The 288,358-nt window shown below is 40.4% G+C and overlaps 1 pseudogene; it reads left to right on the plus strand.

Moving 5' to 3' along the window:
• The first annotated feature begins 130,753 nt into the window (after positions 1-130,753).
• LOC128055731 (40S ribosomal protein S2-like) lies at positions 130,754-131,771 on the plus strand (annotated as a pseudogene).
• Positions 131,772-288,358: the final 156,587 nt, after the last annotated feature.

Consider the following 288,358-nt stretch of genomic DNA (forward strand, 5'->3'; position numbering starts at 1 on the left):
AAACTAACTCAGTTTGAAAAACGCTTACTATGCTTTAGCCAGCAGCGTTCAGGTCTCCCTGGGGATGTAGGCTGAGGATGGGAGCAATGCTGAGGTGCTAAACTATCTGTCTTCTATCCCAGCTACTCTCAACCATGGATATCCAGCTTCCCTAGACTCTCTACTTTTCTTGAACTTACCCAGATCATTCCATTTTTTAATTAACAGTCCCTCTGGCTACAGAACTTGACGTGTGCATCTTGCTCTTTTAATTCAAGTGCCAGTGAGATGCCCCACCTAATCACAATCAATTAGCCTTCCATCACCATTTTATTGTTTTTTTAATATTTATTTTCTTTATTCATTTGGCTCTGCTCAGACTTAGTTTCAGCATGCAGCATCTTTAGTTGCAGCATGCAAACTCTTAAGTTGTCACATATAGGATCTAGATCCCCAACCAGGGATTGAACCCAGGTCCTCTGCATTGGGAATGTGGTGTCTTAGCTATTGGATCACCAAAGAAGTCCCTTCCATCACCATTTTATATTTGTTTTCCTTCATAGCACTTTTCATTTTCCCATGTAATTGATGCATTCATTTTCTTAACTGGCTCCTCTAAGCAGTTTCACAAGAGCGGTGCCAGGTTCATAAACAGAAGCTCATTAAATCTTTTTTGAATGAATGAATCAATTTTTTAATTAGACTTAAAGTTTTTCAAAGGCTTAGTTACAACTTATTTATCTGTACTCCCATTTTACCATATAAAGTCTGTCACAGATTCTCAATAATAGCCATATAAATTAAACAAAATCACATACACACACACACACACACACACACACACACACACACACACAAAACATGATGTGAATGCTGAATGAATGAATACATATAGCATATTTAAAGTCTTTTCCTTCATGGCTTTGAAGTTAGGAAGAAATACGTAGAGAAAGGAAAAAAATCTGTTCTTAATAAACCAGAATATTGAATTTTCACCCAGGGTGTCAGTAGATATGTGAGAAAGTGATCTGGAAGGTCGTGGAGCCCCACTGAGGTCCTATCTCAGCCCTGTCCCAGTCACCAACATCATCCCAGAACATTCCTAGAACAGTTTGCTGATCATTCTTTAAAATTTGAGATTTATTAATTCCTTATTTCTAGTTAAAAAAAAAAAAAAAAAAAAGGAATCTGAACTCTGGAGAAGGCCACTGATATGCTTGCGATTCTTATAACCCTAGATTCAAGTTAAGAACCTGTGCTGACTCTTTGGCTATACCTATATGCCCAGGCCACTTAACTTCCATAGAACCCTTTCTTTGCTACTAACTTCAATCCTTTATTTCAGTTCTCCATTATATTTAAACATAAATTTAACACACTCAGGTTTGTGGAATGATAAATTGGGTTTCAGTTCAGTTCAGTCGCTCAGTCATGTCCGACTCTTTGCAACTCCATGAATCACAGCACACCAGGCCTCCCTGTCCATCATCAACTCTCAGAGTTCACTCAGACTCACATCCACCGAGTCGGTGATGCCATCCAACCATCTCATCCTCTGTCGTCCTCTTCTCCTTCTGCCCCCAATCCCTCCCAGCATCAGAGTCTTTTCCAATGAGTCAACTCTTCGCATCAGGTGGCCAAAGTATTGTAGTTTCAGCATCATTCCTTCCAAAGAACACCCAGGACTGATCTCCTTTAGGATGGACTGGTTGGATCTCCTTGCAGTCCAAGGGACTTTCAAGAGTCTTCTCCAACACCACAGTTCAAAAGCATCAATTCTTCAGTTCTCAGCTTTCTTCACAGTCCAACTCTCACCTCCATACATGACCACTGGAAATACCATAGCCTTGACTAGATGGACCTTTGTTGGCAAAGTAACTGCTCTACTTTTTAATATGCTATCTAGGCTGGTCATAACTTTCCTTCCAAGGAGTAAGCGTCTTTCAATTCCATGGCTGCAATTACCATCTGCAGTGATTTTGGAGCCCAAAAGAATAAAGTCTGACACTGTTTTCACTGTTTCCCCATCTATTTCCCATGAAGTGATGGGACCAGATGCCATGATCTTCGTTTTCTGAATGTTGAGCTTTAAGCCAACTTTTTCACTCTCCTCTTTCACTTTCATCAAGAGGCTCTTTAGTTCCTCTTCACTTTCTGCCATAAGGGTGGTGTCATCTGCATATCTGAGGTGATTGATACTTCTCCCGGCAATCTTGATTCCAGCTTGGGCTTCTTCCAGCCCAGCATTTCTCATGATGTACTCTGCATAAAAGTTAAATAAGCAGGGTGACAATATATAGCCCTGACGTACTCCTTTTCCTATTTAGAACCAGTCTGTTGTTCCATGTCCAGTTCTAACTATTGCTTCCTTACCAGCATATAGGTTTCTCAAGAGGCAGGTCAGGTGGTCTGGTATTCCCATCTCTTTCAGAATTTTCCACAGTTTACTGTGATCCACACAGTCAAAGGCTCTGGCATAGTCAATAAAGCAGAAATAGATGTTTTTCTGGAACTCTCTTGCTTTTTCGATGATCCAGTGGATGTTGGCAATTTGCTCTCTGGTTCCTCTGCCTTTTCTAAAACCAGCTTGAACATCTGGAAGTTGACGGTTCACTTATTGCTGAAGCCTGGCTTGGAGCATTTTGAGCATTACTTTACTAGCGTGTGAGATGAGTGCAATTGTGGGTTTAATGACTGGCAAAGACTGGATATATGGTCACTGATTTTGTTCCTCTTCCTAGCCACACACCTAAATCATATTTCTTAGTTCAAATAGAGAAAATAAGAAGCCACATCACTAGATTTTTTATCATGAATGTGAGTAAAAGTGGCATGTGTCAATTCTAGACTAAGAAAGAGAGATCTTCAATATTCTTTCTTTCATTTGTTTTCTCCCTGGGAATCTTAGAAGCCAAGTATGGAAGATAGTTGCATAAGATGAAAGATACATGGATCCCAAAATGACTTAATGGAACAGAAACCATGGTAAACAAGCTGTTCATCAAAAAAGAAAACATGTCTACTATTTTAAGTCACTGAAACTTGGGGTATTGTCTGTTATAGGACCTCTGTGATGCTTGTTCTCATTAATAAAGTTACTTGAACAGCATTTCTTGGGTTAACTCTATTCATTGTTTAAGATTATGATTGTTTTTAATTTCAGTATATATTAAGAAGCAATGGCAAGATTGAATGAAACTATCTTCCTATCATGAATGATAGCAACATAAGGAACCATAGTGATAAATGTTTTAGATTCCAAATATGTATCTCTCAAAATTTTAATATTTTAAACATATGTACATTTATAAATGCATATGCAGTTTCACAGAAGGGCTTCCTAGGTGGCACAGTGATAAAGAATCAGCCTGCCAATGCAAGAGATATAATGAGATGAGGGTTCAGTCCCTAGGTAGGGAAGATCCCATGGAGGAGGGCCTGGCAATACACTTCAGCATTCTTGCCTGGAGAATCCCATGAACAGAGGAGCCTGGCGGGCTACAGTCCATAATATCACAGAGAGTTGGATACAACTGAAGCGACTTAACACCATACATGCCAAGGCAGCTGATGCAGAAGACGTGGGTTCGATCCCTGGGTTAGGAAGATCCCCTAGAGTAAGACATGGCAACACACTCCAGTATTCTTGCCTGGAAAATTCCATGGACAGAGGAGCCTGGCAGGCTACAGCCCATAGTGTTGCAGAGAGTCAGACATAACTGAGCATAACATTACAACAACAATACATTTCACACAAATTATGAAGGAATCCTGATCATCTTAAAGCCATTAAGAAAACATTTCCTGGCTGAAGCAGGAAAGACAATGATGTTAAGATTTTTAAAGTTAATGGTACAGTGAACACAGACATGAAATGTTGTCCCAGCTTAATAGACTTTCTGCAGTGTTGTTAGAACAGAGGATAAGTTCACATCCTTAATGCCAGCAGCATGATGAATGGGCATGGCTGTAGGTCACCCTGTAGTTTTACCCATACACTTCTCTTCTACCTTGAGTTCATTCTACGGTTACCAGCAATCAGTTGTTTTTCTTCTCAAACCCACTTATAGTAGTTTCACTTGCTATTATACTTATAAAAGTTTTACAGCAGTTTAAATTTTATATAAAATGATATAATTAGAATGAGAAAAGAAAGTTATTGTGCTTATAAAAACTGGATAAAGGAGAGCTACTAAAAAAATGTTGCATTGGGTAGAGTCAAAGTAAATATAAAAGATTGTGTGTGGGTATAAATGTTGGGTATATGCATCCTATGCAATAAAACAACAGTTTTTATGCCTTAAAACAACAACTATTTATCTAGCTAATTATTCTGCAAGTGGATAATTTGGGTTTGGACTAAGTAGAAATTCCCCTGACGAGGTCAGGTCTAGTTGATCTTGGGTGGGCTTGTTTCTGTGTCCACACTCAGCTGGTAGGTTGCCTCTGGACAATTTAGATGACTGGGGCTTCTCTCCACATGGTCTCTTACCCATCACAGGCCAGCCGGCCCAAGCTTTTCCTTGATGTTGCAAGTTTACAAAAGTAGCAAGAAAATAAACCCTAATGTACAAGTGCCTTTCACGACTGTTTGCAACCTTGCTACTTATTGTACCCTTGGCCAAGCAGATCATATGGCCTAGGCCTGTTGTCAGTATGACAACACTACCCAAAGGCAAAAATACTGAAAAAATGACAATAAACTTGGGTTATAACTGCAATCAGCTGAACCTAAAAGGGATAATTATAGGATTTCTTCACTTTAGTCACTGCATATGTGTCTTTAATTATTACATTTTCAAGAAACAAGGTATTACACATAATATGGGACTAGTTTATGCAAAAAAATATGTGTGATCTCTCCCTAAAATATACATTTTTCTGACAAAAAACAGCTACTGATCTTTATCTTGTAGAGTTTGTCATCCATATTTGTAATCTGCTTCTACTATAGCAAGATTTCTATAAGCAGGAATAAATTCATATTTGACAGAGAATATCAAGGAGACATATATATTTTAAATATTTTAAAACTATGTATGCATATATACATTAAAATAATATATACCATAAGTATATACAATGTAAGTAGTATATAAATAATTTAAGATTGTGATAATATCAATGTAATAATACATAATAGTGATAATACAGTAACTTGTAATATATTGTTATCTTAAATTACTTCTGTACTATCACACAATGAAAATGCATGACTCAAACTAAGAAAACACATTCACCAAATGGGAAAGAGAGTTGTTTCCAACCCTTATTATATTATGTGACTTTACTAAAATTGTATTTTTTACATTTTCTATATTTAGTTTTTCAAATTATAAGACTAATATGTCATGGTTGAAAAGAGTGATACTATATGTATACAAATGTAAAATAAATTATCTCTCTACCATGCTCATATTTATAGACATATTAAATTGTTCCTGGTTGCTTTTTTGTTGAAATATAATCATACTATATGTATTAGTCAGCAAATTATATTTTGTGCTTGTCAGTAAATGATAAATATCCCTGCAAGTCACTTCTACAGGTAATATGGAACTGCTATTGCTTTCTAAAGTGTCGTACATGCGCATGTCATTTTATATAAACAGTAGCAAATTCACGCTGCTTTTTTATTCATTTCATTCTATTTATTGTGATAAAATATATAGAACATAAAAATTACTGTCACTATTTTTAAGTGTACAGCTTAGTGGCATTAAGTGTATGGCTACATAGTTGTGTAACCATAGCAATCATCCATCTGCAAACTATTTTCATCTTGTAAATTTCTTCTTCAAATTTTCATCAAGAAGCCTACACCCATCAAACAATAATTCCCATTTTTTCCATCCTGCCATAACCCAGAAATTACTTTCCTTCTTGTTTCTGTGATTTTGATTACTCTAAATACCTCATATTTGTTGCTGTTGTTCAGTCACTCAGTCGTGTACGACTCTTTGAGACCCCAGGCAATGGCACCCCACTCCAGTACTCTTGCCTGGAAAATCCCACGGATGGAGGAGCCTGGTAGGCTGCAGTCCACGGGGTCGCTAAGAGTCGGATGTGACTGAGTGACTTCACTTTCACTTTTCACTCACTTTCATGCATTGGAGAAGGAAATGACAATCCACTCCAGTGTTCTTGCCTGGAGAATCCCAGGGACGGCGGAGCTTGGTGGGCTGCCGTCTATGGAGTCGCACAGAGTCGGACACGACTGAAGTGACTTAGCAGCAGCAGCAGGCTGCAGCACTCTAGGCTTCCCTGTCTATCACCAACTCCCAGAGCTGGCTCAAACTCATGTCCAGTGAGTCAGTGATGGCATCCAACCATCTCATCTTTTGTTGTCAGCTTCGGGATCAATCCTTCCAATGAATATTTCTTCTAGGATTGACTGGTTTGATCTCCTTGCAGTACAAGGGACTCTCAAGAGTCTTCTCCAACGCTACAGTTCAAAAGTATCAATTCTTTGGTGCTCAGCCTTCTTTATGGTCCAACTCTCACATCAACACATGACAATTGAAAAAACCATCAGTTCAGTTCAGTCACTCAGTTGTGTCCAACTCTGTGACCAGGCTTCCCTGTCCATCACTAAATCCTGGAGCTTGCTCAAACTCATGCCCATCGAGTCAGTGATGCCATCCAACCATCTTATCTCTGTCATCCCCTTCTCCTCCTGCCTTCAATCCTTTCTGACATCAGGAACTTTTCCAATAGGTCAGTTCTTCACATCAGGTGGCCAAAATATTGACTTCCTACTTTTGCATATGGAAAAACCATAGCTTTGACTATACAGACCTTTGTTGGCAAGGTAAAGTCTCTACTTTTTAATATGCTGTCTAGGTCTACTTTTTAATATGCTGTCCGACAAAATGTGGTCCACTGGAGATGGGAATGGCAAACCACTTCAGCATTCTTGCCTTGAGAACCGCATGTGCAGTATGAAAAGTCAAAAAGATATGATGAACTGAAAGATGAACTCCCCAGGTCAGTAGGTGCCTAATATGGTTATGGAGAAGAGCAAAGAAATAGCTCCAAAAGGAATGAAGAGGCTGAGCCAAAGTGGAAACAATGCCCAGCTGTGGATATGCCTGGTGGTGAAAGTCAAGTCCAATGCTGTAAAGGGCAATAATGCATAGGAACCTGGAATGTTAGGTCCATGAATCAAGGTAAACTGGAAGTGGTCAAACAAGAGATGGCAAGAGCGAACATCGACATTTTAGGAATCAGTGAACTAAAATGGACCAGAATGGGTGAATTTAATTCAGATGACCATTATATCTACTACTGTGGGCAAGAATCCCTTAGAAGAAATTGAGTAGCTCTCACAGTCAACAAAAGAGTCTGAAATGCAGTACTTGGGTGCAATCTCAAAAACCACAGAATGCACTCTGTTCATTTCCAAGGCAAACCATTCAATATCACAGTAATCCTAGTCTATGCCCCAACTGCTAATGTAAAAGAAACTGAAGCTGAATGGTTCTATGGAGACCTACAAGACCTTCTAGAACAAACACCAAAAAAATATGTCCTTTTCATCGTAGGGGATGATGCAAAAGTAGAAAATCACGATATATCTGGAGTAACAGGCAAGTTTGGTCCTGGAGTACAAAATACCTCCTATAATAAGCATCTATCTTTTGAGGACTGGCTATTTCATTTAGCATATTTCCAAGATTCATTCATGCTGAAGCATGTGTCAGACTCTCTGTTCTTTTTGAGTATGAATAATATTCCACTGTATGTATATACCATGTCTTGCTTTTCTATTCATCCATAGGTGGAAACTTGGGTTGCTTTCACATTTTAGTGATTACAAATAATGCTGCTATGAACTGCTAAGAAGATGGATGTACAAATATCTTTTCGAGATGCTGCTTTCAATTCTTTGAGTATGTACCTGAAAGTGGAACTGTTGGATCATATAATAATGCTATTTTTATTTTTTAAGGAACTGTCATATTATTTTGAAATTCAGCAGTTTTTCTAAAATAAATCTGGTTATTTGGGTGGGTGTATGTTTTCCTCTCCAACTTCCTAGGCTGTAGCTTACATGGTTGTTTTTTCTTTTTATTTACTTTAAAATTTTTTCCTGTTTTTTTTTTTGTTTGTTTGTTTAACTATTATATTTTTCTATCCACCTTTTATTACCTTCTGGGATTTCTAATACTCACATATTAGTTCTCTTGACTCTAGTTTTCAAGCTTTATATCTGTTTCTTCATACTTTCATTCTCTTGGTATTGTTGCTTTGTATTTGAGATATTTCTCCACTTGATAAAATCAAGCTTCAACAATCATTGTTTATGCTTTCAAGATATTCCTTAACATTAAAAAAAATTTAAGCAACTTAAGTTCATTAACATTTTTCAAATTATTATTTATTTTACCCAACAGCTTTATCTTTATGAACTATCATTACTCTTTTTTGATTGTTAAGCCTCCTTTTGGCTTCTAACTAGAGTATTCTATTAATCAGTACACACTAAGTTATGCTACAGTAAAATGTCAGTATATTTTTCTTTGATATCATATGTCTAATATGATTTACTGAATGGCTCTGATTCTCACATTGGTTCAGAAACAAGTATAACAGAGGTGAAACATAAGTGAAAAGAGAACCAACAGAATAAGAAAAATATGTGCAATCTGATTAAAGGTTAGTAGTAAAAATATATTAAAAATTTATACAAATCAAAAGCAAAAGAACCAAATAACCCAATTAAAAATGGGCAAAGGACCTGAATCTACCTTCAAATGAAAATATACAAAATGCCAACACATACATGAAAAGATATTCAACCTCAGTAGTCATTAGGGAAAAACAAATTAAAACTATTTCATACCTGTTAGAATGATCACCATCCAGAAAAGAAAAAGAAATAACAAACACAAGTGTGGATGTGGAGAAAAGAGAACACTGCGCACTATTGATGGGATTACAAATTGGCACAGCCACTGTGGAAATCAGCGTGGAGAATCCTGAAAAATAAAAACAGAACTACCAGGTGACATAGCATTCTCACTTCCGGGAATGAATACAATCAAAGGAAACAAAGCATTACCTCAAAAAGATACGTGCACCCTTCTGTTCATAGCAGCGCTGCTTACAGAAACCTAGATGGAAACAACCAAAGTGTCATTAAGAAAAGCTGTGTTGTGTGTACACACACACATATATATAACTATGTATATTCCATATATATGTACACAATGGAATATTATTCAGCCATCAGAAAAACAAAGAAATCCTATCATTTGCAACATGGATAGCCCATGAAGGCATTATGCTAAGTGAAATAAATCAAACAGGGAAAAACAAATACTAGATGACCTCACATAAATATGAAATCTAAGAAAACCAGAAAATGAAAAGCCAAATCCATGAAAACAAAAATGTCAGACTTGTGGTTACCAAGGGCAAAAGAGAGGGCAGAGGGAGAACTGGAGGGACATGGCCAAAGCACAAACTTCCAGTCATAGGATAAATCACTTCTGCTGCTGCTGCTGCTAAGTCGCTTCAGTCGTGTCCGACTCTGTGCAACCCCATAGACGGCAGCCCACCAGGCTCCCCCGTCCCTGGGATTCTCCAGGCAAGAATACTGGAGTGGGTTGCCATTTCCTTCTCCAATGCAGGAAAGTGAAAAATGAAAGTGAAGTCGTTCAGTCGGGTCCGACTCTTCGCAACCCCATGGACTGCAGCCTACAAGGTTCCTCCGTCCATGGGATTTTCCAGGCAAGAAAATTTTCCAGGCATCCCACTGGTGTGGGGTGCCATTGTCTTCTCCGGAATAAGTTCTAGGACTGTAAAATACAACACGGTGGCTGTAGCTAACCATACTGTACAATATGTAGGAAAAATTAATAGAAAATACTGAGTTCTCATCAAAAGAATTTTTTTCATTTTATCTTTTCTTTTTTTTAACTGCACCTGTATGAGAAGATAGATGTTAGCTGAACCTACTGTGGTAATCATTTCACAATATATATAAATCAAACCATCATGCTATAAGCCTTAACTTCACACAGTGATGTACGTCAACAATTTCTCAACAAAACAGGAAAAAAATAAAGTTGAGATATGCTAGAAAGAAGAAAAAGAATAACAGAGGCTCTATCTTCTTTAAGTGTCCCTCCTTTAAGATAAGGTTTCAAGATTTGCCCCAGCAGAGTGAAAGAGAAATAGAGAACTATGCAAAGGTAATTCAAATATTAAACACACATTTAATTGGCTAGAATGGTCACATGACCCATCCCACTTCAGTTCAGTCCAGTTCAGTCACTCAGTCCTATCCAACTCTTCGCAACCTGTTGGACCACAGCATGCCAGGCCTCCCTATCCATCACCAACTCCCGGAATTTACTCAAACTCATCTCCATTGAGTTGGTGATGCTTTCTAACCATCTCATCCTCTATTGTCCCCTTCTCCTCCTGCTTTCAATCTTTCCCAGCATCAGGGTCTTTTCAAATGAGTCAGCTCTTCACATTAGGTGGCCAAAGTATTGGAGTTTCAGCTTCAGCATCAGTCCTTACAATGAACACGCAGAACTGATTCCTTTAGGATGGACTGGTTGGATCTCCTTGCAGTCCAAGGGACTCTCAACTCCAACACCACAGTTCAAAAGCATCAGTTCTTCAGCACTCAGCTTTCTTTATAGTCCATCTGTCAAATCCATACATGACTACTGGAAAAACCATAGCCTTGATGAGACGGATTTTGTTGGCAAAGTAATGTCTCTGCTTTTTAATATGCTGTCTAGGTTGGTCTTAACTTTCCTTCCAAGGAGTAAGCATCTTTTCGTTTCATGGCTACGGTCAACATCAGCAGTGATTTTGGAGCCCTAAAGAATAAAGTCAGCCACTGTTCCCACTGTTTCCCCATCTATTTGCCATGAAGTGATGGGACCAGATGCCATGATCTTAGTTTTCTGATTGTTGAGTTTTAAGCCAACTATTTCACTCTCCTCTTTTACTTTCATCAAGAGGCTCTTTAGTTCTTCTTCACTTTCTGCCATAAGGGTGGTGTCATCTGCCCCACTTCAAGCAGGTGACAAAACCCAGATATCCATGTGCCCAGATAGAGAAGAGAATCTGGTATAAAAAACTAATAACATGTGTATCTGATACTTTGAGCTAATTGTTGAGCATCACATAGAGTGCCGGTTCCTTATGGAAATATGCAGGGGAGGCTGTTTTGTCCCTTGGTGTTTTTAAGTTCTTCTTGTCTTAGAAGGAGAGAGGATCTTGTACAACTGTTTAGAATTCCCTTAGCATTCTGGAGATCATAGAGAGATTGGGGTTATAGAACTCCAAAGGTAACACTGTCTTCAAGAGCTACCTCTCTCAGGCACCATGGCTGAGAATTTCCATTCAAGTTCCCAGATTCAGAGGGAAAAGAGAACCACCACAGCCCTCTGGCTCACAGCTTCCAGGGGCTGCCTGGCTGCCCCTCCAAGAGATGTTCAGGATAGTAGAAGAAATCAGGCTGGAGTTGGAATTAGCAGAGAAGCAAGGTATCCTCCCAGAATCTCTGTGACACAATTTGTCCAGAATGGCTTTTAAAGTCACTTACAGGGCTTCCCTGGTGGTCCAGCGGTTAATACGTTGTCTACCAATGCAGGGGGTGTGAGTTCAATCCCTGGTCAGGGAGCTCAGACCCCACGTGTCTCCTGGCCAAGAAACTAAAACATAAAAGCAAAGTATATAGTAACAAATTTAATAAAGACTTTTAAAATGGTCCCCCCCCCCCCCACACACACACACAAAACCATAAAATAAAATAAAGTCACTTGTACCAGAATGGATAAAGGTCATAAAACAATGAAATACAAATGATGGACTGTAAGTATCAGAAAACTAATGCTGCTGCTGCTGCTTATCACTTCAGTTGTGTCTGACTCTGTGCGACCCCATAGATGGCAGCCCACCAGGCTCCCCCATCACTGCGATTCGGCAGGCAAGAACACTGGAGTGGGTTGCCATTTCCTTCTCCAATGCATGAAACTGAAAAGTGAAAGTGAAAGTGCTCAATCGTGTCCTACTCTTAGTGACCCCATGGACTGTAGCCTTCCAGACTCCTCTGTCCATGGGATTTTCCAGGCAAGAGTACTGGAGTGGGATGCCATTGCCTTCTCTGAGAAACATAATACTTAATCACAAAGTAATATAAATTTTAAAATTGTAAGATACCACTGTTTCCATTAAGTTAATGCATTTCTTAAATGTATAATATTTCTCATTGTTATTAAAAATGATAGGGCATATATATGTATGTGTTGACATGAGAAGATGTCCACGATATTATGTGAATCAAGCAAAATGCAGGACAGTTTGTATCATAAGGCATATTAATGCACTTTTTAAAAAGAGATAGCCATATAAATACAGGTCTATATATTTTTCTTTTTCTTGAGAGATATCTGAGAAATGGTATTACCTTTGGGAAGAGGAAATAGTGGTAATTGAATAAAAAGATAGATGCTTTCTCTTTTTTATGTATGCATTTTCTAGTGTGCATAAATGTTTTTATGTTACCATGTTATGCATTTTTTTTAGTAAACTAATTTTTAGGGAAAAAATGGAAAAGATATAAATAAACGATTCTGGGAACCGAGAGTCTATTTCTAACCATAGCTATGAAAAATTGTTTACAAGAAAATACTATGTGTTTTTTTATACCTATAAACTTGAGAAATCTTAAAAAAAAACAAAACCCTAGATATCATAATATTTAACACTGGTAAAGGGACAAGAAAATGAAATACTCTCACTTCAGGTGGGACTGCAGGTCTTTTTCCATTGTCTTAAAATTCAATTTAGTGATGGGTAGCAAGAACATCGGAGAAGGCAATGGCAACCCACTCCAGTATTCTTGCCTGGAGGGTCCCATGGACGGAGGAGCATGGTGGGCTGCAGTCCATGGGGTCGCTGGGAATCGGACACTACTGAGCGACTTCACTTTCACTTTTCACTTTCATCCATTGGAGAAGGAAATAGCAACCCACTCCAGTGTTTTTGCCTGGAGAATCCCAGTGATGGCAGAGCCTGGTGGGCTGCCGTCTATGGGGTCGCATAGAGTCGGACACGACTGAATCGACTTAGCAGTACTTAGCAGTAGCAGCAAGAACATTGAAAGTTTTCTCAAGTTTCCAATTAGTGGAAATAATCACAATTCCATTCTAAGATTCATATAGAATAATACCTGTATTGCAAAACTAATTATAAACAATGAAAAATCAGACCTACCAAAAAGTTTAACCTAAGAAGGTGGTTACATTACCAACAATATCTTTAAATAAATGAACAGTATGCAACTATAGTTTTTCATAAGATTCTTCAATTGTATAATTAAAAACTTCACTATTTAATGCTAATTGACAAAAAAAATTTGTTTTCTAGACAATATAATTTTTATTTAAAATACATAATACATGGAAGAAAATATATTTAATATTAATAGCAATCGTCTCTGTGTTTACCTGCTTATTCAAGTCTATATGTGTTTTTTGCTTCTCTTATACTAATTTTTCACATTTTTCAATGATGAATTTCTTTTATAATAAGAAAAAGACAATATTTTTTAAAAAAACTATGACGTACCTAATAATGTACGTCAAGTACACACATCAATTAAGGTCAACATTTAACTGTTATTTTCCGTATGTTAAAGGGCATTTTTGGCAAGGTAATCGATTACTGCTCAGCATTTTCCTCATCATTAGTTCAATCATGTTTATATTTGTTTGCAGTAATTTAATAGAAGTAATCATAGGGCACAATGCGGAGATGTATTCCACAAGGATATTGGCAGAAATGCTGTTAAGATGTTGAGTTACACAATTTTTTTCTCTATTTTAAAAATCTTATTACATGTTGCCAGAATATTTATAATGAGTCAAATTTTATTAGAGTAGAAAAATGATAATATTTTAAAAGTTAATTACATTTAGCCTAAAGATAATCTTTATTAAAAACATGCTACACCCCGAAAAATCCAGAATTCTCAACTGGAAGTCTAGAATCATCAAACTAGCATTATAAATTATGCTACTTTTATTGATAAGTGCCGAATTAATTACATAATTCAAGTTTTCCATATTCTACCGATATCCATTAAAAACCATCTCTGTGGCTGTCCCAGTATTTGGGACTGGATGTATAAAAATGCCTTAAGACAAAGTCTGTGGCTTTGGAGGTCTAAGTCCAGTAAAAGAGGAGAGCAGACAAACTGACATATAATTACAAACTACTTTGATTAAATACAAATACATCTTAGAGAGACAACAAAGAAGGTTAACTGGGTGGTGGTATAGCCGCTAAGTCATGTCCAACTCTTTGTGACCCCATGGACTATAGCCTGCCAGGCTCCTCTGTCCACCAGCTTTTCCAGACAAAAATATCAGAGTGGGTTCCATTTCCTTCTCCAAATTAAGGGGATGGGGGGCAGAGTTTAGGGTGGGGCTGGCAGCATGCTTTTGGTTAAAGCTGCAACCGGGGTGGTATTGGTTGGACGTCTTTAGTCTTATAATGGACTATGTAATAAGTATTTTGAAAAACAGTAAGAGTTCTCTCATCTTTCTTAATTTTACAAACACAGCTAATCACTTGTTTTGAAAGAGACAGAAACATGAGTCACCTGGAATAATATCCACTGAGTGGACATTCCCAAAACACCAGCCACTTTGCATCTAATTATTGAAAAAAAAAAATTAGCTTCCAAATTCTAAAATAAAAGACGTTTAAACAGAGCCAACTTCAGAAGACATAAGGAGGAAGCAGTGCCCAGTACCTCTCTCTTCCTGAACAGGAGGCAGCTCTCTAGACCCATGACTCACTTCAAGGGTGAGAGCTTTCTGGCCAAGGTGCTCGCATGAGGACATGGGAATGAAAGATGTTGGGAACCCTTGGCTTCCCTCCCTGCTGTGACAAGTTATCCTCTTGAACTTACTGCATTTAAAGATGTTCTTTCTTATCTTCTGTAGAACATTTTACAACAGCCAAAGAGAAAATGTCTTCGACTCCACATTCATCAGTAGCTTGCTTATGTGGAAAATTGTGTTTTATGAAAGGTGACTCATGTGTTTATGTAAGGATATCTAAGTTTTCATTCTGTGCAATGTGGCAGCGAATGATAAATCCGTTGAACAAATGTGTTTTTGCATTTCTACACATGTAACACATAGAGTTGCGACTGAGCTAGTAATTTACATGTTCAGATGTTTCATCTTTCCAAGGAATTGACTTCCTGAGCTGGGACTCTGCTGAAATCTGCTGAGCCAAATTCTCCCAGTGCCAAAGTTACTCCCTCATAGGGTGAGACCCATTTGGAAGTTGCATTAACATTGCTTCAGGCTTCCAGGCAGTGACTATTTCAAGAAGGGCTCAAAGCTACATTAGAAAAGTTAATACATCTTGAAATAGGGATATTTTTTGACTTGAAAAGAAAACATATATTAAGTTTTTTAAATGATGAACTGGAAATTCTCCTTTAAAAAAAAAAAAAGAGAGAGAGAGAGATTTGCTAAATTTTCCTAGTATGGATAAGATATTTGTGTGATTACCGAACTGGGCAAGCTAACTGAAGAAGTGAGAAGAGAGGGGATGGGAGAGTAATTAAAACTCTTTATATTCTAATTTAATTGCTTTCAAACTTAAATACCACTTTTAAAAACAAGCAAATCCCCCCATATTTTTAAGTCACTCACCATGTTCCTAAAGGACTTAGCCTTGACATCTATGAGAAGTAATATGAAATAATGCAAATATGTGTAATAGTTTTTCAGGAATTTCTAGGTCAAATTCCATTTTTACCACTTACCAACTATATGCTTTCAGGGAAATTTCTTAACCTGTCTGGGATTTTAGCTTCTAGGCTAGTAAAATAGAAGTTGCCTTTAGTAAAATAATAGGTGTAAAAATTAGCATTATTAACAAATATTCAAATAAACAGAAGTTATTTTGGCATATTGACCCTGAGAAATGGAGTACAATGGCATATTTTAAACTAATTATAAAAATCTCAGGCATCTGAAACCCACCAGGGAATGAGTTGTATCAAACAGCTTTGGGTTTATCCTTAAGCATTCAAAATTTAAAAATTTATTATTTTAAATCTAAATCTTTCTAAAAATATTTTGTACACTTTGGTTTTTCATAAGCAGAAGATATTCAATATAATCTAACATTTTCTTGGTAGTTTAGGATTATTAGTCTGTCACTTTGTAAGCCTTTGAGGTTTGTAAAGCCACATTCTTGTACTAATAATACACTGACATTTAGGCTGTGTTTGCTTTATATTGTTTAAAAATGTTTTTAGTGACAATGTGGCCTGAAAGAGTCCTTTTCTATTTCCCAAGCAGAAAATCTTCATTGAAAACCTTAAGTAGACACAGGAAAAATCCTGGATATTATAAGATCAATTTTGGCATCTTTCTAAATAAAAATATTTCGGAGGGAAACAAATCATGTAATGACAGATGAGCTGGAATTTCAACTTCCTAAAGTTTAAATCCTATTCCAGTCTTTCAGTTTAAAAAGATCACCATCAAATGGTAATCGCCTAATTGATTTACCATAATACTCCTCCAAAAGTGACTCGATACAGTACGTTACATTGATATGCATATTCAGAAATAATAAACTAAGTCCTTTTCCCATTAGCCCTATGAAGTTTTCATCTGAAAAAATTTTTTATGTATTTTCTTTGCAATCATTCCCTGAGATTACATAGGATATACTTACATGTTAAAGAGTGAATAAAATAATTTTTCAATTTTTGTTTTGTTCTTCTAAATATAAAATCCCTATAGCTTTCTTATGATGAGAATCTGACCCAATAAAATTGTTTCCAGAAAGAGGAATTTTCCTTACATTTTCCAATGATTTAATCAGAGCACATTGGTATATTTACTTCTCCGGGAGCCAGGAAAACCTGTATGGATTATTTCAGTGACATAGAAATGAAAACTAGGAGTTTTCATCTAGAAATGAAAACTTAGAATATTTTACAATGATTTACTTACTCTGTACGATAAAATTTTCCAACTTCAAGCTTAGCTAAAAGTAATTTAATTTCAACATTTTACTGAAATGCAAAGCCAGGTTTTTTCCAATGGCCAAAAGACACAGCCAGCTGGAATTATAGAACCCATAGAGGACACCCTAATACCCTTAGGCCATTGAGTTTTTGGTTTAGAAAGTTTTCTCGTCTGTAAAACTAACTTTCTCCCTTCAAACAAGGAAGATCAAGCTAACTCAGCGTTGAAACATAAATTGTGTGAAGAATAGTCTAATTAACCAGAGGAGACAAAACTCAATTCCCTCTTTCTCCTCAAGAACATGGAAGATCAGTGGACCTAAGAAGTTAAAGAAATTTTTAGTAATGTCTTGAATTAACTTGCTTCATGGCTTTGCTTGGGATTCCTTGATGACTCAGCAGATGAAAAAAAAAACAAAACAAAACCCACCTGCAGTGCAGGAAACACAGGTTCCATCCCTGAGTTGGGAAGATCCTTCCAGAAGGAAACTGCAAACCCACTCCAATATTCTTGCCTGGAGAATCCCATGGACAGAGGACCCTTGCTGGCTCTGGCCCGTAGAGTCGCAAAGAGTAGAGCACGTGACACACACATGCCAGAAATGAGGGAAATGGCAGGGGGGCTTTGATTTGAGCTGAGTCTTTGCTCCAGGCATAGGATTTGGTTCCTAGCCCTCTTTAAGTATCACTCATGTAAGGGTGAAAATGAGAGCCCCTATCACTCAGGGTCCAAGCATGAGAGAGATGCCACACAATAATCTAAATAGGGAAATTTTTAATATAAGGATTAGTAGCTAAAATATGGGATTGAGGTAATGAAGAATTGGCTAACAGAAATAAAAAGAACGTTAAAGGATATAGGAATAGCAGATATAAGAAGCAACCTCTATCCTCAGGACTGAAATAGGGGGCCTGAGAAAAACTCCCACACACATCCCCAGGGCTGAGAGCCAGTCCTAATTGGAGAGCATGGTCACAGCTGTCGGGGTGGCAGAGAAGTTTCTGCGTGCATGCCAATCTGCTCTCTAGCATGCCAGGGAATGTGACTGCTGGAGGCTCTGGGCTACAAAAATCACTTGAACGGATTGCTTGGGAAAGCGACTGGCAGCTGAGTGCTGTTGGCTGCTAGTGCAGGAGTCAGATGCTGGGGAAGCTGTGAATGTACCAGGATCCTAGTACTGGAGAACTCAGCACTGTAAATGCCAGGCTCAGGGGAAATGTGTGGGCTGTAGGAGCTGGGCATGATACACGAGTGTGTAGGGAAAGCACATTAAAACCTGAAGGGGAAACTCCTTCATCCTACAATTGGACAAGGATAAACTTACTGATAGCTAGCAAGAGAAACTTTGCCCATATTTTTATAAGGGAGACAATGAAAGGTAAATTTGGAGCTGATGGGCAATCAATTGATAACTGGCAAAGAACTCAGGGACGAAGCACTTATGAGGCTGTGCTGAGAGCCAGGCTACCTTGGGTAGGGGGACCCTGGCTTGAGTGAGTGAGTGAGTGCTCAGTTTTGCCCAACTCTTTGCAACCCCATGGACTGTAGCCCTCCAGGCTCCTCTGTCCATGGGATTCTCCAGGCAAGAATACTGGAGTGGATTGCCATTCCCTTCTCTAGGGAATCTCCCCGAGCCACGGATCAAACTAGTGTCTCCTGTGTCTCCTGTCTTGGCAGGCGGGTTCTTTACCACTAGCTCCACCTGGAAAGCCCTGTTCAATGAGGACTACTGAAAAAAAAAAAAAATCTCATTCTGTTTGTGTTTATTCTGATGGAGAAAAAGACAATGTACATATGCTGGTGTTCAGTAGCTAAGTCATGTAGGACTCTTTGCTGCCCCTGGACTGCAGCTTGCCAGGTTTCCTTGTCCTTCAGTACTTCCTGGAGTTTGCTCAAATTCACATCTAATGAGTCGGTGATATTATCCAACCACCTCATCTTCTGCCACCCACTTTTCCTTTTGCCTTCTATCTGTCCCAGCATCAGGATCTTTCATCCAATTATCATTATGTGTCAGGCACTGTGGTAGGTATTTTTCATATCTCATTTTAACTTTAAAAAATATAAATATTTAATCCTGATTTTAATTAATATGCTCAAGGTTACTCAGCTATTGACCATATATTTCATATTGCATGTGAATTAATATTTCATTTATTAAGTTATGTAACTTTTTGAAAGTTACATAATCCTTGGATGCTTCAGTTGCCTCTTTAGTACAAAATCAACTTTATAAAATTGTGAGGATTAAATTAGATAATGCATAGTACAAAATCCTTAAAATCATCCTTGGCAATATTGTATGTACTCAATAAACCCAAGGAAAGTATTAGTGGTGGTGGAACAGAACAGAATAATAATACTCTGACCTGGATCTATAGCATTCTGAAGTGCATTTCTTATACATTGCTGCTAACAGTTTTCCAGTTTTCCAAGAATCAGTTTTCACAGTAACTCTTGTTATGGTTTGAGTTTTCAGTAACAGTAAATGTTTAACAACCAGCAATCTGAAAAGCAAGTCTTGATTTGCAGTGTTTGCCATGGTGTAAGTTCTTCCATCATGGTCAATTTCAAGTTATTAATACAAAAGTAACATTACCTGAGAAATCTGTATGCAGGTCAGGAAGCAACAGTTAGAACTGGACATGGAACAACAGACTGGTTCCAAATAGGAAAAGGAGTACATCAAGGCTGTATATAGTCACCCTGCTTATTTAACTTATATGCAGAGTACATCATGAGAAATTCTAGGCTGGAAGAAGCACAAGCTGGAATCAAGATTGGTGGGAGAAATATCCGTCATCTCATATATGCAGATGACACCACCCTTATGGCAGAAAGTGAAGAGGAACTAAGAAGCCTCTTGATGAAAGCAAAAGAGGAGAGTGAAAAAGCTGGCTTAAAGCTCAACATTCAGAAAACGAAGATCATGGCATCCGGTCCCATCACTTCATGGGAAATAGATGGGGAAACAGTGGAAACAGTGGCTGACTTTATTCTTTTGGGCTCCAAAATCACTGCAGATGGTGATTGCAGTCATGAAATTAAAAGACGCTTACTCCTTGGAAGAAAAGTTATGACCAACCTAGGCAGCATATGCAAAAGCAGAGACATTACTTTGCCGACTAAGTTCTGTCTAGTCAAGGCTATGGTTTTCCCAGTAATCATGTATGGATGTGAGAGTTGGACTGTGAAGAAGGCTGAGCACTGAAGAATTGATGATTTTGAACTGTGGTGTTGGAGAAGACTCTTGAGAGTCCCCTGGACTGCAAGGAGATCCAACCAGTCCATTCTGAAGGAGATCAGCCCTGGGATTTCTTTGGAAGGAATGATGCTAAAGCTGAAACTCCAGTACTTTGGCCACCTCATGTGAAGAGTTAACTCCTTGGAAAAGATTCTGATTCTGGGAGGGATTGGGGGTGGGAGGAAAAGGGGACGACCGAGAATGAGATGGTTGGATGGCATCGCTGACTCAATGGACACGAGTCTGAGTGAACTCCCGGAGTTGGTGATGGACAGGGCGGCCTGGCGTGCTGTGATTCATGGGGTCGCAAAGAGTCGAACACGACTGAATGACTGAACTGAACTAACTGACTGAACATTACTGAATGCCCGGTTGTGAAAATATCAACATATACACAATCTGTTCTCATGAGCTGGTGAGAATCAACCCCAGAACACCATGCGACAGTAATCATTCTTTGACAAATATAGTAGAGAATTAATATTAGTGATTATTGTTGTTATAGTCATTATATAGGCTAAATACTAAAATAAATGACATTGATGCAATGTAGATTTTTGTTTCTGCTAGAAAAGGGAAGACATTTTCTTATCATAAACCTGAATTCCTATTTTGATTTGTTGCTATTGTTTTATATTTATTTGCCTGTCTTTTTAGAAATAGTTTTACTCATTTATTAATTTATTTATTTTTGGCTGTGATGGGTCTTTTCGCTGCATGGACTTTTCTCCAGTTGTGGCCAGCAGCGGCTACTCTCTGGTTGTGGTTGTGGTGCATGGGCTATGCCATGGCTTCTCTTGTGGAACACTAGTTCTAGAGCACAAAGATTTTAGTAGTTGAGATTTCCAGGCTCTAGAGGGCAAGCTCAGTAGTTGTGGTGCACAGACTTAGTTGCTCTGTGGCACATGGGAGCTTCCTGGACCTGGGATCGAACTGGTGTCTCCTGCACTGGCAGGCAGATTCTTTACCACTGAGCCACCAGGGAAGCGCTCCGTTTTTTCACATAAGTATTAACATAATGAAAGAAGAGAATGAAAGAGAGAATTCAAGCTTTGTCTAATGCATTCTGACTCCTCAGAACCAACAGAATGTGGTTTTCTTATGTGTATTTTCCAAGTGCATTTCTCTTGGAAATATGCCAAGAATTGCCTTAAAAGACAAACACAAATAAATGAAAACTCTCAAGTCTGAAGATAGCAAGGAAACAACCTCTGCCGGCCTACACTTTACTGTTCTTCTGATTAACCTTTAAGATTTCTTCTTTTCTTTGTTCTTCCTTCTGGAATTAAAAATTTGCTGAACATGAACACACACATGCTTCATATGTGAGCCCATTACATCCTTTCTACTAGTACACAGGCCCTGTCAGACACCATAAGTCTTTCAAAATTTACCTTTCTGTGGATTTAACATAGAAAATTGTCTGTTGGAATCAATTATTATTTCCCTTATGAAATATGGATTTCATAATGTTCAAACGCTGGTATTGTTCAATTAGATAAAACACTGTCTTTTTTTCCCATTTTTATGTTGGAAAAGATCTGAACTGCTGGATTTTTAAATTTTTTGTCAGCCAAAGATAACTCTAAAGAGAAAGCTGTTTAACTTTGGTTTTACAACGGTTCAATAAAAGACACTTGCCATCTGCAGGTTTGTGATCAACCTTGTATTTAAGAAAAAAGGGGCTTTGCTGTGGTTCAGTGTTTAAGAATCCTCCTGCCAGTTCAGGGGACACAGGTTCCATCCCTAGTCCAGAAAGATCCCACATGCTGCAGAGCAACCTCTGTGTCTGTGGACCACAATTACTGAGCCTGCACTCTAGAACCTGTGAGCCTCAGTTACTGAAGCCCATGTGCCTAGGGCCACTGCTCTGCAACAACAGAAGCCACGACAATGAGAAGTGCTTGCGACACAACTAGAGAGTAGATACTGCTCACCACGACTAGAGAAAGCCCATGAGCAGCAACCTAGACTCAGTGCAGCAAACAATAAAAATAATAATCTTAAAAAAGAAAAAGAAGCAAACTTACAGTGGTACTATATTTCCGGGGTCCACTTTTTCCCATCAGCATCAGATCGTTTATACAGGCTATCAGTGAGTTCCCTGGGATGGCGGGGGTAGGGGTGGGGGTTTGTAATGGTAAATGAACACCTGGCCTGCTTTGAGTGAGCTAGACTGACAATATTCCAGGGGTCTGGGCTCGGGAAGGGCCCAATGTGGTCAGAGAGGAGGACAATGAGGCCTGCAGGAGGGCCTACTGAGGGTCAGCACAATGTGAAGCACTGTCCCCTGTGCTGCCTCATTTATCCCTCATGCTAATGGTGTGGCAATGACAATATGATTGCTATCTTATAAATAAAGAAGATGAAATGCAAAATAAAAAAATTCATCCAGGGTCGCAAAACTTGAAAGCACTGGATAGGGATTTCAGTGAAGTCATTTTAGGTCTATCTTCTCTGTACCATACTATTCTTCCTCTTAGTCTAAAGTCTCTTAATTTTGAGCAACATGGAAACATATACATTACCATATGCAAAATAGATAGCCAACGGGAATGTGCTGAATGGCTCTAGGAACTCAAACTAGGGCTCTGCAATGACCTAGAGGGGTGGGATGAGGAGGGAAGTGGGAGGGAGGTTTAAGAGGGAGAGGACATATGTATACTAATGGCTGATTCATGTTGATGTTTGGCAGAAACCAACACAATTCTGTAAAGCATTATCATTCAATTAAAAAAAATAATTTTTTAAATTGATTTTTTATTGAAATAATTGCTTTACAGAATTCTGCTGTTTTCTGTCAAACCTCAACATGAATCAGCCATAGGTATACATATGTCCCTTCCCTTTTAAATAAATTTAAAAAGACTAACATGAATTATTTTTAAAAATCAGAAGCATGTATATTTAATTCTTGCAATTAAAAAATGCTATATATCCTAACTCATTAGCTAAAAAAAATAAATAAAGACTTTCAATTTTTATTTTTATTTAATTCTGAAGACAGAGGTTGAAATGTTTCCTTTTGGCTCATTAATTACATTGTCAAGTAGATAGAAGTATACTCCAATATGCAAAGATTCTTTCCTAAAAGGTTCTTTAGAAAAAAAAATCTAATTTTCAAAAACAAGGAAGTCACAATTCTGATCAGTAAATTATTCAACTTAAAAAATAATTCTTTATTATATAGAATATTCACCATTGATTTTCTTTTTTTTAAAGTAATCAAATCTTATGGCACTTTAAAAAAAATTGCTGACACAACTTTGATTAGACTGGAGATTTTCATGAATAATTTTAACAGTTCAGATCACCTTTATATGTATGTACTCATGCACATGAAATCACTTTATTAATTTGAAGAGAACAGAATAATAAGTAATTTATAAATGGCATTTACAGTAAAGAGCAATAACAGAAAATTTGCCATGGATCTTGAGTTACTATTGATACAATGGTGGAGTTTGATCAGATCAGTGTTTTCCACGCTTGTGGGAGCTTCAGAACCCATTGTACAGTCAATATGTGGAGCAGTGGCTAAGAGGAGAAAAAGAGGACCCAGAGGCCTGTGCTTGGTGATCACTGATATTCTAGAATCCTGTGCTTTGAGAAAGATGAAGCTGGAGCATGCAATCTCTAATCAAAATCCATGAGAGCTGTCAGTATCCTATTGTCACAAGAACTGATCTTCAAAAATCATTTGCCTAAGGCCTGGTGGCCTTGAAGCATCCATGCCCAGGAGCTAGACTATTCCTACAGGGCCAGGCCTCTGATAGAACTCAGAGGCCTTGGCAGATAAAGTACCTATGACTCCTATAACCTCACATTTAATTCCCACGAAATACCATCAGTTCAGTTCAGTTCAGTCACTCAGTCACATTTAACTCTTTGTGACCCCATGGACTGCAGCACACCAGGCCTCCCTGTCCATCACCAACTCCAAGAGTTTACTCAAGCTCATGTCCATTGAGTCAGTGATGCCATCCAATCAGCTCATCCTCTGTCGTCCCCTACTCCTTTGACCTTCAATCTTTCCCAGAGTCAGGGTCTTTTCAAACGAGTCAATTCTTCATGTCAGGTGGCCAAAGTATTAGAGTTTCAGCTTCAACATCAGTCCCTCCAGTGAATATTCAGGACTGATTTCCTTTAGGATGGACTGGTTGAACCTCCTTGGAGTCCAAGGGACTCTGAACAGTCTTTTCCAACACCACAGCTCAAAAGCATCAATTCTTCGGTACTCAGCTTTGTTTATAGTCCAGCTCTCACATCCATACATGACTACTGGAAAAATCATAGCCTTGACTAGATGGACGTTTGTTGGCAAAGAAACGTCTCTGCTTTTTAATATGCTATCTAGGTTAGTCATAACTTTTCTTCCAAAGAGAAAGCATCTTTTAATTTCATGGCTGTAGTCACCATCTGCAGTGATTTTGGAGCCCAAAAAAATAGTCTTTCACTGTTTCCCCATCTATTTGCCATGAAGTGATGGGACCAGATGCCATGATCTTAGTTTGCTGAATGTTGACTTTTAAGCCAACTTTTTCGCTCTCCTCTTTCACTTTCATCAAGAGGCTCTTTAGTTCTTCTTCACTTTCTGCCATAGGGGTGGTATCATCTGCATATCTGAGGTTGCTGATATTTCTTCCAGCAAACTTGATTCCAGCTTGCGCTTCTTCCAGCCCAGCATTTCTCATGATGTACTCTGCATAGAAGTTAAATAAGCAGGGTGACAATATACAGCCCTGACATATTCCTTTCCCTATTTGGAACCAGTCTGTTGTTCCATTTCCAGTTCTAACTGTTGTTTCCTGACCAGCATACAGATTTCTCAAGAGTTAGGTTAGGTGGTCTGGTATTCCTGTCTCCAAGAATTTTCCACAGTTTGTGGTGATCCACACAGTCAAAGGCTTTGGCATAGTCAATAAAGCAGAAATAGATGTTTTTCTGGAACTCTCTTGCTTTTTCAGTGATCCAACGGATGTTGGCAATTTGATCTCTGGTTCCTCTGCCTTTTTTAAATCCAGAAAAAGATTTAGACATCTTGAATGTCTAGAAGTTCACAGTTCGCATACTATTAAAGCCTGGTTTGGAGAATTTTCAGCATTACTTTACTAGCGTGTAAGATGAGTGCACTTCTGTGGTAGTTTGAGTATTTGTTGGCATTGCCTTTCTTTGGGATTTGAATGAAAACTGTCCTTTTCCAGTCCTGTTGCCACTGCTGAGCTTTCCAGATTTGCTGTCATACTAAGTGGAGCACTTTCACAGCATCATCTTTTAGGATTTGAAAGAGCTCAACTGGAATTCCATCACCTTCACTAGCTTTGTTCACAGTGGTTCTTCGTAAGGTCCACTTGACTTCGCATTCCAGTATGTCTGGCTCTAGGTGAGTGATCACACCATAGTGATTATCTTGATCATGAAGATCTTTTTTGTACAGTTCTTCTGTGTATTCTTGCCACCTCTTCTTAATATCTTCTACTTCTGTTAGGACCATACCACTTTTGACCTTTACTGTGCCCATCTTTGCATGAAATGTTCCCTTGGTATCTCTAATTTTCTTGAAGATATCTCTAGTTTTTCCCATTCTATGATTTTCCTCTAATTCTTTGCACAGATCACTGAGGAAGGCTTTCTTATCTCTCCTTGCTATTCTTTGGAACTCTGCATTCAAATGGGTATATCTTTCTTTTCCTCCTTTGCTTTTCACTTCTCTTCTTTTTACAGTTATCTGTAAGGCCTACTCAGACAGCCATTTTGTTTTTTTGCATTACTTTATCTTGAGGATGGTCTTGATTCCTGTCTCCTGTACAATGTCATGAACTGCCATTCATGGTTCTTCAGCCACTCTGTCTATCAGATCTAATCCCTTGAATCTATTTGTCACTTTTACTGTATAATCATAAAGGATTTGATTTAGGTCATACCTGAATGGTCTAGTGGATTTCCCTACTTTCTTCAATTTAAGTCTGAATTTGGCAATAAGGAGTTCATGATCTGAGCCACAGTCAGCTCCTGGTCTTGTTTTTGCTGACTGTATAGAGCTTCTCCATCTTTGGCTTCAAAGAATATAATCAATCTGATTTTGGTATTGACCATCTGGTGATGTCCATGTGTAGAGTCTTCTCTTGTGTTATTGGAAGAGGGTGCTTGCTATGATGAGTGTGTTCCCTTGGCAAAACTTTGTTAGCCTTTGCCCTTCTTCATTCTGTACTCCAAGGCCAAATTTTCCTTACTCCAGGTGTTTCTTGACTTCCTACTTTTGCATTCCAGTCCCCTATAATGAAAAGGACATCTTTTGGAGGTTTTAGTTCTAGAAGGTCTTGTAGGTCTTCATAGAACTGTTCAACTTCAGCTTCTTCTGCTTTACTGGTGGGGCATAGACTTGGATTGCTTTGATACTGAATGGTTTGCTTTGGAAACAAACAGAGATCATTCTGTTGTTTTTGAGATTGCATTCAAGTACTGCATTTTGGACTCTTTTTGTTTACTGTGATGGCTACTCCATTTCCTTTAAGGGATTCTTGATTCGCTCAGTCGTGTCCAACTCTTTGTGGCCCCATAGACTGTAACCCACCAGGCTCCTCCATCCATGGGATTTTCCAGGCAAGAGGACTGGAGTGGGTTGCCATTGCCTTCTCCAGGGGCTCTTCCTGACCCAGGGATCGAACCTGGGTCTCCCGCATTGCAGGCGGACGCTTTACAGTCTGAGCCACCAGGTCGTTTTCAAGCACTGGGCTCGAATTTGAACCCAAACCTGTACAATACTAGTGCCCTTTGTACCACAGTGCCTCTCCCAAAACTATCACAAGCCATTGGTTTTATCATCTTACATACATATTTCCTCTGCCTAATTTCCCTTTGATGCCAGCAAGAAATCTTATTTATCTTCATGCTGCTCCTCAAGCTAACCTCTTGTGAAGCAGCCTCCTATTTCCACTACTGCTCTTCTAAAAAAAAAAAATATCCTTTCATTTCTTTAAATTCTATTTCCTCCGCAGAGTTTGCCTTTGGCAACTTTATACCTCAAGAGTCTCTTATCTCTGAATTGGCTTGGTCTTATTAGTTCCAACATTTTAGTTTTTTGATTAAATTATATTTATTAGTTATTATTACAATTTTTCATTTTATATTCTTCACATAAATTCTACATTTAACATGAGGTATATTTTTAATATATTTTGGCATCCTTTACATTGAGGAATATGATATGTAGAGGGCCAAGAAGGAGTATATTCACTTGGGTGCTCAATAAATAATTATTGAATGAATATTATCTAATTCTTGGTTGCTGTTATTCAGCAGCTAAGTCATGTCCGACTCCTTGCAACCCCATGGACTACAGCACGTGAGGCTTCTCTGTCCTTCACTAGTTCCCTGAGTTTGCTCAAACTCATGCCGATTGAGTCAATGATGCCATGCAACCAGCTCATCTTCTGTCACCCTGTTAAATATTCTCAAAACAACAAAGCACAGTGCTCAATACAGATATCATCAACTTAGTCATTGGTCCTAACAACCGTGATAGAATGCCCTAAGGTGCGAGCCTTTAAGCATAAGTGTTGCAATGTATAAATCATAAATAAACTGGAGACCTTCAGGCATTTAGACAGTGCAAGTCATAATGCAAACCTGAACTAAGGTAGCAGCCAAGGGTGTGGTGAAGAGGACCTGGGCATGAGGAATTTCCTAGACCTGATGAGCAGTCAGATATTCAGAACAGAGAGCAGGAAAACAGTTTAGGATGATCGCCAAGGTTTTCATCTGGAGCTCCAGACCACGCTCATCTAATGATGGAGCAATTTACTGGGAGGCGCAGTTGAAAGGTCAGAGCTGATGGATGGATTGACTGTTAGTTTCATTTCACTGAGGACAGGATCCAGGGAATATCCAGACAGAGCTCCATATCCAGGAGGCAGGTGGATATACAGAGCGGGAGCTCTTTGGAGAGGCAAGTCTGGAGATAAAGAGATGAAGCCATCATTATAAAGGTAATATTTAAAATGAGGTTTTGTAGAAAGGTTATGCCGAAAACCAGAAAAATGACTCTATTTAGGGATCCAAGAAAAGACCAATGCTTCAGTTCAGTTCAGTCACTCAGTTGTGTCCAACTCTTTGCGACCCCATGGATCACAGCATGCCAGGCCTCCCTGTCCATCACCAACTCCCGGAGTTCACTCAGACTCACGTCCATCGAGTCAGTGATGCCATCCAGCCATCTCATCCTCTGTCATCCCCTTCTCCTCCTGCCCCCAATCCCTCCCAGCATCAGAGTCTTTTCCAATGAATCAACTCTTCGCATGAGGTAGCCAAAGTACTGGAGTTTCAGCTTTAGCATCATTCCTTCCAAAGAAATCCCAGGGCTGATCTCCATCAGAATGGACTGGTTGGATCTCCTTGCAGTCCTAGGGACTCTTAAGACCAATACTTAGGGAACAGATACCAACTATATCTCAGTAAAACTGGAGGGAAAAGGGACAAGGGAAGAAAGAATTGTCAGAGAAAGAGACTAAGAAGGAATTTAAGGAAGACATAATTGCAGAGGCAAAAGAAAGAAGGAAGGTGGGATGGGGTGAGAGATGGGAGGGGGTTCAAGAGAGGGGGGACAAATGTATGTCTATGGTCGATTCATGTTGATGGATGGCAAAAACCATCAAAATATTGTAATTATCTTCTAATAGAGATAAGAAAAAAATAAATAAAAAGAAAGATTCCTAGGCACTTATCTTCCTTACTCCAAAAATACAGATTTTTTAAATTGTTGTCATTCTTCTCAACAGGGGCACTGCATTTGTACAACTCTGAAAGTGAAAAAAAAGTGAAAGTCACTCAATCGTGTCCGACTCTTTGTGACCCCGTGAATTATGCAGTCTATGGGATTCTCCAGGCCAGAATACTGGAGTGGATAGCCTTTCCCTTTTCCAAGGGATTTTCTCAATCCTGGGATTGAACCCAGGTCTCCTGCATTGCAGGCAGATTCTTTACCAGCTGAGCCACAAAGGAAGCCCTATGTTACATAAGCCCATTTATGTAACATACAACGTCGATGGACTCTTTAGGAGCTGTGCACCCCTGTAATGGTATGGCTCCCAAAGTCCATTTTCCAATCGACCTCAAGCTCAGCACACACAAAAAAGTTTTTTAATATATAGACTAAGTCCATCAGTCATGTCCGACTCTTTGCAACCCCATAGACTGTAGCCCGCCAGGCTCCTCTATCCATGGGATTCTCAAGGCAAGAATACTGGAGTGGGTTGCCATGTCCTTCTTCAGGGGATCTTTCCAACCCAGGAACTGAATCTGCGTTTGTTACGTTTCCTGCATTGGCAGGTGGGCTCTTTATTACTAGTGCCACCTGGAAAGCCCAATATACAGAAAATAATTTTAAGAATGAGTTCTTTGCTCCCACCTCCCTTTCACTGTCACTTCAAAATCTTCATCCACCTTGACTCTAGGATTCCCTTGGGTTATTTGCAGGTCATGCAAGCGATCTCCTCTGTTAATTCTCTCCCAATGATATAGTCTAGTCCCACACTCAGTCTGAACATAAATTTTATATTTATAGAAACAGATGAAAAAAAATGCAATGTCGGTATACCCCTAACAGTCATTTTTACAAAAGTGTCCTGTCAATTCATTTAGGATTTGCCATGACTAGGGGATAGTTCACCTACTGTAATAATAAAGTGTTCAAAAGTATCATCAAATAGAGAAGTCCTTATGAGCTCTCTCTATGAAAAGATGTTCCCTTAAAGATGCGGCTCTTAATGCACAGTGTAAAATGCTTGTAGCTTTTATTATGTCTTAGATGAAAAACATGTTTTACCACATACCAGAGTAGCAGACGTCAACTCACTTTTCAAATTGGGAACAGCTTTTCATTTTGTTCTATTCAACAATTTCTGGGTCCTAACTCAACCCTTCCCTCCTTCCATCCTACCCCCCACTAGTGCGCATATGTCTGTGCCCTAGCCAAGTCATGTCACAAGCCGCTTCTTCAGCGACGATGTGTGCAAGGCGACGGAGGAGGATTTCCAAGATCGGGATTCACTGTGCTCTCACTCCTTTTATTCAGTAAGAATAAAAGAGGGGAGCTGGATGGTGAAATATTTACTACCTCCACACTGCCGATTGAACGCAATCCACAGGAAACCCAGATGTCCAGAGTAGTAGATCAGAGAAGGGAAATCATGCAACTATAGAGCCAAATTTTGATTTCTAGCTGCCTGAGTAAGAAAAAAAAAGACCATCTGCTGTGCTATTAAAACCCCAAAAGGAAGCATCTATCACAATCTCCTTCTAAGTGCCACATCTTTATTTACTGATGATTAGTAAATCAAGTTCATACTTTATGATGTTTAACTATAATTGATAGTTTAAATATGATTTCAGATGATAAATTATGGATGGGAAAGAGGTTTTTTTTTTTTTTTTTTAGTCTAAATTAAATTGGTTAAGTCTTACTCTTTGGGGGAAGAAGAATGCTAGATCTCATTTCATTTTATAACTGGACACACACTTTGAACCAAATCCTACTCTTCTATGTTAGATACAAAGTTCAAAGAGCCTCAGCAGAGTACAGTACAAACATTCTTGTAATATATGTTCTTTGCTGGCAAAAGGGCTATTCTCAGTTTTGTTTTAATAGATAATTGAGCCCAAGGTCTTAACATAGTCCTCAAAAATCAAGAGATCTGGGTTCTAATTCCAATCCTCAATTTGGACAACTCTGTAAGCTTTCTGTATCACATTCGAAGTGGGGAAGATGTATAACTTGCCTCCTTTTGCTCCAAAAAGCTATTACAAGCAGAAGTGAGGTAATCACTGTGAACATGCATTAACCTCTTCAAAGAAAGAATGGTGAAGAAAAGCAAGACAATGACTTTTTTTTGAAACAATATACGATTTTTCTTCCCTTCAACGTTTTTCAGCTAGCCAAGTTTAAAGGCAGTGGTGCCCATTTAAAAAGCAAAATCACAGAAACATGCAGAAAAATTTGGAATCAATTTATTTAAAGACATGTTCTTTGCAGCTGTTGTTCATTAAGATACTTTTATTGACGTGTCCAGAAATCTTTCCTAGTAGTTTAGGCACGCGGGGGCTTTGAGCCCTATGAAGTATAGCAAATTGCAAATGAATTGGTCCAGAAGTGTAGGTTTTTTTTTTTTTTTAAACAAATGCTTTTTAAAATAGAATATTCTCAAGGGAGTGATTGGTGGGGGAAGGGAAGTATTGTACTGACACTTAAGAGATCCTTGACCTTCTGGAATGCACATCTAAACTTCTGCAACAGTAGCTCGAAAGGACTGAAACTCAGTTTTCAAAACCACTTTAATAAAGTCTACTTTCTCCAAGGATCCCAAACCAAAGGATCCAGGCATAATTAGTTTATAACAAAGTTATGCTTGCTTGAAGAAATCTGTTTTGCTAAGAAGTCTTTGTATTGGTGCATCACAAATTCTCTGGGTCTCAGGAAAAATAGGAGCTTGCCAAGTGAACTTGGCAGAAGATAGAGAAGGGAAAAGAGCAATAGGTGGAAGAGCATATTCAAAGATATGGAGCCTAAGAACACAAAGCTAACTGGAAGAGCTGTAAGCATTCATTCATATATTTATTTGATCACTTATTCATTTCTTTGTAAGTATACATGGAGCTCCTACTTTAGGCTGGGTACCATTATGGGTAGTTAATAACAAAATATATCTCTGGTATCAAACAATTGGCATTGCAGGCAGGGAGATGGGCACACAAATGATTGCACTCCAGTGTATTAAGGTTTAGGCAGAAGTAGCGATGAGTTCTGTAGACTCTACAGTCCAGAGGAGAAGAGACGGTGTGTGTTGTGGGGACGGGAGGATCATATCAGAAACTTCCAAGGAAATTATAACATTAAATGGAATCCTGAAGAACCAAAAGAAGACAGTAATATCTTCTTGTGAAAAAAGGGCCTTCCAGGTTGAAGAGCAATATGAGGAAATGTCTGAAAGCTAGAGAATATTTGGTGGGATGCAAAAATTACAAGAAGTTCTGATTTGGGTTAGGATTATGTAGAAGGGGGTAGAGGGTAGCAGTGGGCAGTAAAGGAGGCGTGGAGATGAAGGAAATTGAAAAGAGAGGTGAGAAGGGGTAAAAGCAAGGAGGACCTTGAATGTCACACTAAGTTAAAGAGATTTGAGTTCAGAGTTCCACTGGAGGATGCTGACAGGGTTAACTTTTCAGGGAGGTTAGTCTCTGAAGGGTTGGAAGTGATGCTGGTGGGGAAGACCAATGAAGGTTGATGTTTAGTCTCTGTATATGGGCTGCAGAGAAAAGGGGGATGTTAGTGAGGCAAAAGCATTGACAGAATTGAAAGCTTAGATGTCTCTCCTCTGGGAGCCCTCTCTGATCCCCACAAGTCTGCATTCACCAACCCCTGGGCTCACTACAACCAGAGCACATGCTTCTGCCTATGTTAGTTGCCCTCTCTGGAAAAAGGTACTGCACCACAGTGACTCCAGAGTCTTGATTCTTCAAGGAGAGTGATTAGAAACAGCTGGAGGGTTGGTATGGACGTACGTTATACTGTGGAAGTCAGAAATCTAACACGTAATAGGTGGTCAGAAATGTCTGCCAAAGTGAATTGATAGATGAATTGAAAGCCCTTACCTTGCCAGTTTCCCCATTTGGTACTGAGGCTCCAAAAAAAGCAAGGACTTTGAAAAGAGTTTCTCTTCAGAGATTTTGCTATTTAATCAGGCTGAGCCTGCAAAGTAGAAGCAACATCTGCCTTTTTAGATCATGGTTGGGAAAGCTACATATAATATTTGAAAATGACCTGGCAGGTTTGTAGAGCCAGGTTTCTAGATCCTAATTTATAAATAAAATATGAGAGGAGGTGATAATTCCTTTTTCAGTGTCTTTCAGATGGACTCTCCTCAACTCTATCTCTCATATCTCTGTTTCCCCTCCTCCTTCTCCTCCTTGATTCACTGAATCACACCATGGGGTTGATCATCTGCCCTGTGATTCACTTAAAAATGAAAGTTATCAGAGATGAACGCATTCATCTACCCACAACTTTCCATCCTCTTGTATCAGGGCCCATACTCTGTCTCCCTCCTCTCACCTTGGAAGAAATGTGCCTGATCTTGTCCAAGGGCAACACCCTGACTTGTGGACTGGATCTCATCTCCACTTGGCTAATTGAGATTCCTCTTCTGTAATCATTCTCCTTCTCCAGCACCATCCATTTCTCTTTCTCTACAGCATGATTTCCATCATGTTATAACCATGCTGAAATGTCTCCCATCTTCAAAAAATCCAAGCTGTCTTTCATCCCTCTAGAGTCATTATGTCTCTGCTCCTACTCACAAGAGTTTTGCAAAACTGCTTCCTCCACTTTCTCCCTCACCTCCTTTTCTATCCTTAATCTCTTCTGATTGGGATCCTGCCTCATCACACTGCTGAGGCTGATTTCGACAAAGTTTCCAATGACCTCCATGTTGTCAAATCCAATAGTTTCTTCCCAGTTTTTGCCTTAGTTAACTTCTCACAAGCATTCAGAACAAATGAACTCGGTTTTGAAACTCTCATCTCTCTTGCTTGGTGAAACCACTTTCTGAATTTTTCTCCTACCTCATCTTTGCTATTTGTCAGTGCCTTCGGTTGGATTACTCTTCTTCACTAGATCTTTAAATCAAGGAGTTCCCCAATGCTAAGGGACCTATTTTCTTCTCTGTTTAAACTCTCTCCCTAGATGGTCTTATCCAGTTTATCGCAAAACTACCCATTTGCTAATGGTTTCCAAGTTACATCTCCAGCAATGACCTTTCTCAATTGCCTACATGACATCTATACTTACAGGTATAATGGTTATCTCAAAGTTTACATGTTCCAAAAACTCTATTTCATTCTCTGAAACCCAGTCTCTACTCTTGCAGAAAATGACCCCACCATACCTAGTGGATAGCCTTGACCTTATTTGTTCACTTGTCTCCACCCACTACTACCATTCCAATCCACACCCCTGTCATTTGTCTCCTGGAACACCATCATAACCTCCTATGTAGCCTTATCTTCTTCTCCCAACCCCTCCATATAGTTTCAGGAGTGATATTTCAATACTTAAACAAAGATCTTTCTATCCCAAGCTTAAAGTTCTTCACGGACTTCTCAATAGCACTTAGGATAAATCTCTTACCCTTGTGTAAATATGCAGTTCATGGGGTCGCAAAAAGTCAGACATGACTGAGTGACTGGACTGAACTGAACTGGTGTAAATATGCTACGTAAGCTAGACCCAGACCAACTACTTTACCTGCTCCAGGACCACTTTCAATCTCTTTAATTTCATTAAACACATCAATCTCAGCAGTCTTGATGGTTTCTCTGCATGGAACATTTTCTGCCTGATCTCAGAGACAGACTTCCATGTTTATCACACCGTCCTCTAATCATTCTCTACATGCAGTCATCACTGTCTAATTCATTCTATATCATTTGTCTTTATGTATGTCTGTCTGACCACTAGACTCTAAATGAAGATGTAATCTTTATTAGAGAAGATTTACACTCTATCTTTTTTCAATACAATATCTTCATCACGTAGAATTTTTCAAAAAACAGAGTGGGGGGCTCACCAATAAGTAGTGAACAAGTGAATTAATCCCACCCGATTGCCAAAATGGGCCTTTGAGATTATCCTAATTAAACATCCTCTTTTTACAGATGGGAAATCTGAGGCCCAGAGAGGAATCATTATTTGCCTAGAATCATTTAAGCTAGCAGTAAGAAATTATCTTCAGCATTGGCCCAAAGAAACTCTTTTTGTTTGAAATAGTACCAGACACCTACAAGTGAAAAAATCAATATACATGAAACTCTACTTTCTATGAGAACACATCACAGGACAGGTCAGCTCAGCAGTCTGGTCTCAGGAGCAAACTCTGATGGGACGTATCCCCCAACAGATAATCTCTAAAATCCCAAGAAGTCCCGCAGAGTGAAGAACTGGGTTTCTGGAAGCCTGGGGAAACCATAGACCTCAAACAGGTAGTTTTCACATTTGTTTGAAGAGAGGAAAAATGCTGAACTTTACTAGAGTGATAGAAAACACATGTGTTTTCTCACTTCATATCCCAAAGAAGTTAGCTGTCAAAGGCCTGGTGTTTAGCTCCTTTTCTTCCATGCTTAAAAGACCAAATATGTGCCAACATGGCTGCACCCCAGACATTTGAGCATTACGAGGCTGGAGAGTTGGGTACGGCCAAAAAGAAAGGCCTTAGATGTCATTAGTAGGTGTTCGGGTTTTGAAATTTCTTTTCTCTGAAGTCAGTGTTTCACCATTTTAAATGTTAAGCAGAAACTGATGTGATTAGATCTGTATTTCTAAAGAATCATTCTGGCTACATATGCAGAAGATGGATCAGAAGAGGAAAAAATTGAGAATAGGAACTAATTAGAGGAATTAATGGAGAAGGCAATGGCAACCCACTCCGGTACTCTTGCCTGGAAAGTCTGATGAACGGAGGAGCCTGGTAGGCTGCAGTCCATGGGGTCGTGAAGAGCTGGACACAACTGAGCGACTTCACTTTCACTTTTATGCATTGGAGAAGGAAATGGCAACCCACTCCAGTGTTCTTGCCTGGAGAATCCCAGGGACGGGGAGCCTGATGGGCTGCTGTCTATGGGGTCGCGCAGAGTCGGACACGACTGAAGTGACTTAGCAGCAGTAGCAGTAGCAGAGGAAAGAAGTCAATGGCAGTAAAGATACAGGTAAGTGGACAGATCTGAGGTCCAACAAACAGGTATGATTATATTAAGCTCATATGATCCACAGCACTTGATAACTATCAATATTTTCACTATTGTCCATTGTGGTCACAGACTGATATCAGGTCAGCAAAAAGAAAGCAGAAGTGACAGGAACAACTTTCAGGTCATCTCCTGGGAATCTTTACTCTGGGTTTTCTCTCCCTTTCTGCTGTCTCTGATGTTGATAGCTGCCTGTGATTAGGGCAACCTTAGGAGTTACATTTATCCTGAAGGGACAGTAGTAACACAGTTTCCTGCAATAGCTTCCAAGGGCAAATGCCCATAGCAGGCATCAGTTAAGGATTCTCCATGACAAGCTCATTTGATAATTCGAACAAAGGAGATTATAGAGGACAGTATCACAACTATGTTTCTAAATTTTTGAAGACTTTGCTCCACTTGTATTATTTTAGCTGAAATAAATAAAGTTGTACACAAAGATCTATGTAAATGAGTACATATTACACTCTTATTTGTATTAGCAAAAACACTGAAAGCAACATATACATCTCACAGTATACAACTGAGTGACGAAATAAGTGATGGTACATTCTAGAATGCAATATTCATAATCATCATCCAGAAAAATATATAAGGCCATGGGAGACACCTCACAGTATAACACTGAACCATATAAAAATCCTTTTGATTTCTATCCATTGACTCTGGCAGAAGGAAAGGCATCAAGTATATATATTCTTAGAACTGGCAAAAGCAATTATTTTAAATAATCAACAATTTCCACATTTGACTCATTTTAAGTCTTTCACTCATATACTGCAAATTACTGAAATTTTTACCTTATAGATAATGGGCTTTTTCAACTGAATCAGTTGCCGTTATCTTTCAGTAAGTGCATTGAAAATCCAGAGCCTCTGTTCAATAGTAGCCTTTAGTCACCTCTGGCTGTTCACACTTGAAACTACTGAAAATTAAACAAAATAGAAAATTCAGCTCACAAGTTGCACTGGTCACACTTCAAGAGGTTATTAATCACAAGCGGCCAGTGGCTACCATTTCAGTCAGCACCTATATTGGCATTTCTATCACTGTAGAAATTCTACTGGCCCAGGCAGATGTGGAGTTTGCCAGGACCTGTACTGCATGCTAGGGATTTAGCAAGGAAAACAGCACAGTCCGCATGGGTCTCTCAGCTAAATAGGAGAGACGGACTTACAAACAGAATTAGTGTGCGGTGCCATTCTTGTTCTGCTCCATCGCAGACAGCCTGGTTGGACACAAGTCCTGTGCCACCCTGGGTACCAGCAGTTGGAGGACTCTTGGTCAGAACCTCCTGCCTCTCTAGGAATCACTGTCATGGTATAATCACTACATCATGTAGAGAAGCAAATCCTAATTGAGTAAGATTCTCAGGGTGTCGTTTGCATTCTAGAAAATTAATTAAATTTCTCCTTTCTTTCAGCAAATGTGTACTGAATGTCTCCTCTATACCAGGCATGTTATGTGTCATAGAAAAAAAATTGATTGAAATGGCCAAAGCTTCTACCCTCATGGAGATCCCATTTTTGGTGACTAGGGGAGACAAAAAGCATACAAACACATACAATGTCTGGACTAATAGATTGTAATAAGTGCTACAGAGAAAACATGGAGTGGAGCAGGTAAGGAGAGGAAGGAACTGTGAGGTGGAATTTGGGGACTGAGAGGGAGTGGAGGGAGGTGCGTATTATTTTAAATAGAATGATCTTGGAAGATCTACTTACTTGTGGCTTGAAAGAGTCAATTCTTATTGGATCTTCCATTTAAAAAATTTCTCCCAAAGTCCATGTGTTATAGGAGACAAGATAAAAGCCATGTAATACTAGTTTATAATCTCCACTAATTTTTTAAGAATTTATGCAGGCCACAATGCCTCTCTGGGCCCCAGTTTCCCCATATTCACATCAAGTGTTTGGACTGGATGGTATCTGAGGACACTTCTGGTTTTTAAAGTTCCTGATTTAAACATGGAGAGAAGGGGAAAAAAATTCTCTGTGCCAACACTTCTGAAAAGTTCCAAAAGTGTTAGTTATTCAGTCACGTCTGACTCTTTGCAAGCCCATGGGGTTCGCCAGCCTCCTCTGCCCATGGGATTCTCCAAGCAAGAATACTAGAGCGGGTTGCCAGTGCCAACTCATAGACTTACACATTTGTTCAATGAATATTAACTGAGCCCAACATACGATGAGCTTGGGATTGACCCTAAAGAAAACAAAATGAGGAATCTGATTCTACCTTCAAGGAGCTCATCGTGAAAGGAGGGAGGCCAGCAAGCGTTTCTATTGTGACCTGGAGTCTTCACGTGCACGTTGCTCCTGGCTGAGACCCAAGGGTTCCTGCCCTCCACATCTCCCAGCCACACTGCACAGTCATCCTGGAGAGGCACAGAGCCAGGGACCATTAGTCACGAGGCTGTTCAAAGGAGCCTGGGCACCACCACATCCCCGGGCCTAGCCTCTCCCTTGAGTAGAAGCATGTCCTGGATGGGGAGCCGTCGCTGTGGATAGCGATGCTGATGGACAGCCCACGGAAATCATTTTTCATCTCCAAGCAGTACACGTGTGCATTCTCGCTCTGGGGCCAGGTCCTGACTGGTGTGCCTGCTGTTCTCTGTTTGCTTAGCTGTTGTCACCTTTTCCCCTTTCCTGACAAATGAACCCATTTCACAGCCTGAGTGACTCATGACTGCTTTAGGAAGCCCAGATTAGCTTAATGTAGTAAAGGAGGAAAATAAAGACCATTATTCTTAACTTGACATCTTAAACTTCCATCTGCCTCTGAGCACGCCCCTGCTGAAAAATGGTTCTGTCTGATCCATGGGATATCATCCAAGGTCTACTTCCATCTGGCTCCAACAACAATCGCAACCTTCTTTTCCACTACTAAACGATGCAGGCAGAATGCTCACTCAAACATGCCATAGATTCTCCTATATCAACACAGTATTCACACAGTCTGTTCCTACCCATCCATTGCCCCAGCCGTGTAAGCTCTGCAAACCTGTTCCTGATGGCCCCAGACCGCTGCAATCTCCTGTCCTTTGAATGGGTTCAGCACCAGCTGCACAAAGCCTGTGATCATGGGTGCTTTTGATCACAAATGAAAGCCTGAAATTCCCTCTGACTTCTGGGTCAGAGGCAACTTGTCCTCCCTGCCCCCTCCCCTCTAACCACACCAGGCCGAGTGCCCAGGACATGGAAGTTGCTGTACAGAATCTAGTTAGCTGATTGATTCAGTGGTCCTCTCTGATGCACTCTGATTCCATCAGCAAGAGGGCAGGAGAGCAGGCATTTCATTGCTTGCACCTCAATCAGCTTCACTGACCCCAGAACAGACACAGGGACATTTGTGTCTGGATTCCTGAGCCAAGGTTAACCAGTGACTCCATGGATCAAGCATTTCTGAGTCAGAGAAAAAAAATTTCGGAACCAAAAATGTATTCAAATGGCCAGCTTAGTCACCAATTCAGGTTTCCTGTGTTGATCTACCCTAAATAACAGATGGGTCTCTCACATCTCTGGAACCCTGCAGGCACTGTAAAGTCATTGCACTAGAGCTATACTATAAGAGGTTTCCAAGTAAAAGAACCTTGAATGTCCCTCTACCCCAGCAGTTTTCAGCCTCTAGGATGAATCCCAATTACCTGGCAGGCTTGTTTAAGCCCAGAGGTTGGGCTTCACCCCCAGAGTTTCTAACTCAATAGTTCTGAGATGGGCCCTGAGAATTTGTATTTTTAATGAGCCTCCAGGTGATGCAGACGCTTCTTGCTCTACAAGACTTTTCTCTTTCTGCTTTTTCTTCCCAAGACTTTGTCTACTTACTTCATGCATGCTCAGCAGCTCAGTCATGTCCAACTTTTTGAGGCCCCATGGACTGTAGCCCACCAGGCTCCTTTGTCCATGGGATTCTCCGGGCAAGAATACTGGAGTGAGCAGCCATTTCCTCCTCCAGGGGATATTCCCAACCCAGGGGTCAAACCTCCATCTCCTGCACTGGCAGATGGATTCTTTATCACTAGGCCACCTGGGACTCCCTTGTCTAATTAACACTATCTTTATTTATAGCTATTATCATAGTGTATATGAAATTTGTCCATTTAAATTCTTTTTTTCTTCTAAATTATTGAGTGTCTATCCCAAGCCCATGATATGAAGTTACAGGTTAGTATAACTCCAAGACAAAACTTCACTAAACAAAATAACTTTGGATTTGGGGTTGAAAATTTACCCTAAGAACCATGGTAAGAATTATTTAACACTTGTAGAAGAACAGAGGGTTATTAATGAGACATTCAGTCCAAAGTGATTCAATGAGGAGATTAAGTTAATCTAGGGTTCAACTTTCTGTCTGTGTTATTCATTTCTGTATCTCTAGCTCTTGGTACATACTAGAAAGCATCCACTAAATATTTGTGGAATGAATGAATGAATTTAACAAATAAGCATTTCCTTGATATACTCTGGGTAGTCTCTGGAATGGGTCTAAACACAGGCATCTGGGGAAAGTCCCCACAGTACTTGAATATTTTGCCTCAAAGCAAGACACGTATCAAAGGAGAATCATTAACAAGTTGCAGTTGGTTTTCAGGCACTGCAAAGGATTCCTACATGTTATGTGCAAGGACCTATGCACACAAGAGGTGCACACACACACACTCAGTTTTCTCCTTTGGATAGTTGTGCAATGAACCCTGCATCCACTGGTATGTTCTGTGTGGAACAGGTCCTGCCAAATGCTGTTACACAAGGCTTTCTATTTTAAATTAGAGGCCTTTCTGTGCACAGATCAGTTTAGAATCAGAAAGTAAATGCAACCTGGAAAGCATTGGGAGGGACCCAGCTTCCTACTGTGCATTACATGAAAATGCCAAAGCCTTTTCTTGAATGCCATTCCAACTAAAGGAAATAAGCTAAGCTATATCGTTGGCTACACCAGTGCCATTTGACCAAAACAAAATAGAGTTCTCTGTGCAGTTGGTTTTTAACATTTAATCAATAAACCAGAATGATTTGAAGGTCTGGCTGTCTTAATAAGGTGATTATGTAAACACAGGGCAGTGAATTAAAGACATTTTCTTAAATGAGGGGGAAATATGTTATAAAGGTGACATTACTGTTCCAAAGGACAAAAACCTAGGGAGTCTAGAGTCCCCAAGCCACTTGGATCTAGGATCTAGGCAAAGCATGGCAAATACTCAGGTTCACTTTTGGGATGTGGAAGGCAAAATCTGTCAGGAATAGTGGCTTCATCTCAAAGGTGCAGAAGACTTTTATCGACCACTGGGCAGCTGCTTTGACTAACCCCTTTGACAGATTCTGAAAGCATTTCACCCGCTGCCATCCCTTGGCAAAGCACGGCTGAATGCTAAAGGGGTCTTTTCTCAGACATTCTTGCTAATGGCCCAACTGTGAAAGTGCTGGCTGAGTTGCTTCTCTGGCATGGCCATTATAATATTTCATTCTTCCTGCTTAATTTCAGGCCGTGCTTCCTCCATACATAAATATATCAAGCTACATAAAAACCAGAACTTTTATCTGCATAGAGGGGTTTAGAGAGTTCATTTCTCTTACTCTGTAGGACAAGAAAAATCATTGTTTCCCCCTTTGATTTCGAGATTTGATTTATGCAGGTTTACCTTGCAAGCTTCTGTTCCAGTGGTGCTAACTCTCAGGTTTGTGTGCATTTGCTTGGATTTACTGACCTGAGCTTAATTCTTGATTTATAATCTGTAGGCTTCAGACGAAGAATGAATTTTGATTTAGAGTAACACATTCTGTATGGCTTATATTTCCCATTCAGAGTCAACTATTAGTTGGTTTTAGCACAACTGAATTATGGGCTTTTCCTAGAAGGCCATTCTGTATGAAATTAAGATGGATTGAAAACCAAATATTTCCCATATACTACATGAAATAAAGTTTCCTTTCTACAAGTCTGACTGACATGAGCTGGATTCTCTAAAAAGGAGCACCCAGGATGCTCTTCAGTTCAGGTTATTAACAGTTGGGTATTGGAGTCCTCTGGTCCTCCCCTCATGATCATAGATTTGTTTTCTCATTCATTCATTTTAAAAAATAGTTCTAAAGATGTTTTACAATGTGTGATGTCACAAGATAAGCATACTCTTACCCTAAAGTTCTATTCCTTTCAATGCCTTGATGAACACCCAACGTTTCAAATCATTCATGACACCTTTTTAAAAAAAAGTTATCACATGTTAGTGTCAATGCATATATAATTTAGTATATTCTTCTATCTGGGTCTTCAGAATCTGCTTTCTAAAAGCAGGACAGCTCTCAATATCCAGTTAATGAAAGTGATCAATCTGTTCTTCGATTGCACTGGTGTAACAGACAATGGTTTTCAAAATGTTGAAACAAACACACCAGATGAGTGAAAGGCACAGTGGACCACTCTGTACTACTGTCTTGGAACTGCATGTGAACCGACAGTTTTTTCAAATAAAAATTTAAATTGAAAAAATGCACTTCTTGGGACTTCCCTGGCGATCCAGTTGTTAAGACTCTGTGCTCCCCATAAGGGGGCACGGGTTTGATCCCTAGTCAGGGAACTAAGATACCACATATGGCACAGTGCAACCAACGGAAAAAAAAAATGTACTTCTTTCAACTCAACTCTCCATTGGGTGAAAATGGACATAAAGCCAAACTAATGTCCTGATGGAAAGTGACTTACTAATTTTCCGTTATGGGATAAATCAGACTATTATGGACCTTCATCCCTTCACCTTTAAAAAATGCAGTAATCAAATATCAGAATAACATTACCCACTTTGAATATCCTACAGGTTGATTAGAAAATTTGTAGAAGTATGAGGTTTGGAAAAACATGGACAGCATTTTACAAATCCTGTCTCATCTGCATAAAACTTATGAAGCAGTAAAGATCTTAATAAACTAATAGTGGCATTAAGATTTGCTCAGGGCATATGCCGACCCTTCCACTGGGGAGCAGGGTGAGGGTGGGCAAGGTGTGGCTTTCCAGTCATGGTACCTAAAGGTCCGAGGAAGGTGACAGTTGGGAAGATAAGAGGTTGAGGGAAGAAAGATCGATAAAAAAAAAAAAAAAGATTTGCCAAGATTCATCCAGTGTTCCAATCTCTTAGGAATTATGATAAACAAATAAATAAAAGGGAGTGCTATTTCTAACCAAGTTTCCTTGTCTCCTCACTTCTCACTACCATTCTCACCCTTGACCCTGCCTGGTCTTCTCCAGACTCCTCCCCTTGCCTACAGTTATCAGGAAAGAACTCCCTTCCTTAAAAAGGAATATTTATTTATTAGGATACCCACGGGCTTCCCATGTGGCACCAGTGGGAAAGAATCTGCCTGCAATGCAGGAAGCACAAGAGATTTGGGTTCAGTCCCTGAGTCAGGAAGATCCCCTGGAGTAGGAAGTGGCAACCCACTCCAGCATGCTTGCCTGGAGAATCCATGGACAGAGGAGCCTGGAAGGCTACAGCTCATGGAGTCTCAGAAGAGTTGGACACGACTGAGTGACTGAGCACAGCACTACTCATTCCCTGGCACTCTCTCACTCCACAGATTGGAGACAAAGTCTTCCCTTAGGAAGCCCCAAAGCCACTGTGGATGAATGGAAATCAAACACTGAGCGTGATGAGTGCTGTCACGTTTTAATGGCTTGAAAGTTTCCTCGCTACAATTCCTTCTGTATTCTGGTAGAGCAGACTTGAGTTTCCCAACCTTGGCAATACCAGCACGTTATCTTTATTTTGGGCATCCTATGTGCTATAGGATGTTTATTAGCATCCCTGTGTCTCTACCCCTTAAATGAATAACAACTTTCCAGTCATGACAGTTGATATGTCTATCGACATTCTCAATGTCTTTTGGGAGAAGCAAAGGCAACCCCAGCTGAGAACCTCTATGGTTGAAGACACCCTGCAGACCCAAGTGTATTATGCAGTGTGGGCTCCCTGGAATCGTGAGTCCTGACACGATTATTTAGAGCATTGCTGATCAGGAGGGAGACTTTCCTTCTGGCAAAACTGAGAGATTGGTGTAGGCTGAGGGCTGGCTCACTGAAGAGGAGTGGAGAGCAAGGATATCAAATCATTCATCAGCATGGAGACTCCTGCTGCCTGGATCCCTTGATATATACATACTCTTAAAATACGGTGGAATATTATATTCACAAAAGCCTCTAGTCTTGAAATATCATCTTTGCTACAGCTAAATGCTTTTTGGAGAAACATATTTCTCACTGGCTACATGCAATAAGCACAATTTGTGTGTTATATATGTTCGTTAATATTATTATCATGGTTATCCTCATTTTTAATTTTTCTTTAAAAAAGCAACTATCTTCAGTTGTTCTTAAAATAAATATTAGACATCATACATACGTGATCCAGTTAAGTTACTAAAAGACAAAAATTGGGTAGTAAGTGTTTTTATTTAAGTATATTAGTATGCTTTTCTTTTTTTTATTTTCTTGATTTACTCTGCCATGGGTATCAGATTAACTTTAATTTATCAAGATGTAAGGCTGGAAGATGTGAATATGGAGTTAAGGAAGATAAGGAAGCCTGGGGCTAGCCTCAAAGGAGAAGTGAGAACATGCCCTCTGTAGCCTACGGTTAATGGGCAAAAAAGAGAGAGAGAAGAGAAGCAACATGGTCAAGCATTGGCTGTCCTGGAGTTAGAATGAAGATATTTGGAGAGTGTCAGGGCACTTCAAGGGCCAGGAGTCAGAGCTTAGGCCATAGGATCAGACCAGTAAGACTTGAGATGGACAGTCTGGACCCCTGACTCCAGCACCTCATGGATGTATGCCTTATATACACCCATGTGCATGCTAAGTCACTTCAGTCATGTCTGAAGCCCCATGGACTGTAGCCCACCAGGCTCCTATGTTCATGGGACTCTCCAGGCAAGAATACTGGAGTGGGTTGCCTGGCCCTCCTAGGGATCCTTCCCACCCATGGATTGAACTCGTGTCTCTTAGGTCTCCTGCATTGGCAAGTGAGTTCTTTACCACTAGTGCTACCCGCGAAGGCCACATACATTCACACAAGATCACAAGAGCACAGCCCGCTACCACAGCCTGCTACCACAGCCCAGTTGCCAGCTTGGAAAGAAACAGAGGAAGAGAAGGGACTTCTGAGAGCTGAAATTTTATCTGTTTCATTTAGCAGAAACAGAGCTATCCAAAGAGACAGTTTAAATTATGGACATGGACTGAATAACCAGACAAGAGAGGGTAAAAGAAGTCAAGTTAGTTATCGAGGAATAATGAAATAATAAGGACATAATTTCTTTGCATATTCAATTACAACATAAGTATATTGTACTTGTTATGATTATTGAAGTCACTAATCTCCTTTTAAAATATGTATTAAAATGACTTACCAAAGTTACTTAGGTCTACTAAGGCTTAGCGCAGACCTTCAAGGAATACTTTGATATAGTAATGGCCTATACATTATTTGAGCTCTGGTTCCTCTGCCTTTTCTAAAACCAGCTTGAACATCTGGAAGTTCATGGTTCACGTATTGCTGAAGCCTGGCTTGGAGAATTTTAAGCATTACTTTACTAGCATGTGAGATGAGTGCAACTGTGCGGTAGTTTGAGCATTCTTTGGCATTGCCTTTCTTTGGGATTAGAATGAAGACTGACCTTTTCCAGTCCTGTGGCCACTGCTGAGTTTTCCATATTTGCTGGCATGTTGACTGCAGCACTTTCACAGCGTCATATTTCAGGATTTGAAATAGCTCCACTGGAATTCCATCACCTCCACTAGCTTTGTTCGTAGTGATGCTTTCTAAGGCCCACTTGACTTCACATTCCAGGATGTCTGGCTCTAAGTGAGTGATCACACCATTGTAATTATCTTGGTACATCCACTGGATCATGGAAAAAGGAAGAGAGTTTCAGAAAAAGATCTATTTCTGTTTTATTGACTATGCCAAAGCCTTTGACTGTGTGGATCACAATAAACTGTGGAAAATTCTGAAAGAGATGGGAACACCAGAGCACCTGACCTGCCTCTTGAGAAACCTGTATGCAGATCAGGAAACAACAGTTAGAACTGGACATGGAACAACAGACTGGTTCCAAATAGGAAAAGGAGTACCTCAAGGCTGTATATTGTCACCCTGCTTATTTTTATATGAAGAGTACATCATGAGAAACGCTGGGCTGGAAGAAGCACAAGCTGGAATCAAGATTGCTGGGAGAAATATCAATCACCTCAGATATGCAGATGACACCACCCTTACAGCAGAAAGTGAAGAGGAACTAAAGAGCCTCTTGAAGAAAGTGAAAGAGGAGAGTGAAAAAGTTGGCTTAAAGCTCAACATTCAGAAAACGAAGATCATGGCATCTGGTCCCATCACTTCATGGGAAATAGATGGGGAAACAGTGGAAACAATGTCAGACTTTATTTTTGTGGGCTCCAAAATCACTGCAGACGGTGATTGCAGCGATGAAATTAAAAGATGCTTGCTCCTTGGAAGGAAAGTTATGACCAACCTAGATAGCATATTGAAAAGTAGAGCAATTACTTTGCCAACAAAGGTCTGTCTATGCAAGGCTTTGGTTTTTCCAGTGGTCATGTATGGATGTCAGAGTTAGACTGTGAAGAAAGCTGAGCGACGAAGAATTGATGCTTTTGAACTGTGGTGTTGGAGAAGACTCTTGAGAATCCCTTGGACTGTAAGGAGATCCAACCAGTCCATTCTAAAGGAGATCAGTCCTTGGTGTTCTTTGAAAGGACTGATGCTAAAGCTGAAACTCCAATACTTCAGCCACCACATGAGAAGAGCTGACTCACTGGAAAAGACTCTGATGCTGGGCGGGATTGGGGGCAGGAGGAGAAGGGGACGACAGAGGATGAGATGGCTGGATGGCATCACCGACTCGATGGATGTGAGTTTGAGTGAGTGAACTCCAGGAGTTGGTGATGGACAGGGAGGCCTGGCGTGCTGCAGTTCATGGTGTCACAAAGAGTTGAACAGGACTGAGTGACTGAACTGAACTGAACCATACATTATTTATGTTACTGCAGTTTTACGGACTTGATTTCTTTTAATGCTTATTTCCACATCGACCTTATATTGCAAGTGATAGTAAATATTAGCTTTCCATTTTCAGAAGAGATGCAAATTTTCCTTTAAAATAAATTTGTGGGCTTTTTAAATAAGCTGATTCAAAATATATTAAACAAATAATGGTAGATAGCAAACATGGCAGAAATTATGAACTGGTATCGGAATGTCAGCAGTTTGAGAAACGAAGTTGAGAATGCAGTTGACAATGCAAATGACAGGGTCCTTCACCAGCTGGGTGGCTTGTGGAATGAATAGCTTATAAGCCTTTCTATCTGCAGGAGGATCAGCACTAGGCTGGCATGATAAAAGAAGGCTGGTTGATTAAGAAAATAGCTAAAAGGATGAAGGGAACTCACTTCTGGGACCCTTACTATGTGCCGGGGTGGTTTGTATATACATCTGATCCAATCTGCAGTTGCATGTTTTAAATGAGTAAACCAGACATCTGAGAGTTAAGACATTCATCCAAGTTCATGCAGCAAGTAAACAGAAGAGCTGAAACTTGAACTGCAGTTCTAAGTGCTGAGATAGGGCTAAATCCAGTGTCTGTAGTTTGTCATGAAGACTCCTTTTAAAACCATCCAAAAGGAAGTCGCCGGGCCCTATGTCTGTCTCCTGTGAGTTTTCTGGAACACCAGCTGGATGGTGTTGCCCACAAATGGGATGGAAGGAGGTTCAGGATGTTAATGAGGGAGATGACTTTAAGCCCATGCTAGAGATCCCAGAATAAACCTCCAGGAAATGTCACAGCTTTGGGCTAAACCACAGGGGAAGGTGGGGGGTTGTGGTCTTGTTATGGGTGAGCTGGAGCAGTGGCATGTAACGATTAAGCAACAGCATCTTTCCCTTTATACATCATTGGAATATTTCTATTCCCCTTCCTCTAGGTAATCCAGAAGAATATCTGGGATCCCACTTCTGTTACGGACAGTTGAGTTCATTGGTTTCATAAGCAAACACTTCCTCCTGGTGGCACTTGTGAGTCACTGCATGTATACCTCTCAGGACTAACCACTGGAAAACTCAGAGGCTACAGTTTGGGACACAATTTTCCCTGGCCCTCCCACCCCCGGTAAATGCCCACCCAGCCGTTGAAGGTGGAGAAATACTTCTTATGATTTTAACTTTTTAAAATGTATTAACTCTTGAATATAATTTCTCTTGGTTAATGTTTCATATGTGCTTAAAAAGAATGCATATTTCACTATTATGGATGTATTGTCCTATAAATGTCAATAAAAACAAGCTGTTTGATAGTGTTTTTCAGGTCTTCTAGAAGATAGATATTTTGATATCCTGTCTGTTTGTTCCACCAAGAGGTGGAACCTCAAACATCTCCCAGCCATGTTAGGTCATTTGTTCAGCTTACGGCAATGTGGTGTCCCTTCTTTGCCCAGCTTCATGGAATATGACCCTGTGTGTTCCTGGCTTGGTATTTAGCAAAAAAGTTAAGGGAAACCATATGCAGATTTCTGGATTTCTTTATCTGCTTCTTTACTTCTTGTGCTCTGCCTTGCACAATTCTGCCAGCTCAGCCTCCTGAACCCCAGAGATCTGTCTCTTCAACTCAGCGACACTCTGCGCCTTTCTTGGGCTCCTTGACTTTATGTGGTTGCCAGAAGGTGTCTGCACCCTGAAAGACAGCCTCCAGCAGCCTTACTTTACTTATTCCCCTTCTCTCAGTGGTCCCGGGCCTGTTCGGCCCATTGTCTAATGTGTGAAAATTGTTGTTTCATAGTTTGGTTCAGCTGTCTGATCCCAAGTCTGGAATCCATCACAACATGAAGGTTCAGAAATGAAGTCTGCAGTTGCCTGATATTAATACCACCATATTGGCTTTACTTAGGTTGTTAGGTATCTGGAATATCTTTCCTGATTTTTTCATTTAAATTTTACTCTGTCCTTACACTTTAGACTTTCTTTCTATTTAAACAGTACATAGTTGGAATTCTAAAAACATATGCTGAAAGTCATTTTTTTTTAATCTCAAGAAAGTAAGGTCCATTTATATTCATGGTAATTAATATTATAAAGAGATTTGTCTACCAGTTTGTTCTGGCCTATTTTAGTTACTTTCAGGAGAGACATCTATAAAGAAGTGAAGTAGGCAGAATTGGACAGAAAAAGAAGGCAAGAAATCATGCAGATTATGACAGTTGTGGATTTCAGTCACCAGGTCATGTCCAACTCTGTGACCGCATGGACTGCAGCATGCCAGGCTTCCCTGTCCTTCACTATTTCCCGGAGTTTGCCCAAGTTCATGTCCGTTGAATTGGGGATGCCATCCTCAGCTAATCCTATGGGGAGCTCTGCAGCTGAGATGGCCTTTTAAAAAGTTCCAAATGGAGACAAGAGGACTAGATCTTACGTCTTTGGATCAGCCAATCATTGACCACTGGCCACACCTTGTTAGGAGTTTGACTTTGGAAAAGGCAGTTCCCAAAGTCAAGGGCCAATCCCTGTGAGAGTCATAATTACAAATTCTCAGCAGCTGATAATTCATAATACTGAGACCAAGGTACTTGGGCTCTTAGGAGGGGCCCTGAGTAGCATCACACAGCATCTGCTTGCTGAGGATAGCCTGATGCAGGCCTTACAGAATCTTAAATTTATCTAACATCTAACTGGAGGATGCTTACCTTCCAAGGTGAGGTTTGAATATCTTCTGCATAGGCTTGGCATTGTCTGAACCTGGAGAAATGGAGGGCTTTGCACAAGGGGATTCTGGTGAGGAAGAGAAACAAGCAGAAGGGGTCATGACATGAGGGACAGAGGTGGAATGTGAAGAACAGTCCCTGCCAGAGGTGATTCTGGACTTGCAGACACCTACTGAAGGCACAATAAACTCTAAGGGTGTTAGGAGTAAGCCAGATCAAATAAACATAAAAGTAGTCTTGGAGATTGTTCATGTCCTGGTTCTACAGTTGAGCAGCTCTGTGGTTTTCGGTGGGTTACTTAATCTCCGAGAAGTTCATTTTACTTACCTATTCAAATGGGGAATAATAATAATAATGAGTAATTCTGGTTTTACTATAAGCTGTTAGGAAAATCATGAATAAACTTTTTGGCCAACCTACTATTGTTTTTCTCATATAGTTTCAATGAATATTCAATCAGACCCCACAGAAAGCTGGAATCCCAAAATGTGATAACCTCAGTGTTACAGATGAGCAATTAAAAACAACAACAACAAAAAAAACTACCTATGGCAGAAGGCAAAGAAGAACTAAAGACCCTCTTGATGAAAGTGAAAGAGAAGAGTGAAAAAGTTGGCTTAAAACTCAGCAATCAGAAAACGAAGATCATGGCATCTGGTCCTATCACTTCACGGCAAATAGATGGGGAAACAATGGAAACAGTGACAGACTTTATATTTTGGGGCTCCAAAATCACTGCAGATGGTGACTGCAGCATGAAATTAAAAGACACTTATTCCTTGAAAGGAAAGTTATGACCAACCTAGACAGCATATTAAAAAGCAGAGACATTACTTTGCCAACAAAGTAATGACTTGATGGACATGAGTTTGAGTAAGCTCAGGGAGTTAGTGATGGACAGGGAAGCCTGGCATGCTGCAGTCCATGGGGTCACAAAGAGTCGGACATGACTGAGGACTGAACTGAACTGAACTGAACAGGCTATCTCAGCTCCAGAGCTCCCCATAGGATTAGCGGAGGCCTCCACTGTAATAATCTGCCTTATTGTTCACCTTCTTTTTCAGCCCAGTTTCGCCCACTTCACTTCTTAATAGGCTTGTCTTCTGAAGGTAGCCATGAATAAAACTGCCTGCAATTTTTTGTCTCAGGGTGGTTTCTGGGTAATCATCAAGATAGCTGGTGTCAGAAGGGGATCTAAGAAGTAGTCTGAGGAGAAATTGGTGGTGCATTGATAGTTTTTGTTATTAGAAAGAAAAAAAAAAACTATTGTGGATCATATTGCTATAATGTTTTAAAAATCATGTGGTATTTTCTAACAGGGGATATACCTTTACATTTAGTAAAATGCCTTATCTAACATCCATGATGTCCTTGGAAGTTTTCCAGAATGCTTTCTCATGCCATAATGGGAATACACAAGGTTCTATCACTTACCCAATGTCCAGAACAAGAGCCATTCTCCTCCTCCAGCCTCTCCCATCCTGGCCCTAAGTGGGCCTGACTGCTCTTTGCCATGGTCTCAGGTGAAGCACTGCCCTTAGTCAACAGCAGAGGGCAGCAAAGCCCATAGTCTGACCCCAGCGATATTTCTAAGGGATAATCACAGTCTCAGGGCACTTAATTTCAGAGAACTTTGTTGCCGAAGACTAAAATCAATTAAACAATCAGTCAGGAGTGAAGGTTATAAAATACTAGCAAAAGCAATATTCACAGGTATTGAGAAAACTGACTTCTGGAATAAACCCAAAGCACAAGAAAGAGGTGGGGATTGAACCCAAGATGCATTTTAGCTGTCTCATCTCAGGGCCTCATTTTCTGAAATCTCTGAGTCAATGAGCTGAATGCTTGCTCTTAATGTGAAGCTGTAGCCTCCTTGAACTCCTCCAGTTCCCATCCCTTTCAGTTCAGCTTTGATCCTCTTCCACTTATTGGTCGCTTAGAAGCAGATAGGATCAATTAGTCATGACTCCAGATGGCCTCTGGAAAGGAAAGGATGATAGGTTTTCCCCTCCATCAGCTGTTGGTGTCCACAGTCTAAAGCTCATTAACTTAGGTATCACTGAATGTGTAATAATCTTAGAAGGGGAATTAAAAGCATATATCTTGCCTTATTGCTCACTGGTGATCAGGTAAGTCTACATCCATTTTGCAAGGAGCCTAGCAGACTGATCACATAAAACAAAAGTATGTTCTCAGAATATGAGCAAGAAGAGTGGGCACAATCTAAGAGAAATAGCATATGAAACTCTAATGTTCTAAGGAAAAAAAGCAAATAAAGAGAATCATGAACGCTAAAGTTAGAAGGCTCCTTAATATCATCTCATCCAAACTCTCTAATTTTGCAAATGAGGAAGCAAAGATTCAGAGAGGCAAAGGGTGAATCACTGACAAAGAGAACAAGAAACCAGCAGTTGCAGGATTTATTCTGATGCATGTAACATTAGTGAATTTATTTGCATTTCTAGAGTATATAGTGTATTCCCTTGTTCATATAGTTTATAATTTATCGACATACTGGGTTTGTTTTCAGTGTTTTACTATCGTAAGCAGTGTGCTCTGTGTGTCCTTATGCATATTTTCTCACATGGAAGACTTTCTCTAGGGTGATTATCTACAAGAGGATAACTGATTGCAGAGTACACAAATTTGCAAGCTTTCTAGATAATGCCATACTACTTTTCCAAAGTGGTGGACACAATTCACATTCTAACAAGCTGTGGGCTAATTATTCCCATTGTCAGACACCCCTACGAATTCTGTAATTTTTGGAACCGTATGCTTGGTCGCTCAGTCCAGCCCCATGGAATGTAGCCGGCCAGGCTCTTCTGTCCATGGGATTCCCAGCAAGAAGACTGGAGTGGGTTGCCATGCCCTCCTCCAGTGGTGCTTCCCAACCCAGAGATTGAACTCAAATCTCTTGCGTCTCCTTCATTGGCAGGGCAGATTCTTTACTACTAGCGCCACCTGGGAAGCCCCTTTGGAACTGCGTAGCTGCATAACGCTGTCAGTCTGGTTGGTGTTTCATATTGGTTTTAATTGGATTTCCCTGGTTATTAAAAAGACTGAGCATACAGCTTATGTAGTAAAAGTATTTCTTTCTCTGTGAACATCTAATGTCCTTTCCCCATAGTTCTATTTTTTAAAAATATCTTGTTTATGGCAAAAAGGTAAATCTGTTTCCAATGGTGGTATTATTGCAGGGCCTTGTGATCCCTTCCTATACATATATTTGTTTCAGAACTATGCATAGATCACAGGCTTAATTATCTCTGATGAGGTAATTTCATCTCAGCCTGCTATTTCCCCCAAATAGTACAGAATGAATATTCTTGACTCTCTTCATTATTCACTCAAAAAGAAGCTAGAAACTCTTCCTCTAGATACTGGGTGAAACGTTGATGGTAGGTGAAAAGTGTATCTGAGAGGAGATTACCAGTGCTTGGGGAGCAGCCAACCCTGGAAGTCTGTTTCTGAGGGTAAATGAAGGAATATCTTTACTGATTTTAGTATGTGCTTTAATCTTTTGGGGATGGCGAGCACCTAGTCCTTGGGTTTCATCACGTAGCCATGAGTCAGTTACACACTTTGGTGAGAGGCTGTGTAGCAATGAACCATCCCCTGCTACTGTTTGGTGGGTAGATGTATAACTTCTCTTGAATTATGACTGTGTCTGAAAAGTTGGCTCATATCCAAGGCATCTCTCCCGTTTGGAGTCTGAACCAAAGAACACAACGGTAAAGCATGGCCATGAAGCTTCTCTTCTTGCCCTATTACCTCTGTTAATCGATAGAACTGGCATCAACTAAAATTTTGTCTTTTCATGCGGCCTATTTTTGCTCAAGTCTTATTACCTCCAAGCACAGAGATACCAGTAGGGGCCTTGAGAAATTCTTATCCTATTTTCCACACTAATTTCAATGCTGATCTAAGAAGTGTTATTCATTGTCAACTTCGGATCCATCTAAATTTGATAAAAGTAAATTTGCATCAGACAGATATATTTCAGCGATTGTAGTTAAGAGGTTAGGGATGTTTCTTAGATGTGGCAGAGTTGAGACTTTTCTATATCATTTCAATGTGGCAGATGGCAGAGCTTTTGGTAAATCTACAGATGTGTTGTGCCTAGTTGCTCAGTCATGTCCAACTCTTTGTGACCCCATAGACTGTAGCCGGCCAGGCTCCTCTGTCCACGGGGATTCTCCAGGCAAGAATACTGGAGTGGGTTGCCATGCCCTCTTCCAGGGAATCATCCTAACCCAGGGATCGAACTCAGGTCTCCTGCATTGCAGGTTGATTCTTTACCTTCTGAGCTACAGGAAAGACCAAGAATATTGAAGTGGGCAGCCTATCCTTTCTCCAAGAGAACTTCCCAACCCAGGAATCAGACTGGAGTCTCCTGCATTGCAGGCGGATTCTTTACCAGCTGAGCTACCCGGGAAACCCAGATAAAAATCTACAGATACTTTACCACATTTGCTGGAAAAAAGAAAAGCTTTCCAAATTCTGAAAAAAAAAAAAAAAAAAAGAACGAATTTGTTGATTCCCTCTTCCATCACTACAGCAAGGTGGGACATAGGATGCTTCTTTTCCCTCCCAAGTCTTTGGTTCTGGTTCCGTTGTCTTTTTCTATAATTAAGTCCATATGGTTATTCACCAGCAGTCCTTTCAAGGTTACAATTGTTGTAACGCTGGTATTGCCAAAAAGACTGTAATGTGGGGGGAAAATGTCTTTTAAAAGACTGGAGACATTTAATTGAGATTCATTGTGCACATTAAGATGCAAATGTTTGTGATGCTCGTCGTAAGAGAGCATACCATCTCATGCAGTATTAAACAGGGCCCATGTCCTGGCTATTATAAACAGTGCTGCGATGAACATTGGGGTACATGTGTCTCTTTCAATTCTGGTTTCCTCAGTGTGTATGCCCAGCAGTGGGATTGCTGGGTCAAAGATGTCCATCAGCAGATGAATGGATAAGAAAGCTGTGGTACATATACACAATGGAGTATTACTCAGCCATTAAAAAGAATTCATTTGATTCAGTTCTGATGAGATGGATGAAACTGGAGCCGATTATACAGAGTGAAGTAAGCCAGAAAGAAAAACACCAATACAGTATACTAACACATATATGGAATTTAGAAAGATGGCAATGACGACCCTGTATGCAAGACAGGAAAAAAGACACAGCTGTGAATAACGGACTTTTGGACTCAGAGGGAGAGGGAGAGGGTGGGATGATTTGGGAGAATGGCATTCTATCATGTATACTATCATGTAAGAATTGAACCGCCAGTCTATGTCTGACGCAGGATACAGCATGCTTGGGGCTGGTGCATGGGGATGACCCACAGAGATGTTATGGGGAGGGTGGTGGGAGGGGGGTTCATGTTTGGGAACACATGTAAGAATTAAAGATTTTAAAATTAAAAATAAATAAATAAATAAAAAATAAACAGGGCCCACAGCTCAGTGCAATTAAGAGCACATTCCAGAGAAATGTGATTTTCACCAGGATAGAAAATATTCCTTATTATGTAGGGAGGGTAAAATGAAATCAGAGCAACCTGGTCTAGTGTGTTCAATTACAAATACAGTCTTACAATTGATTCATTATGGTAAATCAAAACAGTGAGAAATTTCTCCAAGAGATCTGAAAATTCACTCCCTTCCTATTAGACAGCATGAAAGTGTTAGTCACTTAGTCGTGTCCGGCTCTTTGCGATCCCATGGACTCTAGCCTGCTAGGCTTCAATGTCCACGGAATCCTCCAGGCAAGAATTCTGGAGTAGGTTGCCATTCCCTTCTCCAGGGGGACTTCCTAACTTAGGGATCGAACCCAGGCCTCCTGCACTGAAGGCAGATTCTTTACCATCTGAGCCACCAGGGAAACCAAGACAGCATGAATAGATGTTAAGGATTAACATCTAACATCCAGAATATGCTGTGGGTTCTTCCATCAGTAATTTGAATCTGCTCTTTATTGTTGTTGTACAGTTGCCCAGTAGTGTCCAACTCTTTGTGACCCGCATGGATTGCAGCACACCAAGCCTCCCTGTCCCTCACCATCTCCCAGAAATCTCCTTAAGAAAAGATAATTGAGAAAAAGATGTGCTTTACCTTAGCTCAAAGTTAAGCAGACACTGACCAAAGACAGGGGTGTCTGGTGTCATTGATCAACTACTCTGGAGCCTTTCAACTCGTTTGCTTCAGGGTCTTTCTCTCCAGACCAGGCTGGGAGACCGAAAGTACACTGTTGTAAAGTTTGCAACCCCATGGACTGCAGCCCGCCAGGCTCCTCTGCTCATGGGATTTTCCAGGCAAGAATACTGGAGTGGGTTGTGATTTCCTCCTCCAGGGGGTCTTCCTGACCCAGGGATTGAACCCACATCCCCTGCGTCTCCTGCATTGCAGGCAGATTCTTTAACACCTGGGAAGGCCTCTTATGCTGTAAGTGATATACTATCACTTGACTGAGATATTATACATTAAAGATGTATGTTCTACACTCTAAAATGTGATGTAATTCAGTTGTGTTCATCTCTTTGTGATCCCAAGGACTGTAGCCCACCAGGCTCCTCCGTCCATGGGATTTTCCAGGCAAGAATACTGAAGTGGGTTGCCATTTCCTTCTCCAGGATATCTTCATGACCCAGGGATTGAACCCAGGCCTCCCACATTGTAGGCAGACACTTTACTGTCTGAGCCACCAGGGACATCTCTATACTCTAAAACAGTCATTAAAATAACACAACAAAGAGTTATAGCTAATATCCAACAAAGAAAATAAAGCCATAAAATATATTCAATCTAAAAAAAGGCAGAAAAAGAGGGACAATGCAGTAAAGAACAGATGGGACAAACAGAAAATAAATCCCAATGACTCCATTCTCAAGGAAGGATGAAAATGACTGAGAGGTAGATGTTTATAAGTGGGGTAAGGTAGCTGGTGGGCAACAACCTCTAAAAACAAAGGGTTTAGCCAAAGTGGAGGAGTAAAGCTTGGAAGTAGTAATAAGGTTGTAAGAAAATGTCAGCCCTATTTCTGGGCCACTTGGGCCAAAATGTGATCTTGGTGTGGAGTTGGCAGAGATTAGGAGATTTCCTGTTATATCCTAGCTGGGATACAGGATTAGACCTATGTTCTGGGAATATGAAGTTCGTCATATCCCTAAGGAAAAGAAAGGGAGGAAGAAAGAAGTTTGATCATGTTTTTTTATGAAGTTCCAGGAAAAATTCTCCAACTGTGGGTCCATGAGGTTTTGAAAAGGGCCAAAATACTTTGGCCACCTGCTGCGAAGGGCTAACTCATCTGAAAAGATCCCGATGCTGGGAAAGATTGAAGGCAGGAGGAGAAGGGGACAACAGAGGATGAGATTGTTGGATGGCATCACTGACTCAAGGGACATGAGTTTGGGTAGACTCTGGGAGATGGTGATGAACAGGGAGGCCTGGCATGCTGCAGTCTGTGGGGTCACAAAGAGTAGGACATGACTGAGTGACTGAACTGAACTGAACTGACAGTGGTTGGAGCAGAGGGGCTAAGACCACCAGCAGGATGCTGTTGGAGCTGATTTGCTAAAGCCTGATATCTGCCCTCCCAACATGCACTGGAATCCCAGATGTCACAGCAGGGTTGGATTTCCATGTTCCAAGGATCTGCTCATGAACGCTTTACACGTCCTCCTCCTTCTTTGGCCTTTACTCTAGGAACAGGAGCTACTGACCGTCCCCAGAGCTGTGGACAGAAGAGCAGCAATCGATCAGTCTGTGCCGGCAGCTTGCTCCAAACACAATGACTGCCCGCTGCCCCCACTCCCAACCTTGGGAGACAGATGTCACACGTGGCTTTCATGTGATATTTTTGCTGCAGGACTTGGGCCCTGGGTAAATGATCTCCCATCCCAAAATTCTAGTGCATAAACTCTCTGTGGGATAGACTCTCAGAATTGGGAGCTAAATCCAGCCCCTGATCTCAGCCAAAACCTGTCTTCCCAGTCTCCACATTCACCACTATTGGAGTCTACTGCTCCATGGGAGGGGTTGCTGCTTTCCTTTTTATCACATCAGTAGGTCCTTTGGAATCAAAACTAAGATGTCAGACCTGGACAGGACCTTAGAACTCTAGAATAACACCTCCATTTTATAAAGGGAGCTAGAGGCACAGAGGAGTAAGGGCTTTGCTGAACACACTTGTAAAAAAGTGAGAACCAGGTGAGAATCAATCATCTTGGACTCCTGGGTAGATGCTAAGTCTACCCTCCTTGACCTTTAAAAGACCACACAAACTAGGGACTCTGACCTTTATCTAGGGAGTCTCCCAAGAAGCCCCCTGCCCCATACAGATGATTTCCTTTCATCTACTTTTAGCTGAAAGTGCTTTTTGAGATTACTCAGAATCTTAGTGGGGGGGTTGGCATGTCCCCAGGTTTTAACTGCACCAGATACAGTTCTCATTATGGCTGAAGCAAACAGACATTTCCTATTACTGGTCTCTGTAACCTTTTAGGAATCCAATCTGATGAATGTCACTGGCTGTGGGAGGTGACTGACAAGTGGGAGACTGCCAGGGGTTGTCATAGGATGAATGACATCTAAGGCCTGTAACCTTTTCCTATCAAATCAGGAGGCAGAAAGGACAAAAATACATGCCTGGAGTATATCAGACTGCCTGTGATTCAGAGCAGGGAGGTCAGGACTTAGTGAGGGAGATGAATCAAGTCAGGGGGATTCAAGGGGCACTGATTTGAGTGTCACCACAGAGAGAATAAGATAGGAAGGCATACGTCTTTTCCTTGTCCCATCCAAACAAAGGGACAAGACCATCAGTACAAACCCTGGCCCTGGTGCTTGTCATGTGGCCTCTTTTTATAACAAGAATTATCCTTCATGAAAAAAAAAAAAAAAAAAAAGACATGAGCCACCTAATAAAGTTCTGAGAGCATCAAAAAAAATATATTGAATAAGACAAATATGCAGATGTTTTCCTTTGTCTTTCGTAGGATGTATTTGTGTGTATGTCCACATATGTTTACATCCAGGCTTTGCACAAAAATATATACACACTCGAGCTTACCAAAATGCATAGCTTTCATTCATCTGACCTATTGGGAGATGATTCTACAGACTTTAGAAGTGAACACTACAGAGGAGTGAAATGAGCAAAGGCTTTGGAATTTGACACTGGTTCTGCCACTAACTCTTCACATTACTTGTGAAATCATTTAAATTATCAGATTTCCCTTGTCCCAGCCAACTTCCTCACTCACCATCTTGTTGCAGGGACCATGCTATGAAGGCACTGGATATTACCTTGTGCTCGGCTAAGTCAGACTCTGCGACCCCATGGATTGTAGCCCATAGGCTCCATGGGACTTCCCAGGCAAGAATACCGGAGAGTGTTGTCATTTCCTCCTCCAGGGGATCTTCCCAACCAAGGGATGGAACTTGATCTCTTGCATCTTCTTACATTGGAAGGCGGGCTGTTTACCACCATGCCACCTGGGAAGCCTGGACATTACTTTGCCAAGGAACATTTCAAGCGTTAGTTGTGGGACAGGGATGATTCTGTGGCTCTTCAGTGTGTCTATGCAACCAAGGCAATGAGAGAGGTTGAGCAGGAGCCACCTGCTCAGATACACCCAGTAACTTGGAAAGAAGAACATGATTGACCTCTGGGACATATTGATGAAACCAACATGAAATGGACCTTGACCAAGTCAAGCTGTGCCACCTTGGGGAACTGGAATGATTCTCAGGTGAAGAACCTGCTTAATGTGATCTTTCTGTTGCAGGAGTTGGCCCCTGGGCAAACAGTCTCCCATCCCAATATTCTAGGGCATGACACCCCATGTGATGGACTCTCAGAACTTGCAGCTAAATCAAGCCCCTGATCTCAGCCTAACCCTGTCTTCTCAGCCTCCCACTTTCACCACAATTGGGAACTAATGCTCCCTAGACTTGGAGGAGGGTGGTGAGCTGGAGGGCTGCTTTCCTTTTTATCATACCTGTAGGTCCTTTGGAATCAAAAATAAGATGTCAGACCCAGATGGGCCTTAGCAATCTAGAATAACACCCTCATTTTACAAAGGGAATTGGAGGCACAGAGGAGTAAAGTGAAAGTCGTTCAGTTGTGTCCGACTCTTCGAGACCCCTGGACTATACAGTCCATGGAATTCTCCAGGGTAGAATACCGGAGTGGGTAGCCTTTCCCTTCTCCAAGGGATCTTCCCAATCCAGGGATCAAACCCAGGTCTCCCTCATTGCAGGCAGGTTCTTTACCAGCTGAGCCCCAAGGGAAGCCCAAGATTACTGGAGTGGGTAGCCTATCCCTTCTCCAAAAGGATCCTCCCAACCCAGAAATCAAACCTGGGTCTCCTGAATTGCAGGAAGATTCTTTACCAACTGAGCTATCAGACAGAGGAATAAATGCCTTGCTGAACACAGGTAAAGGTGAGAATCAGACAAGAACCAATCATCTCTGACCTTTATCAGAAAGGCATGGTAGACTCCAAAGCACAGGAAAGCACTGAGGATCTGCCTCTGGGTAGGGGTGGGTGGGTGTCTGAAGGGGTGTCAGCCTGTGGCTGACTGGGCTGTGGGTGTCTCTATCAGGCAGGTATATCCTCAGAGCAGACATGAACACTTTCCACACTTGGTGTTCACTGACCTGATCTTCCATCAGTTCTGCCATATGAATGCCTCGAGTGAGACCATGTCCACCCTCCCCAACACTAGGGCCACAGTGCAAGCCCAGGTATTTCTCAGGCAGCAGCTTCCTAACATCTCCCTGCACCCAGCCCCTCTCCATCCCCATCTGCCTTCCGATCGCTCTCCATACCATGGCCAGAAAGATCTTTCTAAATCATAAATTTTATGTTACTTTCCTGCTTATAACCCTTCAATGATTTCCTATTATATTCAGTATAAAATTCAAATGCCTTGATATGACTCGAAAGGCTTAATAAGCTGGCTCCTGCCAAGTCTTGCAGAGTCAGCTCAGATCGGCTATCTCTTCCCAATCTCCTGCCACAATGCACAGATGCCTGTTTCCCCTTTGGTGCTCCCTCCTACCCCTCTCCCCTGGCAGTCTCTCACTGTTTCTCAGTCTCCATGTGGGTACCACTTTCTGTGATCCCCCAGACCTGCTGGGCCCATTCATGTCTTCTCTGAGCACCATCACCTACACTTACCTCTGAGTTACTATATTAGACTGAATTACTTTATTTTCAGTTCAGTTCAGTTCAGTCACTCAGTCGTGTCCAACTGCTTGTGACCCCATCAATTGCAGCACGCCAGGCCTCCCTGTCCATCACCAACTCCCGGAGTCCACCCAGACCCACGTCCGTCAAGTCGGTGATGCCATCCAGCCATCTCATCCTCTGTCGTCCCCTTTTCCTCCTGTCCCCAATCCCTCCCAGCATCAAAGTCTTTTCCAACGAGTCAACTCTTTGCATGAGGTGGCCAAAGTACTGGAGTTTCAGCTTCAGCATCATTCCTTCCAAAGAAATCTCAGGACTGGTTACTCACTGTCAACTAGATGTGTTAGTATCTTTGCGAGCAGAAAATATAGCTTCACCTCCTGTGCTCCAGGTTCTTTGCCTGAAAACTAGAAGTGATTATAGCAGTGATCTATTAGGCTATTATGAGGATCACAAAGCACTTGGCTTCCCAAGTGGAGCTAGTGGTAAAGAATCTGCAATGCAGGAGACTTAAGAGACGCAGTTTGGATCTCTAAATCGGGAAGATCCCATGGAGTAGGAAATGGCAATGCACTTCAGTATTCTTGCCTGGAGAATTCCACAGAGAAGCCTGGCAGGCTACAGTCCATGGGGTCCCAAAGAGTCAGATACAACTGAGTAACAGCACACAACGCACTTACAGCACTTTGAGGCAGAGTAAGTGCTAGAGGACTGACTATATATCGTGACTGTAATTATTACTATCGCTATTATTAGTATTGTTCATCTTTCCTGTTGTAACTATAGAATATAATATAGCTGCATCTCATATAGGAGTCGTTCAATAAAAATGTGCTGAATAAGAGCATGAATCTCATACATACTAAGCAACCATCTGATTCTTATTTGACTTCCTACCTCATTTGATTATTGGAAATTTTTAACCTCATGAGGACTGAAAAAAAAAATTATTGTACAACTGACAACCACATTTCTCAGAGTGCTACAAAATAGGCATTTTTTTTTTATATATGTCAGTCTCTTATAAGCTTTATTGGCGTAGTCAGCCTCCCCAAGCCAGGTCAGCTCTAGACTACTTAATTTGAGGTGCTGACGACCTTGTTGTGTATTCTGGTGAATCCGCTAACAGGAGCATCACATTTTAGGGTTTTGTCTGGGTGGCCAAAGAGACCACTCATCCCTACACCCTAGAACTGCTCTTGAGTGTTTCCAACTCAGACATGACTCCTTCCAACTGTAAGGACGGCTACAACTTCCAGAAAATCACATGCGTATGTTGTGGTAATTAATATATGTCTTTTCAGAAGAGAAGTCCCTTTAATTTTTGTGAGGATTTTGTAGTGTCTTGTGCTTCAGAGTTAAGGAGCATTTCATTGTGACTTTCACCAATATTATCTAATGATTTGGGGAGTTGACAAATAGGATAATTCTCTTTTGCCTTACTGATGGGTAATAAACTTCCTCCAGAAGAATGTTCTTCCTTTTAGATGCTTTGAATACAACTCAAAAATAGAACCCAGATTTATAGTGGTTATTACTCAGGTTTACACTAAACTTTACCATCTCCTTTCATATCGCTTTCCTCACTAATACAATATTAAACACAGGATTTGTTAGCTGAAAGCTGCACACACATATTTTAGAGTAATGAAGATAATTAATATTACTTGCATTTCTACCATGTGTTGGCTCATAAATGAGAAGTCTTACTTAATCCTTCTGATAATCTTGTTTTCTTGCAGAGAGAAAATCAAGGCTCAGAGAAATGAGTTGACTTGCCCAAGATAACGTAGTTGGTCAGAAGAAATTCAAGCTTGTAACCCAGGTCTATCTGTCACCTCAGACTGTGCCCTTATCCTGACCCCAGGGAATGACTGGAGAGCTCAGTGCTGTATCATCAGAAGCAGTGACATCTAACTTGAGGGCAGCAGAGGAAAATAAGATACTATTTAAGGTCTACGGAAATAACCATTGTGCAATTATGAAAAGAACCAGCTCATTGGAAAAGACCCTGATGCTGGGAAAAATTGAAAGCAAAATGTGACAGAGTGGCAGATGATGAGAAGGTCAGATGGCATCATTGACTCAATGGACATGAATTTGAGCAAACTCAGGAGATAGCAGAGGACACAGGAGCCCGGCGTGTTGCAGTTCATGGGGTCGCAAATAGTTGGACATGACTTAGCAACTGAACAACAACAGCAAAAATATGCTTCATGGAAAAGAAGACTCAACTTTGTCTATGGTGGGTTGGCAGTAAGTAAAAGAAAAGGAAGTGGATGGACCACTAGGGTAAGAGTTACAAGGAGTGTTGTTGCAAGAATTCGACAACTGTAACCCTAGGGAGAAACCTGGTGATTAACGTCAAATTCCTATAATGGTTCTTTCTGTAAGGGTTTTTGCAAGCTTTAGAAAAGATAGTTGTGTTTCTATTTTCCATATACTTCTCCAAAGACCTTCAACTGAGGCTTGGTTAGTGGCCCCTGAAAGAAAAGCACTTGGAAATGGTGTTGGGCTGGACATTAAAGCTGGAACGAGGTAAATTTAATCTGATACGATGACATGTGGTTCCACTGTTTTTTAAAAAATGTCTTTATTTTTAATTGGAGGACAATTGCTTTACAATGTTGTGTTGGTTTCTGCCATACATCAACATGAATCAGTTATAGGTGTACATATGTTCCCTCCACCCTGAACCTCCCTTCCACCTCCCACCCCATCCCACTCTCCTAGGTTGTCACAGAGCACCAGATTGAGCCTCCTGTATTATACAGCAACTTCCCATTAGCTTCTATTTTAGATATGGCAATTACACATTTTAGTGCTACCCTCTCAATTTGTCCCACACTCTCCTGCCCCCACTGTGTCCATAAGTCTGTTTTCTATTTCTGAGTCTCTCTTTTCCTGCCCTGAAAATAGGTTCATCAGTACCATTTTTCTAGATTCCATATATATATGTGTTAATATATGCTATTTGTTTTGATTCCATTGTTTTGACAAGAATTTCTTTCCTCACAGAGGCAAGAATAATTTATGACATCCATTTTACTATCTGGAAGGCTCCACATAACTTTACATAATGGCTTTTGTTGTCTTTATAGATTGTTTTTCTTAGGGACTATTTTAATCCACCTAGAGTAAATAATATCAGTCACATTGCTCATATAATCATTACTTGTCTGGGCCTTTCCTTTGATTGATTTTTAAATATTGTTCCTATGCTGGAGGCAACATAGAGAAGTAGAAATCACACTGGCCTCAAAACAGAAGTTTGGAGTTTTTCATCTGGTTTCTTCTATGATAAACTCACCATCCATCAACAAATACCCTTTGGGTCACTGTTCTGCATGGAATGCTTTTCTCCCTGAAAGAGCAGGAGAGAGACATGAAATAAAGTGTGAGTCTTGGAGCCACAATGAGATTTGGAAGCCTCCTTCCACTACTTTCTAGCTGTGTGATCTTGGGCATAGGAGGAAACACTTTTCTTGCTTATGTTTCCTAATCTATAAAGTGACAACCATCATGAAACATACCTCCCTTATATGTTGTAAGGACTTAATAAGCACATTTATCTATAGTTTCTTTAACGAGTACCTGCACCATTGTAGTGCTCAAAAATGTTAGTGTTTGCTCTCATTATAAACCCACTTCCATTCTAGAGTATCTAATGCACACTTGGCAAATTCTAATTCTTACTAATCTTCGAGCTTCAGCTGAGAAGTTTTGTCCTCTAAGAAGCCTTTCACAACCATCCCCTGCCTCTTTCTAAACAGAGTTGTTACTATCTTTTCTCTGATCCCTCTGGGAACACTTTTTTGTCTACTCAGTCAAGACACATTTAGAGAGCTAGGGTGTACCAGTCACTGCTAATACAGAGTTGTCAGGGAAGAAGTTTCTGTCCCCAGGTTGGTCACAGTTTAGGAAGACACTGTAAGTGCTATCATAAGGCAGCGTGGCAGCATAGAGGAGGCTTTTCACTCAGAGATCAATCATTTCTCAAACTGTATAAAATCTAGAAGCAGCTTCTGAGACCATATCAGCTGTGTCTATAGTTCTATTCTCTTTTGTTTATTCTAGTTCATTCCTCAACTTATTATTTTACTTTCTGATCTCCCCTCCTTTCTTCTCTTACCCTTCTTTATCATTTCTTGGGTTTTGTTCTCTCCTTTTCCTCCCCTTTCTCCCATTTTCTCTTTGGGTACAAGCTGTATGAGAAACTAGAGGAATACTTAGTGAAGTCTTATTAGAGGTGGGGCCAAGATAAGTCTTCAAAGCAGAAAGGAATTTAGATAAAGAATGGAGGAGTGGGGAGAATTGAGGTGGGGTAGAACATAACAGTCAGAAAGACATTGAATGGTCTCTGAGGAGAAAGAACAAGAAGGAAAGCATATGCTTGGATGGTATGTGCTGAAAAAGGCATGAAGTTTGGTCAGATTTGCTGCTGCTACGTCGTTTCAGTCCTGTCCGACTCTGTGTGACCCCAGAGATGGCAGCCCACCAGGCTCCCCCATCCCTGGGATTCTCCAGGCAAGAACGCTGGAGTGGGGTGCCATTTCCTTCTCCAATGCAGGAAAGTGAAAAGTGAAAGTGACATCGCTCAGTCTTGTCTGACTCTTAGCAACCCCATGAACTGCAGCCTACCAGGCTCCTCCGTCCATGGGATTTTCCAGGCGAGAGTACTGGAGTGGGTTGCCATTGCCTTCACCGGTCAGATTTGGGATCCCACAAATGTGAAGTAAGATGGACAGGGGAGAAGACCAATCAGGCACTCTATATGAGGTTGGATTGTATAACATCTCCATGGGATGGGTTCTAAGATAAGGTTTTAAGGAAGAAGTTGAAATGATCAGATTTGCATAGTGATGATGGTTTAATCACTAAGTCATGTTTGACTCTTTTGTGACCCCATGGACTGTAGCCTGCCAGGTTCCCCTGTTCATGGGATTTCTCAGGCAAGAATACTGGAGTGGGTAGCCATTCCCTTCTCAAGGGGATCTTCCCAACCCAGGGGTCAAACCTGGATCTCCTACATTGCATGTGGATTTTTTACCAACTGAGCCACAAGAAAAACTATTTCTCTGTGAATGTGAATGACTTGAAAAAGGCTGGCTGGATACATGGTGTTAAGTGACACTACTGAAACAGTCCAAATAGGAGCTGTTGGCACTTCAAGGATGTTAGCAAGATGGTGCAGCAGTTAAGTATGTGAGCTCCGCTCTGTCATTGGGTCTTAATTCTGATTCTGCCATTTACAGAAGCCAAGAAAAAACATGACTTCCAGTGGCCTTCCTTCCCAGTCAAACATTTAACACTTGAAAATGCCTGACACATAGTAGGACTTTTGTCCAGGTGATCAACTCTTTAATATAAAGAAACAAAGAATCAAAAATGTGCACAATAGTTGGCCATCGAATTCCACAGATAAAGAACATGAGAGCTACATATTTATTTATTGATTAATTCAAAGCACTTGTACTGAAAGCCTACTGTCTCCCAGGGACTGGGTGAGATGGGCATGTCAGAGAGAAAGAAAGACCAAGTTCTCATGCTCTTGGAGTCCATATAAGTAGCACATAAGGAAGACATAAATACAAATTATTGTATCAAGTGTACAAGTTATAAAAAGATAGAGTAAATTAAGAGGATAGAGTTTGGTCTGAGTGGCAGATTTTTACAGGATGGAGAGGGAAGTCCATTATAAGAAAAAAAAAAAATGTGATCTTAACTGAAATGAGATAGCCAGGCAAATGTTGGGATAAGAGTGTTCCAGGGTGGTGAAGCAGCTGGTATAAAGGGCCTGAAGCAGGAGTGTATGTGGTCCTTTAGGGATCAGCAAGAACACTAACTTTGCTGCAGCAGAAGGGGTGGGGTAGAGGGTGCCAGGAGATGCATCAGTGAGATGGGAGCCAGATCATGAAGGACCTTATTGATCAGTAGCTTGAAATTTATTTATTTTTTTAATGTGATGAGAAAAAACTGGGTAAAGATGGTGGTGTTCTGAGAGGGAAGCTTAAAAAGGAGTTTAGTTTGGGGCATGATAAATTTGAGATGCCTGGTAGGTACCTAAATGACAGTGATGAATAGGCAGATAGACATATGAATTTGAAGCTCAGTTGGAGAAGTTAGGAAGACAAATGCAAATTTGGGAGTCATCAGCAAATGTCAAGTCTTAGGACTGGAGGTGAGCACAGGAGGAGAAGTTCTGAGGATTGAATCCTGTAATATCCCAACAGTTATAGACCGAAAAAAAGAAAAAGAAAATCTAGCAAGGGTGACCAAGAAGAAGTAACCAGGAACAGAGGTGGATACAGAGGAGAGAGAAGAAAGTTCCAAGAAGGGGGTAGGTTTAAAACATCTTAGTGTGAAAACAGCCTTTCCCTCACCTCTCATAAATCATGCAAAACCAACAAGGAGAATGGAATGAATGCTTTAGATCACATCTTTAAGGGAGCCAGCTATAACCACAAAGCAGGTCAGAGTTGTCCAAAGCAGTGGAGTATTGAATAGAGTGGTGGGAGAATGCAAAGATGTGGAACCCATGGCTGGGAGTCTCAGAAACAGCAATGGAAATGACTTTCTCAGGGAGGGAGCACGCTGAGGTGCATATCAGGTCCCTGGGTATAGTCCAATGCCAGGCTCCTCCCTGGAGGCTGTTCATTCAAGAAGCATGGGTCAGGGGCACTGAATGAGAAATCCCACAAGGAGCACAGGGAAGGAGAACTTCCTTCCCTTTTGAACAATTGTTCTTCCCTTTTGAACAATCCTGCCTATGCCTATAGATGCCAGTCTCTAGTGTGTGGAAAGAAATCAAGGCTAAATGAACTCACAGGCACAACACTGCAGGATAGGAAAATTCCTACTAACCTTTAGCTCTTCTCTGTTCCTTCACCACAAGCACGTCCTCCAAACAGCTGGTCCAGGAAAAAGATAAGATAAATAATCAAAAAGGAACCAGGATAAGCATTATATAGATCCCAGAATAATCAAACAGCAAGAAAGGAATGAAAGAAATGGAAAGTTGTTGTTCAGTATTAGAGCTAAGTTATTTCTGACTCTTTGAGACCCCATGGACTGTAGCCCGCCAGGTTCCTCTGTCCATGGGATTTCCCAGGCAAGAATACTAAGTGGGTTGCATGTTCCTCCTCCAGGGAGGAAAATGTCATTTCTCTCCTCCCTTCTTAAATCAGGGACCAAACCCATGTTTCCTGCATTGAAGGTCAGTTCTTTACTGCTGAGCCACCAGGGAAGCCCTGTACTTTCATCAGAAAAATACAGCCAGGGAGAAAGTGAAAACTGTGATGAAATATTTCTTTATAATGCAATAGATACTTGCAGAGTACACATTGGCTAATTCAATATCCACTCTAACTCTTTTCCAGCATTTTGATTTTGTGCTCTGCAACCTTACGGAATACACTAGTATTAGTAAAAAAGTAAAAGCTTTTAGTTCTAAAAGCTTTTGAGTGGATCCTTAGGATTTCTCACATATACGAAAGTATCACCTGAAAACAGACAGTTTTATTGCTTCTTTTCTGATTTGAATGCCTTTTATTTATTTTTCTTGCTTGATTTCTCTGGTTCAGGCTTTCAGTACTATGTTGAATAAGAACAGTGAGACTGGGTATCTTTGCCTTATACTTGAAAAAAGTTTCAAACTTTCACCATTGAGTATGATGTTAGCTGTGGGCTTATCATATGTGGCCTTTATTGAATTGAGATTTGTTTCTTTTATGCACAGTTTGTTGAGACTTTTTTTAATCATGAAAGCATATTATTATTTAGTCAAATGTCCATTTTACATTATCTTAAGCAATACAAAATTTATTAGTTCGTGTAATCAAGCATCAGTTCAACACTAGAAGCTTTTTTCAAGATCTGGAGACTTAAATACTCTTCCAATACATAGGACTTGTAATAGACAATGTAGGACTTGCCTTTAGAATATAGAGGAAAGATTAAGTCAGTGTTCATGGAGAGCCTGGTAGCAGTGGAAAATTTACAGTTTTTTTAAGTGATGTTTGTTCTTTTTGTCTTCTGACTTGGTACATCAGTAGGTTAACATCTGATCTCTGATTTATAGACCAACAACATATTCTTGATTTGAGGGCAATAATCACTGCAGTTGTGAAAATAAAAATCACCGCTTAGATGGCCTGGCAAGGTCTATATTGTAAAACAAGCCCCAGTTTTGTTTATATTGAGTTTGGATTGATGGACAATTTGGTGTTCCTTTACCAGGGTCATTCCAGGTTCCCTCAGCAAGACACCATATAAATTTCTCAAAAAACCATGCATTTAGCTGGTAGCTGTTTGATAGTCAGGACTGAATACCAGAAGGCAAGGAGTGTTTAATTAGAAGCTTAGAATTCTGCAGGCACAATGACAAAGGAAAATGCGTGGGCTGTGGAATCATCAGACCTGGGACAAAATTTTAATACACTCACTTATCACTATGCATCCCTGAACATGTAACCCAACTCCGAATCTCAATTTCCTCATCTATAAGATTGATATAATTATATCTAACTCATAATGTTGCCGTGAGGTTGAAATAAGGTAACTTGTAGAGTACCTAGTACACAAAGGAAGCCAGATAAATGGCAGTTATTTTTCAGACTCAATAATCCAAAATTTGCGTGGCCTATGTTAAGATATCTTTATTAGATTGTGTATAGTTCACCACAACCAGTGTCCATAAAGAGCAGTGGTATTCATGTTGACTCAGAGACTAGTTTTTTAAAATCCTAACAGGATTCTTAATCCACAAATAATAAATGGTGATCCAAAGGGCTTTAGCACTAATTTAACTCATTAGTTTTTATTAGAGTAATGTTGATAAATGCAATGGGAACTTTTTCATCTATTTTACTTGCTTGCTCTGAAGCTTTTGAGACTGTCTGGAACTCTTTCTTGAATGTTGCTGGTCCTTGAGTTCCATAACTCTTTCACCTAACCTCCTTGACTGGTCTCTCTGCGTTTCCTTTTCTAACCATGTAAATGTTGAATTTCCTTGGTCATTATTTAGCAGACACCTTCTCATTCTAACTACTCTTTTTAGTCAATCCCTTTCACTCCCAAGGTTTCACTTTTTGTTTAACCTGTGGCCTAGGGTAAGCTTGTGCAGGTTGCACACTGCACTAATGTGCTAAGTGACAAAGAGAGTGGAGGCAGAAATCTAGTCTTCGCTCTGCTTGCCAGGCTGTGCACCCCAGTGATCGTGTTTACATGGGGGGCAGCACTTTCTTTATATCTGAAACCTAGATGAATCTCAAGAAAGAAGCTAAATAATTGCAGACTATAAGCCATGTTGACCATGATGGCTACTCCAATTCTTCTAAGGGATTCCTGCCCGCAGTAGTAGATATAATGGTCATCTGGGGTAAATTCACCAATTCCAGCCCACTTTAATTTGCTGATTCCTAGAATGTCGACATTCACTCTTGCCATCTCCTGTTTGACCACTTCCAATTTGCCTTGATTCATGGACCTAACATTCCAGATTCCTATGCAACATTGCTCTTTAGAGCATCGGACCTTGCTTCTATCACCAGTCACATCACAACTGGATATTGTTTTTGCTTTGGCACCATCCCTTCATTCTTTCTGGAGTTATTTCTCCACTGATCTCCAGTAGCATATTGGGCACCTACTGACCTGGGGAGTTCCTCTTTCAGTATCCTATCATTTTACTGTTTCATACTGTTCATGGGGTTCTCAAGGCAAGAATACTGAAGTGGTTTTCCATTCCCTTCTCCAGTGGACCACATTCTTGGGTGGCCCCACAGGGCATGGCTTAATTTCATAGAGTTAGACCAGGATGTGATCCGTGTGATTAGATTAACTAGTTCAGTATCACAGTAATCCAAGTCTGTGCCCCAACCAGTAACGCTGAAGAAGCTGACATTGAATGGTTCTATGAAGACCTACAAGACCTTTTAGAACTAACACCCAAAAAAGACGTTCTTTTCATCTGGAATGCAAAAGTAGGAAGTCAAGAAACACCTGGAGTAACAGGCAAATTTGGCCTTGGAATGCGGAATGAAGCAGGGCAAAGACTAATAGAGTTTTGCCAAGAGAACGCACTGGTCATAGCAAATACCCTCTCCCAACAACACAAGAGAAGACTCTACACAAGGACATCACCAGATGGTCAACACCAAAATCAGATTGATTATATTCTCTGCAGCCAGAGATGGAGAAGCTCTATACAGTTAGCAAAAACAAGACCAGCAGCTGACTGTGGATCAGATCATGAACTCCTTTTTACCAAATTCAGACTTAAATTGAAGAAAGTAGGGAAAACCACTAGACCATTCAGGTATGACCTAAATCAAATCCCTTATGATTATACAGTGGAAGTGAGAAAATAGATTTAAGGGACCAGATCTGATAGATAGAGTGCCTGATGAACTATGGATGGAGTTTCATGACATTGTACAGGAGACAAGGATCAAGATCATCCTCATGGAAAAGAAATGCAAAAAAGCAAAATGGCTGTCCGGGCAGGCCTTACAAATAGCTGTGAAAAGAAGAGAAGCAAAAAGCAAAGGAGAAAAGGAACAATATAAGCATCTGAATGCAGAGTTTCAAAGAATAGCAAGAAGAGATAAGAAAGCCTTCTTCAGTGATCAAAGCAAAGAAATAGAGGCAAACAACATAATGGGAAAGACTAGAGATCTCTTCAAGAAAATTAGAGATACCAAGGGAACATTTCATGCAAAGATGGGCTAAATAAAGGACAGAAATAGTATGGACCTAACGTAAGCAGAAGATATTAAGAAGAGATGGCAAGAATGCACAGAAGAACTGTACAAAAAAGATCTTCATGACCAAGATTATCACGATGGTATGATCATTCACCTAGAGCCAGACATCCTGGAATGTGAAGTCAGGTGGGCCTTAGAAAGCATCACTATGAACAAAGCTAGTGGAGGTGATGGAATTCCAGTTGAGCTATTTCAAATCCTGAAAGATGATGCTGTGAAAGTGCTGCACTCAATATGTCAGCAAATTTGGAAAAGTCAGCAGTGGTCACAGGACTGGAAAAGGTCAGTTTTCATTCCAATCCCAAAGAAAGGCAATGCCAAAGAATGCTCAAACTACCACACAATTGCACTCATCTCACATGCTAGTAAAGTAATGCTCAAAATTCTCCAAGGCAGGCTTCAGCAATACGTGAACCATGAACTTCCAGATGTTCAAGCTGGGTCAAGAAAAGGCAGAGGAGCCAGAGATCAAATTGCCAACATCCTCTGGATCATCAAAAAAGCAAGGGAGTTCCAGAAAATTATCTATTTTTGTTTTATTGACTATTCCAAAGCCTTTGACTGTGTGGATCACAATAAACTGTGGAAAATTCTGAAGGAGATGGGAATACCAGGCCACCTGACCAGCCTCTTGAGAAATCTGTATGCAGGTCAGGATGCAACAGTTGGAACTGGACATGGAACAACAGACTGGTTCCAAATAGGAAAAGGAGTATGTCAAGGCTGTATATTGTCACCCTCCTTATTTAACTTCTATGCAGAGTACATCATGAGAAATTCTGGGCTGAAATAAGCACAAGCTGGAATCAAGATTGCCGGGAGAAATATCAATAACCTCAGATATGCAGATGACACCACCCTTATGGCAGAAAGTGAAGAGGAACTCAAAAGCCTCTTGATGAAAGTGAAAGAGGAGAGTGAAAAAGTTGGCTTAAAGCTCAACATTCAGAAAAGTAAGATCATGGCATGTGGTCCCATCACTTCATGGGAAATAGATGGGAAAACAGTGGAAACAGTGTCAGAGTTTATTTTTGTGGGCTCCAAAATCACTGCAGATGGTGATTGCAGCCATGAAATTAAAAGACGCTTACTTCTTGGAAGGAAAGTTATGACCAACCTGGGCATCATATTCAAAAGCAGAGACATTACTTTGCCAACAAAGGTCTATCTAGTCAAGGCTATGGTTTTTCCAGTGGTCATGTATGGATGTGAGAGTTGGACTGTGAAGAAAGCTGAGCACTGAGGAATTGATGCTTTTGAACTGTGGTGTTGGAGAAGATTTCTGAGAGTCCCTTGGACTGCAAGAAGATCCATCCAGTCCATTCTAAAGAAGATCAGTCCTGGGTGTTCTTTGGAAGGACTGATGCTAAAGCTGAAACTCCAATACTCTGGCCACCTCATGGGAAGTGTTGACTCATTGGAGAAGACTCTGATTCTGGGAGGGATTGGGGGCAGGAGGAGAAAGGGATGACAGGGGATGAGATGGCTGGATGGCATCACCGACTCAATGGGCGTGAGTTTGAGTGAACTCCAGGAGTTGGTCATGGACAGGGAGGCCTGGCGTGCTGCAATTCATGGGGTCGCCAAGAGTCGGACACGATTGATCGACTGAACTGAACTTAACTGATAAGCCATGTGGTCCATTTATTCATACTATTAAAATAAGTTAAATTATTCAAATAAGCGGGCATAATTTTCTGTAGTCATCATTGACTATGACCTTTTGGTCCTTAAAAGGAAGAATCATATGTGTCAATGAAATCTCAGAAAACCGAATCCCTTCAACAATACGATAGACCAAGGTTCATGGAAGGTGCTATGTAACAGTAGAATATTGGGGAGTTCCTCATGGTCCAGTGGTTAGGACTCTGAACCTTCACTGCCAAGGTTCCATCCTTGGTTGGGGAACTAAGATTCCACAAGTCACATAGTAAAAGTGAAAGTGAAAGTCGTTCAGTCCTGACTCTTTACGATCCCATGGACTGTATAGTCCCTGGAATTTTCCAGGCCGGAATACTGGAGTGTGTAGCCTTTCCCTTCTTCAGGGCATCTTCCCAACCTTGGAATCAAACTGGGGTCTCCCGCATTGCAGGCAGATTCTTTACCAACTGAGCTATTAGGCAATCTCCACAAGCCACGTGGCATGGCCAAAAAAACCATCAAGAGCATTGAGTCAAGTTTTCCTTCAAAACAATCAAAAGTTTTAGTTAATTAGTCAGACTCAAATTTAAAACAATTCTTTTTAACGGAAGAAAACGAATATTCACAAACTCTGCTTCAGTGTTTGTAACTAGAATGAATTACCATAAAAACATAGGCAAAGCTTTGTTCTCATTTTGAAAGAAGCTTATGTCTATATCAATATATCAGTAAAATGCTATATGAGGTTTAAACTTAAAACATCTACCAACTTTTTAAAAGAACTTTATCACTACTTTCAGAAAACTAAATTAAACTGCTACTGTAGACCATGTTCACTTTCCTCTATAATACCACTTTTTTGAAAACTACAATAAAGATGCAGTCCCGTGGCTTTTTCATTACTTTGTGGTTTGTATAGAAAGCCTGCATTTTTATTTTATACTTTAGATAATTCAATATGAGTCATACAAAAAATAGTCTTTTCTCTATAATACAGCTATGAGAGTTTTGTTTGTAAATATTTATATTGCTTCTGTCTCTAATAAAATCTGTAAACACTTTGGCAGAGTATTAAAGAGATCTCTCAGTTTCTTCCCACACATTGTCTAAGGATGCATAGAAATGCCAGAGGAACTTGCAGAGTTTTTCGCTTAAAGGAAAATAAAGTTTTAAAGTTGCTATTACAAAAATAATATATGCTTATTACAAAAAAAATTAAATAGAGAATGGTATGGAGTTAATACAGTTCTTTCATCCTGTTCCTACTTTGAGATAATTCGTGTAAAGAATATAGGAAAAATGCTTGGCACATATCTAGAATTTAATACATAATTGCTACTATCAATGTAATTAGCATATAAGTGAAAGAGGATCCTCAAAGGACTTTGGATAAGGGATGATATGATCAAAGATGAGCATGGCCAGTATGCATTCTAGATAAGGTATGGCAAAGCTTCTATTTAAAAGCAGATTCCTTGTGTTCTGTAACTCAGGCAGCGGGAGTGCTATTTGCACAGAATACAAAGTGAATGTTGCTTCTTGTGGTTGAGCAATGCAGCATCCTTGACAAGAGACTCTAGCTGTAGTTCAAATTAGAATATGAAAATGAATGAATAAACAAAATGTGTTACATGGGCTTCCCAAGAGATACTAGTGATAAAGAATCTGCCTGCCAATGCAGGAGACTCAAGAGATGTGAGTTTGATCTCTGGATTGGGAAAATCCCCTGAAGTAGGAAACAACACCCCAGTTCAGTATTCTTGTCTGGAAAATTCCATTAGCAAAAGAGCCTGGTGGGCTACAATCCATGGGACCGCAAAGAGTCGGACACTACCGAGCAAATTGCATGCATACAATTCAATCATAAAAAGGAATGAATCTCTGACACATGATACAATGTGGTCGAAACTTGAAAACATCATGCTAAGTGAAAGAAGCCAGGCACAACAGGTCACACATTGTATGATTCTATTTACATGAAACATGCAGAATAAAGAAATCCATAGAAAGAGAAGGCAGATTAATAGTTACCTGGAGCTAAGTAAGGGGAGAAAGGACTGGGGATTGATTGCTTAACGGGATATGAAGTTTATACCCAGGGCCATGCCCTGATGCTTTAGTTATTTAAACAAATAAATTAATTATCTGCCCCCTCTTAGTTTTGCTAAGTCTTATTTTTATTACACACCTGATCTCAAGAACTGAAGCTCTGGCTAGGTCTTTGAGGCAGGGACTCAGCAAAGGCTAAAGAAGACACAGCTTCTCTTCCTGGACCGAAGTCTACAACTAAACAAATGCTTTTCACCTATTCCTACTCTTCCTACTATTTCTCATTTCTAATCCTATAACTATTACTGTCCAACCGCTACAGTTATCCCTACAGCCATTCAACTGAGTTTACACAACTGCTGTTATAATTATACTACTACCATAACTACTCTTTGATTAAAAAGGTAAAGCATTGCTCTAGTCACTTTGCCAACAAAGGTCCACATAGTCAAAGCTATGGTTTTTCTAGTAGTCGTGTACAGATGTGAGAGTTGGACCATAGAGAAGGGTTGAGCACCAAATGCTTTTGAATTGTGATACTGGAGAAGACTCTTGAGAGTCCCTTGGACAGCAAGGAGATCAAACCAGTCAATCCTAAAGGAAATTAACCCTGAATATTCATTGGAAGGACTAATGCTGAAGCTGAAGCTCCAATACTTTGGCCACCTCATGCGAAGGGCTGATTCATTAAAAAAGACCCTGATGCTGGGAAAGATTGAGGACAAGAGGAGAAGGTGGTGACAGAGGATGAGATAGTTGGATGGCATCTCCAATTCAATGGACATGGTCTGAAAAAACTCCAGGAGATAATGAAGGACAGGAGAGCCTGGCTAGTCCATGGGGTCGCAAAGAGTCAGACACAACTTAGCAACTGAAGAATAACAAGTCACTTAAATCTGTAATCCTTAAAGGTGCCATGAACTATTATCACTACCCTACCTACAGATGAGCAAACACTTAAGAGGCCAGATTCACAACAATAAAGATGTCAAGCCTGCGTCGAATGGCTCATTGTGCTTCATGTTGCTGACAGCGTATTGGTCCTCCTATGAGAACTGGTCACCCACATCCCTGACAATGGAGGGAGAGGAACTGAATCACTACGGATAGTACTAGTACTGTAGACTTTTTTCTACCACCCAACCATGACTGACTGAATAAAGGACAGGCACCTAACTCAAGAATGGTAATTCACCAACTAAGAAATTTGGGCCCTGATGCAAAAAGTGTAAGTGAGATCAGTATCAGAAATGTATACAATGAAATTGTTGAAGAGTAACTGGTAGTGAAATCAGAAGCAGAAAGGATGCCGTGAGGAAAGAAAAAGGCAAGCCATTTTCAGGGAGAAGTTATAAGGAAGCAAAAAATATGAGTAAATGGAGGCCACCAATGAGTAAGGAGAAGAGAACTAAATAGATTCAAAAAGAGAAGCAGAGATGCTGTTAGGAAGAGAAAGCTGTGTGGTGAGGAGGTGAGGAAGGTATCAGGACTCTGAAGTTGCCATAGATTCTGATGAGGGCTATTTTTGGATAACTCAGTCTTATTTTTACATAATTCACACTTATTTTTTACAATTTAGGGTGTTTGGATGAGGTCATTGTTCTTTCCAACCAAGCAAACTTGATTACGTCTCTGGGCTACAAGATGGAACACGGTACATGGGGAAAACAAAATTGCAGTGAAACTAATACAGATTCTGCCTGTAAGTTGACTGGAAAAACCATTCCCCTCCCCCAACCCCTAGCTAGAATACCTATCACAGAGAATAGTATTGATAGCAGAACCTGTTCTAGGCTAAGTACATAGATATAAACAGTGGGGCTTCGCTTTAGAAGCAGACAGGAAAGAGCCAAACAAGTAATTTGTGAGTTGCAGCAACCTTCCAAATACTGCCGTCAGTGGTCCTAAGTGATGAGAATGAATGCCCATAACAATGTTCTAGTACATCGTAATTTGAGAAATGTATACCAGATTCTATAATTTTTTTTTCAATAAACAGGGCTTGGAGGGTATTATTCCATCAGTAAGTCAGAAACGCCAAACATCCTGAATGTCCACACACCCCCAAACTCTGCTTTTCACTGGAGTTGTACTTGACACACATTAAATGTGAAGCTGTGCTAGAAGAACAAGCTGAAATCACTCTGAGGGTGACACTGTGGAAGGGCGGGAATAGATTGATCCCAAAGGGACTCCAGTTCGGAAAGATATCAGAGCCTCAGGTTATTAACTTTGGCTGAATCAACTATATAGCACAGTCCCTATTCTAAGTTCAATATGTCTTTTACTTCTTTCTTCTTTCCATTTACAGATACTCACTCCAGGGAAGAGTTAGTTGAAAATGTCCTTACTCTCCAGGCATATGCTAGTAAAAGAGGTGGGAGAGTGTTTGCTGAGCGTTCTGCTGTAACAGAGACTGCCTGGGTGAAACACGGATTGGTTTTCCTGAGACGGGGCCAGTCCCTAAACAGAATTTCATTGTATTAAAAGAGCAATGCATTCTCCTGTGAGAGTCTGGGCTAGAGAATGACACTCTGTTGCCATGGTATCAAAAAACTACTGCAAGAAAGTAATAAACACTTTGTGATGGATAGAACCTACATGGCAAATAAATTTCCCCACATCCTTGGTGTAACTTGAGCACCAAGTTATTATAAACTGAGGAAAAGTAATAGAAGAAAAAGCATTCTCTTTCTGTAATTTCCATTTTTTTTATTTTCTCTGTGTATATTTTACCAACAAAATGATCTGTTTGCAGGGCTGTTTTTATATCTCTTCTATTGAGTTTCATCTCTTTTAAATAGTTTCTTCAAAGGGCTTAAATACGTATATTTTAAAGTAAAACAAGGTCACAAAATTCCCTTGCCACATTCTCTAGTAGAGTTGAGATAAATTTTAATTAGGACTTCCCTGATGGCTCAGTGGTAAAGAATCCAATGCAGGAGACACAGGTTCCATCCCTGAGCTGGGAAGATTCCTTGGAGTAGGAAACGGCAACCCACTGGAGTATTCTTGCCTGGAAAATTCCATGGACAGAGGAGCCTCACAGGCTATAGTCCATGGTGTCCTAAAATAGTTGGACACAACGTAGTGACCAGACAACAACAACAAAGTTTAATGAAAGTGAGTTACAAGAATGCTGATACTAAATATGTTGCTTTTCATGGCAAAGTTCTTTAGGTACACTCTTACATTTCAAATATATGAAGGTAAGACAATTATAACCAACCTAGATAGCATATTGAAAAGCAGAGACATTACTTTGCCAACAAAGGTCCATCTAGTCAAGGCTATGGTTTTCCCAGTAGTCATGTATGGATGTGAGAGTTGGACTGTGAACAAAGCTGAGCTCCGAAGAATTGATGATTTTGAGCTGTGGTGTTGGAGAAGACTCCTGAGAGTCCCTTGGACTGCAAGGAGATCCAACCAGTCCATCCTAAAGGAGATCAGTCCTGGGTGTTCTTTGGAAGGAATGATGCTAAAGCTGAAACTCCAGTACTTAGGGCACCTCATGCGAAGAGTCGACTCATTGGAAAAGACTCTGATGCTGGGAGGCATTGGGGGCAGGAGGAGAAGGGGATGACAGAGGATGAGATGGCTGGATGGCATCACTGACTTGATGGACGTGAGTTTGAGTGAACTCCGGGAGTTGGTGATGGACAGGGAGGCCTGGCGTGCTGCGATTCATGGGGTCGCAAACATTCAGATGTGACTGAGCGACTGAACTGAACTGAAGACAATCCAGTAAGCTTAGATTCAGGGACCATCTCTTGGTCAGAAGATAATCATTTCAGTCTCATTTTGTGTGCATGTGCGGTTTGAGTACAATGAGGGAGTGGCAATTACCCTTCTGTTTTAATAGAACCTTCATTCACTAGAAAACATCCTCCTTGTCAAAAACTAATGTAGGAAGGCCCAAATATTTCAGCAATGCAAATCAGAAAGGAAAAACTTCCTTTGGGAGGAAGCAAATAGAGGGCTGTTAATTTCTAAATTTATTTAAAGCTGAGACAGCACCAGGGCTTAAAGTACTTGGGAGTAGAGAAAATCTGAGCACATCATTACTGTAGATAATGCTCAGTGATTACCCTCATTTTATGCTTAATTTCTGCTCTGCCATTAAGATCTTTAAGAAGGATGACTTAGTGAAGGGGTCAAACCTTCAATATCTAGTTAGCACAATAATAATTGCAATAATAATAATAACAACATTATTTAGTCACTGAACTGCAAGGCGCTAGGCTCACTGTTAAACATTTCAGGCCCTTCAAAACCTCAGAAAAATTTTACAATCTAGGAGAGATTATACTCATTTTAATGTGTTTTTAGTTTCATTATGACTCCACTAAAAGTCTGAGGGATATATAAAATTGTTGATCTCAAAGAACATATGATATAATAAGGAAAATTTTATATGTACACATAGGGGCAGGGGCTTCTCTGGTGGCTGAGTGGTGAAGAATCTTGCAATACAGGAGATGCAGGTTCAATTCCTGGGTCAGGAAGATCCCCTGGAAAAGGACATGGCAACTCACTCCAGTGTTCTTGCCTGGGAAATCCCATGGACAGAGAAGCCTGGCGGGCTACAGCCCATAGTGTCTCAAAAGAGTCAGACGCAACTTAGCTACTAAACAACAATAACAACAGATAGGGACATTATGGAGCACAATTAAGGATAAAATCTTGGGGCACAAAGCATAATTGGAGGACAATAATTTTGAAAATATGATAGATTAATTCTTACATCACCAAAACCCCAGGTCAGAACTGTTTATCTGACAAGCATGGTCTGTACTGTGTTCAGCGATGTGACCAAGGAACTCATTCTCTCCATGTCATTAGAGAGGGTTAATGAATCTGAACACCCCTTTTCAGCATTTTGGATCATTGCTTTCAGCAACATATATTATCCATATTCCATTATCCATCCATCAGATGGTAGATTTTTATATTAATGTAGTTGATGACCTCAAATTCACTCTTGAAAACTCATCATATTTCCCTTGCTATTAAATAAATTAATCAAAGGAAGGAGAATTGTTTTTAACAATTGTAAGAACCTTACAAATTTTCTAGTCCCTAATTTTTCTTTTATACATTTAAAATTGATGTCAGCTTCATAAAATCCTAAGTTATAAACCTAGATCGCTTAAATTATTGCTTTCAGTTCAGTTCAGTTCAGTCGCTCAGTCGTGTCTGACTCTTTGCCACCCCATGAATTGCAGCTCACCAGGCCTCCCTGTCCATCACCAACTCCTGGAGTTCACTCAGACTCACGTCCATCGAGTCCTTAGTGAACATTTTTTCATGCATAAAAAAGTAGCTCCAAGAGGATTGTGGTGGGGAATAAATAACATCAAATATGTAATGTGCCTAATGCAATGACAGGTGTACTGGATGTTTAATAAATGTTCATTTGAAGAATGGAGTAAAATTACAAAATAAGAAACTATATAAGATGATCTGCACCAGAAGGAATGTGGCCGACGGTGATAAAAGAAATGCCTTCTAAGTAACAATTTAGGTCCATAGAAGAACAATGGGCATCACAGGAACAAGATGTGATGGGCCTAAATTCTCTACTGGCTGGAAACATTTGCATCCCTCTAACCAGGAAAGGTTTGACCACTTCCAATTTGCCTTGATTCATGGACCTAACATTCCAGGTTCCTATGCAATATTGCTCATGGAAGTGAGAAATAGATTTAAGGGACTAGAGCTGAAGGAGTGCCTGATTAACTATGAACAGAGGTTTGTGACATTGTACAGGAGACAGGGATCAAGACCATCCCCAAGAAAAAGAAATGCAAAAAAGCAAAATGGCTGTCTGGGGAGGCCTTACAAATAGCTGTGAAAAGAAGAAAAGCAAAAAGCAAATGAGAAAAAGAAAGATATACCCATCTGAATGCAGAGATCCAAAGTATAGCAAGGAGAGATAAGAAAGCCTTCCTCAGTGATCAGGGCAAGGCAATAGAGGAAAACAATAGAATGGGAAAGACTAGAGATCTTTTCAAGAAAACTAGAGATACTAAGGGAACATTTCATGCAAATATGGGCTAAATAAAGGATCGAAATGATATGGACCTAACAGAAGCAGAAGATATTAAGAAGAGGTGGCAAGAATACACAGAAGAACTGTACAAAAAAGATCTTCACAACCCAGATAATCACGATGGTGGGATCACTCACCTAGAGCCAAACATCTTCGAATGTGAAGTCAAGCGGGCCTTAGGAAGCAAAGCTAGTGGAGGTGATGGAATTCCAGTTGAGCTATTTCAAATCCTGAAAGATGATGCTGTGAAAGTGCTGCACTCAATATGTCAGCAAATTTGGAAAACTCAGCAGTGGCCACAGGACTGGAAAAGGTCAGTTTTCATTCCAACCCCAAAGAAAGGCAATGCCAAAGAATACTCAAACTACCGCACAATTGCACTCATCTCACACGCTAGTAAAGTAATGCTCAAAATTCTCCAAGCCAGGCTTCAGCATACATGAACCGTAAACTTCCAGATGTTCAAGCTGGTTTTAGAAAAGGCAGAGGAACCAGAGATCAAATTGCCAACATCTGCTGGATCATCAAAAAAGCAAAAGAGTTCCAGGAAAACATCTATTTCTGTTTTATTGATTATGCCAAAGCCTTTGACTGTGTGGATCACAATAAACTGTGGAAAATTCTGAAGGAGATGGGAATACCAGACCACCTGACCTGCCTCTTGAGAAACCTGTATGCAGATCAGGAGACAACAGTTAGAACTGGACATGGAACAACAGACTGGTTCCAAATAGGAAAAGGAGTATGTCAAGGCTGTATATTGTCACCCTCCTTATTTAACTTCTATGCAGAGTACATCATGAGAAATGTTGGGCTGGAAGAAGCACAAGCTGGAATCAAGATTGCCGGAAGTAATATCAATAACCTCAGATATGCAGATGATACCACCCTTATGGCAGAAAGTGAAGAAGAACTAAAAAGCCTCTTGATGAAAGTGAAAGAGGAGAGTGAAAAACTTGGCTTAAAGCTCAACATTCAGAAAAGTAAGATCATGGCATCCGGTCCCATCACTTCTTGGAAAATAGATGGAGAAACAGTGGAAATAGTGGCTCACTTTATTTTGGGGGGCTCTAAAATCACTGCAGATGGTGACTGAAGCCATGAAATTAAAACACGCTTACCCCTTGGAAGGAAAGTTATGACCAACCTAGACAGCATATTCAAAAGCAGAGACATTACTTTGTCAAGAAAGTTCCGTCTAGTCAAGGCTATTGTTTTTCCAGTAGTCATGTGTGGATGTGAGAGTTGAACTATAAAGAAAGCTGAATGCCAAAGAATTAATGCTTTTGAACTGTGGTGTTGGAGAGGACTCTTGAGAGTCCCTTGGACTGCAAGTAGATCCAACCAATCCATCCTGAAGGAGATAAGTCTTGAATGTTCATTGGAAGGACTGATGTTGAAGCTGAAATGCCAATACTTTGGCCACCCAATGCGAAGAGCTGACTCATTTGAAAAGACCCTGATGCTGGGAAAGATTGAAAGCAGGAGAAGGGGACGACAGAGGATGAGATGGTTGGATGGCATCACTGACTCAATGGAGATGAGTTTGAGTAAACTCCAGGAGTTGGTGATGTTCAGGGAGGCCTGGCCTGCTGTATTCCCTGGGGTCTCAAAGTGTTGGACACAACTGAGTGACTAAACTGAACTGAACTGAACCATGGAAGTTTAGAGGGATGCTGAAGCTGAAGCTCCAATAAATACTTTGGCCACCTGATAAGAAGAGTCGACACATGGGAAAAGACTCTGATGCTGGGAAAGTTTGAGGGCAGGAGAAGCAGAGGGCAGCAGAGGGTGAGATGGTTGGATGGCATCATCGACTCAATGGACATAAGTTTGAGCAAACTCCAGGAGATAGTGAAGGACAGGATAACCTGGCATGCTGCAATCCATGGGGTTACAAGGAGTCGGACATGACTGAGTGACTAAATGACAGCAGTCATGAAAGGAAAGCACGATTTCCCTTTTGAAAGTAATTAAAGAGAATGTAGAGTCGTTTAAATGTGACAATGGAGAACATTTCACGGCACTCTTGAGATCACCATCTGCCTCTACGTCTCACCTCTATCTCACCCCCAAACAGAAGGCTGATAAGGCTATAGAAATGGTACAGGCTGTATCTATTCTATCCAGGGGCTAGAAAGAAGCCACAGCAACATCCACAGCCCAGGATGCATGTTTGCACAGGATCCTCTTTGTTGGAAGCAAATGAATCCACACTGGTAGAACAGAGTGTGGCTATCTTACTGATCACAGGTAAATCAGCATCCTTTGCATTCAGAATCCCAGTGCATCTGGGCTTTAGGCATTCAGGTGATTAGGGAGTTATTCCCTTAAGTACCAGATAAGCATTTATACTTGAAAACAAGAAAAGGAGATAGATAAAGGATAAACTGAGGTTCCTCTGGCTATCCACAGGACAGTAAAGCAATAAAAGAAAGTAAAGCAGCTTTTTACTTCAGCGTTCTCATTCTCACAGGAAATTGACATTTTCAAGAGTGACCATTTACCTAGGACTTTCTACAAGCCAGAAACATATTATTTCTGCTTTGCACATCGATCCTGCAAAACAAACGTTATTTTAGATGAGGAAATTGAATCACAAAAAGTAAATTGCTCAAATAACAAAATTAATAACTGAAAGAGATGAATTTGAAAACCAAGTCTGTACAAAGTCCATGCCAAGCCAACTTAGACTCAACAGGATAGAAGTGAAGCTTCTTGATAGATTCCACTGCTAGACCTCCAGAGCCCTACAGATGTACAGTTAATTCTTGCACATTAATTTAATCACTTGTTAGAGTGCTGAGTGCCAGACAATGGAGGTAGGTTGAGCAAAAGCAAGCATCATACATAGAAGCCCTGCTCATATTACAGAATCCTAAATATCAAGTCACTTTCGAATCATTATCTGTAATAGTAATAACAGGATCCCTCATGCATATATTAATACAGGACTCCCTTACACCCTTGATGGAATTCAAAAGCAAAACAAGAAGTTAGAAAATCCACTTTCCAGGTTTAAAATGTACTTGTTTTCAAATAGCCTGTTAATAAAAATATCCATTGTCTCAAACTCCCTATGTGCTGCTGCTGCTGCTGCTACGTCGCTTCAGTCATGTCCAACTCTGTGCGACTCCACAGATGGCAGCCCACCAGGCTCCCCCGTTCCTGAGATTCTCCAGGCAAGAACACTGGAGTGGTTTGCCATTGCCTTCTCCAGTGCATGAAAGTGAAAAGTGAAAGTGAAGTCACTCAGTCGTGTCCGACTCTTAGCGACCCCATGGACTGCAGCCTCCCAGGCTCCTCCATCCATGGGATTTCCCAGGCAAGAGTACTGGAGTGGGGTGCCATTGCCTTATCTGATGTAGACATACTCAAGATGATAAAAAGAAGTTTGAGAACAAAGGCAACAACTTTAAATATTTAAATGATTAAAATGAAAATTAAAAATAGATTCCCCTTCAATGAAATGTTTTAAATTTTAAATCATGTTTGATTTCTAAAGCTAGAAGAGATGCATGTTAAGTGTTAAAGATGTCTAACATGACAATGTGTACTCAATAAAAAATGTATAGTTCATTTTTCTATGCATTTTCCAATTTATTTTGTCAGGCCCAATCTCCCACTGGAAATGCAGGCAAACATCCTTAAGTTTGCAAGATTAAGGACTAATAGTATGTTCTATCAATTTTGGAAGACAAAAAAACCTGGTTCAATATATTATTTGCCTGGTATAATAGTCTTGAGAATCAGCCAATAAGTAATTCTTATCAGCTGCTCTGAATTTGTTTTCGTGTCAGAATTTGTGACTACTTCAGAAGATGGATGAGAGTCTTTACTTCCTTCAGGAGGCTGTGCTTTAGATGGCAAGAGAAGATACAAATAAGATATGAGCCTTGTGCTAAAGTAAACATGACTCTGCTGCTGCTGCTAAGTCGCGTCAGTTGTGGTTGACCCTGTGTGACCCCATAGACGGCAGCCTACCAGGCCCCCCAGTCCCTGGGATTCTCCAGGCAAGAACACTGGAGTGGGTTGCAAGAACACTGGAGTGGGTTGCCATTTCCTTCTCCAATGCATGAAAGTGAAAGGGAAGTTGCTCAGTCATGTCCAACTCAGCGATCCCATGGACTGCAGCCTACCAGGCTCCTCTGTCCATGGGATTTTCCAGGCAAGAGTACTGGAGTGGGGTGCCATTGCCTTCTCTGAAACATGACTCTAGAGGCCTGGAAAAAGGAATTCAACATGAAATGATCTTTTTGGAGAAGATGCTGTGATATAAGAGGATCTTGGCTAGAGAAGTCACATGGAGATAGGTGAAGACTTCAGAAGGAGCATTTGAGGCCCATGGTCTCCCTGGGCAGGGGCAGCTATCATGGAGATTGATGTTTAATTATCTGTAAATCCCAAGAAGCAGAGTGACAGCATCTCCAGAGACATGTGAGTGTCCATCTTACAAATAGGTCTTAGTAGCATGGAAAATCCCATGGGCGGAGGAGCCTGGGAGGCTGCAGTCCATGGGGTCTCTATGAGTTGGACACGACTGAGTGACTTCACTTTCGCTTTTCACTTTCATGCATTGGAGAAGGAAATGGCAACCCACTCCAGTATTCTTGCCTGGAGAATCCCAGGGATGGAGGAGCTTGGTGGGCTGCTGTCTATGGGGTCGCACAGAGTCAGACACGACTGAAGCGACTTAGCAGCAGCAGCAGCAGCAGCATGGTATCCCCACTTTGATGTAGTCAGGGTACGACATTGCTTCACCTCAGAAAAATGTGCACCCACTCCAGCAATCTTGCCTGAGAATTCCATGGACAGAGGAGGCTGATGCATTACAGCCCATGGGGTTGCTAGGCGTTGGACATCACAGAGGGACTAATACTTCCACTTTCCACTGTATGAGAATACAAAGGAAGCATGTTTAAAGTTGAGGCTAAAGTATTGTTTTTCTTTGGAAAAGTTAGAAGAAAATTTGGATTTGTTTTAGTTCATGACTCACTCACATTGTGTACACACAGAGAGTCACAAATATACACCCAAAGAGAAAGAATGTCTTCAAATAGTGATTTACAGCACTGTTCCATGAACTGGTGCTAATCAGGCAATATAAATATCACCAGGAAAAATGATTGCAAAAGTGCATCCTTGAAGGTCCATTGTCCAGTAGCTATAGAGCAGTGCTTTGGGAATTTGTACTTTTTACTGAATATCCTGAAGTAGTTTGGAAGAGAGAAAGGAAAGATTTACTGCTCTACCTCCTGTGTGCTGGATCGTCATCCTTCTTTGTGTAGATAATTCTATTAGTGCAGAGTTCTGTATCTCATGAGATAGTTTTGTTGGATTACTTTGAATTCATCCCGGAGGATGAAAAAAGCCAGTCACAGAGAGACTAGTCCTGCATAACTCCACTTGTCTGAGGTATCTATAATAGCAAACTCATGGAGGCAGAAACTTGGGTGAAACCTGAGGTGAGATTAAGGAAATGCAAGCCTGGCTCAAACCCTGGTCTTGTCAAAGACTCCGCATTTGAGCTATTGTTATAAATCCTCTCATTAAATCCTCCAGGGTGGGACACATAGTTTACTGAGGCAGAAATCCAGGCTATCTCCCTTTGCCTAGCAAAATAATAAAACTATTTTTTCTATTTCACCATCCTCCTCTCTCCCCATCAACACCCCCCCACCACCTCCAAAATCAGACAATGGTGACTGCCAGGGCCAGGTGATAGAGGAAATGGAAGTTATTGGTTACTAGGTATAAGGTTCCAGTTATGCTAGATGAATTAGTTCTAGAGACCTGGTATGCGATGTAGTGCCAATAGTTAAATGTATAGTACAGTATGTTTCAAAATTTATTGAAAGAATAAATTTGCTAATAGAATAGATAAAAGAAATATTCAGTATTCTTACAGTAAGAACAAAAGCAAAGGAAACAAGGGAACTTTGGGAGATATTATATTTCCTACCTTAATTTTGTGTAAATATCACAAGTACCTGGCTGCACTCAAACTCACCAAATTGTTTACATAAATATGTGTAGCTCTTTGTGTATTAATTATACCTCAACAAAGCTGTTAAAATATGTTTCCATATATAGGACCAAATTTTGCAATTTTTTCCTCCAAAGCCTAATTTCAGATCCTCCATGAAGAAAGCCTCTACTTTATTCTGTGAAAGCATTCAGATGGTTTTATAATTATTTAGCTATTTTTATAATCGTCCTGATTCTTATTTTCTTAAATGGAACAACCCCACCCCACTTATTCTAAAATCTCCTTGTGTCAAACAGTTTCCAGGGCATTCATCATCCTTGACACTTGACTGTCAACAGCCCAGGCCTGTCAGCATCTTTCTCCCACTCCCTCTTCTCTCTTTCAATGCGTAACTTCCTGCTTACTCATCACTTACAGGTCAATGACTCTCCAACAGTGGTCTCCACCCCCAGGTCTCTCATACCCTAAGTGCCTACCAGATACCATCTCACATATCATCTCTCAGAATTCAGCATGTCTAAAAGTGAACTCATTCTTTTTTCCCAAACTCATGCCTCCTCCTCCTCTCCCTTCATTTCCTCCACGTCTTCCCCTCCCCCTTCTCTTTTTCTGTATTTCCCATTTAGAAACTAGAACCATCATCCACCTTGCTGTTTATCAGGTCCCTGAAGGCTTCCCTGTCTTTTTCCTCTCACTCACTCTCTTTACAAAATAGATAATCAAGTCCCAATGATTCTATCAGCTAAGTACCTCTGAATTATTATACTTTCTTTTATCTCCATTGTTCTGCTTAAGTTCAGGCCCCCAAACTATAATAATTATATCCTCAATATTCTTCCTACCACGATACTCACTCTATAATCAATTCCCCACTCTGATACCAGGAAACTGTCAAAAATGTAAACATGATCATGGTATTTCTCTGTTCACCATTGATTGGAGGATCTCCATTACCTTCTAGAAAAAACTCAAACTCCACAACCTAGGAAACAAGGTGCTCATGCTTTGACTTCTTCCTTCCCCACATGGTCTTCCCTGGTGTATCAATTATACCTGAAAGGTGAAGAACAGCTCGTGGCTCAGAGGTTAAAGCGTCTGCCTCCAATGCGGGAGACCCGAGTTTGATCCCTGGGTCAGGAAGATCCCCTGGAGAAGGAAATGGCAACCCACTCCAGTATTCTTGCCTGGAGAATCCCATGGACGGAGGAGCCTGGTAGGCTACAGTCCATGGGGTCGCAAAGAGTCGGACACGACTGAGCGACTTCACCTTCACCTTCATGGTTATTTTTAAGTTAGTGCATGTATTCCAAATGTTTGGGAATTTTAGAGACATCTTTTACCAGCTGATTTTCTGTATCAATTCCATTTTGATGAAAGAATAAATTTTGTATAATTTCAGTTTTCTTAAATATATTAAGACTTTTATGCACACACACACACACACACAAAAATGAACAGCTGTCAGTAAAGACTCCGCCTGCAGTGCAGGAGTAAGGAAGATCCTCCCTGAGTAAGGAAGATCCTCTGCAGAAAGAAATAGCAACTCACTCGAATATTCCTGCCTGGAAAATCCCATGGACAGAGGAGCCTGCTGGACTAGAGTCCATGGGATCACAAGAGTTAGATATGACTTAGTGACTAAACTAGCATCACCGCACAGCATATACTCTGGGCTTCAGAAATATTGAACAGCTTTTCTGATTTTTCTGTTATCATTCTGTTTTTCTCTTTCTCTTTTAGACTGTGCCTCCCCATCCTCGGTTTGTCAAGGAAACTCGTACTCACTATCCACTTGCTTCCCATCCACCTTGAGGTAGGCATTCCACCTCAGGCTCCCACGGGACCGTGAGATCTATCACTGCTTTTGTCTTTATCACTACTTATATGCCTGTTGTTGTGAACTTCACGAGGTCAAGGACTATTTTACATTCAGTTATGTATCTCCATGTACAAAAGTTGATTGGAGAATCTTGAAGTGAAGTTGCTCAGTCGTGTCCAACTCTTTGCGACCCCATGGACTGTAGCCTACCAGGCTCCTCTGCCCATGGGATTTTCCAGGCAACAGCCCTGGAGTGGAGTGCCATTTCCTTCTCCAAGGGATCTTCCCAACCCAGGGATCGAAACTGGGTCTCCCGCATCGTAGACAGACGCTTTACCGTCTGAGCCACCAGGGAAGTTAGGTGTCCAATAAATGTTTATTAAACTATCTCATTAATCAAAGGTGGAAATTAAGGCTTACAGTGCTTTTTTCCCTCTACCCTGTGGTTCCTCCACCTCCACCAGATTGGAAAGATTTCTGAGATAAATACCGAAATCCATTTGAAAGATTAGCATCTCGACAAAACAGAAACTAGAGAAGTTTTCTAAAGCTTAAACCATGTAAACAACAAGGAGTTTGTATGCAGAGAGGCATACACAACAGAAATCTTCAGAAGCCTGAATTTTATTACCCTAAGCCAGAGCCGCCACATGCTGCATTCTGCTCTAGGAGGAGGCCAGTCCTCAGTATAGATGCGGTTCAGACCCAAAAGAGAGCTGTTGGCACAGATAGACTGCTGCCAAAGGGAGTACTAGGAGTCAGTCAGCAGGCAGCACTATTGCCCCCTGCCCAGGTATGGCACAGTTGCATCTCACCCCACAGAAGGGGATGCCAGCTGCAGGGACAAAGTTCCCCACATAGAACATGCTCATTTTCAACCCACAGAAGGGGATGCCAACTGCAGGGACAAAGGTTCCCACATAGAACATGATCATTTTCAAGTTGGCAGATGGTTCAACAGAAGCAGCACAAAAAGCTTCCTCCAGGGTCTTAAACACAACAAAATTAATTAAAACACACTTTTGGCAAGTTCCAAATCAAGAAGCTTGACAACCCATTTAATTTTTTAATTCACCTATCTGGAATAACAGATGGTGATTTTTTAAAAAACAAATTCAGTTATTGAAAAACTTTCACAAAATCTACAAATCAAAAGTATTAACTTGTTTTTTCTTTACTCTGTATTCTTCTTTTGGATAAGCGGAAGGAAATCTCACAAAGTAAAATCAAGTGTATCATGGGAATCAGTCAGCAGACTTTCCACAGAGCCTCAATTTATTCTGCTGCATGAAATAAATCACTTCCCTTTTCTATGCCTCAATTTCCTTATCTATGAAATGGGAGACCTAAGCTACAGGGCTCTCACACCCACACAATTTAAGATTATATTTATGTAATAGCTAGCATTTGTTGAGAGCATCCTATGTTCCAGAAACTAAGTATTGAAATGCATTATCTCAGTTAATTCATGGAACAGCTATTATCATCATCATTTCAAAGATAAGTAAATCGAGGCTAAGGGGAAACTCACTTATCTGTATTTTCCTGACTAGTGAGTGACTGAACTTTGATCCCAGGGTGTTTAACTGTTAAGTCTGTACGCTTAGACAACTCTTTCTCTCTCTTCACTTAACAGCTGATAACTTTAAAGACCAGAACAAGCTGGGCATGTGGTCAGTTATTACTGACCACTTTGCTGCTCGACCTGTCTGCTGGCATATTGGTTTATGTAAGAGCTGTGACACAAAGCACATTGGTTTGGGCTGTTTTGAGGAGATTTTATTCACCTCTTCTTCCACAACTTGTGTTCACCCTGTGAAACTGATGGGGCAAGTAGCTCACTGATCTCACTGGGCTATAGTTCAGAGGTCAGGAGGAAAATTATTACTTTTTAATGATGACATTTTAGAGCCTAACATCTGTTTCCTTTGAGAGGTTATTGGTTTCTTAGGAGCATTACTAATTTATAAATTCTAACCAAACTAGCCAGAATTGAGAAAAAATTAAATTATTTTATGGTTTCTGGGAGAATCCATGAAATACTTCCAAACATTAGAATGCAAATTCAAATTTAATCACTTTACTCTTGACAAGCTCATACCTTTAAGGGAAACATTATAAATGTGAGAAAATTAACATTTCCTGATGAGTCAAAACAAATATGTTTTCTTCATCTTTGTTGCCAAAAAGGCAGTTTCTATGTTTTTAAACAAATTAACCAAGAAAGGTCTTAATATCAACTGTGCTTGACAATAGGAGAGACACAAAAGCGGTATTTCTACCCTTCATTGGGCCAGTGGTGCCTTGTGTGTTAGTTTGTAGATTAAGGCAAAAGCATATTATGATGAAAAGGACAGAGACTAGGAGTCTAGACTATTTCTATAGAGACCCTTATAAACATGCAGACATTGCAGCTCTGATTTACATTAGCTTGCTAATCCTGGGGGCAGGTTTGCAATGTAGCTCACTGACCTTCTTATTTTTCATTGAACAATTATGTTGGCCTCAGCCTTCATCCAACTATCAAGATCATAATGTCAAATGTGACTTTATGGAAGGCCAAGCCGAAAACTGGAAAACTTCAAAGGCATTAAGGGAAAGAATAAGTCACTATTTCTAAAATGCGATAGTCCTTTGGCCAACAATAAGTTTTATTCTGCTCTTTGCACTGTAAGACTTTGGAAATTTTATACACATATACATATCTGCCTGAGGTTTTACATGAAACAGTAAAACATGATCACATACAGGTATCACGTGAAGGAGAATAAGTCAAGCATCGGGGGCTTCATGTACATAGTTATCAGTGCCCACCTGATTGCTTAAGTCTGTGTGATTCTCATATAAGACACAAGGGACACTTGAGAACCAGTGAGAATGTAATGAGGAGAGGGAGAGTCTAGCCTGGCTCAGTCTACTACTGGGTACCATGCGATGTCATTGGAGTCTGTGTCTTTCACTGCTCCATGCCTTGTAGGGAATCCCCTACAGAGAGTCTCTGAATGGTCCTCCTTGACTGTGGACTCTTCTCTTCTGATCCAGCTCATGCTGCCAGAAAGAACATTCCAAAAAACATCTGACCGTGACTTTCCCTGAGACTTTTTTCTGCCTCTTTTGTCTAGTTAATTTCTACTCATTCTTGGGTCCAACTGAAATATATTTAATACTTCTTTTCTTTTTGTAACTTTTTACTTTACACTGGAGTATAGTTGATGAACACTGTTCTGATAGTTTCAGGTAGGAAGTGATTCAGTTATACATGCACATGTATCTATTCTTTTGCAAATTCTTCCCCACTAGGCTGTTATATAACATTGAGCAGAAGTCACTGTGTTACATAGTAGGACCTTGGTGGTTATCCATTTTAAAAACAGCAGTCTTTATCTGTCAATCCCAAACTCTCTAACTATCCCTCTCCTGTTCCTTTTTCCCCCGGTAACCATCAGTTCATTTTCTAAGTCTGTGAGTCTATTTCTATTTTGTAAATAAGTTTATTTATATTATTTCTTTTTAGATTCTGCATATAAGTGATGTGCTTCTTTTCAACAGCCTCTTCTGATCACCCCGTCTAAACTAGAAGCCTCTCCTGTGTGTGTATTTTCTTTTTTCTTTTTTTCACGACTCTCCAATCATGGCACATGAATCTTGGTATCGGTCATGTCTGTTCTCCCAGCAGTGTCTCCTTTTTCCATGGACTGTTGGCTCATGGAGGGCAGGAATGGCATCGTTCCCTGTGCTTTCACTGGAATCTATCAGACACACAATGATAGCTAACAGTGAATGTTTTTACTATGAGTCTGGAAGTGCTCTAAATGTTTTACATTTACTACCTTAAATTAATCTGTGCAATAATCCTGTCAAGTGGATGCAATTATTATTCCCAATTTATTAATGAGGAAAGTTGGCAATGAGAAACTGCCGAGCATATGCAAATAACAGAAATAGGCTTTGAATTCAAGCAGTTTGAATTCAGAGTCCCTGCTATTAACTTCTGCTCAATGTCTGTTCTACACAGTAGGTGCTCGAAAAGTATTGCTGAAGTGAAGGAATGAAGGAAGGAATAAATAAATGAATTAAAACCTTTCAATAACATCCTATCATATTAAGAAGAAAATTCAAACTCCTCATCATGACTAACGTGATTCTGTGAAACCTAGACTTGCTTGTCTCAAGCATCAGCTCTAGGCACTCAGCAACATAAACCTTGAGCCCCAGACACACACCTTGTTTCCATGAGTTTTTCAGTGTTATTTTTCTTCCTGGAATGTCCCTGTGACAGCCTAGCCAACTCCCAAAGAGGTCTTGCTTCTTTGGGGCCAGGGGAGAATGAACTAGAATGTCATCTTCTGAACATTCATTGACATGCTATGAAAGACTTTATCCTAACACTTACTACTATCTATTGGAAATGTCCTTCTACTCATCTGCCTCCTGAGAAAAATGATGAGCTTCTCAGGGGCAGGAACATACCTGACTTGCTTCTCTATCCCAGTTCCTAGCTTAGTGCCTGGTGCTAAAATATTCCCAAGAAGTGCTTGTTGTATGAATGAAGATAAGGTTTTTGCATGAAAAAGTGAAAGCATTAAGACTCAATCATGTCTGACTCTTTTGCGATCCCATGGACTGTATCCTGCCAGACTCCCTGTCCATGGAGTTCTCCAGGCAAGGATACTGGAGTGGGTAGCTGTTCCCTTCTCCAGGGGATCTTCCTGACCCAGGGATGGAACCCAGGTGTCCTGCATTGCAGGCAGATTCTTTACTGATTCCCTTCAAATCACCCATTACTCCAGAAATCACACCATCTTTAATATCACATGGTTGAGATGAAATTTTTTAAGGGAATTTTTCTAGGTTTGCCCATGTTCCACCTATACTCACTAGAGGGCTTCCCATCAGAAGAGCGTTTGTCTTTCTGTCTGACTTCTTTCACTAATACTCTATAGATCTATCCACATTGTTTCAAATAGTAGAATTCCATTTTTTATGGCTGGGTAACATTCCAGTGTGTGTGTGTGTGCGTGTGTGTGTGCGTGCGCGCGCGCACATGTGTGTGTGTGTGCGCGCGCGTGTGTGCGTGTGTGCGTGTGTGCATGTGTGTGCGTGTGTGTGTGCGTGCGTGTGTGTGCGTGTGTGTTTATTCACATCTCCTTTATCCACATCATCTTCACTCATTTGTTGATGGATATTCAGCTTGCTTTCATATCTTGGCTATTCTAAATAATGCTGCTCTGAACATTGAGAAACATGCATATTATGAATTAGTGCTTTTATTTTCTTTATATGTATACCCAGGAGTGCAACTGCTAGATCATATAGTAGTTCTATTTTTAGCTTTTTGTGGGTCTTCCTTACTGTTTTCCATCATAAGGAAATCTGCTATACTGATTAACATTGCCACTGATGGTTACAAGTGTTCTTTCCTTCCAGATCCCCACTTATATGTTGAATCTAAAAAAGAAACAAACAAATGTATATAACAAAACAGAAAAGAGACTCACAGGTACAGAGAACAAACCAGTTGTTATGAGTGGAGAAAGGGAAGGAGGGAGAGGCGAGACAAAGGTACAGGATTAAGGGATACAAACTATTAGTACAAAATATATAAGCCATAAGGATATATTGTACAGTAGAGGGGAAAATAGCATTAATTTGTAATAACTTTCAATAGAATATGGTCTATAAAAAAACATTGAATCACTATGCTGTATGCCTGAAACTAATATCATAAATCAACTGTACTTACATTTTGTAAAAAAGAAAAAGAACCGGGCAAAAAGCAATAATCTTACTACTAAGAGGAAGTAAAGGTGAAGAATAGAAGCAGAAATAGCTTATAGTCCAGTATTATTCTTAGGCTACTCAAGAGATGAGCCCCATTTATTTCACTGAGGGGTACTAGGTCTGGAAAAAGCCAAGTACTTCCTTGAGTATCTAGGTATTTCAGGAGCAAGAGGAAGGGACACCTGATTTAAAGCAACTGTATGATCATTAAAATTGTCCTTACTGAGACTAAAACACTCCTTACAAAGATGAAAAGGAAAGCTGAATATGTAATGTGAGAAGCAATTGAATTTCTTACAAAGTCACAGTAAATAGCAATATTTGCTGGAAGAATTGCCATCCATAGACTAAACAATAATATCACAAGACTATGCCAAGCAACTCACCAAATTAATCTTATTAAGTAACACCCTATTCCTCAAGATAGAGGGTGTGACCCCATGTTAACAGGCAAGGGAATGAGGCTCGGAGAGATTGGGCTCCCTGCTGAAGTCCCGCTGCAAGTGCAATCCGCTCACCTCTAAAGCCCTTCCTGTTCTTCCCACTGAATCCCACTCAAGATGCCCTGAAGAGGCTTCTATGAGGAGTTTTGAGACAAGTGGGAAAAAAGAACACAAAGCCACTGACCCATGGGAAGCAGTAGGAGATGCAGGGGGGTACTGGCAGTGGTGGGAAAAGACCCAGACCCAGGAGCTGGGATTTTGAATCAAAGGTGTATCAAGTTCCCGTGTCACTTCCAAAGTGCTCTGCATCCAGGCTCTCCTGGTTCCCAGTGATTCCTTTAAGAGCCTGGGCTAATGAAGTATCTCAACTCAGGGCACAAGGAACTTGTGTCCTGCTCCATCGAAAGGTGGCCAGATTGATAGGAATGGTCAGCAAAAGCAGGGAAGCTGCTCTTAAGTGTCTTCTTAGGTTTGATGATCCCTTCCAGTTGAAGTGTCTTAGGTTCCTGGTCCAGGGAAAGTCTTCAAGGAGCCAGGTCGCACAGCAAAACAGTCCTAAGACACACACTACCCAGTTAAGACCACACTGCACAGGATGACACTATTGTGACTACAGATGACTAGTTTCAGTTCAATTCAGTCGCTCAGTCATCACAGACTCTTTGCGACCCTATGAACCGCAGCATGCCAGGCCTTCCTGTCCATCACCAACTCCCAGAGTCCATTCAAACCCATGTCCATCGAGTCGATTATGCCATCCAACCATCTCATCCTCTGTTGTCCCCTTCTCCTCCTTCCCTCAAACTTTCCCAACATCAGGGTCTTTTCAAATGAGTCAGCTCATCACATCAGGTGGCCAAAGTATTGGAGTTTCAGCTTCAGCATGAGTCCTTCAATGAACACCTTTAGGATCTCCTGAGCTCCTTTAGGATAGACTGGTTGGATCTCCTCGCAGTCCAAGGGACTCTCAAGAGTCTTCTTCAACACCACAGTTAAAAAGCATCAATTATTTGGCATTCAGCTTTCTTTAGAGTCCAACTCTCACATCCATACATGACCACTGGAAAAACCATAGCCTTGACCAGATGGAACTTTGTTGGATAAGTAATGTCTCTGCTTTTGAATATGCTGTCAAGGTTGGTCATAACTTTTCTTCCAAGGAGTAAGCATCTTTTAATTTCATTGCTGCAATCACCATCTGCAGTGATTTTAGAGCCCAGAAAAATAAAGTCTGACACTGTTTCCACTGTTTCCCCATCTATTTGCCATCAAGTGATGGGACCGGATGCCATGATCTTAGTTTTCTGAATGTTGAACTTTAAGCTAACTCTTTCACTTTCCTCTTCCACTTTCATCAAGAGGCTCTTTAGTTCTTCACTTTCTGTCATAAGGGTGGTGTCATCTGCATATCTGACATATTCCAGCTTGTGCTTCCTCCAGCCCAGCATTTCTCATGATGTACTCTGCATAGAAGTTAAATAAGGAGGGTGACAATATACTGCCTTGACATACTCCTTTTCCTATTTGGAACCAGTCTGCTGTTCCATGTCCAGCTCTAACTGTTGTTTCCTGACGTGCATACAGGTTTCTCAGGAGGCAGGTCAGGTGGTCTGGTATTCCCATCTCTTTCAGAATTTTCCACAGTTGATTGTGATCCACATAGTCAAAGGCTTTGGCATAATCAATAAAACAGAAATAGATGTTTTCCTGTAACTCTTTTGCTTTTTCGATGATCCAGCAGATGTTGGCGATTTGATCTCTGGTTCCTCTGCCTTTTCTAAAACCAGCTTGAACATCTGGAAGTTTATGGTTCACGTATTGCTGAAGCCTGCCTTAGAGAATTTTGAGAATTACTTTACTAGCATGTGAGATGAGTGCAATTGTGCGGTAGTTTGAGCATTATTTGGCATTGCTTTTCTTTGGGATTGGGATGAAACCTGACCTTTTCCAGTTCTGTGGCCACTGCTGAGTTTTCCAAATTTGCTGGCATACTGAGTAAAGCACTTTCACAGTGTCATCTTTCAAGATTTGAAATAGCTCAACTGGAAATCCATCACCTCCACTAGCTTTGTTCATAGTGACACTTCCTAAGGCCCACTTGACTTCACATTCCAGAATGTCTGGCTCTAGGTGAGTGATCACACCATTGTGATTATCTGGGTCATGAAGATCTTTTTTGTATAGTTCTTCCGTGTATTCTTGCCACTTCTTCTTAATATCTTCTGCTTCTGTTAGGTCCATACCATTTCGGTCCTTTATTTAGCCCATCTTTGCATGAAATGTTCCCTTGGTATCTCTAATTTTCTTGAAGAGATCTCTAGTCTTTCCCATTCTATTGTTTTCCTCTATTTCATTGATTGCTGAGGAAGGCTTTCTTATTTCTCCTTGCTATTCTTTGGAACTCTACCTTCAAATGGGTATATGTTTCCTTTTCTCCTTTGCTTTTTGCTTGTCTTCTTTTCACAGCTATTTGTAAGGCCTCCTCAGACAGCCAATATGCTTTTTTTCATTTCTTTTTCTTGGGGATGGTCTTGATTCCTGTCTCCTGTACAATGTCACAAACCTCTGTCTGTAGTTCATCAGGCACTCTATCAGATCTTGTCCCTTAAATCTATTTCTCACTTCCACTGTATAGTCATAAGGGATTTGATTTAGGTCATACCTGAATGGTCTAGTGGTTTTCTTCACTTTGTTCAATTTCAGTCTGAATTTGGCAAAAAGGAATTCATGATCTGAGCCACAGTCAGCTGCTGATCTTCTTTTTGCTGACTGTATAGAGGTTCTCCATCTTTGGCTGCAGAGAATATAATCAATCTGATTTCGGTGTTGACCATCTGGTGATGTCCATGTGTAGAGTCTTCTCTTGTGTTGTTGGAAGAGGGTGTTTGCCTGACCAGTGTGTTCTCTTGGCAGAATTCTATTAGCCTTTCCCTTCTTCATTCTGTATTCCAAGGCCGAATTTGCCTGTTACTCCAGGTGTTTCTTGACTTCCTACTTTTGCATTCCAGTCCCCTATAATGAAAAGGACATCTTTTGGGGGTGTTAGCTCTAGAAGGTCATTTAGGTCTTCATAGAACTGTTCAGCTTCTTCGGCATTACTGGCTGGGGCATAGACTTGAATTACCGTGATATTGAATGGTTTTCCCTAGAAATGAACAGAGATCATTCTGTCGTTTTTGAGATTGCATCCAAGTACTGCATTTCTGACTATTTTGTTCACGATGATGGCTACTCCATTTCTTCTAAGAGATTCCTGCCCAAGGTAGTAGATATGTGGTCATCTGAGTTAAATTCACCCATTCCAGTCCATCTTAGTTCACTGATTTCTAGAATGTCAATGTTTACTCTTGCCATCTCTTGTTTGACCACTTCCAATTTGCCTTGATTCATGGACCTGACATTCCAGGTTCCTATGCAATATTGCTCTTTACAGCATCAAATCTTCCTTCTATCACCAGTCCCATCCACAATTGGGTGTTGTTTTTACTTTGGCTCTATCCCTTCATTCTTTCTGGAGTTATTTCTCCACTGATCTCCAGCAGTTATTGGGCACTTACCGACCTGGGGAATTCATCTTTCAATGTCCTATCTTTTTGCCTTTTCATACTGTTCATGGGGTTCTCAAGGCAAGAATACTGAAGTGGTTTGCCATTCCCCTTCTCCAGTGGACCACATTCTGTCAGACCTCTCCACTATGACCTGTCTGTCTTGGGTGGCCCCACAGGGCATGGCTTAGTTTCATTGAGTTAGACAAGGCTGTGGTCCATGTGATCAGATTGGCTAGTTGTTCGTGACTGTAGTTTCAGTCTGTCTGCCCCCTGATCACCTCTCTAAGTGCCTACCATCTTACCTGGGTTTCTCTTATCTTGGACATGGGGTCTCTCTTCACGTCTGCTCCAGCAAAGTGCACCCGCTGCTCCTTACCTCGGACGTAGGGTAGCTCCTCTCGGCCACCACCCCTGACCTTGGGCGCGGGGTAGCTCCTCTCTGCCGCCAAGACAGAGCAGAGATGGGGATAAACAGATGACTAGTTTACCAATGTGGAAAAGAAAGGGCACAACTGAAGCCAAGGAATAGACAGATGTCTGTGCAGTTCATCAGTCGTGTTGGAGCCCTGAAGCCACACCTTGCTCCCTGGGCTAGATATAGCAGAATTCCCAGAGCATATTTCAAGCCACGCAGCAAAGAAGAAAAGTACTTGGCCTTTGGAGTCAGGCATCAAGGTCATACCAAGGTTTTTCTACTAGCATTGTGATCTGAGGAAAGTCATCTCCCCTGTAAGTGTCTTAGTCACTCAGTTGTAAAAGGGTTGGTTGCAGAATTGCAAAGACAAACACACGGTGGGTGTACAAAATGTTTCAGACATTTTGTATTATTTGCTAGCCCAGGAAAATCCCTGTGAAGCAGAAGTGCTTACTCATATATATGGTAATACCAGGAAGCAAAAGCTGATAAAATGAGGTAAACACTGGTGTCTCCAGTGTCAGGCCTACAAAATGACATTTTAGTTAATTGCATGTAAGCCTAATTCACCCCCTAAACTGGGAATTTTTTAAAGTTATAAGCTGGGCATATCTGTGTCCTAAGATCTAGCAGTGAGTCCAACATTCAATAAATGTTGATATGTGAATGCAGAAAGGAATGAAAGAACCAGAGATGTAATCTGATCTACAGCAGGTCTGTGTCAGACTTGAGTCTAGAGGTGAACACGCCCATCTTTGCCCTTCTGAAGGATAAATTGAGCTAGGACTGATTGGCTCAATAAACAAATATTTCTCCAGTGAAGCACATGTTTTTTCTCTCTCATTTCACCCTGTGTTTACTTATTCATAGCCCATAAAAAGCTGTTAGCTGGAAATGTTCATTTTTTCTCATTACATTTTCCAAAGTGGGAGGTTGTTTTCCCCTCATATAGCACTTTTTTTTCCCCCAATGCATGAAAATCTCTGGCCTCAACAAACATTAGTGAGAGCTTATAAATTAAGTTGAAATCAGCTAACAGGGGCAGAAAGTTCTAGTAGCCCCCAGGTGCTCAGAGAGCAATGGGAGCTCAGAGAACCTCTCTGGAAAAGCTGTGATTTGAATATTGAAGCCAGAAAGGTCTGAGAGAAAATGTGGATGAGCTTCTCCTTCCCACAGATGGAAGAGAGAAGATCAGGAACCCCTCACAGCCTTCTTATCAATGGCAAAAATGTGTAGTTTATTTGCAACTCATTTTTGTTTTTTCATCTTTCTCTCCGAACTTGCAACTTTTCCCTATTTTCCACACACATTCCACTCAGACTCACACCCCTGCTGTTCCAGTGAAAGACCAGGAGGTCGTAGAACCTTCGTTTTTCTTCTTCTCCCTCACGTCCTCTCCATCATCAGCTCTAACCAACCTTCCCCTTCACTGTCTCTCGTTTCCCAAAACTGCAACCTGCTGTCATTCTACTACATCCAGGAAGTAATGGGAAGATCTGTTGATTCGACCTCACAAGCATCCCATCTGTTTACCTCTGTCCTTCCTTCCGTGTTTGCTCTCTCATGGGACTATCGAAACAGGCTTTAAACAGGTTCCCCTGGCCTTGAGTCTTGCCTTATCTGACCTAGTCTCATATTTCCCGAAGATCTCCCTCCTAAAACATAAATGTCATCAGCCACTACTTTACTCAGAAGCCCCAAATGACCTCTCAGGTCCTGTATCTAACAGGGTACCTAGCATTCTTTCAAACCTGGTAATAACTTGATTTTTTATTTACCTCCTACCATTTCCTTCTACAGCACTTGCCAGCACTTTCATGCTTTATCTCTTTGCATGTTCTGTCCCTTCTCCAACTGAACTCAGCTTATTCCTCCAAATCCAGGACAAACAGCACCTCTTCCCTGGCTGAATTCAGCTTACTCTTCTAAGTCCAGGACAAACAACACCTCTTGTTTCATGTCACTTTTAATCTTCACACAGCTTGCAAGTTGAGAAGCCACTACTCAGCCAAGGTTGTTGAATTTCAAATCCTGTATTTTTGGTACGATTCCACAGTGATTTCTATGTAATGGCTTTGATAGTAAAAAGTGTATCTCAGTAAACAAATTCATTTCAGTAAAGAAATACATCTTTTTCTAGACATGTATTTATATTTTAAACTGTTGATCAGAGTGGTGGATGCCATACTTAGAATTCAACTCTTGTGTTTGGAGGGAATCATTTATTACTATTTAGCAAAAGGTATAATCAGCAAAATGAAGCAAGAGGATCTGGCTATTCTACTTTCAGGTGGTCATGAATAGGAAGAATAAGCTGAGATGGATTTGCCTTTGAATTGTGGCTTTTCAACTCAAATTGGATTTCTGTTTTCATCTGAGGAGCTGCCCCCATAGATGCTTTGGGAGGGAAGGGTCAATGGATTAGCCAACTTCTCTGGGCAGTGACTTTCTGACAAAATCATCCCTTACTCTTGGTCCTAGAGGATGTGGCTTCATGAATCTGGCAGGATGTACAAAAAGTAGCTGAATGCTGTCCCAGCCCCACAGGCTTTCCCATAACACCTTTTCCTGCTGCGTCTTCCATTGATCCTTGTGAGTAGTGGAGTCATGGGTGAAATTTGTCCCTTACCTCCAAACACAGCATGTTCAGGTTTGTTTGGAAAGTTTGGCAGCTCCAGTAGTGGAATTCAAGCTCATCACAATATGTCAAATATTGTTAAGGAAGGAAGGGAAGGAGATAAAAAAGCCAGAACCCATAGAGAACATTTCAGATATTTAACATTATAAATCGTGTGTAGTACCGAAAAGCCATACAGGTGGTTATTCTTTTTAGAAACTTGTGTATAGTTTTATTTATATCCAGTTTGAAATTAAGTTTTTATAACTCTGATTCTTGGTCTGAACATATGCCATGGATCATAAAATATTTACTTTATGAACATATAGCAACCTTGTGGCAGTGAGTAAACATTCAAATAAGAATCCACCTAAGGTAAGCAATTCTCACCAGATGGTTGTTTTATTTGTTTGTCTTCATCTACTACTAGATTTTGGCATCTCCCGTCTAAGGTGAGGCTCCAGATGTATGATCTAGGAGAGCCCTTCAACAGACATTTTGACTTCTGATTGTAGATTTTTAAAAGACGTCTAGCTTTGGATTCAGTTCACAGAACTGAATATAAAATCATTTGCAGAGTATCCCCTAATCGATGTTGTCTGTAAACACTGACAAATATCCAAAGGAAGGTTCTTTCTGAGTACCTGAATTCTTTAAGATGTTTCTTCTTTATGGTGCTTTCTTAGTGACCAATGAGTACGTGCGTGCTCAGTCCGACTCTGCAGCCCCACAGACTGAAGCCTGCCAGGCTTCTCTGTCTGTGGAATTTTCCAGGCAAGAATACTGAAGTGGGTCGTCACTTCCTACTCCAGAGGATATTCCCAACCCAGGGATCAAACCCTCATCTCTTGTGTCTCACTCTTAGTGACCAATAATTTCTGCTAGTTCTTCATCGAAAAGAAGTAGCAATTGTAATAACAATAATAATATATAACATCATTGTTGTTATTATTATTAACATTAACAACTAGACTAACTTTTATTATTTAGAGCCTCAGAAAATCATGGTGAGTGGAGCTTAATTTCTCTCCCATTCTGGGGGCAGGACTTAGTGACTTACAGCTGATGAATAGAATGTAAGGGGGGAAAACTAACAGATTTACATTCACAGTAGTTGCAGTTACTGTGAAACCTGACATGTACCATCTTGACCAAAAAATCAGTTACCATCACCAGCAGTAAGCTATGATAATATCATGTACTTCCTGATATGATATTATATGATGAGAAGGGGACCTCACCACTGTGATATTCTTCCCTAAAATCACAACCCCAATAAAATCAGGAGTAAATATCAGACAAATCCAATTGAAAGACATTTCTTTCAAATACCTGACCAGTATGCTTCAAAAGTGCCAAGATCATGAAAACAAGGCTAAGCAACTATTGTATTGGTGGAGACTGTGGAGACGTGGTGATCCAACACGGAGTCCTTGGATCATGGAAGAGGAAAAGGCACCTGATGAAGTCTATAGTTTAGCTAACATCACTGTGCCAATATTAATTTCTTACTTTTTATTAATGCATCTTGCTTATATAGGATGGTAACATTAAGTGAAGCTAGCTAAAGGGTATATAAGATCTCTCTGCACTAACTTTTCTCTAAATCTAAAATTCTTTCAAAATTGAAAGTTTAACAATCCTGAGGTAATTAATATTTTACTCATTTTATCAGATATAGGAAAATGCCTTGTTAAAGAAAATGAGAGGATAATACAGACTGGAAGGAAATATTTAAAAGACATATCTGATAGACGGCTAGTATCTCAAATAGTAAAAGAACTCATAAAACTCAACAATGAGAAAATGAACTATCCAATTAAAACAATGGACAAAAGATCTGATCAGAAACCTCACCAAAGAAGATATACACGTGGCAAATAAGCATATGAGAAGATGCTCAACATCAGGCATCATTAAAGAAATGCAAGTTAAAACAATGAGATACCACTATACACATACTAGAACGGCCAAAATCAAGACTCTGACAGCACCAAATGCTGACAAAGATGTGGAGCAAAAGGAACCTTCTTTCACTGCTGTTGAGAATACTAAATATTATAACCATTTTAGAAGATGGTTTGGCCATTTTGTAAATTACAAGATTTCTGAAAACATACTCCTACCACATAATCCAGACATCATGTCTGTTATATTTATCCAACTGAGTAGTTGAAAGCTTATGTTCATATAAAAATCTGTATACAGGTGTTTAAAAAGTGAAGTGAAGTCGTTCAGTTGTGTCCTACTCTTTGGGACCCCATGGACTGTAGCCTACCAGGATCCTCCATCCATGGGATTTTCCAGGCAAGAATACTGGAGTAAGTTGCCATTTCCTTCTCCAAGAGATCTTCCCAACCCAGGGATTGAACCCAGGTCTCCCACATTATAGGCAGACGCCTTACCATCTGAGCCACCAGGGAAGTCCATTGGCAGGTTGGTATAAACCCTTGACAGGGTTTCTGCCATAAGCCGTATGAAGTCACCATGGAGCCTCGGAGTAAGGCTCCTCACTTTCACACAGGGCATGTCATTCATTCACACAAGCACCCTGTAGAGTTAGTAAAGTACAGCAGAAACCATGTTCACTAGGAGAACAAAGAACTAGAACTCCAAGCATCCTTACCTTGTCCTGAAGAATCCTGGATGAGCCACCAAGATGAAAGGTTGCTTCTGAACCACAAAAGACACTGGGATTCTTGGCCTCCAGAGAAGAACTCAATCCAGGGCCAGTGACAAGGCTTGATCGCTCAGAGCTTCTGTGTAATCAAGTTTTATTAAAGTGTAAAAGAGATCGAGAAAGCTTCTGACACAGATATCGGAAGGGGGCAGAAAAAGTGCCAGGTGTTTACAGCAGCTATATTCATACTTGCTAATATTTGATAGGGACCAACATGTTATTCAATAGGTGAAAGGGTAGATAAATTATGGTACATCCAGACAATGAAATATTATAAAGGACTAAAAAGAAATGAGCTATATCAAGGCATGAAAAGACAAGGAAGAATTTTAAATGCATGTTGCTAAGTGAACAAGGGTAATCTGTAGAGGCTACAGACTATGTAATTCCAACTATGTGACGTTCTGGAAAGGAAAAGCTATAGAGACGTTAGAAAGATCAGTAGTTACCAGGGGTTTGGAGAGGGAAGAATGAATAGGCAGAGCATAGAGGAACTTCAGGGCAGTGGATCTATTCTGTATGAGACTATAATGGTGAATACACGTCCTTACAGGTTTTTGAAATCCATAGAATATAAAACATCGAGAGTGAGCACTTATAACTGTAACCTTTGCAAACTACTTTGTGATAATGTGTCAATGGAGGCTCTTCAGTCATAATGCATGTATCATTCTAGTGGGGAATGTTGATACTGGGGAGGCTGTACATGTGTGGGGATGGGAGATATATGGGAACTCTGTAATTTTAGTTCAGTATCTCTGCCTGAATAGCATAAGAAATTCAACTGCAGTATGTCCCAAACTAAAGGTATCATGTAAAACACCACCCCTCATCAGTCTTGTTCCTTCTACTTTTCTGGGTTTTTTTAATGACCAAATAATCTATCTAAAATCCAAAATAAGTTTTCTACCTCTCTTTCATGGCTCAAATCTATTCTTTACAATAGTCTATTGAATTTGATTTTGTATACCTCTTTAAAATAAGCCCCCTTATTTCCATTTTCCTGGCAAAAAAAAAAAAGAAAAGAAAAGAAAAGATAACTTTCCTCTAGTCCTTTTATCCTCCAATCTGTCCACCACTTTGCCTCCAGGGAGGCCTTCCAAAACACAGTCTCATTAAGCTTTTCTCCACATATAAGCCCCAGGCACATTCCACTGCTTATAGAATGGGGACCAGGGTAGGAACATGACTCCCACCAACCCTTTGCTCCAGACTCATGGAGCTTACTACTAATCCTTGTAAGTGCCAGACTCATTCCAACCTAATGCCTCAGAGTCTGCTGGTCTCTCAGTCCTGACTGAGTGCCTTGCCCTCCTACAGACATGGCCCTCTCTCTGTGTCAAGCCAACGCTCAGATTTCCCCTCCTCTGGAATCCTCTCGTACTAACCTGTCATATCTGCAGAGCGAGGTGATGTCTTCCTTAGCTCGATAAAGCATTTTGCTGGCACTTACAAGAATGTTGTATTGAAACTATTATGCTCAGTTGTATGCCTATTCCACTAGATTCTGAGCTCCTTAAAAGCAAGATCTTGTCTTACTCAACTTTACATAGACCAATGCCTGGCATTTTTCACTGCAAATCTGAATGCCTTCATACAGAACACTTCCTTAACTGTAGACAGGAGGCTGTGGTCTATGTGGTATGAGTGCGCAAGTGGCATGACACACCCAGGTCTGCACACATCTTTTGCTTGTAGTTTACCCATGTCAGTGCTGGTATATACCGTGCTCCCCTTACTTATTCTGATTCATTAACTCATCCATTTTTTGTTCACATTTGCATAATTCAAAGGATGGTGGTCTTTGAATAAACTGTACATATTTTTCAAAAACTACAGGTTAAGTAAATATATATCTCTCTTTAGGTTCCTCCTTGTATGCAGTGATTGCAAGCTTTTTACTTGTAAAAGCAATAAGAGTATCAGAGGTTTGAATTACACCTGGTTCTTGGTCAGTTTTGCCAACTGTATCTTAAAGTTCTTTTCCATAAAGAATGAATCACTGTTAATGGTAGATAACTGTGTTAGCCACGAGGACTCTGTATAATGCAAGTATTGTATAATCATGCTAGTTGTATTCCTTGACATCAGAATTTACAATGCCTCTTTTAATGAGAAATTGAATGGAAGATGTGGCTGAAAAATTAATTCATTTTAATAATATATGGCACTGATATTGGCTATCTCTGGCAGGCTTTATACCTATAAACTAAGAGACCATGAATACCAATGACAGCAAAAAAAAAAATAAGATATGTATTATTTCCCTAAGAAAATTACTTTTAAAAATATGCATTCTGACATCCTCAAGATTACTTACACAATTATGCAGTTCCAAAGTGTAATCAGTCAAATTCTAAGCAGTGGTGAGGAAAAGTGAGCATTCATATTTACTAAAAATTCAAAAATTCCACTTCTGATGAAATTTGCTTTACAAAGTCATTGAAGTATAGAGAATATAGCTTTTCAATAAAAATATTTTTCAGTCTTCTATCTAGCAAAGTCTTGGGATTTGGGGTAATTTAAAAGTAGGAAAGAAATAACAATTCAAACATTATAAAATGTACTGAGTCAAAACAAAGCTGAATATTGAAATGCCAGAAGAAACAAGGTTGTTCACCAAAGAGAAACAGGACAAATAAATTTAAGAAGAAAGCTCATTCCAGAAATGTTTTTACATTGCTTAATGGAAGTGCTGTTTCAAAAGAAAGGCTTTAAGGTAAACAGAGTGGAATACAAATAATAGGCGTGAAATTAGCTGTGAGATTCAGTAGTTTACCATGTATGCCCTGTGTATCTGACAATGCAAGCCAAAAAGCTGTAGAACACACAGCCAGGTGTGCCCTGGGGCTCCACTGACACCCATGTGAGCTTCACATTGTCCCAGTAAATGACTATCCCTTTTCCAAAGATGAAACTCACCACATCACATTGAGCCAATCCCAAAGTCAGCAACTCTGATTATCAGAAAGTTCTTTATTACATGAAACAAAATTTTTCAGCTCTTTTTAATCACTGGCCCAAGTTCACACCTTTTGTGCCCCCTGAGAAAAACCCTTTTGTTCAAGACTGCTCTGCCATTATCTAAAGATAGCTACCACAATCCGCATCCCTCATCCCAACTTCTAGACTTCTATTATCCAGTGTAGATAACTCAGTTTCTTAGTTCAGCACATATTTTCCCCCCACATATACCCCACAGCATCATGGACAGGAATTTGAGCAAATTCTGAGATAGTGAAGGACAAGGAAACCTGGTGTGCTGCAGTTCATGGGATCGCAAAGAGTTGGACATGACTTAGCAACTGAACAACAATACCCCACAACACTAAAATTTCTAGAGAGCTAAGACCTTGTGCTATTCACCCAGCTATCACCAAATCAGTTTCTGACATGTAGTAATCTTTCATTATTGTTTGTTCAGATGAATTCCCCTATATCCTCCAGTAACCAAATCCCTCCCTTCTGATCCTGCTCGTACATAAAATAAAGTTTATAGACATCTTTCTACCTACACTTCAATTTCATGTTGGGATAAAGGGTCAAGGAGGCATAAGGGGTTAACACAGGCTTCTCAGAGGTAGGATGGAAGAGGCACAGGGGTCTGGGAGGAAAGGAGTGAATCTCACACAGAGAATCAAAGAAAATATTGTCCTCTCAGAAGTCAGGTCCAAGACAGAGACCAGCAGAACTTGGTAAGACCTTGGTGAGGACTCGGTAACACTCTTATCTGTGTTTACAATTCTTTACCATATATTGTCCCATAAGAGTAAAACCTTTGAGCAAAGCGCCTACAGATTTATCAGGTTTGATAGCAAGAACGGGCTGAGGCAGCGGCTTATGTTTCACTCTGTTTGCTCACAGCAGATAGATAAAAACCCTCCAGTCAGGAATAGAATAGGTTTAGCAGCCTTCCTTGGAGAAGGAAATGACAACCCACTCCAGTATTCTTGCCTGGAAAATCCCATGGACAGAGGAACCTGGTAGACCACTGTCCATGGGGTTGCAGAGTCGGACATGACTGAGTGACTTCACTTTCTTTCCAAGCAGCCAATGGAAAGAAAGGAGAGGGGCTGCTCCGGGCTTGAGATGAATAGGAAACAAGACTGTGGAGATATATAAAGCACTCTTGGGCTTAACAAAGAAAATCTTTCTTCACTCACGTGAAGATTTTTAGGAAGAAACCATATGGTGTGAATGCTACTCATTATATCACACTATTAGTTACATATTTCATGGGCATGTCATCAGGAACATAGACCTTGTTTTGTATCAGTTTAATATCAATCGCCATGGCCTTCCAGGGGGCTCAAGGAAGTCTGATGTCCAAGTAGTCCAGGAGAGACTTTTGGTTTCCCTGTTAGTTGACCCACCTCATACATGAGGCTGCCCTCCCTCAACCATCCATGTTCAGTTCAGTTCAGTTCAGTCACTCAGTTGTGTCAGACTCTATGCAACCCCATGGACTGCAGCACACCAGGCCTTCCTGTCCATCACCAATTGCCAGAGTTTACCCAAACTCATGCCCATTGAGTCAGTGATGCCATCCAACCATCTCATCCTCTGTCAGCCGTTTCTCTTCCCGCCTTCAATCTTTCCCAGCATCAGGGTCTTTTCAAATGAGTCAGCTCTTCGCATCAGGTGGCCAAAGTACTGGAGCTTCAGTTTCAACATCAGTCCTTCCAGTGAATATTCAGGACTGATTTCCTTTAGGATGGACTGATTGGATCTCCTTGTAGTCCAAGGGACTCTCAAGAGTCTTCTCCCTCTATGTTGGCTGATGTTAAAGAGGTTTCCCTGTGCTGGGAGTAAGATCCTGGAGACTTGGAAGCTGAAAGTCCACTTGCATTGTGCTCTTCCTGGTAGGAGGCTTGAAATGCCAAAGGGCATTGATTTATTTTTTGTCTAATGGCAAAGGGAATGGCTACCCACTCCAGGATTCTTGCTTGGAGAATTCCGTGGGCTGAGGAGCCTAGCAGGCTACAGTCTATGGGGTTGAAAGAGTTGGACATGACTGAGTGAGTAACTATATAAATGATAAGTACCTCTAAAGTAAGCACAGAATCTTATTCTACTTGTGCCATTCCTGGAACATAGAATACCAATGAGCACTCAGCTTCTAACACATAACTCTTTAAGATTTTGTAATTAAAGTAAAATGGCAGTAACTGAATCACATAACACATTATAAACATTGGGCATAATTACATCTGCATATTGAATTATTTATAAAATTAAATATATTCTATACTATTGATTCCTGCTTATGAGGAACCTAGAACATCCATTTACATATATTTGGCATTACATATTTATTTATTATAAACCATTATGAAGCATCAGAATCCCTTTTGTGCATATGACACTATAGAGAAGGAAGGAGTAAGAAAAACCATAACCATAACTCAATAAATGTATCACACTGATTCTCACAAAAAGGATGAAATCTTAACTGCTTACAAAGCAGACGGCCTTTGTTTCATACATTCTGAGAGTTTGTATTTCTGAATAGGTCTATTAAAGACAGCTATTTTTTAAAATACTGGTAAACCAGTGATATGCAAGATACCATTACTGTGTCTAGATCACACATTAACCAATACTTGCAACTATTACTGTTGCTTAGTCACCAAGTTGTATCTGACTCTTTGTGACCACCAGGCTTCTCTGTCCATGGGTTTATCCCAGGCAAGAATACTGGAGTGGGTAACCATTTCCTTCTCCAGGGAATCTTCCCCACCCAGTGACTGAACCCCCATCTTCTACATTGTAGGTGGATTTTTTACTGCTGAGCCACTGATGAAGCATACCTATAATGAATGCATGCAAATAAACTATTTTGTGTATTTCAATGATTTCATGTAATAGTTTCTATTCACGCCATGGTCATATGCAAGAACTAGAGGTTAGAAGACAGAGAATGGCTTGATAAATGCCACTTGCCCTTTAGTCTAGATAGGAGTTGTGAACATCTGGGTAAAGCTATACTTAGCCTGAAAAATGAGTCACAGAATGTAAGAGTATTTAAAAATATTTATTTATTTACCATCTGCTATTTTGCGGAGAAGGATGGGGAAGGAATTTTACTGCTAACACTAGCATAATCATTTTAAGACTTTATGGAAAGACGAAAAGATGTCAAAATGGAGACTATGCAGGCTAGAGACCTCAGCAAGAAAATATTTTCAAAATAGCTTTCTTAAGTATCCCATAGAAAACAGGCCTAAATTTCTCAAAGATGCAGAATACCAAACATCACAAACGGTGCCTGAGAATAAAGATCTTTGGAAGTTTTCAGTGACAACCATACTCCGATGACCTTGCTGAACAAGGAATTAACTTCATGCTAAACAGCTGCCCTTGGGCCTGAAGGAGCATATTCCCTTATTGGCTGATTATTTATGTTAAGTGCTTTTATGGAAGTAAACCAAGACACTGAACAGAGTCTCAGGAGACAGAGAAAATGCTTAAACATCTTTAGCTTCAAGTCAATGATGTGAAGTTAAGCATGGATACCAGAGATGGGCTCTGAGTGATCTTGAGAGTCTATGACTTTAGCCAGAACTTTCAGTATCCTCTTATGTCCATGGTGCTATGGTTGGAAGGAATCATGATGGGAGCTAAGAATGACACCACCTGAATTTTATCTTGGCTGATACCAAGAAGCACTTTGATGTTGGCATGTCAAATCATACTGTTGGGTCTCAGTGTTCAAAAAAAAGTGAGATGTGTTCTTGCTTGAATCATTAAGCTTTTGTGAAGCTCAAAGAATGATGTGGATGGAAGTACTGAGCCTCTGTGATGTATCATTGCATAACTTTGAAAGATAACAGTCTTGATTATAAAATAGTGTCATCTATTTTCCATATTTACAAATCAGTTGTAGTTACCTACAGATGAATGTGCGCTTCCCCAGTGGCTCAGCAGTAAAGAATGTGCCTGAAATGCAGGAGATGCAGAAGACATGGGTTTGATCCCTGGGTCGAGAAGATCCCCTGGAGGAGGACACAGCAACCCACTCCAATGTTGTTTCCTGGAGAATCCCATGGACAGATGAGCCTGGCAGGTTACAGTTCCTGAGGTCCCAAAGAGTCGTACATGACTGAAGCAACTTAGCATGCACACAAAGATGAATATAGAGAAATAAATGAGAACTTCATTCTTTAATATTGCTTCGAGGAAATTGTTTCAGCATTCAGATTCTGGAATAGTTATTCTGGTTTTGTTATTCAACTTATGATTAATTTATTTTCCCTCTATTTCTTGAAGTCACATGTAGGCCATGTAAGTCATATCTGTTTCTCTGAAGATAAAACAATCTAAGACTCTATTTACATAATGCTTTATGGGAGGTTTCCCCTAAAAAAAAGCTTCACATGAAATGATTCACCACATAACAAAGTGTGCAGTGTGTAGAGAAAGGATTGTTATTTGTGCTCCACACATGAGGAAAAATTAACCTCAATTCATATAAATCAAATAACACTTAAAAAATTAGTGCCTTCTAGGTAAAACAGTGGTTGTTACTAGATGTAAAACAAAGCACAAAGATGCTTGCAATCAGTTTAGTTGGAAAGACATGTAGCTAAGTGCACTGTATAGAAGCTAATTAATTAAATTTCTATTGTGGGACTCAGAAAGGTAACCTGCTTAACCACAAGTTGCAGTGTCAGAAATGAGTCACAGAAGGACCAGTATCTCCTTATGACTAGGCTAGTGACTTCCGCTGCTCCACAGAGTTAGTGTTCAGTCTATCTTTTCAAGATGGCTATTTTCTTTTTACACTGGAGAGATCTGTTGTAACTTATCAGTTCAGTTCAGTCACTCAGTTATGTCCAGTTCTTTGCAACCCCATGGACTGCAGCATGCCAGTCTTCCCTGTCCATCACCAACTCCCAGAACATACTCAAACTCATGTTCATCAAGTCGGTGATGCCATCTAACCATCTCATCCTCTGTCATCCCCTTCTCTTCCCACCTTCAATCTTTTCCAGAATTGGGGTCTTTTCAAATGAGTCAGTTCTTTGCATCACGTGGCCTAAGTATTGGAGTTTCAGCTTCAGCATCAGTCCTTCCCATGAATATTCAGGACTGATTTCCTTTAGGATTGACTGGTTGGATCTCCCTGCAGTCCAAGGGACTTATTTCAAAAGCATTAATTCTTCAGTGCCCAGCTTTCTTTATAGTCCAACTCTCACATTCATACATGAGTACTGGAAAAACCATAGCTTTGACTAGACAGACCTTTGTTGGCAAAATTATGTCTTCGCTTTTTAATATGCTGTCTAGGTTAGTCATAACTTTTCTTCCAAGTAGCAATCATCTTTTAATTTCATGACTGCAGTCACCATCTGCAGTGATTTTGGAGCCCAGTAAAATAAAGTCTCTCACTGTTTCCATTGTTTCCCCATCTATTTGCCATGAAGTGACTGGACCAGATGGCATGATCTTAGTTTTCTGAATGTTGAGTTTTAAGTCACCTTTTTCACTCTCCTCTTTCACTTTCATCAACTGGCTCATTAGTTCTTCTTCACTTTCTGCCATAAGAGTGGTGTCATCTGCATATCTGAGGTTATTGATATTTCTCTTGGCAATCTTGATTCCAGCTTGTGCTTCATCCAGCCCAGAGTTTCTCCGGATGCACTCTGCAGAGAAGTTAAATAAGCAGGGTAACAACATACAGCCTTGATGTACTCCTTTCCCAATTTGAAACAAGTCTGTCATTCCATGTCCAGTTCTAAGTGTTACTTCTTGACCTGCATACAGATTTCTCAGGAGGCAGGTCAGGTGGTCTAATATTCCCATCTCTTGAAGAATTTTCCACAGTTTGTTGTGATCTGCAGGAAAAGGCTTTAGCATAGTCAATAAAGCAGAAGTTGATATTTTTCTGGAACTCTCTTGCTTTTTCCATGATCCAGCAGATGTTGGCAATTTGATCTCTGGTTCCTCTGCCTTTAATAAATCCAGCTTGAACATCTGGAAGTTCACGGTTCACATACTGTTGAAGCTTGGCTTGGAGCATTTTGAGCATTACTTTACTAGCCTGTGAGATGAGGGCAGTTGTGTGGTAGTCTTAACATTCTTTAGCATTGCCTTTCTTTGGGATTGGAATGAAAACTGACCTTTTCCAATCCTGTGGCCACTGCTGACTTTTCCACATTTGCTGGCATATTGAGTGCAGCACTTTCACAGCATCATCTTTCAGGATTTGAAATAGCTCAACTGGAATTCCACCACCCTCACTAGCTTTGTTCATAGTGATGTTTCCTAAGGCCCACTTGACTTCACATTCCAAGATGTCTGGCTCTAGGTGAGTGATCACACCATTGTGGCCACCTGGGTCATGTAGATCTTTGTTGTATAGTTCTTCTGTGTATTCTTTGCACCTCTTCTTGATATCTTCTGCTTCTGTTAGGTCCATACTATTTCTATCCTTTATTGTGCCCATCTTTGCATGAAATGTTCCCTTGGTATCTCTAATTTTCTTGAAGAGATCTCTAGCCTTTCCCATTCTATTGTTTTCCTCTAAGTTCTTTGCACTGATCATTGAAGAAGATTTTCTTATCTCTCCTTGCTACTTTTGGAACTCTGCATTCAAATGGGTATATCTTTCCTTTTCTCCTTTGCCTTTAGAGTCTTTTCTTTTCTCAACTTTCTGTAAGCTATTTGTGACTTATAAAATTTGATAATCCAAAAGCTGTCTTCATCAGTAGTCCTAGAATTTTATAAAATTTTAATTTTTAGTTTTTATATTTAAATCACTAATAATCCTCTATTGCCAACCACAAAGCTTTGTCAGAGACCTTGAAGGATGAGTGGAATTTTTCAGAGGCAAAAAAGTCTGGGGAAGAGTATATTGAAGAAGTGTGTCCTAAACTGGATCAGGGTTATTTAGAAAATAAAGCTTACTAGACATACAAATATATTTGTGATAAAACTAACTATTTTAAATGCCCACATATAGCTGGTAATAAGCTGCTTTTCTCAGTAAAGTCTCTCCTCCATTCCCCATTAAAAGTGCAGTTTCCTTCTCTGTGAATTTGGTCAAATTGCATGATTATTTTTAGCTATGCAGATATCACCTTTCCCTTTTTTCATATTTCCTCTTCTCTGGGTAGAAAGGCAAGGGGATTTGAAATCATAAATGGGACTGACTCTCTTACTAATAAAGTAAACTTAAGAAAGTTGCTTTAATCCTTCAACTTCCTAATTCATAAACATATCTTGACAACTTATAAACATACATATATAAGCATATATAAACATACATATACGTACAAACATCATAGATAATCATGGATAACAATATTTACCACACATATTTATTAAGAGGATTAAAAGAGATAATATGGTGGCTTGCACAATAACTATTCATTTTCCCCCTTTCCAACTCTGAAACTTCCACTCATTGATCAAGTGGATATATTATATAATATTTTGCAGATTATATAATATTTTTGCTAATATGGTCTTTGTTGCTGCTATTGTTACTTTAGTATAAAACAAACATCCCTCTTATCCTGGATTCAAATTGCTGTCCTTGGTCCTGAATTTTCAACATCGTCATCAATAACATGAATCATAAAATTGTATAGAAAGAGAGAACAAAAGATTAAGATCATTAAATGTATGTTTTTAAAGGTTTTCTTATAAACACAACTCACAATTCTGTAGCTTTGTCAATAGAAGATTCTGCGTCAATAGAAATATGCAATTACTTACATTCTAAGAATGTAAAACTTAATACTTAAGACAGCAGCCCATTCCAGTGATGAACATCTGATTATCAGGAAATATTTCTTTTTGCTAAGCCCTATAATCTTATCCATAAATCATTATTATGTCCTTTGGAGGCACACTTACTCAATTCATGGGTAATCCCTTGGGTCATCTGAACAGTTTTTTTAGTAAAATTCATTACTAGGTTTATTGATAAGAACATGAGCAAGGCAGATGCAGAAAGATGAGACATGAAATTGTGACTGTGAAGAGTTTAAAAGGGCTACATAATTTTACTATATGCATGCCAGAGAGAAAGAGAGACTGAGACAGAGAGAATAGAGAATCGAATAGAAATTTTTAGTGAATCAAAACCATTTTCACATGTTAACTCTTTAGTCCAGTGTCTATCACTCGCTCTTCTGATTTCCTTCAGAATCTTAAAGATGTTCCCACCATGCATTTATTCCTTGGTATGCTAATAAGCTATTCATATTTCTCTCTCCTTCACTAGACTGTAATCATCTCTAGCACAGAGGCAGTGTCTTACTTTTTCCTTCTAATGTGTTCCAGTGTGTAAACATTCCTGGCTTGTAGGTACTCAGTTGAATGAATGAACTAAATTTCCAGAGAAAGAATTGTCAGAATAGACAAGGGGAAGCCTATCCATCATCACGCATATACCACAGGACAGGAATGCCAGAATTCCCATGTAAAGAGGGAGACTGGATGCATGTCCTCTCTGGGCCTTTTGATTCTAACATGTGTAGGATTGGATACTAATATCATCATCAAATATTTCTATCTGAGTTCCTCAAAAAAAGTCTTCAGTCTAAAACATGCCATTAATAGAAACTGCTACAACAAATATAATATTATAATGATTTCACTTTAAAAATGGAAAAATGCATAATTAAACAACAAATTCTATTACAGAAAACCAGGCCCTTCATATTTTTTCTCTTCCCTGTGTTTGACTACATTTGCTCATATAACATGATTTTGTTTCTTTTAGGTATTTCAAAGTGTTTTCAGAATTTCCCATGTGTCTCCTCTGTGCCTTTCCAGATATTCAGCATCAGGGCTGAATGAGTTTCTAGTTATTAACTGGGCTGAATATGTTTTTTTCTTTCTCGCATATTTGTCACAGAATCTCTCTGCATTGGCCAAGAAGGCTTTTTACTTTCAGCACACTGAAGGATAGAAAGATAAATATATTAATAGATAGGTAGATCAGCTCCAATAAGTATATGGGTATACATATATATTCATAAGTATTTGCATATATGCATATATCTCCAAATTTCAAAGAGTAAATAGAATGGAAAAGAAAATATCTTAATATATTAACATATTTCAAATGTCTTACTATTTTATTCATGAAAAGACAAATAGAGCTGATGAAGAATTATAATGAGTCACTCAAGAAAAGAGAAGCAATAATAGAAACAAAGGGCAAATTATAATAATTCCATTTTAATGGAAAATGTTACATTTGAGCAATAAATTATATCTTAGAAACACCAGGACCCTAATATTAATTTGTTTTTCTTCTTTCTCTTCCCAGAATGACACTCTGCTCAGATTTGTGAGTTGATTACATCTAATAGCAAAATTTCCATGTGTGTCACATAGATACCTATTCTTATTTCCTATACAACAGCTTTAAAAGACTGTGTATCTATCAGAATGAGGACTGTCATTCTGATAACGCAGATAAGAAACCAAAGCAATATTACATGCATTCTTAATTTTGTATTCCATGTGTGAATAATTCATTAAATTATACACAGAAATTATGTTCCTATATGTCGTTCCCAATCTATACACAATGACTTTTAAAGCTATGATAAATCAAGATAGAATAAAACAAAGGAGAGACATCATTTTGCCAGCAAATTTCCATCTAGTCAAAGCTAAGGTTTTTCCAGTAGTCATGTACAGATGGGCTTCCCTGGTGGTTCAGAGGTTAAAGCATCTGCCTCCAATGCGGGAGACCCGGGTTCAATCCCTGGGTTGGGAAGATCCCCTGGAGAAGGAAATGGCAATCCACTCCAGCATTCTTGCCTGGAGAATCCCATGGACGAAGTCCATGAGGTCACAAAGAGTCGGACACGACTGAGCGACTTCACCACCACCATGTAGAGATGGGAGAGTTGGACCATAAAGAAAGCTCAGCACCAAAGAACTGATGCTTTCAAACTGTGGTGCCAGAGAAGACTCTTGGGAGTCCCTTGGACTCCAAGAAGATCAAACCAGTCAATTCTCAAGGAAATCAACTCTGAGTATTCATTGGAAAGACTGATGCTGAAGCTAAAGTTCCAATACTTTGCCCGCATGATGTAAGAGCCAACTCACTGGAAAAGACTCTGATTCTGGGAATGATTGAAAGCAAAAAGAGAAGTGGGAAGCAGAAGATGGGATGGCTAGATAGCATCACTGACTCAATGGACATGTATCTGGGCAAACTCCAGGAGACAGTGAAGAACAGAGCTGCCTATAGTGTGCAGTCCATGGGGTTGCAAAGAGTCAGACACTGACTTAATGACTGAAGAACAAAAAATTGAAGAAAAACTTAGAGAAGATTGATATGAAAGACATAACATTTTGCAGAAAGTACAGTGTTGAATATATCTGAACATTTTTAAATGTATTGGGTAGTTCAAATTCTATTTTCTATAGACTTAGCAGGTCGTCTTCATGTGTGCCACAGAAGCACAGTTTTCAAAGGCAGTATCAATTAGCCTTAAACTGCAGTGGGTAGGTACGAGGGAGCAAAATCAACTTAAATAAATAAAATCTTTATCATGAGCATAAGAAGTCCATGGAGGAGCCTTTGGTGGTCGTCTAGAAGTTGACAATGTGTATGTGTCGAGAGAAGTGTTAGTATAGTACCCCAGTTCATAAACAATTGTAGGTAGGGATCGAAATCAACTTATTATTCACTATGTACTAAGTAGAGCAGTTGCTTTATGCTGGAAGAGTCTGTTAAAGCAAAGGAAATGAAAGCATGAGACGGTGCAAAAGATAATTTGTATTAAAAGTCTTGGTACCTTTGGAAAGTTTCTAAAAGCCTGTGTAATGAGACCATAGGCAGGTCACTTTCTCTCTTTGGGTCTCTTTTTCCCAACCTAAGACAAGCAAACAAAAGTAATTTGCCTAGATGTTGCTCAAGTGGCACAAGAATTCTAATGATATGTTAGTTAGAAATCATGCCCAGTATACATTATGCTATGGGCTGCCCAGGTGGTGCGAGTGGTAAAGAACCTGCCTGCCAAACCAGGAGACTTTTAAGACATGTGAGTTCAATTCCTAGGTCAGGAAGATCCCCTGAGACAGAAATGGCAACTCACTCCAGTATTCTTGCCTGGAGAATCCATGGAGAGAGGTGCTGGCTGGCTATAGTCCATGGGGTCGCAAAGAGTCGGACACGCCTGAAGTGACTTAGCAAGCATGCCCACATTATGCTGACAGCAAGTTTGCCTTTTTGTGCAGTCCACTTCTATCACTGCTTATGGGGATGAATTGCCAAGAAATGTCTATTTAGACAACTTTATGCAACATAATTGGTTATCATAGAAATATGAACTTCTTTAAATATGTAATGGCATCAATTTCTCTAAAATTAAAAAGTAAATGAAGACAGGGGCCCAAGAGAGAAGACTGTAGGTGATATTGGCTTTTAAGAAACAAAGCTCAAATAAAAGTTAAGAAAACATGAAGGAAAACCATCATTTCTTAACAGCTGCGAACAGCTTATTCTCTTAAAAAAAAAAAAAAAAACACCTTTCTTTACCCTCAAGATGGTGGCCTGTTAGTGGATCTCTGTAGGATCAAGCAAATTTTAGTATTTTAACAACAACATTCTGTTGTTAAGGACTTTGTCAAAAACTTGACACATTAACAGGAGTGCTGTCCTAGCCAGGAATTAATTCTGACTCTGCTAGGAACGAACTCTACGGCCTGAGCAAGGTATCATCTCTGAGCCTTCATTGACTATCTGCATATCTGTTAACTGCATAGTGGAAATTTCCTGCAGAGATTTGGTGAGAGATGAAGTATGCATGAAGCCCCAGGAAAAATGCTCAACATTTCAAAGACAGTGGTTAAGAGCCCGTATTTTTATTTGCTACCAGCAACCAACCTCAGAGTCAGCAAAATATCTGCCTTGAGTAATTCTTATCCACTGTTTCTAGTCTTAAAGTCGAATGGTTAATAAAAATACAAATAGCAGGTAGGGCCCATTGACAAAGGGATATTTTGACACCAACAGTGGCCTCATTATTGGCTTAGCCTTTGGTCAATAATCTAGTTCAAATTTAAAATAAATTCACCTCATATTTGAGTAGCAGTTCACAGATTCTAAGAATATTACCTCACATGAAAAACCAAGGCAATAGAATAGGAATTGATATCTCTAAGTTATGGACAAGTAATAAGGGCTCAAAGAGGATGATTTCCTCAAGGTCATACAGGTATCAAAAAGCCAGGATGGTGTTAAAACCTAGATTTCCTTACTCCAGTATAGGACTTATTTATTTGCACTATGAGGTCTAATTTTTTTGGCCCCAAATTCACCTTTCTTAGTCTTGTCTGTATGTGGAAAAACAAAGATTAGTGTAATAGCCTCTTTTCAATGTGAGAATAAAATGACTTGAGACGCCACAGTTTAATTCCCATCAATAAATCACCACACACATACACATTTTACTTTAATGTGGGAATATAATAAAATAAATTGGTTCATTTGATCTCAGTTTTTATTTGATGATTTTTGTTGAAACATAAATGTGATTTCTTATGTGATATCTTACTATAACATCAAATGACAGGGAGTTTATTAGTGACATTTTAGAAGACATGCATTCACTTGCATTGGAAGCTGCTACAGCCCAAGCAAAATTGGGAATAGAATACATCTTCCGTAAAAAGAAAGGTCACAATGGGCTATTCACCAGGGTGATTTAAATTTTTAACAGCACAACACAGCCAAGGTGACAGTGGAATGTTACAGGTGTGAGCAAAAAAAATTTCATTTTACCATGCAGAATTTAGAAAGAAAGTGAGCAAATAGCTCTGTGGCATATTGAGGGACTTATCACTCCCCTTCAGCAAGTAAAATAAAATTATTATCCATGCTGAATTATATAGTTCTCCAAATCCAACACACAGAACTCTTGCTGATAACAAACTCAAAAGAGAGACTAAAGGTAATTGATTACCACCATACAAATCATTTTGGAACATGGATGAATTATCTATCCTACTTTGATTTTTAAGTTGCTGGTTTCAGTTCAGGGCATTATGATAAGTTTACAAAGTTTATTTCTTTGATGTTCCATATAGGTGATACTGTAGTCAGAGAGATGAACTGTTTTTGTTTTTGTTCTTTTCCCTTGAGAGAATAGTTGTGGAAACTTTTTTTTTTTTCTGTTTTGTTCATTTAGTTTGTCTTTGTATTATACCACATATTGCAATGGCTCAGTGGTAAGGAATCCACCTGCCAATGCAGGAGACATGGGTTTGATCCCTGGATTGGGAAGATAGCCTGGAGAAGGAAATGGCAACCCACTTCAGTATCCTTGCCTGGAAAAATCTCATGGACAGAGGAGTCTGGCAGGCTATATTTCATGGGGTCATAGAGAGTCGGACACGACTGAGCGACTAAACAATAACAGTGTATTACAAACACATGGTCAAAAGCATTATGGAGAGACTGATAGCAAAGACATTTATGTGCTAACGAGGTAAATCAGCTGGTGCCTGAGAGCTCCTCTGTTTAATCCCTAAGCAGATCCAGATGCACTAACTTGGACTGTATTCAAAGACTGTCCTATAATGATTCAGTTCAGTTCAGTTCAGTTCAGTCGCTCAGTCGTGTCCGACTCCTTATAACCCCATGGACTGCGGCACACCAGGCTTTCCTGTCCATCCCAACTCCCAGAGTTTACCCAAACTCATGTCCATTGAGTTGGTGATGCTATCCAACCATTTCATCCTTTGTTATCCCTTTCTCCTCCCGCCTTCAACCCTTCCCAGCATCAGGGTCTTTTCAAATGAGTCAGTCCTTTGCATCAGGTAGCCAAAGTATTGGAGTTTCAGCTTCAGCATCAGTCTGTCCAATGAATATTCAGGACTGAATTTCCACTAGAATGGACTGGTTGGATCTCCTTGCTGTCCAAGGGACTCTCAAGAGTCTTCTTCAACAGCACAGTTCAAAAGCATCGGTTCCAAAAAGAGGATAGCAAAGTCAGGTAAATGAATCCACTTTTATCCACAGAGAAGTTGCTTAAAAAGGGCTGGTTATGGTTAGAAATTCTTAGCTGTCTTAGAAATTCAAAAGCATTGTGCTCTAATGTTTGTCCTTGTAACTAAAGTCTGCAAAGATTATTATTCCTTTTTCTTTATTGAGAGGAAAAACACACAGAAAGTAAAGATAATGTGAATTTATAAACACAAACATATACACACCCTAATGAAAACATCTAATGTGACAAGAAGAGTAAAGTTTTAGTGACTATGATTTATAGCTATATTTTGTGATGAGCTTATGGTAACAGATGGTGAGAGGAAGCAGCAAATTACTGTGCACATTAATTTTTTTTTTAAGGCAAAATGGCATTAAATCAAGAAAGTCAGAATAAGTGACCCATTTTAAGTGTACTCATCTAGGTTTCTATGAGGGTATGTTAATTATAATAATATATCTTTCCTAAAAGAAAAAAAAAATAGCATGACTTAAATGAGATCCTCAGTGGCGAGATTATTTACAGTTAACTGGAAGAAATATGAACTCCAGGAGCCGAACTGAAAAATCTGCCTGCATCTCTCTAGCCTATTTCCTTTATGGTAATGGACTGTTGTATAAGTGCTTACACATCAGTAGCTTTTCTATACCTGGTGATTACTGTCCTTCCATCATTGGCAAGGCTGTGACAGGAATGATGTCCTACTAAGAATGATGTACAGCTCCACAGTGGTGAGATCCTAACTCCCTGGTGAGAATCAGTACCCATGAAAGCACCGTGTGTTCCATAGGACTGCAAGTAAAATGAACGCTTTGCAAAGCCCATCTGCTGCCTGTTTTACAAGCAATTGCGTATTTCTGTTTATTTGTTAAATTCATATTTGTTCTCACAAATCTACCAGTTCCAAGTGAAAAAAAAATCCAGAAAGGTATGGCACTTAAGCTATTTCTTCTCTCCCATGACACTTGTGATTCCTTTTAAGTCATACAAAGGATTTGAGAATATAAATAATGTAATGTATAAAAGGAGAAAATGTTGAATAAACAGTCAATAACTACTGACAAGAGTTATTCAGTATGTGTCCAACTGCAAAATTAAATACACCCGTAAGATCAGTTGGTTAAAAGGGAATCAAGTTGGGCAAGAACTGTGAATTGAGAGGAAAGGGGCCAAATGGGGAGAGGCCACAACGAGGAAGGGTCTTAGGAACACAGTCTAACAAGGTAAAGGATCAAGACAGGAAGGGTCAGTGTATGCATTAAAAGAGTCTCTCCCTCCTCTTTCTCCCTCTCTTTCTCTCTCTCTCAATTATGAAAACACATAAATAACATATTTTCTCCCCCCAGATCCAAGAGGAACCAAGATGAGGGTTTCCTGGCCATCAGCAGCACTATGAGATGATCCTCAAAGGTGAACTCATCATCCTTGTAGAAAAGATTCAACTTTCATCAGGGGAACCAGTGAGGAAAAACCTGATACCCAATATGTCATACTTCATAAACTACAGGAATATTATAGACCATATCTGCTTTTGGTCTTGGCTTTCTAGAACTCCCTGATAGCTCAGTTGGTAAAGAATCTGCCTGAAACGCAGGAAACCTTGGTTCAATTCATGGGTTGGGAAGATCCCCTGGCAAAGAGAAAGGCTGCCCACTCCAGTATTCTGGCCTGGAGAATTCCATGGACCGTATAGTCCATGGGGTCACAAAGAGTCAGATATGACTGAGTGACTTTCACGTCACTCACTTCTAGAACTCCCTAGGGCATACCTGCCTTCATGGGGTTTCTGAACAGGAGGAAGGGATTATAAGCAGCCAGTTAGTCAGTGAACTTGACAGAGAGCTTCAACTTAAACCTGGCATGTTTGTATGTCTGCTGGGAAACACAGTCTGCTGGAAACTGTGTCTGCTGCTGTTTGCTGGGAAACCCCAACCATGAGGGACTCAGCACACCCCATGAGCACCAACATGCTTCTTCCCCACGCTATCATTGATAACCTATTATTTACATGTATACAAGTTCTTACCTTGTCACTTCCATATGTTCTTGCTCTTTGGAGCATCCTAGGACTGGCATATCCTTTCTGCTATATGACATCCCTTCAAATAAATGGAAGAGCTTCTTTAAAAAAAAAAAAAAAAAAAAACTGACATGTTGAGACAAGACCAGCCCACAGAGGGAGGGTTGACATCTCAGCTTCCAAGACCACTGCCTGATTATCTGAAACACCTCCTTTAACTCAGAGTTTCTGATTGTAATATTCTTGGCATGTCCCTAACAGAGTTTCTTTTTGCCCACATTTAAATCAGACTTCCCTGAAGCATTTTCCCAACTAGACTTCAACTTTTTGATTTCCATGCCTTTCTTTGTATTATTCAATATTAGCAAGAATCCTGTCAAATCAATTTAACCAGAGTCCCCACTCAGTATCTGATAACCTTGTCCTACCTTCAGCAAGAATCCCATTAAGTTAGTTGAGCCAGATCTCTCCCAGACTGCACAACCCCATCGCAGTAGTCCCTATTTCTGTGATGGGGTTGTGCAGTCTGGGAGAGATTAGGCTCAACTCTGAAGAGAGCAAGGAAAAATGGAAATTTATAACCAAGGAGTAAGATGGGAACCCATGGATAGAAAACTACAAGAAATATCATGGGTAAGGGAATAAATCTGGCTCAACTTGAATAAAGCCTGCTTTACTGTTTTAGCTAGTGTCATAAATAATTTTATCCTTTAAGAGCTTCGTGCTATAGCTTTGAGGCTGACCATCCCTATGGAAACAGTCAAAGATGGCTGCCGCCCCACCAAGATCCTCTCTAGAGTTTTATGAGTAAGTCCTCCTGAGAAAACCCTCCATTTTTGAGTCCAGCAACTGAAGAATCAAGACCCTTTAAGACAAAGTATTTGGATCTCCATGAAGGTAGATATTTGGCATTGTTTGTTGTTCAATTAGAAGTCCTTAGACAGATCATTTATCCCTACACAGACTACATATTTTAAGAGAATCAAAGAGAATGTTAGAATATTGAAATAGGACATGCAATATAACTGTATGTAAATCTCTGCACTCAATGGAATGTGGTAAAAATTAATAAGTGATCCTTCTGAACACCTGCCTTTTGTAAACATGTTTACAGTAATTGTTAAATAGATCCAAGGACTTCCATGTTCAAAATGGTATATTAAAGCAACATTTTCCCCCTAAGGAGATCAGTTACCTTCCTGCAAAAAAATCTGCTTGACAAAATTATTTATCTACGGAAAAAAAAATATCTTACTTTAGCAAAGCTCTCTCAGAAAGTGTAACTGCTCTCTATGATAGTCATTTTAGAGGGACAGCAAGCAAAGAAGAGGAAAATGTGTCCCTAGTCTCCTAAAATGCTTCCAATTTCTAGGTCCTTTCCTTAATGGGCTTTTGCAACTATTCTATTTCTTATCCTGTAGTTGATCTAATCATGTCTTCCTCTAAGTATCATCATTGAGCATCTCTCTGACAGAAGGGCCAAAGGGAGTGAAGGGGCCTGAGTGACAAGACGTTCTAATCCCAAAAGGAGATGAGTGCCTTCCTGAATCCATTCTCCGATTCTTGATCCAGACTCCTGGGAACTTCAGTAACATTGGCACATAATTAGCAGTTGGGGGACCTACACCCAGCCACACCTCAGTCAGCCTGTTGCCATTCTGTTCCACGAAGCAGCCTGATTCCACAGAAAAGATGCCGATGGAAGTCAGAAGGCCTGTGTTTGGTTCCCAGCTCTGATACAAACCCCAGTGAGACCTTGGTCACATCACTTTCTGCCCCTGGAACTCATTTTCCCTGCTCTGTAATATGAACTGTGAATTAAACCATCCTTAAGGATCTTTCTCTCTATCAGCTCCCTCAGTCTTCACAGAGCAAAAGTAATGTTCATTGATTGACCACCTTGGCGTGACATGATTCAATTAATCTCATGGGCTGAAGTAATATTGTTATAACAATATCTGTGTCTCATAAGACTGGAGTAAGAGTTAAATTAGGTAGTTAAATAAGGTGACTGCCTAGAACATAGCAACTGTTCAATAAAATGGCAGGTTTTAGCATTTACACTTATTTGTTGATGAGAAAGGGCTTCCCAGGTGTCTCAGTGGTGGAGAATCCACCTGCCAATGCAGGAGACTTGGGAGATGCAGGTTCAATCCCTGGGACAGAAAGATACTCTGGAGGAGAAAATGGCAACCCACTCCAGTATTCTTGTCTGGAAAATTTCATGGACAGAAGAGCCTGATGGGCTACAGTCCATGGGGTCACAGAGTCTGACACGACTCAGTGACTGAACATACACACACACTGATGAGAAAGAGCATTAAAATTTTGCTTTAAAAAGTTGTGGCAGAGGCTTCTTGACTGATTTTGAAAGAAGAGATACTTTAAATTGCCATGAACTCTGAAACTGAAGACATAAAAGTTTGATTACAAAAGAGGGACACAAAAGCAGCACGAGCCCTATTAGGGATGCATGTGCACGAGGCAGGTGGTTCCATGTTGCTCAGATTCAAGCACAATGTCAAAGATTCCTGAGCTATGATTCATAGAGACACTGGAAGCGGAGGCGGAGAAGTGCGTAAGAGCAACCTCTTTCAGGGTCAAATTTTTAGATTTCCCAGAGAGAATATTTTTGTGTTGTCTATCAGTTGACAGTGTATTAAAAAGCAGAGACATCACTTTGCCAACAATGGTCCATATAGTCAAAGCTATGGTTTGTCCAGTAGTCACGTATAGATGTGAGAGTTGGACCATAAAGAAGGCTGAGCGCCAAAGAATTGATGCTTTCAATTGTGCTAGAGAAGACTCTTGAGAGTCTCTTGGACTGCAAGGAGATCAAACCAGTCAGTCCTAAAAGAAATCCACCCTGAATATTCACTGGAAAGACTGACACTGGAGCTGAAGCTCCAATATTTTGGCCACCTGATGCAAAGAGCCAACTCATTGGAAAAGACCCTGATGCTGGCAAAGATTGAGGGCAAGAGAAGAGGGCAGCAGAGGATGAGATGATTAGATAGTATCACCAACTCAATGGACATAGTGAAGAGACAGATAGTGAAGGACAGGGAAGCCTGGTGTGCTGCAGTTCATGGGGTGGCAAAGAGTCAGACATGACTTAGCAACTGAACAACAATGAATCATCTGTATCTCTTTCTTCTTTCAGTAGGCATATATACACATAACATATACTATTCACTTATAAATAGTATATAATATCATATATATATATATAAAATTTCCCCCTCTCTATCTTCAAAAGTCCAATATTTCTGTCTCCAATATTTCCAAATCCTGTCTCTTCCAGCTTTGATCTGGCAATTTCTTTGGCTTCAATCAATGAGTACACATGAAATAAATGAGCACAACTACGTAAAAATAATTTTACAAGAGAGCAACACTTTTCCCTCAAAGCTCTCTCTACTGCCCCATCTTCTGCTAAAATTAAAAGCAACACCAACACATACAAAACTTCATGCCTCATTTGGGTGAAAATAAAAAAAGGCTTCATGATAATTATGCATAGTAAAATGTCTTGGGTTTGTGATTTATTTATTGTGCTAGAAATGTTCTTTCAGTAGTTAAATAATAGAATCTTTGCAATACCTTCTTTCTTGACTCCACAAAAAAAAGGACCAATTAAGTGTGAATTATAAAACAGAAACCAACTTTTATTTGTGAGCCTAACACAAGAAATAAAAGTCACTTGAGATACTCTCACATCTCAAACTAAGATTCTTTGATTATTGTACATTGGATTTTATATGTTCAGATTAGAAAAAAAAGTATCTTATAAACAGATATCAAGCAATTTCAGTCTCCTTGAATGCGTGATGAGTTGCTCTCTGGTATCTGCCTTTTTAATGTGAAAGCAAAAGGAAAGTAAATTTTTTTTTTGCATATATTATGATATAATCTCAAACCAAGAACATGCAGTTTTCCTTTTCACATTTTCAGAATTAAAAAACATCTTTACAATCAACTTATTCAATTAAAGTCCTTTTTGTTTCCCTCATCTCCTTGCAAATCAATAAATTGATTAATTGTTTATATAATCTGATACCTTGGAACATAGAAAATGTGCATTACAACAAAAATGATCACATATGCTATTTTTATCTAACCCTGTGAAGCAAGTATATATATATATATATATATATATATATATATATATATATATATTCACTTTATAGAAAGGAAAATCAAAATATATTATGCTTCATTCTCATGGTAACCTACCCAAGGTCACACAGCCTACGTGGGGACATACCTGATTGAAACCCACTTTTGCCTGGTAAGTGTTTCAGATTTCCTGCATTATAATGTGAGGAGAGAACAAAATAGATTTCTTCCAGAAAGACTGCAACTGTGAGGTCTGTCCTCTGGAAATAAGAGTTCCTGTTCGCCACACTTTTTTTTTTTTTTTCCATTTATAATATAAATCAGAATCCTCCAAAGAAATAGGAAATAGATAGAAGATAAATTATAGAAATTGATTCACAAAGTTATGAAGGCTGAGAAGTCCTATGGTCTGTCATCCACAGAGAGTGGATGACAAGCTGGAGACTCAGGAGACTTCATGGTATAATTCTGGCCAAATTCAAAGGCCTACGATTCAGAAGTGCTGATGGCTGAGGGCAGAAGATAGATGCTCCAAGCAAAGAGAACAAATGTGTTCTTCCTTCACTTTTTTGTTCTATTCAGGTCCTCAATAAAGTGGACAATGCCCACCTGTATTGGTGAAGGTCATCACCTTTACTCAGTCTATTGATTCAACTGTTAATCTCTTCCAGAAATAGCCTCAAAGACACATCCAGAAAAAAATGTTTACCAGCCACCCCGGTATCCCTTAACTCAGTCAGATTGACACGTAAAACTAATCATCACATCTCAATACCACAATTAACTGAAATAACTACAAGATGTATTTAAAGGGATTTCAAGTTATTCTGTAAACTAATTTCCAAGTCAGTTTTTTAAATTACTGGTTATTTTGTAGTTTGTTTTTTAACTGATTAGTGAGATAGCTGAGAAGCCAAGACTGTAAGCCTTGTAGAGAATAAACACTGCCCTGCTGATGTACAGTGCTGCAGCAGGCCTCTGACAGTTTCCATTGACTATATTTAAGGCTTTCCTGGTAGGAAACTAATTGGTAACATCACACCATGATCCAGGCACTAAGAAGACAGAACAGCATCTGTTCAATCTTATGGTTGATTCCTATTTGGGTGCAAACTGTTTCCCACCAACAGCTGCTCTGATCAGTCAACTCTTTTTCCTGAAATCAACTAAATCCATACACATCCCAAAATGCTCATTTAGTTCTGCTGATGCAACTACAAAGCACAACGTGCACTAATTGCCTTCATTAATTGAATAATCGTGGGAATACAATGTCAGTACTTCACACACAAGTTTTGCAGCATAAAATTATTATTTAATGCTAGAGATCTCAGTTTCGCCTTCCTTGCTACAAAAGCACACAAAGCGCTTTTGCAGTCTGTGAATCCAGTTTTGCAAGCAGTCCCAGAAGAACTCAAGTTTGGGGAAAAAAAAAATCTCCTCTGTGCAAGTAGTAAGTTTTATCTAAAAAAAGAAAAATAAGTTGATGATTTGGGGCCAATTAGCTTGATAAATAATTATCTAATAGATGTAAATTTATTCACCCCATATGTACATCAACAAAATGTCACTTAAGTACTTTGAAAGATCTTGTCCAATTTCAATATTTATAGGGTAATCTAAGGAGGAGAAAAATACTTCACTAAGCTCTCCAATGAAATGTTTGTGGGCCCTGAGCACGTATTATCAAGGACATGAGGGTGGAGGTGTGAGCAGAAATTAAGAGCTCTGAGCATCTCAGGACCCCAGAGAACGGATTCATTTCCAATGTTCATTCCCAAATGAGAGCCAAGGCTCAAGGTTGAAAATCCTCCACTGGGAGAGATCATTGTGTTGATTCACCATAAGAAAAAACATTCTTCTGCCAAGGCTGTGATGGAAAACAGAGCGCTAAGCACCACTTGGGGTAGGTTGGCAGAGGAGCAGAGAGGTTTGGGGAGGACACATGGCCAAAGGGATCAGCTGGAGCTACAGAGCTGATGCCTGGAAAATCTGAGCGAAGTTATGTTGCCGGCCATCCCATAGACAGAAACACAGGCACTCTTACTTCCCTCTGTCTTTTCTACCTGGGGTGGTTCTGTAGCAGAGCAGAACAAAGATGGGCAGAATTGAGGTCTGGAGAGTGGGATGAATAAAGAATCATTCTCTAGCCAAAGAATAGTTTTGACAACACAGCCAGATCACTGGCCATGGTGTGCTCTGCCTTTTGGATAATTCTGACTGCTAATATGCACAGTCACTATTCACCAGCCAATGAGTTCCCTAGACGCTGAGCTAACGCTGAGAGTTTCCTGTTCAATTTCCTAAAACCAGATGCTCTTGCTTATGGAAATTAATCAACACGGCTCTCATCAGACCTGCCTATCACAGTTGCTGTTTTGGAGTTTAACACTGATTAAATAAAAGACGTCATAGATGCATTTTTAAGAGAGGGATCACAATTTCTTTCCCATGAGCATCCTTTAATCAATAAGAAAAGCAAAATTAATCAAGAGCTGGAGATGAATAAAAAGTCTTGTTTTCTTCCCTATATAAATATATTTAATTCTAGTACTTAACTTAGATATATATAACACTTTATTAGCTTGTACATAATATTTTAAATTAGATATATTAATTTTAATGCATTACATGACTTCTTTCAGTTAGATAAAGGAAGATATATCTTTGTTCTAGGATATAACAAATAAATACTGAATAACTAGTAAATGCTAAATAAACACATGTGGGTTAGAGTCCTATTGTGATGTGATACAGAATAGAGATAAAGATTTGGCAAGACAGATAAGAAGCAAAAAATTAAAATGGGGAAGGTAAGCTTCTTCTCCATAAAAGCACTAAATGGTGGATGATACTGGTGCTGCAAGAGTGCCTGAAGGCCCCACAGGCTGTGGGTGCCCCTGGGATGGATGGCCACAGTGGCTTCCATGGGGGTTTTGGCAACATCTGGGGCCACAGCAGAGGACAGGAGTGGCTCCCAGTCACCAAGCTGGGCAGCCTGGTCAAGGACATGAAGATAAGTCCCTGGAGGAGGTTTATATCTTCTTTCTGCCTATCAAGGAATCTATGATCATTGACTTTTTCCTGGTGGCATCTCTCAGAGACAAGGTTTAGAAGATTATGCCTTTATAAAAGCAGACCTGTGCTGGCCAGCAGAACAGGGCCTCAGCATTTATCACCAATGGGGTCACAACCCCGTGTGGGTGTCAAGGGCTCCAGGGAGGCAGCCTCTGCTGTCCATGGGGCCATCATTCTCACCAAGCTGTCCGTCATCGTGCAATGAGGCTACTGGCGTGACTAACAAGGTCAGCAAGCCCGATACTGTTTCTTGCAAGGTGACTGGCTGCACTGGTGTACCTCATACCTGCTGCCAGGAGCACTGGTGTCATCTGTGCCCAAAAAGCTGCTGCTGATGACTGCTATTAAGCTACACCTCTGCTGCGCTTACCAGGTGGTACAGTGGTAAAGAATCAGCCTGCTAAGCAGAAGACTTGGGTTCGATCCCTGCTTGGGAAAGATCCCCTGGAGAAGAAAATGGCAACCCACTCCAGTATTTCTGCCTGGAGAATTCCATGGACAGAGGAGCCTGGTGGGCCACAGTTTATGAGGTCGCAGAGAGTCAGACACGACTTAACAACTAAACAACAACTACACATCTGTGCCAGGGGCTGCACTGCCATCCTGGGTAACTTTGCCAAGGATACTTTTAATCCCATTTCCAAGCCCTACAGATATCTCACCCCAATCTATGGAAAGAGACAGTGTTCACCAAGTCTCTCTACCAGGGATACACTGACCATCTTATAAAGACTCACACTTGTGTTTCCGTGCAGAGGACCCAGGCTCCAACTGTGCCCACCACATAGCTCTATATGAGAAAAATAAAGTGAATGGAGGTACCAGTGAAGCTGGGTAAAAAAATAAATAAAATGGAGAAAGTAAGAAAAATAAAATACAGAAACAAGAATCAAAAGAGATACTATTTTTTAAAAAAATATCAGGGGGCAAGAGATCATGAGAGAGAATGGAGAAATAAAGAAGCTTAGGGACTTAAGTAAAAAAATACCAAGATAGTCTAGATAAAGACATGCAGAGTAAGATAGATGTAGCCAAGTGGAGAAAGAGAAATGTAGAGTAAGCAATAAAGAAGCAGAACAATTAGACTGCTAATGCAATAAATTCCACTCATCATTACAGAGCCAGTTGCTCACCAGCACTGACTACAAATCTTTAAGGGTTCTGTCACCTTACTGCACTGGGAAAGAAATATCATTGGGATTTGACTCATTATTTATTTATACATGCAAGAAATAATAATTAGTCTCATGGATGAGGCATTGTTCCAGGCATGGGTAAACATGATAATGCTTATGCCTCATGTAGCTTATTTCTTAGGATGGACACAATTCAATCCTTGTGGAGTGTGGTAAAGGTTGAGATAGTAATATCATTGGCAACGTCACCAAATACAGTGAGGAAAAAGAAGTTCTCCAAAGAAAATAATGTATGCCTGTGTGTATAAAGTCTCATCCAGGGTGGGGAAGGAGGGTCATGTTTGCTGATTAAAGCAACAGAGGTCAAATATAGACTGGCCTCATGTTTCATTTTATAGAAATCGATCAATCAATCTGAAATGTTTTACACAGATAATTTAGCTCCTAAATGGCTTAAATAGAGTTTTAACTCAGATCTAAATAAACTAGTCAATAACAAACAATCTATCTTATCATCAGTGTTCTATATTTGAAGAAATAATGGTTGATAACTTCTCAAATCTGCTTGCAATGAAGGAGACCTAGGCTCAAACCCTGGGTTGCGAAGAAGCCTTGGAGAAGGGAATAGCAACCCACTCCAGCATTCTTGCCTGGAGAGTTCCATGGACAGAGGAGACCAATAGGCTACAGTCCATGGGGTTGCAAAGAGTAGGACACAACTGAGCAACTACAGATTTAAAAAGCTAGGAGAATTTCAAGTAGGGTAAACTTCAAGAAATCCATGTCAAGACACATCAGAATTCAATTCTAAACACTGAAAACAAAGACAACATCTTGAAATCAACAGATGGAACCAAGGCTTTCTCAATAGAGAAATATCAGTTTGATTTACAGATTTCTCATCTGAAGCAATGCAGGACAGGGAGCAGCGGCACAGTATATTTGAAGTGCTGAGAGAAAAGAACTGTTAATTGCAAATTCCATGTCTTAAAAACCGATTCTTCAGGAGAGAAGGGATAATAAAAATGTTGTCATATGAAGTAAAACCATGAGAATTTGACATTTAATATAAATACACTTAAAGAATGGCTAAAGGAAATGCTTAAAACAGAAAGGAAGTGATAAATAAAGGAAGTCTTCCTAGCTTGTAGTCCTCCACCTTCTTATGTCCTCACATAGCTTTTCCTTAGTGCTTGACTGCTGAGGAGGTGGGAGAGGAGAGAGGGAAAGATCTCTCATACCTCTTCATCCTATTGGATCTGAGATCGACACTTTTGACCTCATTTAACCTCAACTACTTCCTGATAGACTCTATCTTGAAAGACCACCAACGTTAATTACTTCCTTACAGACCCTGCCTTGAAAGACAACTAACCTTAATTACTTCCTTATAGATTCTACCTTGAAAGACAGCCATATGGGATTAGGGGTTCACATATAAACTTGGCGTTGGGGCATCAGAAATATTCAGTCCACAATACCATCTGAAACTCAAGAAGGATCTAAATGAAAGTGAGGTTTCTGAGATATAATATTGATGCTAACAGACTGTAATAAAACACTTATGTATATTGCAATACAAAGATCAACCATTAAATAAACTGTACAAAGTAATGTACTCAAAAGCACCACAAACAAATCAAAATGGAGTCCTAAAAAATTGTTCAAGTAACTCACAGGAAAACAAAGCAACAAAACAAAACAAACAAAAAATAAACAAGCAAAAAATGGAAGAATAATAAATATAGGAAACAACATGAAAAAGAAAATTGAAATGGCAAACTTCAGCCTTGATGTATTAATACAAATGGTATGAAGTGAAAGTCACTCAGTTGTGCCCGACTCTTTGTGACCCTGTGGACATATAGTCCATGGAATTCTCCAGACCAGAATACTGGAGTGGATAGTCTTTCCCTTCTCCAGGGGATCTTTCCAACTCAGGAATCAAACCCAGGTCTCCCACATTGCAGGCAGATTCTTTACCAGCTGAGCCACCATGGAAGACCAAGAATACTGGAGTGGGTAGCCTATCCCTTCTCCAGCAGATCCTCCTGGCCCAGGAATTGCCGGGGTCTCCTGCATTGCAGGTGGATTCTTTACCTACTGAGCTACCAGGGAATTTCTATATAAATGGTATAAATAATAATATAATTATAAATAATAACAATTAAAAAGCAGAGATTGGCAGAGTAGATTAAAAACTAAAAGCAGCAAATACGAAGTCATCCTTTAAAAGGTGGGGAGGCCCTTAGTGTGGTGATGAAAAATGGCTTTAACAAACAATGCGGGTCTAATCCAATCTATGCTGTAAACCCTTCCTTGAAGTAACTGCCTAAAATCATTTTGATTATGCCTGTTGGTATTTATAATTAATATATCAGATAAAGCCTCAAACTACAAATTGTAAAATTTGCACTCTACCATGTCAATTGGTAGTATCTATCTCCTTTGGAAAAGACCATGATGCTGGGAAAGACTGAAGGCAGAAGAAGAAGACAACAGAGAATGAGATGGTGGGATGGCATCACTGATTCAGTGGACATGAGTCTGAGCAAACTCAGGGAGATAGTGAAAGACAGGGAAGTCTGGAGTATTGCATTTTATGGGTTCACAAAGAGTCTGACATGACTGAGCAACTTAACAGCAACATCGCCTTAATAGATAAAGACTGGATGCCCAGGCTGTTCATAGATGACATTCATAGCTCTCTACTGAGAAACAGAACTTCAGGTAATTGCTTGGTTGACACGATATCCAAGCACACGAGCTCTGACAGTGTTTCTCCCTCAATTACCCAAGAGCAATGAGTACTTAAGAGTCTGGCAATACAACTTCTAAGATTCTCATCCTTTTCTTCTCTCAGATAAGGTGCTACCTATCTAAGAATGTACATTGGCATGCTAAGATCAGTAGGGATCAGACTTTGAGACACCTCATACCAGTGGTCAGCTTGTCTGCAAAAGGGCAACATGAGAAAGCCACATGGCAGATGATCTTGGGGGAATGACAGCATTTGGCGATATCTGACAAAATACAGTGAGTTTTTTTATAGTTCTAAATTAAGAAAGCTATTGTTATTACCCAAGGAGGCAAAGAAAAGAAAACTAATATTACTGTGATCACTTCATAAATTTATAGAATTTTGTGGCTTTCCAAAGAAAATTTAAACTACACAAATGTGGCTTATTCCAAGAGAAATATAAGAACTTTTCATTCCATTTCTGTATACATTTCAAGAAAAAAAAAACTAATTTCTCAAACTCTTAAGGAATAAAAGTAATTACCTAGATGTTGTAGAAAGGCTTCTGAACTTGAAGGTTGTATACGGAAGTAATAAAGTACACTGCAGGAAATCTGAACCTGAAAATAACTGTCAAGGAGACTCAAGATTCAATGCTAACACCGGACCAGTCACTTGCTCTCTCCGGACCATGAAAAACTGACAGTGAGGACATTCTGAAAAATCGATGGATAGAAGTACCTTTTGATACATCAGGAGAAATGCTTATCAGAGCATTTATATTTTTACAAGAAAAGCAAAACAAAAATAGATCTCTTTTCTCCAAAAATCCCGAGCAAAAAAATAATTCTTATTTTATGATGTTGAGGCAGGTTTCCTGATGGGCATTTTGGCAGTAAGCTGAGACATGGCCCAGAAACAGAACCTCCATGTTCCCTACAAGGGAACCACCGTGTGCATCAGGGGAGGTGTATTTTTAGAGTTTTGTATTGTTTGACAAGAGGAAAGGGAGTTGTCTCAATCAAAAATGAGTCAAAGCAATAATGTTAAAATACAGAAATCATATAGTTCTCTCTTATTCCCGCATCCCCAACATCAAAGTTTCTATGAGACAGTTCATGGTTTTCTGAAAACTAAAGAGAAAATCAGTGTCTAAAGTCAGGTTGAAAAGGCAAGAATGTGTTTTTACTCCTCATACTTTCATTCCAAGGTTGTACCAGTTACATCACATTCAGAAGTGCATCCTAAAAAAAGTTCAGCTGGTCTGAATTCTCCATCATCTGTTATTGATAAATGTGTGTCTTTTATGCTTCCCTGGTAGCTCAGTCAGTAAAGAGTTTGCCTACAATGCAGGAAAATATGGGTTCAATTCCTGGGTCAGGAAGATCCCTGGAGAAGGAAATGGCAACCCATTCCAGTATTCATGCCTGGAGAATTCCATGGACAGAGGAGCCTGGCAGGCCAAATGGCCTAGCGACTAAACTACCACCAAGGTGAATTCAGGGATACTTATTTTGATCCTGACCAAATCTGTTAAAGCAAAAATTAGCCATCTAGTGACTCATACCATCTTTCTGAGGCTATTTTTGGCCTTGGAAGTTTTGAATAAGTATAAATCTTAAGATACAAGACGAACATTCAGTGTAGTCAGAAAAAGGTGATTCTAGTTGCGCCTCTACTATCAACTACCTGAGTGACCTTGACTAATCTCTTAGCTTCTCAGTGTAACACATGTTGTAGTTTTGATTAAACATGTGCTGTTGGAGAAATCCATCTGGGAAGTTTGCGAGTCACAGTTTAAATTGCAATATGATGAATAAAAATAATTCCAGGAAAGATGAAGCATCCTCCATGTCTTATTGATGCAGAATGATTAAGATATTTACCAGTCATGCCAAATTGTCCTCTGGAAAGGAAGAAACACTCAGGTCACTAATAGAAAAATTATAACTAGCCACAAGAATTTCAGATTATGGAGTAAGAGGAAGAGGATTAACATATAATTACATGTTTAGAAGATAGCTATAATGCCAATTTTACAGCTCAGAAAAGCTGTATTTCAAATGGCAAAACCAACAGTAAAAAGTAGACCACAGTAACCACAGTATTTGCTAAATATCACATTGCATTTTCTCCTTAGGTCCAAGCATAATTATCAGTAATCCTCAAAAAGATTGATGAAAATCCATTTTCTAGCCAAAAGAATGTACAGTTAGATCTAATGGGAAAATTGCACGTGGAAGTGAAAATAATAATTCAGTTCAGTACAGTCGCTCAGCTGTGTCTGGCTTTTTTGCGACCCCATGGACTGCAGCATGCCAGGCTTCCCTGTCCATCCAAATAATAATTGGATTGATAGTTAATATTATTTGATCTCTGTTACTGTGTAAGAAGGTGACTACTTCATGTAAAATATCCTAATTGTGAAAAGTAATGTAGATCTCAACATTGTACAGTCTGAAAGAAAGATCCGGAATGTGGATCAAGTTTCTTGATAAATAACTTCTTAAAGGGGAGACGGAGAGCAGGAGTCTAGATCTTGAATCAACTCCAGTGATACAAGTCTCTGTTTAAATGTCTCCTCTTCAAAGAGAGTATCCCTCATTACCATCTGAACAGCAGCCTCATCATATACTATAGTCTTAACTACTCTTTTTCTTCAGAGAAAAATAGTGCATCTCAACTAGGTATCTATTTATGGATCTGTCTCTCCCACTAAAATTGAAGTTTCATGAGGACAAAGACCTTGTTTTCCTTTATTCTTTGCTTTAGCTCTGCCCTAGCTCTGCCCTAGCTCTGTTCCAGTCTCTGTACTTAAGTGAAAGTCTCTTAATCGTGTTCAACTCTCTGTGACCCCATGGACTATACTGTCCACGGAATTCTCCAGGCCAGAATACTGAAGTGGGTAACCATTCTCTTCTCCTGGGGATCTTCCCAACCCAGGGATCGAACCCAGGTCTCCTGCATTGCAGGCAGATTCTTCATCAACTGAGCCACCAGGGAAACCCTTAGCAGTTCATGAATACTTTTGAACTGAATGAATAAATGAAAGAAACTCACTTTCTCCCTAGAGGTCTTACAAATCACAGTGACAAGTCCATGTTGGCCTAAGTGTATGCTGCCCCCCCTTTAAACATCTATCCCATATGAAACTCTGATATTAGATTCCTTGAGACCAGCTTGAACAACTAAATACAACTCTACTGAACTCTTTAGAAATAAAATAAGGAAATTAAATAGTCTAGCAGGTGACTAGGTAACAAATTTGGCTGCCTCTCCAAAACCCATGGCTTCCCTGTGGCTCAGCAGTAAAGAATCTGCTTGTCAATGCGAGAGACCCAGGTTCAATACCTGGGTTGGGAAGATCCCCTGGAGAAGGAACTAGCAACCCACTCCAGTATTCCTGCCTGGGAAATCCCATGGATATAGGAGCCTGGCAGGGTAATGTCCATGGGGTTGCAAAGAGCCGAACACAATTTAGCGACTACACAATAACCATCAAAACCTACAGGCATCCACATACCAGATTTTTACTCAGATTTTGAAGACATGAAAATTTTCTATTAAAAATTTTATTTGTAAAGAGGCAAGTGAAGTAAGATGAGGTTGGCTAAAAACGAAACAAACAATAACTTTAAATTCAAATGAGCGATTTTTATTCTTTAAAGTATTCCAAAAGGGTGGCATATATTTTAGCAGAACAGTTTTGAGGAACTCAATGGCCAACATAAGGCAAATGCTATCTTTGTTCTTTCTCCTTTAATTTTATTACTAAAACTAATTATCCTGTCTGAGCCTAAGAAAGAAATCTCTCTCCATGGTATTAATCTAAATTTAAGTTTCCATAAAAAGTGTGTTGAAGGTTAGAGACAACTTGGTGTTATGTTTTTGTATCTTTACAACATGGCATAAAATATAAAAATTTTAAGGTCGAATGTGTTAACAGAAAACACTGTTAATATTTGAAACTTCATATGTCATTAAAGCAAGATCATTTTCAATCTCTATGAAACATAAAAAATACACTTTTCTGGGCTTTTTCCCCTCACTCACTCCATTCCAACTAAAGTACATAGTTCAAGTCAGTTTTCCTATTTTTTGAGGAGTTAAAATTTAAAACTCCACATTTTTTGAGGAGTTAATTAAATACAGGACTTCTAGACTTAAATGACCTATCACTTTGCAAACCTTGATATAGTGCTTTTCTTAATTTCTTATTAAAGTACCCACTGTAGACAAAGTTACAACCAGTCACCAAATTCATTTATTTAGGTATTAACATATATTTGTGAATGTCTGCTAGGTATCAGGCATTATGATGGTGATAAAGGATCAGAGAGAAGCAGTTAAACCTGTCAGGAAGTTCACAATCTAGGGGAAAGAGACAGACCCTAGCATCTAGGAAGAAGGTCTATTAAATGGAGTCAAAAGACAATTGACTGAGGGAAACCCATGTTCTGAAACAGCCCAGTTTGGCCACGTAGGAAATAGACATGGTGGTAGTTCAGATCTCCCTTACTGACCTAGCTTACATAAAAATGAGTCAGATAACTTATCCCCTAGACCACAGATCCTTTTTAAAAAAACAGAACTTACTCTTTCTCTCTTTAATCTATTAACACTTACATTCACTTATAGATTGCCACTCTACTGTGCAGCAAAGTTTGTGGCAGAAGAAAAGGTATTTGATGTGGTCACAGACAGTAGAATAGACCATGGACCAAGTCATGGACCAGGAGTTGTAGGTTAAAACAGAGCTATAAATTGTCTCAGACATATTTAGCTACTCTTAAGTAGTGGACTATACACCAGCTGCTTTACAATGACATGGTAAGCCTTTAAGAAATATGAGTTCCAAGTCCCATCTCGAAATTAAATTCCAGGAAAGATGACATGGGATTTGAGAAGCCACATATTTTTAAATTTTTTCAAGGGATTCTGATGAGCAGTCAGATTTTGAAAGTACTGCCCTGGAGATAAACATTATTTTCCAGAGTAAGAAAATTAAGCCATGTAGGCAGTCTATCAGAGCTGCACAAGATGACTAATGGTCAGAAACTAAAATCTGGCTAAGGGCTTTACACATTAATTAAAGAAGAGAACTTAGGTTTATTCTAGCAGCTATAAGCATCCAAGTACACAGAGAGGTCAAAGGAAATCTATGCTTCTTTTAGACTGGCAAACATTGGGTCTTAAGAGATAACCTCTCACTGATAGATGGGAAAACAAAGAAACACTGCCAGTCTAGAGAATTAAAAACATTTTGTGACATAAGAAAAGGTGTGAAATATCTCAAAACTTGAGAGGAAAGGTCAATCTCAGGCAAAAAAAGTTTTCTATAATAAATAGAACATATAAGTTATATTCTTCATCTCAGTAAAATAGAAAGAAACATTGCTTCTGTGAAACATGGTTAAGAAACCATAAGGACTTGAAAGGGCTAAAAGTTGAGATTGAGAAAGAAACAGAAAATGTGGTTTAAAAAATGTGGAATTGAAGTTTGGATTGAAACTTGTGCAAAGTAAAATCCATGTTGCCTAAAATTGAAATTTTTGTAGAAACAAAAATATAAATGGTTTCAAAGAATTCAGATCAAAAAGCAAAGATGACATGATGAGAGAAAAGGTGATAAATAGCACAGTATACTGAGATCAAAATTATGAGTAACAGACATATTGGAAACTGAAAAGATGTAAAAGGAAAACAAAAACATAATAGGAGAGAATGTTCCTTTATCTTAACAAGGAAAACATGCTATTGAACAGTCTTCAATTTAGACAGAGAAGTAAGGTATTAAAAGATCCTTAGATGTCTCATGGGAATTAGCTAAATAGAGATAATAGTGTCAAATATGTATGTTTTAAAAGTTAAATCTACAATTTTCATAAAGTTATAGAATAAATATGTCAGCTAATTAAGGGATGTAGCAAAACAATAAAGCTGGTTCATGGGAGAATTCAAGAAACCTAATATATATATCATATATATATGATATATACATATATATATGATATATATATGTATATATCAATGTCTGAAGAAAATGTTGAACAGTGATTGCTGTATTAAGAAACGTAACTGATTAATGTTTTACCAAGCAATGAAACTTCAGTGTTTGCATTTACCTTCCTCAGTTCAGTTCGGTCGCTCAGTCGTGTCCGACTCTTTGCAACCTCATGGACTGCAGCACGCCAGTCCCCCCTGTCCATTACCAACTCCTGGAGTTTACTCAAACTCATGTCCATTTATCTTCCTAGTGGGCAGCAATGTTTGCATCTCTACAGGCTAGAACTCTCCAAAGCAATGTGTAGCTTAATAAAAGTGTGGCCTTAATTATTCATATAAAGGAATTTAAATAAAAAATGTACCCACAAGGAATTAAAAATCTTTGAATGGGTCTGTTAAACAATGCTCAGCATTTTAAAAGACTGTGCAATCATCCTTTAGATTTATTCCCAAATCATGAATAATTTCTCTTAACCTTAGTTGTAGTAAATAATCTCTAAAGATTATTGTTGATCACAAAATGGCTGACCATAGATTCCTAGAAGGATCCTGTAGGCATTTGGTTTAAGCTTGAAGTTATTACTGATGGTAGTTTGTCATACTTAATTGAATTAGATTTATACTCAGACAGAATTCTCCAGTTATAGCCCCAATTGCAAAATAAGATTACCATTGACTTTTTGGCCATAATCACTTTGCCACTGAAAGTAAAGAAACCAATAAAAGTATTGCTGATAAATTCTCTCTGGTCAGAAAGAACACATCATTTAAAGAGTATTTTTATTTCTGTTACAAAAGTATAGACTAGTAATTTGATGACTAAAGATAAATCAAAAAGAAATATAAAGGACTTCCTCAGATTCCCATAAAAAATATAGAACATTCAGAATAATACCTACCAATAATATTCCAGGACAAACAACCACAATTCATCTTCATCAGTTCATTTGCTGTGTGCTGTTCTTAGTTACTCAGTCGTGTCTGACTCTTTGCAACCCCATGAACTGTAGCCTGCCAGGCTCCTCTGTCAGGCTTGAATACTGGCAGTGGAGAGGGTTGAATACTGGCAAGCATACTGCAATGAGTCACCATGTCCACCTCCAGGGGATCCTCCCAACCCGGGGATCAAACCCAGGTCTCTGCATTGCAGACAGATGCCTTACCATCTGAGCCACCAGAAAAGCCCAAGAATACTGGAATGGGTAGCCTAACCCTTCTCCAGGAAAACTTCCAAACCCAGGAATGGAACCGAGGTCTCCTGCATTGCAGGTGGATTCTTTACCTGTTGAACTACCAGTTAATTTGGTTCTGCATAATTAATTCTTGTTTTGATGAAACTTTATTCTGCTTTCATAAAGTCATCTGCTTCTAGATTATAAATGTGCTCAGTTGCTTAGTTGTGTCAAACTCTTTCTGAACCCATGGACTATAGCCCACCAGGTTCCTCTGCCCATGAGATTTTTCAGGCTAGAATACTGGAGTGAGTTGCCATTTCCTCCTCCAGGGGATCTTCCTGACCCAGGGAGCAAACTCACATCTCCTGGGTATCCTGCATTGGCAGGCTGAATCTTTACCACTGAGCCAGCTGGGAAGCCCCTAGATTATAAATAGTCCTGACAATATTATTTGTCTCATGAGCTGTTGACAATTGTCTAAGCAATGTTAGTTTAGGATCCTCCACATACTCATTGAAGTATAAATGGTTAAGAGTACCTAGCTGAGTTCTTTGCACAAAATTTATGAACTGCCCATCTAAACGGGAGATTCAATTTCTATCCTATAGCTTATAAAATAGACTGCTAGCAGGCATGAGAGGAAAGTAAACCGCTTGTTGATGACAATAATGCAAGTCACAGTAACTCATAATATCAGAATGAAGGAAAGGAAAATTTTCTATCAGAGTACACCATACATAAGTATTTCATAATGGTCTGACCAATGTTTGTCCTGTAGGAAAGAACATATTATAAGCATTGAATAGTCTCCAGGTCCTTCAATCTATTCTGGAAAAAATGCAATCTAAAATATATATTTCTATTAGTAACCTTTCATCTGAACAAAACTGACCTGGAGAAGGATGGTCTTCATTTTTTGTGAAATGTTGAATATTTAATTTGTGTTGTGCTATTTCAAAAATATTATGCAGACTTACAGTTTCTGGTCCAGCATGTGAGAAGCTTAAAAGTTTCCACTCCATCCTAAGAACAAGCAAAAAGCTTAACAAACAAAAATCAACAATTCTCCTAAATCTCTAAAAGAAGTGATGTCATAGAGCAAACGGGTGCTCACAAGATTAGAGAGATGGACAAGCAAAGACAGAGAATCACAATGTACTGGCTGAGAAACCCATGAGAAGAAACAAACCTCCACGAAACCTAGGTCAGGATAGGGAAACCTGAACTATAATCAATAAATTATGGCAACTCATTGTAGCAAGTCTGAGAGATTAAAAACTCCAGAGGGATCCAATAATGGGGAGCCCCAACACCTTTGTGAGTTATACATATGTAACTCACAATAATGGGGCTCAGTTCAGTTCAGTCGTGTCTGACTCCTTGTGACCCCATGAACTGCAGCACGCCAGGCCTCCCTGTCCATCACCAACTCCTGCAGTCTACCCAAACTCACGTCCATTGAGTCGGTGATGCCATCCAACCATCTCATCCTCTGTCGTCCCCCTCTCCTCCTGTCCTCAATCTTTCCCAGCATCAGGGTCTTTTCAAATAAGTAAGCTCTTCACATCAGGTGGCCAGAGTATTGGAGTTTCAGCTTCAATATCAGTCCTTCCAATGTACATCCAGGACTGATCTGCTCTAGGATGGACTGGTTGGATCTCCATGCAGTCCTAGGGACTCTCAAGAGTCTTCTCCAGCACCACAGTTCAAAAGTGTCAATTCTTTGGCGTTCAGCTTTCTTTATAGTCCAACTGTCACATCCATACATGACCACTGGAAAAACTATAGCCTTGACTAGACAGACCTTTGTTGACAAAGTAATGTCTCTGCTTTTTAATATGCTGTCTAGTTTGGTCATAACTTTCCTTCCAAGGAGTAAACATCTTTTAATTTCATGGCTGCAATCACCATCTGCAGTGATTTTGGAGCCCCCAAAAATAAAGTCAGCCACTGGGGAGATATATATATATATATACATATATCTCTCCAATAATGGGGAGATATATATATGTGTGTATATATATATATATATATATATCACAATATATATATATCACACTATATATATATATCACAATAATGGGGAGCTATATATATAGCTCCAATAATGGAGAGCCCCAAAACCTTTGTGAAATACATATACATATATATATATTCAAAAACTCTATTAGGTTTTCAAAGTGACTGTCAGAGAAAAATCCCCTCAAGCTTTCCACAGGAGGAGGGGGAAAGGAACCATTTGAAATATACCATTGGCAATCTGTTCATCCTAGTAAAGTCTGCCCTTAATTGTTGATGTTTAGTCTCTAAGTCATGTCTGACTCTTTTGTGACCCCATGGACTAGAGTCTACCAGGCTCCCACAGGTAGGAATATTGGAGTGGATTGTCATTTCCTTCTCCAGGTGATCTTTCTGACCCATGGATTGACCCTGCGCCTCCTACACTGGCAGGCAGATTCTTTACCACTGAGCCACTGGGAAGCCAGACATTAATTAGGAGAAACCAATTAACCAGAGCCGAATCAGCTGGAGTTTTATCAGAGTTTAATTGCCTTAGGGAAGGGAAAGAGTTAACTTTAGCTGGCTCTGACCTTCACTTGGAGAAGAGAACTATCCCATTCCAGCCCACTCTAGACATCTTGTCCCACTCAAAGAGGAATGAGAGGGAGAATCGAGAAATGCATGCAAAGTCTACAATCCAGAGGTGCAGCCTCACTAAAAACTGAGCCTAATTATAGGACTGGGGCTTCCCTGGTGGCTCAGTGGTAAAGAATCCACCTGCCAATTAGGAGACACAGGTTCAATGCCTGGGACTGGTGATCTCCTGGAGAAGGAAATGACAATTCTCTCCATTATTTCTTGCATGGGAAATTGCTGGACAGAGCTTGGTGGGCTACTGTCCACGGGGTCACAAAGAGTCAGACATGGCTTAGCAACTAAACAACAGCAATCATAGGAATATAGAACACTTCCCCTCCCCCTATGCTTTACTAGCATATCTAAAGGCCAAACAGTGATGCCTTTTACCCAGTATATACCTTTCTTTGTCTACATGTCTGTTCCCTATATCTGCATCTCTCTATGTACCAGACAACAGAGTATCAAAGTACATGAGGCGAAAACTGTTTAGAAGTACAAAGGGAAACAGATGAATCTGCTCTAATTAAAAGGATGAAAATAACAGTTGGAGACTTCAACATCCTTCTGTCAAAAAAGACAGATCCAGCAGGCAGAAAACCAGGACGTGCCTAACCACTGTTCTCAACAAGTATTTGAGAGGTTGTGGAGAAATCAGGACCCTCTTTCATTATAGGTAGGATTGTACTACCATGCAAAACAATTTGGAAGAAATTACCTCAAAATGTTTAACACAGAGTTATAGTATGACCTAGCAGTTTCAATCCTATATATATCCCAGAGAAATACTTGTACACTAATTACTGCAGCATTGCTCATAATAGCTAAAAAAGTAGAGCCAACCCAAGGTCTTTCCTGATAGCTCAGATGGTAAAGAATCCATCTGCCAATGAAGGAGACATAAGAGACTCGGGTTCGATCCCTGGGTCAGGAAAATCCCCCAGAGAAGGGAGTGGCAACTCAATCCAGTATTCTTGCTTGGAGAATTCTTGCTTGGAGCCCTGCTGGGCTCCTCTGTCCATGGGGTTGCAAAGAGTCAGACACAATTGAGTGATTAACCCTCTCACTGACTCAGAACCAACCCAAATGCCCATCGACTGATAAATGGATAACAGGATGCAGTACCTCTGTACAATGACATTAAAAAGGAATTAAGTACTGATGCATACTACAACATGGATGACCCTTGGAAACATTATACTATCTGAAAGAAACCAGTCACAAAAGATGACGTATTGTATGATTCCATTTATAAGAAATGTTCAAAGTAGGCAAAGCTACACAGACAGACAGAAAGTACATCAGTGGTTGCCATTCACTGAGAGAAGGAAGGAAGAAGATGTAGCTGCTGGTAGGGGTGGAGTTCTTTTTGCAGTGATGAAATGTCCTGCAATTAAATAGTGGTGATGACTGCACAACTCTCTGAAGAGACTAAAAAGTACTGAATTATACATTTTAAAAGAGTGAATTCTATAGTGTGTGAACTATGTCTCAATAAAGCTGATGCTTTTTAAGATTATCAACCAGTAAATATTAGTCTTGCATTTTTTTTCACTTCCCTATACACTTATAACCAACTATAAGAGAGTTTTTCATGTTTGGCAAAATTTTTGAAGATCATGAAAGAATCATAATTTTTCTCATTGATTATTAATATCATTTTGCTTAGTTTCAGCTTACATAGAGGAACTCAACAACCTCTTTCACTTTCATCAAGAGGCTCTTTAGTTCTTCTTCGCTTTCTGCCATAAGGGTGGTGTCATCTGCATATCTGAGGTTATTGATATTTCTCCCAGCAATCTTGATACCAGGTTGTGCTTCATCCAGCCTGGCATTTTGCATGATGCACTTTGCATATAAGTTAAATAAGTAGGGTGACAATATACAGCCTTGACGTACTGCTTTCCCGATTTGTGACTGCAGATGGTGACTGCAGCCATGAAATTAAAAGATGCTTGCTCTTGGTAGAAAAACTATGACCAAACTAGACAGCATATTAAAAAGCAGAGACACTACTTTACCAACAAAGGGCCATCTAGTCAAAGCTATGGTTTTTCCAATAGTCATGTATGGATGTGAGTTGGACTATAAAGAAAGCTGAGTGCCGAAGAATTGATGCTTTTGAACTGTGATGTTGGAGGAGACTCTTGAGAGTCCCTTGGACTGCAAGGAGATCAAACCAGTCTATCCAAAAGGAAATAATTCCTGAATATTCATTGGAAGGACTGATGCTGAAGTTGAAGCTCCAATACCTTGGCCGTCTGATGGAAAGAACCAACTCATTGGAAAAGATCCTAAAGCTGGGAAACACTGAAGGCAGGAGGAGAAGGGGACGACAGAGGATGAGATGGTTGGATGGCATCACTGACTTAATGGACATGAGTTTTAGCAAGCTTTGGAAGTTGGTGATGGACAGGGAAGCTTGGCATGCTGCAGTCCATGGGATCGCAAAGATTCAGACATGGCTGACTGAACTGAACTGATTGTCCTTAACTCCTGGTGAAAAGGGTAAGAATGATTTATGGGTGCATGCTAATTTGCTTCAGTCGTGTCCAACTTTTTGTGACCCTATGGACTATAGCCCACCAGGCTCCTTTGTCCATGGGATTCTTCAGGCAGGAATACTGGAGGGCGCTGCATGCCCTCCTGCAGGAGGTTTTCCTGACCCAGGTATTGTCACATCTTTTCTGTCCTCTGCATTGGCAGGCAGATTCTTTACCACTGGCGCCACCTGGGAAGCCCAAACATGATTTATAAAGATGACCTATTTCTGGACTCTGCTTTCAATGAGAGAAACACTGTTAGTATGCACATAGAAAATTCTGCCAAAGAATTTAGAAGTCAACTAATCTTTTTTGTGCTGTCCAATATGGTAACCATATGTACTTGTAGAAACTGAGATTTGAATTAATCAAAATTAAAGTCATCATTCAGTTCCTTAGCACTCTAGCCATACTTCAAGTGTTCAGTAACCATATGTTGAAAGTTAACATATTGGACAGCAGAAATATAAAATATTTCCATCACAGAATATTCCAATGGAACTCTGCTTTAGATTCAAAGCAGGGCCAGACATGGATTAAAAAAAAAAAAAAAAAAAAAAACTGGCCAAAATTTCACTTAAGCTTTTTTCCCAACTTTTTCAAAGAAAGTTAACCACTGATTGGATGGCATCACTAACTCAACGAACATGAGTTTGAGCAAACTCATGGAGATAGTGAAGGACAGGGAAGCCTGATATGTGCTATAGTCCATGGGGTGGCAAAAAGTCAGACACAATTTAGCTACTGAACAACAACAACAACCACTGATTAGAGAAACCGTGCTGTTACATGCCAATCTCATACCATTCTTCTTTATACTCTCCTCCAGCTTAGAATGCCCTCCCCAATCTACCCATCTTTCAAGCATCATTTTAGGGTCTGTCCCTTCCTAAAGCATTTCCTAAACCCTTAACCTATTGCTTTCTCTCTTCAACATGCTATGACATTTATATCTACAGAGTATAGCCTAGTGTTTCTTCCAAAAGTAGTAGGAATTACAAATAGGAAATTATATACCACTTCTTCATTCCCACTCTTCTTTTTTCTCTCTATTGACATGTGAATGTGATGTTCCACAGCAAGATAGGAACACTGATTTTTCTAGGCAGACTGTCAATATTACTTTTAGGAAAAGTTGTCAATAGCTCCATTCAAGTTCACATTGACCTACATCTTGATGGTTGAGATTTTCTCACAGTCATGGAAGCTTTCTGTGATGTAGGACTCTCTCCCCAAGATCCCATGAGATGCTCATGGCAGAGATCATGGCTCTGACGCCATCTCTATTCCCCAACTCTGAGCCCAGGGCAGAAACCTTACCTTTTTCTTGGCCTGAAGCCAGTTTTCATCTCTACTCCTCTTCCCTTAAAAAGAAAAAAGAAAACGTACCTGTTCAGTGATTTTCATCCTCCCTGAAGAAGATTTGTTTTCTCCAATGAATTTCCTCACCTATTACCAAGCCACAAATCGCTGATTTCTTCTTTGTCAGTGTATACATTTTGCAAAGTAACAAGTAAGCCATATCTATTTAATAAAAATTCATAATTCTCCATCTCAGATCCTACCTGCCACACATACAAAATCTGTCTCAGACTTAAGTAAGCAATAAGTCAATAAAATGTCTCTGCAATATATGCGATGGCACCTCTGGGTCCCTAACCATCTTACTATTACTATTTCCTCTATAATAACAACAGAGCCAAAATCTTATCAAACAAAGACCAGTAGGCACACATCTAGCTCTGCTAGACCAGATTTATTGATTCAATGCAGCGAAGGAGGGCAGCCTAGCAAGCTACTTTAAAAATAGAAAAAGGGAAATATCTTTTACAATGTTTGAGTTCTGATGAAGGACTTGGAGGAAAATTGAAAGGAAGAAAAGATCATTTCTAGCTCAATTGCTTTTTCTAGGCTATATTAAGAAAAGCAGAGATTAACTAGGAATTTGGTCACTGAGTCCAAGGTGATTACCTAATTGAATATCCCCAGTAATATATGGGAGTAGCAAAGTTGGCCTGGGAAATCATAGATAAGAAAGCCATAATTACTCAGGGAGGGGGTCCTGTGGGATTTTATAGCTACTATAGGACCTGGAGAGAAAGAGATTTCTATTAACTAGCTTTTTCTGAGTTCATTTTCCTAGCCCCATTAGTAGCCTGAGCTAAAGATAAGGTTTTGCTCTTTCAAGAGTTAACCTTCACAGAGAGTTAACTATGTGGTTGTCACTATTCAAAGGGCCTTTTATTTAGTCCTCAACACATTCCATGAAATAAGGGACGATTATAGCCCACCTCAATTTAAATAAGAGAAAACTGAGGCTCAGAGTGATGGAAGATGGTGGATTGTAATTCAAATAGGCAATCTGTTCTCAGAGTCTGCATTATCAACCACAAAACCACAGTGATGTAAGCTGTCCTAGCAATGCCATTCAGGAAGCATGTGTGAAATGCTGTAAACTAGGAAGGACTGCTGAAACCTCTTACATGTTTTCCATACCCAAACTGTCAGCCAGGTTATCTTGAAATTACTAATTTTAGGTATTTTTAGATAGTATGCTAAGACCTTCTAGATGAGTTCTTAGGGCCAACAGACCTTTTGTCCTAGTGTTTCCAGTTTCTGAATGATAAAGTCAGGCTGTTTCTAGGAAGCCAGAAAGGGTCAGGTTTCATATCAGCACTTTAGAGATTTACAGTAAACAAAAGATGTGTTCTGTAGTTTCTCACTCACACAATTCAGGAGTGAAGCTATTTTATATTTCTGCTTTGCTGCCTACAAAATTAAATGAATCTAAATCAGAGATTTAGCACAAAATAATGCTGCTTAGCTTTCCAGACCTGATCAGGATCATTGTAGCTCTGACTACAGGATATTAGTGCCACTCTAATTGGACCTGCTTTGGCAGTGTCACTCCCTTGAGGAAGAGAAAGGATTTGGGCAGGTGAAGAGGACCATGGTTGCTGTGCGCATGGAAATAAGGGTGGAAGGAATAATAATACTTGTCATTCAGTAGGTACCTTCTGCCTCAAGGCTTGGCCTAAGCTGTGAAGTAAGATGAATCATTCCACTAGCTAGGAACATTAGAAAAAATCAGTGCCTGAACGCAAACAAATTAAGTAAGAATACCGAGTGATGGGACCTAGCATCAGTATACTTACCCACATGATTTCAATAAGAAGCCAGCCCTGAGAACCATTGCTCAGAGGGTCAGATTGGGGCTCAGAGAATCCCAAACCCCCAACTAAAGTCTTAGATTCATATATCCCCATAAGGACCAGGGAAACAGAGGGTGTGTTATTGCAACCAGAACCAAGAAGGAAATAGCCTTTTCAAGGATCTCTTTATACCCTTTATCTCCTCACACACTGAATAAGGCTGACCTAGTCACGAATACTAGAAAGAAGATATTAAGTGTATAGAATGACTGTCATTCTCTGTCACTAAAATCCAGGGCTACCATTATGACTACACTGTATCTTTGCTAATTTGTACAAATAATTCTAGAAGATCAAACCAGTCAATCTTAAAGGAAATCAACCCTGAATATTCACTGGAAGGACTAATGCTGAAGCTGAAGCTCCAATACTGATGCAAAGAGCCTACCTGATGCGACAAGCCAACATATTGGGAAAGACCCTGATGCTGGGAAAGGTTGAGGGCAGGAAGAGAAGAGAGTGGCAGAGAGTGAGATGGTTGGATGGCATCACTGAGCCAGTGGACATGAATTCCAGGAGATAGTGAAGGACAGGGAAGCCTGGTGTGCTGCAATCCATGGGGGGTCAGAAAGAGTTGGACATGACTGAGGTCTTAACAACAACTACTTTGGCAAGAAAAATTTCCTAAAAATGGATTTGTTGAATCAAAGAGAATGGAAAATTTTAATTCTAATATATACTGCCAAATTGTCCTCTAGAAAGATACAATCATGTACCATGATACTTCCAGTATGCATAATGCCTGTTTTCCTGTATTCAATTAAAACTCTGATTATTGAGTTTTGTGTTTCTACTAATATTAAATGATGGAGAAAGAAATGGCAACCCATTCCAGTATTCTTGCCTGGAAAATTCCATGGACAGAGGAACCTGGCAGGCTACGGTCCATAGGGTCTCAAAGAGTCAGCCATGACTGAGCATATCAACAATATTAAATGGAGGTTGCAACCTGTGCTCATTTTCTGTTTGAGCATTCATTTTTCCTTAATTGACCTGTAAACAGATTTTGCACACTATGTGCATTATCCCTTCATCCATATTTTTAGAAAAATTTCCCTGTTTGAAACTAGAGTTGACCCTTGCATGATGGAAGGTTAGGGTTACCAAGCCCCCATGCAGTCAACAAGCCAGGTACAGCTAATCTCTGCCTCAAAAACAAAGGAATTGATAAATGACTTAGCCAAGGGGACAAGCTGACAATTTGAAGAGAATCAATACTTAAACTCTAGTTCCTTTAATTCTCACATTGTGATCTCTAATCTAAACACAAAATTTTCCCTACGCTTAGTTGGTCAAAGCTATGGTTTTCCAGTAGTCACGTATAGATGTGAGAGTTGGACCATAAAGAGAGCTGAGTGCTGAAGAATCGATGCTTTTGAACTGTGGTGTTGGAGGAGACTCTTGAGAGTCCCTTGGACTGCAAGGAGATCCAACCAGTCAATCCTAAAGGAAATCAGTCTTGAATATTCATTGGAAGGACTGATGTTGAAACTGAAGCTCCAGTACTTTGGCCACCTGATGCGAAGAGCTGACTCATTTGAAAAGACCCTGATGCTGGGAAAGACTGAAGACAGGAGGAGAAGGGGATGACAGAAGATGAAATGATTGGATGACATCACTGACTCAATGAACATGAGTTGGAGCAAGCTCTGAGAGTTGGTGATGGACAGGGAAACCTGGCATACTGCAGTCCATGGGGTCGCAAAGAATCGGACATGACTGAGCGACTAAACTGAACTGAACTTATGCTTAGTTAATTTAAAGATCTATAAAATGAAAATACAGGTAGTATATTTATTAGACAAAATCCATATATAAATAGGCCCACATAGTTTAAATCCCTGTTGTTTAAGGATCAATTGTAGGGCTTCCCTGTGGTTCAGTGGTTCAGAATCCGTCTTGCAATGCAGGCAACATGGGTTCGCTCTCTGGTCCAGGAAGATCCCACATGCTGCAGAGCAACTAAACCTGTGAGCCACAACTGAGCTAGTGCTCTGGAGCCCATGCTCCGCAATAAGAGAAGCCGTCACAGTGAGAAATCCACCATTCACCACAGTTAAAGAGCAGTCCCTGCTCCTTGCAAGACCACATGTAGCGAAGAAGACCCCCATTGCAGCCCAGAGTAATTAAAAAGAATCAATTTAAAAAAAAAAAAGTTATAAAAAAGGGTCAATTATAGTCTTGCACTTTATTATGGTATCCTCTCTCATGGATAGGGTGCTTTTGTGTTTGTTTTCAATTTTCCTATAGTGTAATTGAATGATTTTTATTTGTCTAGTTTCTGCTTGGTCATGTTTCTGAAGGTGCTCTCAATGTTCGTTACAATACACATGTTCATCTTTTCTTCCAGTTCTTTCATGTTTTCATTTTTTATATTTTAACATTTAACTCATTATGAATATACATTTGTACATGATATGAGTAAGGGATCTAACTTCTCCCCAAAACAATTAACCAGAAAAGCATTAAATTATTTAGCATCAAAACCAATAAATACACATAATTACCACCATGCTTGCATCATATAACCACTTGCAGCGTATGACTCACTGACACATCATCTTTAAGATGACTTAAGATAATTTTAAGTATCAAAATACTACAAGACTATACTAATAGCTAGTATTTACTGAGTGTCAGACACTGTTCTTTCTAACGGATCTATTTCACTTGGAGCATCTCTTTTAATTCTTACAAATCCCTTTAAGAAGCTGTTATTATTTTAATTTTACAGATGGAGAAATAAGGAAAATTTGTATAGTATCAAAATTGAAATTTGAAGCAATTGTAACCAGCTCAAGGGCACACTGCTGATCACAGATGGAGTCAAGAGTCAACCTCTCTCTCTCTCTTTTACACACACACACGGATATTTTAACTTCTGAATCATCCCTAGTTCCACTTATATAATGCCTACTATTAAAAAAAAAAATGAGACTTCTAAGATTTTGGGAAAGCATATATTTTCAGAATTATAGAGGTGAATATATTATTACTGGGACATTGTGATATGTCTATCTTTGTTCTATTAACAAAGATAATTAATCTTGTGCACTTCACATAGAAGCATCTAAGGGAAGAGAAACGATCTACCTTCTGAAGCTGTCTCTACTTAAAACTGAACCCTCAAGAAGCTTGCATGTCACCATAAGGTGGTCTTTTACACTCTAGGAGGGGCAGACCATAAGACTATTTCAGCACCTCATCATACACACGCACACAGACTTCCACGGACACACCATGCAAACATAAACCTGCCATTTTCTGAATATCAAAGATGGCAAAAACTCCATGCCCTTTGCCCTGGTAAGAGACTATTTTCTGTGTTCCATCCTGTCTGTGACATCAGCCAATTCTGGTGTTTCCATGCTGCCTTAAGACTGGGAAACAACTTGCTTTGAAACTCTATCTTTGTGTGTCAGTGACTAGGAGAGGGATGAGAACGAAGACTATGTATTGACTGATAGATTTTTATTAACAACAACAACAAAAAAATGTAAGCTTGGCACATACTGGGTGAAGACGTGGGGACCAGGACCCTATGGGTCATAGGTCATTCCATTAAGAGAATGCCAACATAGTTTGTCCTTCTATAGCTACTCTAGGATCAGATGCTTTACCCAGGTGGGTAACACAACTGTGACCAAAATGGAGACACAGATAGCAGCTAAAATCTTTCCTTGGAGTAAGTAACATATACATGATAGTCCTGTGTTAACGAGTATATATTTTTATTTCAAAAAAACAAACTTTCTGGATGTCCCTGGTGGCAGAGTGGATAAGAATCAGCCTGCCAACACAGGGGATGTGGGTCCGATCCCTGCTTAAGGAAGATCCCACATGCCACAGAGCAACTAAGTCCATGCACCACAACCAATGAGCCCACGCTCTAGAGCCCATGAGGCACAACTACTGAGCCTGTGTGTCACAGCTACTGAAGCCTGTGTGGTGCAACTACTGAAGCCTGCATGCCTAGAGCCCATGCTCTGCAACAAGAGAAGGCACTGCAATGAGAAGCCCAGGCACCAAAATGAAGAGCACTCCCTGCTCACTGCAACTAAAGAACTAGAGAGAAAAACAAAATCATTCAAATGGGAATAATCGGAGTTGTAACTTTAGCTTTAGACAATCCATAAAAGAGGAAAGTGCAATCCTATTGGGAAAAGAGATGTAAGTTTTTTAATAGGGAATCCTCCACAGATATGAGTGCAGGAAGAGGGAGCATCACCTCTATTTCTACTTTCTGATGGTCTCCAAGGAGGGAAGACTTGCTGTTGCTGCTGCTGCTAAGTCACTTTAATCGTGTCCGACTCTGTGTGACCCCATAGAAAGCAGCCCACCAGGCTCCCCCATCCCTGGGATTCTCCAGGCAAGAACACTGGAGTGGGTTGCCATTTCCTTCTCCAATGCATGAAAGTGAAAGTGAAGTTGCTCAGTCATGTCTGACTCTGAGCGACCCCATGGACTGTAGCCTACAAGGCTCCTCCACCCATGGGATTTCCAGGCAAGAGTACTGAAGTGGGGTGCCATTGCCTTCTCCGGAGAAAACTTGAGCTGGCAATAAAAGGGAGAGCATTTGGCCGAACTAACTCTTTGCCTGGCCTGTCTCTCCCCTTCTCTTCCCTCCCATGGTATATATAGTTTTTATTGCTCTTGTTCATCTTCCTGGAAAACTTTTCCCATTCTTCGGCAAGCCAGCTTTGCAGGGAAATCTCTGCATAAGTGATAGAACAGATGCAGGCCCAGCAGTTTCCTCTGAAGATTTTCTGCTAGGAGCTCAACTTGGAAGCTATCAGATAAACATGTTATGTTGAACTCATTGTAGGAAACAGTACCAAAGATGTTTAGATGGCAATATCTATAATCCAACCACTAGCTGTCAGCCACAGGCTGCACGCACAGCCCCTCACGTGAGCTCCCATGAGGCTCTAATAGAATAAACCATGTATGATTTTTGATGCATGAGCACTTTTGCAATTTTTGTAAGCATGGAATTTTCTACAGAGCAAGAAACTGAAGTTCTAAATGCCTTAAAGAAAAATGGTATATGACAAAGTATTGCACCTTAGCACATTTAAACATTATTAATCATAATAAGCCATGAATGACCCTGTAACTCAGAAGCTAACAAATGTGGAAACTCACAGAGCTACTGCTCTTAGCAACCAGCATAATTTTACGCAAATAGATTATATAACTGAATTTTTTAAAAGAGCATCCAAATGATCCAGAAGGTAAAAATCAACGATTATCACAGAGAGGCAGCAAACTCAATTATATTCCAGTACAAATGAATGGCAAATAAGGCATGCACCCTTGTAATCAACTTAAAAGAGACTGCTGTATGCACAGCGTAAGTTTTAAGCATATAAATAACAATAATGTCACTGCTATATTACAATATTACCACAGGCTTGGCAGTTAAAACAACACAGTTATTATCTCAGAGTTTCTGTGAGTCAGGAATCTGGGCATGCTTCGCTGAGACTAGTACTTCAGGGGTTTTCTGCAGTCAGTTTGCTGGTCAGAGCTGGGTTCTCATCAGAAAGTTCCAGGTAAGGATCTACTTCCAGCGTCATTTGGGTTGTTGGCAGAATTCATTCTGTGAAGGTTGCCAGACTAAACCCCTCCGTTCTGACTGGTTCAGAAGCTGTCTTTTTTTGTTCCTTGTCATAAGGACCCAACTAACATGGCAGCTACCTTGTCAAAGCAACTGACAGGCAATGCTAGCAAGACAGAGGACATAATTTTTTAAACCTAATGGTTTTTCCAGTGGTCATGTATGGATGTGAGAGTTGGACTGTGAAGAAAGCTGAGCATCAGAGAACTGATGCTTTTGAACTGTGGTGTTGGAGAAGACTCTTGAGAGTCCCTTGGACTGCAAGGAGATCCAACCAGTCCATTCTAAAGGAGATCAGTCCTGGGTGTTCATTGGAAGGACTGATGCTGAGGCTGAAACTCCAATACTTTGGCCACCTCATGCGAAGAGTTGACTCATTGGGAAAGACTCTGATGCTGGAAGGGATTGGGGCAGGAGGAGAAGGGGACGACAGAGGATGAGATGGCTGGATGGCATCACTGACTTGATGGACATGAGTTTGGGTGAACTCCGGGAATTGGTGATAGACAGGGAGGCCTGGCGTGCTGCGATTCATGGGGTTGCAAAGAGTCAGACATGACTGAGTGACTGAACTGAACTGAACTGAATGGTGGCAGTGATATATCATCACCTTCATCAATTTTTCTTGATGCAAAACGAGTTACTAAAACAGCCCACATTCAAGAAGAGAATATTGCAAAAGCTTCCCATATCTTGAATATAAAATCTTAAGGTAGATCACTAAGGGGTCATAAGAAACCTTGACTAATTAGGTAATCAATTTAACATTCTCCTCCTCCAGTAATTAACTCCCTTCCCTGGTGGCTCAGACGGTAAAGTGTCAGCCTGCAATGCAGGAGACCCAGTTCAATCTCTGGGCCAGGAAAATCCCCTGGAGAAGGAAATGGCAACCCACTCCAGTACTCTTGCCTGGAAAATTCCATGGATGGAGGAGCCTGGTAAGCTACAGTCCACGGGGTTGCAAAGAGCCGGACATGATTGAGCTACTTCACTTTCACTTTCACTTTCCCTGTGGCTCAGATGGTAAAGAATCTGTCTGCAATGTAGGAGATCTGGGTTTGATCCCTGGGTTGGGAAGATCCCCTGGAGAAGGGAATGGCTACCCTCTCCAGTATTCTTGCCTTCTAGTCTGTGATGTCACAAAGAGTTGGACACAACTGAGCAACTAACACTATTCTGCTATATTTTCTTCGTGTCTCTTATCACTGCCTAAAATTACATTATTTATTTATTTGCCCACTTATTTATTATCTGTCTTCCACCCCTAGACTGTTAGCACTTTAAAGATATGACCTTGTCCTTCAGGTTGACTGCCACATCCCCTATGCCCAGAACAATATTAAGCACTTTGTTGTCATTCAATAAATATTTGCAGAATGCTTGAATGAAGGAAGAAAGGAATATCACTAATGAATGTATGACTTCTTTCAGTAATTGCTTATTTAAGACACTGAAATGAAAGCCTATATTGAGTGTCAGTACAATAGGGACTCACTCTGGCCGAGTGCTAAGCTCCCATGCATATTGTTACTTCTTTCCCTTTGGGGTTAGGGTGACTTAACTACACAACTTTTTTGATACTCTCTCCTCCTGTATATCTTCATATGTTTTACATGTTTTGAAATTTGTGAGGTGAAAATAAAGTAAAACTTAGTTTTAATAGTTCATAAGGATTTTTGAAAGTAAGAGTAAAGTAAAACAACCCTCTTATGGTTTCCTCCATTTGCTAAAACTCAAAGGAAAAATTTAGATCAGTTATCAGTGTGGGAGGCAGAAGGGAAACTGAGCAAGACATTGGAGCCCTAGCTCACCACCTACAAAGAAACCAACGTTGAATTGTAATAGCTGAAACTCAGAAACAAGAAAAAGAACAATAAGAGGAAAAACAGCCACTCAAGGTTGATATTTGGGGCAAAAAAAGAAAACAAAGTTCACTTTTTTTGAGGCAAAATTGGGATGTAAGGTCAAATTCTTCCTCCAACTATTTATGGGCTGATAAATTGTGGGAAAACTCGTCCATCTCTGAATCTCCTTTTCCCCTTCTGTGACCAGAGGCTGGTCATATTTATCATGGATGATTCTAAGAGTGAAAAAAAATCAGAGAAATAGGTCTCCATTAATGATGTATGTTTAATTTTGAGGGGAAACTTTGGGTAATAGAGAGAAGAGAATGAACAGCACCACAAACTAAGTTGAAATTCAACTCCCTGAAGGACAACCAGCAGTAAAACTATTACCAAAAGTCACAGAAGTCTAAAGACACTGGGTTCAAGAGAGAGCACAGAGCATGCTGTTCCTTCTAGGGCTACTCTAACAGGATGTAAAACAGCAAGAAGGCAAGACTCAGCACCACGACTGAAAGAATGGAGAGAACGTTGACAAAGAGATATTTTAGCACATTTCTAGAACATGTTGTAAGCATACCTGCTGACAAAATTGAGCCACACAAGCCATTGCCTGGAGACTTGCAGAGACTGTCAGCAAAGACCGAGTGTCCTGCAGAGAGAGCACTGGATGTGGAAACAGAGAGCAGGGAAGGAAAAGGGGCTGAGAAAATTGGTGAACTGAAGTTCTCAGGAGTTGACGACTCCTTTCCAAACCCCTTAAGCAGTGAATAAAAAAGTCAGATGTTTAATTCAAAGCAAAAAAACAATTTTTCAATTTTGGGGGGGGGGGTCAAAATAATGAATAAAATCATCTAGTGAGAAGTATGGTATGTGTAAAAGTGCTCTAGATTTTAAATAAAACCACATGAATACACATACATACCCACAGACATACACATGAATAATAGATAAATAACTCTGAGGGAATCAGAAATCAGAAAACAAAATAATTTTTTAAATTATTTTATTTTACCTTTTCCTTCCACTACATGCATGTAGGATCCTAGTTTTCTGACCAGGAATTGAACCCATACCCCCTGCACTGGCGGTGAGGAGTCCCAACCACTGAACCACCAGGGAAGTTCGAGAATTTAAATTAAAAAAACAACTTCAAATTAGTATCCTCACATAATGCCTTATGCCTAGCTCCATGAGAAACAGACTCTGAAAGAGAGAGAGATTTGTCATGCTCCCAAATGAAGGGAATAAGGGAGGGTGGAAGACAGGATTGGGCAGAAGAACTTGACCTGTGATTCAGTTGTAAGAGACACCTTAGGTAATCCCAGGGGGTGCTTAAGCATTTACGATCCTTCAGATATTTACAGAATTTAAACAAGAGGCCAGATCTTTATACACCAAACTCTACCCTATGTCCACCCCCATTCAACAACAACACTTTGAGTGTAGAAAGTAGGGGAATGAACAAGTGCTTCCAGATTGGAAAGGGATCTGGGTTTCACAGTAGAGCATCATTGCACATGAATTTCATAAGCCACTGTATCTATAAAATAAGAAAGTAATGACAAATTGCTGTAATAAAAAAATCAATGAAAGAAAAATCACATTTTTTAATTTAAAAAATACAATCTTTAGCAAGCAAAAAATATTCCACAGAAGCATGTATATATAAAGCCAAAAAATCTCAAATGAAGAACAAAGGGACCAACTTATTAGGGAAAAATAAAAGTCAAAGACAACAAAGTTTGAATTAAGAGCACATATATTCAAGAAATAAAGAACAGAGAAAATGGATGAGAGGAAATTTATAAATATTAGTAGACTAGAATTTGCAGAAATGAAGGAAACAAATTAAAAAGGCCCATCAAGTACTCAGCAAAATTTTAAAGACAAAATTCACACTCAGATATGCCTGTAGAATTTCATAACATTAAGAATAAAGAGAAGATTCTGAAACTTTGTGTGTGCTATGCTCAGTGTGGAACAGGGTGCACAGAAAGAAAGCAAATAGCTTGTATGAGAAAAAGAATCATCATGTTGGCTCTAATTTATCTCCAGCAACAGGACATTTCATTTTAAGGACATTTCGTTCATGTCCTTAAAGGAAAATGACATTCAACTTAGAATTGAATCCCAATGTATGAATCAATAGTAATCTCAGGGGAAAAAAAAGCATCTTTAGACATGAAAAGATTCCAAAAATTTTCAGCTTATACATTCTTTATTAGGTAGTTACTTAAATACACAATCCGGAAAAAGGAGGAGATAAACCAAGAAAGAGAAACAATGAGATTCAGGAATGAGGTTCTGGAGTAGTAAGAGATAGCTGCTACTGCTGCTAAGTCGCTTCAGTCGTGTCCGACTCTATGCGAGCCCAGAGACGGCAGCCCACCAGGCTTTCCTGTCCTTGGGGTTCTCCAGGCAAGAACACTGGAGTGGGTTGCCATTTCCTTCTCCAATGCATGAAAGTGAAAAGTGAAAGTGAAGTCGCTCAGTCATGTCCGACTCTTAGCGACCCCACGGACTGCAGGAGATAAGACAGATCTAAAAAGGAATCAGTACAAGGCCCGAGGAGCCCGGCAGGCTACAGTCCACAGGCTCGCAAAGAGTCGGACACAACTTAGCAACTGAACAACAGCAACAACAGTATAGAGTGGAATAACATCAGAAGAAAACCTCCTGCCAAGAGAAGAGGTCCTAGATTACAGAGTATTATTGAGATGATGGGAAAACATAACATTGTCATAAGGCAGGCAGTACTAGACTTTTATTTTAAAAGCCGTTGAAAACAACAGGGGGAAGATACCAAACTGTTGTATAAGAACAAAATTAAGCCATGGTACTCAGACTCTGCAGTGAACACTTTTACTTAGTCGATAAAATAAATGCACTTTATTGATTTTAAAACTTTTTAAATGACCCTCTGGACAAAGCACAGAAGGCTTAATTAAGGTTACAGATAGTATTTGAAAAGTTGAAAAATTTAAAGTAAAGCTGAAGAAACGATATCTTCACTTCACCAAGTAAACAGTCAAGAGATACCATCAATCAACAAATGATGAAACAAGAATAAGAATTTTTTAAGTATTAAAATACAATTTCAACCAATAGAAAAACTAAAAATATTGTTATAAATATAAAAGAATGGGGGATTACTGAAATGAATAAAATCTTCAGAAAGTTAATAGCTAATATCTAAAGTTAATATATCAATTAATGACTATATACACATATTATTTTAAAATATGACAAGCTTCAGGATAATTCAGAATAGAAATACTTTGTATAATTATTTCTGAGAAGTACATTCAGGAATGTAGCAGGAAACCATTATCTACAAGTCCTAATATATCTGTTTATTCCTATAAATATATTACTTCCATAAAGCAGCAGATGAGTGGATGAAATAATAAGAAGGATAGATAGATGGACAGATTAAGATGAATCAGAAAAAAAAAAAACCTGCATGAAGAATAAATTCATAGATGTCTCTTATTTCTATCAGTTTATAATAACCTTGTTATGAATCACTTTTGCTTGAGGAAAGACAAAATTTAAAAAAAGAATGAAAACCTACTATTTTTATTGCTATACCTTTAAGAAGAAAATAATCCAATGTAATGAATATTCATTGACTGCCTCCTATATTCTAGAAATAGAGCTAATTTCTATAAGAAATATAGGTATGATTAAGTCAAAAGGGTTGACATTAAAGTAATTTATTAATTAGAGTAAGTTTCTAGATAAATAAAATTTCAAAAATAGAATAAAGAGGTGCCACAGATGATAACGAGATATACTTATGGGGATTCAAAGAGAGAAAATTCACATACAATACAGAATCAATGAGGCTCTCACAAAAGACTTCAGAGACCAAAAGTCAGGTCACAGAGTCCAGTTCTACTGGAAATCAAGGTGTATGAATCTTCCTAAGAAAAGAAGAATGACCCGTATTTAAGAGAGTCTTGCATGCCAGAGTGCATTCTTCATTCTGTACCCAATGAACGTTTTTCAATAAGTGGTGGGGAGTAGAGAAATGTATCGATCAGAATAGGCTTGATTATGCTGCTATGAAAAGAAGCCCCCAATTTTAGCATCTTATAGCAATAAAGGTTTATTTCATGCTTATGCTACATGTCCTCCATGGTTTGACAGGGAACTCATTGCTCATTGCAGATATCCAAGGTGTTGATCTGAGAAGTAGTCACCATCTCAAACACTGCAGATCACCATGCTCAGGGACACAGAGAGCTCTTAAAGTTCTTGACCTGGCAAGTGAAGATTCAGCCCAGAAAGGGCACACGCTTACTCCTGCTCTCATCTCATTGGCCAGAAATAGCTACAGGGCCCCATCCAATCACAAAGGACCAAGAAGAGCAACTCTACCTGGAATGAGGGGGAACCGAGAATATTTGGGGAATGTCACTAATGATTTAGTGAATGTGGAAATGGGGAGAATTATAATCAGGATTGTGTTTTAGGAAGACAATTGTACTTGTCACAATATATCCTAATTGTAGAGTTACATGATCATTAGACCCCCAAAAAATAAAAAATTATCCCATTAAATTAGCTACCTATTCATGTTAGCTAGCTGAACAAATATGACATACCACCCTTTATACATTGGAGAGTATATCAGTAATCAGCCTGGGGACTTAGAGTAAATACGCAGTAAGACCTTCTAAAAGAAGCTGCCTCCAAAGCCAAGAAAGCTTTTTTTTAGCTTATTTTAATTTGATTGTTCAGTTTTCAAAACTTTGATGGTCAAACCTATTGAGATTTGTAGAAGTTTTTTGATAGCAGTGATTTAAAATGAAAACATTGATATAAATGTGTTTAGAGACAGCTTTCAAAAGGACAAAATCAAAATATTGAAAAGAAGGCACTGTGTTCCAACCAGAGCTGATTTATCAACATCAAAGCCACAAGGACTTGGAAATTTTCCATAAGTTTAGCCTGAGGATTTTGTCCACATTATTTTTCCTACTTTGTTAAAGGAGAAAGGCAAGTTTACCTGGGCGGGTCCATTGACCAGTGTTAAATTTCTAGACCATTATATGAATTGAGAAAGTACTTATTCATAACTCACTACTGTTGATAGCCACTGAAAGAGGTAGCAAAGGAAGACACAATGGACTATTACACTCCGTAAAAAGAAACCGTTTTAAGGGCCCTCTTTGGATTAAATAGATAAATCCTTACCTTGTCCTGTAGATGGTGTTTATTGGGCAGATATTCCTTATCCATAGATCAATATCTGTACCAGAGTTTTAATACTAAAAATGAAATGGTAAGCAATGCAAGAAACATCAATCTATATATTTTAAATTATGCTCCAATTCTTACATCATTTTCAACATGAATGACTCCCTGTACTTATGACACGAAAGCCAATTTGGCTGCAATTGCTTGTTAAGACAGTTATAAATACCACCTATCAGTGAGAAACATAAATGCCAAGGACACTCAAACAGATTGATGAATCCATCAGTTTTAATCTATTAGGGATTCTAAAAATAAGTCTATTAACAGTGTCAGCACCTTTTTTTATTTCACTCTCATTACAACAAAATCACAAATGATAAAGAATTCCACAATGAGACTAGTATTTCAAGATTATGCCACTTAATTACTTTATAAAATTATGCAATTACTAAATGATGGTAATCACAAAGCACCTTTGTATATCATTTTTTAATTGCTATGGAAAATACTTCCCATATTTTTCAGATAAGATCACAGTACCCTTGGAATCATGATTTGAATTCCCAAATTCAGAGGAAAAACTGATATATTAACTAACAATATATTCAAATAAGTCTATTATGAGATAAGCATTTTTTTCCTTCAAAGTCTCCAAATAGATATAAGAACAACTAGCACTGAAGAGTGGAGAAGGAAATGGCACCCCGCACCAGTGTTCTTACCTGGGAGTCCTGTGGACAGAGGAGCCTGTGGGCGGCTATCCATAGGGTCACCCAGAGTCGGACACGACTGAAGCGACTTAGCATGCATGCATGCATTGGAGGAGGAAATGGTACCCCACTCCAGTACTTTTGCCTGGAGAATCCCAGGGATGAAAGAGCCTGGTAGGCTGCCATCTATGGAGTCGCACAGAGTCAGACATGACTGAAGCGACTTAGCAGCAGCAGCAGCAGCAGCACCAAAGAGTGTAGATTTTGGTCAGCACAACCTCTTGCCCATGGTAGAAGAGCTGAAAAGTTACTTAATATTTACATGCTTTAAGCTCTTTATCTGTGAGATGAGGATAATAACTGCATAATGATTAGCTAAATTGAATGAAAGACAGTTTTAATAAAATATGTGTTATAGCTAGATGATAATGTATTAATTTTTTTTTTTTTTACCAAAGTGGTCTTTTAAACTAAAACCATTTCACCTAATGTAAAGTCTGAGAAAATATTGGTATAGAGTAACCACAGGTGATATAACTCAGAGAAGTTGAGGCCATTTTGTAACTAATTTAAAATATATATGGTGTTTCAGATAGAAACAAGAAAGATGAGACAAATCCCTTCCTGATCAAACATGGAGTGAACAACCGGAGAAAACAGCAAATCTGAGGACAAGAGGGACCTGTAGTGACATTGCCTGACTTGAGATTTTTAAAGAAAGTGATGGTGTGCAGAGAAAGCGATGCTTGCAAGTTACTGTGTGTGTGGGGTCGAGTGAACCCTATCCTGTAGATATGCCATACTCAAGTGCTTTCTTAAATATTCATGAAACCGCTATTTACGACAAAGCCAAAGATTTTGACTTTTATTGAACCATTTAATTTGAATAACTGAAATGCATTTAAAATGGGGGAAGAGGTCAATTTTTCTATTTTGATGTTCTACCCACATAATTTTCTATTTCAAGAGCAAAACTAAATTTGGTATAAATTGAACTACATCAAGATTTAAAATGTCTGAAATTCAAAGCATACCATCAAGAAATTGAAAACACAAACCAAAGACTGGGAGAAAATATTTCCAACTGCTATACCTGATAATGGACTTACATATAAATAACTCTCACAGCTTGATACTAAAAAGACGAATGACCAAAGAATGTATATATGTGTAAAACTGACTCACTCAGCTGTACAGCAGAGATTGGCACAAAATTGTCAATCATCAACTATACTTCAATAAAAATCAATAAATACAAATACAAATGACCTAAGTTTTTAAAAGGCAAAATGTTTGAATAGACATATTACCTATTAGAAAAAGGCCTAATAGAAGCATATACCTAATAGAAAATATATAAATGGCCAGATAACACATAAGAGACTCTCAAGATCACTAGCTGTTAGAGAAATGCAAATTAAAGTAATAAGATATCATTTTACTAGATAACTATAATAAAAAGAGAGACAATAATAAGTATTGGTAATAAAATGGAAGAATGTGGAGGTATTAAGACATATATTGTTGGTGGAAATGTAAAATCATGCACTCTCTTTGAAGGGCAAAGTATCAGTTTCCTAAAATAGTTATAATAGGTTTACCATGTGACTCAAAATTTCCACTGTTAAATATATGCTCAAGAGAATTAAAAATATATGTCCAGACAAGCTGAGTGAAGTGAGTGAAGTAGCTCAGTCGTGTCCGACTCTTTGCGACCCCTGTGGACTGTAGCCTTCCAGGCTCCCCCGTCCATGGAATTTTCCAGGCAAGAGTACTGGAGTGGGTTGCCATTTCCTTCTCCAGGGATCTTCCCAACCCAGGGATCGAACTCAGGTCTCCCACATTGCAGGCAGACGCTTTACCGTCTGAGCCAGACAAGCTATTCAAATGTTATTCAAATAATCATTGTAGCATTATTCATAAAGTCCAAAAGTGAAAACAACCCAAATGTGTATCAAGAAATACATGCAAAGACAAATACAAAAAATATTAGTTAGTAACAAAGAGAAATGAAGTACTGATTCATGATACAAACATTGATGAATCTCATAAAATGTATGCTAATTTAAAGAAACCAGACAAAAGAGACTACATATTCAGTTCAGTTCATTTCAGTCGCTCAGTCATGTCCAACTCTTTGCGACCCCATGAACTGCAGCACACTAGGCCTCCCTGTCTATTACCAGCTCCGGGAGTTTACCTAAACTCTTGTCCATTGAGTCGGTGATGCCATCCAACCATCTCATCCTCTGTTATCCCTTTCTCCTCCTGCCCTCAATCTTTCCCAGCATCGGGGTCTTTTCAAATGAGTCAGCTCTTCACATCAGGTAGCCAAAGTATTGGAGTTTCAGCTTTAACATCAGTCCTTCCAATGAACACCCAGGACTGATCTCCTTTAGGATGGACTGGTTGGATCTCCTTGCAGTCCAAGGGACTCTCAAGAGTCTTCTCCAACAACACAGTTCAAAAGCATCAATTCTTCGGTGCTCAGCTTTCTTCACAGTCCAACTCTCACATCCATACATGACTCCTGGAAAAACCATAGCCTTGACAGATCTTTGTTGACAAAGTAATGTCTCTGCTTTTGAATATACTGTCTAGGTTGGTCATAACTTTCCTTCCAAGGAGCAAGCCTCTTTTTATTTCATGGCTGCAATCACCATCTGCAGTGATTTTAGAGCCCCCCAAAATAAAGTCAGCCACTATTTTCACTGTTTCCCCATTTATTTGCCATGAAGTGATGGGACCAGATGCCATGATCCTAGTTCTCTGAATGTTGAGCTTTAAGTCAACTTTTTCACTCTCCTCTTTGAGTTTCATCAAGAGGCTCTTTAGTTCTTCTTCACTTTCTGCCATAACGGTGGTGTCATTTGCATAGCTGAACTTATTGTTATTACACACTGCCATTTATATGAAATGACCAGACAAAGAAATGTGTAAATATAGACAATAGAGTTGTGGTTGTCTGGGACTGGCTTATGAATGAGGAGTGACTCCATAAGGGCACAATGGCTCTTTCAAGGGTGGTGGAATGTTCTAAAATTAGACTGTGGTAAAAGTTGTTCAACTTTGTAAATGTGCTAAAAACCATTAAATTCTACATTAAAAATGGATAAATTCAGTGGTATGTAAATTACACTTCAATTCTGATAAAATAAGTAAATAAAAATGAGTGGGAGATATTTTTTCTTATCTAGGAGTGACAGTTTAAATATCTGATCCGAGCAAATGACCTACCAGCATCACAGATGGGGCTGGTCAGGAAAAGCACATGTGGGGACGGAGACAGATAAAAGCAAGGGTTCTATATATTTGTGAATATAAGGTATTTGTTTTTCTCTTTCTGACTTACTTCACTCTGTATGACAGACTCTAGGTTCATCCAAATCTCTACAAATGACCCATTTTCATTACATGGAAACTAGAAGAAAAATGATACTAATTAATCTATTTGCAGGGCAGAAATAGAGGTGCAGACCTTGAGAACACATGTGTGGACACAGAAGGGACACGGGAGAGCTGGACAAACTGGGAGAACAGCTTTGACATATATACATTAGTGCTATACAGCTCAGTTGTGTCTGACTCTTTGCGACTCCAAGGACTGTAGCCTGCCAGGCTCCTCCATCTGTGGAATTTTCCAGGCAAGAATACTGGAGTGGATTGCCATTCCCCTGTCCAGGGGATCTTCTCAACCCAGGGATTGAACCCGGGTCTCCTGCGTTGTAGGCAGATGCTTTACCATCTGAGCCACCAGGGAAGTCCACATATATACACATGTACATACATACATGACTATGCATAAAATAGCTAGCTAGTGCAAGTCTGCTGTATACAGGGAGCTCAGCTCAGTGCTCTGTGTTGACCTATAGGAGTAGGATGGTGGGGGTGGGAGGGAGACTCACACGGAAGGGGACATGTGTATACAAATAACTGATTCATGTTGTTGTATAGCAGAAACTAACATTACATTTTAAAGCAATTACACTCCATTAAAAAAAATTTTTTTAAAAGACCTGTTAGTTCAGGAGCTGAGATTTGGATACCTGAAATTACCATGCAGTAGACCATTATTGCCAAACAGAAGTCTATGAGATGGAAATGTCCATATGCCAGCAGCACATATGGCCGCTGAGCACTTCGAATGCGCTAGTGACACTGCAGAGAGTGTGTGTGCTCAGTCATGTCTGACTCTGTGACCCCATGGACTGTAGCCCACGGGGCTCCAGTGTCCATGGGGTTCTCCAGGCAAGGATACTGGAGCAGGTTGCCATTTCCTCCTCCTGGGGGTCTTCCGTATGTAGGGATCGAACCTGTGTCTCCTGTATCTCCTACATTGGCTGGTAGATTCTTTACCACGGAACCAAATAAAATCCCTGCAGAACTAGTTTTTAAATATCATTTAATCTTAATTTTAAAATAAGTAGCAATATATGGCTACCACCCTGGACAATGCAACTTTAATCCATAGCACAAATGGCTCTTTCAGGCACCTACCTCACCTCACCTCTTCCATGGTGGCTTCCAGGTCTTCCCTGTGACTCAGGTGGTAAAGAATCTGCCTGCAATGCAGGCGACCTGGGTTTGACCCCTGGGTTGGGAAGATCCCCTAGAGGAGGGCATGGAAACCCACTCCAGTATTCTTGCCTAGAGAATCCCCATGGACAGAGGAGCCTGGCGGACTATAGTCCATGGGGTCACAAAGAGTCGGACCCGACTGGGAGACTAAGCACACACATCCAAACTCTAATCTTAAAGTTATCCATGGTCATAGATTTCACCAAGATGGCCCTTCTTATATTCACTCAGTAAATATTTACAAAGTTCCTACTATATGGAAAACAGAATTTGATAATACAAAGATAAGTTGGGCATGGTACTTGTCATCAGGGAGCTCACAGTCTGGTAGGGAAAATAAAGCAGAAACAGATACGTTACAAGGAAGGAATGTGGTAGCAGTTCAGTGAGAGAAAATTATTTCCAGCCTACAAACTGAAAAAAATCATGGAAGCTTTGGAAGTCCCAAAATTTACCAGGGTCCTGAAAGATGGGCTGGAAGTGGACTAGAATGGAATGCATCAAGGTTTGACATATGTATCTTGAAGTGTTTAACCAACATCTAGGAAACCATCTTTTTGCTGCTGAAATAATAGTTTCAATTTTCCATTACTTTATTTTTACTCTAGAAGGATAGAGGCATATTACTAACAATAATCTACCTCTATTTGAACTTGTCTTTATTTCCCCAGTCCCAATGCCCTCACTTTTAACACATCCAAACAGAAATGTTACAGTATTTGTACCATTTAGAATGTGACGGATAAGTTTGTTTTCTGAAATCATTACAGAGCATCTGGTCTATCCAGGACAAACAGAACCCAAGAAAATAATACAGACCTTTTTTTTCTAGCTCTTGTGCAAACTCAGTACTATCTCAAAAACAGCACTAAAATTAGGAAAGGCAATTAGTCCACCTTATATCAGGAGTTCAGATCTAATCCTCTGAAACTCGAGTTTATAAATGTTTGGGTCTTTCAGAGGTTGAGACCTGGCAGCTTGTACTCTTACGCTGAATCTATTCAACCATACCCATTTCTTCTTTCTGATTCAAATGGGAAGTCATCCAACTCCCTCATAAGCAACTCCTTTTTGACCCCTCTGCAAATGGGGAACCAGTCCATCCTAAAGGAGATAAGTCCTGGGTGTTCATTGGAAGACTGATGTTGAAGCTGAAACTCCAATACTTTGGACACCTCATGTGAAGGGCTGACTCATTGGAAAAGACCCTGGTGCTGGAAGGGATTGAGGGCAGGAAGGAGAGAAGGGATGACAGAGGATGAGATGGCTGGATGGCATCACTGACTCAATGGACATAAGTTTGAGTGAACTCTAGGGATTGGTGATGGACAGGAAGGCCTGGCGTGCTTTGATTCATGGGGTTGCAAAGAGTCAGACACGACTGAGTGACTGAACTGAACTGAACAAATGCACAACACACACACGCACACACACACATATGCACTCATCTCCATCCATCTCAACTCAGCTTAAAATCTTAAGATTTGAGAATGAAGTCCATCTGGTAACACTTTCTCCTCTACCCTTGATCACAACAGCTATTTTTGATAAATTGCTAGATATAGGGGCTGAGTCCTAAGGTAAATTTTGCCTATTTAAAAAATAATTTTTTTCTTATTGTTCTGTCTTCTTGGTTGTATTGCTTCTTTAAATATAAATGTGTAGCTGTGAGAAGCAATGAAGTATTGATTTAGCAAGCAAATTCTTGCCAGATTTAATCTATGTGATCACAGTGACTAATGCAAATTATTTTCTTTGGCTTATTCCCACATTCAAGAACTTTTCATACATATTTTGAAAACTGATCCTCACCACCACCCTGTGAGATAAAGAGGGTGTACATTTTTTTTTGGAGGGGTGTACATTTTTATCTCATTGTTCTGATGACCTTTCCCCTGTAGGAAGACACTGAAGTCTTCGTTTCCAGTTTGCCTCAATTCTTTGGAAAACTATCATTAAACAAGTGGCTTGACGCTTTGTTGTATTTCAGTATGTTTTTGGTCTGGAGACTATCCAGAGGTGATCTATGTACCCCCAGGAAGCACTACCCCTCTCCTTCATACGGCTGGGTGGAGTCAATACTGGTCAGTCAGTCAGTCAGTTCAGTCGCTCAGTTGTGTCCAACTCTTTGTGACCCATGGACTACAGCAAGCCAGGCCTCTCTGTCCATTACCAATTCCCAGAGCTTACTCAAATTCATGTCCATCAAGTCGGTGACACCATCCAACCATCTCATCCTCTGTCATCCCCTTCTCCTCCCACCTTCAATCTTTCCCAGCATCAGGGTCTTTTCCAATGAATTAGTTCTTCACAAAAGGTGGCCAAAGTATTATTAGAGTTTCAATACATTGGACTGAAGTATAGCATCTATGCAAAGAACCACAGACTGGGACAGAAGCTTCTCCTTATAAGAGATTATAAGGATGATTTCTCCCATTTGTTAATAAGTACTGCAAGAGCCCTGCTGCAGCTGAATTGTCCTTGTCATTTTCTACCAAAACTGCTTCTTTGCTGTGGAATTGTGTGCACATCTGTAGGAGATTACTCATGCTCTTCCTCTTGTATTCCCTCCATTCCAGGTTCCCTTTGTCTTGAGCCCTAAGAAGGGATCTATTGGATCACAACCCATAGCACAGCTGGGGTGCTTAGTGCGTGATTAACACGGAGGAAGATACTAGAGACTGTGGTCACAAGGTAAGAGGCATTCTTTTCTCCTTCCTATACTTAGCATTAAACTTTCCTCGGAAATTCAACCACATATGTCCAGTTCCTTCCTAGACAGTTTCTTCCAGATATTCAGCATCATCAAAGGTGAATACATCGCTCAGTTCCTAGCTCTCATTCTCTCCCTGTTTGTCCAGTTTTGCTGTTGTTCTGTTGCTCGGTCGTATCCTTCGTGTCCAACTCTTTACAACCCCATGGACTGCAGCACACCAGGCTTTCCTGTCCTTTACTATCTCCCTGAGTTTGCTCAGACTCATGTTCATTGAGTTGATGATGCCATCCAGCCATCTCATCCTCTGTCACCCCTTTCTCCTCCTACCCACAATATTTCCCAGCATCAGAATATTTTTCAATGAGTCAGCTCTTCGTGTCAGGTGGCCAAAGTATTGGAGCTTCAACTTCAGCATTGTCTAGGTTGCTCAGGCTTAAAAAAAGGGGCAGGGGTATCTTAACTCCTCACTCGTATCTAATCAGCTATTAAGTCTCCTTTATATCTGTGGAATTTCTTTCTTCTCTCCTCCTCATCTTCTGTGATGCTGCTGATGACTCAAGCCCTCATCGTCTCTACCCAGACCTGCCTTTTTTGACCTCGCCCATGTAAAGAAATGCTTAGGAGACATATATGGGAATAAAAACTAATTATAATAACAATCTTGCCATCTGACTCTCCCCTCTGGGATTTGCCTACTTCCTCTCTTTTCTGCCAATTTGGATGCTATTTCTTGCACGAATCTCTGTGATTTACTCATGGACATGAGTTGGTCCTAAGTCTTGGCTCCTGGTTTAGCCTTTGGTTTTCACCTTCCATCTATGACATGGTATACAAAGTCCATTCAGGAAAGCCTTTGGACAAAACCTGATAATCTTTCTCTGGGTAACAGCCCTGTGTGGTCTCCATCCCAGTTCTGTGGGGCTTAGTAGTAAGCCCCAACCCCCGCCAGAGAGAAGAATTAAAGAAGTTTCTCATCTCTGATCTCTCTCAGCACACAAAAGACTGGCAGTAATATTTACAACCAATGTCTGTACAGTACTTTGCAGTTCTTAAATCTTATTGAAAGCCCTTATCCTCCAAGCAGTCTGTCACACTGCTGTAAGGGTCTTTCTAAAACACAGATCTGATCATGTCACTTTCCTGCTGGATCCTAAATGCTAAGCTTATCATTTAGGGTTGTCTTTGAGCTATATCTCCCCTAATTCTAAGCAAATTAAACTAAATTTGGTCTAAATTCCTAAACTCATGAAGGATTCATAGTCACCTTTGCTTTTATACCTGACAATCCTTCTTAAAATAAAGTTCCCCTTGCCTTTCCCTTAGTTGCTCTTTAAGGTTAGCTTAAATACCACCACCCTGTGAAATCATGACCATTTTCCTTCTCTAAGTTTAGTCTCTTCCAGTTTTGAATTATTCATTAGGCTCCTTGCCCTTCAGAGAACTTCCTTCAGAGAAAGGACAAGATCTTCTCCATTCCAGTCTCCAAGATTTGGCATATACTAGTTTCTCAGTAATTATCATTTTTAATAAGTCTGCGTTGGGTTGAGGGGGGACTCTACTAATCCAACATAATGGCAAAGAAAAGGAAATTACTTGCAGATCAGCATACATATCGTATTGTAACCTATAATACCAAAATACAATTATATTTTGAGTGTTTTTAATCACTTTCTAAGCAGCACAAGAATGGGTTATTACCTTACCCTGCATTTCATAAATACAATCTTTCCACCTGAAAAATTCCTTTGATTGGTGAAAAATAAGTTTTATTTAACGTAAAAGATGAAAGGCAATTTCCTGAGGAAAGCATTTTCCAATTCATTTGCTTATGCTTAATCCAGATCTTTTTTCCTCTGAAAGCTATAGCATAAAGAATGGAGATTTGCTGCATTGGCCTACTGTTACAACTCCTTACTTCTTTAGTCACTTTGATGTAGATAAACCATATTGAAATACCCTTGGAAAATCCCTTCAGATTCTTTGATATGAAAGAAGTTATTATACCACTAAATTATTTTTCCTCATCATTGCAGCTCAGGTTTTGAGAAGATCTATCTCAGAAATGTAGCAAGTAAATGTAGCTTATTTTTATAGCCATGTTTCAAAAGAGAGGCAAAGAACCATTGATTTTCCATGTTAAACCACACAGAAAGACTATTGCCAATGGCCACACTAGTTTGAGGATCAGAACCTAGTGATGAGGCCCTTAGACAGGTGTCCGTCGATATGGGGACAATGAAAGTCAGAGGGTCTAGACTGATTGCAGCAAACATTGCACAAATTCCTACCCAAACTTTCACAAAGACCTGAGTAGTGCTGAAGGGCTCTTTTACATTGATCTCAAAATGTAGATCCGCGTTGCTGCAAATGACATTATTCCATCCTTTTTATGGCTGAGTAATATTCCACTATACATATGTAACATATCTTCTCTATTTATTTCTCTGTTGATGGACATTTGGGTTGCTTCCATGTCCTGGCTATTGTAAACATATGGGTAAAGAATCTAAAAAAGAGTGGTCAGTTTAACTGATTCACTTTGCTGTACAGCTAAAAGTAACACAACAGTCTAGTAAATCAACTACACTCCAATAAAAAATTTTAATAGGCAGTTTTTTTAATGTGAATCCAAAGTATCCCCTCTTTAGCAGGAAAGTATGGACACTCACTTCCCTGTACAACTTTATCTGTCATGAATATACAAGATAGATCACCTTGGAGACATGCCAATGTACAGATCCATACTTCTAAGTTACCATTCTAAGGGGCTACTTTGTACTGACACCGTGAGAAGTACTTTATAATTTTAGCTGGGAATAATTATCACAGGAACAACAGGCAGGTATGATTATACCCACTTTATAGATCGTCACAAGCTCAAGGAACTGAAATATTATGATAAGATTCACACTCTTAGAGAAACTGGGAAACCCAAATGTGCCTGACCCCATAGACTTGGTTGCCTTTTCAAATATCTTTATGGAAAAATCCATTGTTGTCAACATGGCAGGTCAGGCCTTGGTTTCCCATCCCTAGTCTTAGTTGTCAGGTGTTAAGAGAGATTTAGCGATGTTGAACCACTGAACCGAAATATGACCTAACTATCAGATTTCTGCAACTACAAACATTATTATTTAAAAAGAGCCCAGAGGGACTACTATTTCTGAATATGTGAAAAATTAGAGAGCCTAGAAAACTCTCTTATTGTCAACACATTAAAAAGCTGGAAAAATAGAGAAGTAAATAAATAGACAGATAGGTAGAGACATAGAGACATAAATAGTCAACCCACCAACCAGCCAGGACTCCACAAGGTGTGACTGTGAAATCTAGGTGGATAGAAGTGTCAGATCTTGAGACTTATTTTCATATTCATCATTAATTATATCCTCAGGTTATATCCTTCCATGTTCTTCTTAATGCTAATACAATCTGATAGAGAATGACTGGTAATGTACATAGACAGAACTTTTAAAAATCAAATATTTTATAAAAATGCAATCAAATTAGTCACACTTTTCAATATGCCTCTTTTCTTACTCAGCAGTTACCTTCTGGGAATTGTAAGCCATCTGATAAAACTCTACTTCATTATTCCTAATGGCCATATTATATTTCATAGTGCCAAAAATAAACATCCTTGAACATATGTATACCTTATATATTTATTTCTAAAGACTAGAATCCCAGAATTGAAATTGGAGCTGGGATTGCTAAGTAGAAGGGTATATGGATTTTTAACTTTTTAATGAATGTTCATATTGCCTTCAAATAAGTCTGTAAACACTTGGTATTTCTTTCAACAATATATATTTTCTTCACATCTCAGCCCATATCAGGTTATATAGTTCATTTTAATATTTCCAGACTTATAAGTAAAAGTGATACAACACTATATTACTTTGTATTTCTGTAACTACTAGTGAATCTGAGCATCTTTTCTGAGAGAGAGTATGCATTTGGGTTTGTAAATTATTCATTTTATCTTTTATTCATTTTCTATGATTTGTCTTTAACTTGTCTATTTTATTATCTTATCTACGTATTCTTTAAAAAGTTACATGAGACCCCAGCACTTTTCTCCATAACTGATGTCTGAAAGAAGCCTCATTCAATTGTTTCTCTGTATGAAGAACTGAGTCATGTCACCACTGATTTCTTTAACTCATAAGAGAAACATTTACCTTCTTAATTGACTTTCAGAGGATTTATATCAAGCCAACTTATTGATTTATGTAAACAATAAAGCAGAATTTATTTATGAGCTTTGCTTTCTTCGTTCAACAACATCTGACGTAATGGAAAACATTGTTGAAGCATAAGCCTTAGCAACTTAGTGTTTTTAAGAGAAAAAAAAATTTATTTAGCACCTAGGAAAACCACAGACCCTCACATTTTCATTACAGCCAGTTTGAAATTTTATGGATTGGATACAGCTTACTTGATGCCATCAAAGATCTGAAATCTAAATAGAGAAATGAAAATGGCTTTCACCCACAGTAACCCTTTCTCAAAACAGAAAGAAAAAAAGGGAAAGAGAGGGAAATATGAGTAAGAGGAGACAGCGGAGAAAACGGTACAGGAAAAAATAAACTGAAAGGAAATATGTTAGCTGGATGGATTACATCTGAATATTTTTGGGATTCAATATCCCCAAAGTGTTTGGGTGTTTGGGGAAGTAGAAGAAGTTAGCACTAAGCATATCTGTTCAAGTAACTAGAATGATGCTCAAAATACTTTCCATTTGCTTGGCAAAGATCTATGAGTGGCATGGGATGGGGCCCCTGTATACTGATTCTTTAATTCAACGTATTGATTACAACCAAGATTGTTCACTTGCTGACAGGAAGGAGGCTATTTGGAAATAGTGTGACTTCAGCCCATTTTTGCAGAGCAGCACCCTGCCTTGTATTGCTGTCTGGAGAGATGGAAACTTCACATCGGAGTTGAGGTAACCACAGACCCTCACATTTTCATTACAGCTCAGAGATTAGGCTGCGCTGTTGGGTTTTGCTTTCCTCCCAACATCTCTCAGGACTCAGCTGTTCCCTCCCGTTACCCCTTAGAGTTTAGGACTATCTCACAGATGAGAAGACCCCCCCCCTCCCCGCCCCAAGCCATGAATAATTAACAGAAAAACTGCCTGCTCGGCAGCTGAATTTCACACCACCAAAATATTCCCCCAAGAAAACATCCTCAGCAAAATCTCTGACATTTGAAATCTTTTGAAGGGAAGAAGCCAGTGAAAGGTCAGTCCTGGTGTTCAGCTGCCCTTTTGAGAAAGAAAGTCTAGTTCGGAATGTGATTGCACTGAAGTACACAACAGTGATATGAAAACTTTCCCTGAGAGCAGACTCTGAAAGGGAGAAACTGCCACTGAGTGGGCACATATCGCATTGCAGGCAATGAACTTGGCGGGTCATTCCTTGGTCACTTCTCCCTTTAGGCTTTTATGCTCATAATAGGCTTGTGAGGAAAGTATCAATATCTCCATTTTGCACATGATAAAATTCAAAGACTTGGAGAAATATGCTCAAGGTAATAAAGCTAGCTGCCATGCCCTCCTCCAGGGAAAGTGAAGGAGGGCATGGCAACCCACTCCAGTATTCTAGCCTGGAAAATCCCATGCACAGAGGAGCTTGGCACGCTAAGGTCCATAGGGTCGCAAAGAGTTGGACACAACTGAAGCGACTTAGCACGCGTGCAATAAAACTAGTAAATTGTGCAGTAGACATTTGAACTTTGTATCTTTCTGACAGCAAATTCTCTGTCCATTATACTGCACTCTAGTGACAAAACCATTACCTTAAGAGCGACAGCCTGGAAGAATGTCATCAATAAAGAGGAAATATTTTAGGAATAAGGAGTTGTGGCTCTGAACAGAGCCTCCCCGAAATTCGCATTGCTACCCAGAGTGGCTCTGAATCTGGACATTCCTCCTTGCCTCATTTCCATAATGACTAGCATCCATGGAATGGGGCTTTGACGTAGTTGGTACATGAGTGAATTCTTTCCATCAGCTCCCCTAGCTGATCAAAAGCAGATAATGTCTCCTTTGCTATCTTAAAGAACATTGTACAATCCTCATGTAAAATTGCACATCATCCTTCCATAAAGCAGGGTTGGGTGATGGTTACATGCCAGAACCCTACAGTAACACTAACTTGGTTCAAATCCCAATTCCAAGATACTTAATGCCTTTAATTGCCTTAGTTTTCTAATCTTTAAAATAGGAGTAATCATAGTGCCTATTCATAGGACAATTGTCAGGATTAAATGAAATAGCCCATGTGAAGCACTTAGTGAAATGTCTAGCACATATTAGGAACTAAAGAAATGTTTCATCTAGTCACTGAGTCACATCCGACTCTTTTGTGACCCCGTGGACTATAGCCCGCCAGGCTTCTCTGGCCATAGGATTTCCCAAGCAAGAATACTGGCTTGCCATTTCCTATTCCAAGGAATCTTTCTGATCCAAGGATTGAACTTGTATCTCCTGCATTGGAAGGTGGATTCTTTACTACTGAGCCACCAGGAAAGCCTTAAACAAATATCACCTGTCGTTATTTTGTATCTCACAAGACTATAAGCATTCTAAGGACTGCAGCACTGATCTGATATTCTCTGTATAGGCACGGGACAAAAAAGTAGCCAGTGATGACTTGTAAAGTGCCTGATTATGTACTTCTGGACATGACATCATATTATTTTTGCATAGAAGATATAAGGCCTCTTTTCCTGAGGCCTCTTTACTTCCTGTCAAATGGGATTAGCTGATGATGAACTCTCCATACCTGTCTAGATCACTCTTGAAATGTAGGGGATCCAAGTCATTAAATAAGACTAAAATATCAAAACAGGGACAAGAACAGGCTCCAAAACAAGACTAAATCTAAGCAAGCTGAGCAAACTAAAAATAAGCAAATGTGAACATATTTTCGATGGTTGGGAATTCATCTCACAGATGCCTGGAGACCTTAGACCTTTGCCTTATGAGTAGAGAATCAGGAAAGCTTTCAAGGAATTTTTACTGAATTAACAGGAGTTTTAAGTAGATACCACCACCAATTTGCCGGTTCATGAGACATTGTATACTTAGTGTGCTTTTGACTTAGACAGTATTTCCAAGCATTAAATGGGATGTATCATATCTAAACATCTTAATCAGCTGAAATGAAATTACTTAAAATCCCCCCCAGGACCTTGTTTCCTAATGGCTTTGGAACTAAAACTAGTTTTAATTCAATGGGTTATGTGTTCATCAATTTGCCAAAAAGAACATGGACACAGGTGGGGGAAGAGAGGAGGAACAGAGCAACTTTATTTTTTTCTTTCATGTGATTTCAGGATAAAGTTTCTAATGCTAAGACCAACTTTGTTTCCACTAAATCTGATGACTTCCCCAGGCCAGGGTGCCGAAGCCCTTTAAGCTTCAGGATTATAGAAGGCTTATCATTACAATCATAAATCATAGAAGTATCAGAATGAAACATGTCCCAGTAGAATCCAATTGGATTAAAGAAACAAATAGATCTGAAGCCTGTTTGTACAGCTGCATGAGTTACTCACAGCAAAGGACTGTCTGGTCTTTGGATCAGCCTGGACAAATTTGGCAGTGGTGCTGAAGTGCTTTTGAGGTTGCATGGGTCTAGCTGCCTTGTAAGTAGTCATCATCCATCAAAACTGTTTATGCAATCATTTAAATGCAGCATATCTGAGCTTATCTGAAACTTTAGCCTTCCCAAGCTGAAACAGTCATGTTGGAAAGTATTAATAAGGAAATTGTCATGGTACTGACTGACCTCTAGTTCAGGACATCTCAGCCATGGCTGGGTTTTTGCAGTTGTGAAGAAAAGAGGCTGTATCACAGAACTGGACTCCACAGTACAATCTGCATAGACATTCATAACATCCTGACATGAGTTTGATGCAAGATGAGGCTTCAGGAACGTGAAGAGCACTAAAACTAAGGAAGAATTTACCACAAATGCTGTTCTGCAAAGGGCGGCTGGGAGGTTCAGATAAGAATCGAGAGTGTGGGAAGAGAAGTAATCACAGGATCCATTATTTTTCAGCTAAAGTTGGCTAAAAAGAGCAGCAGGAAATAAGGACATTTGGCCCATGCTTCAGAGTTGGACCATGGTTGCCCATGATTCTGGGGGAGTCTTTCCATTTGCAACGTGGCTCTGAGTAGAAACCAATGGATATTGAATGGGAACCAGACCAGGGAGAAAGGACTGACAAGAACTTGGCTGGATACTGTGGGTCCAAGTGACTGGGCTATGCTGTGCTGTGCTTAGTCACTCAGTCATGTCCGACTGTTTGTGACCCTATGGACTGCAGCCCTCCAGGCTCCTCTGTCCATGGCGATCCCCTGGACAAGAATACTAGCATGGGTTACCATGCCCTTCTCCAAGCAATCTTCCCAACGCAGGGATCGAACCCAGGTCTCCCACACTGCAGGCAGATTCTTTACCATTTGAGCCACCAGGGAAGCCCAAGAATACTGGAGTGAGTAGCCTATCTCTTCCCCAGGGGATCTTCCCAACCCAGGAATCAAGTTGGGGTCTCCTGTATTGCAGGTAGATTCTTTACCAGCTGAGGTACCAGGGAAGCCTGCTGGTATCTACTTATAACTAAGAAAGGAGACTGAGGCAGATAACCAGCCTTATGGACAGGGATCTAGGTCATCTACAGATACATGATGAGACTGGTTGAGTGTCCGCAGTTCATTTTCGAAACAATAAGACACATCCTCAGAGTCCAGTTAAAATTAAAGAGGTTTCCTTCTGGAGCCGATTATACAGAGTGAAGTAAGCCAGAAAGAAAAACATCAATACAGTATACTAACACATATATATGGAATTTAGAAAGATGGCAATGACGACCCTGTATGCAAGACAGGAAAAAAGACACAGCTGTGTATAACGGACTTTTGGACTCAGAGGGAGAGGGAGAGGGTGGGATGCTATGGGAGAATGGCATTCTATCATGTATACTATCATGTAAGAATTGAATCGCTAGTCTATGTCTGACGCAGGATACAGCATGCTTGGGGCTGGTGCATAGGGATGACCCACAGAGATGTTATGGGGAGGGAGGTGGGAGGGGGGTTCATGTTTGGGAACACATGTAAGAATTAAAGATTTTAAAATTTAAAAAATTTAAAAAAATTGTAATAATAATAAAAAAAAGAAAAATAAAATAAAATTAAATTAAAGAGGTTTCCTTGAGTTCACATGAGAGGTTCTATTTATGATTGTCCTCTGGCCCAGTGATTGCCACACTGCAACCTCTTGCTTCTAGATGGGGAGTTGGATGGGTTGCAAGGCATAGCTCTTAGGTAGCCTTCTTCTAGGAAGCCCTGAGACTTTTAAGAAGGCCCAAAGCCTCCAGAGCCTTATGTCTGTTGTTTGAAGAATTTTAAATCTTCCCAGCTTTCTCCCACTTCACTGTTACTTCCAAGAGTAATGGCATTCATCAGCCTAAAGTAAGCTGGCTTCCAAATCCTATAATAGAAAGAACATGGATTTTGTAATCAGGTCCACTTTGTCTCTGCTACTTACTAGATGAGATTTGGAGATGAGTTTAATTCCTTTCCAGAATTTATGCTGTATTCACACAAAATGCATTGATAATTAAATGAAGGGAAAATTATTTTCTCATCTGAAGGATGGAAGTATTAACACTGATTTCCATATTATGTATGACAATTGAATTAAGTAATATACTTAGGATAATAAGTGAATACTGTCTAGTCAAGGCTATGGTTTTTCCAGTGGTCATGTATGGATGTGAAAGTTGGACTGCAAAGAAATCTGAGCACTGAAGAATTGATGTTTTTGAACTGTGTTGTTGGAGAAAACTCTTGAGAGTCCCTTGGACTGCAAGGAGATCCAACCAGTCCATTCTGAAGGAGATCAGCCCTGGGATTTCTTTGGAGGGAATGATGCTGAAGCTGAAACTCCAGTACTTTGGCCACCTCATGTGAAGAGTTGACTCATTGGAAAAGACTCTGATGCTGGGAGGGATTGGGGGCAGGAGGAGAAGGGGACGACCGAGGATGAGATGGCTGGATGGCATCACTGACTCAATGGATGCGAGTCTGAGTGAACTCCGGGAGTTGGTGATGGACAGGGAAGCCAGGCGTGCTGTGATTCATGGGGTCGCAAAGAGTCGCACATGACTGAGCAACTGAACTGAACTGATTAATAATTTGTTTTCAGCGTCCTGAACTCCTATATTAAAATGTTATTTTGTGGTATTTTCACTGAACTCAACAATGGAATATGTTTGAGTTAATCTGAATTACAGGATAATTGATGCAATATGGTAAATGGTGAGATGCAAAAATCCACAACAAAATATTAGTAAATCAAAGCCAACAGTATATAAAAAAGAATTATATACCACAACCAAGTGGGATTTGTCTCAGGTAGGCAAAACTGGTTCAACACTTGAAAATCAATCACATCAACAGGCCAAAAAAGAAAAGTTAAGAAACTGCCAAAGTGTTTTTCAAAGTGGCTGTACCATTTCACTTTCTCATCAGCAATGAAAGAGTTCCTCTTGGGCTGCATCCTTGCCAGCATCTGGTGTTTGATATTGTTGCAAATTTTAGTCACTCTAGAAGGTATATAGTGATATCTCTTTGTTTTAATTTGCATTTCTCTAATAACATATGATGTGAAGCATCTTTTCATATGCTTGCTTGTCATTTTTACATCTCTGATGAGGTATCTGTTCAGGTATTCTGCCATTTTTTAATTGAGATGTTCATTTTATTACTGTTATGTTTCAAGAGTTCTTATATTTTGGAGGGCAGTTCTTTAGTAGATACTTTTTCACAATTATTTGCTCCCAGTCTGCAACTTCTCTTCTTATTCTCTTATTAGTATATTTAGCATAGGTTTTTATTTTAATGAAATATGGTTAATCAGTTATTGCTTTCATGGACTGTGCCCTTAGTGTTGTATCTGTAAAGTCACTGCCATAGCCAAGGTCATCTAGATTTTTCCCTTGTTATCTTCTAGGAGTTTTAGAGTTCTGTGTCTACATTTAGATCTACCCTGCTATGAAGGATTTCTACAGAAGACTTAGTAGGAGACTAGAAAGTGGTCCCAAAAAATAATGATGCAAAGTATGCTGGGAGAAGTGTTAATAACCTCAGATATGCAGATGACACCACCCTTATGGCAGAAAGTGAAGAGGAACTAAAAAGCCTCTTGATGAAAGTGAAAGAGGAGAGTGAAAATGTTGGCTTAAAGCTCAACATTCACAAAACGAAGATTATGGCATCTGGTCCCATCACTTCATGGGAAATAGATGGAGAAACAGTGGAAACAGTGTCAGACTTTATTTTTCTGGGCTCCAAAATCACTGCAGATGGTGATTGCAGCCATGAAATTAAAAGACACTTACTCCTTGGAAGGAAAATTATGACCAACCTAGACAGCATATTCAAAAGCAGAGACATTACTTTGCCGACTAAGGTCCGTCTAGTCAAGGCTATGGTTTTTCCAGTAATCATGTATGGATGTGAGAGTTGGACTGTGAAGAAGGCTGAGCACTGAAGAATTGATGCCTTTGAACTGTGGTGTTGGAGAAAACTCCTGAGAGTCCCTTGGACTGCAAGGAGATCCAACCAGACCATTCTAAAGGAGATCAGTCCTGGGTGTTCTTTGGAAGGACTGATGCTAAAGCTGAAACTCCAATACTTTGGCCACCTCATGTGAAGAGTTGACTCATTGGAAAAGACTCTGATGTTAGGAGAGACTGGGGGCAGGAGGAGATGGGGCTGACAGAGGATGAGATGACTGGATGGCATCACCAACTCGATGGACATGAGTTTGGGTGAACTCCGGGAGTTGATGATGGACAGGGAGGCCTGGCATGCTGTAATTCATGGGGTTGCAAAGAGTCAGACACGACTGAGCGACTGAACTAAACTGAACTGATGGAGTGTTAAAACTGCACTCATTAAAATGCACTGGGGGGTTGGTTGAAAGAAGAAGTTACTGTATCAGGGAAATGAGACCAGACTTCATGAAGAAATGCTATCTAAATTAGATCTTGAAAAGGAACTGAGATCAGACTTTTAGAGAGAACCCCTACACCAGAACATTCTAGATCTACAGTGTTTAAGAGTGCCCTCCTCTCCATCTTACCTGCGGAAGACTGAGATCAAGAAGGGAATTATTGTAGGCTCACAATGTTAGTTAGTGGCAAGTCCAAGCTGAAAATTCAGTCAACTTGACTCCCATGCAGAATTCATCTGCTTTCTCATCAACCCTCACTGAACATCATGCCCCTGCTTAATGTCCTGTTTAAATATTCATCTTACACATCTAGTTAGTAGAGCTGAATTACAACAGAACCTGACCACCAATAATTTCATTTGCATAATGAAATAAACACAGATGTATGTCTGATGATAGCGTCTGGACTGAGTCGAAGTCTGGTAGTCACTTACCTAAATTATATAATAACTCCCTGGGACCACTTCAGTATTGATTCTGATATTGAGATTAATCCCACACCCATCGATTTCCCCAGAAAATATTCTTCATTTAATTTCACCAATATATTGTGTCACTGTTACACTGGCAAAATCAGACATCTAGAAGTTAGTCTACATTTTCATTTGAGGACTAAGTAATTGGATGGATGGATGAATGGATGGATATTGTATCATTTATTAATAATAAAGAACTGTGGCCCTGAAAGGAATGAAAGGATAAACAGTCAAGTGTAGGGGGTGGGGGGTAGTGACTGAGATTTCTGGTATTGTGAAATTTTTTAACAAAAATTCAACAGATGAGTAGAAGAAATGAGAAGTCCAGGTAATCTGACAAATTAGGGAAAGCCCTTATTTAAAAAGGAAAGGCAGGCAAGGGTTCAAATCCAACAGATTTGGGCATTTAAAGATGGTAATGATAACCGTGTATGCGAGACAGCAAAAGAGACACAGATGTGTATAGAGCAGACTTTTGGACTCTGAGGGAGAGGGAGAGGGTGGGATGATTTGGGAGAATGGCATTGAAACATGTATACTATCATGCAAGAAACGAATTGCCAGTCTATGTTCGATGCAGGATACAGGATGCTTGGGGCTGGTGCACGGGGATGATCCAGAGAGATGATATGGGGTGGGAGGTGGGAGGGGGTTCATGTTTGGGAACTCATGTATACCCTTGGTGGATTCATGTCAATGTATGGCAAAACCAATACAGTATTGTAAAGTAAAATAAAGTAAAAATAAAAATTTAATTAAAAAAAATAAAGTAGAAAGGGGGAATATGGCAGTTGCCCTTCAAAGACAGATATGAATAAAGGGAAAAAACTTTAGTTTCCTAATTTTCTTCCTGTGTTTCTTTTTCTACCCGGGTAGAAACTACTCTTAATAATAGTGGATTGGTGTGCATAAAAGAGGAGAAAGAAATGGCAACCACTCCAACATTCTTTCCTGTAGAATTCCATGGACATAGGAGCCTCGGGCTACAGTCCATCAGGTCACAAAGAGTCGGACACAACTGGTGACTGAACACACACACACGTGCATTAAAGGTCAGAATTGGTTGCAGCGCTTTGATTCTCTTTTGCTGCTCTTTCCTTTCAAAGGACTGTAATGGCGGAAAGTTCAAGATGCCCTGTGAGCAAGGCAGTGAAACAGAGCAGCTGGCCTTATGGTCTGCTGGAGGCTGAGGCCCAAGTACTGTATATATGTATAACTGAATCACTTTACTGTACTTGAAACTAATACAATATTGTAAATCAACTATATTTCAATTAAAATTTAAGAAATAAAAAATTCAAAAAATGCGTACACAACAAAAAGAGCACTCCACAGAGATCAAGTGGGTTTGTCAGAATTCTCTCCTTTGGGTTTTTGTGCAAAATCCCAGCTGATAATAATGTGCCCATTCACTTCTTTCTTCCATAATTCCCTGTGAGTTTGTCTGCCTCAGAAACCCATGGCTGTGATCCAGGCATGATGCCTGTATTCCTGGCAATTCCAGGTCATTACAATATCAAGCTGGTTCAAAACCCATACATTTTTTCTTTCTAATGCCAGAGGGTATGTTTGCTCAATCAGTCGAGTTTGACTCTGTAATCCTTTGGACTGTAGCCTACCAGGCTTCTCTGTCCATAGTTTTCCAGGCAAGATATTGGAGGGCACTGCTATTTCCTTCTCCAGGGGATCTTCCCAGCCCAGGGATCGAACTCATGTCTCCAGCATCTCCTGCCTTGCAGCTGGATTCTTTACTGCTGAGCCACCTGGGCAGCCCCAAGGCCAGAGAGATCTAGATTTAAATCCAAGCTCTACCTCTCTAGAAATATAAGTCTGGGCAGTTTCCAAGTTTCCTCATATGTAAAGTGAGAACTGGAAGAAAAATTAGGTCACAGCGTTGATTCAAATGTCAAAAGAGCTAGTAGAAGTGAATCTAGGGGGCTTCTCTGGAGGTGACGATGGTTAGGGCTCCAAGATTCCAGTTCCTCCATTGCAGGGCATGCAGGTTGATCCAAACACACAAACAAACAAAAGATATGTACAAATAAGCAATGCAGGGAACACAGCTTTGATCCCTGGTCCAGGAAGATCCCGCATATTGTGGCTCAGCTAAGCCTGTGCACCACAACTACTGAGCCCCCAAACTAGAGAAGCCACTGCAATGAGAAATGCACACGCAGCAACAAAGACCCAGTGCAGCAAAAAAAAAAAAAAGAAGAAAAAAGCAGCTAATTTTCTTACTGGTGCACAAAAATGATACTTCAACGTATAATTCTAACTATGAAGCTGTGGAATGCTGAGAATTTTAAGAACCAAGGTATAGATACTAATAAGACCAATGACATTTCATACAAAGCCTTGACCATGAAGTACTGCTTCATTCCCTTCAAAGTACTACAGTATTTGTTGACCTATTCTATCCATGATGAACCAGCGTACTACATTTCATTAACAACAGGCAGGAGAAGGCAATCTGCTGCAGACCTGGAGTCATAAAACCACCATCAAGTGTCGATTAACATTCTAACTGTGCCAGCTGCAGCAGACAGCCAGAACCGGGCTTTACTTTCCTTCTGTGCCAAATATTGCTCTTTGTATATGAGACCAGCAAGGCAGAACAGACAAATCCATAAATACTTGGACTTCGCTGCAATCCAGAAAGGTTTAAAAAAAAAAAAATCACCAAAGTAAAAGTAAAGCTGCTGATTTCTAGAAAATCGGTTCCATTTCTTGGCCTCCATCTTTAATTGAGTGGGCAGTAAATCTCTTAGATCCCTTCTTGTCTGACCATCCTAAGAGCTCTAGCTCTGTTACATGCATGAACTAAGCAGACCCCTGTTTCTCCCTACATCTCATCCAGATAAAGGTAGGAGTGGATGGCAGCCCACATTTTGACTCTGGCCACAGTAAGCGGTCAGGAAGAGCATCATCATGAAGAATAAAGAGCTGTAGAGTTCAATCAGGAGTTCTGAGTATCTTTGAAAATGTCTCCTACTGAGGGAACAGTGGACAGAGAACACGTTGTAAGGACAGGGAGAGGGTGAGTAGCCTCTGACTGCCAAGGTCCGGCTCTTGGGTCAATTGGTGGTTGAAAGTGAAAGTGTTAGTGACTCAGTAGTGTCTGACTCTTTGCAATCCCATGGACTGTAGCCCACCAGGTTCCTCTGTCCCTGGGATTCTCCAGGTAAGAATACCGGAGTGAGTAGCCATGCCCTTCTCCAGGGGATCTTCCTGACCCAGAGATTGAACCCAGGTCTCCTACACTGCAGGCAGATTCTTTACCATCTGAGCCACCGGGTAAGCCCCAACTGGTGGTTACATTCTCTCAATGACCCCCTTCAACATTTAAGATACTGCAACTCAAACCAAAGAAAATCTTAAATGAACAAAGCATCACATTCTCCATGATTTCTGTAACATAGGAAGACTTATTGTGACTGTGCAAATAAATACTCTACATTTAGTCTCAATAATTCAACTGATTATATAACCACATACAGTAAGACTGCTATTGTATTGAATTCATAGGAAGCATGGGAAATGTGGCAGATATATTGTCTTGATAAAGGAAGAGAAGATTTGATAAAGAAGAATTTAAAATGAGATTTAAACATGTGTGACACTTTCCTGATGGACAGAGTAGAGGACATTCCAGGAAGAGAAAACACCACATTATGCTTTGTTTGGAGAGGGGATAGGACTGTAAACAGGGGATTTGAAATATCTTTCCATAACTTACCCAATTATACATCCCACATGAACTTGTTTTCTTTGAGTTTAAATAATTTCTAGAAATCCATAAAGATGAAAATCGATGCATAACTTGATTATGTTTAACCACATGCTGATAAAGGGAAGTGAAAAAACTCAAATGGTCATTTCACACCATGATTTCCTCCAAAATCTACAGTGAAATAAAGTAACAAAGAAGGTCTGGCATGTTCACAGAGACCTAACTTCCTTTATATGCTCAGAAGTTTATGATGTATTGTCCTTTCCATTTCTAACGTTTACCATGCGTGTAGAGTCAGAAAAAGTTAAATGTCAGGAGCCTGAAACAAACAAGGAAATGGCACCCTCAAAAAAAAGTGTTTACTTGTTAACTTTTTTATAAGCAATTATTCAATTTTAAACTTTCAGTGGCATGATTATTTTTAAAACTACTATCCTTCAGGATTAAAAAAATAATAAGAATATTTATTTACATGCTCTGACAGATTCAAAGACAGAAGAAAAATAAAGGATGCATTCACCAAAGGCACTCTGAAAAGAGTGTGAAATCTAACATTTAGCCCAGAGAATCCCTCATTTTGACTTCAATGATTTTCCCAACTCTATTTCTTCCACACTATACTTTGAGTACAGTATGAATATTCAATCTTCAGGTTTCCAAACTTGAATTTAACCATTAATCTATTGAAATTTTTCAATATAAAATATTGACCCAAAAAACAAGCACACAAGCACTTGCAAAGGATAGAAAGTTAAGACAAGAAATCCTGGTGGTGTTTTTTTTTTTCATACTCCTTACAGATTTGATGAATGTATACAGAAACATGATGAGAGAGTTCTGGAAAAATATTATGATTTAGTGGCAACAGTATCGTTTCTCATTTCTCTGGGACCACAGTCCTCTGTTATCTATTTTCCAAAGTCAGTAAACAATTTTTTAAATATTTTTTCCAGTTTTTCAGTTGTGTATGGCAGGAATGTCTTTCCAGACCCTAGTGGAGTCATAATATAACTTTGAATACAGACCCTTCTGTGATTCACAAAGTGAAAATCGCAAGGTGAACCCTTTGGTCATCCCAGATTTCTGTCTGAAAGCATATTCTGGACCACAGTGCAGAGAAGGGGACTCCAAGCAGAGCATGGCTATCTTTCTGAGCCGAGGAGACAGACGTTAGATTAGGGTCTAGGGAAGGTGAAGCAGCTAGAAGGTTCAGGAAAGAGTTTAGAGAGGAGTGTGTTATGAAAAATGATTCCAGAAATCTAACTGGAGTCTCCTTGAGTCTTTGTAGAATACTGAGTTGTGCTTATGTAGGACTACAACTGGGGTTTCCCAAGCGGTGCTAGTGCCAAAGCAGGAGACCTAAGGGATGCAGGTTTGCTCCCCGGGGTCAGGAAGAGCCCCTGGAGGAGGGCATGGTAATCCACTTCAGTATTCTTGCCTGGAGAATCCCATGGACAGAGGCGCCTGGCAGGCTGTGGTCCAGAGGGTCGAAAAGAGTTGGATGCGATTGAGCATGGACTACAAACGCATGCAGTCGAGAAAGCGTGACAGAGGAGCTATAAGTTGAGTGATTTTCAAATGATTGAGGCCCAAGGTGAGAAGCTAGTCAATCTCTGACCAGCCAGGATGGAAAGTCCTCATTGATCACCCAGGGCATTCAGGAGAGACTGGAGTGTCATACCCTAGCAGAAGAACTAGGGGTCTATTCATCGTGAAAATGCCTTACACAATGCAGGCAAAGTAAAGACTTTGGTGACAAAATCTGAGATAATTTGCTCCCAGAAAATGAATGAAAGTGGGGTTATGGTCTGAATTTAGAATTCTGCTTTTATGCACCTTCTAGATCATGGGTTAACTTTTTTTCTTTTTACAAAAATATCTGAATGTGAAAAAAAGTATCCCAACTACTCATCACTTAAATAGCAAGAGGTTTATCCCGGTAGAAATCTTACAGTAGGAGTACTGTAAATATTTATATCAAACAAAGAAATGCAATGTGGAAACCTTTAGCCCCTCTGCACAGCTATCACAGGGCATATATCCAACCCTTAAAAGTGAGCAAGGCCATGCTGAGACTGGCAGTGTGCTGTTGAACAACACATGAACATTAAGTTTCTGATCTCAGCTTCTCCAATCAGTGTCTTTATTAACAACAGTTTTATTTTTTGCTCAGAAACTAGAAAGCTAACAGGAAAATCAAACCCTGGCTACTTTTGAATTGATCAGTCCAAGCTGATCAATGGGATCGTCAGCTGCTCTGCTGGCACTTTCAATTTCAATCAACTAAGAAAGTAAGGTAAAGCTCAGTGTTGCTGGCCTTCAGGTGTCAGAGAAAATCAGAAGTCAGTTACTGGGGTTGCACCCTTCCTGGTCATTCTAATAAGAGGTAATGGGGAGATACCAAAAGGCTGAAATTATATATATCACCATTAGAAAATGAATAACCAGGAGAAAAGATCAATTCTACTTTTATATTTATGGATGAGTCATATCAATATCTCTGTTGATTGAGAAATATCCATTTGTCCAGTTCTAAGAGCCTACCCTATTCAGGACAAAGAGTAAGGTACAACTATCCACAAGATGAATCAGGCTTTTAGACATCTGCAAACATACCTGAATCACTGGAGGAAGCAACATATAATTTCTTTTCAGATTTCTCCAAAGACTTACAAAGAAAGGAAAAAGTTGCTAACATCAAATTCTTGAGAGGTCCTAATTTGCATGAGGGAGAAAATATGTATCTTGGTGAGGTGGAATTTGAGACCAGTGGATGGAAATTATATTGAATCCAATTTAGCTCAATATAAGATATTTCTAACCCAGAAGCTGCAAAGTAATGAGATGGACATACATTGTATTTGTTCATACTGAAGTGGAATAGCCTCTTTTAGGGATAATCTTTAGAGGAAAGTTAGACTATCTCACAGGTCATTTGCAAATGTTAGTCAATCTTGAAGATCATACAATTTTATATCTTTGAGAATTATGGGAATGATAAAAATATTGTTCATGCCTAAATGATGGCAATTCCCATATTAACTCTCTCCCATATAAATTTGTGACACCTTTTACTACACTGATTTAAGAGCGTTTCATTTAGCAAATAAGAACACTGCTTGCCTATCATTTTCAGACTCTAATAATATGCATACATCAGAAACCAACATTTGAAATGTGCCTGGGTTCAGTTTCAAGAGAGTCCTTGAAATGTATGCATGGGATATCTTGGTTCATCAAATACATGTCTCATAGAGGAAGGTGAACAGTAGATTCTGTTTCTCAAGAGACTTTGGTGAGTGTGTTTTCTTCTTGTCTGTAAACTGAAAGACCTTGATTTCATTCTGATCTTGAAAATTCTTTGAATTCTTCAATTCTTCACAAATAGTCCCAATCTCATTTCTTCTAGGAGACTTCTGAGAGAAAGACTGTTACAGGAGACACATTTTTGTGTGTGATGAACAATGAAGTATTGTCAGTAAGGTGGGTTGTACTCCTGGGAAAAATAGCACTGGAGAAAAGTTCAAGATGAAAAGCATTCTTTTCTTTAGAATAGTCCCTCTCTCAAATAAAAGGAGCACAATTAAGCATAATCAAGTTTAAAACATGTTTCTAAATGTTGCTCAAGTTTTCAAGTATAAAGACACAGGCTTATAAATCTGAGTATATAGGCTGGAAACTGTGGTACAGATTTTCAAACCAGTTTATAAGTAGGTTTCATCATATTGCTAATGAGAAAGAAGACTTGAAGATTTGTGTAAGGTGTAACAGCTACAAAGAGCATCGCCAGAACCAGGCTTGGTCTCTCACTCTCTAGGCCACTGCATGGCCCTTATTATTCTGTGTAAAATCCCCATGTGGGCAATTACTTTAGGGAGCTTTCAGGTTTCTCTGTTAATTTAGCTCATCTGATTCAGTTCATGCTCTCCTTTGGGAAGAATTTCAGTATTTCTCTAAGCTTGGAAACTTTTATAAGAGTGAGAAACTCAAGAAGTAATGAATTTTAAGACTCATTTCACACTAAAAATGATTTCTGACTGCATCTAGTATCCCAGTCATATTTCTCAATGTGTCCTGAGAGATGACCAGCATATCAGTTAATGGATATTTGTTTCATAGGAAAGTTTGGTAGCAGCCAAGAAAATTGAGTCCAATTGAAAGCCCTTTTATTCGTTATTCATAAATTCAAATGGTATCTTATGGTTGGCAGCACATGAAACTCATCCAGGTCTCTTTTTTAAATTTCTGGTTTTTATTTTCATTTCCCAAAAGAAGTCAGTAAGTTTGAAGTTAACAGATGGACAATAGCTTAGCTAATGACTACCTGATCTGAAAACTAAAACCTTCCTCCCACCATAAGGAATTATTTCGCTTGAAATTGGAATGGATTTAACTGTTGCAGACCCTGAGAGATAAGCTGGAGATTTCCACACATTTCCCCCCAATCTTCCAGCAAAGAGTGGACCACAGCCTGAAAGTTGTGACACTTAAAGATAACTGGAGGGAAAGAGAACATTCTGATCAGATGACAGTTTCATACCGGTGAATATGACGGGTGTCATATTCACTGCTGTCATTAATACTAAGTAGCTAACTCTTTCAGGATTCCCAGGTGGTAGAGGGGTAAAGAACCCACTTGCCAATGCAGGAGACACAAGAGACTCGGGTTTGATCCCTGGGTTGGAAAGATTCCCTGGAGTAGAAAATGCAAACCCACTTCAGTATTCTTGCCTGGAAAATTCCATGGACAGAGAAGCCTGGAGAGCTACAGTCCAGGGGGTTGCAGAGAGTTGGACACCACTGAGCCCGTACACAGCTGACTCTTTCAGAAGCAGCACTCTCAGTGGACTTACCACCGACTTCTCTCGTGCTTTTCTAAAGAATTTCAAACACTCAAATTTCTGAAAACCTCTAGAACAAGAAGCATTTGAAAATAGGACTTTCCTAAGTAGCCTGGTATTGCAATGACCTACTAGGATTCTTGACCTCAAACCCTTAGAAGTTGAAACTAGTTGGTTTCCACTTCAGCCTGACCTGGATTCTGGGATCAATACTGGAGGCAAGCAGGGAAGGGATACAGAGTCAAGAAAAAGTGCAATGGTATTTGCTCTGAAGTGCAACAGAAATAGCTCACTTGTTCAGCTTTTTCAACCATTTTCTTTACTCTGCTCCAAATCAATGCATGCAAAGGCTAGACTCTGCCTTGACCTTCACATTCCTTCATGATTAAAATTCAGTCCTGAACTCAAATTCCTCCCAAAACCATTCCCTGACTTACCTACCAACTCTTTCTATCCAAAGATGATGTTTTCTCTTCCTAAAAAACACAACTTTATGACTACATTGCCTATATCTATAACCATCCAGTACAACCTCTGCAAATTCCTAATTAGTGATTTTTTTTTTTTACTTTGTCCAGCATCCTCTCTCTTTTCCTCACTATGGCCATCACCTAATTTGAAGTAAAACTCCAATATATGTCCCTACATGCCTGAATCTAGACAAAAGAAGATAGCCTCCGAGATATGGCTCTCTTTCTCTTCTGAAGCTCCTCAAATATCAACAAAGATTCAGGTGAAAATTCTGGGCTGAATTTTAGGTGAGAATTTAAAGGAGGAACGTTAGGAAATAACACCTGCATTTAGAGATTCCAGTGCCTGTTACCTCAACCAAGTGGTCCTTCACAGTGAACCAGAAACATGGTTAGGAACTGAGTGACTGAGTGGGAAAAGTCCCACCCTTTCCCAGGTAACTCATGTATTGCCATGAATTATTTCTTCTGTCAAGTATTAGATGAAATAGGCATGCAACATAACGTTTCCATCCTTGACCCCTTTTTTTGATATTCATTATATTTATTACTGATATAAAGATACATGAATTGGGCTTTATGTTAAAATAAAAAATGAATTAGGATTTTATCATATATTTTCATTTTTGTAATTTATTTTTAATTGAAGTATATTTGCTTTATAATGTTGTTTTAGTTTCTGCTGTACAACAATGTCGGTCGGGTATGGTGGTGGTTAGTTGCTAAGTCATGTCCGACTCTTGAGATCCCATGGACTATATCCCATCAGGTTCCTCTGTCCATGGGATTTCCCAGCCAAGAATAGTGGAGTGGGTTGCCATTTCCTTCTCCAGGGGATCTTCCTGACCCAGGGATCAAACGTGCATCTCCTGTATTGTAAGCGGATTCTTTACCACTGAGCCATCAGGGAAGCCCAAGTATCAACTATAAGTATACATATAGCTCCTCTCTCTTGAGTCTCCGTCCCAGCTCACATCCCATCCCTCTAGGCAGCCTTGATCTCTTTAAATCAACTGAAACAATTAATTTCATAAATTATTTCAAGATTTCTGGCCTCAGTTTCTTTCATCTTTTCTCTTCCTGAAGTTTTAGTGTTCCAAAGAACTCTGTAGACAAAAAGCATTGGGAAAAGAAAAAAAGTTCTCTTGAGTGGAACAGAGATATAGATTCCCTTAATGGAAATGTAGCTTTAACCTTGAATATTTAATCTCTGAACTGTTCGAAAACCTCAGCCTCTCCACTTGAAATGCACTGGCTTTGGACCTTATTTGATTTCATTTTGCTGCATGAACTGATGTAACATATACTTCAGAGACTTTCTCATCCCTCCTGGGCATAGTCACTAACCCTGGTCCCTTTCCTTTCTGAGACGGTGGATTTTTGTAATTTTATTAACTGAGACAGTATCAAAGCAAGAGCCTTCAAACATGAACCTACATTTCATAGGTGAGGAAGCCAGAATGAGGAAAAAGCGAGCGCTCAAAAGCCACCCAGATAGAACACAGATCACCCAACTCCTAACTCATTAAGCCATTAAGTAATTCATTAAGCTACTGGTTTCTACTCTGTGCTAGGCACCACACTGGGTTCCTTGAATACAAACGCACAGTCCTTGCACTCCAGTAGTCTGTGCACCCCACTCTCTCTTCCCTGAAACTCAGATGCAGACAGCCACTGCTTAAGATATTTGTCTTCAAGCAGACCTCACACCTCACTGCACTTAAGAAGCTTCAGGAGGCTCTTCATTTCATCAGTCTCAGAGGACAATATCATTGAACTAAAAGGTGAATGTCATTTTACTAAGCTCATCAGTTGAGACCCTGAGCAAGAGAACAAGACAAGACATTTCACCGCCCACCTCGATCTTGTTCTCCCGAGTTTGGCAGCTCAGTTGGTAAAGAATCCGCCTGTAATACAGGAGACTGAGGTTCAATCCTTGGGTCAGGATTATCCCCTGGATGAAGAAATGGCAACCCAATCCAGTTTTCTTGCCTGGAGAATCCCACGGACAGAGGAGCCTGGCAGGCTACAGTCCGTGGGGTCACAAAAGAGTCAGACACAACATAGCGACTACACCACCGCCACCTCAGTGGCCGTTTGCTCAGTGGGTAGAATTTAGACTGGAGCATCGTTTAAACCCAGACACAGAAGACTCTGCATCTTTGCTCCTGTCACACCCTGTGCTACTCAGCATGTGCGTGTCTCTCCCCATCAGACTTGAGCTTCTTGAGGCCCTTAATTATGAATTCTGTAGCGCTTAACATGGTGCCAGACACATAGTAAGCTCACGACAAATGATTTTCAAATCCACTAAGAATATTCAAGTATTTAACTTATCTTAGAGTGAGACTGCTATAGAGACAAATGCTAATAAAAGGGACTTGGGGATATGAGTCGTCTGTCCCGCATCCAAGTAGCCTCATTGAAAGTGCTTTGTGCCGTGTTGTTTCAATCCTTAGAGTCACCACGTGCAGAGCAGGCACCCTTGGGCAATGAGAGCAGGGCATCCCTCACCTAGGTTCCCTGCTACCCCGTGCCTGGAGCGCTCTTGGCTGCAGCTGCTTAGTTGAGCTTGAGGAATCCAAAGCTGTATGCAGGGGCCAGGAGCGATGCAGATGGAATGGCACAAAACAGAAAGGTTAACACCTTCTGTCAGCTCCCACTTTACATTCACAGTGAAAACAACAATCGAAATGTTCTCAAGCATAAAAGAGTTTTCTACTCCAACTGCTCTGAGAAGAAAAATGCCTCACAAACACCATCTTCACTCAGACATCAAAATGCTCGGCTGACAGCATTTTAATCAAAAACTCCAAAGAAAGATGAGTGGAATTTACAAAGAAACACCCAGAGAAAATAAATGAAGACATTCACTGCACTTCTGTAGGTGAAGAGTCAGAGAGCCTTAAGCTTCTGCCCTGGAGGCTCGCTCACAGCCCTGTCATCAGACCAACTACTCTGAGTTCGTGGATAGTGACCCAAGCAGCACCAGGGTCCCTTGGGACACGTACTGTCACCAGGAAGATTCCAACTGAGTGGACTGGTCCGTCAAAAAGATGTGAAAGTCAGAAGGGGACAGTGACCAAGAAGTGCTGGACCTGGAACTGCCACCCTGATTCTTCAGGTGCCTTTAATACTATGGAGAATCACACAAGTCCTGGATTCCCATCATAACTAAGGTAAATCACTGTTGAGAAAATTAATAGTGATGCAGGTTCTGGAGGAGGAAATGGCAACTCGTTCCAGTATTCTTGCCTGAAAAATTCCATGGACAGAGGAGCCTGGTGGGCTACAGTCCATGGGGTCACAGAGTCAGACATGACTGAGCACACACGGAAACTTAATATGAGTCATACTTGATTTCCCACATTTCTGCTCATCATGAGAAAATTCTGATGAAGAAGACTTCTATTTACTACAAAACTTTGACATTTGGGGGCTACAGACATCCGCAGCCAGGGAAGATAAAGAAAGGAAATGAAGGAAGAAGACAGGGAGATTATGTGACTTCTTGGGAAGTGAAGTGAAAGTCACTCAGTCATGTCTAACTCTTTGCGACCCCATGGACTATACAGGCCGTGGAGTTCTCCAGGCCAGAATACTGGTATTATTGCCCAAGCCTGTGAGGGAACAGCACATACTGAATGTAAGCTTCAAAATAAGAGGAATCTCTGTTTTTCCTCAGCTCACATTTTCTCCAAAGCTCTTTGTAAACTGTCTAAAACTCTGATCTGAAGGTCATGCATCCTACCAGGATGAATGAATTCCTAACACACCGTAGATTCTTAATGCACAGTCGCTGGCGTGGCATGATTTGATTAGGTTCACTAATCACAATGCAAATTGGGGCAGAAAGTTTTTGCTCAAGTCCCAGGAAACCAACTCACCTCCTTTGGATCCCTGACTGTGTAGATATCAACACATCAAGAGTCTCAACCAAGTTAGAAAAACCCACACACGGGGCCTTATAGAAAATGAATGTCAGCAGCAGCAATTCTAGGAAGAAGATGACTCATTCTATAAATGTTACACTGGCCCTCGCCAGCTTCCCATGGTTGGCTTTAGTGCACTCACAAAAGGAACAGGTTGAGTAAGAAACAATCCTACCCTGAAGAACTCACAGTCTGGGGTGGATAGGAAGTGATAACCCAGACGTGCAACAAATAACCCCTTTAGAACCTAAGAAGAACCAAACGGAGGAGAGCATAGGTGTTGTGGGTTATCAGAATGTTGGGTGAATAATTCTGTGTGTGATATTGAGTTGCCGTGGTAGGAAGTGGTCTAGAAAGAAAGGCTCAGCTAGAGTTAGAACTTGAAATACTTGATGTGGTTCATCAGTAAGGGAGGAAGTGGAAGCGCATGTTTATCAATCGAAATCCCAACAGGAAGCAGATGACACTCTCAAAATGGGATAGTTTCAGAAGAGTTTCCCACCACCCCCCCCCCACCCACCCCCCCCCCCCCCCCACCGACCTCCCGCCCCGCTGAAGGGGCTATTTTGAAGGTATGGGTGAGAGAAACCACAGTAACCCTGGGAAGAGTACAGTAACCCAGGACAGGTAAAGGCTGCATTCTTTCCAACCCCGACCTGGAAAGAATGTGCAATTACCAAAACCCAGAAAGAGACACCGTACATTGTTAAGTGAAGTTAAGTGAAGTGGAAGTCACTAAGTCACGTCCAACTTGGACATCTGGAAAGGAACAGTGACCACTAGTTAAGGAACACAACCAGCCTGAACTGACGTTGCAGGACAAGAGCCAGAAATGCATCATCTGGCTTAACTCTCCTCCCTCTAATCTTCTAACCGGGCGGGGTGTCCGTATCGACCAAACCCATTGGGAAGCTAAGGGGCAAGGGGACACCTTCATGTAGACCATGAAGGATTAAGAAGAGTAGAGAGGGAGTCTGGCCAGCAAAAGGTGTGTACCCAGGACTGAAACTGAAGTCACAGTGTGAACAAAGAGCTGACCCAAGAAAGTGATGACCTTACTCAGGGAGGAGTGAGAAGCTGAGCTGACCCATAACCCACAGAGGAAGCCGTGAAGGATGTTGTCCTTCCCTCCTGAACCTAGGGCTCAGGGTTAAAGGACTTTTCTCCACCCTTGGGAAGGTAATTTTTCATCGGCAGACTTCAGCTCCAAGACTCTTGTCCTTGACACTTAGTTCCCACTGTGATCCCCACTATGACTGAGGTCCTCCCTACCCTCATCCCCTCACACCCTCCTGCCCTGGCCCCTTCCCACACTCTGAGACCCACAGTAGAGGTCAGCAGAAAGCACCAGGTGGACTGTGAATTATAGTGTCCATTCCATGAACCTGCTCCCCAAAGCCTGAATTGAGAGCACCAGTAAGGATAATCCAGGCCTGGAAATGTCATTAGTAACAGTAATAACAGCACCACACCTTGTTGTGTTTCATTCCTTATCTTTAACCTCCATTTCAAGCAAGGACCCTTAGGTTTGAATTGTAACTCAACCATGGCTCAATTGAAAAGAATACATTTGAATCAGTTCTAATGAAGTGGATGAAATTGGAGCCTATTATACAGAGTGAAGTAAGTCAGAAAGAAAAACACCAATACTGTATCCTAATGCATATATATGGAATTTAGGAAGATGGTAACTATAACCTTGTATGCGAGACAGCAAAAGAGACACAGATGTATAGAACAGTCTTTTGAACTCTGTGGGAGAGGGAGAGGGTGGGATGATTTGGGAGAATGGCATTGAAAAATGTATAATATCATAGATGAAATGAATCGCCAGTGCAGGTTCGATGCTTGATACTGGATGCTTAGAGCTGGTGCATTGGGATGACCCAGAGGGATGGGATGGGGAGGGAGGTGGGAGGGGGATTCAGCATGCGGAACACGTGTACACCCGTGGTGGATTCATGTTGATGTATGGCAAAAGCAATACAATATTGTAAAGTAATTTAGCCTCCAATTAAAATAAATAAATTTATATTAAAAAAAAATAACTCAACCATGGCTCAGAATACTTCGAGCATACAATACAAAGAATACAATACTTTGGCCACCTGATGGGAAAAGCTGACTCATTGGAAAAGATCCCGATGCTGGGAAAGACTGATGGCAGGAGGAGAAAGGGACGACAGAGAATGAGATGGTTGGATGGCATCACAGACTCGGTGGATGTGAGTTTGAGCAAGCTCCGGGAGTTGGTGATGGACAGGGAAGTCTGGCGTGCCGCAGTCCATGAGATCACAAAGAGTCAGACACGACTGAGCGACTGAACAACTGAACTGAACTGAACTGAATGGCTCAGAATCCATCCTGACATCCAAGGGTGGAATTTATTCTGTGCTTGAGTTATTTCTCTCATAACTTGCCTACTGTCACGGGTCCTGTCTAAGTCTTGAGACTGCCTGGCTCAGGAATCTATCTGACAACACCCCAAATCAGAGGAAAAGACCCAGCAAAGATTCTTACAGGAGAAGAAATGCACAGATAATGAAAGTGTATTGAAGATGCTCTTGGATGTCCAGCCTAGTTCTGGACACGAAACTACTACTTATTTTGCATCTCAGTTTAAGTAGTACTTCCTTATAGAAGTATTTTCCAACTCAGGAGTCTAAATTAATTATCCTTTTGATATTGTCTCATGGATACAGCTTCCTTTCATTCAGAATGCTTACCAGGTACAACCCGATTAATATGGACTACAGCATGAATGGCTCTCCCAGGAGTTGTGTGGTGGACAACTTGCACAGCTGTAGATTGTTTGATTAATTATTTGATTAACATTTCTCCCTCACCAATCTTTAAACTATGAGAATGGTGGCTCCCAGTACCCAGGACAGTGTCTGACACATGGTAGGCATTCAATTAATGTTTTGCTGTTGCTGTTGAGTCACTAAGTCTTGTCCAACGCAGGGATGGATCTTTGCATTGGCAGGTGGGTTCTTTACCGCTAAGCCACCTGAGAAGCCCCAATTAGTGTTTAGTGAATATTTGATAAACCCTCTGAAACAGAAATGTTACTGATTAGAAGCTTAAATTCAGAAAGTTACAGTGGCCTGGTCCCATTTACTTGAGAGTTAGGAAAGCGTTAATAAGTCATAGAGTCAGAACTTCAGTCCCAAACTGTATGGCACATGTGTTTTTCATTGTTCCCTGCAGTCTTCAAAATATAGTGCAATGACATATTTTGAAATCTGACTGGAAGAAAAATGGAGATCAGAAAATATGAGGTCAAGGGAGACTGACACCCTTCCTGACCTCTTCCTGCATGAGCTTAGTAGGAGCCTCTTGGGTAGTTTGCAAGATCCTTTCCAATCAGAGCATCCCATCTGGACTTCCTCCTCTGTCAATAAAGAGGGAATAGGCAGGTACTGAGAGGAATAAATCTGAGTCCCTTAAACCATGATTTATAATCTGGTGACAGCCTCTTGCCCACCTCCCTCATCATTTTCCCACCATGACCCTGCGGAGCAAACCACCAGCGTGGACCCCTCCGACCTCCCAGTAATGTGGCCTCCCATGTTCCGAACCTGGTGCTTCTGCGTGTGCCCCAGGGCTGCTTACCTCCCTGTCTTTCTCTGCAGCAAGGAGGGAATGGAAGGGCTCTTTTCCTCCTAACCGCAGAACTCCCCAGAAGCCCAGTTTAGTTTATGACCTGCCGGTACATCTTTTACAAGCCCCATTTTTCCCCATGTCACTGACTCAGGAGATTAAGACTTGTATCCACCATAAAGTTGATATACACAATGTCAAAATATTTTCACTTGTTTCAGGGTTTTCAATAGTGAAGAAAAAAGAAACAATTGCACACTGAAAATTTATAGCTCACTTTTATCCACCTCTGCAGTAAGCAGTTTGCTTTTCTAAGTGGCCAGCAGCAAGGCCACTAATGTGCCCTTGATCAAGGAGGGTCTTATATGTATTTATTCATTCCCAGGTGGTATAATGGTAAAGAACCAGCTTGCCAATGCAAAAGATGCAGGTTCAATCTCTGGATCAGGAAGATCCCCTGGGGGAGGAAATGGCACCCTGCTCCAGTATTCTAGCCGGGATAATCCCATGGGCAGAGAAGCCTGGCAGGTTACAGTCCATGGGGTGGCAAAGCTTTGGACATGACTGAGCACACACACAGGATTTATTTATTTATTATACAAATGTTTAAACAAATATATGTTTAAAAATGATCCCCTTCCAGAGAAGACAGGTACAAGTCAAAAAAGACAAGCACTTGGATAATGAGTGCCTCCAGGACCACCTCCCCTCCCCTGCCTGACTTTCATAAGCCTTGAGCCTTGAAGCAATGTCTCCAAGTGTGTAGAAACGTGTGAGGACACATAGCAGGTTTGCACACATCAGTTTCCGTGCAAGCACATTCTTAAGTAGCCATCGCAATACATCAGTTTCCGTGCAAGCACGTTCCTAAGAATCCATTGCAAAGTTCATTTTTCACTGTCTGAAGGATGGTTGACTTTTTCTGATTTTTACACACCCCTTTATTGAAGCCTTGTGTGTAAATACTCATTGGTACAGAATTCCTTACACATGTGCCCCACTGTGCAGAGTGGACCACTTTCTTCCCACACAGACCAGGCATGTCTGAGCATTAAGGAACACTGTCATCATACACTTGGTTCACATAGCTCTTGAAAGAAATTCTTTATCTAATTGACATTTTTTATTCTGATAAAAGATTTTAGGAATAGAGTCATTCTGGCCCCAATCTAATTATTACCAGAAAATAATAGAATGTTAAAGAGTAAAAGTGTATCACTTAGTCAAGAGATCCAAGAGATTGAAAGACAAATGCATACAGTTTTTGAAAATATAAATGTTTTTATGTATAAAACCTAAAATTTAAAGTTTGACAAGAAAAATAAAAGAAGAGAAGAAAAGTTAACGAACCAGATCCTAATAGGCTTTAATTCTAGTTTTGGTGCTGGTAATCATTGCCACGTTGGGTAAATTAAAACCTGCCTCAGCTTCATTGTGCATCTCTGAACAATGACTAAAAGAACACGTTATCTTACTATAGATATTGCTTAGTATTCATTGTAATAAAATAGAAAATCTTGGGGATCTGTGAAAGGTTGTACAATTCATCCTTGCTCTCTGGAAATCTCCACTAGAGTTGACAACAGCTGAAAAATGGACCAGGCTGAGCACATATGCATTCTTTTAGATGTTTGCCTTTGACATGTCACAACTCTTGAGCAAGCCTTCCAGAACCAGGTAGGACACTGATGAACAGAACAGGCAGGGGAGGAGGTCACGTAGGATGGATTTGGAGATGTAACCTGGTGTCATATCACATGAAACATTGCAAATGCGGTAAGGAAACTGAATTTTGTCTTTAAGGCAATGAGAGGTCATTGGAGGCTTCTGAGCAGGGAGTCATCTCTGTCCAGATGCATATATGAAGAGACCACTGGGACTGTTGTGTGCAGAACACACCACACTGTGACAGCTGAAAGAACGCTTGGCTTTTCCAGGAGTGCAAGAAAGATATAAGGATGATTCAAGGAAGAAAGATTTGGAATATACTATGGAGATGAGTTGACAATGATTTGCTAGTAGATTAGATGTGAGGCATGGGCTCCCCTGGTGGCTCAAACAGTAAAGAATCTGCCTGCAATGCAGGAGACCTGGGTTCTATCCCTGAGTTGGGAAGATGCCCTGGCGAAGGGAACAGCTACCCACTCCAGTGTTCTTGCCTAGAAATTCCCATGGACAGAGGAGCCTGATGGGCTACAGTCTAGGGGTCACAAAGAGTCAGACACGACTGAGCGACTAGAACTTTCACTTTAGATGTAAGGCATAAAAATGAAGGAAAAATAAATAAAGACCTACAGATGATACTCGAGCACCTAGGTGAATTACAGGTGTCATTTAACAAGATGCTAGAAGAAGGAGTTAGTTTGGGATTGCAGTTGTGGAATCCTTTGGCTATGTTAATCTGAAATGCCTAGTAAGCATCCAGCTGGCCTAAGATACACAGCAGTGTTTTCACTGCTTATCAATGAGAATGACTGCAAAAACAAAAATGTTTGTGCTTTATCTCCAGGATCTGTATCAACAAAATAGAAATAAAATTAGCTAGAATGAATTACAGTTAACAAAATCTCTCAGAATTGTATTAATGAGGACATTTGGGAGTTTGTTCCGAAATTCAATGGCAACTGATTTTGTTCAGTAGCAAAACTTATGGGCTCTTGAAATGGAAAATGTCCGAGAGAACACTTAATACATTGCTGAATTCAGGTGCTCAAATTGTATGTCAGAAATCTGTCCCTCATTTAAATTTTCATTATGTTGGCTTCATTCCAGGAAGGTTCCCTGAAAGTATGGCAATGAATTCTCAAAGTTAATTTTGATTTTGCTTCCACCTAACTTAGCAATCCTAGAGGAAACAGGGATTCTTTCAAGAGGAAGGTATAGGCAGGCTTGGTTTTCTCTGAGACTTCTCTCCTTGGCTTGCCCATGGCCACCCTCCTGCTGTTTCATCACATGGCAGTCCCTCTATGTTAGCATACCCCGATTATCTCTTACTTTTCTTAGAACACTACTAATATTGGATTGAGCTTTCCAGAGGGCTCAGTGGTAAAGAATCTGCCTGCCAGTGCAGGCGATGCAAGAGATGCAAATTCAGTCCCTGGGTTGGGAAGATCACCTGGAGAAGGAAATGGCAACCCACCCCAGTATTCTTGCCTGGGAAAGCCCATGGACGGAGGAGCCTTATGGGCTACAGTCCATGGGGTCGCAGAGAGTTGAATATGACTGAGCAACTGAGCATGCAATATTGGATTAGGACCCATCCTAATAGTTCCATTTTAACTTAATCACCTCTTTCAATATCCTGCATCCAAATACTGTTACATTAGGAAGTTCTGGGGTTTGAGACTTTAACATATGAATTTGGGGGTGAGGGTTACACAGTCTCTACCATAACAAATGAGATACTCTGTCTTCAGAATTCTAGCTACTTAAAATTTAACCTAAAGGAATCTTTTAAACATATGCTTTAATGTATTCAATGGGAAATTTCCTTTAATAACTGTCAAAATTGCAGTAGCTGACAAATAATTTTAGATAAATTTTACAGTTATTTTCTGGTCATTAGAATTATAGGAATAAAAACTATATGAAAATTAAGCATGTGAGTGATGATTCTTCTATGATTTTCACCATGCAGATAGATCTCATTAATGAAGGGTAAATTACAGGAAATTCACTAAACTACCACTAGAGGGAGCGCCAACCAAAGTTGGGTTCTGTATCTTAGGGCTCATGAACAAGACAAAGAAAATCAAGAAATGGTAATGGTAGCTAAGGGAAATGAGAAAGGCACTTCCATAGAAAATCGGGGTATTCAGGGAATAATAACTAGCAACAGGATTTCTCTCTCCTAGGAAAGAAATGCTTCTTGATACCCATCTTCTCCACTTCTGCATCCTAAAGCCCTCCACTGGAGGTCATTGATAGAACGCACGCTTAATGTGCTATCTGCAATGGGCTCTATTTGTTTCATGGTTGTGTGGATGTGATTTTTCCCTCTGTCAAATACATTTTTTCTTATGCCACCATCATGGTCTCTGAATAGTCAAATGGGTGCTGGGAGGCACTCTAAGTTACGTGAGTCTTTGTAAAATTAGCAACTGGAACTTCACGGTTGCACTAAGCGAACCAGAGGATCGAGTATACACTGGACAACTCTTGAAGAGTAGAAGGGGAAAATAGTGACACTGCAGTAAAGATGAGTGTGGTCTATGAACTTAGATCATAGAACTTAGATCACCTTTGAGAGCTAAGAACACAAGTATTCAGTTCAGTTCAGTTCAGTCGCTCGGTTGTGTACGACTATTTGTGACCCCATGGACTGTAGCACACCAGGCCTCCCTGTCCATCACTGGAGTTTACTAAAACTCATGTCCATTGAGTCGGTGATCCTATCCAACCATCTCATCCTCTGTTGTCCCCTTCTCCTCCTGCCTTCAGCCTTTCCCAGCAACAGGGTCTTTTCAAATGAGTAAGTTCTTCACATCAGGTGGCCTAAGTATTGGAGTTTCAGTGTATGAACAGTGTAAAATCACACTTAAATTCCAACCTTATCTTTGACTAATTTTCAAAGTTTGGGCAAATTACTTGTCTCTCAGCCTTCATTTCGTTCTCTATAAAAGCACCTCACAGGCTCTGAGAATTACATATGGTGGATGTAAAGCTTAACAGTATGTTGGGTTAAAGGTAACTGCCCAGAAATTGGTAATTATTATTATTTTAGCCTAAAACCACATAAGCTGATGAGTAGCCACCTATGTGGAGGGGTGATAGGAGCTGCAGTTCCTAGACTGAGAGGGTCAATCAGTCGGGGAGGGGCTGAGGCAGAAACCAGTAGTCTATGCTCATCAACAACAAAGCTGATGTCCTGAGCCCTGTAAAGCATCCACCTGCAATGTGAGGGACCTGGGTTCGATCCCTGGACTGGGAAGATCCTCTGGAGAAGGGAAAGGCTACCCACTCCAGTATTCTGGCCTGGAGAATTCCATGGACTCTACAGCCCATGTGGTCGCAAAGAGTCGGACGTGACTGAGCGACTTTCACCTCGCTTCACTTCTTTAATTTCAGTCAATTAAGAATTTGGTAGGAAGAAGGAAGTGCTACTGATTAGTCCTTCTCAGAAATCACCAACACACAGCATGTGTCCCAGTGTCTGACATAGATGAATGCCGGTTAACTCTTGACTGAATCAAGTCATCAGTACCTGAGTTAGAGGTGGGAACATAGCTATCAGAAAGCAGCGAAAGCTTTTATGGAACCCCAACCTTGCACAAAATGATGTTGTAGTGTCACCCTAAGTTATTATGTTAATACAAATGGATAGTAATTGGTATAAAGCCATTTTTCAGATGCTGACAGGAACTTATTTATTTACAAATGTTTGCTAAAAACAGCTACTGTTTAACAAGCTGTCTGATGTCCTCATTATCTTCAGATTAGAAGTCAGCTGGGGACAAGATCCAGTTGGGACAAAGGTGTCAGGAGAGGAGAACTTCTGAAGAAATTCACCTTGGCATCAGAGTAAGATACTGATAACAATAAATAAGAGAGCTGCAGTGTAGGAATACTTAGAGAAGGAAGAAAGATGCTCTAAGAACCTCATTGCATATTCTTGAGAAGAAACATACTTGTACTTTGGCCAGGATAGTGGTATGGCATTGTTCCCGTGTCATCAAAAATGGGTCAAATTATATTCTATATGAGCTAATAATAAGGATGAGAAGTGTATGATATTTTTAGGAAAGATTTGTATCATAGTTGAGTTTTTTTTTTTAATGTTTTAGTGTTTGGTATGCTCAGTTTCTGCTTTCTGGAATACTCATTTATGGGAATACCTTTATCTGTTATTGCTCCCCTAAGAGAAGGAGCAGATGCTATGCGAACATTTATGAGCTGAGAGTTGGATATTTTGTTTAATTTTAATAGTTTTATATGTCACCAATGGAATCTCACTTTTCAAATTTAGCTTCATCCAACACAATTCATTTTTAAAAGAACAGAAGTTGCCATTGTCTTTACAATTGTTGCTATTGTTTTTTAATTAATTTTTTAATTGAACAATAATTGCTTTACAGAATTTTGTTGGTTTCTGCCAAACATCAGCATGAATCAGCCATAGATATACAAATGTCCCCTCCCTCTTGAAACTCCTTCCCATCTCCCTCCCCATCCCACCCGTTTAGGTTGTTACAGAGCCCCTGTTTGAGTTCCCTGAGTCATACAGCAAATTCCCATTGGCTATCTATTTTACATATGGTAGTGTAAGTTTCCATGTTACTCTCTCCATACATCTCACCCTCTCCTTCTTCCCCCAACTCCTTGCCATGTCCATAAGTCTGTTCTCTATGTCTGTGTCTTACAATTGTTGCTATTGTTTTAATTAACATTTTAAGTTGACACATTTGGCATATGGAACTCAGTTTTCTTTTAGAAGCCCTGCGGTTCTTGAACAAATGGGAAAAATCAGACCTGTTTTATATGAACAGAATTATATAACTGTTAGAAATAAAAAGAGCTTATATAAAATGTAATATATGAAATGTAATGTTGTATATATTTACTGTCTGCCTGTTCTACAGACACTGCACTAGCCTCCTGGAGAGAAGTGTTATCCTCAAAATTAATAAATGCTGTTAAAAAGCAAAGGTGGTTCTCCATAGTCTAATGAGATTGAGAAAGACTGAGTCAAACAGAGTTAAAATTTCTCTTTTGTTGGGCTTTTTAGCTCATTCAATGAGCTAATACAAGTTGAAAATTTCTCAGAAGGGGGTCATAGTATGTATGCAACATTTCCCAGACTTATTAGATCATGGAATATTTTTTTCTCAAAAAGCATATTCTGGGACCCAGTGTTTGGCAGATGACACATGGGGAAACCAGGAAGCCTTGTTGTATAAAATGCTAAGATGGTGAAGTCACAGGCTTTGCCTGTGGAAGGCTCACAGTCAGAGAAGGTAATAAAGACCCAAAAAACTACAGTCAGAAGAAACTGCAAATGTCCTGAGATATGGACAAAGTTCTGAGGTTACAGCAATGTTTGAAGCCAACTGTTCTCAATCATGTCCTGTTCTCTGTGACTCTTTTGACTGTAATCCTCCAGCCTCCTCTGCCCATGAGATTTCCAAAATAAGAATACTGGAGTGGGTTGCCATTTCCTCCTTCAAGGGATCTTCCTGACCCAGGGATCGAACTCAAGTCTCCTGCATCTCCTGCACTGCAGGTGGATTCTTTACCCACTCTAAAAGAACCAAGTTGATGTTTTCTCGAGTATGGATTTTAAGCTTTTATTACCCACCATAACTCTCTCTACCAAGTATTTTACAAATGTAATCTTTAATCTCAGAGGAACTCTGCAAGGAAGAGTTTTCTTTTTACTCATGAAGTTGATGTCCAGAGAATGGAGGTCTCCCCATAGCCTTGGACATCTCCTCCATGGGACACCTGGGATTTGACCCATGTCTGCCAACCTGACTCCAGAGCTGCAGCTCTCTCCACCCTCACAAGTAGTAGTTTTCTCTAAAATACACTGTAGAGTTGAAGTATTGAAGCAAAGGAAAATTCAGAAATACCAAGCTATAGTGTTGAACCATTCAGCCATGACCAGCAAAAAATTCCTTTGGGGAAGTTTAATGTTTGACTGTAAAAACAAAAGAAAACAACACAAAAATACCCTTTAAGGTCAGTTCTCCAAGAAAATGCCAAAATAAGGGAAAAAACAAAGTCCATAATATTGATATATTTACAGTCAGCTACTAGAGCAAAGGAGAAGAGTAGATTGTACATACCAGTGAAAGCCTAGATGCACGTCCTATAACCTTTCCAAATCTTGATCAATTTCTTCTAGTATTTTTTACTTCTATGATATGTTTGCTCTTTTTGAATACCAGCATCCTACTGGAGTTTGAAATACATCTGTGCTTTTTTTTTCAGTTTATTCTCAAGTAGAATAATTCATGAGCTAACCTCACATGTAGATTTCAAGGGTGTATTATGTCCATTTACCACTACAAGGTCAGAATTTCAATCACTGAATTTCAGTTCCTCATGAGACTGAAAATCTAAATGCTAAATGTTCCCAAACATTCAAAATCTATGCTTCAGTTTCTATGTAGGTGCCAGTCCCTGCTTTGGTTGAATGCGTTCAGAAGAAGGGGGAGGGAAAATTATGGATTTAGGCATGAAATGATTAATAGTACTTTAGCAGTTTTCATTGAAAGAGAATTACAAATGTCCCTTCAAGGGTAGATTTCAAGTATATTTATACATACTACAGAGGTACTACTTTGAGAATGTATAAACCTCTGACAATAGTAAGATTCAAATGAGACCATGATTTTGGGCTTCCCTGGTGGCTCAGCAGTAAAGAACCTGCCTGCAATGCAGGAGACCTGGGTTTGATCTCTGGGTTGGGAAGATTCCCTGGAGAAAGAAATGGCAAACAACTCCAGTATTCTTGCCTGGAGAACTCTGTGAACAGAGGAGCCTGTTGGGCTACAGTCCATGGGGTCAGAAAAAGTCAGACACAACTGAGCGACTAACGCATACACGTGATTTGGGGCACAGTATTTAACATACACACACAGAGACATATACACGCACACGATATCCTCTCAAGGTGTCATATTTTTAGTTTTCTACCATGTTCAAGAATATTTTATGGGTTTTCAAGCAGCCTAAAACCAAAGCAAATCCTGAGATCTTGCAAGAAACATTCTAAAACTGATTGACCAGCAATCAAGAACTTTTCAGTTCCAGCCTTCTAATGTAATCAGAAGAGTTTGTTGTTGAAAAATAGGAGAGACAAAAGGAAATTAACTCAACCTAAAAATCTGCTAAAATAACAAATCACCATAGTCTTCAGAAACTTCACTAGTAATTAGCATTCTGTCCTTAAACCAGAGGAGAAAAACGCATTGCAGCTACTTTATAAGATCTATATCTGCACTTAGTAAAATATTCCAGATACTTTAAATCTACTTATGCAGTGAGTAAGTGGAAGGTACATTCCTTTATTCCAAATAGTAATATAGAATTGGTGCAAAATCCATCCTAGGCAATGTAAGTCCTCAAATTCACCATTGCTATCTAAATCCCTTCTACTCTCAGCTCCACTTGGAGAACAGTTACAATCCCAGTTTCCACCAATGGGTGGCATCATGTGGCCTGCAACTGTGCAGAGGAAAAGCCATTTAGAAAAATGCATTTTCTCCTAACCAGTTAAGTTTTCTAATAAGCAAATGCTCACAACTTTGCACAAAGCGTGCTCCAAGGTTCACCTTCTACTTGCCTTCTTCCAAGAAGTTGTCTCTTCCTTCTCTAAAATGTTGTCTTTTTTCTGAATCCTTGTCGTTGTTCAGTCCCTCAGTCATGTCTGACTCTTTGCGACCCAGTGGACTTCAGCATGCCAGGCTTCCCTGTCCTTCACCACCTCCAGGAGTTGGCTCACATTCATGTCCGTTGAGTCTGAATTCTTACATATCTTTTTCTCTTGCATCTCCTTTATCACTTAGAGTTTTATTCTAAAAATGTTCCATGGATCTTAGTTGTGCCTTCCCAGTCTCACTAGACACTCACACAACTGAATCTGAATCCCCACAATTCATCCCCACCATGTCCTGGATGCGAGGGGACATCTTCACTGACCACTTCTTGGTTGGTTTCCTTCCTAGTGCCCTACCAGCCAGGTAGGTAAGGAATTCCCCTCCCCAACATCTATCCACGCACATATACCAGAGGTGATTTTGCCTCCAGGAGGTATTTTCCTTTCTTTTTTTTTTTTTTTTTTTTTATAGAATTGAAGTCAGACTTTGGGAACATGAGTGACATGACAGTTTTATTTATTGCATAGGTCATTGGTTTTGTTTCAGATACTCATAGTGTGTGCCTACACACCCCCACGCACCTCTCTTGGCATCTGCTAGAAATGCTGACCTGAAGAGCAATGATGCTCCTGACAGGCCGGGTCACAGGGCTCTCCTCAGACCAGCCAGGAAACCAAGACAGGAAGTGGAAACCGGAAGAGCCAGATCTCACACACTTCCTCTTCTCCACCCACTCTCAGCAGCTTGAGCTGTCCTAGTGGGGATTTCCCTGAGCTCGCATCCACTTGCCTGTATTTTAGGCATGTGCAGTTTCTAACTGGGGCCTGAACACAATAGTCAACAGTGTTGGGCTTCTGCTCTTGGCACCTGGCACCAGAATCCAACCAGTAGCCCATCTGATCACCGTTGAAACCTCTCATCCTTCCTCTCTGCTCACCCCCAGAATGGCGGCAAATAATCCCGATTTCATCTCCTACCCAGCTCTTCAACTCCTACCCCGCTTTGCATCTCTACAGCCACTGCCCTGGTGCAGGTTCTACCATCTGTATCAGTCAGCGATCTCCAGAGAACCAATAGATGTGTGCAAATATAGAGAGAGCTTTATTGTAAGAAATTAGCTCATGTTATTAGGGAGGCTGGCTCCCCAAATTTGTAGGGTGGACCAGTAGTCTATTCAGGCCTGCAGCTGATTGGGCAACAATGTGTTTTATGCAAGGTCCCACAATTTAAATGTTAATCTCATCCAAAATAATCTTGCAGAAACATCCAGAATAAAGTTTGACTTCATATCTGAGCACTGTGGCTCAGCCAGGTTGACATATGAAATTAACCATCACATTACCTCTCACTCAAGTTACAACTGCTTCATCAACCACCCTGCCTCAATCCAGCCCCTCTAAGCCATCATTCTCAAAAAAAATCAGGTCACCTTTCTAAAATGCAAATATCATGTAACTCCAGGCCAAAAAAAGGAAAAGAAATACCTATGGGAGTGGGGGAATCTAAATTCATGAGCTTAGCATATCAGGCCTTTAAATTAATAAACAATATGATGACACTTTTATAGTTTGCAAAAAATATTTTCTCATCTATTTCTCATTTAATCCTCCCAAGAAACTTGTAGCACCTAATAAACCCTTCAGTCACTCCTTATCATATTCTCTGTGCTTCAGCTGCACAGAGCTGTTTGCCATTCCCCATGTTTGCACTGGTCTTTCTTCTGCTACTCTGAATAATTTTTTCAAATCTAGAATAGATGTCTTTTCTTAGAGAAGAGGTGATTTCCCAAAGAAAAATTAAGCTGCTATTCCCAGAACTGGTAAAACACTTACAGCACATGTTAAAATTAACAGATGTTTACCTGTCCTTTGTACTATATCTTACTATCATTTCTATCCTCTACAAAATATTTAAAAAATGGAAAACTTGGGTCATATTTTCAAGGCCCCATACAAGTCAGGGACATTGTCAAGAGATGGGCCAACATTAAACCTGGCAAGTTAACTCTCAACTAACTGGGATTATTTACTTCTGACAAGTAATCAAATCCAAGGTTTTATTTCTGGCCAAAACTTGGCATAAGAAGAGTTGGAATATTCTTGTTCCTTCATTTACTAGCTGTGTGGTATTGAATGATTTAGTTAACCTCTCTGATTCTGTTTATTCAGGTACAAAATGTGTGGAAATAATACTTTCTGTGCAGCATTGACATTATCACTAAATAACAGTACATATAAAGAACTAAGCCTAATATGCTTAGTAATTATAGAGTATAGTACAATTGCTACAATAGTAATTACAGTGGATATAAAAGACCTAGAGTTTTATTTTAATTATTTTTAACAGACTAAAATAGCATTTCTTTATTTGCCAGGCACTGCTTCAACTGTATCATAAATATTAATTCAGGGCTTCCCTGGTGGCTCAGCAGTAAAGAATCAACCTGCCAGTGCAGGAGATGCAGGTTCAGTCCCTGGGTTGGGAAGATCCCCTGGAGCAGGAAATTGCAACCCACTCCAGTATTCTTCGGAGAAGGCAATGACACCCCACTTCAGTACTCTTGCCTGGAAAATCCTATGGACGGAGGAGCCTGGTGGGCCGCAGTCCATTGGGTCGCTAAGAGTCGGACACAAGTGAGCGACTTCACTTTCACTTTTCACTTTCATGCATTGGAGAAGGAAATGGCAACCCATTCCAGTGTTCCTACCTGGAGAATTCCAGGGACGGGGGAGCCTGGTGGGCTGCTGTCTATGGGGTCGCACAGAGTCAGACACGACTGAAGCGACTTAGCAGTAGCAGTAGCAGCCAGTATTCTTGCCTGGGAAATCCCATGGACAGAGAAGCCTGGCAGGCTACAGTCCATGGGGTCGCAAAAGAGCTGGACAGAACTTAGCAACTAAACAACAACAACAGCAGTTCCCCTTTTTCAAATAAGGGGAAAAGTACAGTCCAGAGAATTTTAGAGACTCACCCAGGGAGGTTCCAGAGTTCAAAGCCAGGCAGCCAGGCTCCAGAGTCTCCACTCATATCACTAAATTATACTGTCTCTCAGGAAAATGTAGTTATTATTATCACTCAATAAGTGGTAGCATTTTATTGCCATCATTGTGATAGATGAGAAGACGGAAATCTGGAGGCAACAAAATAGAAGCAAAGCTAAAAATATATGCTGGGTCTAATGCGTCTGAGTCCACTGCACTTTCCAATGTGCTGCACCTTTCCTACTGAGAGGATAATTGCATCAAGAATTGGTAGGATTATGTATTTTCTGACAAATGAACTCTTTCATGCCATAGATCAGGTATTATTATCAAGAAGAAAAAAATTCCCATAATAGAGTCTAGCTGTGCGTAAAGCCTAAGAGGAAGTAAGTGAAACTTTCCTTTCTAAATAGAAACAAGAAATGCCACACAAGTCAAACATTTCCATGGGTTTAGGAGTGAGTCTTCCCAGGTGGCTCAGTGGTAAAGAATCTGCCTGCAATGCAGGAGACACTGGTTCAATCTCTGGATCAGGAAGCTTCCCTGAAGAAGGCAATGGCTACCCACTCGAGTATTCTTGCCTAGAGAATCTCCTGGACAGATGAGCCTGATGGGCTATAGTCCATGGGGTCGCATAGAGGCTGACACAACTGAACAACTCAGTATGCACACAAGAGAGTATATAGTTTTGCACGTGCCAACTTATACAAACCTTGCTGTCATGATTCCGTTTATAAAGCACACTTGTGCCTCCCATAAATGCTAATGTCTGCACAAGCCTAAAGACGCACAGCAGAGAAGACACTGCAGGCTTTGAAGTTAATATTGGTCCTAAGATCTCTCAGGAGTTGCAGCTTTAACAGTACAGTTGCCTTTGGGGATTGATATCAGCATTCTCAAAGAATTTACCCCTCCCTACTAGAAAGAAACCCCTCCTCCACTGAGGCTCATTTTGACCAAGACATAAATCCAAGGTTGGTGAATTTTCTGTAAAGGGCCATGTAGTAAATATTCTAAGCTTTATGAGACATGCAGCCTCAGTCTCAAGTACTCAATGCTACCATTGTAGAAAAAGTCATCATAGGAAACACATCAAGAGATAGGAGGGACTGTCCAACAAGCTTTATTTATAAAAGACAGTGAGCTGGATTTGACCTGGGGACTGTAGGCTAAGCCCTGGCAGAAATTCTCTTCTCACCTACTTATTTCTACATCTGCCTCCATCACCAAGGCTTCCTAACCACGCATCAGCTCGAGCCCCTACTAAGTACCAATAACCAAGCTTCCTCTCCTTCCTAGTCACTGCCGCCTTCCAAGGGGAAATTCACTATTTAAATGGATGAACTGTCCGGCACCTTGACTTCCTGATCAGGTCTAAGAACCTTCATCTCATCCAGTTCATCTCAGACTCCCACAACCATGGTGCTGTCACCAGCCAGGTATTTTCATTTATACTTAAACTACCCGCAGTTGCCGATCACAAACCCTCAATTTTCCTGTTTCCTCACCTCTCACTTCATTTTCCCAACCCCAGTATAATCTCTGAGGCTGTGCCTTTTTAAAGCACGTATTTAACCAGCATCTCAAATATACCAAACTTATGTAACTATTGCAAAAATTATGAACAGATATCCTATATATTTTTATATCAAATTTTGGAAATTTTTTAGTATTTATACACTCATCCCATCTCAACTTACACCCTCCTGATTTTAACTACTCAGGAGTCACATGTGACTTCTTTTATGTGCTTTAAAATAAAAGGTTACAAAAGAAAATGAGTAAAGGAAATCATATAAAATATCAGTAGTTGTCCTATGTGTTGGAAATTTTCATTTGCAGCCATTGCACTTTCCAAACTTTTGAGAAAGAGCAAGCATCCTGTTGGTAATAGAGCTAGGGGTAAATAAAAGAAAACTAAGTGAAATCAGCTATGACCCTAAACCATGCCCAGTCTTTCATACACATTGATGTTAAAATAACCCCAGCTGGAATTACCTCCAAGAAAGCACAACTTTTAAACTGTTTATATCTGATAATCCATGGAAATAATATTGCAGTCTCTCATAATTTTGCCTTATTTTGAATTTTATATTTTTTGTAATTTAATGTTAGTATGTAAGCATAAAAGTAGCATAAGTGTGTAAGAATATAGATTTTTACATAAACAGAAACTATTTTCTTTCTAGTAAATAAGAGTTAGGAATTGCAGAGAAACTGCAGCTCTGGGCAACTCTCAGCTGGCGTCCAATCTCCTTCTCTCAAACATTCTCTGACATTCTGTTCTCTTAGCCATGGCTAGACCCAGTGAATGGGTTGGAAATTGAAGGCTTGGCATTCAGGCAGTCTTTGCCAGTGGATATGGGTCTTGTGTGCAGCCGGGTCCCATGATTCTCTGCTCACTGGAGAACCTGCAGGGAATTCCAGAAAGGGAATACTGAGACAGTATGATTTGAATTCAAACAGTTCTCAGTCCAGATCCTTTTAAGAATGCTCCAGCTCAGAAGTTCTGAAGGTGTGGTTGCCAGATGAGCAGCATCAGAATTACAGTGAACTTGCTAGAAATGCAGTTTCTCAGGCCCCACCCCAGACATACAGAATCAGAAACTCCGTGAGCCAGACTCATCTATCTGTGTTTAAACAAGCCTTCCTGGAGACTCTGACACAGACACAAGCTTGAGAACCACTGATCTGAGGGGCTTAGGACAATCCTCTGACCCCTCTTAGCCTTGGATTTACTCATAGGCAAATTAAAGATAATAAAACTAACCTGATAGCCTTGCGAAAATGAATGAAAAGATGGGTATCAAGCACACCACCCAAAGGAGAACTCAGTGAATTAGATCTTCATTTTCCCCTTAGTATTCTTTAACAACCTTTCAAGAATCATCTCTTTGACAAGTTACCCACTTTTCCCCTTTAATACAAGCTTTACTGGTGGCTCAGTGGTAAAGAATCTGCCTACCAATATAGGAGATGTTCATTGGATCCCTGGGTCAGGAAGATCCCCTGGAGAAGGAAATGGCAACCCATTCCAGTATTCTTGCCTGGAAAATCCCATGAACTGAGGAGCCTAGTGGGCTACAGTCCATAGTGTCACACTAAATTATATGTTTATTTTCTCCCTCTTCAAGAATCTTTAAGAAAGATTCTTTAAGAAAGAAAGATTCTTAAAGAAATTGCTTCTCTAAGAAACAATCTTTAAGAATCATCTCTTTGCCAAATTACCCACCAGTTTAAAACACTTTACTCTTGGTTTGATGGAAACAGTAAAAGGCTACCTCTGTTAGATTGAACAAAAGTATTCATTGGATAAAGACAAGCAAAACTAAGAATTTTTTTTTACAAAAGAGAGCTGTATGGGAAGGTGGAGATACTTTTGGACTCAGTTACAGGGAACTTGTGGTCTAGCTCTATTTCTGTGTATGCTTTTTTCTGTATGATGCCATATGGAATGGAAGAAGAGGTAAAAAATGTACTTAGGTAAATCAGGGTTCAGCTCCTACCTTCATCATCCTGTTACTCTACAGGGCATGCTTCAAGTGCCTAAGACATACTCTACTGCTCAGAGTGCATAGGATGGCATGTCTTACCTGCCCTTCACCCTCTAAGTTCATGTTTGTATTAATAGTTATGTAAGAACTGTGGTGTTGTAGAAGACCCTTGAGAGTCCCTTGGACTGCAAGGAGATCCAACCAGTCCATTCTAAAGGAGATCAGTCCTGGGTGTTCTTTGGAAGGAATGATGCTAAAACTGAAACTCCAGTACTTTGGCCACCTCATGAGAAGAGCTGACTCATTGGAAAAGACTCTGATGCTGGGAGGGATTGTGGGCAGGAGAAGAAGGGGACAACAGAGGATGAGATGGCTGGATGGCATCACCGACTCAATGGACATGAGTTTGAGTGAACTCCAGGAGTTGGTGATGGACAGGGAGGCTTGCCGTGCTGCAATTCATGGGATCGCAAAGAGTCGGACATGACTAAGCAACTGAATGGAACTGAACTGAAGAATATAATGTGCCATTTCCACCATGAAAGACAATGAACAGGAAGAAATTGTTCCCCACATTCATCCATCATTGGGTAATGCTTTTCACCTTTTCTTTCCTCCTATGCCTGCTGGGAATGCCAACAATTTTACAAATGGCAGCCCCTCCCAAACTTCCCCTGCCACTCAAACACAGACAATAGAAGATGTCCCTCCCTTTACATAGCTTGCTAGCACTCAGAAGGGAAATTACCCCCATTCTCAGATTAACCAGTGAAAAAACATAGCTAGGGACCCTAAAGTGGCAGCTTGCTGTTCTGGAGATTCTATAATTGGTCCAAACGCCACACACTGAATGTTTATGACTCTGTGCTTATGACAAGAAATGAGCACACGCAAGACCACAGCTGCGCAAGGTCACCACATGCCAAGACTCCATCTTCGCTGATGTGAATCGTGGTCCTCTGATGTGCTCATTCGTAACAGTAAATTGCTGTTACAAATTACTGCAAAGTTGGCAGTTTAAAGCAGCACTAAGGTTATTCTCTTAATGTTGTGTCAGTTGGAAGTCCGAAGTCAATTTCCCTGGGCCAAAATAAGGGTGTTCACAGGGCCATGCTCCCCCTGGAGACCTCAGGGGATACACAGTCCCTACCTTTTCCAGCTTCTAGCACTGTGTTCCTTACATTAGTTGGCCCGAGGCTCCTTCCTCAATCTTCAAAGCCAGCATGCAGCATCTTGCTTCAGTCCATACCTTGCCTTTTGTTTCTGGAGTCAAATATCTCTCTGCCTCCTTCTTATAAAGACACTGTGATAACATTTAGGGCCAACCCCCACCTCAGTATTCTTAACTTGATCATATCTACAAAGTCTCTTTTGCCATATAGGTAACACTCAAAGTTTTAGGGATTAGGACCTGAGTGTTTGTGGGTAAAGGGTAGGGTGCGTTTGTCAGCTTACTATATTTGATATCAAGTGTCTTTGGTATTAAAATAATAAATCTTCTTTCCATTGAATGACCAGTGGTTGAGAGTGATACTTTCACTGCCATCAAACCATAAAGATGAGAATTAACCCTCATGACTTCAGAAGAATATTCTTTCACATCTGTGCAGAGCTTAGGTGGGAAGGCAGGTGATGTCAAGACCCTCAGAGCTCCCAGGCAGGTACAGCCACTTCCCACCTGTGACCTCAAGCCTGGTTTTCCACCAAGCATGAGGAAGTCTTGCTGAGGAAACCAAATGAGATAGAGCCTATCATGGGGCTGGTAGACCAATAAACACCCTCTGCCTCATTTTCCTCCCTGATCTCTGACTACTATCTGTGTAAGACAATTGTTTCTCAAGATGACCTTGAGGGTCCTGCAAGGTCTGACATCCTGTCACAGTAACTCCTGTGCAGATTAAGAAGCCTCATCTGTATTCCTTCACTCTGGCCAGGACCCAGTCCATGGCTCAAGTCCCGTTAACCAGCCTGGCCTCTCCCACCTCCCAATCTCTCCTGCCATAGGCCTGCCATGGCATCTTTCTTTCCTGGAATATAGGCTGACTTCTGTGTTAACCTGCTCCCTGTCATCTCCTCCCTCCTCAAAGCTTCTAATCCCAAAAATATCTGAAAAAAGAAAGGAAAATACCCCCTTTTCTGTCTTTATAAGACAAAAAACAGATGTTAAATGGAAAAATCAACCAGCTTGAATAGGTGGATTGGTGGGGTAGGGGTATGTTGTGTTTTTGCTTTGTGTTTTTTTTTTTTTTTCTCTATTCTGCTGATGCAACTTGGGCTATTCATAATTTCAGAAGCTGACAAGCACATACTTCAACAGAGAGACTATTGCGAGAAACAAATGATTTGTATTGTTAAGTGGTATAAACTCTGTATCTGTGAAGGCTTTCCAGCTTCCAGAGAAAAACCTTCATCAGTCATCAACTAGATCTTGAGTGTTTTCTGGATGCCAGAAATGGAGCCGGTTCTTTGCATGTATTTCCCACAATCTTCAATCTTGTCACTGAAATAATATGGTCTTCATGTTACAAATGAGAACACAAGGCTCAGAGTCATTACCAGACTTGTTCCAGCTTCTACAGCTGCATAAATGCAAAGCTTGAACTGCTGTGGGAGAAAATGTACCAGATAGAGAGGCTCAAGACCAAGCTTGCACTTGCACTCTCACAGTATCAATCATTCCAGGTGTGGTCATTGAAAAACCATGTTCTTTTCTGAGCTCAAGTTTCAAGACTTTGGTGAAGATGATCTCCAGTTTGCTTTCATAATCAGAGCTCTATGTTATGATCTTTTTATGATAAAAATATGCAAACACAGAAAAAGAAAGAAAAAAAAACGCACACAGAACTACTTCAGAAACTCTTAGAAAACCTTTGCTATGCACATCCGCCCACCTAGGAGATCTAGGAGAAAGTGATTATGCAATGTCTTTCCCCTAAGCCCAGAGGCTCTGGGTACATGCATGCCAAGTCACTTCAGCCATGTCTGACCCTTTGCAGGCCTATGGATTGTAGCCTACCAGGCTCCTCTGTCCATAAGGGTTGCCATGACCTCCTCCAGGGGATCTTCCCAACCCAGGAATCAAACTTGCGCCTTATATATCTCCTGCATTGGTGAGTTCTTTACGACTAGTGCCATCTGTGAAACCCAAGCCCAGAGGCTTTAGAAGTGTTCAAAGCAATAGGAAGATTAAAGGAGGGAGGTTAAAGAGTGTTGAGGACAGAAGGAACAAAATGACCAGAAATGCAAAGACAGGGTGTCACCAGGTCAGGGATGGGCTGCAGCCCTGGACTCTCAGAATTTTCCCTCATGCTAGTGGTGCCCCTAACTTAGAGTCAAAATCGAAGACAGGAGTTGTTGGCTTTCACGGAAGCATTAGAATTACATGCATGCAGTTGCCAAGTCATGTCCAGCTCTTTGTGATCCCATGGACTGTAGCTGGCCAGGCTCTTCTGTCCATGGGATTCTTTAGGCAAGAATACTGGAGTGAGTTGCCATTTGCTACTCCAGGGAATCTTCCCAACCCAGGGGTCAAACCCACATCTCCTGCATTGCAGGTGAATCCTCTACTACTGAGCCACCTGGGAACTATTCACCTGCAATATTTCATGGTGGGAGTCCCAGACATCATCTTACCCAAAACACACAAGTTTAACCTTTGTCCATGCAGGAATCTGTATGACCGAATGAGTCACAAATTCTCATAATAGGCAAGAAGACAGCTACAACTCTAAGAAGAACTGCTAGAGTTTCCATTAAAATCTTTATTCTAATGGCAATCAAGTGGTCATCACTCTAGCACTCAAGCCTCATGCCTGGTGCATGGCTAGCGAATGTTTTGCATGCATGAAAGTGTGCATGAATGGATAAATGAATGAAGGAATGGATCAGTGTAAAGACTAACAATGGAAACTTTGAATCAAGAAAATGCTAGCAATGATTTATTGCTATAGTAATTGGAAGAATGACATATTTTGCTATTCTGCCAAGAATATACTTTATTCAGTTTTATTATCTTCATTGTAAGGTGCCTCATTTAACACAAAAGTGAAGAATATTTTGAGTTCTTCTCACTTCTTGTAAGTCTATGCTTTCTAGCGAACACACTTTAAAATACAAATCAGTTGTATTGTGCTCAAGATTTCAGACACTTTTTTTTTTTTTTCCAGAGAACCAGCAGCTTACTTGTTTGGAATTTTAATGAGAACTCATAGATTTATGGCAAATCATGAAAGATACAGGATACACCCGAAATGGAATTCTTTGTCAGGAAATACTTAAATTATTCCAATCCAACTTTTATATGTGTGCAAGAAAGACCTTGCACAAAGACAGAATGATGAACATGATAACTTTCTGGAATCCAAGCACATGGTTTTGTAATATGACAAGACACTTTTGTGCAGATCTATTTATGGCCGGATAAATTTTTTTCCTCCAAAAAGCACACACTACTAACACAGGGCAGGTACTACCCTTATTTTCCAAGAAGCTGAAATGCAGTGATTCTTTAAAATGCCAACTATAACCATGCATCAATTCACTAAGCAAATGCCTTTTCACTGAATACCTGTTATGGTCCATGTTTGGTGCTTTCAGGAGAAAATAGAAGTTAAAATAGAGTCCCTACTTTAAAGAAAGCTTTATTCTAACATGGAATAATTAACAAAGGCAAATAGTTGTAACATTAGGCAGGATGTTATTTCTGCATTAAAATGATCAATATACAGTGAGATTGTAAGGGAAAAAATGGAGAGATTGGTAACATGATTATAGGAAAGTGATATTTGAGCAGATGTTCAAAAAGAGATTGCAGTAGGTGGAGATGTGAAGGAAGACTTTACAAATGGAGGAAAATCAATGCATGATTAAAATTTAGGTGGGAATTACCATAATCAGGGTAAAAAGTTTAGCATTAACTTTGAAGGCAATTAAAAATAATATCTATATTATATATATATATTATAATGTATGTTATATATTTATTATATATATATATAGCAAGGGACATTTATATATCCCTCAAGAAATATATAATGTGTGTGTGCATATATATATATATACACACTTCAGTCTTTAAGATAATTCAAAATTATTAAAACTTATAGCATAACCTTTACCTGTGCATAAAGGAAGAGTTTTGACTATTTGATGGATTTGCAAATTGTGGCACAGATAGATATGATAAAATGTACGCACTATACATTATATACAGGTTTATATAGTATATGCATACAAAGAATGCAAAATGTTTCTAAATGATATCCATACTAACAAATCTCAGCCATTACAGTATTTTAATAGCATATTGTTATTGCATTATTTCATTTTTCTATGCAAACTATATCAGAACACATAAAGTAATTACAACCCTATAGAGCTTGTGCAAAGCATAAATGCATTGTTATAGAAGGACCATGTAAGTCTGAATACTTAAACTGTAATGCTTGCTCTCCAAGTAATATGTAAGTGGCCATGTGACTTGTACAGATCAAAGATTATACTTGCTTTCCTGAAAAACATGAATTAATTAAATGAAATAAGAGATAAGATGTCCGACTCTTTGCCACTCTACGGACTGTAGCCTGCAAGACTCCTCCATCGATGGGATTCTCCAGACAAGAATACTGGAGTGGGTTGTCATTTCCTTCTCCAGGGGATCTTCCCAACCCAGGGACTGAACCCGGGTCTCCCACATTGCAGGCAGATCCTTTACCCTCTGAGCCACCAAGGGGCTCTAAGATGTTATAATATGAAACCAATAATAAAAGAAAATGCAGACATGGTGATGCCATTAAAAGAGAAATATGAAGATGGTAAAATGCATAGTTTCATGATGGTGCTATAGATAAAAACCAGTAAAGAGGAAGGGTGAGTTTGGAAAGGAGAGTAATAATTCAGTTTGGAATCTGCTGTGTTGAGCTATCAATGGGACATCCATGTGGAGATATACCATACTCAAGAGAGAGTTCGTCCTGGAGACATATACTTTTGATTACTTTGAGATATACTTTGATTAGAATCCTTTCTAATCAATATCCAATGATTGTATTTGTGAAATTATAGAGGATTGAAGAGGAAGAAGCCAGAGAGACATGAGGAAGCTGAGAACAAAAGTTCAGCAACCAGCTACCTTAAGAGGTTAGAAGAGGAAGAAAGACACAGTGGAAGAAGAAAGAAGCTGAGAATGATACTGTTTCCTAGAGGACTTGAGAGGAGAAAGAGCCAAGGAAGAGGCGAGCAACAATGCCACTGCAAAGGGACATAGACTCTGAAGAGTTTTGGTTTTGAGGAACAGAAAAGCGTGATCAACTTTTCAGTAAACTGGGCTATGTGTTTGTGTGTGCTCAGTCGCTCTGTTGTGTCCAACTCTTTGTGAGCTATGGACTGTAGCCCGCCAGGCTCCTCTGTCTATGGGATTTCCCAGGTAAGAATACTGGAGTGGGTTGCCATTTCCTACTCCAGGGGATCTTTCCAACCAGGGATCAAACCCACTTCTCCTTTGTCTCCTGCATTGGCAGGTGGATTCTTTAGCACTGAGCCACCAGGGAAGCCCATAACTGGGAAATAGGATGGATAAAAGGCAGCCAGATTATCAGATGTCAAGAAATGAATGAGGGTGAGGATGCAGAACTTGGATTAAAGCCTGGGTTTCTAGAAACGTCTTCTCAAGTCCATGCTACTCCTAATCCACTTCAGGTGTGGATCTACTTTAAAAGAGCGGTGAAGACAGAGCCATAAGCTCTGCTGGGACACACAGGATGGAGCTCTAGCTGATTTCCTGACATTGGTCGACTCTGCAAACAGCTGCAAGACCTTTCCAAATGAGTTGAGGGAACAACTCTGTAAGTAATTTGAAGGTTGATAAAACATCAAGAATTCGTAAAGTTCCCAGAATATATTTTAAGTGTTTCTCAATTTATTTCTCCAAGTGGAAACAATGACTAGCTTAATATTTTTCATCAAAATCTATTTCCTTTGGACTTTTCATTGAAGTCTAACTCATTTTTGCTCATTGTCCCTCTAAAAGTTATTTAGACTTTTTCTGAAAATATTTAGATTTGTTATTAAAGGTTTTTTAATTATAAGAAGCAATAAGCTAGAACATATTCAATGAAAGATCTAAGAAGATGTTATTAACATGATATTTCAGGTTATTCATACTTAAACCATTTCCAAATAGCTAGAGTTTTGTGATGAATTGTTGTGAAAAGAGATTTTTGGCTATTTGACAAATGATTTCGAATCACTGGAACATAAAATTTATCAGATACAACGAAATTTAGCTTCATGCCCAGTCTATGTAGAATGTGATCTCCTAGTATTACAAAATTACTTCACCAGTATTATTATTAAAATCCTAGCAAATAAACATTTTTAAGCTAAACCAAAGACTTAAGTTAAATTGACACTGCTTTTTAAAAGTTGCATAATTTAAATCCTGTCCTTAAGGAATTTACTTGTCCAGTTTTGGGCAAAAAAAAAAAAAGATGTGAGAGAGACAGAGACAGAGGAAAAAAGAATGTACCTGATAATCTCCATGAGAAGACGTCACACTTCTTCCAGTTTTACTTTTTTCCTCAAGCTAACCCCCTCCACATCCTCTTCATTTTCCTCTCAGCATCTTACTCAGCCTGAAGCATAGACCAAAAAAACTGCCATCTGAATCTTTCCCTTTTCATCCTAGTTGTCGTCTTAAGGAAATAAAAAAAGACCACAGCTATATAATTTCTAGCCTAGAGAAATTTCATTTTTATTCAAGTAGCTCAGCTCCATAAAGCATATGAAGCTCTATTTTCAAGTTTCAAAAAATATGGCAAAAGTGCTCTTCTTTCAGCATCATTTAATATTCGACAACTTGCTCCTAAATGATTTTGCTATCTAAAAATATTCATTTGTGAAGCTTTTATCCATTGGGGTGGAATTTTTTTAATCTTCCTGTCACTATATCATCTTCTACCCATTCTTTTAAGCATAGAATTATTACTTTTTTTGTTGTGGTTGCTGACAAGATATGAGAATTCTTTGAGACACATTACATTCAAGAACCATATATTTGTTTCAATGCCCAGGAGTGAGATGCTTTTGAGAAATGGCATACTTAGTGACAGTATATTCCAGAAGTAATGTTGGATTTGGAGCACAGTTATATGACTGCCTACAGCCCTTAATTTGTTCATACTCATGACTTGAAACTCTCCTCACTTGATTCCTGCCTCCAACTATGCCTCTCCCATCTTCTTTGACCAGACAGATGCTCTCAGTTGTTACTGGCATGTAAATTTGAAACTATGTTTACTATGCATTAAAATTATTCTGTTCTGTTCAATTCCTCCTGGTTGTCCCAGGGCCCAATACAGTTTCTGAGCTTGTATGAGCACATAGCAAATTGGTGGGGAAAAAGGAAAGGGGAAGGTGCGAGAAACATCATTCTTTGCCAGTTCTAGGTTTGGCTGGCATATACTCTAACAGTTAAAACATTGCAGGTGAGAGTGTGGCAGCTTCGGGTATGAGAATCCTCAGTAGGGACTTCCCTGTGGTCCAGTGGTTAAGACTTTATCTAGATTGCAGAGTGTGCAGGTTCAGTCCCTGGTCAGGGAGCTAAGATTCCCACATGCCTCTTGGTCAAAAAAAAAACCCAAAACAAAAAAAGAACAGAAACAATACTGTAACAAATTCAATAAAGATTTTTTAAAAAATAAGAAGAAGAATCCTCAGTGTTATCCAACAGTTACAGCACTGAATGAGTAGGGTGGGCTACTCAGATCCAACACAAGAGTCTCAGTCTGTTCTGGCAACTATAACAAATTCTACCATGGATTGGGTAGCTTGAAAACAGCAAAAAGTTTTTTCTCACAGCTCTGGAAGCTAGAGGTCTGAGATCAGGGTGCCCGCATGACTGGGTTATTGTGAAAGCCTTCTTCCTGGTTTGAAGATGGCTGTCTTCTCCTTATTGCCTCACATGGTGGAGAACAAAGAGGGATCTCTGGGATCTCTCACAAGGGCACAAATCCCATTCATGAGGGTTCCACGCTCATGACTTCATTACCTCCCCAAAGACCCACCTCCTAATTCCATTACACCAGAGGTTAGAAATTCAACACAAGAATTTGAAGGAGACACAGATGTTATGTCCATGCTAACAACCACGTGGTGTTACTTCTTGGGGAGAATCTAAGACAGATAGAGTTGTCTAAATGCAAGACTGAATGCACCTCTTTATCCTTAGGTAGCTCTGAAATGTCTGTGGTGCAGAATTGGAGAAGCTGAATTCCACCCTAGACTTTGCAATGAAAACGATACCTGCTCTAACATTATCCTTGCTCTGCTGGGCTTGATATATCAAACCAGGGAGTCTGACCACATCATAGGAGGTGCTTTTCTTTCTGAAATTCTTAATGTGATCCTTTCTTACGCAACTTATTTTAGCAGTTTCACATTTTAAATCAAGTTCGTCATGTCTTATCCTCACTTTAAGCAGCATAGCTTTTCTCTAATGCTCCTTTCCTCAAGTTTTCTTCTATTAGATATAATATCATTCTCAGATGTTCGGGGTACTTAAAGGGTTTTAGCCTCATCTATCTATTTATGGTTCACTTTTCTCTGGCAGCCATCCCATTACATCCAGTCTCCAGTTAGCATCTGTTGAGCAGTTCCCATGTTCCAGAATCCATAATGCCCCTCCTATGAAGAGGGAGTAAGGATCTTCCTAGGGCAGTAATAGTTTTGCAGGTCGAGGCTGGTTATGAGAGTTATCTCTTACTCATAGACGTTTGTTGTTGTTCAGTCGCTAAGTCTTGCCTGACTCTTTTGCAATCCCATGAACTGCAGCCCACCAGGCTCCTCTGTCTGTGGAATATATAAGGCATAAACACTGCAATATATTTCCATTTCCTTCTCCAGGGGATCTTCCTGACCTAGGGATCTAACCCATATCTCCTGCATTGCAGGCAGTTTTTTTGTTTTGTTTTGTTTTGTTTCACCACTGAACCACCAGGAAAGCCTTCTCAGACAGTCGCTCAGTGATAAAGAACCAGCCTGCAATGCAGGAGATGTGGGTTCAGTCCCTAGGTCAGGAAGATCCCCTAGAGAAGGAAATGGAAATCTACTTCAGTAGTCTTGCCTGGAAAATTCCATGGACACAGAGGAGCCTGGAGGCTTATAGTTCATGGGGTGGGGCCGCAAAACAGTCAGACATAACTTAGCAACTAAAACAACTCGTAGACATAGGTAACCCAATAAAGGAAAGGGTTTGGTGAGTGGAAAATTCACTGCTGTGAGGAAAAAGAAAGCAGGCAAAGAAGAGAGAGTGAGTAGGTTTTCCAGCCAGACATCAGCCAGCCAAGTAGTTGAGGGCAGGAAGAAGAGGAGCAGCAGGGTGATCCTGGTTCAATACCATAGCCCGTGATCATTACTTGTGGTTGCTACTCCGTAAGATGATTCCTGGGAGGGTTGTATTTAAGGACTGAGAGCAATATAGATAAATGCAGACACCTCCATTTATAGTTTAAAAATGAATTGCCTAAGTACCAGATGGGATGGCTTAGATTGACAGAGGATTTTTGAAGATATTTTTATTTTAAATTATGAAATATTTATCATAATATTAAAAATCATGAAATATCGACTGACCACAAGCACAACCCTAGCCAACACGATTCTGAGGCTGAAGAAACCTAAAATTGTTGAGCCATTAAGCACTGAAGGAAGAAATGCAATGCCCAGCTCAAAGGGAACCATGGCTTCCTGGCTCTGTCTGGATCAGACACTTCTGTGCATTTTGTTCTCTTCCAAAACGTGCAATGGAGCACGTTCCAAGGATAGTGGTCAGAATGAGGGGATCCGCATCTGAGACCTGTAAGGGTTGCTTGAATAAGCTTAGGCTGTTTAATCTGAAGATGAGGCTCCGGGGACCTGTGACAGCTATCTCCCAGTGACTGAAGGGCTGCCATGGACTCAAATGGCATTGCCGTTCTTGTGACTCCAGAGGGCTAATCAAGTTGATCAAGGAGTAAAGCTACAGAGAAAAAGCAGACTTCGGCTCAGTGTAGAGAAGTTCCTAACATGAGCATTGTCCCAGAATGCAGTATTGGGCCTTACAGGAAAGGAATGCCTTGCTCTTGAAAAGCTCAGTCAGATGCCACCTCTTCTCTGACCAGTGAATTTCTGGAAAGAAAGCTGGAAAAGACTGTTACAGTTCCTTAAAACCCTGTAATTTCCTTGAGTCTATCTCTGGTATAGAGCAGAGGTGCTCTATCTCAGACGAGCTTCTCAGGCTCCATTTTGCAGATGAAAAAACTGAGATGCCCATCAATTAGCAAAAAAGTCACAGAGCATGTTGGCTGTGGAGGCAGGACAGAAACCCAGCTCTTCTTAAGCCCTTCCAGTTTTGTTCCTTCTGTAAACTGGTGCATCTGCTTCTTAAAGTGATTATAAGTGATCTGGCAAGCTTACTTTTAAACGATTGAACCACTTTGAAGATAATCCTATGCAGGTTAAAAATTATTTTGAACACTTTTTCCAGGTGACTAGTAGGAACATAGATTGTTGCTAGAAAATAATATTTGGAACCATTTTTAGGCTATCCTCATTACATATTTTTTTAACCCTCAACCAATGACCAAGTTGGATCCCAGGGTCAAGAAGATCCCCTGGAGAAGAGCATGGCCACACACTCCAGTATTCTTGCCTGGAGAATTTTATGGACAGAGGAGCCTGGTGGGCTACAGTCCATGGGGTGGCAAAGAGTCAGACACAACTGAGTGACTAACACACAAACACACACACACACAAGACCTTTAGGTTATATGTTAAGCTAGTCTTAGAGATACAAAAATAAATAAGACACTAATTCCTTCCAAAGTGCTCATAGTCCCAAAGTATGGTAGACAGGCAAAGGAAAATACACTACAGTACCACGCACAAGTGCTCAACAGAGACATACATTTTATACTATGCTATGGAAGGTCATAAAAGGGAACTAAATCTTTGCGGGAAGGCTGCAGAGAAGAGGTGGCATTTGATTTGTAAGTATATAGAAAATAGGACAGAATAAACATCATGATACAGTAAGTACATATGAGGCCTAAAGAGTTTTCACTGTATCTGAAATATCGAGTATTTGAACAGGAAGTGGTGGTTAATGAGACTACAGTTGAGAATCATGTTTAGGAATTTGGCATTCATCAACATAAGCAAATCCATTATTTTATCCACATTTTAAGAGGGTCACTTTGGCAGCTAGATTAAAGATAGACATTGCCTTGATATGTTGAACAATTTATATTTCAGAGACAACAAAGACAGTCCAATAGCCAAGTAATTTCTTTATTGGCTTATTGAGTCTCTTTTTAAATTTGTTAATAATAAAACATTCATATTGTCTAAAAACACTTTAAAAAAAGAAAGGCAGAAACCCTGAGGTTTTCTGATTCTGTCTGTCTTGTTTATTTCAGGGGATGGCAAGCTGTTAAGATTAAAGATAATGTCATTATGCCCTGAACATTAAATAATTCTAGCTACATGAGTCCTCAGCAAATGTCTAATAATTAACATATGAAGTAGATGCCTAATTTTTGAAAACCAAAGATGAGGAGTAACATCAGAGTACATCAGTCATGTTTTAACTTAAAAACAATTTGGGAAGACCAAACACAAAGAACAAATATTAAAAGCAGCAAGGGGAACACAACAAATAACACACAAGGGGATTCCCATAAGGATAACAGCTGATCTTTCAATAGAAACTCTTCAGACCAGGAGGGAATGGCAAGACATACTTAAAGTAATGAAAGAAAATAACCTACAGCCCAGATTACTGTACCCAGCAAGGATCTCATTCAAATATGAAGGAGAAAGAAAAAGCTTTACAGACAAGCAAAAGCTGAGAGAATTCAGCACCACCAAACCAGCTCTCCAACAAATACTAAAGGATATTCTCTAGACAGGAAACACAAAAAGGGTGTATAAACCCGAACACAAAACAATAAAGTAAATGGCAATGGGATCACACTTATCAATAATTACCTTAAACATAAATGGGTTGAATGCCCCAACCAAAAGGCAAAGACTGGCTGAATGGATACAAAAACAAGATCCCTATATATGCTGCCTACAAGAGACCCACCTCAAAACAACGGACACATACAGACTGAAAGTGAAGGGCTGGAAAAAGATATTCCATGCAAATAGAGACCCAAAGAAAGCAGGAGTGGCGATACTCATCTCCGATAAAATAGACTTTAAAACAAAGGCTGTGAAAAGAGACAAAGAAGGCCACTACATAATGATCAAAGGATCAATCCAAGAAAAAGATATAACAATTATAAATATATATGCACCCAACATAGGAGCACCACAATATGTAAGACAAATGCTAACAAGCATGAAAGGGGAAATTAACAATAACACAATAATAGTGGGAGACTTTAATACCCCACTCACACCTATGGACAGATCAACAAAACAGAAAATTAACAAAGAAACGCAAACTTTAAATGATACAATAGACCAGTTAGACCTAATTGATAGCTATAGGACATTTCACCCCAAAACAATGAATTTCACCTTTTTCTCAAGTGCTCACAGAACCTTTTCCAGGATAGATCATAATGGGCCATAAATCTAACCTTGATAAATTCAAAAAAATCGAAATCATTCCAAGCATCTTTTCTGACTATAAGGCACTAAGATTAGATCTCAATTACAGGAGAAAAACTATTAAAAATCCAAACATATGGAGGCTGAACAACACGCTTCTGAATAACCAACAAATCACAGAAGAAATCAAAAAAGAAATCAAATTATGCATAGAAACGAATGAAAATGAAAACACAACAACCCAAAACCTGTGGGACACTATAAAAGCAGTGCTAAGAGGAAAGTTCATAGCAATACAGGCATACCTCAAGAAACAAGAAAAAAGTCAAATAAATAACCTAACTCCACACCTAAAGCAACTAGAAAAGGAAGAAATGGAGAACCCCAGAGTTAGTAGAAGGAAAGAAATCTTAAAAATTGGGGCAGAAATAAATGCAAAAGAAACAAAAGAGACCATAGCAAAAATCAACAAAGCAAAAAGCTGGTTCTTTGAAAGGATAAATAAAATTGACAAACCATTAGCTAGACTCATCAAGAAACAAAGAGAGAAAAATCAAATCAATAAAATTAGAAATGAAAATGGAGAGATCACAACAGACAACACAGAAATACAAAGGATCATAAGAGACTACTATAAGCAATTATATGCCAATAAAATGGACAACGTTGAAGAAATGGACAAATTCTTAGAAAAGTACAACTTTCCAAAACTGAGCCAGGAAGAAATAGAAAATCTTAACAGACCGATCACAAGCATGGAAATGGAAACTATAATCAGAAATCTTCCAGCAAACAAAAGCTCAGGTCCAGACGGCTTCACAGCTGAATTCTACCACAAATTTCGAGAAGAGCTAACCCCTATCCTAAAGAAACTCTTCCAGAAAATTGCAGAGGAAGGTAAACTTCCAAACTCATTCTGGTGAGGCCACCATCACCCTAATACCAAAACCTGACAAAGACGCCAGAAAAAAAAAAAACTACAGGCCAATATCACTGATGAACATAGATGCAAAAATCCTCAACAAAATTCTAGCAATCAGAATCCAACAACACATTAAAAAGATCATACACCATGACCAAGTGGGCTTTATCCCAGGGATGCAAGAATTCTTCAATATCTGCAAATCAATCAATGTAACACACCACATTAACAAATTGACAAATAAAAGCCATATGATTATCTCAAGAGATGCAGAGAAGGCCTTTGACAAAATTCAACATCCATTTATGATAAAAACTCTTCAGAAAGCAGGAATAGAAGGAACATACCTCAACATAATAAAAGCTATATATGACAAACCCACAGCAAACAGTATCCTCAATGGTGAAAAATTGAAAGCATTTCCCCTAAAGTCAGGAACAAGACAAGGGTGCCCACTTTCACCACTACTATTCAACATAGTTCTGGAAGTTTTGGCCATAGCAATCAGAGCAGAAAAAGAAATAAACGGAATCCAAATTGGAAAAGAAGAAGTAAAACTCTCACTGTTTGCAGATGACATGATCCTCTACATAGAAAATCCTAAAGACTCCACCAGAAAATTACTAGAGCTAATCAATGAATATAGTAAAGTTGCAGGATATAAAATCAACACACAGAAATCCCTTGCATTCCTATACACTAATAATGAGAAAGTAGAAAAAGAAATTAAGGAAACAATTCCATTCACCATTGCAACGAAAAGAATAAAATACTTAGGAATATACCTACCTAAAGAAACTAAAGACCTATATATCGAAAACTATAAAACATTGATGAAAGAAATCAAAGAGGACACTAATAGATGGAGAAATATACCATGTTCATGGATTGAAAGAATCAATATAGTGAAAATGAGTATTCTACCCAAAGCAATCTACAGATTCAATGCAATCCCTATCAAGCTACCAGCGGTATTTTTCACAGAACTAGAACAAATAATTTCAAGATTTGTATGGAAATACAAAAAACCTCGAATAGCCAAAGCAATCTTGAGAAAGAAGAATGGAACTGGAGGAATCAACTTGCCTGACTTCAGGCTCTACTACAAAGCCACAGTCATTAAGACAGTATGGTACTGGCACAAAGACAGAAATATAGATCAATGGAACAAAATCGAAAGCCCAGAGATAAATCCACACACCTGTGGACACCTTAGCTTCGACAAAGGAGGCAAGAATATACAATGGAGTAAAGACAATCTCTTTAACAAGTGGTGCTGGGGAAACTGGTCAACCACTTGTAAAAGAATGAAACTAGATCACTTTCTAACACCACAGACAAAAATAAACTCAAAATGGATTAAAGATCTAAATGTAAGACCAGAAACTATAAAGCTCCTAGAGGAGAACATAGGCAAAACACTCTCCGACATAAATCACAGCAGGATCCTCTATGATCCACCTCCCAGAATACTGGAAATAAAAGCAAAAATAAACAAATGGGATCCAATTAAAATTAAAAGCTTCTGCACAACAAAGGAAACTATAAGCAAGGTGAAAAGACAGCCTTCTGAATGGGAGAAAACAATAGCAAATGAAGCAACTGACAAACAACTAATCTCAAAAATATACAAGCAACTTATGCAGCTCAATTCCAGAAAAATAAACGACCCAATCAAAAAATGGGCCAAAGAACTAAATAGGCATTTCTCCAAAAAAGACATACGGATGGCTAACAAACACATGAAAAGATGCTCAACATCACTCATTATCAGAGAAATGCAAATCAAAACCACAATGAGGTACCACTTCACACCAGTCACAATGGCTGCGATCCAAAAGTCTACAAGCAATAAATGCTGGAGAGGGTGTGGAGAAAAGGGAACCCTCTTACACTGTTGGTGGGAATGTAAACTAGTACAGCCACTATGGAAAACAGTGTGGAGGTTCCTTAAAAAATTGCAAATAGAGCTGCCTTATGACCCAGCAATCCCACTGCTGGGCATACACACCGAGGAAATCAGAATTGAAAGAGGCACATGTACCCCAATGTTCATTGCAGCACTGTTTATAATAGCCAGGACATGGAAACAACCTAGATGTCCATCAGCAGATGAATGAATAAGAAAGCTGTGGTACATATACACAATGGAGTATTACTCAGCCATTAAAAAGAATACATTTGAATCAGTTCTAATGAGATGGATGAAACTGGAGCTGATTATACAGAGTGAAGTAAGCCAGAAAGAAAAACATGAATACAGTATACTGACACATATATACGGAATTTAGAAAGATGGTAATGATGACCCTGTATGCGAGACAGCAAAAGAGACACAGATGTATAGAAAGGACTTTTGGACTCTGGGGGAGAGGGAGAGGGTGGGATTATTTGGGAGAATGGCATTGAAACATGTATACCATCATGTAAGAAACACAGTGCCAGTCTATGTTCGATACAGGATACAGGATGCTTGGGGCTGGTGCATGGGGATGATCCAGAGAGATGATATGGGGTGGGAGGTGGGAGGGGGGTTCAGGATTGGGAGCTTGTATACACCCGTGGTGGATTCATGTCAATGTATGGCAAAACCAATACAGTATTGTAAAGTAAAATAAAGTAAAAATTAAAAAAAATTAAAAAAAAACAATTTGGAAATATAATTACTTTTTTGTTCTAATCACCACTTCTTTTTAAAATTTATTTATTTTTGACTGGAGGATAAATTGCTTTAAAATACTGTGTTGGTTTCGGCCATACATCAATATGAGTCAGGTATACGTATGTCCCCTCCTTCTTTAATCACTTCTAATACTCTCCTCATTAATTGATCTGCCTAGTACAATATAATATTATTTTTGCCATCCAAACTCCTTTACCCTTCTTTTGGTAAAGTGCACTTGAATTTTGACTGCTCCCAGACTATGTAGTTTGGTTGGAGTTGAACCCACTCCAAGGTCTAGGGTAAATCCTTACTGACCAGAGCCAATCAGTATAATGCATTCTCCAGATAATGGTGATTGGTTGAAAGATGGTTAAAACACACAGTCAGACTAGTGAGACCTTGAAAACTGGCAGAGTCTTGGGAAATAGATTCTCATTTACTTGAAGCTGGAGGGAGGAGGATTCAAGGCCTGGCTAGATGCGGCCAATGTCTGATCTTGGAAGAATGGGGATGGGGGTAACACAGCAGAGGTCAGAACCATGCAGCTCTGAGGACTAGGGCTTTAGTTAAGTCCACCATTGGAGTTTCATTACATTAGTCATAGATTCTCATTTGCTTAAGCGAGTATGAATTAGATTTTCTGTCACTTATAACCCCAAACTCCTAACTGCTGGATATGATTTAAGGCGGAAAACCAATAAGACAAATTTACCATTCACTCTATTAAGAAAGTTGTCTTTTTTATTTAGCTTTTTATTCCAGTAAAACCCACCCAGATGATATCTTTCTAGTTCTGCTTTGCGAATGTACATCGAGAGTACACTTTCCAACCTTTATGCTCTCACTATACCATGAAATTTCACTGAAGCTTACCCTGTCTCAAATAGCAGACATTTCTGGGCTTATCTTTATGTCTTAATGGACTGTGGATTTCTAGTAAGTGAGGGAAACTTTTTGCTTGTCTTTAGATCTTCCATAGCCCCTAGCATAGAACCTGGCATGTAGCTGGTCCCCAATAAATGTTTGATAAAGTAATTTTCATTTATTCTATAGATTCAAGAACAATATGATCCTGCTGCTGCTGCTGCTGCTGCTAAGTCACTTCAGTCGTGTCCGACTCTGTGCGACCCCATAGACGGCAGCCCACCAGGCTCCCCCTTCCCTGCATTCTCCAGGCAAGAACACTGGAGTAGGTTGCCATTTCCTTCTCCAATGCATGAAAGTGAAAAGTGAAAGTGAAGTCGCTCAGTCGTGTTCAACTCCCAGCAACCCCATGGACTGCAGCCTACCAGGCTCCTCCATCCATGGGATTTTCCAGGCAAGAGTGCTGGAGTGGGTTGCCATTGCCTTCTCCGAATATGCTTCTAGGTTGTATAAAATTGAATTTTGAGTTGTTCTTACAGTGCTGTTCTACTAGGAAGTCAATGAAATAAATGTGAAATTAGTGAAAACATTTCCTTCTGAATCATTCAGAGATTCTGTAGAACTAATGATCCCAAGTTGAATAGAAATAGTCATACATTTTGAGGGGGAAAGTTGATAGTTGTCTAAATGGTATTTTTAAGAACTAGGCAGTGTTGAAGAAAGTACTTTAGTTGTGTTTTCATAGAACCAGGAAATGATGCTTTGTCAAGTGAAATACAAATCTGAACACCGACAAACTCAAATTTCCTCAAAGATAACAGTAATTTACTGTACCTGATTGAAAAGGCAAAGAACAACTAGTAAATTAACATAATTAATTTCCTCTTCCTTCAGCACCATTTTATCTGTTCTTGAGGAAAATCACATCAATGAACTGTCCTGGCTTCCCATGGTCAACATAGAAATTCAGCACCTTGTACATCACATATTTTTGGTGCCCAAAGAATGTTTATTGAACTAAAGTGAAGAAAAGAAACTGACAGTCTTGAAAGTTAAATAGTATTAAACATTTTTAAAACATTTTAATCTTTTTGTTTCTCTTAATTTTTACAATGATCCTTCTATTAATAATTCATCCATTTAGCAACTATTATTAATGACCTATTCGATGGTAGTCTAGTGTGGAGCAGAAATAGTGTTTTCTAGGACTCCTGTCTCCAAAGTCTGTGTCATTTCCTCCTCACCTCTCAGATAGTTACTCTAGAACAGGGGAAAGAATAGCATGACTTTAAGCTCAAAATAATCCCACTAGACAACTTCATTTACTTCTCACCTTCTCCAACATTATCATCTTTATCCAAATTACCCTTGCATTCCCTTCTGGGTCACTGTGACAAATTCTTGGCTAGTTCCTTGGCCCCTGATGCTCTCTGTCCAAACCACTTCTAAACAACAACCAGTGATGTATTTAAACAGAAAATCATTTTATTATCTTGCTGCTTGAATTGCCACAGAGGCCTCTAATTTCTCCTATGCAAAGGACCTAAATTCTTCACATAGAATTTTCCTGAAGGCCCAGCATGACCCAAGATTCCCTATCTCTCTTGCCCTGGACCCCTTTGTCCTTGGTCTTCAGCCTTAACTCTTTTCTGGTTCTTTAAGCTTTCCAGCCCAGATCTGGAGTCTTACTGAGATGCTCTCACAGCACCCTGCACCTCTTCATAATGACACTTAGGACTGAAATAACTCACTACTTATCTATGTGATTGTCTCCCATAGATGTCAGGTCTATGAGGCCAAGGATGCTGACGCCCAGAACACAATGCTTAGTGAGTGAGCCCTTGATAAATGTATCATGAAGGGATGACTCCAGGTGAAATGAGATTTGGCTGCCAGTTAGAGAACCTAGCTTTTAATCATTTGAATGTAAGAAACCATTGAAGATTTCTGAACCTGGAAATGACATGCATAAAAGTTTTCACCAATTTACCCCACAATAAATTTGAAGGAAATTAGCACCACCTCTCTCACTTAATACTTTGAATGCCTCCAGAGTGAAAACCTCTAGAAGTCAATGAAAGTCAGCTTAGAAAGCTGATGTTTTCCAATGACACTCTTCAGAGCCACTCTGATCTGTGATTTCTGAAGAAGGAGATATAAGCTGGAGGACAACGTAGCCTCTGCACTGCCTTAAGCCACAGAAGATACAAAATTCTGGCATCCAGGACCAGAAGTCCATGCATGGACATGTGAGTAGCAGCTAAGCCAAAGGTCATATCTCAGAAAGATTCAGCAGCAATGAAGTTAAAAATCTGTGCAGTCTGGAATTTATTTATAGAGGTTGTCACAATCCATAACTAGTTGGGGAGTTTGCATAAACAAGTATTTATGGGCTGTTGGTATAAATGTAAAGAATGCATGCATGAGGGTTTGTTTGTTCCATTTATCTTGAGGGACTCCTCGGGAGCTAAAGAACATGGTGTTGCTCCCATTCACGAGACTTGGGTTAGAGAAAAAAAAAAGACTGAATTCGTGCCAAAATACTGTTTTATTTTCGAGGCCATCTGTGCACAGACATACACCAGAGGCAATAAAAAGCTGCATTATTCTTCATTATTGTCCTGGAAGAGTACTCTTGCTTAATAAGGGAGCCCTGATTTCATAAGTGGGAAGGAACAACAGTTCCCTGGGATGGTGAATTAACTTGTTTTTTATAAATAAATGAATTTTCTCCCTGAGTAAACTTTGCTGAAGTGATTCACTGCCTCATTTTCGCTTGATACCAGTATTCTAATACCACAGATCTCTGGATCTGGTTATTGCCTTGGCTTCTCTATCTGAGGTTAAGTTGCTGTTTTACAGTTTTAAAAAATCATATTTGGTTATCTTGTGAAAGACTTGCTTATATTTATAAACATATATATGTATATGTTTAAGAGTAATGCTAAAGGAAATCAACCCTGAATATTCATTGACAATGCTTTGGCCACCTGATGTGAAGATCCAGTTCTTTGGAAAAGACCCTGATGTGGGGAAAGATTGAGGGTAGGAGGAGAAGGGGGCAACAGAGGATGAAATGGTTGGATGGCATCACCAACTCAACGGACATGAGTTTGAGCAGACTCCAGGGGGGATAGGGAAGGACAGGGAAGCCTGGTGTGCTTCAGTCCATGGGGTTGCAAAGAGTTGCATGGCTTAGTGTCACATGGCTTAAGGACTGATCACCAACAGCAACAACAATTTTTAAATGAGGCAAAGTCATTAGTAAGTGATGGAGGGAAGTTGTTCAGTTGACTTTGGGGGAAAGATTAGAAGCTTCCGCCCACCTTTAGAATGAGATGACCCTGAACAGCCTTCTGGAATGTTTCCCAAAGCACTCTAATCCCCATACCCTTGCCAGAGGAAACCATACGATAATATTTTCTTTTAGTTTGGGGACTGACTACCCCATACTCAATTTTGACTTTGCAAAGGCGTTTTTCAGGTGTTAAGATTTTGAACCCTTGGGTTTGCATTTCTGACATTATAACACAATGTCTGTTTCCTTTCTAAATGATGCCACATGACCAGGGCATGTGAGGACCTCAAGGAACACTTCCTGCTGTGGGTCGTGCACTTCTAACAGAACCTGCACAGACAGACTGTCCATGTTTCTCTGGAAGCTTCAGGGCAGCACAGAATGACATATGACCAGAGGACAAAGTCTGAAATGAGGAAAACCACCCTAACAGTTGTGTGTAGTCAAGAGCCAGCTAGGTGGATCAGATCTAAGTTCTAACTTAACTCAATGTGAGATCTCTGGGAGGTCACGTCATCTCACTAAACCTCAGTGTTTCCAGTGAAATGATGTATATGAAAGCACTTAACAAGTAACCAAGCTTTAGTAAGACTGTGCAGCACAGAGCCCAGAGCTCATTAAACTTAAAGCTCTTTGAAAGCATGGGCTTCCTCCTTCAGCTGGGATCCCTAGGACTCCCATAGAACAGCAGCCAGCATGCAAGAGCTGTACAGGGACACTTGGTAAATAAATGTGTGAAAGAATTATTGAACATAACAGATGCACAATCAATATTCATTTCTTCCTTCTTTTCCACAAGGCTGAAAACAGTGCCTGTGCTTAGTGCTTCTAAAAGCTATTTGTTTCATAGATGTTAGTTACTACACCATGTTTTTCAGTGCCCAGTACATTCCAGCTTCCCTGGTAAAGTGTTCTATAAGCCCACAACTGCCAGTTATGAGACTAGAACTTAAGATTCAGAGTAACATGAGGTGGAAGGGTTTTGCTCCCCTTGGCAAGCCGTAGCTGACTGCTCCATCCACCAAGAAAAGGATGCAGCTTTGAGAACAGAATGAGAGGAAAATTGTGGAAGAAAGGTAAGAGTTGTAGAGAAAGACGGTCTTCGACAACAGAACCTGAGGCAACAACTTCTATAGCAACAGTTTGTTGGAGAGGTACAAACCCAGGGGGCAGAAGAGCAGGGACAGTCAAGGGGCAAAGGAAAGGGAGGAGAGAATATGAGGAAGTGCTTATGAAGCAGCCTGCTGCCACTTCTACAAGCTGATTGTTCAACCCCAAAGAAGCTCACTGTGGAATGTTCACTCTTCCTGCATCCGGGTTGTTCAAGTTCAGATGTCAGGTGGATCCTGAGGCATCTTGTGCCACAGAGAAGCTCTGGTTGGGAGGCCCATCGTGCAAGTATAAAGCAATGTTTTATGAAACTTACCTGCAAGAGCCCTTAGGGACCAGAAACAGCTTCCCAGGAAGCGCCTCTATCTGGAGCACCACAAGATGGCAGGACCAGGACTTCCGGAGCAGCCCAGCTGCAGCCAAGGTGACAATGAGAGCTGGTGCAGAAGTGCAACTTCCTCACTTGTGAGATAATTTTGCTAATTAAAATTTTATAAATCCTATAATCTTATGGGTGAGATAGCAAGGCAAAGTGGAAGGAGAACACTGAGCCAATCCTGCTTCAAACCCTGGCTCTCATCTCAACCCACAGCTCTGTGACTTGGAGAGAGTCCCTCTCTGTAATGTGGTTTCTCCATTTCAAAATTGGAGTAATAATGACATGCACGTTGAATAAGGACTGGACAGCGAATATGGTAGAAGAATGGATGGATGGATAGATGGATGGATGGATGAATGGATGGATGGTTGGATAGATGGATGGATAGATGGATGGATGGATGGATAGATAGATGGATGGATGGATAGATGGATGGATGGATGGACAGATGGATGGATGGATGGGTGGATGGTTGGATAGATGGGTGGATGGATGGATGGATAGATGGATAGATGGATGGATGGATGGATGGATGGATGGATAGATGGATGGATGGACAGATGGATGGATGGATGGATGGATAGATGGATGGATGGATAGATGGATGGACAGATAGATAGAATATGTGTTTGCATAGATAGACAGAGTGTGTGTTTGCCTATATACCTAGTATCCTGACTGGCATAAAATACGTGTTTCATAAATACTACTAAACAAAATCAAATTGAAGTGGACATTGGGCCAACATCATAATAACCTCACAGGTTTGTTGTGAGAAATAAGTGTGAGAAACAGATGTGAAAAATATATCAAGTTCCTGGCACATAGTAGCTGTTCAAATAATTCATTACTACTGTTGTTAATATTATTACCATTATTCCTTCCTCTACACCTGTCTTGACTGGTCAGTTGGTCTAGCCTGTTGAGCCAGAGAGCATTTTTCCCCCATTGCTCTTGACACTATAGTAACAGCAGATTTTTCATGAAAGTTTACTGATCAAGTTTGTTTGGCTTATGAGTCAAGCTCAACAAACATTTATTGAACCTTCACCATGTGCCAAGAAATGTGGTAGATATCTACATACATATTAGGTGAAAGAAGAAGACAGTCCAAGGTGTGATATCAAGGGCACCAGAAAAGTTAAGCTGCCCTGTCCTTGTATTTGTTTCTCTTATAGTTGTTGCCAGGAATTAAAAATGCAAACCCCCAGTAGAGCTTTTTCATCCCTGTTTGTAATCGAGATACCTGAAAGTCTTTCCCTGGAATAAAAAGAGAGAACTCAGATTCTGACAACTAAGAGGGCCAGGAGTAGGGAACGAGAGGACCTGGACCAAGGTAGCTTTTACTCAGTGTTTTTCAAGAGAAGGTTTGCAAATAAACTGTGCAAGAGCCACATCATTGTATGAAAGCATCACCTAAGTGATGGCAGAACTTGTGGCCACCCTAGACGCAGGCAGAATCTGCTTTGTCCCTGTCTGTACCCCATGGATCACAGAGATCCTACTCAACCTGCAGCCCTGACCCATCACAGAAGCGGGTAGGATATATGGCTTCCCTCCCCCTCTTTGTCCTGAATTGGAGGTCACATTCTGAATTTATGTGCTTCCCAGTATCACCTCTGCTCAGGCATTATCCTGGGAACAAAGCCAGGCAGAGACACAGGGTAAGAGCCAATGAGACCTCCCACCTGCCATTGTGGGATTTGGTTACTTGCCAGTCTAATTTCCAGAAAGGGCTTCTCCAGCATCCAGCTGTCTTCAGCTTCATTTCTAAACAGTCATGTTGAAAGTGATTGCCTCATGTCTCCTGGCAACAGCCAACCCATAAATGCACACAGTTAACCTCATCTGTCATCAAGGGGAGAACTTCATTTGGATTATTTAGAAATTCAGTTTAAATTGCCAACTCACAGTGCAGTCCTGTTCCCTGTTCTGACCCTATGGAGGAGTCAGAAGTGGATAAATAATGCCTCTTGCCCTCAATAAACTTGCAGTCTAATGGAAAAAGAAGACACAAACACAGACCATAACTCTAAGGAACACCTAATAGAAGACTGATGAACAGATGCATTGGGGACTTCCCTGGTGGTCCAGTGGCTAAGACTCCATGCTCCCAACACAGGGGGACTTGGTTTCGATCCCTGGCCAGGGAACTAGATCCCACATACCCCAACTAAGTGTTTGCATACTGCAACTAAAACGTCCCACATGTCATACCTATGACCCACTGCAGCCAGATATTTTTTTAGAAAAGAAGAGAAAAAGAAAAGACACATGCAAGATGACTCTAATAGGCAGCAGAGTAGAGTATTTAAAAAAGAGATGTTTCTAAATTGGGATGACACCCACATAAAAGGAAGGAGCTGTTGGTGCTGACCAAACCAAGCATGAGAGAAACAGCCACTGCAGGAGACAACTCTGCTCAGGCAGAGAAACCTGGACTCCACAAGCAGAGCAAGAACAGAGGCAGAAAGTCTGGGAGCTACCAGCAGTCTGGTGCATCACGAGTTTATGAGAAAGTGAAGGGAGAGGGGCTGGAATGACGGATCAGATTATGGATTGAGGTCAGACTATGAACTATGGAGAGAAATTTGTGGCTTTGCTAAAAATCTCGTTTCCCCCTTTCCCAAGCGATTAGTATTTGACAAGCATTGTGGAATACAGTGTGCGCCTGGGGCAGACAGTATGAGGGCTGGATGGGAGGGAATCTTGCTGCAGACAAGATGCCAGGGAAAGATGACAGACAGTTCCTACTGCCAAGACCCTGGTGGACCCCACTCCAAGGCAAACTGCAAAAGGAGGGGAGGATCATTCAAAGCCATGGGTACTGAAAATAACCTCTGTGTACACTGACAGTCTTTCTCTTGGAAAATGGACACCTGGTTGATTGCCTGAAATTCAGTCGATGTTCCAGTGAGTCCTGACAGAGGTTGAACCTGGGACCTTGAACAGGCTGTACATGCAATAGTCATCATCCATGTGTGCCTTCATTCTTAGGAGCCTGGTGAACACAGGCTTCACAACAGACAGACCCATCCAGTTCAGAGTCGTCCTCTCACCCAAAGACTACGCAGGACGCTCCAAGAAGCCTTGGTGCAAGGAAGAACAGCATTTGCTAACTCATTTCCACATCCACTGCACAAATATTTGTGGAGTTCACCCCAATGATTAAATCCTTTCAACTAAGGGAAAGGACCTTACTGTGCTCTTTGTTAGTTATTGGATTTTCCATTTCTCAGTGTGGGGGTGGAGAAGAAGATGCAATAAGGCAAACCATTTGAAATTGATTGTTTGCTTCTCTCCAGGGTAATTTCCTGGCAACTGACAAAACACACAGACTGTGAGAAGCAGGCACGAAACTTCTTGTAAAACCTCTTACTTTGTATTTTAGATTTTTTTAATTCCTGTGAGCCCCAGTTTTCTTATTTTTAAAATGAGAATAATAACACCAACCTCACTGGGCAGCTATGAGCAGGTTCATGGCTATGGCTGTAGAAATCAGTCTGGTGCAGAGCTCTAGGGGGCACCATTCATACAGATTAAAATGTGAATGGTGCAGTCTGCAGTTGAGCAGTACACAACCTCCACAACTGTATGTGGCAGTCCTGGTGCTGAGAGAAGATCAAGGAAATAAAGCTATGAAACCACTTAATGAACCATAAAGGGCTGCTTTAATCAGCGTAACTATTGCCCAGGACATCCAAAGGACTATCTAAACCGCAAAAGGGAAGCCAGGAGCTTGACTGAGCTATGAAGAGTTTGAATTGATGAAAAAGTGTGCACAACTGCAGCATGGAACTTTACCACTGCAGATGGGAAAGCTTACAAGCCTTTTGAGCTGCTGAGGGAAGCCAGCACAGGGATCACAGGGAAAAAGAAACAAACACAGTAGCAGACATATACTGTTTATTTTATTACAGACACTAAGCATGTTACACCCACTGTCATTTTAATCCTCACTACCATCTGTTAGGTGGGTACTATCATCACCCCCATTTTACAAGTGAAAAAATGCTACACAAGGATATCAGTTATGAGACTAAGGAGCCACGGTGTGTAAACAGAGAAGCAAAGAGCTGAATCCATAGACTTCTCCAGCAGCTATGATTCTAATCACCTGCCTCAGCAAAGGATAAACTTCCCTGCTCACCAGGCTGCCTATACATCTGGGCATCAGCCATGCAGTGGGAAAACAGACAAGGTCAGCAAAGCAAGCACCAGTGAGGCTCTGGGTGCTCCTAGGTGCTAGTCCCTCCTCCAGGAGGTTGTACTGTATCTGAAGCAGCCAGAAACCCCCAGAGACAATCAGTATATCAGAGAAGCCCATTCAATCACATGGTCCCATGCAAGTAGGTGTTTAGCAAAAGGAAAGAATTTTCTTAAAGTCTTTCAGAAGGACCTAAGCCTGACTATTTTCTTGGAAGAACTTGAAAGGTGGTGAGAGGGAGGTACTGGTCCCAGATGTTTCTGCCTTGGTGTGTGACTGGGGTGTGGGTGGGAAGGTGTAGTATAATCGGCCTGGTTGTTGTGAAAGAGAGGTGTGTGTGTGTGCTCACTAGCTCAGCCATGTCTCTTCGTGACCCCATGGACTTTAGCCTGCCAGGCTCTTCTGTCCATGGAATTATCCTGGCAAGAGTGCTGAAGTGGGTTGCCCTTTCCTACTCCAACGTTCTTCTTGACCAGAGATCGAACCCATATCTCCTGTGTCTCCTGCACTGACAGGTAGATTCTTTACTGCTGAGCCACCTAGGAACCCAGATGACAGAGATACTACTTGTCAAAATTAGTGGGGCGGGGGGAAATAGTCTGGATAGAGTAGCACTGTTTCCTCTCCAAGTTGATATTCATGTTTTCTTTGTTTATTGTTTATCTTGATGCAGCCTGTCACATTTTTACATTGTCACAAAAGAAACAGAACCATGACTGATGATTCATAGCATCTACACTTCATGTTATGCACTTGTAATGTTTCTATCTGGGTTCAGTTATCCAGCATTGTTCTCCATCCAGAACATCATCATATTACTTAAGGAACAAATGGCTCCATTATCTTCCTTCCTCCTGAAAAGATGCTTATGGCTGATGGAGGAAGCCAAAACTGTGAGTGCCATAAAAACCAGGTGAACATTCAGCGTTGAGAGTGTTACTGAAAGTGCTCAGTGCTCTAAAGCCAATACTCAGGGGCAAGGTCGGCGAAAAGAAAGCTTTCTTTATTTTGGAGGCTGGTGTAGCAACGGAGGTGGAGAGGCAGCAGACTCATGCACAAAGGCCAACTCACGCTGCCCCCAACGATCAATGGATAAGATCTTTCATAGGTGAAGTTATGTACAGAAACGGCACAGTCAGCTCTGACAGTTACCTTGAATTTGGTCATGGCCTTGGTCTGATCAGCATCATCTTGATTGTTTTAAGAACAGTTCATCTTCAGTTCCAGGATCAGTTTGTTCCCATTTCTTTGAGGTTGTTTCTTGGAAATGTGGCAGTCTGTGTCACGGCTACAATATGGTCATCACGTAGTTAACTTCTTCCACCTGGTGGGGTTTCAGTATCTACAACACAGCTCAAAGGATACGGTTCAAAATACTATCTATAGCCCTGAGGAGGAACTAAAGGTCCTAGACTTTGTTTAATGACTAAACCATTATTATTATGTCCTGTTTGACTGCTTTCTTTTGCTTCTGCATTTTCTCACTTCTATGATTAAACTTACTATTTGGCTGAAGTTTTCCACAGACACAAGGCAGGCTGAGGTTGTGCAGTAGAGGGGGAGTATCATAGAGTCCTGCTCCACTAAGACAGAGGAGGAAGAGACTGGGTCTAGGAGAATAAGCAATCCCCAAATCAAGGGTCAAAAGATCGGTAAAAGGGGCTAGAAAACAGAGGCAAAGATGGGGCTCCAAATATGTGACAGCAGCAGGTGGAGCGTGGAAAGAAAGATGTCCCAACCCCTTACCAGGAGTGGGTGCTTATTTAAAGCTGTGCATAAATGGCTGTGGACTTCCCAGGTGGCACAGTGGTAAACAATCCACTTGTCAATGCATGGGATGCAGGTATGACCCCTGGGTCAGGAAGATCCCCTGGAGGAGAAAATGGTAACACACTCGAGTATTCTTGCCTGGTAACTTCCATGGACAGAAGAGACTACAGTCCATGAAGCTGCAAAGAGTCAGACATGACTGAGCACACACATGTACACACGCACATCAATGACTGTAGAGGTTGGGTGCTTGGAGTGCTAGGTAGACAAAGCCCAGACTAGGGTATTCCTGAGGACAGGGAGACACAAACCAATGAACACAAGGAATTTGTAAGGCACTGTGTTTGTCCAAAATGCTTATTTAAAACCCTGAGGCTTCAAAGTTTTGCTCCTCCTTCAATTTGAAACATTCCAGTCCTCTGTGTAAACCCTGAATGTTTCTTGGTAGTGCCCCAGTGATTACGTTAGGAAAAGAAGTGAGGATTGAATTGGTCTTCCATGCTAGCCAGTGTCCCTGTCTCCACCCTAAACTGCCCTCGTGTGGCTTAGAAGCTCCCGTGGCAAAGCACCCTCACCCCGTTCATCTGTAGATTCCCATGAAGCCCTTCCTCTCCTCTCTCCAACACTATATACTCCTGTCCAGATTCTTGGTGGCTTCAGTGTCCACCTAGATGGTCCTTCTTGAGTCTTTCAGTGACTTGACATTGATTCCTCCTATGATCTGCCCTCTACCCGCTTCGCCCCTCCCCATGGCCTCATATTAGTCCTCATAACACTAGAGGCACCAGCCCCTCCCCCATAATTTCAGACACTACCTCTGGTTCTTCAGTACATCTTTCTACCTCACTTTCCTAAACACCTCGAATATCTATCCCCACCATTCAGTGACCCCAGTGAATGGACCCAAAGTACTTTTTCATCTTGCCCTTTCCTGTTCCCATTCCCCCCACCCAGAATTGGATGCTCAGGCTCATTATCATCCTTTCTTCCCTGCCCCTTCATCTTCATTCAGTCCGCTCTTCCTTCTGTAACTTAGGGGAAGCCAGACACACCATCCCCTTCTTCCTGGTACCAGACGATGGCAGATGAATGGAGAAAGTGAAAGTAAAGTGAAAGTCACCCAGTCGTGTCCAACTCTTTGTGACCCCATGGATTCCATGGAATTCTCCAGGCCAGAATCCTGGAGTGGGTAGCCTTTCCCTTCTCCAAGGAATCTTCCCAACCCAGGAATCGATCCCAGGTCTCCCACATTGCAGGTAGATTCTTTACCAGCGTGCCACCAGGAGAGCTCAAGAATACTAGAGTAGGTTGCCTATCTCTTCTCCAGCAGATCTTCCCAACCCAGGAATCGAACCAGGGTCTCCTACATTGCAGGCAGATTCTTTACCAACTAAGCTATCAGGGCAGATTGATGAAGAAGGTATCAACCAAAACCAAACTGGAGCTGGAGAATAGCACCCAGCCCTTTTGACTGGTCTCCCTTTGGATTCAGGATCACAAATGATGAATTCATGACCAGGATTTTGTGCTCCTTGGCAGTTTTCATTTTCTTAGCTCATTCACTCCTCCATTCTGTTGAAAAGCTATTTTCTGCCCTCCCCTCTCCTTAACAACCCTTCTCCCATACTAGCTCTTGGCTGATTAGTCTTCTTCTTAATTCACTGAGGGATGAGAATCAATCGGAAGAGATGTTTCACTTCATTCAGATGCTTCCCTCATCACATCTTCATTTGCACCCATATACTCTGCTTTCCTTCCAGTTACTACAGATACATAGCTGGGCAGCTTCCTGAGGCGCAATTTAAAATGTTAGCCTATGTCTCTCCTCCTCTGCTCAAAATTCTTCAACAGCTTTGCATCACATGCAGGATTCAGAAAAAAACAAAGCACCAGCTTTTAATCATAACCTGCCCATTCTTCACACTCCTCACTACCTCTCCAGACTCATTTGCTCCTTAATCCCTCTGCTGCAGCCCTCACCAACCTCCTGCCATTCCCGGGACTCTGCATGCATATAACTACCTCAGGACCTTTGCACTTGCTCTCTTGCTTAAAATGCTCCTGCCCCTCATATCCTAAAGGCTCCTTCTCTCACTTGTTCTAGGTCTCTTCAAAGGTTAACTCATCAAAGAGGCCTTTCCTAACCACCCTATATACAGCACCAATCTTGGCATTCTCTAAGTCCATTCCTCACCTTCATTTTTTCCATGGCATGTGGCCCTTTTTTGTTATTGTTGTTATGATTGTCTTCTCCTCACACTTGGATAGGCTTTCCTGGTGGCTCAGATGGTGAAGAGTCTGCCTGCAATTGTGGGAGACCCAGGTTTGATCCCTGAGTGGGGAAGATCCCCTGGAGAAGGGAGTGGCTATCCACTCCAGTATTCTTGCCTGGAGAACTCCATGGACAAAGTAGCCTGGGAGGCTACAGTCAACGAGGTCAAAAAGAGACATGACTGAACAACTAACACACACACTTGGATGTGAACGTTTTGGGGGACCACCCAGGATACAGGGGCCTAGTTCCCCAATCAGGGATACACCCAAAGTCCCCTGCAATGGAAGCACAGACTCTTAACTGCTGGACCTCCAGGGAGGTCCCTTGGGTGTAAACGTTTTGAAAACCAATCATTTTTCTCTTTTGTTTACTACTAGTGATAAAAGTGCCTAGTACTTGTCTGATATTTGGCAGGGCTCAAGTAATACCTTTGGAATGAATAAATTAATCCAGTTTCTAACTTTAGCTTTCACATAAGATTTTGTCCCAATAAAGGGTGCTGCTCCTTAAGAAAAAGTGAAGTCTCAGAAACCACTGGTCTTGATTACAGAAGTTATTGCTCTAACAAATTTAGTTTATCGTTTTGAAACATTTTGAAATAATAGCTCTACTTTAGGTATCTTGGACTCTACGCTTGGCAGGGACAGAATTAAATCCAAAATAGAGGCCCTGGTTTTTAGGAGTAAGTAATTGATTCTATTCTTTCCCTCATGTTGTTGGTTTTTAAATGATCCTTCTTGGCAGCACAATCTGTAAGTTCACACAGTGAGGCTGAGACACAACGATAAGGGTGTCCCCACAAAGTACTGTCAATGTGACAAGATTACCAAGCAGTACTTCTTTATGTCAAGACTGGGCCCTGAAATGAGTGATCCTGGGGCTGGTGCCTATTCCTGGAGCATTTTCAGTGCAGCCTCTCTGACTGATTCTTTGGAAGCCAGACTGCCTGTCCTTGGTTGATTTGTCTCGCCAAGCCCAGACAAAGCTGTCTCGAGATGATAAAGCTGGAGAAGCACATCACTACTCATGGGGCCTTGTTGTATTTCTTCAAATACACCTTGGACACTGACCTTATCATTCATTCATTCCTTCCTACTAGAATGTAAACTGTACGAAGACAGAAACTTAACGGGTCTTAGTCACTTGTTCACCTTCTTGTATAGCAGTTCATGACAGAGGCAGCACACCAAATTAATTATTGGATGCGTAATGCGTATAAGAAAACTATACACTTTTTCTGCAAAGATTTTCTTGGTATGTTCTATATGCCTTGTACGGACAGATTTGCAGTGTTCAAAAAGGAGATGCCAGTGATACAGGCTCTCTAACAAGTGGAAACAGAACATGATCTTTGCCCTTGATGGCTCACAGCCAAATGTCCAGTGAAGACAGACAGATACCTGGACAACTATCTATAAAACAAAGAATGAAACAACAGTGGATAAAGTTATAAGGTGTGGGGGAGCACCAGAAAGCAAGCAATAAGTCTGACTTGGTGACGGTTGTCAGAGGATGTACATGTGAAAGTAATATTGAGTTGAGCCTTCAGGTTCAAGAAGAAATTCTTCTGTCAGTGCAGCAGGCAGAGGGAATTAGTAAATTTTTTTTTTAAATTAAAAATTGGGATGATCTTTTCTCCTTAAATCTTCTAACAAAACAATAGCTTAAATGTCAGGGACATTCTCTGCAATAAAGGACCTTTAATTTTTATAATGTCTCATCCCCCATGGACTGACACTTTTGATAAATACAGTAAAAATGCCAGAACAATATCAATTTGTATTCAAAAGATCTATATGCCTACTCTCACTTTCTGCACTTACCTCTTTGTAGACCAAGTGACCAGTTTGAAAGGCACTGACCTAGGCGCACATTGATGGCATCCAAGAAAAAGCTGAGCAGCGTCACCATGTGCTTTGGAAACACGTAAACATTGGTTTTGGCATAGTCAATAAAGCAGAAATAGATGTTTTTCTGGAATTCTCTTGCCTTTTCCATGACCCAGCTGAGGTTGGCAATTTGATCTCTGGTTCCTCTGCCTTTTCTAAAACCAGCTTGAACATCTGGAAGTTCACGCTTCACATATTGCTGAAGCCTGGCTTGGAGAATTTTGAGCATTACTTTACTAGCCTGTGAGATGAGTGCAATTGTGTGGTAGTTTGAGCATTCTTTGGCATTGCCTTTCTTTGGGATTGGAATGAAAACTGACCTTTTCCAGTCCTGTGGCCACTGCTGCATTTTCCAAATTTGCTGGCATATTGAGTGCAGCACTTTCACAGCATCATCTTTCAGGATTTGAAATAGCTCAACTGGAATTCCATCATCTCCACTAGCTTTGTTCGTAGTGATGCTTTCTAAGGCCCACTTGACTTCACATTCCAGGATGTCTGGCTCTAGGTGAGTGATCACACCATCGTGATTATCTTCGTCGTGAAGATCTTTTTTGTACAGTTCTTCTCTATATTCTTGCCACCTCTTCTTAATGTCTTCTGCTTCTGGTAGGTCCATACCATTTCTGTCCTTTATTGAGCCAATCTTTGCCTGAAATGTTCCCTTGGTGTCTCTAATTTTCTTGAAGAGATCTCTAGTCTTTCCCTTTCTGTTCTTTGCATTGATCGCTGAGGAAGGCTTTCTGTGGAAAATTGATCACTGTGGAAAATTCTGAGAGATAGGAATACCAGGCCACCTGACCTGCCTCTTGAGAAACCTATATGCAGGTCAGGAAGAAACAGTTAGAACTGGACATGGAATAACAGACTGGTTCCAAATAAGAAAAGAAGTACGTCAAGGCTATATATTGTCACCCTGCTTATTTAACTTCTATGCAGAGTACATCATGAGAAATGCTGGGCTAGAAGAAGCACAAGCTGGAATCAAGATTGCCGGGAGAAATATCAATAACCTCAGATATACAGATGACATCACCTTTATGGCAGAAAGTGAAGAGGAACTAAAAAGCCTCTTGATGAAAGTGAAAGAGGAGAGTGAAAAAGTTGGCTTAAAGCTCAACATTCAGAAAACGAAGATCATGGCATCTGGTCCCATCACTTCATGGGAAATAGACGAGGAAACAGTAGAAACACTATCAGACTTTATTTTTTGGGGCTCCAAAATCACTGCAGATGGTGACTGCAGCCATGAAATTAAAATACACTTACTCCTTGGAAGGAAAGTTATGACAAACCTAGATAGCATATTGAGAAGCAGAGACATTACTTTGCCAACAAAGGTCCATCTAAGGACTATGGTTTTTCCTAGTGGTCATGTACGGATGTGAAATTTGGACTGTGAAGAAAGCTGAGCATCAAAGAATTGATGCTTCTGAACTGTGGTGTTGGAGAAGACTCTTGCGAGTCCCTTGAACTGCAAGGAGATCCAACCAATCCGTTCTGAAGGAGATCAGTCCTGGGTGTTCTTTGGAAGGACTGATGCTAAAGCTGAAACTCCAATACTCTGGCCACCTCATGCGAAGAGTTGACTCATTGGAAAAGACTCTGACACTGGGAGGGATTGAGGGCAGGAGGAGAAGGGGACGACAGAGGATGAGATGGCTGGATGGCATCACTGACTTGATGGACATGAGTCTGAGTAAACTCCGGGAGTGGTGATGGACAGGGAGACCTGGCGTGCTGCGATTCATGGGGTGGCAAAGAGTTGGACACGACTGAGTGATGGAAATGAACTGAAACATTGGTTGGGTTGCAGAGGCAAGCACATGGCCGAGCTAGACTCGGCCACAGAGGGCCCAGGCATCAAGTTGCAAAAAAGCAACCTTGCACCCTTACTCCTTCAGTTTCTATCTCTAATACCCGTGAACTCTATGGAGAACATAGGCCACCACAGAATTAACGATAATGTGAAACCCTTACCACTGACAATATTAATTCAATCTTTTCCTGATAAGCTTTTTTAAAGAAACTATTAGTATTGAGCTTTGATCCCTGCTGCTCCCATGAGTCCTGGGAGGAAAGGATACACAGTGTTTCTAGGTTACGAAGCTTAGGGTCCTCCAGAAAGGGTTTCATTATAAAAGTGTTATACACATGTACAGGAGAATTACTAATTTCAGTACTACCATCTTCTTTAATGAAAGATGTTTCCCAGTTATTCACTTTTAAATCTGCATTTAGGTTGAATGAAATAGACTTGCCATGACTTCAGAACTAAAGCATATATTCGCTGATGTGGGCTACCTTTATTTTACAAATCCATGTTATCACATATCCTGAGTTTATAAGGGGAGAGATTTCACTAGCAAAGTTTTCAAGGGAAATAACTCCTTGCCTCAGAACTGATAAAAGGAAAAGGAATAAGATAAAGAAAAACCTCTGTAAACTCTTCTACTCAACCTTGTACTGGAGGCCTAGTTAGCACCTTAACAAAAATAAATTAAAAAAAAAAAAAAAGAGGGATAAAAACTAGGGGGAGAGAGACAAGATATATTATTTGTGGGTAAATAATTTTTGTTGGAAATGCAAGATAATCTATGATTCACTATTTGAATTGGTTGGCACTTAGCAAATTTACAAGATACAAATTTGGTATAAATTTAATTATATGTCTATATGTCAACAGTACATATCCAGAAATTTTAAGTTTAAGATAAAGCATACCTGTATAATAGCAACAATACCAATTGAAAATGTTGATAATATTTAGGAATAAATCTAACAAAAGATATGCAGGATCCTTATGGGGAATATGATAAAATTTTGTCGACAGACTAAAAAAACGATGAAAGATAGTTCAGAGTTACATACAATGTCCCTTGAAAAGAAGATTTAACGTTGTAAACTTGCCAAATTATCTCTGATATATCCAAAGATTCAATGCAATTGTAACTAACATCCTTACAGAGTTGTGTGTGGGTCTTGGAAAATTAATGACTCTAATACAAATAGGAAAGAGAAAAGGGTAAGATCTAGACATTTTTGGGAAAGGACAAGGTAAATGACTTGCCTTACTAGATGCTGAACCTTGACAAGAATAAAAAGATAAATATAGAGGAAGAAGAGGAAAGGTAAGAGAAGAAAGAAGGATTGTTCATTAAGAGATGCTGGAGTATTTCGTTATCTATATGGAAAAAAGAATCAAACTGGTTCCCTATCTCACACTGTACTGAGTCAATACCAAGTTAACAAAACAGTTATAAAAGAAAAGCCATAATAAAATATTAAGAAGCCAGCGTTAGAGAATTCCATTATGATTTTGTGATAGGATGGGATTTTGGGTTTTTTTTAAAGAAAGAATGTTCAAAATATAAAGGAAAGATGGTTTTGCTTCTCTGTGTCCCAGAGCCCTCACCAGTGAGATCGAGATAGCAGATTACAAGCCTCATGGCAGTGCTTCTCAATACATGCTTCTCAGGGAGCAGGATCAGCATCACCTTGCTGGAAATGCAAATTCTCAGATCCTGCCCCAGAACTACTGAATCAGGAACTCTGAAGGTGGGACCCAGGGATCTGTATTCATAAGTTCACCAGCAGATTCCAAGGCACACAGAGACTGAGAACCACTGCTTGAGAAGATTATTTTCAGCCTTGTGTGCTGTGCTTAGTCACTCAGTCATGACTGACTCTTTGCAATGCCATGGACTGTAATCCGCCAGGCTTCTCTGTCCGTGGGGATTCTCCAGGCAAGAATATTGGAGTGGGTTGCCATGCCCTCCTCCAGGGGAACCTTCCCAAACCAGGGATCAAACCCAGGTCTCCCGCATTGCAGGTGGATTCTTTACTGCTTGAGCCACCAGGGAAATCCATATGAGATTCTATCTACAAAGTGCCAAGCCTAGCACCCAATTCCATAAATTCCAAGACATTAGGATACTTCAGTTTACTTTAAAAACACAAAAAAACGATGAATCAATGGGTCACTAACATTTTCGTGTGAAGTAGTTTAAAGTGTTTTGTAGAAACTGTTTGTACCTACAAAGCAGTGTGATTGTTAGTAGACTGGTATTTTTTTTTTTTTCCGTTAAAAAAAAAAAAAAGACAGAGGGCAGAACTGGGGCTCAAAGAGGTGAACATTTTTTTCCCAAGGTTAGGTGGAGAGAAATCCAGAAGTATAATCCAGACTGATTCTGCACCTGGTTCATTTTCCATCCCTCACACTCCTGTTTAGTTTAAGCACCCTAATGCAAACAGACTTAATTAAGAGCTTATCACAGCCCCCGCACGGATTCTGGCTGGACACGGGGACTGAAGAGCTGGATCTGTGTTGAAAATGAGATTCTCAGAGGCCCAGAGTCTCCTGTCTGGGGAACTGACTAATTATGCTTACATCTGACCTTCTTGTTGATGAAGGCAGGAAAATGTGAGCTTAATCTGCAAGAAGGTGTTCATCTCTCATTCCTCCTAAAAAGAAAAGAACCACTGTAGCCAAAATTCATGCAGAGTTCGATTGAAACAGGTCTAAGTACGTCACTCACTCTAATTCATTTACTCTATTAGACAGGTAGTGTTTTAGCGGTGACACAAAACGCTTGCAGGTAGAGTAAACCTGGTGTGTTGTTAGTCTGAACCGATAAAGGTTCTGGCGCGCTGTCATGTCAGAAGGTTGCAGTGGTCCCAGGGCATGAGCAGTGATGCTCTAAGGATCCTTAAAGTCACTCGTGCGTGCCCGTGTGCCCAATCATTTCAGTCGTGTCTGACTCTTTGCAACCCTATGGACTGTAGCCCACCAGGCTCCTCTGTTCATGGGATTCTCTGGGCAAGGATACGGGAGAGGATTGCCACACCCTCCTCCAGAGGGTGTAGGATTAAGATGTTTTTACCTTGTATTAGGGACCAGGCAACACGCTAGACATGGTTGGGGTCTCACACAAAAAGTGGAATTATTCATGAAGACAGTTACCATGTCTGACCATAGCTGAGAGAAAAGGCAAAAGGGCTAGAAAATTCTCTTGACTTTGACCATGAAGATTCTGAGGCATCAGAGAGGGCTGTGTCTGCTGGCCTTCTGGGATCTAAGAGTGGAGTCAGGCATCCTGAACAAGGGCCTGGAAACTGGCCCAGACAGATGGTGAGATCTGGAGGACATACACGTCCACCGGCTGCATCTGCCAGCCATGGTCAAGTTCAAAAGCCCATATTGTGTGATTCGTACTGCTTCATGCATCTTGCCATTTGTGGCTGTCTCCCTAAAGGTTTCCCTTTGGTTCAGTGCACTCTTTTGCGAGTCCTAGCCCACCTATGGAGTGCCAGCAGGAGCCATGGGCACTGCGTCTACATGGGCACCTCAGGATTTCAGAGGTCACCTGACAGCAGACAAGAGGCAGAGAAGTCCTTACTGGAAGAGGAACCTCCAGAAGAAAGGGCCTTAACTTGGAAGTTCTGAGCTGCTCTTTAATTAGGGACATGGGCTCCTATAACAGCTAAATCTCTAAATCAGTGAGGTGGGTGAATCCTCATATATGAAATCCAATTCCTCATTCTTTCAGGCATAAGAGAAAAGTGAAAGTCACTCAGTCATGTCAGACTCTTTGCAACCCCATGGACTATACAGTCCATGGAATTCTCTAGGCCAGAGTACTGGAGAGGGTAGCCTTTCCCTTCTCCAGGGGATCTTCCCAACCCAGGGATCAAACCCAGGTCTCCCACATCGCAGGTGGATTCTTTACCAACTGAGCCACAAGGGAGCCCCTTTAAGGCATAAGTTATTTCCAAAAACTTAACCCAAACATTTTCTTCCTCACTGTCCCAAGGTCATAGATCAGAGGAGACACCCTCCTTGCATATAGTATCCCTGGGAAGCACACACATTGAGGAAAAGTGCATTGGGAAGACAGGAAATGTCCCACACGCCATCAGAGTCCTTCTGTCTAGAAGCTTTCCTGCCTTTTCTTGGTCACAGGATCTACTGGGGAGTTGGGAGAGAAGGGAGGGAGATATCTTGCTGGGACAGCCTGGTTCTTCTGCATTTGTCAAGTCACCAGCACAGCTCTCCTGCAGAAGAATTTTACCAAGACCTTTCTGAAATCTTCAGCCTAGGGACCTTGACCACCTTCTAAGTCTTTTCATTCTTCAAAACAGGTTGGAAATTTTCATGATTTGGCATCTCAGGTAGCAGGAGGCTTCAGCAGAGGCAAAAGGGATTTTGCCAATGAAAAAAGAGGGGTGTCCACCCACCAATTCAGTTTACTACTCTGTGATTGTCCCCAGTATGAAACCGAGGCCCAGGATGGGGTGTGACTTTCCAGGCCAGAGCAGGTTAGGCAAGACTTCCCCTAATCTCTCCCTCAAGAAAGAATAGAAGGGAAGAAGTCAGGAAAAGAGGGATGGGGCAGAAGAAGGGCAAATGCAGTCAGCATTCTACTTTGTAGCATGCCCGTCCTTCCCACCAGAACCTCTGCCCAGCTACACTGGTCAATCCTTGGTGGTCACACCAAGGAGGCCCCTGCTTACCCAGGAAGCCTCCACTCCCTCCTTGGGCAGAACCCCGCTGCTTCTCTCCGCTTTTCACTACTTCTGCCTGGAACAGCCCCATAGGCCTCCTGCCTGTGTGTGTGGCCATCCCAGCCACTCTCATTTCTACCTCAGTCACGTGTGCCCAGTGCAGCCCTGCCTTCACCAGCCAAGATCAAGTCCATGTCTTTTCTCTATCTGTGAATTTCTGAGCAGTAAGGCTCAAAGGCATGCTGTTTCCAATTCCATTTATGTCCTAGTATAGTGCAGAGTACTCTGAGGCAGGAGTCTAGTCAAGGCCAGTTACATGACATTGTACAAGTCATCTGTTCCACTGAGTCCCTCAGTCGTGTCCAACTCTTTGTGATCACAAAGATCACAGCTTTGTCTAACTCAGTGAAACTGTGAGCCATGCCGTGTAGGGCTGCCCAAGATGGATGGGTCATGGTGGAGAGTTCTGACAAAATGTGGTCCACTGGAGGAGGGAATGGGAAATCACTTTAGTATTCCTGCCTTGAGAACCCCATGAACCGTATAAGTCATACACAGTCTCTAAACTTCAATCTCCACACTGGAAAATTAAAAATAAGTGATTTTCTTACAGAACTGTGGTGAGGATCAATGAAAGACATATATGAAAATGCTTAACTAGGTCTAGCACAGGCTAAAAGCATCTTTGGTTAATAAAATAATACATTTTTACTTGTCTAGGAGGGAAGATAACCTCAATTCTGTGAACAATGTACTTTTCACAACTATTTGACAAATATTACCTTTGAAAGCTTAGCCTCTAGATTAAAATTTACCTTCTGGCATTTTCATTTCGGGACATAACATTAAATGCTCTGGTTCAAACAATCCCTTTTGAGGAATGCTGGGACAGATCATTGCCTAGGGACACCGCATCCACACTTAGCTGGTGCTTTCCACTACATCCATATTCTCAAAGTGTAGGCTGAGTGCCATTTGTACTAAAGTCACTTGGGAGGCTGATAGTCAATGCAGATCACCAAAAGAATTAAAAGCAGGGTCTTAAAGATGATATGTACAAACCCATGTTCACGAAAGTACCATTCACAAGAGTCAAAAAGCAGAAGTTACCCAAGGGTCTATTGACAGATGAATGAATAAACAAAATGTGATATACATGCAGCGGAATATTACTCATCCTTGGAAAGGAAGGAAATGCTGACATACACAACAGCATGGATTAGACTTGAGGATATTATCTTAAGCAAGTCACAAAAAGACAGTATGTATGATGTCACTTACGTGAAGTACCTAGAGTACTCTCATAAAGACAGAAGTAGAATGGTGGTTGCCAGAGACTAAGGGGAGGGAGAAAAGGGGATTTAATATTTAGTGGTGTTGTCCTGAAATAGACTGTTGGATATTTCTCCAGCAAAAAATAAGTTTCTTCAGGATTAGGAAAGTATTGCAGTTGAGAGTCTGCAACCATGGAAAGCTATATGCAAATCCCTGCACAGCAAGGAAAGGTGAACCCTTTGATAGAAGGGGAAGGGAGTTGGGAGGGCTCTATTATACAAAGAGTCCAAGACTTTGCGTTGGTAAAGTCTTTGCCAAGAAAGAAGTCTTTCTTCTTCCTGTTGGGCTCTGCTATGGGAGTTTGAGAGCTCCCCCTACTGGTCTCCTGACTCTGTTTAATTGAAATTTCTGTTTATTATTTTCTATAGTAGGTACAATAGTGTCTCAACCCACTCTGAGTTCTCAAAATCAGAGTTCCTGAAGATAGACTCAGAAGCTGTTGTAAAAAGTTCTCCGTGTGATTCTGATGTACACTTGCCATCTGTAAACAAGGATGCATGTACTAATGTATGGGCTGGGTCACTCACAGGAAACTGTCACAAACACGTATATCCCTGACAGCTCTAGCATTTCCTGGGCATACATGCCGGCTCTCTCTCCCTGTTCTGGAACAGAATCACTGCCTTGGGATAATGAGTCCAGCCTGCTTCTTTGTGCTAATTAAAACCCCTTTGCCAAACAAGCAACAAGCAAGAGAGAAACATGTGGCTTCTCTGGGCAGGGACGCCTGGAGTGACCTCCAAGACATCACTCTCACAGCATGTCTCTCTTCTCTTCACCCAGCCCAGCCACCTAATCTGCCAACCCCACCTTCTCTGACACTTTTCTAACTCTGGATGCAGAAGGGAGAATGAATTGGGGACAGTATCCACAAGTTGTTAAGTCATGTCCAACTCTTTGGTAACCCCATGGACTATAGCCCATCAGGCTTCTCTGTCAATGCAATTTTCCAGGCAAGGATGCTGGAGTAGGTTGCCATCTCCTTCTCCAAGGCATCTTCCCAAGCCAGGGATCAAACCAAGGTCTCCTGCATTGCATGTGGAATCTTAGGTGGATTCTTTACCAACTGAGCCACCAGGGAAGAAGTAAAAGTGGCCATTAGATGACACATAAACACAATGTACAGAGTCCCAGATGAAATGGTGGTGACTTGAGTGAGGGTGTGGCTGGGGGAGAGAGACATAAGTGGATTTAAGATGTATTTACAATGAGGGGGAGAGATAGTTAGGGAGTTTAGGGTTGGCACGTACACTCTTCTCTGTTTAAAATGGATAACCAACAAGGACCTACTGTGCAGCACAGGGAACTCTGCCCTGTGTTATGTGGCAGCCTGGATGGGAGGGGAGTTTGAGGGAGATTGACTGAGTTCCTTTGCTGTTCACCTGAAACTATCACAACATTGTTAACTGGCTATGTGCTGTGCTTAGTCGCTCAGTCGTGTCTGACTCTTTGCAACCCCGTGGACTGCAGCCTGCCAGGTTCTTCCGTCCATGGAGATTCTCCAGGCAAGAATACTGCAGTGGGTTGCCATTCCCTCCTCCAGGGGATCTTCCCAACCCAGGGATTGAACCCAGCTCTCCCTCATTGCAGGTGGATTCTTTACCAACTAAACCACCAGGGAAGGCCAAGAATACTGGAGTGGCTAGCCTACCTCATCTCCAGGCAATCTTCCTGGTCCAGGAATCAAACCGAAGTCTCCTGCATTGCAGGCAGATTCTTTACCAGCTGAGTTAACAGGGAAGACCTAACAGGGAAGACCAATGTAAAATAAAAAGCATAAGGTGGGGAAAAAAACAGATGTATTTAGAAGATAAAGCACAGTTCTACCTAAATAAAAAAGATCAATCGTTAGGTTATTAATGAAATATGAGCTTCCCAGGTGGTGCTAGTTGTCAAGAATCTTCCTGCCAACGCAGGAAAAGCAAGAAACATGGGTTCAATCCCTGGATTGGGAAGATCCCCTGGTGGAGGAAATGGCAACCTGTTCCAGTATTCTTACCTGGGAAAATCCATGGACAGAGGAGCCTGGAGGGCTACGGTCCATGGAGTCGCAAAGAGTCGTACACGACTGAGCAACTAAGCACAATGAGACATATCTTAATAGTGACTCAAACCAGTAAGACCCAAGAGGCAGTCCCACAAAAGTGTGTGAAGGATGCCACCTATGCAAGACCCAGAAAGTTTACCCCCAAAAATAATCTAAGAAAGTAAACAAAGGCCTTCGTTGTATAGGCTGACACAACAAAGGTTAAAACAGGAAAAAGCCGCAGAGAGTTGACACAGTCAGACAAACACTACTCAGAATCCCAGTCTATTCAATAGACACCAAAAGTATACCTTCTGGATGCAGAGATCAAGTTCTCAAAACAGACACACAAAGTTCAAACACCAGGTAGAATATTTACTTCTCAAAGGCACAGGAGGAGAAATGCGAGTTCTCCCTAGAAAGGCTTTTGTTTCCTTAAGGTTAGTATTCTGAAAAGGTGTTCAATCAAGGAGGTTTTTTCTGTGTACAGAAAAAAAATAGTTTTGAAATATCAAAAGAGCCCCAATTTGGTCATTTTAGGTTGAGATCTCCTTTAGTATAGTTTCCCCAATCAAGAAAGTATCTGCAAGTATAATTTCCGCATGTACTGAATGAACTTGGCTGGGGTGTTAGCTGGAGGCTGGTAATCTGTCATTCCTTTTTCATTTGTCTAGAAAGCTTTATTTGTCATTACGAAGTTGGTTTGTCAAAATAAAATTGCTAGTGGGCCAATGTGCTGCTTGTGAGCTCAATTTCTCTAGGGTAAAACTCCCCTAGGTTTTACCCCTGTCATTCTCAGTCCTGTTACAGTTCTTTTATTCTTAGCTTCCCCCACCCCTTACCCCACGTGGTGGTATAAGACCACCACGGGTGCTCAGATCACGGAGTGTCCAGTTCTCAGGCAAGTCTCTGGCAGACCAAGCTTTTAATTAAAATGAGTGGGTTTCTCTATTGTGACTGCTGCACAGTGTCACAACATGCCTCCACCACTTCTGTAAATTTCCTAGGTTGCCTGAGAAAGCCATTGTCAACAGGCCAGGAAGAAATGTCCTTTCATTGCAGCAGAAAGCTTTCATAAGATATCTTTATTCTCTTGGAAAAACTCTATTAAGGTAGCCAGTCTAAGGAAAGATGGCAGGCCAGTCTTCCACCCAGTCCTTCAGTCCAACCTCACTCAGTGTCTTTCAACTGAGCAAAGTCTTCCCAGTTTTTCAACTGAGGATAAGTCTCTTCTTGAAACCAAATTTCAAAGATAACCCACTGCTCCAGAGAGGAATTTAACATCACTGAATAACACTTAGGATCATCAGCCAGTAATGGAAGATTTGAGAACCAGGAGAGACTCACCCCAATTCCTTGGGACTCTCCAAGGAGGTGGGCGAGGCCAAGACACCTCTGCTGGTACTGTAACCAGGAAGGGTTAATTACAAGTTCACACTGGATCTGCTTTTATGACTTTAAGCCTTATCTTGCCTCTTTTATTATTGTGCAGTTCAGTTCAGTCGCTCAATTGTGTCCGACTCTTTGCGACCGCATGGACCGCAACACACCAGGCTTCCCTGTCCATCCCCAACTCCCAGAGCTTGCTCAAAATCATGTCCATCGAGTCAGTGATACCATCCAACCATTTCATCCTCTGTCGTCCTGCCTTCAATCTTTCCCAGCATCAGGGTCTTTTCCAATAAGTCAGTTCTTTGCTTCAGGTAGCCAAAGTATTAGAGTTTCAGCTGCAGCATCAGTCCTTCGAATGAATAGTCAGGACTGATTTCCTTTAGGATTGACTGGTTTGATCTCCTTGTGGTCCAGGGGACTCTCAAGAGTCTTCTCCAATACCATAGTTCTAAAGTATCAATTTGTTATTATAGGCATACATAATAGCCTGCCTCAGACAGACAGCCTGACCCTATCTATCCACCAGTGAAAGGTTGTAAGGAAATGAAACTAATACATCGCCTCCATGAGGCTTGCCACTATGGGAGATATTTGCAAGGATTACAAGGTCTTTCTACTTTGTTTTCTCACCTCCCCCCATCTGATCCATAAAAGAAACTGGCATCCAGGCCCCAATAAAATGGTTATTTTGAGGCACTAGCCTGCCATTTTCTCGGTCAGCCAGCTTTCAAAATGAAGTCCCTTCCTTTTCTCAGCACCTCATCTCAGGTTTATCAGCCTATAGTGTGGAGAGCAGAGAGAGTCTGGACTCTGTGCCAGTACCAGGTTCCAGATCCTCGTAGAGTTCAGGGAAAGGAGAGAAGCCTGCTCTGGATGCCTTTGTTGGTTGCCAAAACTGTTGACTAGGGGGAAAAAAAGGAGAACTTGAAACTTAAGAATTATGTTTTTTCAGTGGACTTTCTGAGGACTGAAGGCTGGAATACAGCCTCTCATACAGGTCTGAGGAACTGGTCCAGAGACGTAAGGGAGGAGACAGGAGAGCAAGTTTGCTGCCAAAACCAGGTAGCCAAAGCATCAAAGATTACTCTCAATTAAAGAAAACCACACATCTGTAAGATAATTAATTGAGAGCTTTGTATGGGAAGGTGCAAGAGTCTGGGCTTACTGAAGTCATTCCTTTGATATGCACCTTAACTGTCTCCGGGCTTCCCTGGTGGCTCAGACTATAAAGAATCTGCTGCAATGCAGGAGACCCGGGTTTGACCCCAGGTCAGGAAGATCCCCTGGAGAAGGGAATAGTAACCCACTCCAGTATTCTTGCCTGGAGTATCCCTAGAACAGAGGAGCCTGGCGGGCATTAGTCCATCCAGTTTTCTTACCTGGAGGATCCCATGGACAGGGGAGTTAGAGGGGCTACAGTCCATGGGTCACTAAGAGTTAGACACCACTAAGCTACTAATATTTTACTACTTTAACTATCTAGGGCCAATATCCGGATTGTCTCCATCCTGAATCCCCTCAGGGTGCACAGTTGGTGGTGGCTCAGTGGCTGTTTTGCCTGTATGGCAACAACATCTCTTGTTTACTAACATGGCAGGTGGCATTCTTTGTCCATAGGGACTTAGTCGAGGAAACCTATGGGGCTGGGATTCTAGAGCTCCCTCATTTAATGGGTCTAGCTCCTCGATGAAGAATAAGCTGTTCAGTTGAGTTCAGTTCAGTCGCTCAGTCGTGTCCGACTCTTTGTGACCCCATGAATCGCAGCACGCCAGGCCTCCCTGTCCATCACCAACTCCCGGAGTTCACTCAGACTCACGTCCATCGAGTCAGTGATGCCATCCAGCCATCTCACCCTCGGTCGTCCCCTTCTCCTCCTGCCCCCAATCCCTCCCAGCATCAGAGTCTTTTCCAATGAGTCAACTCTTCGCATCAGGTGGCCAAAGTACTGGAGTTTCAGCTTTAGCATCATTCCTTCCAAAGAACACCCAAGGCTGATCTCCTTCAGAATGGACTGGTTGGATCTCCTTGCAGGCCAAGGGACTCTCAGGAGTCTTCTCCAACACCACAGTTCAAAAGCATCAACTCTTCAGCGCTCAGCTTTCTTCGGAGTCCAGTTCTCACATCCATACATGACCACTGGAGAAACAATAGCCTTGACTAGACAGACCTTAGTCGGCAAAGTAATGTCTTTGCTTTTCAATATGCTCTCTAAGTTGGTCATAACTTTTCCTCCAAGGAGTAAGCCTCTTTTAATTTCACGGCTGCAATCACCATCTGCAGTCATTTTGGAGCCCAAAAACATAAAGTCTGACACTGTTTCCACTGTTTCCCCATCTATTTCCCATGAAGTGATGGGACCAGATGCCATGATCTTCGTTTTCTGAATGTTGAGCTTTAAGCCAACTTTTTCACTCTCCTCTTTCACTTTCATCAAGAGTCTTTTTAGTTTCTCTTCACTTTCTGCCATAAGGGTGGTGTCATTTGCATATCTGAGGTTATTGATATTTCTCCCGGCAATCTTGATTCCAGCTTGTGCTTCTTCCAGCCCAACATTTCTCATGATGTACTCTGCATAGAAGTTAAATAAGCAGGGTGACAATATACAGCCTTGACGTACTCCTTTTCCTATTTGGAACCAGTCTGTTGTTCCATGTCCAGTTCTAACTGTTGCTTCTGACCTGCATATAGGTTTCTCAAGAGGTAAGTCAGGTGGTCTGGTATTCCCAACTCTTTCAGAATTTTCCACAGTTTATTGTGATGCACACAGTCAAAGGCTTTGGCATAGTTAATAAAGCACAAATAGATGTTTTTCTGGAACTCTCTTGCTTTTTCCATGATCCAGCAGATGTTGGCAATTTGATCTCTGGTTCCTGTGCCTTTTCTAAAACCAGCTTGAACATCTGGAATTTCATGGTTCACGTATTGCTGAAGCCTGGCTTGAAGAATTTTGAGCATTACTTTACTAGCATGTGAGATGAGTGCAATTGTGCGGTAGTTTGAGCATTCTTTGGCATTGCCTTTCTTTGGGATTGGAATGAAAACTTTTAACTAGCTTTAAAGTCCAAGTTCTCTTTTTTTGTTTCTCCATGGCTCTTCTCGGTGGTATCAACCAAGTCAGGCTTCTTCTCTGTGCTAATGTATTCCCATCTCCTGCTATGCACTGCACAGTTTGTGTTCCCAGCTCATCTCGAAGGAAGGCTTTCATATTTGGACTTGCTATAGGGAAGTAAGTTAGATAAAAATAAATACCGTATGACATCACTTTTTACACATGGAATATAAAAATAATACAAATGAACCCATATACAAAACAGAAACAGACTCACAGACATAAAATCAAACATGATTAACAAATGGAAGAAGGAGAAAGGAAGGGATGAATTAGAAGTATACAATTAATAGAGACAATTATTCTTAGTCACTCAATAGTGTCCAATTCTTTGCAACCCCATGGACTTTAGCCCACCAGGGTCCTCTGTCCATGGAATTTTCTAGGTAAGGTTACTGGAGTGGGTTGCCATTTCCTTCTCCAGAGAATCTTCCTGCCCCACAGATTGAACTCATGTCTCTTGCATCTCCTGCATTGTCAGGCAGATTCTTTTCCACTAGCACCCCCTGGGAAGCAAATAGATAAAATTCCTATACATAAAATAGATAAGAAAAAAGGGTTCACAGTATAGCACTGGGAATTATATTCAATATCTTATAATAACCTATAATGAAATATAATCTGAGACCAATGATTGAATCACTTTTCTGTACACCTAAAGCTAACACAATATTATAAATCAATTATATTTCAAAAAATGAAATAAAAAGTTGGACCGCCACCATCTTGATTTTGGAAAGAAATGTCCTTAAGTCACCATGCTTTGATGTTTCCGCTTTATCACATAATAATCTCAGTGAGGAAGCAATGAGTGGTGGCATGAAGTGAAATCTTATTTTCCTATCCAGGAATTGAATGAGGGAAGCTTGAATGAAAACCAGAAATCCTAGCCACCAGACCATTTATCTCCTGCTTCAGTGAAGGATCCTAGTCTTATTTTACAGTTGAAGAACTAAACAACGTAACACGCAATACCAAAATAGTTCTGCAATATCCTGAGGATGTTTATAATGAAGAAACATTTCAAATTAAGGCATACAATAGATTTTATTTTTCTGCATAATAACACGTAGGCACTTTGGCACGAAATAAAATAAACTTGTGTTCACGAACTTTTCAGGATTTGTCATTTGCCTTTCATTTTGCATATCTGCAGTAACCCAGACTCCCATCAATCACTGGAAGATAGCATCCTAACAGTCACAACATGAGACCATGAATTCAATACATCCAAGAACCAAAGTCTCACCATTGTCTCAGAAAAGCTCTCAGACAGAGAGCAAAGCCTGTACCGTTGTCACTAAAGCCTGATGGGGATTCCGTCTCTCTGGGAGGATGGAACATTTCGCTTCCTTTTATGTCATGATAATAAGAGTCATAATTATTGTTCTTGGAAATGGAAGGCCTAGAATATGAGACCAAAAAAAAAAAAGGACAATGGAAGGCTAATGTACCATTAACGTGCCTTTGGGGAGGCTTCTTTGGCAACTACCAACGCATTATCCAGGAGCAGTTTGAAGATAAGAATCAATTTAACTAATTTTAAATGTCTTTGCACATTGACAAAGCCAAGGACTAAAGAAAGCAGGAACCTGGTTCAGATATATTCTGAGTAAAGAACTGTTAAAAAAATAGAAGACAGAGCTCTGGGAATAACAATTCTTTATTTGTCAGTGAGCTCAGGGCTGGGTTTCAGTAGCGTAATCCTTTAACAATCAAGTGTAACGACTGTGAAAAGCAGAAGCAGTTTTGAAAGATCTGAATTCAAACCTTGACTCTGCATTTTATTAGCTGGGGAAAGTGAGCAGGTTTCTGGACATTTGTAAAGCCTCAGTCTGTAATTTATGGACAATTTCCATCGTGGCCATTAAAGTATGATATTAGACTCCAAACACTTCCCTGAAATTCTCTTCATTTATCAAATATATACTTGTGTTTTCATTTTCATTTGTTTCTATGCATATTTTGATTTCTTTTTTGATTTCTTCTGTGATTTGTTGGCTATTCAGAAGCGTGTTGTTCAGCCTCCATATGTTGGAATTTTTAATGGTTTTTCTCCTGTAATTGAGATCTAATCTTAATGCATTATGGTCAGAAAAGATGCTTGGAATGATTTCAATTTTTTTTTAATTTATCAAGGCTAGATTTATGGCCCAGGATGTGATCTATCCTGGAGAAGTTTCCATGAGCACTTGAGAAAAAGGTGAAATTCATTGTTTGGGTGAAATGTCCTACAGATATCAATTAGGTCTAACTGGTCTATTGTATCATTTAAAGGTTGCGTTTCTTTGTTAATTTTCTGTTTAGTTGATCTGTCCATAGGTGCGAGTGGGGTATTAAAGTCTCCCACTATTATTGTCTTATTGTTAATTTCCCCTTTCATACTTGTTAGCATTTGTCTTACATATTGCGGTGCTCCTATGTTGTGAAGTGAAGTGAGTGAAGTCGCCCAGTCGTGTCCGACTCTTTGCGGCCCCATGGACTAGTAGCCTACCAGGCTCCTCCCTCCATGGGATTCTCCAGGCAAGAGTACTGGAGTGGGTTGCCATTTCCTTCTCCAAGGGATCTTCCCAACCCAGGGATCGAACTCAAGTCTCCCGCATTCCAGATAGATGCTTTAACCTCTGAGCCACTTATAATTGTTATATCTTCTTCCTGGATTAATCCTTTGATCAAGATTGCTGGGAGAAATATCAATAACCTCAGATATGCAGATGACACCACCCTTATGGCAGAACGTGAAGAGGAACTCAAAAGCCTCTTGATGAAAGTGAAAGAGGAGAGTGAAAAACTTGGTTTAAAGCTCAACATTCAGAAAATGAAGATCATGGCATCTGGTCCCATCACTTCATGGGAAATAGATGGGGAAACAGTGGAAACAGTGTCAGACTTTGTTTTGGGGGGCTCCAAAATCACTGTAGATGGTGATTGCAGCCGTGAAATTAAAAGACGCTTACTCCTTGGAAGGGAAGTTATGACCAACTTAGATAGTATATTCAAAAGCAGAGACATTACTTTGCCAACAAAGGTCCATCTAGTCAAGGCTATGGGTTTTCCAGTGGTCATGTATGGATGTGTGAGTTGGACTGTGAAGAAAGCTGAGCACTGAAGAATTGATGCTTTTGAACTGTGGTGTTGGAGAAGACTCTTGAGAGTCCCTTGGACTGCAAGGAGATCCAACCAATCCATTCTAAAGGAGATCAGTCCTGGGTGTTCTTTGGGAGGAATGATGCTAAAGCTGAAACTCTAATACTTTGGCCACCTCATGTGAAGAGTTGACTCATTGGAAAAGACTCTGATGCTGGGAAGGATTGGGGGCAGGAGGAGAAGGGGACGACAGAGGATGAGATGGCTGGATGGCATCACTGACTCAATAGACGTGAGTCTGAATGAACTCCAGGAGTTGGTGATGGACAAGGAGGCTTGGCATGCTGCAATTCATGAGGTCGTAAAGAGTCAGACACGACTGACTGCTGAACTGAACTGAACTGAACCCACTCCATTATTTTTGCCTGGAGAAATCTATGGACAGAGGAGCCTGGTTGAACTACACAGTTCATGGGGTCACAAAGAGTTGAATGTGACTGAGTGACTAACACTTTCACTTTTGGAGACAGGAGTTCAATCCCTGGGTCAGGAAGATCCCCTGGAGAAGGCAGGTGGCAACCCATCCCAGTGTTCTTGCCTGAAAGATACCACAGACAGAGTATACTGGTGGGCTACAGTCCAAAGTGTCACAAAACGTTGGATATGAGTGAGCAGCCAACCACAAGCACATAATAGGAACATGGATGGAGATAGAGATCATCACACCAAGTGAAGTAGGTCAGAAAGAGAAAGAAGAATACCATGGGATATCACATACATGTGGACTCTAAACTATAACTCAAAGGAACCTACTTACAAAATAGAATCAGACTCACAGACACAAACAACAGACTTCTGGTTGCCAAGGAAGAGGGAAGGCGGAGGAGGGGTAGACTAGCAGATGGGGTTAGCAAATCAAACCGTTCCATACAGAATGAATAACCAAGGTCTTACTGTATAGCAAAGGCAGTTATATTCAATATTCTGAGATAAGCCATAATGGAAAAGAATATAAAAACGAATATATATATATATACACATATGTATAACTGAGTCACTTTGCTATATAGAGAAAATCAATACAACATTGTAAACCAACTATAAATCAATAAAATAAATAAGTGAATTAAAAAAAGATATACTTGTAGTGTGTGTTAGTCACTCAGTTGTGTTCGACTCTTTGCAACCCCATGTGTAGCATGCAGAAACCACAGCCAAAGAGTTGGTTGAAATTAGCTCAGTACAGTGGTAAAGAATCCATCTGTAATGCAGTAGACACAGAGATGAGGTTCGATCCCTGGGTCTAGAAGATCCCCTAGAGGAGGAAATGGCAACCGACTCCAGTATTTTTGCCTGGGAAATCCCATGGACAGAGGAGCCTGGTGTGCTACAATCTATGGAGTCCCAAAGAGTCAGAAACGACTTAGCAACTAAAGAAAACAAACCCCTTCTATGCCCGGTAAATCTTGAGTCCTGGGACACTCTCAACAGCTAACCTAGGACTTAGGACTTCGAGGGCTAAGGGGTCAATTCAAGCTAATGTAAGAAACAGTTCTTAACCTTCTGCCGAACAAGAAGTAACGTGATGGATAAAAAGATTATTAAGATTTGGCTTTTGCTCTTAAGAATCTCATAGACCAGCATCCTGATTCAGACAAGTATACTGAGAACTGCTGCTGCTGCTGCTGCTAAGTCACTTCAGTCGTGTTCAACTCTGTGCAACCCCATAGACAGAAGCCCACCAGGCTCCCCCATCCCAGGGATTCTCCAGGCAAGAACAATGGAGTGGGTTGCCATTTCCTTCTCCAATGCATGAAAGTGAAAAGTGAAAGTGAAGTCGCTCACTCGCGTCCGACTCTTAGCGACCCCATGGACTGCAGCCTACCAGGCTCCTCCATCCATGGGATTTTCCAGGCAATAGTGCTGGAGTGGGGTGCCATTACATTCTCCAATACTGAGAACTACTCTATAGGATTAAATAAACAAAGTGGCAGAAAAACTGCTGAAGTTTCATGAAGAAAACAATTAGATCATATAAGATAAATACGGAGAGATTTCTTTCAAAAGTAGAAATGACATCTTTGTACTTGCTCCCACACTTATAAACTGTAAATAATATTTGTACGTATATCATAGCATCATTGGGTTTCCCTGGTGGCTTGGTGGTAAAGAATCCGCCTGCAATGCAGGAGACATGGGTTTGATCCCTGGGCTGGGGGAGGGAATAGTAACCCACTCTAGTGCTCTTGCCTGGAGTATCCCATGAACAAAGGAGCCTGATGAGCTATAGTCCATAGGGTTGCAAAGAGTCAGACATGACTGAAGCGACTTAGCATGCACTCGTAGCATCATTATAAGAATCAAATATTTTTGTTGCTCTTTAGTCACTAAGTCGGGTCTGACGTTTTACAGTCCCATGGACTATAACCCACCAGGGATTTCCCAGACAAGAATATTGGAGTGGGTTGCCATTTCTTTCTCCAGGGGACCTTCCTAACCCTGGGATCAAACCCACATCTCCTGCATTGGCAGGCAGATTCTTTACCATTGAGCCACTAAGGAAGCCCATCAAATACTTTACCCCCTGTTAAAAGCTAAGAATAGTTCCTGGCACACAGCAACTACTTATTAACTGATAGCTACTTTTTGTTATTAACTAAGACCAGCCGGGAGAAATATCAATAACCTCAGATATGCAGATGACACCATCTTTATGGCAGAAAGTGAAGTGAAGTGAAGTCGCTCAGTCTTGTCCGACTCTTTGTGACCCCATGGACTATAGCCTACCATGCTCCTCTGTCCGTGGGATTCTCCAGGCAAGAATTCTGGAGTGGGTTGCCATTTCCTTCTCCAGGAAATCTTCCCAACCCAGGGATTGAACCGGGTCTCCCACATTGCAGGCAGACGCTTTACCATCTGAGCCACCAGGGAAGCTCAGGCAGAAAGTGAAGAGGAACTAAAAAGCCTCTTGATGAAAGTGAAAGAGGAGAGTGAAAAACTTGGTCTAAAGCTCAACATTCAGAAAACGAAGATCATGGCATCTGGTCCCATCACTTCATGGGAAATAGATGGGGAAACAGTGGAAACAGTGTCAGATTTTATTTTGGGGGGCTCCAAAATCACTGCAGATGGTGATTGCAGCTATGAAATTAAAAGACGCTTACTCCTTGGAAGAAAAGTTATGACCAACCTAGATAGCATGTTGAAAAGCAGAGACATTACTTTGCCAACAAAGGTCCATCTAGTCAAGGCTATGGGTTTTCCAGTGGTCATGTATGGATGTGTGAGTTGGACTGTGAAGAAAGGTGAGCACTGAAGAGCTGATGCTTTTGAACTGTGGTGTTGGAGAAGACTCTTGAGAGTCCCTTGGACTGCAAGGAGATCCAACCAGTCCATTCTAAAGGAGATCAGCCCTGGGTGTTCTTTGGAAGGACTGATGCTAAAGCTGAAACTCCAGTACTTTGGCCACCTCGTGCAAAGAGTTGACTCATTGGAAAAGACTCTGATGCTGGGAGGGATTGGGAGCAGGAAGAGAAGGGGACGACAGACGATGAGATGGCTAGATGGCATCAATGACTCGATGGACGTGAGTCTGAGTGAACTCTAGGAGTTGGTGGACAGGGAGGCCTGGCGTGCTGCGATTCATGGGGTGGCAAAGAGTCGGACACGACTGAGCGACTGAAATGAACTGAACTGAACTGAATTGAACTGAAGACCAGCCACGGAGAATGGGTAGCATCTTTAGATAAAAGCGAGGGGTGTGGAGAGTACGGTCTATTATGAAAGCAAAGGTGATATTTGTTTTTGCCCAACTGCTTATCTTATAACCAGGGAGAAGGGAATCAGAGATGGGATGGCATCACAAGAGATGGGAAAGTCAAGGGTGTACCCGGGAATCAGAAAGCATTTTTTTGAAAACAAAATAGAAGCTTTACCTAGAACAATGAAAGACGAGGCATAGAAGCAGCTTGGGGAAGGCCTTGAACACCAGTCTGGAGAGTCTGCACAAATTCTTGGCCTCCTCCCATGCGATCATTATAAACAATAACCTAGTCATCCATATTGTCTTAATCTGGCAAGCCCTGTAAATGGACCCAATTCTGAGTGTGGCATCACCACTCAGTGATTAGAATGAACACAGTCTTTAGAGCATTGAAATTGCCAAGTTTTCAGATAAGACAGGCAAAGTTATTGATTAGTGCTTTCTTCTGTACTATATCCCTGGGCTGGGCAAACATCAGCTGCATTTGTCTGAGCCCTCCTCTCAGGCTCACTCAGCAGGATTGGGCAGACTGCAATTGAAGTGCCCGGAAAATGGCTGAAAATATACACATAAGCCGTAAGTACAGAGATGCACAACACTTAGGGCCAAGTGCAAGATTCCCTTCAGGTTAACCTTCCTTTACTGGAAAAAAGTAGTAAACACAAGATAAACCAGCATCACTGAACTGTCAAGAAACATGAGTGATCAGAGCCCAAAATCGTGGATTTGGTGTCAGAGCTCTTAATGGGAGACCTGTGGGCAAGAAGTTTCCAGAAAGTCAGGAGTCTACAGGAGTCAAGAAAGGTTTCCCAGAGATGGAATGTGGATAGGTGGAGAAAGATCAGGCAAACAAAAAATCTTAGGAACCTCAGTTCAGTTCAGTTCAGTCAGTCAGTCGTGTCCAACTCTTTGCAACCCCATGGACTGCAGCATGCCAGACTTCCCTGTCCATCACCAACTCCTGGAGTTTACTCAAACTCATGTCCATTGCACTGGTGATGCCATCCAACCATCTCATCCTCTGTTGTCCCTTTCTCCTCCCACCTTCAATCTCTCCCAGCATCAAGGTCTTTTCAAATGAGTCAGTTCTTCACATCAGGTGGCCAAAGAATTGGAGTTTGAGCTTCAGCGTCAGTCTTTTCAAGGAATATTCAGGACTGATTTCTTTTAGGATTGACTGGTTGGATCTCCTTGCTGCCCAAGGGACTCTCAAGTCTTCTCCAACACCACATTTCAAAAGCATCAGTTCTTTGGCTTTCAGCTTTCCTTATGGTCCAACTCTCACATCCATACATGACTACTGGAAAAACCATAGCTTTAACTAGATGGACCTTTGTTGGTAAAGTAATGTCTCTGCTTTTTAATATGCTGTCTAGGTTAGTCATCGTTTTTCTTCCAAGGAACAAGCATCTTTTAATTTCATGGCTGCAGGCACATTCTGCAGGGATTTTGGAGCCTAAAAAATAAAGTCTGTCACTGTTTCCTCATCTATTTCCCATGAAGTGATGGGACCGGATGCCATGATCTTAGTTTTCTGAATGTTGAGTTTTAAGCCAACTTTTTCGCTCTCCTCTTTCACTTTCATCAAGAGGCTCATAAGGGTGGTGTCATCTGCGTATCATTGATATTTCTCCTGGCAATCTTGACTCCAGCTTGAGCTTCGTTCAGCCCGGTATTTCATATGATGTACTCTGCATATAAGTTAAATAAGCAGGGTAACAATATGCAGCCTTGACGTACTCCTTTCCCGATTTGGAAAAAGTCTGTTGTTCCATGTCCGGTTCTAACTTTTGCTTCTTGACTTACACATAGATTTCTCATACAGATTTCTGATACAGATTTAGAAACCTATTCCACCCATTTGTTTGTTCAGGGATTCCCAGGTGGCGCTAGTGGGAAAAAAAAAAAAAAAAAAAAAAAACCTGCCTGTCAACAAAGGAGACATAAGAGACGTGAGTTCCATCCCCAGGACAGGAAGATCCCCTGGAGGAGGAAATGGCATCCCACTCCAGTATTCTTGCCTGGAGAATCCCATGGACGGAGGAACCTGTCAAGCAACAGTCCATGAGTTGCAAAGAGTCAGACACGACTGAGCACACACATACATTGAGCACATGCTCTGTGCAAAGGCAACGTTCTGATCATTACAACAAAGAGCATGGCCGTGTCCCAGTCTTCATGGAGCTTCCATATGAGTTCAGGGCAGAAAGCAAATACATAATAGATTGCCACAGCTTACATGTAACATAAGCACTGTGTAGGAGAATAAAGTTTCGCTAAGGGAGTGGAAGCACGCTATGGATTGAGTGGTCAGGTTGAGTGTCAGGTTGCTAGATGCGTCATAACAAGGCATTACAGACTAGGAGACTTAAACAACAGAAGCTTACTTTCTCACAGTTCTGAAGGCTAAAAGCCCAAGATCAGGATGTTGCAGGGCTGGTTTCTTCTATGTCCTCTCTCCTTGATGTATAGATGCCCATCTTCTCGTTATGTTCCCACGTGATCTTTTCTCTGTGTGTCTTCACTCTAATCTCTCTTTATAAGGACACTAGCCATATTGGGTTAGGACCGACCTTAATGCCTTCATTTTAACTTAATTACTTCTTCAAAGGCCCTATCTCCAAATACGGTCACATTCAGAGGTACTAAGGGCTAGGGCTTCAGCGTTTGAATTGGGGAAGACAAAATTTATCACCTTAACAACGGGTCTTTTTGATGAAGGGATATTTGAATCATGATGGATTAAACCATAAGCTAACTAAGGCAAGAGAGAATAGCCAGAAAAGAGAGAATATGCTCACCATTTTCTGGAAGCAGTAAATGAGGTGGATTTGGCTGGAAGAAGTAAGCAAAGAGAATAGTGGTAGATGACAGTGGAGAGCTAGCCTGGAACAAGATCACACAGGGTTTGTAACCCATGTTAAACAGGGATTTTTGAAATTTGAGGAAAGAAAGTTTTGAAGGATTTTCACCAGGTAAGTGACATACTCTTACTCATGAAATGAAGTGAAGTAAAATCACTCAGTCGTGTCCGATTCTTTGCGACCCCATGAACTATACAGACTGTGGAATTCTCCAGGCCAGAATACTGGAGTGGGTAGCCATTACCTTCTCTAGGGGATCTTCCCAATCCAGGGATTGAACCCAGGTCTCCTGCATTGCAGGCGGATTCTTTACCAGCTGAGTCACCAGGGAAGCCACTGTTATTCATATCCTGAAATAATTACTCTGGGTTCTATTTAATAAATAAAGCAGTCATATCTATTTAATAGAATAATAATCCGGGAAACTGACTGTAAGGAGCATGAGTGAAAGCACAAAGCCCAGTTAGGGGATGTTGTGATTGTCCAGGAAAAACAGGCTGTGGCCTGAACCAGAGATAACAGATGGCATTTTGCTCCTGCTCAATCTCCTGCTCCCCAGCCTAGGGCTGCGGTCCTCTATGTGACCGGGTAGAGGGGGAAGAGAGTTCTCCATCTCTCCCTCCACAGAGGGAAGGCCAAGTCAAAGGTTGGCTGTAGACTTGTCACAGAGTTACAATGCAGACATTTTGCAAAGGACTTGAGTTCTGGAATCTTAAAGAAAACCACCCTCACTTAATTCTCCGAAGTTCCATTGACCCCATACAGTTAAGGGTAAGTTAGGCAAAAAGCATGAGCGAGGCTTCGCACTGAATTATGACAATGCTGGAGAATGCAAATCATAGCTGAATAAAAATGTTCAGTCTTCTCTCAATTAGCCACACTGTTGGAGCAGAAAACGTTGTGGATCCTCTGAATACTTCATGTTTACAGCTTTTCCACTAAACAGGTTTCCTCATCCGTTCAACATGTTATTTCTCCTGTCCTATTTTGTTTATACAATATATTGGAATTGCCACACAGGGAACAGTAAATATCTCTTTCCAGTAAAGAATTCAACCTGAATAATTCCCTGACACAATTCCAATGTTCAGTGCTTTTTAGATACAATAGTCAATGTAACTTACTGTTGAGTGGAACTTTCTAATTTTTAAAGCAGTGTAATAACTATTTTTCCTATTTACTGCTCAGAACTCTCAGAAAGACCCCTAGTGCCCTGTCCTTTTATTTCTATAAATGGAACTCTTATCTAAAGTAAAATTCACCTTCTGGAGGAATATATATCTTTCTAGCCAGTGTGGAATTAGTATTTAAAACCATTCCCCATTTCTGGGCTTGTTCTCTGTCTTTCTCTTGAGGCTTTGAAACCCTAATTTATCCCATAACTAGTTGAGCAAGCTTCTACTTTTCAGGCTTTCCATCAGGTGGGGCATCCCAAGGTCTTGACTAGGAAGCAGGTGGGGAAGGCATCTGGGAAGAAGTATGGTTGCAGCTGCAGGCTTCATCCTTCAATACAGCTTCCCCAGTAATAAAGGTTATCTTCACATCTTTATCTATCTGGGTCCTGTCACTTTATTGATTGATGTCCAACACCCTGGACACTGATCTTGAAATTTGGGTTGCCTGTTAGACAAAGTTAAAAAAAAAAATGCAACTAAAACTCAATCAGAAATAGTTTTAATATCTAAAAAAAAAAAAAAGTCCTTGAAAATTAAGAAGAGAAAAGAAAAATAATTATAATCAGTTATGCTTGAGTCGTGTACGAATGTGAGTTGGACCATAAGGAAGACTGAGCACCAAAACATTGATGCTTTTGAATTTTGGTGTGGATAAGACTGTGGAGAGTATCTTGGACTGCAAGGAGATCAAACCGGTCAATCCTAAAGGAAACCAATCCTGAACAGTCATTGAGAGGACTGATGCTGAAGCTGAAACTTCAATACTTGATACAAAGAGCAAATTCATTGGAAAAGCCTCTGATGCGGAGAAAGATTAAAAGCAAAAAGAGAAGGGGATGGCAGAGGATGAGATGGCTAGATAGCATCACAGACTCAATGAATATGAATTTGAGTAAACTCTGGGAAATAGTGGAGGACAGGGGACCTGGCATGCTGCAGTCCATAGGATTGCAGAGTTGGACATGTCTTAGTGACTGTAAAACAACAATGAAGATCTTTGGAATTAGACTAGAAGATATTCAAACACTGTAAGTGTCAAAAATGCAAAAGTCTCACCTGAGTGGAGATGAAGATTTACCTGAATGGCCAGAAGAATAAAATCAAGAATACTTTATAAAAATATAAAAATGAACTCTTTAAATTTTGGAGGATTTGTTACAGATAGAAATAGATTCCAGTACTGGATACTGCTGCTAATAAAAAATTTGAGCAATTTGAGAGCCAAAATCTCGTTGTTCAATCCTACTGCTAAGAAAGGCATCTCCCAATTCACTTAGGATGATATAATTGTTTCATTAGTGGATAAGCATATTTTAACGAAGATGACTTAGAATTAAGTATGCAAATGTATTTAAAATGACATTTTTAACATTTTTATATTTAGGAAGGATTTTGTAACTTTTCAAAAAATTTGGTCTATTTTCTTGCAGATGAAGCATGAAATTTCAATTTAAAATGCACAATTGAATAATTAATTTAGACCTTTAAAACTGAAAAATTTCCAACTTTATATTCACAGAATTTAAAAGAATTCAAATTCAATATAATCATAAGCTTAATTTATTAGATTTGCAAGCTATTTGAGTACTTGGGAAGATTTTATTGTAAGTCAGACAACTGGTGTACTTCTAAATGAAACTAGATATATGAAATCAAAAAATACAGCTTGAAATATAAAGGGAACTTCAGTTGTTACAACACAAAGTGATTGTTAAATATGCTAAGTATATAAATAGTATGATAATATCTCTAAATAAAATTTAAAGAAAAGGTAAAACTAAGTTTTTTAATTTGTAGCTATAAAAAAGTAGATATTAATATCTGATCCAGGATTTCTCTGTTGCACAGGAAAATGGCCTTGAAGACAAAGTTCACATTTAACATATGCTATGAGAGGAAGAAAGGAAGTGGCTAACCTAACCCTAACCATAACCCTCCCAGCCAACATCAGTAGGACAGCATGATAAGGTGGTCAGAGTGTAAGGTCTGGGGTCAGATCACATCTTTTATGTGATCTTGTTCAGATTCCTTAGTCTCTCTGAGTCTGACTCTTCATCTTTAAAATGACACCAAATAACAACACCTATTCTACTAGATTGTTCTGAAGAGTAAATGAGACGTTACGAAAAAGAAATTGCTAACTGTAAAATTATACAATCACACACACACACACCTCACTCACACAAATAGTAGTTATTATTGCATAAGGGGAATACTTATTAGAGGATGAACTGACCAAGAGAGACTTCTCTGGTGGTCCAGTGGTTAAGAAGCCATCTACCAATGCAGGGGGTACTGATTCGATCTCTGGCCTGGAAAGGGACCACACACCACAGGGCATCAAAGCCCCTGTGCCACAACTACTGAGCTTTCCAACTGAAAGCCCATCCTCTGCCACAAGAGAACCCACCACAGTGAGAAGCCCGCATGCCACCTTGAAGGCAACTAGGGAAAGTCTAGCAACAAAGATCCAACAGAGCCAAAAATGAAAATAAGAAAGAAAGAACTGACCAAGATAGCACTGTCCAGGAGTGATACTACTACAGTCGATGCTACTGATTTAATATCATTTCATTTATCTCTGTATTGTTCCAGATGGACAACATTACATTTCAGTTTTCTGCAGAACAAATGATTCTCTGAATTTTAACCAGTGAAGGACCAAAGGATCATGTTGATGATTTTGTTGTTGCAGGTCCCTTTTTCTCCAGGGACCACCCACACTGCAAACATTTACAAATCCAGATTCCTGGAACCCACCCCAGACCTACCGGAGTCAGAACCTCAGACCATGGAGCTCAGCAACCTCATTCTAACAAGTTTTGTCTGGGTGATTCTTAAGCATATTTTAGTTTGGGAACTACTGCTTCATATAATTAGGATAGATCATTAAATTTTAATTTATGACCCCATAAACATATACATATTATGCATCCAGGATTGAACTGAAGATGTTGAAGCCAGAGTGGCTTCCTCCCCACCCACAGTGAAGTTGCAGGCACTCGGTAAACATCCCCTGCAGCTCAGGGAACCCCTGAGGTTCTGTCTCCCATCCTCCTTTCCAGGCATGTTGACTTTGTTCTCCATCTTCAGTCCCTATTTCCACTGTTTCTGTGCTTATTTCTCTGCCCCTTATATTTATGATCAGGTGAATTTGCAAATGGAGATAAGAGTTGGATCCATGGGTTGGGAAGATCTCCTGGAGTAGGAAATGGCAACCTGCTCCAATATTCTTGCTGCAAAATTGCATTGACAGAGGAGCCTGGTGGGCTTTAGTCCTTGGGGTCGCAAAGAGTTGGACATGACTGGGCAACTGAGCATGTATGAAAGCATGAACTTTCAAAGGCTCTGTTCCCAGCCTCTCCCTCGATTTCCTTCTCCACAATGATTTCCATCCTTCCTTGACTCCACTCTGCATAGACCAAGAGAGGATCTCTCATCAGACCCCTACACCTAGCCCAGGTCCCCAGAGGTACATGTGCTCTCCACTCCAACTAGAAGAGTATCTACACAGGGTCGCCTTTGTTGTTGCCACTGAGCTCTACTCTCTGGCAGGTGTTCTGATCCTCTAGCATGACGCAGATATGCTCTGAAGTCCTGTTGGTCAAAGTCTGGTCCACACAGCAGTAGTCCACAAGCATCACTGGGCTTGTTAGAATGCAGAAGCAGCAGGCTCATCTCCAGACCTACAAAATCACAGTTGGCATCTTAACAAGATCCCCAGGTGCTCCATATACACACTAAAGCTTAAGAAACACTGTTTTGAAACAGTTTTTCTTGGATTGTTATTGAATCTGAGGAGTCCACGCTGAATCTTCCAAGTATGGGCAAGATCTCAGATGAAATATTTCAGACATTAACATGCATTATAATTATATGCAGCTCTTGTTAAAAAATGCAGATTCCTGGAAACTCAGCTTGGAGATCCTGACTCAGTAGGTTTGGAATCTGAACTTTTACAACTTCCACCGGGTATGTTAAATATCTTCATGGGGAAGCAGCCCTGAACAAGGGAACAAGGCCTGAGGTCACAGGTCAGAGCCCCTCCCCTTGGTTCACACAGGAACCAAGCCTGGAGACGCAAAAATTGTGTCATACACTAATGAGAAGACAGTCCAAGTCTTTGTCTAAGAAACAAGAAATCCTCTATCAACCATATGAGTTATTCATACAATTTCAAAATGAAGCTTTATTGCTTTAAACCCAGTAACCCTTTAAAGGATCATTATATTTGCAACGGTATACATTTCTATATTTAATGATAGATACATTTGTCCAGAAATATATTTATGTGATTGATCTTTAAGTCTATAAATGCTAAGAAGCTGATAAGTATTTAGATTTCTCCTTTTGTTTACTTACCTATTGGAAGGACTGATGCTTAAGCTGAAGCTCCAATACTTTGGCCACCTAATTCAGAGAGCTGACTCATTGGAAAAGACCCTGATGCTGGGAAAGACAGAGGCAAGGAGGAGAAGGGGGTGATGGATGATGAGGTTGAATGGCATCATCGACTCAATGGACATGAATTTGAGCAAACTCCAGGAGACTGTGAAGGACAGGGAAGCCTGGCATGCTACAGTCCATGCGGTTGCAAAGAGTCAGACATGACTGAACAAAAGCAACTGTGTTTATGCCATCATATTAAGCTTTGTCACAGGAAACAGACTCATAGTACACTGTTGGCATAGGAGTTAAACTGACTACTTTTAAATGAATTGCAGGACATAAAAAGTGCATAGTTCTGAATCAAAAAATTATTCTTATAAATGTAAGATAAATTCAACCAAAGAGCAGGATTTTGCAAAGATTAAGAATGAGTATCTATTTGTTCTTTAATCATTTGGGAAGAATAAGGCAAGCAAGCGTGATGTGTTTACTTCTGAAGCAACAAAGTGTAACCGTGCTCTGTTCTGCTAATTAATTGGCCAAGAAACAGTAGAAGAAGTTTAAATCTTGTTACAAAGAATATACTTAGAGATTGCCTTTGTAAAAAAATAATAATAATTACATTTAACACAAAACATGTAGCCAGTTTCTAAGTGAAAACTGGGCTAATTATTTTTAACAGATTTATTGAGGTATAATTAACATACTGTAGCCCTCATTTAAGAGTGCGATTCAATAATTTTTAGAGAAATTGCTCATTGTGTAACCAGCATCAAAATCCAATGTTATAACACTCCCATCACTACAATAACGTCCGTAAAATAACATCCCATTTGCAGATACTCTCTATTTCCACTCTCAGACCTGGCTACTGCCAGTCCAAGTCAAACTATTTTTTAAATATTTGTGTTGGGAAAACAATGCTGTTTTCCCTTATGTTCTATTGGAAAAGTCATCACTGAGGGGATGTTAGGGGGAAAAAAACTGCAGGACATCATTTTATCTATAAAAATAATTAAGATAATTATACTCAGATGCACTTGAGTGTACCAAGAATAGCAAATATTTGGTAATTTCTAAGTTCTAGTCAAGGCTATGGTTTTTCCAGTGGTCATGTATGGATGTGAGAGTTGAACTGTGAAGAAAGCTGAGTGATGAAGAATTGATGCTTTTGAACTGTGGTGTTGGAGAAGACTCTTGAGAGTCCCTTGGCCTGCAAGGAGATCCAACCAGTCCATTCTGAAGGAGATCAGCCCTGGGTGTTCTTTGGAAGGACTGATGCTAAAGCTGAAACTCCAGTACTTTGGCCACCTCATGCAAAGAGTTGACTCATTGGAAAAGACTCTGATGCTGGGAGGGATTGGGGGCAGGAGGAGAAGGGGACGACAGATGATGAGATGGCTGGATGGCATCACCGACTCGATGGACGTGAGTTTGGGTGAACTCCGGGAGTTGGTGATGGACAGGGAGGCGTCGCGTGCTGTGATTCATGGGGTCACAAAGAGTTGGACACGACTGAGTGACTTAACTGAACTGAACTGAACTGAAGTGCAATATCCTTGGAAGAAAAGCTATGACCAACCAAGACAGCAGATTAAAAAGCAGAGACATTATTTTACCAACAAAGGTCTGTCTAGTCAAAGCTATGGTTTTCCAGTATTCATGTTTGGATGTGGGAATTGAACTATAAAGAAAGCTGAGTGCCCAAGAATAGATGCTTTTGAACTGTGGTGTTGGAGAAGACTCTTGAGAGTCCCTTGTACTGCAAGGAGATCCAACCAGTCCATCCTAAAGGACATCAGTCCTGAATATTCATTGGAAGGACTGATGCTGAAGCTGAAACTCCAATTGTTTGGCCACCTGATGCAAAGAAACAACTCATTTGAAAAGACCCTGACGCTGGGAAAGTTTGAAGGCGGGAGGAGAAGGAGATGACAGAGGATGAGATGGTTGGATGGCATCACCGACTCAATGGACATGAGTTTGAGTAAACTCCGGGAGTTGGTAATGGGCCTGGCATGCTGCAATCTGTGGGGTCTCAAGGAGTCCGACATGACTGAGCAACTGAACTGAACTGAACTGAAGTTTAATGGTTATATTTAAATCTAAAACAGAATCCATGGGCTGGGAGTCAATCTTGGCAGGAATCCCAGTGCCTGAAAATACATTTGTTGTTGTTGTTTAGTGGCTAAGTCATGTCCAACTCTTTTGTGACCCCGTGGACTGTGGCCTGCCATGGGGTCCTCTGTCCACAGGATTTTCCAGGCAGGAATACTAAAATGGATTGTTATTTACTTCTCCAGGAGGTCTTCCCTACCCAGGGATCAAATTCCCATCTCCTGCATTGGCAGGAGGATTCTTTACCCTGAGCCACTGTGGAAGTGAAAAGATATTTACTGGTAATTAAAACCCAGATGAAACACAAGCAGTTTGATAAATTTACCTGGAAGGGAGACCTGGACTCTGGTAAAGTTTATAACCTGTTTCAAGGGCTCTGAAAAACATCAAGAAAAATACAAAGTTTGGGGAAACAGGGAAAGTGTAATTTTGTAATGATTTTGCATGTCTTCATCCACTGCTTATGTCATTGGTTGACTTACTTGTTTTCTTCAGTATTTATTTGCTTTGCAAATACTTGTGTGCTTTCTGTGTGAGAGGCATTGGGATAGAATAATTAACAAAAAAAATACATTTTTCCTGCCTTTCATAGAGCTTACAGTTTAACCTTCTAAAATTTGAAGAGCTCATGCAGATCAGTAAGGAAATCACAATCTCCATGTTAAAGCAAAATGGCAGTACTCACTTGGCATTGGAACCAGAGAGCCAGCCCTGTCATGTACTAGCTTCTCTCATGTAATGGGTTGAGACATCAGGGGACATTGAGATAGAGAAAAATGTATTCAGCATGTGGGACAGATGTGTATCTTTGGGGATAAGAGAGTGGACTGTGGCAGGAAGAATGATGACCACCCCCCTCCCAAATAAAACCATTCCCTCATCTGTGAATATGTTACCTTACATGGCAAAGGGAATTTCCAGCTGGATTGCAAACCTTGAGGATGGGAAGGTTACCCTAGGTGATGAAAGTGGGTTAACCTAATCATGTGAGTCCTTAAAAAACCTTACCTGGATGTAGCTAGAGAAAGGTAACATGATAGATGGAGGGTGACTCATGGAGACTCATTATAAGCTTCAGCCCATTGTTGCTGGCTCTGAAAATTGAAGAAGAGTCTCATGGGTTAAAGCGTCTGCCTCCAATGCGGGAGACACGGGTTTGATCCCTGGGTCGGGAAGATCCACTGGAGAAGGAAATGGCAATCCACTCCAGTATTCTTGCCTGGAGAATACCATGGACGGAGAAGCCTAGTAGGTTACAGTCCACGGGGTCACAAAGAGTCGAACACGACTGAGCGACTTCACCTCACCTCACCTCAGCTCATGAGCCAAAGAGTGTGGATGGCCTCTGTGCTGTGTGCTTAGTCACTCAGTCATATCCAACTCTCTGTGACCACATGGACTGTAGCCCACCAGGCTCCTCTGTCCACAGGGATTCTCCAGGCAAGAATACTAGAGTGTGTTGCCATGCCCCTTTCCAGGGGATCTTCCCAACCCAGGGATCAAACCCAGATGTGCTGCTTTACAGGTGGATTCTTTACTGTCTGAGCCACCATGGAAGCCCAAGAATACTGGAGTGGGTAGCCTGTCTCTTCTCTGGGGGAATTTCCAGACCCAGGAATCAAACCAGGGTATCCTGCACTGCAGGCAGATTCTTTACCAGCTGAGCTTCCCACATCTAGAAGATAGAAAAGGCAAGAAACAGATTCTCACACAGAGCATCCAAAAAGCAACACAGTGCTGTCAGCATCCTGATTTTAGCCCACGAGACCTGCCTCAGACTTAGAAGCTACTAAACTGTAGGAAGAAATATTTCTGTTGTTTAAGTCATTAATAGTAATTTGTTATGGAAGTGAGAAAACTAATACATCACATTCAAGTTCAAGTTCAGTCGCTCAGTCATGTCCGACTCTTTGCGACCCCATAAATTGCAGCACGCCAGACCTCCCTGTCCATCACCAACTCCCGGAGTTCACTCAGATTCATGTCCATCGAGTCAGTGATGCCATCCAGCCATCTCATCCTTGGTCATCCCCTTCTCCTCCTGCCCCGAATCCCTCCCAGCATCAAAGTCTTTTCCAATGAGTCAACTCTTTGCATGAGGTGGCCAAAGTACTGGAGTTTCAGCTTTAGCATCATTCCTTCCAAAGAAATCCCAGGGCTGATGTCCTTCAGAATGGACCTCCCCAAATTTCTGTTTCCTTGCTGCTGCTAAGTCGCTTCAGTCGTGTTCGACTCTGTGCGACCGCATAGACGGCAGCCCACTAGGCTCCTCTGTCCCTGGGATTTTACAGGCAAGAATACTGGAGTGAGGTTGCCATTTCCTTCTCCAATGCATGAAAGTGAAAAGTGAAAGTGAAGTCACTCATTCATGCCCAACTCTTAGTGACCCCATGGACTGCAGCCTACCAGGCTCCTCCGTCCATGAGATTTTCCAGGCAAGAGTACTGGAGTGGGGTGCCATTGCCTTCTCCTAACCTGTAAGATAAAAATACTGGCTCTGATACAATTGTTGTGAGAATTTGGCATAAACTGCAACGTACTGAGCTCTGTACCTGATGGCTAATGAATACTTAGAAATTGGCTCAAAAATGGATCAGCTAAGGTGGCACTGTTGGTAAAGAACTCTCCTACCAATGCAGGAAACTTGAGAGGCAGGTTGGATCACTAGGTTGGGATGATCCCCTGGAGAAGGAAATGGCTTACTTACTCCAATATTCTTGCCTGCAAAATCCCATGGACAGAGGAGCCTGGCAAGTTACAGTCCACAGGGTCATATAGAATAGGACAAGACTGAGAGACTTAGCATGGCATGCAAAGAAATTTTAAGAAGGAAGCAAAGGAGCTACCTCTCATCACAGGTCAGAAGGCTCGCTTTAGTCCAGAACCAGGTACCAATAAGATGTATATGAGCTTAGGCAACTCTCATTCTCTCCCTGGCTGCAGTTTTTCCAAAGAAGGAATTAGAATTAGAAGGTTAATTTCTGTGGGCATCTCCTCCTCTGACATGGATGAATAATATAAATGAAAAGCCATAAAACTTGTGCATGAAGCCACTTAGAAGCAGCAGCAGCAAGAAGAAGATGTAAGATAGTATCATAACACAAACTCAGTGAGATTCAAAAGTGTCAGACTTGGAGGTCTTGGAGGTCTTGGAGGCCCCTCTCTGAGGTTGGATCTGCAGTGAACAGGCTTCGGTTCCACCAGAACAGGCAGGTACACTAGGTAGGCACCTTGCCTGGGCTTTTCCTTTTATGCTTTTCTGACTTCTCTCCCCCACCTCCAGGGAGTCCTGGGCTGGAAAAGTCTCAGTAGGGTTAAGGTGCAAGGAAATTAAATTGTTTAATTTGGGGTTTTGTTTTTTCCCTGTGTTGACAGCAATACCTAAGTTTTAAGTCTTTTCTTCTTTTCTTGGAAAAACCAAGCAAAAAATAATTAGGGTTTTTAAAGAAAATCACATGAAAGCTGGAAGGGATATTCTTGTTCTCGTACACAATTCTTAGGACTATGAATCCATAAAATTATTTGATGACAATCTGATAAAATCAATTTCATAAATTGTATATATTCCTTGGCTCAACACTTGCTTTTCTAGGAAATAATCATAGTAAATATATTACATTATGTGTAAAAAGGTATTTATTGCAACTGGTTCATTCTAATTTAAAAATGGCAACACTCTAAATGTTCATCATCAAGGGACTGGTGAAATATATTTTAGCACCACCACAAAATGAAATATTAGTTAGATCTTAAAAACATGAAAGATTTGTTCTATATAGTTAACTGTATAAATATTTATATAAGCACATATACAGAGAGAAAGATTGGAAAGATGCCTAGTTTATAATTTTAATTAAAAAGGCATGTTAGGTAATAGTAAGTGTAATAATAAGCTATTTCTATAAGGAATACTTAACATTTCTTTGTTAACTAAAATAAAACTGAAAGGTAGTCCCCAAAATGTTAACAGAACAAAAAGTAATTATATAACAATTTAATTAGCAAAAATTATCACAGTGATAATAGACCAACGTATCACATTATGTCCCTCAGTTCAGAAAGCAGATGTGGATTACTGAGCTGGTGAGGACTTGAAGACAGAGGATGGAGGATCTATTGAAGTAAAATTGGCCCATGAACAAAATCTAGGGAATATAGAAGAAGTCCAGTAGTTCCCAAAGGAGAGGATGTAAGATGTAAATGGTGGCTTGGCAGCTTTCCAGGAGACACAAACGAAAGAGACAGGCAAGGTAGCTACCAAGTTAACTGCCCAGGAGCTTAGTGGGGTGATGATTTCCTGGATGTGAAATGGGGCAAGCCTTAAAAGCTCTTGGACCCAAGGAATACCAGAAATCCCGCCTTTGCCAGTTGGATTCTTTTTATTATATCTTCCAGGTGCTTTCCCTTTATTTTTTATGTTTTATATTTGCAATTGTGATGGATTAAAAATAACCATAAATTCTTTGCTACTTCCTCCTATCAAGTGTGAGAGGGATCGGTGGGGTCTAAGTCCCCTCCCACATGATACTGGGATCAGCCATGCTTGTGACTTGCTTTGGCCAATGGGCTATGAGCAAACGGGATTCATGCAGAAGTCCGATAGGTGCTTGTGACCTGGGGCTTGTCATCTTGGAACTCTGAGGTGGCCATGCTGTAAGGAAGCTGCTCTAGAAAGTCCACGTGGAGGAGGACCAAGGTGCCTGACAGCCAGCATCAACTCCCAAATATGATACCAGGTCATCATGGACTATCCAACCATTCCATTCATCCTCTGGAATCATAGGGTTAAGCCCACAAAATTCTGACCAAAAATAAATAATTTTTATTTTAGTCCTAAGCTGGTGATATTTGGTGACACAGCCATAGATAACTGATACAGTAGTTATTAACCTTCTTTTTGTAAGCTCCAGAAGTCTCAGCTGGGTTGTAGAGTAACACCCTGCTCAAAAAGCAGAGATTAAAATGGTGAAACTTGTCATTGACTACCACCTCCTAAACCTGGAAAAATAATGTTTTTCCAGAGCAACTTCCTGCTCACATATTCAGAGAATCTTTCAAAGGAATCACTACCCGAAAGACTATTTTACCCTGCTGGAAGTCGCATGACAAGCCTTTTTGTTTCGTGAACAGATAAAACATGATCATTATTTAATAATAGCAAAAAGAGTAGATAACTTTTCTTGATTGCTTTCAATATAGGAGGACTGGAATCGGTATTAATACCACCTTCATTTTGCAGCTGGAAAAGCTGAGCCAGAGAAGTTGAACAACTTGCCCATGCTCACACAGCCGGGAAGTCGCAGAGCCTGGCTTGCAACTCGGATTTGAGAAAGCCCTTGTGTGTATCAATGCTCAGTCACTAAGTCATGTCCAACTCTTTGCGACCTCGTAGACTGTAGCCCACCAGGCTCCTCTCTCCACGGGATTTTCCTAGGCAAGAATACTGAAGTGGATTGCCATTCCTCCTCCAGGGGATCTTCCCAACCCAAGGATCAAACCCTTGTCTCCTGTGTCTCCTGCATTGGCAGGCAGATTCTCTACCACTGAGTCACTTGGGAAGCCAGAGAAAGCCCTTGCTCTTAACTGTTATTGAATATCTCCTCTCAAGTTTTATGCTAATTTCCTTTTGTTTTCCTGAACAATCCACTCAGATGGGAAATGAGTCACTAAAACGTCTGTCTCAGTTTTCTCATATGTGGTATTGGAGTGATGACAGGGCCTGTCCCATGGAGTTTTAGTGAGGATCAAATGGGATGGTGTGTAAGAGCCCTTACACACAGTGCCTGGCCTCCAGTGAGCCCTGGTAGCCGGTTGTAGTGGGAGGAAAGGCAGCGGTGAAAACAGCACAAAGGGAATGAGAACTCAAGGATCTGATGACGCCAGTCCTTGGGGGGAGAGCCACGCTTTCATCCTTGACTTAAACTTAACTCCATGATTTGGTTTCTACTTCAATGTCCCTCAGATGTGCTAGACGCTTTGCTGTGCAAATCACCTGGACCAGCAAGAAACTCTCCCATTACAATTAAAGAAGCTCTGGCTCTCGGCTTCCTGGGGCCCTTGTCAGCAGCTCTAAGACCTAAATTCCATGATCCTGGTTGACTGAGAAAGACAAAGAGCAACCTGCAGTCACTCCACAAGTCCCGCTGGCTGACAAGGGATGGGAACTGTGTTTGGCTTTCACCTCTTTACTTCCTGCCCCCTTTCCATTGCTGTTATTCAAATGAACAGCCAGATGAGAAGATAATAGGACTTTGTTCCAGAGATTACAAGGAGTACATTGTCACCTATCTTTTGTACCCAGGAACATTTCTTCACAGGAGACTGAAGCCTGGAGTTTGCCAAAAGGCATATAGAGCTTCCATATGCCTGCTCTGGAGACAAAACCCATGCATTTTAAATGCCATCAAGTTTGCTCTTCAGCAGATGACTCAACTGTCATCGCCAGGGAAGATTCCAGCTATCTAACACATTCCCTCCCCCCAAATGTAGAAGGACTTTGGGAAACTGAAAGATTCTTTTTTTTCATAATACATCATTCTCCCTTTATCATCCAGCTACTGATGTTCATTCTGAAAATGTAGGGAAAGTTGAGAGTTGGCTATCAATCTATTGGTACTCAAATGTCCAATGGAGTCACCCTGACTTTGAAGATCTAAATAAAATTGGCTTTACCTTCTAGCCCTTATCTTGGGGAAGTTCAGGGCTCTCCCAAAGTCATGGGTGAATTCCCAGGGCTGACATTCTCAGTCCTTTTGAATCCTTTCCCCGCTGACTTTTTGTGTATTCCTGCCCTCCTCCACTCCAGCCACTCTCTCTTCTCTGGCCAGCTGACTCAAAATGCAACATCACCACCACTTTTCCCTGATATCTTCTGAAGCAGACACTTGAGACAGTTGTATATAGTGAAATTTTATTAAACAATCAGATTGGGAGTAAGAAGTGATAACTTAGGGCAGAAAAATTACACCTTCATGTTCTTCAAAAATGTTTCTGCCAAGCCTTCTTCAGGGAATTTTTCACTGGTCATGCTTAAGTCTAATGCTTTCTTATCTCTTGCAAAATACAAGAGAGGGGCCACATTCGACTCAAAATTCTCCTCAGTCTTTTATGCAAAAAAGTATCAATTTCTTTTGCTCTCATCCCTCTCCTCCCTCTGTGAAGCAGAGAGTTCAAAATCAGGCCCATCCTTTCAAGAGTGTTTCTAAACATTTATCATATGGAGTAGAATCCTAGTGTAGTAAATTTGGATTAATACTTTCCCAGGTAAGCAACACTGTGGAATGGAAGAAACACTGAACCCTTGTTCAGGAAGCCCTGACCCCTAGTCAGGAGGCCCAAGTTTGAATCCTGGCTCAGGTGTTTCCTAGTTTTTTGACTTTGAGCAAAATAACTTACTCTCTCTGGGTTTTTCTCTTCCTCTGAAACACACATCTAATGAATCTCTTTCAGGGTTCATATTAGAGCAGGTAACAGATTGAATATGGAAGTATGATTGGGATTCAGAAATGACTGCTGTATGTCAGATAGCTTGGGTGACAGAAACTAATATTTAACATCCTGAGCCTTGCACTCAGGAACTCACACTTTAATTGAAGAGAATAGGAGATGAAGATGGTATGTGAGGAAAC

Source organism: Budorcas taxicolor, chromosome 11 (assembly GCF_023091745.1).
Source record: "Budorcas taxicolor isolate Tak-1 chromosome 11, Takin1.1, whole genome shotgun sequence".
NCBI lineage: Eukaryota > Metazoa > Chordata > Mammalia > Artiodactyla > Bovidae > Budorcas > Budorcas taxicolor.